The 288,358-nt window shown below is 45.1% G+C and overlaps 3 protein-coding genes across 5 annotated transcripts in view; 1 reads left to right on the plus strand and 2 right to left on the minus strand.

Annotated features, from left to right (window-relative positions):
• The first annotated feature begins 39,393 nt into the window (after positions 1-39,393).
• Positions 39,394-112,806, plus strand: C1QTNF2 (C1q and TNF related 2). The gene is made up of 3 exons (XM_040344805.1): positions 39,394-39,605; positions 98,982-99,239; positions 111,887-112,806. Exons 2-3 carry the CDS (start codon positions 98,990-98,992, stop codon positions 112,540-112,542), a joined length of 906 nt encoding a protein of 301 aa, XP_040200739.1. The 5' UTR covers positions 39,394-39,605; positions 98,982-98,989; the 3' UTR covers positions 112,543-112,806.
• A 3,369-nt stretch (positions 112,807-116,175) lies between these two features.
• SRA1 (steroid receptor RNA activator 1) lies at positions 116,176-181,253 on the minus strand. Its single transcript, XM_040344806.1, has 5 exons — positions 181,154-181,253; positions 151,196-151,318; positions 135,742-135,965; positions 122,758-122,866; positions 116,176-116,464 (listed from the first exon to the last, which is right to left on the minus strand). The coding sequence occupies exons 1-5, from the start codon at positions 181,176-181,178 to the stop codon at positions 116,268-116,270; spliced, it is 678 nt and encodes a 225-aa protein (XP_040200740.1). The 5' UTR covers positions 181,179-181,253; the 3' UTR covers positions 116,176-116,267.
• A 105,905-nt stretch (positions 181,254-287,158) lies between these two features.
• The window catches only part of APBB3 (amyloid beta precursor protein binding family B member 3), a 283,221-nt gene continuing 282,021 nt past the window's right edge, over positions 287,159-288,358 (minus strand). For all 3 annotated transcript variants that reach the window (XM_040344808.1, XM_040344807.1, XM_040344809.1), the window contains one exon: positions 287,159-288,358. This exon is cut by the window's right edge and continues 282 nt beyond it. The gene's annotated coding sequence lies outside the window, so the exon portion shown is untranslated.

Raw genomic sequence — 288,358 nt, forward strand, 5'->3', positions numbered from 1 at the left:
GGGGCAACCAATGTTAAGTATGGCTGTCGTTCCCGCGTAGAATTTAAAAAAAATTACGTCGTTTGCGTAAGACATCCGTGAATGGCACTGGACGCCATTTACGTAAACGTCTAAGCAAATGACGTCGGGGCGACGTCATTAAGCGCAATGCACGTCGGATAATTTACCCGACGGAGCATGCGCAGTACGCTCGGTGCGGGAGTGCGCCTAATTTAAATGGTGCCCTCCCCATTTGAATTGGGCGGGCTTGCGCCGAGCGCTTTTACGATACACCGCCGCAAGTTTACAGGTAAGTGTTCTGAGAATCAGGCACTAACGCTGTAAACCTGCGGCGGTGTAACGTAAAGCACATACGTTACGCTGCCCAGGAGCAACGTAATTATTTGAGAATCTGGGCCACAGTGTCTTTTCTACCAGATAGATAGATAGATAGATAGATAGATAGATAGATAGATAGAGCAGGAAGGCTAGTCAGTATAGTTAAATCTACAGTTTGTAGAGAATATATTCACATCCCTAGGAGTTGTCAATATATTTATAAACTGTATAGCTCAGCTAGATCTGCTATTAGTATCTGTCAGGCAGGAGATTGTTCTACATGCAGTGCTCTAACGTGTTGTATTGCCTGCATTAGGGATTAGCTTTAAAATATTAGTCTGTGTTATTCAACGTGTGCTAGTTAATTGCACATACACGCATTACCTGTTACTGCACGTGTGCAATTTATTTGCACAGAAACGCAGTCGCTGTTAATGCAACTGGGCTATTGAATTGCACAGAAACACAGTCATTCTTACTGTGTGTGTGCTGTTTAATAGCAACTAAACGCAGTTGGTGTCACTGTGTGTGTGCTGTTACATAGCACCTGAACGCAGTCGCTCTTACTGCGCGGGTGCTGTTTAATACCACCTAAACGCAGTTGGTGTCACTGCGTGTGTGCTGTTACATAGCACTTGAACGCAGTCGCTCTTACTGTGCGGGTGCTGTTTAATACCACCTAATACCACCTAAACGCAGTTGGTGTCACTGCGTGTATGCTGTTACATAGCACTTGAACGCAGTCGCTCTTACTGTGCGGGTGCTGTTTAATACCACCTAACCGCAGTTGGTGTCACTGCGTGTGTGCTGTTACATAGCACTTGAACGCAGTCGCTCTTACTGTGCGGGTGCTGTTTAATACCACCTGAACGCAGTTGGTGTGACTGCGACTATTTTGTTACATAGCACCTGAACGCAGTCGCTCTTACTGCGCGGGTGCTGTTTAATACCACCTAAACGCAGTTGGTGTCACTGCGTGTGTGCTGTTACATAGCACTTGAACGCAGTCGCTCTTACTGTGCGGGTGCTGTTTAATACCACCTAAACGCAGTTGGTGTCACTGCGTGTGTGCTGTTACATAGCACTTGAGCGCAGTCGCTCTTACTGTGCGGGTGCTGTTTAATACCACCTGAACGCAGTTGGTGTGACTGCGACTATTTTGTTACATAGCACCTGAACGCAGTCGCTCTTACTGTGCGGGTGCTGTTTAATACCACCTGAACGCAGTTGGTGTGACTGCGACTATTTTGTTACATAGCACCTGAACGCAGTCACTCTTACTGTGTGGGTGCTGTTTAATACCACCTAAATGCAGTTGGTGTCACTGCGTGTGTGCTGTTACATAGCACTTGAGCGCAGTCGCTCTTACTGTGTGGGTGCTGTTTAATACCACCTGAACGCAGTTGGTGTGACTGCGACTATTTTGTTACATAGCACCTGAACGCAGTCGCTCTTACTGTGTGTGTGCAGTTTACTAACTCCTGAACGCAGTCGGTGTGACTGCGCCTGTTTTGTTACATAGCACCTGAACGCAGTCGCTCTTACTGCGTGTGTGCAGTTTACTAACACCTGAACGCAGTTGGTGTGACTGCGTCTGTTTTGTTACATAGCACCTGAACGCATAAATATGGCTGGAAGGACAAAGAGAGGCAGAGAGTCACGAGGGCAAGCAGGCTCTGCATCTAGAGGTAACGCTGGTGGTGGATGTGGTGCATCCTCTTCAGCACGTGGCCGTGGCCGCTCGTCCTTCTTTTCGGGAGCTGGCCGTGTTGCAACATGCAGAGAAATTAGTTGAGTGGATGACCAAGCCGTCCTCATCCTCCTCATCCTCTCTCACACAGACTGATCATAGTTCGTCTGGCAAAGCAGCTGCCAAGGCGTCCTCTACCCTCTGCACAATGGCATCACACAATCCTTCCCTAGTCCCACCGTGTCCTCCTGAGGAGTCCCCCGAACTGTTTCAACACAGTGTTTGGTACATGCTACATGAAGATGCGCAGCGTTTTGAAGACTCCGATGACGGAACACAGATAGAGGAAGGCATTGATGTGAGCCCAGGGAGAGGGGGTGGCCGAGAGGGACAACAATCTGGGAGTGATGTTCCCCCAGCTGGAGCATACTGCCAGGTTTTCAACAGTGATGATGAGGAGGGAGGGGATGATGAGGTCATTGACTCTACCTGGGTGCCTGATAGGAGAGAGGAGGAGGAGGAGGACGAGGCACAGGCACATCTCCAAAGAGGCAGGATGCCCTCCAGGGGTCAGCTTAAGGGCAGCACACCAACTGCATTACGTGGCACTGCTGTGTCTCAACGGTACAGCAAAAGTTCTTTGGTGTGGGCCTTTTTTGAAACATGTCCATCAGATCGTACCTTTGCTGTTTGCAACATATGTCTCAAGCGTATCTCGCGTGGCCAAAACATCACCCGCTTGGGCACCACATGTTTGTCCAGACATATGTCGAGCTGCCATGCAGCTTGTTGGCAAGCATACCAGAAAGACCCACACCAAAGACCGATGCGGACCTCCCCTTGCCCTTCTGTGACCTCCAACCCCACTAGACCCCCAGTCCTCTGTGAAGCCTGCACCGAAGGTGTAGAAATAGGTGTGTCACAACGTAGTAGTGGTAGTACATGCGGGCAATCTAATGATAGTAACAGCCAAATTTCCCTGCCCCAGCTGCTGCAGCGACGAAAGAAGTACGCTCCCAGCCATCCACATGCCCAGCGGTTGAATGCTAGCTTAGCAAAATTGCTAGCACTTCAACTGCTACCTTTTCAGTTGGTAGATTCTGCCCCCTTCCGTGACTTTGTGGAATGTGCAGTACCTCAGTGGCAAGTACTCAAACGCCACTTTTTCTCCCGGAAGGCGATTCCGGCTCTCTACCGGCATGTGGAAGGCAATATCCATGCCTCGCTGGACAGGGCGGTCAGTGGTAAGGTGCATCTTACCGCTGACTCATGGTCCAGCAGGCATGGACAGGGACGTTACCTGTCTTTTACGGCCCATTGGGTGACTCTGCTGGCAGCTGGGAAGGACGCAGGGCAAGGTACAGTAGTTTTGGAGGTTGTTCCACCACCACGCCTCCAAAACACTACTACTGCTTGTGACACACCTCTCTCCTCCACCCCCTCCTCTTCTTCTTCCTCTGTGGCCTCTTCCTGTGGTGATGTTTGCTCAGAACCAGCCGTGCTCCGTAGGCGTACGAGGGGCTACGCAGGAATGCAGGCCAAGAGATGCCATGTGGTGCTAGAGCTGGTGTGCTTGGGAGACAGGAGCCACACTGGGGAAGAGGTTCTTTCAGCTCTGCAGGGGCAGGCTCAGAGGTGGTTGACGCCACGCCAGCGGAAGCCTGGAATGGTGGTCATCGATAATGGCACCAACCTCCTCTCTGCCCTGCGACAGGGAAAACACACCCATGTGCCCTGTTTTGCACATGTTCTCAATTTGGTGGTGCAGCGGTTCTTGGGCAGGTACCCGGGCTTACAGGATGCCCTGAAGCAGGCCAGAAAAGTCTGTGTGCATTTCCGGAGGTCATATAATGCCACTGCTCCGCTGACAGACCTCCAGAGGGAATACAACCTGCCTAATCTGTGACATGCCCACCAGATGGAACTCTACGTTGGCCATGCTGCAGCGGCTGCACACGCAGCAGAGGGCCATCAATGAGTACCTGTGCCAATATGGCAGCAGAACTGGCTCAGGGGAGCTTGGTTTTTTTTCACCACGCCAGTGGGCCTTGATCAGGGATGCATGCACTGTCCTGTCACCATTTGAGGAGGCCACGAGGATGGTGAGCAGTGACAGTGCATGCATCAGTGAGACTGTCCCGCTTATTCACATGTTGGAGCACACCCTACGTGGAATAATGGACAGGGCCCTTGAGGCAGAACAGAGGGAGGAAGAGGAGGATTTCCTTACCTCTCAAGGCCCCCTTTATCCAGACACTGTTCCTGCTTGCCCATCTAGAACACAGGAAGAGGAGGAGGAGGATTGTATCAGCAGCATGGAGGTGGCGCCTAGCACTCAGCATCAACAGCAGCAGTCTTCAAGGGATCATTTACAGTCCCAAGGAACACGTGGACTTTTACATGGCTGGGATGAGGTGGCTGCCGATCCTGTCGTCCTCAGTGACCCAGAGGACTGTGCCCCGAATGCCTCTGCAAACCTACGCTGCATGGCCTCCCTGATCCTGCAAAGCCTGCGTAAGGATCCTCGTGTACGTGCTATCAAGGAGAGGGATCATTACTGGCTGGCAACTCTCCTTGATCCACGTTACAAGAGTATGGTAACCTTATGTTGCCATCGCAGAGGGAGCAGAAGATGAAACTTCTGCGGGAGGCCTTGCAGAAGGGTCTGTGCAATGCGTTCCCAGAACCGGGGGGATTAACAAATCCTGGCCCTGGACAACGTCTTGCTGAGGCTTCGGTGAGTCAGAGAAGGAGCGGTGGAGAAGGTGGCCGTCTGACTGATGCATTTAAACAATTTTTTAGTCCGCAGCCCCAAGGTCTGACCGGTTCCAGCAACCATCGCCAGCGTCTGGTTTACATGGTCCGGGAATACCTAGCGGCAAGATCTGACTTGCACACCTTCCCCACAGAAAATCCTCTGGCTTACTGGGTCTTGAGGATGGATCACTGGCCTGAGCTTGCACAGTACGCAATTGAGCTACTGGCTTGCCCTGCATCCAGTGTTCTTTCAGAACGCACATTCAGTGCTGCTGGAGGCTTTGTGACCGATCACAGGGTGCGCCTCTCCACCGACTCTGTTGATCGACTGACCTTCATCAAAATGAATCAGGCTTGGATCAACACCAGCTACCAAGCACCTGATGCTGATGTTACTGAATAATATTTTTTTGTTGAAATGTCAGATCCCTTTGAGACTGCTGATGCTGAGTGACTGTCCTGTTATGCTGCTGATGGAATATCCTTCTCCTCCTCACTTTTCTTGCTGATAGCTAGTTAGAATTTTTTTTTCTGTGCTCCGCCACCAGTACCTAAGGCCTAATTTTTCTGCCCCTGTTTAACAGGGGCGCCTAATAAAAAATTTTGATGCAATACTTTGAACGTGGCTCCTTGTTGCACTCCAATTAAAGATATTGGGAGGGGTTGCAGTGTTGTGTTGTGCCTAAGGCCTAATTTTTCTGCCCCTGTGTAACAGGGGCGCCTGATAACAATTTTTGATGCAATACTTTGCACGTGGCTCCTTGTTGCGCTCCAATTAAAGATATTGGGAGGGGTTGCAGTGTTGTGTTGTGCCTAAGGCCTAATTTTTCTGCCCCTGTGTAACAGGGGCGCCTGATAACAATTTTTGATGCAATACTTTGCACGTGGCTCCTTGTTGCGCTCCAATTGCAGATATTGGAAGGGGTTGCAGTGTTGTGTTGTGCCTACGGACAAATTTATGTGCCCCTGTGTAACAGGGGCGTCTAATAACAATTTTTGATGCAATACTTTGCACGTGGCTCCTTGTTGCGCTCCAATTACAGATATTGGGAGGGGTTGCAGTGTTGTGTCTACGGACACATTTTTGTGCCCCTGTGTAACAGGGGTGCCTAATAAAAATTTTTGATGCAATACTTTGCACGTGGCTCTTTGTTGCGCTACAATTACAGTATGTTTGAGGGGTTCCCTTTTTTCTACAATTTTGCTTTCACAAAAAAATAATGGCCCCCCCACCACCCCTAAAATAATCGAGATATTGTTGCCACACAGCACGTGCGCAAGCAGTATTAAATTACTTTGTTCTTATAATAATTTCATGTTGTGCAGGGACATTTCTAAACACGTGCCACTACTATAGACACACAGCAGGTGTGATATTTGAAGACATTTTTAATTTTTTTTTCACTTTAAGCATCATTAAAATTGCTGCTCCGGAAAAACATTTCCATTGATACATGTTCCCTGGGGCAAGACCCGGGTTCTGAAAGACGTTTTCCAACATTAAATTGAATATTGGTCTTTAAAATTAGCATTTTTGAATTCGAACGTTCGAGTCCCATAGACTTCAATGGGGTTACATAGTTAGTCAGGTTGAAAAAAGACACAAGTCCATCCAGTTCAACCACAAAAAAAAATAAAAAACACAGTAAAATCCTATACACCCAACTCCATACCCACAGTTGATCCAGAGGAAGGCAAAAAACCCCAGCAGAGCATGATCCAATTTGCTACAGCAGGGGAAAAAATTCCTTCCTGATCCCCCGAGAGGCAATCGGATTTACCCTGGATCAACTTTACCTACAAATCTTAGTACTCAGTTATATTCTGTACATTTAGGAAAGAATCCAGGCCTTTCTTAAAGCAATCTACTGAGCTGGCCAGAACCACCTCTGGAGGGAGTCTGTTCCACATTTTCACAGCTCTTACTGTGAAAAAACCTTTCCGTATTTGGAGGTGAAATCTCTTTTCTAAATGTTCGCGCGAACCCGCGGTCTGTTCGAACGTTCTGGTGCGAACCGAACCCGGGTATGTTCGGCTCATCCCTAGTCTGGAGGAACTAGGGATCTGTTCTGGAGCATGGTGAGTGGAACTCAGCTCTTTACTCCCTCCAGTGGTGGCCAGAAAACAGACACCCACTCCAAAATAGGAAAGGTCCTTAAGTTTAAAACTTAGGACTCTTTCCTGGCTTACCTTTTGCCCGCCGCAGGTTTTCTGCCAGCAGAACTAATCTTCCCCCATCACGGTGAGGTGTGTGTGCCAACCTTCAGGGATATTGGTTCCTACCTAAAGGAGGCCTCTTCCCTGGGCCTTGTAAAAGACTCTGCCAGGACTTTTAGCGTATAGAGCAAAAGTGCTGGACCCTAGAGCCCAGTCCTCCGAAGAGAGACCTTACAGACGAAACCTCATCCATGAGGCTCAGATACCATCCAGTTTTGGCGTAAACATTTTAGGCGCCTTGGATAGACCCGAAAGTGTAGCTTTTTTACCCCCCAAGGGTTTCTTTGGCAGAGCTTCCTTTAGCACATCCTAGCAACACCTTAGACACTGGTGAAAAAACTGAGGTACTTCTCCTAGGGGAGGGGTTATATGTAGGAGAACTTGTCTTCATTGGTTGTGCCAGTGTCCAATCACCTCTGGTAACCATACAATCCACTATGTAATGAATAGAGGCTCTGTGTTCCGTGGTGTTCAATAAAGAAAACTATTCAGTTGTTGTTATACCTGAAGGGTTCCACATGTACTGGCACTTTAAGGCTGGCTCCACCCAGCAGTGATGACAAGGGTCAAGGGGCATAGTAGCCATCTTAGAGAGAGCACATGTAGGGAGCAGAGATATGTATTGTTCTGAGATGCATGTTGCAGTGTACAGCCTTTACTGAATAAACATCCATTGTTCCAGACCAGAGTCTTGTGTCTCTCACAACACAGAGGTTATAACAGTGGCGACAAGGATGGGATTTACAAAGTGTCTATCAGTCTGAGAGAGAGACAAAGACATTGTGGATTGTCACCTGGATAAAAGCAATCACAGATCCCAGCAGGAAAATGTCATTAATCGGGACATTAAGTGAGTTTGATGGAGAACAGACATCCTGGAGTTCCTGGGTTGAGAGACTGGAACAGTATTTCAGTGCAAATGACATCCCAGACAACAGGCAAGTAGCAGTATTTCTGACAGTGGTTGGGGCCAAAACATATGACACTCTTAGGGATCTGCTTTCCCCTGTAAAACCAGCAGCTAAGACATTGGCAGAGCTGCTGACACTGCTAGAGGATCACTTCCAGCCTAAACCATTAGAAATTGCAGAAAGATTTTGCTTCTATCAGAGGCAGCAGCAGACAGGTGAAGAGATTAAAGTTTATGTGCTCGCCCTTCGCAGACTAGCATCTACCTGCTCTTTTGGGGACTACCTACCTACTGCACTGAGAGATAAGTTTGTCATGGGACTGAATTGTGAGTCAACACAAAAGAGACTGTTAACAGAGAAAGACCTTACCCTTACAAAGGCAATTGAGATAGCTTCAGTGATGAAAATGGCTGTGAAAGATACAGAGGAATTGAACCCCCAGAGCAGAAGGGAAGAGGTGAAGCAGGAAATTTTCAGGACAGCAGTCAAACCAACTGCTGCAAACTGGAAATACAGACCCCCAACAAGCCGGGAGTCAGCTTGCTACCGTTGTGGGAATACAGACCATGATTACAAAGTCTGCCGGTTTAAGGATCAGACCTGTCATAATTGCGGTAGGACCGGCCATCTGAAACGAGTTTGCCGTAGCAAGAAGGTGCAAGATAAACAACCTCTGAACCCCAAGACAAAGACATATTTGGTGGGAAGATATACATCATCATCTGAGTCAGAGGATGAGGAAGTGCTCCACAGATTAGACATACATCATATGCATTCAGCACCCTCCGCAATGACTGTTGACGTTGAGGGAAAGAGACTCAGGATGGATGTAGACACAGGAGCAGCAGTTTCAGTTATCACCCAGAAACAATGGAGACAACTTCAGACCCGAAAAACTGTCCGCCCAACACCAATCAAACTGCAGACATACTCAAAGCAGATACTCCACCCACTGGGTTACGCAAAAGTAAAGGTTTTGTACAAGGGTCAGACAAAGAGACTGCCATTATATATCCTAGAAAATGGGGGACCCCCTCTCTTTGGGAGAGACTGGATTGCTCACTTTGGTATGCCGGACATCGCCATAAGTCCCTGTAACGCTGTTACAATTCCATTAGGAGATAATGAGGGATGGGTGGTGTCCCTGAAGCAGCGGTTCCCAAAGATTTTTGATGACCAGTTGGGAAAAATAAAGCATGACTGTGTGAGACTCAAGCTGAAACCCAACGCTCAGCCTAAGTTCTTCAAAGCTCGGACAGTACCTTTCGCACTCCGAGCAGGTGTGGAAGCAGAACTAAGTCGGCTGGAGGAACAAGGTGTCATCTCAAAGGTAGAGCACAGCGAGTGGGCATCACCAGTTGTACCAGTAAAGAAAGCGAATGGGGACTTGCGCATTTGTGGCGATTTCCGCATGGCACTGAACTCTCAACTGGAAATAGACCACTATCCCCTACCCAGAGTAGATGACATTTTTGCCTCTCTTGCAGGGGGTCAAAAGTTCACCAAGCTTGATCTCAAACAAGCATATTTACAGTTTGAGGTCCATCCTTCTTCCCGCAAGTTTCTGACCATCAACACCCACAAGGGACTGTATCAATATAATCGGATGGTGTTTGGGGTAGCCTCTGCCCCAGCCATTTGGCAACGAAAAATGGACGATATTTTGGCGGACATTCCTTTCACTCAGTGCCTGCTAGATGACATGCTCATTACATGATGGACCGACCAAGAACACAAGCAGAATGTGGAGCTTGTGTTGGCGAGACTCCAAGAACAGGGTCTGAAACTGAACTTAGCGAAATGCCAATTCATGCCTAAATTGGAGTTTTGTGGCCACCTTGTGGATGCAGAAGGTATACACACCACAGAAGCCAAGGTTGATGCTTTAGTAAAAGCTCCAGCCCCAACCAACGTCCAGCAGCTGCGATCATACCTTGGCTTTCTGAACTATTACCACAAATTCTTGCCAGATCTGGCACACACCTTGTTTCCGTTGAACAAGCTTTTGGAGAAACACTCCAGATGGGACTGGTCAGCTGCATGCCAACGTGCTTTTGAAGTTTCTAAGCGGAAGCTGTTGGCGTCACGCATGCTTGTGCACTATGACCTACAGAAGCCTCTCACGTTGGCTTGTGATGCCTCACCCTATGGTCTGGGGGCGGTACTATCCCACATCTTACCAGATGGGTCAGAAAAACCAGTGGAATTTGCCTCCAGGTCTTTGACAAAAGCAGAAAGCAATTACTCACACATTGACAAAGAGGCACTTGCGCTGATATGGGCAATTAAGAAGTTTCATCTTTACCTGTATGGTAGGGAATTCACCATACTGACGGACCATAAACCACTCCTTCAGATCTTTAGCCCTGACAAAGGCATCTCCCAGACTACTGCGGCCCGCCTCCAACGTTATGCCCTGTTCTTGGGGGCATACAGCTACAAAATTCAGTATCGTGGTCATGATGCCAATGCTAATGCGGACGCTATGTCCTGACTGACAGGGAGGTCCATGGACTCTTCTCCACTGGTCAAGAGTTGTCGTTACACCAGCATGTCCTTCTTGTCTTCTGGGGAGATAGCAGCCCATACAACCAAGGATACCTTTCTGAAAACAATACTCTCCTGGGTACGGTACGGTTGGCCTGCAACTGTCACACAGGAGTATGAACCTTATTTCCGTAGGCGTATGGAATTAACTGTGGCTGGCAACTGTGTTTTATGGGGAGACCGAGTGATCATTCCACAGACCCTCCGGAGACACATTCTGGACTTGCTACATACTGGTCATCCCGGGAGCACACGTATGAAACAAAAGGCCAGAGGCTATGTGTGGTGGCCAAACCTAGACTCAGATATCACAACATATGTGAATGCTTGTGCTGGATGTGCACAAACGGCAAGAGACCCTCCTCGAGGGTGCGTCCAGCCCTGGACTTGGCCCACGGTTCCTTGGTTTCGCCTACACTTGGACTTTGCAGGCCCGATCAGAGGACACACCTTCTTGATCATAGTGGACGCCCATTCAAAGTGGCCTGAGCTCATTCCTGTTACTCAGCCAACGACTAAGGCAATGGTTTCCATACTGTTACATCTCGCTGCTACGTTTGGATACCCCAGAGAAATCGTCACAGACAACGGTGCACAATTCACCAGTCAGGAGTTTCAGCGTTTCCTGACTGCCCACAACATCAAGCACAAGTTGACCGCACCTTACCACCCGGCTACAAATGGTCAAGCAGAGCGGTTTGTGCAGACTTTTAAACGCTATTTCAAAGCTACAGTGGCTGCAAGTAAACAACAGTCCCTGTCACCCCAGCAGCTGGACTCCTTCCTTTCTGCTTACAGAAACACACCACATGCAACCACTGGGAAAACTCCAGCAGAACTCCTGGGGTGGCAGCCATGGACTGTTTTGGATATGCTCCGCCCTCAAACAGTCCAGGAACATGTACTACAGTCCCAAGACAAGATGGTTAAACACAATGAGCTCCCCCGATTCACAGCCCAACAAAAGGTATGGGCCCGATCTTATGGAGCTTCCAACACCCGTTGGCTTCCTGCTGTCATTGCAGAGACCTTGGGACCCAAGATGTACAAGGTCCGCCTGGAAGATGGTTCCATTAGCAGACATCATGCGGACCAACTGCGTCCTCGTTCTCAACTGCCCGAATCCCTGATGCCGGCTGAACCACCAGTATCTCAAGGATCTGCTCCCAGCGAATCAGGATGCACAGAGACTGATGATTGTGGGGACTCTGAACTTTTGAACTCAGCTCCAACAGAGCCCTCCAGCTCTGGTCCGGAGGTCTGTTTACCCTCTGAGCTGGGGGATCCCTTCTTGGCCCTGCCGGTAACCATACCGGCCAGCCCTGTTTCCTCCCGTCCCGAATCGCTGGATGCCCGGCCTTAACGACATTGTCGCCCTCCTGACCGGTTTCAGTTGCAAGAGCGGTTACGAGACTTTCAACGGGGCCGACGGAAGTGATCTGATGACATATTAACCCCGCAACGGTTCCCGGAAGCTTGAAGTCCCATAATTCTCCTGTGTTTGGAGGACTGTTATTGGACAGCTATCAGTTAATGTTTTGTGCCTGTTATTGTTTTGTTGTGTTTTTTTTTTTTTCTAGGGATGGATGGAAGGTGTTATACCTGAAGGGTTCCACATGTACTGGCACTTTAAGGCTGGCTCCACCCAGCAGTGATGACAAGGGTCAAGGGGCATAGTAGCCATCTTAGAGAGAGCACATGTAGGGAGCAGAGATATGTATTGTCCTGAGATGCATGTTGCAGTGTACAGTCTGTACTGAATAAACATCCATTGTTCCAGACCAGAGTCTTGTGTCTCTCCCTCGGCTGCTGCAGACACAGCACAAAAAACAGGACAGGACACACCCCCCTAGCCAATTGATCCAGGGTTGCACCGATCGCCGTTAAGGGGTCAGGAAGGAATTTTTTCCCCCGATCGCTGCAGATTGGCACAGCACGCCTGGGGTTTTTCGCCTTCCTCTGGACCAATCGGGGAGAGAAGACTCAACGAGTGACGGCTCACTTGGACAGTCTTCCACCCATCACGTCCGGCGTCTCGCGGCTCTTCCCGCATCCGCGCCAGACCAGGCCTCATTCGCGGCCGCCGCAATTAGGAAAGACTGACGACAATGTGACTGGCGACAATGGCTAATCTGCGATACTCTGCGGACTCTATTCGGGGTCTGAGACAATTCGCAACAGCATTACCAGCCGTCACCAAAAAGGCCTTAAAAATAGAGCAACTTTTGAGATTCGATCGACGATCGACCATCAAAAATTTTAACTATTTAACCCAGCTCAAGCACATATCATGTGCTTTGATCAACACAAGATCAGCAGTAAAACACCGATTAGAAATCCACGATTTCTTACTACAAAACGATCTAGACTGCCTCTTTATTACAGAAAGCTGGCTCTCAGACGACTGCAACACCATTCTCTGAGAATTGGTGCCAGAAAACTATCGCATTATAACGGAAAACAGAATAGGGCAAAGAGGAGGAGGCCTGGCGGTGATCCATAAGTTTCACCTTGCAATCACTAAGCCGGTCCTTCAAAATCCTCTTCCATTCATGGAAACCCTTACTCTTCAACTTCAAACTTCCCCCCAGGAGACTGTTCACATTCTCCTCTGCTATAGGCCACCTGGGCCAAAATTGCAGTTTTTGCCATCTTTAACGGAGTTTATATCCACTTATACCCTTAACAGCAAACACCTTTTGCTGCTCGGGGACTTTAATCTGTGGGCCAACTCCGCACAGGATCCCATTGCGGACGCCTGCATCGATCACCTGGAGGGATTAGGGCTACAGCAACTTATATGCGGGCCAACACATGCTTCAGGTCACACACTCGACCTAATTTTCAGACAAAATCTGAAAATAAGCATTTTAGAAAATGAACCATTGCCATGGACAGACCACCATGCAATTAATTTCATAATCTCCAAAATTCCCCCAGTGATAAAAGCACCCAAGCCGGTGACAATACACTGGGCTAGATCTCAGAAGAAGCTCCATTCGGAACTCTTCAAATCTACCTTGGGAAACAGAATCAAAACAATCCATCCACATCAAACAGCCGCAGATACACTGGAGGCCATAAACGCAGCCCTGCTACAGTCAGCCGATTTAGTAGCACCGAAACGCAAAGCCTGCATCCGAAAAAGAAAGTCCGGCTGGTTCAACAACCAGCTGTCGCTTCTGAAGCAAGAGCGCAGAAGGGCGGAAGCCGCCTGGAAAAGAAGCCCTGCAGAGGATAACCTCATCATCTACAAGGCAATAACAACACGATATCATAAAGAAATCTTCAAAGCCAAGAAACATCATTTTTCTATGGCGATTAACATCGCCCTAAACCGCCCCCGCGAACTCTTCAAGATGGTCACCCAGACCATGAATCCAGGATGTCTTGAAGTCCCCAACTCAGACACCCAAGAGTTCTGTAATGAACTATCGGATTTCTTCATCAACAAAATTGAAAGAATCCGGGAAAGCATCTTGCAAAACAATACCCCCCTCAACCCCACCGTCAATCAACCACAAAACACCCACAGAAACGCTCTACAATCAACTAAGTTCACTCTGGAACCGATCTCCATCGATACCACAAAAAATATCATTGGTGCTTTGCGGAACAGCACATCGCCCAATGATATCATCCCCACCAAACTGCTGAAGGAATGTGCCAACATCCTGGCACCACCCATCACACAGCTTATAAACCAGTCATTTAAGGAAGGCACAGTGCCATCCCTGTTGAAAGAGGGCACAATCCAGCCCATCTTGAAAAAACCTAACCTGGATCCCAAGGACCCAACTCACCGCCGTCCCATAACAGGCCTAAATGTTCTCTCCAAGATAATGGAGAAAGTAGTGGTACAACAGCTGCAACAGCATCTAGATACCCACAATCTACTGGATCCATTACAATCAGGCTTCCGTCCCGGACACGGGACAGAAACGGCCTTACTCAAAATATGGGACGATGCCCTCAAGGCCGCAGACGAAGGAGAATCTTGTCTCCTGGTTCTGCTGGACCTAAGCGCAGCCTTTGACACGGTAGACCACAAACTGTTACTGATGCGACTAGCCAAGGTAGCAGGAGTCGCAGAAGGTGATTTACCATGGTTTTCTTCCTTTCTTGAAAACCGAACACAAACAGTTAAACTGGGTTCTTTCACGTCGGAAAAGCGCACGGTGTCATGTGGAGTCCCCCAAGGATCCCCCCTGTCACCGGTGCTTTTCAACATCTATCTTCGCCCTCTCTTTGATATTATCAGTAGCCAAGAACTACTCTTTCACTCTTATGCAGACGATACGCAACTGGATTTTCGCATCTGCAACAAAAAGGATCATCATCCCAGTTTAGAGAAATGTCTCTCTTTGATAGAAAACTGGATGACAAAGAGTTATCTTAAACTCAACAGTTCAAAAACAGAACTCCTTATGTTTCACGCCAGCCGAAAGAGTCAACTGGCAACAACCTGGACACCCCCGCCCATTCTGGGCCAAATCATCACCCCTAGCTCCAAAGTCAAAAGTCTCGGGGTCATCTTCGACACCTTCATGACAATGGACGCACAAATAGGGTCAGTAGTCAGCGGAGCGCACCATTTGTTGCGCCTACTACGCAGACTTATTCCATTTATTCCCAAAGAAGACGTAGCAGTCGTGGTGGGAACAATCGTGAATTCCAGACTGGACTATGCTAATGCCCTTTACCTCGGACTCCCAAAGTACCAAATCTCCCGTCTGCAAGTCGTTCAGAATACGGCCGCCAGACTGGTGACTGGGAAAAAAAAATGGGAATCAATCTCACCTTCGCTGAGAACCCTTCACTGGTTGCCAGTAAAAGACAGAATTGCATTCAAAGCACTCTGCCTGACACATAAGTGCATCCATGGGAAGGCTCCGCAATATCTTTGCGACAAGATAGAACCTCACAATTCGAATCGCGTTCTGCGATCCACCGACCAAAATCTGGTCAGGGTACCAAAAACCAAATACAAGTCCAAAGGAGAAAGAAGGTTTGCTTTTCAAGGTCCGAGACTATGGAACGCTTTGCCAACCAGCATTCGGTTGGAGGAAAACCACCTGACTTTCAGAAGACAGATCAAAACTCTGCTCTTCTGATGTCATGAGACACGAACAACTAGCGCCCAGAAGCGATTCAGTTCGCATGCGCCGCGCTTTATAAGTTTTTCATTCATTCATTCATTCACAACACAGAGGATATAACAGTTGTGGAAAGGGAGTGTCTTGCAATAAAGTGAGCCTTGGAGACACTCCGGTACTATTTGTTGGGCCAACCTTTTTAGCTAATGTTAGGCTACGCCATACCTGGATGGCACAGAATAAAAATGGGAACTCAAGAATCACCAGCTGATTTCTCTGTCCCCAGGATTTCAGTTTAACAGTCATTTATGATGATCATCACATGCCTGATGAAGGGCTCCTGTGTGGCTCCCAAACTTTGCACTAGACTATTTTGTGATGTGATCTTTCTTGAATAAAAATCATTTGGACGAAATTGATGATCCTTGATGTGCTGGTGAATATCTACCTATAGACCAATGCTCCTTTCACCTTGACGGACCTATCAGGTCTGCCTGTCAGTTTTTCAGGTGAACCTAATCGGACCATCTAATGATCTCTTTGAAAAGGCAGATGTCAGCGGACATGTGTCTGCTGACACCCACCAACATCGGATCTGATCCTGTCTGCTAAACAGACAGATGTGGATCATGACAGTCAGAAGTAAACGGATGGGTGGTCCGTCTGACAACAGTGGCCTGTCATCCACCTGCTCAGCGGGTACCAGTCAAGAGATCCCCTGCTGAATGCGTGGATCGGCTGGCGGACTTCGCCAGTGTGAAAGGGTCCTTAGAGGGGGTTATTTGAAAGAAAATACTATTTATCTTTACATTTTGCTAAAGAAAGCTGTATTTTGTTAGTTTATGAAGAAATTAAAGAGGAAGCAAACCCTTGGATATTTTTTTTTTCAAATAACCTGCAAGAGAAAGGCATAAAGAGCTAGTATGCACAGCAGACTAGCTCATTATGTGTCACTTACCTGAGATTGAAGCCCCCAAAGTCTGCCTCAGTTTCGTCCACCGCCGCCGCCATGTCCCCTCTTCGCTAGTTCCTGTTTTCGCCGCTCCGGCGATGTGATTGGCCGGAGCGGAGATGACATCACCCCCGCGCATGTGCGCGGGACCGCAGGTCCCTGCGCATGCACGAAAACATATTATTAACCCCATTAATGCCATTCACAAAAACGGCACCGCTCAGTGCGCCTGCCCCGTTGTCCACGGCGCGTATGCGCCGTAGACAGCGGAGCCTGTTTCTGTGAAAATATCTCCTTAACCATGTTAAGGAGATATTTCTTGCACCTACAGGTAAGCTTTAATCTAGGCTTACCTGTAGGTGCAAGTGTTAACAGTGGGTTTACAACCACTTTAAACAAGGTTATCATTCTGATGCCTGATTTCTCCCCTATACCCACAATATTTATGCCTGCTAATGAAATTGCATATTGGCCTTCATGATGTAAGCTTCATGCAGAGCTGCAACAAGGTAATTAAAGAAGTTGTACAAATGTAATATTGTTACACATGGTCAGGTAGTATATAGACTGTACCTATGCATTTAATATGATGTTGTATGTTATGAATTGACTCATTGTCATAGACGTGGTCGGCCACTAGGTGGCGCTAGCGGCACGGTGGCGCGCACGGATGCGTGCCATAGCGGCAATGGTGCACCAGCGCGCACGGAAGCGCGCGTTCGCGGCAGATCGGCGCGCATGGGCACGCGCAATCGCGGCAACGGCGTGCGCCCACGTGCTGATGCCATTTTGGCGCCAGTTCAGGCTATTTAATGGGGCTCATCCCATAGCCTCTTGCTGCTCGGTCTTCAGCATTCCTGTTACCCCATCTGATACCTGTTACTTGATTGACTCCTGTTCCCGTGTACCCGGCTTGTCTCTGATACTCCTGACCTCCGCCTGCCCTGACCTCTGGCTTGTCTGACGCTGCGCCTGTCTTATCCTCCAACCTGGTTGCTGCCCGCCTGTTACCGATCCGGCTTGAACCACGACTCCGCTATTGCTTCCTCCTTGTACCTGATCCGCCCGCCTGTGTCTGACCCTGCCTGTACCAGTACTTCAGTACACCTCCCTCCTGCTTACTGTTTCCAGTTACCTGCACCACGCTCCTGCTGCCTGTCACCTGGCTGATTCCGGTTACCTGCACCAAGCTCCAGCTGTCTACTGTCCTGCTGTCCCAGCATCACCGACATCTTCCTGGAGTCTACAGGAGACCACCACAGTTCCTGCACAGCATCCTTGCCAGGCGCTCGTGCGACTCTGAACTCTTGCGCTCCCTGTCTATACTACCAGGGGTTGCGGAGTCAGAGGAGCAAGGGAGGCCGCTTCCTGCACGTCAGGCTCTGCTCTGTACCAGGTACGTGACAGTACCGAGCAGCCATGTCTGAGCCTGTGCAGGGAGTGGACCCTATGACGGAACTTTGTCGCCATCTGGACGGCCTAACCCAAGCAGTCAGGGCCCTGCAGGAAGGCTATACCCGACTTGAGAACCGCGTCCAGGCCTTGTCCGCTCCATCCACTTCTTCTGCTTCTGGCACATCCACTTCACCCTCAGTTATCATGCTGCCACCGGAACCCAAAGTGCCCATGCCAGAGAGATTCTCAGGGGAGCGAAGCAAGTATAGAGCGTTCCGGAATGCTTGTGAGCTCTATTTCGCACTCCAGCCACAGACTTTTTCATTAGAGGCCACCAAGGTTGGTTTTGTGATTTCCCTTTTATCTGGTGAACCGCAGGCGTGGGCCCACCGCCTCATGGAGCAAAAGGACTTGTCCCTCGATCGTCTGGACACCTTCTTTCAGGCCACGTCCTTGCTGTATGAGGACCCCCACCTGGCCGCTACCGCAGAGGCCGCCTTGCATGCTCTCCAGCAAGGTCGTAGACCCGCAGAGGACTATGTATCCGAGTTTAGAAGGTGGAGTGCGGACACCAATTGGAATAATGCGGCTCTCTGTTACCAGTTCCGTTTAGGCCTCTCAGAGACTCTTAAAGACGAACTTGCTCGAGTGGGGGTCCCCGAAACCCTGGAGGCCCTCATTAACCTGACTATTCAGATTGACAGATACCTGAGAGAGCGCAGGACTGAACGTGCCACTGGTCTGTCTCGCCCAGCGTGGATGCTGCCTCGGGTACCTACCTTTCCTAACCCGACTCCTCCAGCTCCAATCACTACCTCTAGAGACATTCCAGAACCCATGCAGCTGGGTCTGATCCGCCCTTCTCTCACGTCTGAGGAACGACGGCCACTATGTGAGGACCTGACCAGCAAAATATCGTAAGTCCACTTCCTTGTCTTCTGTCCATACACCCGCTGTCTTCTACAATTCCTCTTATCTGGCTGTCCCTGTTCTATTGCAGCTTCCAGGAAGGGCTATCCGGACCAGCGCCATACTTGATTCCGGGGCTTGCAGCTGCTTTCTGGATTCTTCCTTTGCCATTCAACACCATATTCCGTTGCGCCCGAGGGCTATTGGACTGTCTGTGCACTTGGCCGATGGGTCTGTTCTAAAATCCGGACCAGTTACCCAAGAAACCTTGCCCATCGCCACCACTATCTCGGACATTCATCGAGAACTCCTGTGTTTGGACGTTATTGAGTCCCCCATATTCCCTATAATCCTGGGCATAGCCTGGCTCCAGGCTCACAACCCTCAAATAAATTGGACTACCGGTGAGATCCACTTCAGTTCTACCTACTGCCTGCAAGTCATCTCATGTCTTCCCACCTTTTTGCTTTGCATGGACTCTGACCTTGAAACTCGCCAATCCGTCCCCGAGGTGTACCATGAATTCCTGGATGTCTTTAGCAAAAAGGGGGCTGACACCCTTCCTCCGCACAGGCCCTATGACTGCCCGATCGAGCTCCTCCCCGGGGCTGAAATCCCCTTCGGCAGAATTTTCCCCTTGACAGAACTGGAGAACCTGAATACCTATGTCGACGATAATCTCAAGAAGGGATTTATTCGCCCCTCCACCTCGCCAGCAGGAGCGGGAATCTTCTTCGTCGAAAAGAAGGACCATACTCTCCGCCCCTGCGTGGATTACCGCATGCTTAACAAGGTGACGATCAAGAATCAGTATCCCCTTCCTCTGGTGCCGGAACTGTTCCAAAGACTAGGAGCAGCAGTCATTTTCACAAAATTTGATCTGCGGGGGGCCTACAATTTGGTGCGTATCCGGGACGGCGACGAGTGGAAGACTGCCTTCCGCACCCGCTTCGGCCACTTCGAGTATCTGGTGATGCCCTTCGGGCTCTGTAACGCCCCTGCAACATTTCAGCACTTTGTGAATGACATCTTTAAAGACTATCTTGACCTTTTTGTTGTGGTATATCTCGATGACATCCTCATTTTTTCTTCCTCTATTGACAGACATCGGGAACACGTCAAAAATGTGCTTAAGTGACTCCGAATTCACGGATTATACGCCAAGCCCGAAAAGTGTGAATTCGAGCGCAGAAGCATACAGTTTCTGGGACTTATTATTTCCGTAAATGGCATCGAGATGGACCCACAAAAAGTTACGACAATTCTTGACTGGCCTGCGCCTGTGGATAAGAAGGGCGTGCATCGATTTGTCGGGTTCGCAAACTTCTACAGGAAGTTCATCAGGGGGTTCTCCAGCATCATCGCCACCATAACCTCTTGGAAGGCGCAGCTCATTCGATCCTGATCTACACAGATCACAAGAACTTAGAATATCTGAAAATAGCCAAGAGACTAAGACCACGACAGGCCAGATGGGCGCTTTTTTTTACTAGGTTCACCTTCCATATAAAGTACAGGCCAGGGTCTAAGAACATCAAGCCCGATGCCCTTTCATGTATGTTCTGCGATTCTGAAACTCCTGCTCCTCCGGACACTATCCTATCCGCTGGGAATTTTCTGTTGTTACAAGATGATCTACTGTCTCAGATCAAGCAAGCCTCTGCAGGAATTTCCTTCCCCCCGGATACAAATTTGCAACCTAAGGACGGCCTGTTGTGGCATGAGAACAGGATCTTTGTGCCGGAAGACTTACGGGTCAGTGTCCTGAGTCTCTGTCACGATCATGAACTGGCTGGTCATTTCGGGGTACAGAAAACCTTGGAACTTCTGCAACGCACATTTTGGTGGCCCCAGCTTGTGAAGGACTGTAGAAGTTATGTGGAGTCGTGCAAAGAGGTCTTTGATAAAAAGCGGAGAGGAGAACTCAATCTGGAACCAGGAGACCTGGTGTGGTTGTCTACCGTCAACTTAAGACTTGCCTGCCCGTCCAAGAAATTGGGGCCTAAGTTTATGGGTCCGTTTCCAATCAAAAGAAGGATTAATAGTGTGGCCTATGAACTTGAATTGCCAGATTCATTCCGCATCCATCCGGTCTTTCATGTCACCCTCCTTAAGCCTGATGTCGCTAACCCCTTTCCGGGGCGAAGCACTGATCCACCCGAACCGATCTTGGTCAACGGCGAGGAAGAATTTGAGGTTGAGTCTATCTTAGATTGCAGAAGGAGGCGCAACCAGGTTCAGTTCTTGGTGAAATGGAAGGGCTACGGCCCTGAAGAAAATTCGTGGGAACCTGAATGCAACATCCACGCTAAGAGATTGATTCGGTCCTTCAAGGACTCTCATCCACTCAAGATGACTCGGTTGGGCATCCGGAGGCTGCCCATTGGAGGGGGGCAATGTCATAGACGTGGTCGGCCATTATGTGGCGCTAGCGGCGCGCACGGGTGCGCGCAATAGCGGCAATGGTGCACCAGCGCGCACGAGAGCGCGCGTTCGTGGCAGATCGGCGTGCACGGGCACGCGCAATAGCGGCAACGGCGCGCGGGCACGTGCTGATGCCATTTTGGCGCCAGTTCAGGCTATTTAATGGGGCTCATCTCATAGCCTCTTGCTGCTCGGTCTTCAGCGTTCCTGTTACCCCATCTGATACCTGTTACTTGATTGACTCCTGTTCCCGTGTACCCGGCTTGTCTCTGATACTCCTGACCTCTGCCTGCCCTGACCTCTGGCTTGTCTGACGCTGCTCCTGTCTTATCCTCCAACCTGGTTGCTTCCTCCTTGTACCTGATCCGCCCGCCTGTGTCCGACCCGGCCTGCCTGACCCTGCCTGTACCAGTACTACAGTACACCTCCCTCCTGCTTACTGTTTCCAGTTACCTGCACCACGCTCCTGCTGCCTGTCACCTGGCTGATTCCGGTTACCTGCACCAAGCTCCAGCTGTCTACTGTCCTGCTGTCCCAGCATCACCGACATCTTCCTGGAGTCTACAGGAGACCACCGCAGTTCCTGCACAGCATCCTTGCCGGGCGCTCGTGCGACTCTGAACTCTTGCGCTCCCTGTCTACACTACCAGGGGTTCCGGAGTCAGAGGAGCAAGGGAGGCCGCTTCCTGCACGTCAGGCTCTGCTCTGTTCCAGGAACGTGACACTCACTATACAAAATTTTAAGGTTTTAAAAAAAAAAATAGTCATGTGCTGCTCTTCATCAATGTCATCATTATTTACTCAACACAGCTATGATAAGTGGACTTCATCCAAGTCGAGTTCATGTGAGTTCTTCCATTACTAGGAATTATGTCATTTTGGGCATCAACCATCTTTTTATCAAATGTAAGGCCTCGTACACACGACACATGACCAGAATCCATCAAGAAACTTGGCGGCAGAGCTTTTTTGCAGAGGAAAGCGGTCATGTGTATGTTTTTCATCAAGAAAACTGTCAAGGAATTTGACGAGAAAAAAAGAGAACAAGTTCTCTTTTTCCTCGTTGGGAGTCTCAATTTCCTCGACATTTTCCTCGTCGGGCTGGTTTTCGACGAGAAACACGTTCGTGTGTATGCTTAGAAACCCGCGCATGCTCAGAATAAAGTATGAGACGGGAGCGCACCTTCGGTAAAAGTAGCGTTTGTAATGGAGATAGCACATTTGTCACGCTGTAACAGACTGAAAAGTGCAAATCGTCTCCTACCAAACTTTTACTTAACACGCAGTAACATGAGATTAGCAAAAGCAGCCCCAAGGGTTGTGCCAGTGGAATCGAACGTCCCCTGCTGTCGTACGTGGTGTACGTCACTGCGTTTAAGAACAACGAGATTTGGTCTTGACAGTGTGTACGCAAAGAAAGCTTGTCAAGTTTGTTGACAAGCCTAACAAGGAACTTGTCGAGGAAAACGATGTTTCATTTACAACGAGTTCCTTGGTCGTGTGTACGAGGTCTAACTCTGTTTACTTGTTATCACTAAATTGCTCCATGGCATGTATTGATTTATGTTCTTTCTAAAGAATGTATAAAATGTTCATTAAAATAAGTTCCAAACAGCATTAAAATGTACATAAACCATAACAGTGAACTTCTCTTATTTTCTTTGGCCCCGTACACACGAGAGGATTTATCCGCAGATACGGTCCAGCGGACCGTTTCCACGGATAAATCCTCTCAAAGATTTCCGCAGATTTCTATGCGATGGAGTGTACACACCATCGCATTGAAATCCCCGCGGAAATCCTCTGCCGATGACGTGTCGCGCCGTCGCCGCGATTATGACGCGGCGACGGGCGCGACGCTGTCATATAAGGAATTCCACGCATGCGTCAAATCATTACGACGCGTGCGGGGAATCCCTTTGGACGAATGGATCCGGTAAGTCTGTACAGACGAGCGGATCCATCCGTTGGAATGGATTCCAGCAGATGGATTTGTTGTGCAGCACAGCAAATATTCGATCTGCTGAAATCCATCCCAGAGGAGATTTCTCCGCGGAAAAAGATCCGCTGGCGTGTACACACCATAGGATCTATCCGCAGAAACCCATTTGCTGGGATTTATCTGCGGATGGATTCTATCGTGTGTATGGGGCCTTACTTTTGCTTTGTTAAACATACTGGGGCAGATTAATATACAATGGTGCAGATTTGCACCGGCGTGGTGCATCATTTTTAGACTACACCGGTCCAGCGCGGAGCGGCAGTTAGGTGATTCAAGAAACTTTTTTTGTATACGATGCCCCAGCGGGGCGGATTTTAGACGGCGTAAGGCCAACTGGTAGTCACCCTATGCTAATGAAGTGCCGACCATGGCGCAGGGGTCACGCCGGGGCGCATCTTAGACCGCACATGCTCAGTGACATCCAGGGGTAAATGCCCCAATCTGCACATGCTCAGAACTGCGCCCCGGCGTGATCCCTGAGCTACGCCGACCCACTACCAAAGCCCAGTCCATGAATCAGCCCAGACTTCCGCCCTGCAGGTGCAAATGTACTGAAGCTTTTTTTTTTCTAAGCTAGGTCATTTGCATTGTGGTGGGGCAGTTATGGCTGATGAGGAATCCTCAGGTGGGCGGATGACCAATTTCAGCCCAGAGGAGAGGGCTGTAATTATTGAGGGCCTCTCCCAACATGGGGAACGCCTCTATGTGTTGTCCAGCAAGTGTTGTTGCTCAGTTCGTTTGTAACGCTGCTTTAGCTGCTCTCCAGCTGACCTCTGCAAGTCTGGTGCAAAGTTACCCCTGCTTTTATGAGGGGTAACTTTGCACCGGAAATTTCAGCTCCGCTCACCGGGAGTAGCCTGCGCCGGTCAAGCTTAAGTTGATGAATCGGCCCAAAAACCTCATTTGCATATTTAAAACACAAAAACCATGGCCGCGCCAGATCCGATCAGCGTAAATCTGCGCCAACACCGCGCCGGCATGGAAAGGTTACACCGAGGCGATGAAGTCTATTTGGAGGCGTAATCTGGTTCTCTGGGTAAGGCGCAGCGATCCGCCGGCACAAATCTGCACTTACGCCGTGCATCTACCAAAAAAACGGTGTAAGTGCTTTATGAATCTGGCCCACTGTTTCATTGAGAGTTTTTTGTTGTGTCAAATACGTGCAAAAGAATACCTTTTGATCTTGTCAGAATGTCACACTCACCTGCTCCACACTCCAATGCCAATGCTTCCGTTCTGTGTGGGGTTCCGCAAGTACCAAAGCCAATCATGGTGGGTGGTTGGATTGTGTTGTTCATTCACACGCTAGCAGCTTGGCCCCCTTGTGTCTCCTGGCACCTCCAGTGAATCTTCTGAATGATCTCTAGTATTTACTGTGCTCCAAGTGACCCCTGCACTCCATCTAGAATTCTGTATTCCTATGTGACCAAGTGCACTCCACCCTCCTGTGACTCCGTGCACTCCAGCCTACATTCTGTGCTCCTGAGACACCATAAACTCCAGCCTGCATTCCGTGTTCCTATGACCCCTTGCACTCCAGTCTGCTGTGATCCTGTGTACTCCATCCTCCCATGCTTTTGTAACCCTGTAGACTTCAGCCTACAACCTGTGCCCCTGAGACCCTGTGCAGACTTCTTCCTTAACCTGCACCATGTGCTTCACATTACCCCATACATTAGGGTGACCAGACATCCCCGGTTTCAGAGGACAGTCCCTGGATTGAGGACACTGTCCCCGGACCAAGTCTGTCCCCGGTTTTGTCCCCGGATTGAATTTGAACAGGGGCTGGGGCAATTTCAAAGACAGTCAGTACAGAATAAAAAAAAATTACACAATTTTCCATTATCTGTGCCCCTTTCTGATGATCATGTGCTGGTCGGAGCAGAGGGAATATTTCTTCAGTTTCAGGTGCATGCCCATTCAGCTCCGTTCGCATGTTCTTCTGCCTTGGCTCAAGTCCCGGCCAGCCATATCTCCTTGTCTTCCATGAAGGAGTGATCTTCCTCCACACCCCACCCAGTAGTAGCCGGGGCCCAGAGAGTGAGACTTGACAGGCTGTGAGGCGCGCGGCAGCGGCGACGGGCAGAGAGTGGCTGATTGCCGCCATTACTAGTAAAAAAAAAAATATGTCCCCGGATTTCAGTTTAAAAATCTGGTCACCTTACCATACATTCCAGCCAACATCCAATGCTCCACATTACCCTTTGCACTCCAGCTAGCATCCTGTATTCCCAGTACTGTTAAAGACTCTAATCCCTGTGTTCTGGTGTACCCAGAATCCATATCTGCCTTGTACTGCTGTATCTCCTACTCCTGTGATCCCAGCAACCTATTGCTGCAAGAGAGTCTCACTAGTATATCCATGTCTGGTCTGTGGTCCCTTACCTGCTCTGTGGCAGTCCCCACTGGTGCTGTCCACTCCTTCTGAGCGCCCCCTTATTAAGTCTGCTGCTGAGGGGACACTTGTGTGGGTGTGTTCCCAATCTGGACTGTGTGCGTCTATAAATACAGCAAACAATATTGCACAGTGGTCCCTTACCAGCTCTGTGGCAGTCCCCACTGACTCTGTCCACTCCTTGTTCTTCTGAGTGCCCCCTTATCAAGCTTTCTGCTAAGGGGACACTTGTGTGGGTGTGCTCCAAATCTGGACTGTGTGTGTCCATAAACACACACAATACCAGTAAGCCCCACTACCTCATCACAGGAGTTGACTGACAGCAGTGGGATCCTATGACTCCTGCTGCTCTCAGTGTCTCCTGTGAAAGCAGAAAGAGGAGAGCAGTGCTGCAGTGAGGAGAGCAGTGCTGCAGCCAGGACAGCACTGGATCTGTGAGAGGAGTCAGGTAAATTATTTAGACAAACAAAAGAAAGGGCACAAAGGCCTAGTGAATTACTGTCTTCATTTATTAAATAAAAAAAATGTATTGCATACTCATAAAACCTAAGGTATAAAAGCTTTGTACAAAACCCAGGAGTCAGGGAGGTGAGCCGGAAGTTGCTGACCAGATCACCAGATGGAAACAGAGGGAAAAAAGCCTGAAAAAAAGATAACGTATGTAGTTACCACATCTATGGATTGGTAAGCTGCAATATATAAAAAAGTTTGTTTTGTGTTTAATACCGCTTTAAAGTGGAGTTCCATCTAAAAATGGAACTTCCAGTTTTTGGAATCCTGCCCCCCTCCGGTGTCACATTTTGCACCTTTCAAGGGGGAGGAGGGAGCAGATACCTGTCTAATACAGGTATTTGCTCCAACTTCTGGGCATAGATCACCTCGGTGATCGAGGTGACCTATGCCACTTCCGGCGCCTAATCTGTCCTCCTCCGCTGTCTTCTGGGAGACACACAGGTTCCAGAAGACAGCAGGGACCAGTGAGGACGTGCAGAGCGACTCGCGCATGCGCAGTAGGGAACCAGGATATGAAGCCGCAAGGCTTTCCTTCTTGATTCCCTTACCGAGGATGGTGGCGGCAACAGATGGGCTTCAGCTGCCGATATTGTGGGTGCCCTGGACAGATAAGTGTCCATATATTAAAAGTCAGCAGCTGTAGTATTTGTAGCTGCTAGCTTTTAATTTTTTTTTTTCGGCGGACCTCCGCTTTAATGCAGAGAATGCATTTATTTGGTTGTAAACCATCACATACACCCAAATGAAGTGATTATCATCAGGTGATACACAGAGGTGAAACAAATCATCCTATGCAAGTTGTACCTGTTTATCTGCTCCTTCTCTACTCTACATCCTTCTACAACACACATTTTACACAGCATCTCTCAGGTCAAAAAAAGTAATGAGTGGGGAACTGAAGTCTCACACTGCAGCGCTCATTGAAGGGGGGGATACACCCCCCTGCTCACAGTACTTGGAAACATGCACAGCTGTGTGCTGGATCCCTCCTCCCTTAATTATCTTTTGGAGTCAGAAAAAGTTGTTGTCATGCAGATTACAGAGGAACAAGGCAGTTTGTTTGGATAGAGACAAGTGCACAATATAGAGGAATGTGCTTTGTTCAAATGTTATGTGTAAGGTTACAACCACTTTAGCGTAAAAAGTAATTTTGACTTTAGAACCACCTTAATGCCACTTTACCGAAGAAATAAATAGAGGTCGACCGATATATGGGCTGATTTTTGGCATTTTTTAATTAATCGGCATCGGCCGATTGTGCAGCAAATTAGGCTGATTAATCAATGCACTAGCCGGTTCACACAGGGGCAATCCAACTTGCGGGGCAACTCAGCATGACCCCGCACAGCATGACTTCAGGGTGACTTGCAAATGACTTCTGTAAGAGCCGGTTCACACTAGGGCGACACGACTTCCAGCGCGACTTTCAGAGGCGACTCCGACACGACTTGAACATGAACCACAGGGCGATCTGGGGCGATTTACAACACGACTTGAAGTCGTCTCCAGGACAGGAGACTTTCCAGTGGCCAATAAAACAACAATCAGCTCTGGGCAGGGGCGGACTGACAGCTCATGGGGCCCCCGGGCAAAAGAAGATCATGGGGCCCCCTGTGTCCCCGCCCACGTTCAAGCTATATCCACACAAAGTCCCACCTACATATTGCACTGCCCACATTGCAAATAATTTCTCTACACAATGTTCAAAATAAATGTTTATTATAGGAATTTAATTCTTGCCACTGATCACCAATGTAAATAACATTCTTCCCACTGATCACCAATGTAAGGGACATTCTTCTCACTGATCACCAATGTAAATAACATTCTTCCCACTGATCACCAATGTAAGGGACATTCTTCCCACTGATCACCAATGTAAGGGACATTCATCCCACTGATCACCAATGTAAGGGACATTCTTCCCACTGATCACCAATGTAAGGGACATTCTTCCCACTGATCACCAATGTAAGGGACATTCTTCTCACTGATCACCAATGTAAATAACATTCTTCTCACTGATCACCAATGTAAGGGACATTCTTCTCACTGATCACCAATGTAAATAACATTCTTCCCACTGATCACCAATGTAAGGGACATTCTTCCCACTGATCACCAATGTAAGGGACATTCATCCCACTGATCACCAATGTAAGGGACATTCTTCCCACTGATCACCAATGTAAGGGACATTCTTCTCACTGATCACCAATGTAAGGGACATTCTTCTCACTGATCACCAATGTAAGGGACATTCTTCCCACTGATCACCAATGTAAGGGACATTCTTCCCACTGATCACCAATGTAAGGGACATTCTTCCCAATGATCACCAATGTAAGGGACATTCTTCTCACTGATCACCAATGTATAGGACATTCTTCCCACTGATCACCAATGTAAGGGACATTCATCCCACTGATCACCAATGTAAGGGACATTCTTCCCACTGATCACCAATGTAAGGGACATTCTTCCCACTGATCACCAATGTAAGGGACATTCTTCTCACTGATCACCAATGTAAGGGACATTCTTCTCACTGATCACCAATGTAAGGGACATTCTTCCCACTGATCACCAATGTAAGGAACATTCTTCTCACTGATCACCAATGTAAGGGACATTCTTCCCACTGATCACCAATGTAAGGAACATTCTTCTCACTGATCACCAATGTAAGGGACATTCTTCCCACTGATCACCAATGTAAGGAGAATTCTTCCCACTGATCACCAATGTAAGGGACATTCTTCCCACTGATCACCAATGTAAGGGACATTCTTCTCACTGATCACCAATGTAAGGAACATTCTTCCCACTGATCACCAATGTAAGGGGCATTCTTCCCACTGATCACCAATGTAAGGGACATTCTTCCCACTGATCACCAATGTAAGGAACATTCTTCTCACTGATCACCAATGTAAGGAACATTCTTCCCACTGATCACCAATGTAAGGAACATTCTTCTCACTGATCATCAATGTAAGGTGCATTCTTAGTGTACAGATGACAGTATCAGGCCGCTTTCACACTGGGGTGGCGGCAGCGGAAAAGCGCCGCTATTTTTAGCGGCGCTTTACCGTAATTTTTGTGGAGATATTCGGCTGCTAGTGGGGCGCTTTTAACCCCCACTAATGTCTGAAAAAGGGATAAAAAAACCTGCAAAGTGCCGCTGCATTTCAATGGGCATAGATGCTGCTTGCAGGACATTTTTTAACGTCCTGCTAGCGCATCGCCTCAGTGTGAAAGTATCTGGCTTTCACATTTACACTGCAGGGGAGACATTTTTCAGGTGCTTTTCAGGCGCTATTTTTAGCCCAAAAGCGCATGAAAAACATCCCAGTGTGAAAGGGGACTTAGGGAAAAGCACTCAGTGTATACATTTCAATGATTTTATGCAATTCATATATAGGGAATAACACTCACTTACACCCAGGTTTACACTGACAGCAGGAATTAAATCATGCAAGTTCAGCTAAACTCGCACAATTTCATACCCGCACGTCAGTGCGAGTTTGGCGGGCGATTTCAGAGACATCTGAGCGGGTTGCTGCACAGATGTCGATGGAAATTGCACCCCAAAGTCAGCAAAAGTTGCAAAGAAACTACTTTTGGGAATCGGTGCAGGGCCACAAATGGGGCATCGCACTGATTCAGGTAGTGCCTTTACCATGCGATTTGACATGTCAAATCGCATGGCAAATTGCTCCTATGTAAACCAGAGCTAAGTGCTATTCCATATATATATATATATATATATATATATATATATATATATATATATATATATATATATATATATATATAACACTGATATATATACACTGAGTGCTGTACCAGATATCAGTGTGCATTAGTGAATAGCACTTGATCTGGTAAATAGGCACAGCACAGGGCAAGAAGGAAGGAACCAGGAAGTAACACTCAGCATGGCTCTTAGAACAACACACAGACACAGTAACTGCACTGATTTCATTATCACACTGACCTCCTGCTGCTGCACAAGGAAGATCAGTGTGGATTGATGCCGTTTGAAATTCCAAGCTGACTCAGTCAGCCAGGGGCGGACTGACAGCTCATGGGGCCCCCGGGCAAAAGAAGATCATGGGGCCCCCTGTGTCCCCGCCCACGTTCAAGCTATATCCACACAAAGTCCCACCTACATATTGCACTGCCCACATTGCAAATAATTTCTCTACACAATGTTCAAAATAAATGTTTATTATAGGAATTTAATTCTTGCCACTGATCACCAATGTAAATAACATTCTTCCCACTGATCACCAATGTAAGGGACATTCTTCTCACTGATCACCAATGTAAATAACATTCTTCCCACTGATCACCAATGTAAGGGACATTCTTCTCACTGATCACCAATGTAAATAACATTCTTCCCACTGATCACCAATGTAAGGAGAATTCTTCCCACTGATCACCAATGTAAGGGACATTCATCCCACTGATCACCAATGTAAGGGACATTCTTCCCACTGATCACCAATGTAAGGGACATTCTTCTCACTGATCACCAATGTAAGGGACATTCTTCTCACTGATCACCAATGTAAGGGACATTCTTCTCACTGATCACCAATGTAAGGGACATTCTTCTCACTGATCACCAATGTAAGGGACATTCTTCTCACTGATCACCAATGTAAGGGACATTCTTCCCACTGATCACCAATGTAAGGGACATTCTTCTCACTGATCACCAATGTAAATAACATTCTTCCCACTGATCACCAATGTAAGGAGAATTCTTCCCACTGATCACCAATGTAAGGGACATTCATCCCACTGATCACCAATGTAAGGGACATTCTTCCCACTGATCACCAATGTAAGGGACATTCTTCTCACTGATCACCAATGTAAGGGACATTCTTCTCACTGATCACCAATGTAAGGGACATTCTTCTCACTGATCACCAATGTAAGGGACATTCTTCCCACTGATCACCAATGTAAGGGACATTCTTCCCACTGATCACCAATGTAAGGGACATTCTTCCCACTGATCACCAATGTAAGGGACATTCTTCCCACTGATCACCAATGTAAGGGACATTCTTCCCAATGATCACCAATGTAAGGGACATTCTTCTCACTGATCACCAATGTAAGGGACATTCTTCTCACTGATCACCAATGTAAGGGACATTCTTCCCACTGATCACCAATGTAAGGAACATTCTTCCCACTGATCACCAATGTAAGGGACATTCTTCTCACTGATCACCAATGTAAGGGACATTCTTCTCACTGATCACCAATGTAAGGGACATTCTTCCCACTGATCACCAATGTAAGGAACATTCTTCCCACTGATCACCAATGTAAGGAACATTCTTCCCACTGATCACCAATGTAAGGGACATTCTTCTCACTGATCACCAATGTAAGGGACATTCTTCTCACTGATCACCAATGTAAGGGACATTCTTCTCACTGATCACCAATGTAAGGGACATTCTTCCCACTGATCACCAATGTAAGGAACATTCTTCTCACTGATCACCAATGTAAGGAACATTCTTCCCACTGATCACCAATGTAAGGAACATTCTTCTTACCGATCATCAATGTAAGGTGCATTCTTAGTTTACAGATGACAGTATCAGGCCGCTTTCACACTGGGGTGGCGGCAGCGGTAAAGCGCCGCTATTTTTAGCGGCGCTTTACCGTAATTTTTGTGGAGATATTCGGCTGCTAGTGGGGCGCTTTTAACCCCCACTAATGTCTGAAAAAGGGATAAAACAACCTGCAAAGTGCCGCTGCATTTCAATGGGCATAGATGCTGCTTGCAGGACATTTTTTAACGTCCTGCTAGCGCATCGCCTCAGTGTGAAAGTATCTGGCTTTCACATTTACACTGCAGGGGAGACATTTTTCAGGTGCTTTTCAGGCGCTATTTTTAGCCCAAAAGCGCATGAAAAACATCCCAGTGTGAAAGGGGACTTAGGGAAAAGCACTCAGTGTATACATTTCAATGATTTTATGTAATTCATATATAGGGAATAACACTCACTTACACCCAGGTTTACACTGACAGCAGGAATTAAATCATGCAAGTTCAGCTAAACTCGCACGATTTCATACCCGCACGTCAGTGCGAGTTTGGCGGGCGATTTCAGAGACATCTGAGCGGGTTGCTGCACAGATGTCGATGGAAATTGCACCCCAAAGTCAGCAAAAGTTGCAAAGAAACTACTTTTGGGAATCGGTGCAGGGCCACAAATGGGGCATCGCACTGATTCAGGTAGTGCCTTTACCATGCGATTTGACATGTCAAATCGCATGGCAAATTGCTCCTATGTAAACCAGAGCTAAGTGCTATTCCATATATATATATATATATATATATATATATATATATATATATATATATATAACACTGATATCTATACACTGAGTGCTGTACCAGATATCAGTGTGCATTAGTGAATAGCACTTGATCTGGTAAATAGGCACAGCACAGGGCAAGAAGGAAGGAACCAGGAAGTAACACTCAGCATGGCTCTTAGAACAACACACAGACACAGTAACTGCACTGATTTCATTATCACACTGACCTCCTGCTGCTGCACAAGGAAGATCAGTGTGGATTGATGCCGTTTGAAATTCCAAGCTGACTCAGTCAGCTCTCCTCATGTGAATTGTGCAGTGCTTTCTGCCTCAAAGGCTCCAGCTCCTTCACAGACTGTAACCCACGGCAGACTTATGGCCCCGCCCCCTCAGCTGGATTCCCCAGGAGAGAGCAGGGGGGAGAGGTGGCTGGAGCGCCTGTTTCAGAATATCCCCGCACGGCTCAGGGCTCTGATGAGCCACCCATCCCAGCCAACAAACACCTCTGAGCTGCTCACACAGCCACAGCCAATGGTTCCATAGCACTGCTTCCTCGGGGGTACAGTTTTTTATTTTATTGTGCATAATAATCAGCGCTGCTGCGGGCACCTTCAGGGACAGACTGAGCCGGCCGGGCCCCCCTCCCCACGGGCCCTCGGGAACTGCCCGACTCACCGAATGGTCAGTCCGCCCCTGGCTCTGGGAGAGGGAGGGGGGCAGGAGAGATTTGCCTGAGAAATGTATGTTATCTTCCTGGAAAGTAGCTTCAGATAAGACAGTGATCCGACTTCTGAGGCGACTTCAATTGAAATCAATGGGTACAAATCGCCTACAAGTCGGATTGAAGTAGTACAGGAACCTTTTCTGAAGTCGGATCGCCTTGAGTCGTGTTTATTAACACCGCTCCTATTCACTTCCATTGTTTTTCTCTACAGCGCGACTTGGGACGACTTGAGGCGACATGAAGTCGGATCGCAAGTCGCCCCAGTGTGAACCGGCTCTAATAGAAGTCAATGCAAGTCGCCTGAAGTCTCCACGTCGGAGCGACTTGAGTATCTCCTATCTGGGCAGCCTGCCAAGTCTGAGCTGATAAATGAAGCAAAGCGATACAATGTTTCTACCTATCAAAAGAAATAACTCAGGTGTGTAGAAGATCTTAGGTTAACCATTTAAAGACTAAGGGGCAGATCCACGAAGAAGTTACGAGGGCGTATCTATTGATACGCCGCATAACTTCTATTTTGCTCCGGCGTATCTTTGTTTTGTATCTACAAAACAAGATACGCCTGAATCTGGGCTAGATCCGACTGGCGTACGTCTTAGTACGCCGTCGGATCTAAGGTGCATATTTACGCTGGCCGCTAGGTGGCGCTTCCGTCGAATTCCGCGTTGAGTATGCAAATTAGCTAGATACGCGAATCCACAAACGTACGTCCGGGCGGTGCATTATTTTACGCCGTTTCTGTAAGGCTTTTTTCGGCGTAAAGTTACCCCTGCTATATGAGGCATACTCAATGTTAAGTATGGACGTCGGTCCCACGTCGAATTTTGAAAATTTTACGTCGTTTGCGTAAGTCGTTCGCGAATAGGGCTTTGCGTAGAATGAAGTTCACGTCGTAAGCATTGGCTTGTTGCGGGTTAATTTCGAGCATGCGCACTGGGATACCCCCACGGACGGCGCATGCGCCGTTCAGAAAAAACGTCATCTATGTCGGGTCAAGTAAAATTAACATAAAACACGCCTACATCTTTAACATTTGAATTCCGCGCCCATACGCCGGCAGATTTACGATACGCCGCCGTAACTTTAGAGGCAAGTGCTTTGTGAATACAGCACTTGCCTCTCAAAGTTGCGGCGGAGTAGCGTTAATATGATACGCTACGCCTGACGAAAATTACTATCCGCTACGTGGATCTGGCCCTAAATCGTTTCTGACATGTATTGCTTACAAGTAAAAATCCATTATTTTATGCTAGAAAATCACTTAGAAACCACAAACATTATCTATTTTTTTTTTAACAGAGACCCTAGAGAATAAAATAGCGGTTGTTGCAATGTTTTTTGTCACACGATATTAGCAATTTTTTGGGAAAAAATTCTAATAAAAATACTTATGAATAAAAAATGTATAAACCGTAAACTTAGCCCATTTGTTTTTATCCAAAGGTTTTGATTACCTGTTTTTTGTGTATCTAATATTTAAGATACATAGTTTTTTAAAATGTTTCTGTGTCACTTCTTATTACTTAAATGTTAGATTTTATGAGCTGAAGGGGGGAAAAAAATAAAAATAACAATCGGCCTAACATATTGGTCCAACAAAATCGTAACAGTTGACCTCTAGAACTAAAGACATTCCTTGTGGGTAAAGTAAGGGAATGTTATAACCCCTGCCAGCTTTGTTAATTTGTATCTGTGTCCCATTGGGGAGATTTACCTTTGCTTCCTGTCCCATAGCCCCAGCAGAGAGTGAGAAGAAATCCCTCCAAAAGAAGGAAATCCCTGGTTGTCACAGGGGTCACCATAACTACTGTCCCCAGTGGAAGTTTTTCCCTGTATTATTATTGTGATGACAATCCAAATTTTGGGACTTTCTTTTTATTTTATTTTTGGTGATAACAGTCACCAGGAAAAATGGAGAGGGTGAATTTCCATAACGCGAACACAGGCAGCAATAATAATCCAACATGTTTTCTAATCTCCTTTCCACTGTGTCCATATTTCAAAAAGTTATACCTTTAGTTATATTTTAAAACTACCATTGGAGAGATTTCCTGTTTTATAAACATATAGGAGAATGGATCTCTCAAAAACGATGGAAATCCCTCTTAGTCAGTTTTCACCAGAGAAAGTGTACCCTTTGGAAAGTTCCCCTTTATTCCTTTTCTGCTGGCTACTCAGATTTTGGATTTTATCCTATGTTCAGCTCTGGTGACAAAGAGATAAAGTGAACTAGTGACATAACGGCAAACCACCCCTCACCACTCTGTTCAAGACTAAAGCAAAAGTTTTGGACTTGGATATACTTAAATAAAAGTCAAAGTGAGACTTCTTATTTAATCTGTTCTGTTCCCCTGGCCATAGATCGAATCTTGGCTGGTTCCCAGCTAAACTGACCAAGATTCGATCCATCTATGGCCAGCTTAATTCATCTTATGATTCACTATGGTCGCATTCACAGCAATCATTACAAAGAGTCTTTTCTTAGTGATCCTTATTGAGCAGTCAACTCATAATAGCCAGAACAAAAGCAGAAAAAGCTGAAGCAGACTGCATTAAGAGGGGAAGCAACTATCTAAGCACAAGCTGCCCAAGCTTGTGCACAGGCTGAAGCACAAGGAAAAAAAGTCAGGGCAAAAATAGAAACTGCCCAGGCAGGAGCACAAGCTGCCCAAACATGAATGAAGGCTGAAGCAGCTCAGGCAGAAGTACAGCTAGAAGTCCTTCAGAAGCAAGGAAAGAAAGGAAGCAACCTTAACCTTAAATGTTACAAAGAATATAACAGGATATGTAAAAAGGAAATCAAGGATGCAAAAATTCAAAATGAACGACAGATTGCAAAAGATAGTAGGACAAACCCCAAAAAATTCTTTAAATATATTAATAGTAAAAAGGTGAAGTCCGAGCATGTAGGCCCCTTACAAAATAATCTAGAGTGGGTGACTGGGGACAAAGAGAAGGCAAATTTATTAAATGCTTTCTTCAGCTCTGTGTATACAATGGAGCATGGGGGAGCTCATGTCCAAAATGGGGGTGGGAGTGACACAGCCCCAAATCCACAATGGCTCAAAAGTGATATGGTCCAGAAATATTTAGACAGAATAAAGGTGGATAAAGCACCTGGACCAGATGGCATCCACCCACGGATCCTAGGTGAGTTGAGCTCTGTCATTTCAAAGCCACTGTATCTAATATTTAGGGACTCATTAATGACAGGAATAGTACCACTGGATTGGCGCAGGGCCAATGTGGTGCCCATATTTAAAAAGGGAACAAAGTCTTTACCAAGTGACTATAGACCTGTTAGTCTAACTTCTATAGTTGGGAAGATACTGGAACGTTTAATAAAATACCACATGGATGAGTTCTTGCTGGAAAAAAACTATTTAAGCAGCAGACAGCATGGATTCATGAAAGACAGAAGTTGTCAGACAAACCTGATTTCCTTTTATGAAGAGGTAAGTAAAACCCTGGACAGAGGCGTGGCTGTGGACGTGATATATTTGGATTTTGCAAAAGCGTTCGATACAGTTCCGCACACACGGCTCATGTGTAAGGTAAGGTCTACAGGATTGGAAATATCAGTTTGTAAATGGATAGAAAACTGGCTGAAAGACAGAATTCAGAGAGTCGTGGTTAATGATTCTTACTCTGAATGGTCCAAGGTTATCAGTGGTGTACCCCAAGGTTCAGTGCTGGGACCCTTACTTTTCAATATATTTATAAATGATATTGGGACTGAGATCAAAAGTAACATTTCTGTCTTTGCAGATGACACCAAGCTATGCAGTGGAATAACGTCCTTGCAGGATGTCGCCAATTTACAAGCCGACCTCAATGCTCTGTCTAATTGGGCGACTGAGTGGCAGATGAGGTTTAATGTTGATAAATGTAAAGTTATGCACTTAGGGAATAAGAATATGCATGCATCATACATGCTAGGGGGAGTACAACTGGGGGGATCTGTAGTGGAGAAGGATCTGGGGGTCTTGGTAGATCATAAGCTCAATAATAACATGCAATGCCAAGCTGCGGTTTCCAAAGTGAGCAAAGTCCTTTCTTGTATTAAGAGAGGTATGGACTCCAGAGACAGAGATATAATTTTGCCCCTGTACAAATCATTAGTAAGACCTCATCTGGAATATGCAGTTCAGTTTTGGGCACCAGTTCTCAAAAAGGATATTGGAGAACTGGAGAAAGTGCAGAGAAGGGCAACCAAACTGATAAGAGGCATGGAGGAGCTCAGCTATGAGGAAAGATTAGAGGAACTGAATTTATTCACTCTTGAGAAGAGGAGAATTAGGGGGGATATGATCAACATGTACAAATATATAAGAGGTCCATACAGTGTACTTGGTGTTGAGTTATTCACTTTACGGTCAACACTGAGGAAAAGGGGGCACTCTTTACGTCTAGAGGAAAAGAGATTCCACCTCCAAATACGGAAAGGTTTTTTCACAGTAAGAGCTGTGAAAATGTGGAACAGACTCCCTCCAGAGGTGGTTCTGGCCAGCTCAGTAGATTGCTTTAGGAAAGGCCTGGATACTTTCCTAAATGTACATAAAATAACTGAGTACTAAGATTTGTAGGTAAAGTTGATTCAGGGTAAATCCGATTGCCTCTCGGGGGATCAGGAAGGAATTTTTACCCCTGCTGTAGCAAATTGGATCGTGCTCTGCTGGGGTTTTTTGCCTTCCTCTGGATCAACTGTGGGTATGAAGTTGGGTGTATGGGATTGTACTGTGTTTTTTATTTTGTTTGTTTATTTTTTGTGGTTGAACTGGATGGACTTGTGTCTTTTTTTTCAACCTGACTAACTATGTAACCAAGCTCACAGTTTTGGAACAAGATGTGGATAAACCAGAAGTTGTCCATCATTTGATTTTGACAAATTCTGTTGATTTTGCAAGGTGGACATTGAAAATGTTGCCTAAGCCAGAACAGTGAGAACACAATTGCACTGGATGCCTGAAACTCTGTACACCAACCCACAGTACATTCGGAAGCAGGAGAATCTACACAGCAATCAAACATGTAGGGCACCCTGGTATGCTGCATACTTCTCTACCTCCTTAGTTATCTGCAGGAGTTGCGCTGTGTGGATTTTTATATTTACATTTATGAACTTGTTCTTTAAAACAATATAAATAATTGAATGTCCAAAGCCTGGCCCTGGCTTTGCACTTTAAGGTAATTTTTCCTAATTTCTCGTCCCAGAGGCACAAAAGGTATTTAAAGGAGATCTACATGACATTGTAAAGAGATTTCAAGTGACAATTGTTATCCGAACAGGATAATTAGATCGAATTCTCTAGAGCGGAAATGGCCATAGATGGACTCAAATGTTTGAATTTCGATCCAGCTTTAAACTGGATTTCAGATTTGTTGGGGGCTACATCTCAACTTTGCTCATTGACCCTTTGCATTTGAAAACATCCCTGTTATTTATTTAATTTTGCATTTACAAGGTTTCCAATTTGCACATTAGAAGAATTCGAATGGTTGATATTATTCCAAGAAAATGCATTTTTATTGGTAACTACAGTATAAAAACATAACGTTTGAGTTCAATTAGGCAGACACATGCATTTTATGCACTGTTATCTGAATGAGTTCATCTTTTATAGTATATAGTATATATAAATTATGCCCCCATTAAAACTTGAGCGTTTTTCTGATAATTTCCTTATGCCTTACTATGCTCTACATGCAGAATCCTATTCTCATTTAATTGTCTCTGTTCCCATTAGTTTGCTCAGTTGCCCTATGTTTTACACCCAAAATAGACACAAGCCTTTTGAGCATATTCAGTTATTTCTAGCCTGTAATTGCGCATAATTTTTGTGCCTGAGGAACCCCTTTCCTCCCCTTGCCCAGCAGAGGAAACAAACACCTGAAGCTTAATACACATGCACAATGTTCTGGACAATTTATCACTGTACTTTTTTTTTTTATCTAAATATAATATTTTATTGCCCTAGAGTGGTATACTTCGCTTACTTCTGCATTTCTAGGAGTCAAAATCCCATACAACAATTCTAGAGGCTAGATTTTCTATATGATAAATTCCTATAATATAGATGGGGTCAATGTACTGTACAACCATCTGTTTAGAGGCTAGATTTCCTTTGTGACGTAGCATGTAAAGAGAGCTCAAAGCCAATTACAACATTAGAAAAATATGCTTTGGCAAAAGCAAATAAAAAAAAGTTCAGTCTGAGTGCTAGGAGTATCAGCAGATGGGACAAACACTCACATATTTTACAGAAAACAGCCTGGCGATGCAGAACGCCCCACTCAGATGAAGAATTTTACATACTCCTCGAGTGACACTTCTAAAACTCTACAGCTGTTCATTTGAGTTTTTTCTGCACTGATTAGAAAGCTGATAAAACGTGAGTAGAACGGGTACAGTATGTGTCAGCATGTATATTTTATATGACTTCAGGCCTAACACTTTCATACTTTCCACTTGCAGTCTGGAGAGCAGTTTGTACAGAGATGATTAGCATCATTTCTGTAATATAGTGTTCCAGTGAATAAGTATTTTCTGTTTAATGAGAAAATGAATTGCAGTACAAAAAGTCATTAGCAAAGGAATGTTAATTATTATTTTTTTGTTATAATGATACTAGTACAGACACAGCTATTAAATGTCCCCCTTGGGCACCTACATAAAACTTTCTAGAAAACATTTTTTTACTCTTTCTGTAAATGATATCTGTGTGAGATATTAATTCATTGCTGTCTGGCTTCTCAATCTCCCTGGCCAATTTTCATGCATTCTTTGCAACAGTTAATTTATGGTATGAATTTTTAAAATATTTTATGTACTCAGAAAGGACATTTGTGCTCACCACAATCAGATTGTACAATTTCCTTTAGATCTTCCAATGACTAATGCCGCATACACACGATCAGAATTTCCGACAAGAAAAATCTGGCACCAGTACCGGGTCAAGATCATCTGATGCCCAGGGCGAAGATGGCAAACTGCGCCCCCCTCATAAAGAAAGAGTCAATATAATTTCAAAACACGAAAATACAATTAAGTTTAATTCGATAGAAACAGAGTTCACTACACTACATTTAAATATATGTATTTTATTAGAGGTACTTAAAGTGCTTTGAAATAATAATGCAGCTTAGCTTCCCTGCTGACAGGACAGAGCTCTTCCCAACAATCAGTGGGTACTGGTGGTCATCCATTGGCTGGCACACACTGATCAGCATCTGTTGTGTATTATCACAGCACAGCCAGGTCACTGGTGGCACGTGCGTGTGCCCCCTACCTGGATACCTGGAAGTGCCGGATTCTGTACCTGACACATGATCCAGGGCAGCAGAGCCGCCGTACATGTGATATGGTCGGCAAGCCGATTAATAATGACCATCAGCATCAGTCCCAGTTTCTGCAATTATATCCCCAGCTTCTGTGCCAGTTTAGAAAATGACAACTCTCAGTATAAATGGTAATCTCCATAATAATAATCGCTAACATCAGTGCCAATTTACAAAATACCAATCCACAGCATTGGTGTCAGCAGCAGCAATAATAACCCCAAGCATCAATGTTTCTACATTTTGATCACCAGTATTGGTGCCAGTTTAAGAATCAGCAACCAATTACAACAATAATAACCGACAGCATTCGTGTCAGTTTCTGCAACAATAATCCCCAGCATTAGTGCTAATGTAATAACCCCCAGCATTGAGGGCAATGTCTGTGATCCCCATGTGAACTGGCTGGAGTGGTTAACTCTTTAGGGGGGGGGTTGGTTGATACAAACTAATATTGATATATAATTTTTTTCAAAAAAACAGAGATTTCTTTTTGTGGTATTTGCACACCACTGCATTTTTTTTTTTTTTTTTATTATATAAACGGAAAAAAAAAAAAAAAAATGTTTTACTTTCTGCTATAAAACATACCCAATAAAAAAACAAAACAAAAAAACGATTTCTTCATTAATTTAGACCAAAATTTATTCTGCGACATGTCTTTGTTAAAAAAAAAGAAGTGTATATTAGGTGGTTTGTATGAAAGCTATAGCGTCTACTAAACGATGGAATGTATACAGTTTATTTTAATAAACAAGCAATGGCTGCGATCAGTGACTTATAGTGAGACTGTGATAGTGACACTAAGGCCCTTTACACACGATCAGTCCAATCCGATGAAAACGGACTGAAGGACCACTCTCATCGGTTAACCGATGAAGCTGACTGATGGTCTGATGTGCCTACACACCATCAGTTAAAAAAACGATCGAGTCCAACCAGGTGACGTAAAACACGACGAAAATCGAACTTCAATGCTTCCAAGCATGCGTCGACTTGATTCTGAGCATGCGCGGGTTTTGAACCAATGCTTTTGCGTACTAACCATCGGTTTTGACTGATCGGTTCGGCGTCCATCAGTTCAATTTTAAAGCAAGTTCTACATTTTTGGACCGAAGAATGACGGACTGATGGGGCCTACACACGGTCGGTTTGGACTGATGAAACGGTCCTTCAGTCCGTTTTCAACGGATTGGACTGATCGTGTGTACAAGGCCTAACTGACACTTTGTTGGAGCTGACTAACAGCCACTGACATCACCAGTGACACTAATACAGAGATCAGTGCTAATACTATACACTGCCACTGTACTAAGGACACTGGCAGGAAAGGGGTTAACATCTAGGGGCGATCAAGGGGTTAATTGTGTACCTAACCATGTGCAATGTGTGCTGCTTTTTAACACTCTAGCACACTTCTGTACAGAGCCCTCTCTGGGCTGTGATTGGACACACCCTATCAACAGGTCCCAGATTCTCGCTGTGTCAAATCACAAGGGAGTTGATGGGTGAGGGCATGCACCTAAAACAGGCAGCAATGAATGGGTACGTCGCCGTGCCTGACTGTAGCTGCAGCCTCGTCGCAGTATACAGTATGTACTGCGGCGGGTCAGCAGGTGGTTAATTACCAATGGTATCAGTAATATGCAGTATGAAGGGGGTTAATGTATTGCCACTGGTCACTAACGCATTAGTGACCAGTGTCAGTTAATTAACCCCTTTGTGCTGCATTAGTGACAGTGGTGTCAGTGTTTATAAACCCCTTCATGCTGCAGCATAAAACGTGACCTTAAAAATTAAGAAAAAAGAGCCACTTTGCTGTGCTTTTGAATCGCCTTGGAAGTGCTTTCCATTCATTTCTAGGGATGAGCCGAACACCCCCCTGTTCGGTTCGCACCAGAACTTGCGAACACACCAAACGTTCATGTGAACTTTAGAACCCTATTAAAGTGTATGGGACTCGAACGTTTGAAATCTAAAGTGCTAATTTTAAAGGCTAATATGCCTTTACAATAATTATTGTCCTAAAAAGTGTTTGGGGACCTGGGTCCTGCCCCAGGGGACATGTATCAATGCAAAAAAAAGTTTTAAAAACTGATGTTTTTTCAGGAGCAGTGATTTTAATAATGCTAAAAGTGAAACAATAAAAGTGAGATATTCCTTTAAATTTCATATCTAGGGGGGGTGTAAAGTTAGCATGTGTAAAGTTCGCATGTTTCCCGTACTTAGAACTGTCTCTGCACAAAGTGTCATTTCTGAAAGAAAAAAAGACATTTAAAACCGGACTTGCGGCTATAATGAATTGTCGGCTCTGGCAATTCAGAGAGGATTCATTCATAAAAAATAAAAAAAAATAGCGTGGGGGTCCCCCCAAATTCAATTACCAGGCCCTTCAGGTCTGGTATGGATATTAAGGGGAACCCCGCCATCAATTTAAAAAAAAATGACGTGAGGTTCCCCCCAAATATCCATTCCAGACCCTTCAGGTCTGGTGTGGATTTTAAGGGGAACTCCATCCCAAATTTAAAAAAAAAAAGGCGTGGCGTTCCCCCAAAAATCCACACCAGACCCCTTATCCGAGCACGTTAACCTGGCTGGCCGCAGAAAAGAGGGGGGGACAGAGTGCGGCCCCCCCTCTCCTGAACCGTACCAGGCCACATGCCCTCAACATGGGGAGGATGTCCCCATGTTCATAGGGACAAGGGCCTCATCCCCACAACACTTGCCCGGTGGTTGTGGGGGTCTGCGGGCGGGGGGCTTATCAGAATCTGGAAGGGGACCCTCAGATACTGGCCCCCCCTATGTGAATTGGTAATGGGGTACATTGTACCCCTACCATTTCACGAAGGAATTGTAAATAGTTGGAAAAAACACACACGCACCGTAGAAAAAAGTCATTTTTTTTATAAAAAAAAAAGAAAAAAATCCAGCGGTGGTAATCCACTCGGTCCCGGCTTCCTGCTCCAACGTTGTCTGTATCCAGCGACGAGTGATCTCCTCTCCGGTCCAGCGATGAGAAGATCATCCGGCATCCAGAGCTCCAGAGCACAGCATCAGAGGCCGCCTCTCTCCGCCGGACACAGCCCAGCGGAATGACACGGCTGGAGCTTTGACATTTCTTATATAGGGGAGGCGGGGCCACCCGTCATGTGACCCCACACCCTCTGACGCACCCTCTGCTACGTCACTGGGGAAGCCCAGTCTTCCCCCTTGCGTCAGAGGGGGCGGGGTCACGTGACGGGTGGCCCCGCCTCCCCTATATAAGAAATGTCAAAGCTCCAGCCGCGTCATTTCGCTGGGCTGTGTCCGGCGGAGAGAGGCGGCCTCCGATGCTCTGCTTTGGAGCTCTGGATGCCGGATGATCTTCTCGAAGCTCATCCCTATTCATTTCAATAGACAGAAGCGTTTTTGAGGCGATTTTTAAAGTGCTTCAAACATGCCTGAAAGATGCTGCTTGCAGGACTTTTTGAACCGCCCCAGTGTGAAAGCTTTCATCGAAATGAATAAGAAGCAGTTTTCAGGCACTTTTCATGCACTATTTTTTAGCACAAAAGCACCTGAAAAGCACCTCAGTGTGAAAGGGGTCTCAATAATAAATAAAAAAAAGTATTCCCCGAGGACGAATTCACCTCCTTGTAATGCCTGATAATGCGCGATACTGCAATGCACATCAACATGTGAATTGTGGTGTACAGTAGTGCCATTCATTTTGAATGGCACCCCAGTGCAAAGTTGTGACCTATCTGTGGGTTGTGGTGCAATAGAAAAAAAAGTTGCCGGGCCATTAAGGCTCCATTCACATCTAGGCGTTGCTATTTTTACAGGCATTTTTCTGGCGTTTTCGTGCAGGCTTTTGAGTGGACAAGTGACCAATGAAAAGCAGTAAAACGCCTGTAATCTGCCAAAAAGCGACTGGTGTTTTGCTTAAGGTGACAGAATGCTCAGTGAACACCTAGGTGTTTTTGGGCGTTTTTCTGCTGTAAGCCTCAGCTCTAAAAACGCTCAACAAGACAAATCCCATTCATTTCAATGGTCCCTGTTCACATTTGAGCATTCTGTTGCCTGAAGCAAAATGCCCGTCACTCAAAAAAGTACAGGAGCTTCTTTTTTGGCAGATTCCAGGCATTTTCTGCTTTTTACATTGATGACTTTTTAACCTTAAAAATTTCTGTACAACAACTCTGCAAAAACGCCCCGAAAAAACGCCTGTAAAATAGCAATGTGAACAGAGCCTAAAGGTCAGTTGTGGTGTATTGACAGCCCACTCAAAATTAATGGGCTGCTTACTGTGACACACATGAACGTGTGTTGGTGCACTGCAAAGGCCTGAATCCAGCTGCAGGGTAAAGTTGAAATAAACGAATTTGTTGCGCTAAATCAAATACAAAACAAAATAAAAAAATGGAGCAGCTAACACAATATTGTTGGATACAATGGATAATAATAGAAAATCAGGTGTTGCACTCAAATAATACAAAAAAAGTTCTAATGAATCATTTCAATATATTGCAATTGAGGCATAGATCCAATCCAGAAAATCCAGGGAAAAAGAGAAGATCAAGTGTAAAAGGAATAGGAGAGCTGCCACCAGCACCCAAACACGCTGACCCTTAGTGTCATGGGTAATGCACATATGAGATATCCCAAATCAAGGAACATGGAAACTCTCAATTTACCAGATGATCCCTCTCCCAGAAAGATCTTCCCCCAGTCCTCTCTCCACGGACCAATCGAATTTGAATAGGATTGGACATCAGCAAGGGGTTAACCAGAGCAACTCTAATAGCAGACCAAATGATATCACGTGTAAAAAATGAGAGAGAAACTCATTGCGCAAACATCTCATCAAATTAAAAAGATTTATTGTCAAGATAAGTATGGATGCACTCACATATTAAAAGAAAATAGCAAGCATGTAACAAGAAAGTGACCAGCGCTTCCTACCCATCAGATGGCGCTCGTCCTTCCCTCCAACAGCAATCCTCCTGCCCGTTGGAACGCACTTCACTTCCGGTGTTTAGTTCATTTCCGCCTCCTATTTAAGCAACAACATCATGCGTCATGGCCACGCCCCTGATGACACAAGTTAGTGGAGAAACGTCGGGCTAGAGGAGGAAGGCTGTTGGAGGGACGGACGATGGGTGGGAAGCGCTGGTCACTTTCTTGTTACATGCTTGCTATTTTCTTTTAATATGTGAGTGCATCCATACTTATCTTGACAATAAATCTTTTTAATTTGATGAGATGTTTGCGCAATGAGTTTTGCTCTAATTTTTACAACATGATATAATTTGGTCTGCTATTAGAGTTTCTCTGGTTAACCCCTTTGCTGATATCCAATCCTATTGAAATTCGATTGGTCAGTGGAGAGAGGACTGGTGGAAGATCTTTCTGAGAGAGGGATCATCTGGTGAATTGAGAGTTTCCATGTTCCTTGATTTGGGATATCTTATATGAGCATTACCCATGTACTGACGGTAATGCCGCGTACACCCGATCGTTTTTCGGGTTGTAAAAAAATTAAGTTTTTAATGGTCTAGAAAAAACGTTTTTTTCAACACGATCGTTAAACCGGCCTTGCCTACACACGATCGTGAAAAATGCTCTAGCAAAGCGCGGTGACGTACAACACGTACAACGGCACTATAAAGGGGAAGTTCCATTCGGGTGCCTGCAACCTTGGGGCTGCTTTTGCTGATTTTGTGTTAGTAAAAGACGATTCGTGCTTTTCAGTCTGTTACAGCGTGATGAATGTGCTTACTCCATTCCGAACGCTAGTTTTACCAGAAATAGCGCTCCCGTCTAATAACTTGCTTCTGAGAATGCACGTTTTTTTCACGTCGTTAAAGCCCACACACGACCATTTTTTACGCCGTTAAAAATGACAACGTTAAAAATGACGTGAAAAATTAGAGCATGTTCTAAATTTTTAATGCCTATTTTTTACGTCCTGAAAAATGCTCTGGAGCCCACACACGATCGTTTTTAATGACATAAAAAAAAACGTAATCATTTACAACCCGAAAAATAGTTGTGTGTACGCGGCATCAGTGGCGTAGCGTGGGGGGGCCCTTCCCCCGGGCCAAAATTTGGAGGGGCGCAGTGACAGGCGGGAGATTAGTTAAGGAGACTGTGAGCAGCTATAAAAAAAACAGTTGCGGCGCGGCTTAGGCTCCAGCGCCACGGTCGGTAACACTGAAGTTCAGTGACTGAACACTTTGTCTTCGGCTGCGGCATCATCGTCTTCACTCACTCTGCACTGTTCAGTCACTCACTGAGTGAAGACGTTGATGCCAGCATTGCCAATGCCAGGGAATATGACCGTGCAGCGTGCAGAGAGTGGGAGCCCGGCTGGGGGGAATTTAGGGCAGCAGAGGGCGGCATCCTCCTTCTCCATTACATGTGACTGAGTCCTCCGAGTCCTCCAGGATCCCCGCTCGTGCAGCCCACGTTCTTTTATCCCGCCCCACAGCGCCGATTTACGCCGCCGCTTCTCCTGAGTGTTGAGACTCCTGCTGTGCATGTCACTATGCTGTAAGGGGTCCGGCACTCTGACTCTGCACCGCCACCGACCACCCCCCCAGGACTGTCGGGAGAAAACCCAGGCCAGGAGGAAGAGGATGCAGTATCTACACAGACAGAAGCCCCTGCCCCCTCCTCACCGTCAGCCTGCATGGATACTGTGAGTACTCGCTTTGTTACACTGGTGGTCAGTGTAGTGTAGTCTGTGTTGCAGTGGTCAGTGTAGTGTAGTGTGTGTTGCAGTGGTCAGTGTAGTGTAGTGTGTGTTGCAGTGGTCAGTGTAGTGTAGTGTGTGTTGCCTTGGTCAGTGTAGTGTGTGTTGCAGTGGTCAGTGTAGTGTGTGGTGAAGTGTGTATTGTAGTGGACAGTGGTCAGTGTAGTGATCAGTTTAGTGTAGTGTGGTCAGTGTAGTGTCTGTTGTTGCTGGATTTTCTGGATTGGATTTATGCCTCAATTGCAATATTTTGGAGTGATTCATTAGAACTTTTTTTGTATTATTTTAGTGCTACACCTCATTTTCTATTATTATTCAGTGGAAAGTTGCTCTGCTATAACAAGTGAAAATCGGAAATTCCGGCTATTATAAATTAATTTTTTGTAGTTTTTTTTAGAGGCAAATCATGTGGAATGTACACCATCGGGGCAGCCATCACAAATTTTGGGTCTTACACAGCTTTAGGCAGGGCCCCCTGCCCTCCTCTCTGTCCTGCCACAAGATTATAAGTGGGGGGTTGTGATAACGAAAGTGTCATGTCTTCTCTTCTCTCTCCTGCCACGAGATAAGCGGGACGGGGGGGTTGGTGCTGGCGAAAAAAACAAAGTCAAGTCTTCTCTCTCCTGCCGCGAGTTGCTAAAGTCAGACGAAAAAAAAATGTTTAAAAAAAAACAAAAACAAGGGGGAAGTGTCCCTGCCGCGAGTTGCCAAAGGGGGGGTCGTACAAAAAAAATGGGGGGGCGTCCGGGCCATTGGGGACCATTGGGCCCCTTACAGGTGTAATGCCGCAATTTGGATTAAAGGTTTAGCACTGGGAAACTCTTTTTGAAAGATAAAAAGTGCATTTTATAGAGGGACCTCAAAATCAGGGACTGTTGGGAGCTATGAGAATGTATGACCTTTAGTCATGGTTGGGTGCAAGATGTGCCTGAAAAATGGGGCTCCACTTTCAAAACAACAGCCTGACAGGGATTGGGCCTTTTTAGATCACTCCAATGCCAAAGGAGAGGGTTTAATTTATATGCAACTTTACCACATCTGTTATGTGTAACGTTAAGCTCTACAATGACTGTGTCAGGACCTGGGCTTGAACCTGGGGCCTCTTCTGTGTCCGGCATTATCTCTTCCCACTGAGCTATCTGGGATGCTGGACAGTTCCCTGCCTGATGTGCTGAATAAACCTATCTGATCCATTAGACTACTCTGCTTGGTGTCTTGATTGCCTTGAACCTTGAACCCCTTGCTCCTCCCATGAACTTCCTATAAAAGCCTTGTCTCAGCACTTCCTCTTTGCCAGGTTATTGTGCCTTCCCTGCCAGTGACTTGCTGGTGTCTTTCCTGCTGCCATTTGTACATGCAACCGCTCATGTTTGACCCTCGGTCAGTTCCTGGACTACTCTACTGCCTGATCCCAATCTGCAACTACTCGTGATTGATCCCTTGGCTTGTTTACTGACCATGCTGCTGTTTCATCCTTGTCTGTTTATCCGCTATTGGACCCCGGCTTGCTCACACCCCCGTGGGGAAAACTTGAGAACTGTGACCCGGTACTAGCTTGCAGCTAAATCCATCTCCACCATCAGGAGCTCTGGGGAAAACCAGCTAGTAATTAGACTCTGCACCTCAGGGGAGCCTGTGTGATCTACCAGAAGTGACTATCTGTATACCTGTCTTCAACTGCTATTGCAATTGGTCTACAAGCCCGACGCCTGATCATGATAGACTGATTCTAATCAAGAACAATTGTAGTAATAACTGCAATATAGAGATGCCTGGGGTACAGTTCCCATGTTACTCCAATAAAAACTGAAAATTAAACCTGAAATGCATATAGTAAGCCCAGTCTACCTGCTCAGTACTTATGCTTTTAATCCAGCTATTTCTGTATTTACCAGTCCACCCACATCTTGTCTAAAAATAATCTGATGATCTGATTGTGGTGCAGAGGAGGTTTTCCTAAACATCTCCACTTGCAAGCTCCTTAAAATTACTTGTGTAAGATCACCAAGTAACCATGTTCCCCATAAATATGACATAAAAACTGTTATTTTCTCAATATGTTACATGATACCATGGTATAAAATTATGCAGATCATTTAGTATTAAATACTAGTATTTTGCTGCTTGCACTAGGTCTGTACCAACGATGGTGAATGTGAAGGGTATTTCAAATCCCCATAAATATGGTACCATAATGCCTTATACTGTACCTCATCCTCATGTTGCTGTCTTGTAGCACCAATGTATAGAGGACTATTTTTTCATTTGATGTGGTACTGAAGATGAACTCTGATCCCCATCAGATTCTGCACTATCAATTTACCCACCTGATTTCCCTCTTGCACATTGACCACGAGGTAAGACTCACTCAGAACTGCCACCATTCATAGAATGCCTTGGTTTTTTTCTGAGTGAGTACAAGGCATTCTTTGCTTGGACGAGATGGAGAAGAGGGGCAGTGACATCACAATCTCCACATCGTCCAATCAGAGAACACCTTGCATTAAAAAGTAAAACAAAGAAAGCAATATTTAGTGGATTTTATATTGACAGATCTCAACCTGACCAAGTAATATTCACAAATATCCACTAGCTGACAATGCATCTCAATTAAGGTAGCTGGGAGCACACAAGCAATTTTTAGTCACACTATTAGCCTAGGTTCACACTGATGCAATGCTGGAACCTGCACAATTACAGCGCTGGTTCCTGCATCGCTCCTCTCCTGCAGGCAGTTCACACTGTCGTTTTTGCGAGCCGCTGCAGGTGTCATTACATTGTTAATAACACCCCCAAATCGGTTCACTGATCACAGTGCAAACTGTGAACTCACACAGGAATCGGATCGCATAGGTGAGAACAGACATGCGATCCGATTCTAGTGCAGGGAAAAATAAGTCCCTGCACTTTTTTCTGTGAAAATATAATCCAAGTTCAGCCATTCAACTGTATGGCTGAACCTCGCATCTCACAAACATCGCATCTGTGATCTCACTAGTGTGAACCTGGGCTCAAAAAAGTTATGGAATAATATGATTTCATTAATATACAAATATACGATTTTTACGTAGTTAGGTTGAGAAAAGACAATAGTTCATCTAGTTCGACCAATAAAAAAACATCAACTACCCTTTTTGTTATTACCACTATATTTTGTGCATTTAGGAATGTATCCAGCTCTTTTTTTTTAATAATCCACTAGCAGTCCAGAACCAGTTTTTGAGGGAGTCTATTCCACATTCTCACAGCTCTTCCTGTAAAGAAGCATTTGCGTATGTTAAGGTTAAATCCTCCAGATGTAAGGAGTGCCCCTTTGTTCTCTGTAATGGCCTGAAAGTGAATAATTCTACACTAAGTTCACTATATGGACCCCTTATGTATTTATACATTTTGATAATATCCCCCCTTAATCTCTTCTTCTCAAGAGAGAATAAATTAGGTTCAGCATATCTTTTTTCATAGCTGATCTCCTCCATGCATCTTATCAGTTTGTGAGTCTGAACAGTCCAGCCCTTTCCAACTGGCCGGCAGCTAACATATCCATCTCCCAGCTCGTGTAAGCTGGCAGTTGCTGAGTGCCGACGGTCATCTCTCAATTTTGTTCACTGGATGGGTGGCGCCCCATGAAGTTGGAGCCTAGTGCACGTTTACGTTCAGCCACTGAATGCTGGTGGGAGGGAACGGAGGAGAAGCACGTTTTCAGCAGTTGCAGGAAGAAAATGGAGAGGATTGGTTTCTGTATATGCATCCTCCACCAACCCTCCTGTCTAAGTGTAAAACAGAATGTTACAGGAAGGCCGCACGGGCCCCCTGGAGCATGGAAGGGGGTCACCATTGTGACCCCTGACGCTACACCAGTGGTTGGGGGGTGTGTGGTAAAAATACATCTCAATTTTGGGGTTTATTGTCCCCAAAATCACACATGTAAACAAGCCCTTACTGTCTTGAGCCCCATATAAGGCTGCTTTCACACTAATGCGCTGCGGTTTGCCAGCACTGGCGGTTCAGCACAGTGAACCTTTTTCTTACCTGTTGCGCTTTGCCATAGACTTCTATTATATCTTGCGGGTGTATTACACTTTCTGAATGCGCACCAAAACTCTTTAATTTAGGAGTTTAGGTGTGTTTTTAGAATGCGCACAAAACCTGCAGGATATAAGGGAAGTGCGCTTCCCTAGTTTGAGGTGGATTGCCACATCAGAGGGCTTCAATGACCACATGTGGCCTGCAGACCACAGGTTGAGCACCCCTGCTTTATTGCATTAGAAAAATCTCAGTGAAGGGCACGCTATCATTGGCACTGATTGACCCAATACTTTCAGTGCCTGACTGATAAAAATGCATCAGCAGGGACTTATGTAAGGGGTTAGGTTAAGGCTAGTGTTATGCCCCACACACACGATTGGAAATTCCGACAGCAAAAGTCTGATATCCGCTTTTGAAGGGAAATTCCGACCGTGTATATGCTCCATCGGACATTTGCTGTTGAAATTTCCGCCAACAAAAGATTGAGAGCTGGTTCTCAAATTTTCAGACGGAAAACATTCCTATCGAAAAATCTGATCGTCTGTAGCAATTTTGACGCGCAAAATTCCGACGCACACTCGGAAGCATTGAACTTCATTTTCTCGGCTCGTTGTAGTGTTGTACGTCACCGCGTTTTTGACGGACGAAAGTTCAGAGAACTTTTGTGTGACCGTGTGTATGCAAGCCAAGCTTGAGCGGATTTCCGTCAGAAAAACCAACCAATGTTTTTCCGACAGAAAATCCGATCGTGTGTATAAGGGTCAGAGAGGTAAGTGTTGGTTTTGATTTAAGTGTTACAATCACTTTTTTACTTTCTGATTGCTGCTTTGTTGAGCATACATGTGGTCATGGGAGGCATACTGTAACGTACCTTAGGTGTGAGCCTGACGTGCGGAGAGGGACCTCCCGTACAACCCCGGCTCGGAGACCACTGGAGTGGGGACAGTGGTGGTAAGAGCACGGTGAGGTAAGGGTGCCTGTCTGATCCTCACTGCTTGGAGTGGTGGAGCCGAGTGGAGACTGGAACGGCTGGTACAGGGAGCAGCGGATGCAGGTTGCAGAGCAAAGGATGCAGGTCAGCGGATGCAGCTTGCAGAGCAGAGGATGCAGGTCAGCGGATGCAGCTTGCAGAGCAGGGGATGCAGGTCAGCAGGTGCAGGTTTGCAGATCAAGGATGCAGGTCAGCTGGTGCAGGTTTGCAGAGTCAGACAAGCCGGTCATACACATCAAGGTAACATCATAAGTGACATGCAGAGAGTAGTCAAAGTCCAGGATGGGTCTTGGCAACAGGCAAATAACTGAGCAAGGTCAAACGAGCCAAGGTCAGGACTGGAGACAGAAGCGTAGTCAGAAAGCCGGGTCAAACACAGGAACAGGGTACAGGCACAGAATCAGGAACTCAGGGAACAGAAGCAGATCAAACCGCAAGGGGCAACATCTCTGGAGTGTTTAACACGCGCGCATGCGCACATCGGTGCACGCCTTCTGAAGTGCCCAGTACGTCCCTGACACATACTTAGGCCTTAACCCTGGGCTCTATTGCCACGTATTACCATTTATTGCATCTTATGACCCTGGTGTTCAATATACTGTTTGAAGTAATTTTTCTGGGATATCAAGGGAGACAAGACTATATTGGGGGTCGGGGTTTGTCAGCATCTACTGTATCATGGAAAGAAGAAGTGTATTGTGGGCCTATAAAACACCTCCCGGCGCCAAAAATGGACAGAAACTGCACAATAATCAATAACAGATATCTTTCAATAACATGACCATCTGTTTTTAATGATAATGAAAAAAGAGCCCCACAACACAGATTCCCCTCAATCAATGCACGTACATGTAAATAAAATCAATATCGCATCATAGTCACCATCTCCAAGGACCGGAGTAGCGTCGTACTGGCCTGGTGTAATCTCGTGGGAGACAAACTATCCTGGTTCCAGCCGAGGCTCTGGTGGAGCGCATAGGTCACTTCCTGAGCGTCGTGATAAGCCACGCCCTGGCCTGGCTTATCACGACGCTCAGGAAGTGACCTATGCATTGATTGATACGTGCATTGATTGAGGGGAATCTGTGTTGTGGGGCTCTTTTTTCATTATCATTAAAAACGGAATTACGCTATGGCATTTCTCTGTGTTTTTTTGGCTTCATTGGGAGACTCATAACAGATGCTTCTGATTACCCTGTATGAAGAGTAGTACCAGTCTGGAGTAACTTTTACATTTATTGCTTTTCGGTGAGTGCGTACCCCAGAGGGGGCTTATTTTGTCCCACGTGGTGTCTTCTAAGGAATTCGGGTGGAAGGTGTTTGCTATCTGTTTCCTCCTTATGTTGGACACTATTTTAATGGACTTTTCCCTATCTTACTGACACACTCTTCTATTCTGCACTGAGTGTAGAAGTGGTTCCTTTTTTTGGGATTTACGCTAGAACCTACCACTATCAGCGCTGTTTGTGATTTTTTCTATTTCTACAATTAATTGTTTTTATAGTATTTAAATCTCTTTTTATATCTACTGTATCATATTGTTGATAGCCTATATATGCTGATTTTGTCAAATGATTTGTCTCATTTTTTTGGGGATGTCTAAATAAAGATTTTAAAATTTTACAATCTCCGTGGATAGAGAAATGTCTGCCTTAGCAGCTGCAGACTACCTAAACAGTGCTTCCACCTGATTTGAAATATGTGCCAGTGTTTTCTCAAAATTGTAACTATACCATATTAATTGCCATTGAACCCCGTGATGAAATTCACATTAGTAGTATCCCCACCATCAGATGTAGTATGACAAATATTTGGTTGATAATAGAAATATATCGCGTAAGCACTTCTTACTTATTTATTGGGATAACCCTTCTGTTTAGAATTTTCAGTTCAAGTAGACTTTGGGGGTTATTTACGAAAAGGCAAATCCACTTTGCACTACAAGTGCAAACTACAAGTGCAAAGTGCACTTGAAATTTCACTTAAAGTGCATTCGGAGGTGCATTCACTGTAAATCTGAGGGGTAGATCTGAAATTAAGCGAAGCTCTGCTGATTTTATTATCCAATCATGTATAAGCTAAAAAGCTGTTTTTTATTTCCATTGCATGTCCCCCTCAGATCTACAGCGAGTGCACTTTGCACTTGTAGTTTGCCCTTGTAGTGCAAAGTGGATTTGCCTTTCAGAAATAACCCCCTTTGTGTCTTATAGTCATCGGTTCTAGCTAGGGTGACCACATTTCCAAACTACCATTCAGGGACACCCCCCCTTCCCAAAAATTTGTTTGTTTGATTGGACACAAGAGGCGGGATTTATGATTTCTCCAATCGCAAGTAGGGGGTAGGGACTGTGCTCCTCCAGGCATTCCCATGCAGGACAAGTACTGTCAGTGAGTAAAGCGATGATGTGGCAGCCTTTTTTGGGGGCATTTGTTTGGCTTGGGGGGGTGGCTGTGTCAGTTTCATTCCGGGACACTGTATTGTCCTGGAATGAAGGTGCCCGGGACAGACCTGCAAAATACGGGACTGTCCCGGGCAATCCGGGACACGTGGTCACCCTAGTTCTAGCACAATTTCTTCTTAAACAGATGAAACTGACCTACAGGAATATTGTTCCGCCAGGAAGGATGGTGCAACTCCCATAATGTAGGTAGGAGTTGCCACTGGTTGGTTTATTGTGATTTTTGGTAAGTATAGTCTCTCAGTCATAAAATAATACCAAATGCAGAAAAAATAACTTTTCACAGTCTATCACATGTATGAACTGAAGGCCTAAGTCATTGTGATTACAATGGGCTACAAATTAGGAAAATAACTCCTCATTACCATGACCCTTCAAGTCTTTACGCTGAGCTATTATGTGTTGCTTGTTTTTACTTATTCTCAAGTAGTATCTCACAGCAGCAGGACAGTTGGGATTTATTTGGGTTTAACTGGCTACATTGGTTCAACGCCCTAGTTCTTTTTAGTTATCATGTGAACTATGACTACTGGAAAACAATTTGAAATATGATAGATAGATATTCTCTACATGTGTGGTCATGTACAGAATAGTGCAGAAATTAGTTTACTTTCATGTGCTTTTTTTTTCTATTCTTTTACCTACTCTTTAATCTGTTATCACCATATCCTCTTTTCCTATCCCACTGTTTATGCAGCCCAAGAGATTTTTCATTACGAATTGTGAGGGGGTATGTATATATTTTGCTCCAGGCGTCTTCAGGGTTTAGATGTCCCCTGTATACATATTGCATGCACATGTATGTGAATCATTAGAATCTTAATGTACTGGAATGACTTTATAAGTTAATATGTTTAATTAATTCACAGATCTTGTGCCTGTGGATCTGGGTAAGGAAGCCTTTTTTAACCATTTCAGCCCCAGGAGATTTTACCCCCTTCCTGACCAGAGACCTTTTTTACAATTTGGCACAGCACTGTTTTAACTGACAATTGCATGGTCATGCAATGCTGTACCCAAACAAAATTTGCGTCCCCTTTTCCCCACAACTAGAATGTGAATATGACTAGGCGTAGGTTACGTTCACGCCGTAGGCAGTGATCCGACGTATCTTAGGCAGTTGTTTCAACGTGATTGTGAGCATGCGCACTGAGATGCGCCCACGGGACGGCGCATGCGCAGTTGGCGATACGTATCTGTCTGGCGCTCGGCTCATCATTTGCATGGGGTCACGCCTCATTAGCATGGCTCACGCCCACTTCCACTTACGCCGACTTGCGCCTCAGAAACCCAGCGCAGATTTGGAAGCACTGGCTTTGTGAATTCAGTGCTTGCCTCTCTGCGCTGCGTCGGCGTAGCGTAAAGGAGATATGCTACGGCGGCATAAATATGTGCCAGTGTCTGTGAATCCGGGCCATAGTGTCTAACAAACTATGGGAAATATTTATGGCATTTTTTCATGGGAATTTTTTTTATTAAATGTAATGATGGCGATTTTTAGCGGTACTGCGACATTGCGATGGACAGATTGGACACTTTTGACACATTTTTGGGACCATTGACATTTATACAGCGATCAGTGCTATAAAAATGCACCGATTACTGTGTAAATGTCATTGGTAGTGAAGGGATTAACACTAGGGGGAGATCAAGGGGTTAAATGTGTGTCCCCTCAGTGTGTTCTAACTGTATAGGGATAGGATTAGGAGAGGAGACATATCACTGTTCCTACTTACTAGGAACAAACGACATGTCTCCTCCCCTCTGACAGCACAGGTATTTGTGTGTTTACACACACAAATCCCCATGTTGGCACTTGTGCACGCAATTGCGCATTGCCAGCGGCAATTGTGCCCCCCGACCACACGCATTGGGTCCCCTGTCATGCTCTGGTAGCCGAAAAAGGTAAGGATGTACCTGTACAGGATTTCGCCCAGGAGAGCAATTGTGCTGCAGTATATCTGCGTGAGCCAGTGGGAAAACAGTTAAGGGGATACAATTTTTAAGGCAGACTCTAATAAAATTCAAATACCCTCTTAACAAAATAAATGTTATTTACTGTGTAGCACCCTCCTAGATAGGTGCTAGGATTAGGTAGATTTCATTTTGCTTACTGTGTTCAGTTGAGCTGTATTTTTGTTGTTAGGTAAATGTAACTGTAATCAGTGTGGCTTCAATTTCTAGGTTATACAAATTTAGTTCTAGCTGCATGCGATCAGTTAGGTCTGTTCTGGGTCTCGCAGGCTGGAGATTTGGAGGGGTGGCCCAATACTTTTGGCAATATAGTATGGATGACGATGAGTAAGGGGTGGAGGAACTTGACTGACCTGCACAAAGTCCTGACCTCAACCTGATAGAACACCTTTGGGATGAATTAGAGCAGAGACTACGAGCCAGACCTTCTCGTCCAACATCAGTGCCTGACCTCGCAAATGCACTTCTGGAAGAATAGTGAACCATTCCCATAGACACACTCCTAAACCTTACTGACAGCCTTCCCAGAAGGGTTGAAGCTGTTATAGCTGCAAAGGGTGGGCCGACTCAGTATTGAACCCTACGGGCTAAGACTGGGATGCCATTAGAGTTCATGTGGGTGCAAAGGCAGGCATCCCAATACTTTTGGCAATAATGGGGGTTATTTACTAAAGGCAAATCCACTTTGCACTACAAATGCAAAGTGCACTTGGAGGTACAGTCACTATAGATCCGAGGGGGACATGCAAGGAAAATAAAAAACAGCATTTTAGCTTGCACATGATTGGATAATAAAATCAGCAGAGCTTCCCCTCATTTCAGATCTACCCCTCAGATTTACAGCGACTGCACCTCCAGCACAATTTCAAGTGTACTTTGCACTTGTAGTGCAAAGTGGATTTGCCTTTCGTAAAGAACCCCCATAGTGTAGCAATAGCATACAATGGCAAGCTGCCGCTAGCAGAATACTCTTCTACAATAAAACAGGTATTTATTCATATCAATAATTCTCCCCCTTTATGATGCACTGGTTTAACTTCAGTTTTGGTCACTAATCCTGAGGAAGGATGTTCATGTACCAGAAAGAGTTTAGCAGAGGGCAGTACAATTATTAAGGAGGCATGAGAATCTCAGCTATTTGGAAAAATTACAGAAATTACATTTATTGACCACAGAGAGGAGGCGTTTAAGAGGGGATAGGATTTCAATGTACAAATACATCAAAGAAGACTGTTGATAATAAACTGTTTACTCAAAGGTTCTTGAAGAAGTGATGACCACAATTTGAGACTGGACAAGAAGGGCTTTAATCTTTAAATGTGAAAGGGGTTCTTTACTGTTAGAGCAGTGAAAATGTGTAACGCCCTTCCCAAGGTAGTGGTATTAGCTGTGGTTGTTAATGAATTAAAAAAGAGGGGGGGGAATTAAAATTGGGACTTTATATGAGGCAATGAGGGGTAACTTCATGTGTCTCCATCCCTGACATATTGGATTGAGGGGGAAATTGGTGGGACTTTGAATGAAGCACACTGCTGGATGACTATAAAATTGCATTGATGTTTATTGATTCCTGGTACATAATAAAGTAATACGGTATTGCCTGCGATAACAATAACATTGGATAACAGGCAAACGATTTACATAAGTACACATATGTTCCAACGCAGTTGGAAATGATAAACAAATATACATGACTATGGGTGGCAATAAATACTGTAAACGGTTGAATCTTAAACATGTTTCTGCAAGGGAGTGGCATGTAGCAGTCATTGAATAGCTCTACGCGTTTCATGGGTATTCCCAATCATCAGGAGCGATTAAAAACAAGTTGTCTATACAAAGATAAAAAATGATAATGGTAAGTGCAAAAATAATTCCATGGACGGAACAAGGGGGAATAGGTTGGAAGAGGGGGAATAAGAAACTATCCCAACCACTCTTACCTGAGGGTAATATAGTAAAACATAAAGTTGTGTTGATGGCCGGAGAGGCCACGAATGTAACATCCCCCCGAAATTGAGGCAAACATGATCCAGGGCTATGCTGGCCGACCAATGATACATTGTGCCCATATAGTGGTGGGTAAGAGGCCCACGGAGCAAGATACATAATATGGGTAATTACTGTATTGGGTTCCCAGAAGAATTTCTGTGGAAAAGACAGGGTAAATATAAATGATACAGCTTGCTGCATGGGCGGGGAAAAGAGAAATGAGCCAGATGGCATGAGATAGATGGAGCAGAAAAGATCTGTGATAGAGTGCACCGCTGTGAGAATAGAAAAGAAAAGAAAAAAGAAAAAGGACTGACGGTCACCAGAAGTGGTGATCCAGGTGAGTACCTCAGAATAGTCCGATAGAGAAATGCAGCCAGTGAGTGAGTACCGTAAAACCTTGAAGAAAAAGGAACTCAGACATAGTGCATGCTGCTCACTGTCTGAGTTGGTGATAAAGTGTGGTGCCGCGATAAACCATAAGAAGAGATACACCTGATGAGTAAGTACCTTAAACCCTTGAAAGAACGAGTTTAGACCTTGTGCTGACTGCACGCTGTCTGAGGGAAATTGTGGTAGAGTGATCAGCCGTGGGGGATATTGGCCAGGTCTGCAAACCGAGGGTGTCCGCCAACGTCATGCCGCGTGTTACGAAGGGGCTGCACATGGATCCGAACAGGATTACCTGTCCGAAGGCTGGCAAGTTATACCCCTTTGAGTGGGTCACGGGATGTAAACAACGTCAGAGCACGGCGTCAAGGTTGACGCCACACGTGTGACGTGAGGCACATGACGTCGATGCCCGGCGGGTGCCCGCCCACCTCCCACACCCACCAATGGAAAAAGATGGTGGAGGGGAGGGGGGCGAACCCCGGCGGCCATCGCAACTCCGGGATATGGATGAACAAGGAACATCTCCAGGCAGCGATCGTAACAGAGTAAAAAACCCACCTAGTGCCTACCAGGAAACATGATTGCAACTATAAATGTTGGTAATAACAGAGTGATTAAATGTTAATCTGAAGGAAACATGCTAGGTTTAAAATGTGCTTCCATCCCTTAATTTGTTAGAGAGGGGGGGAATTAAAATTGGGACTTTATATGAGGCAATGAGGGGTAACTTCATGTGTCTCCATCCCTGACATATTGGATTGAGGGGGAAATTGGTGGGACTTTGAATGAAGCACACTGCTGGATGACTATAAAATTGCATTGATGTTTATTGATTCCTGGTACATAATAAAGTAATACGGTATTGCCTGCGATAACAATAACATTGGATAACAGGCAAACGATTTACATAAGTACACATATGTTCCAACGCAGTTGGAAATGATAAACAAATATACATGACTATGGGTGGCAATAAATACTGTAAACGGTTGAATCTTAAACATGTTTCTGCAAGGGAGTGGCATGTAGCAGTCATTGAATAGCTCTACGCGTTTCATGGGTATTCCCAATCATCAGGAGCGATTAAAAACAAGTTGTCTATACAAAGATAAAAAATGATAATGGTAAGTGCAAAAATAATTCCATGGACTGAACAAGGGGGAATAGGTTGGAAGAGGGGGAATAAGAAACTATCCCAACCACTCTTACCTGAGGGTAATATAGTAAAACATAAAGTTGTGTTGATGGCCGGAGAGGCCACGAATGTAACATCCCCCCGAAATTGAGGCAAACATGATCCAGGGCTATGCTGGCCGACCAATGATACATTGTGCCCATATGGTGGTGGGTAATTAATTCCCCCCCTCTCTAACAAATTAAGGGATGGAAGCACATTTTAAACCTAGCATGTATCCTTCAGATTAACATTTAATCACTCTGTTATTACCAACATTTATAGTTGCAATCATGTTTCCTGGTAGGCACTAGGTGGGTTTTTTACTCTGTTACGATCGCTGCCTGGAGATGTTCCTTGTTCATCCATATCCCGGAGTTGCGATGGCCGCCGAGGTTCGCCCCCCTCCCCTCCACCATCTTTTTCCATTGGTGGGTGTGAGAGGTGGGCGGGCACCCGCCGGGCATCGACGTCATGTGCCTCACGTCACACGTGTGGCGTCAACCTTGACGCCGTGCTCTGACGTTGTTTACATCCCGTGACCCACTCAAAGGGGTATAACTTGCCAGCCTTTGGACAGGTAATCCTGTTCGGATCCATGTGCAGCCCCTTTGTAACACGCGGCATGACGTTGGCGGACACCCTCGGTTTGCAGACCTGGCCAATATCCCCCACGGCTGATCACTCTACCACAATTTCCCTCAGACAGCGTGCAGTCAGCACAAGGTCTAAACTCGTTCTTTCAAGGGTTTAAGGTACTTACTCATCAGGTGTATCTCTTCTTATGGTTTATCGCGGCACCACACTTTATCACCAACTCAGACAGTGAGCAGCATGCACTATGTCTGAGTTCCTTTTTCTTCAAGGTTTTCTGTTTGCAGAAACATGTTTAAGATTCAACCGTTTACAGTATTTATTGCCACCCATAGTCATGTATATTTGTTTATCATTTCCAACTGCGTTGGAACATATGTGTACTTATGTAAATCGTTTGCCTGTTATCCAATGTTATTGTTATCGCAGGCAATACTGTATTACTTTATTATGTACCAGGAATCAATAAACATCAATGCAATTTTATAGTCATCCAGCAGTGTGCTTCATTCAAAGTCCCACCAATTTCCCCCTCAATCCAATGAATTAAAAAAAACAATACATGTCTTTCTCAATGAACACAATATACAGTGGTTAGTTAGTGACTCTCGGGTTAAACTGGATGGACCTGTGTCTTTTTTCTACCTTATCTATATTAGAGGATCTCATCACTGTGTTTTCTTTCCTTTCACTATCCAGTCACAGACTGGGGCAGGTCCTAGGTGACCTGGGCTCAGCATAAGTGAGCTGAATAATGCTGGTCATCATACTGAGAGCATCTAGTGGGAGGAGTGAGGGGAATCTCTGGATTGAAGGTGAGTATTGGAGCAAAAGTTGGTTTTGTTTATTTTTATCTTGTTATTTTTGGCTGGCGTTTTAAGCAACGTCTGTATGGCTGAAATCATTAGTAGTAGGAAGTACAGTACAGACCAGAAGTTTGGACATACCTTCTCATTCAAAGAGTTTTCTTTATTTTCATGACTATGAAAATTGTAGATTCACACTGAAGGCATCAAAACTATGAATTAACACATGTGGAATTATACATAACAAAAAAGTGTGAAACAACTGAAAATATATTTCATATTCTAGGTTCTTCAAAGTAGCCACCCTTTGTTTTGATTACTGCTTGGCACACTCTTGGCATTCTCTTGATGAGCTTCAAGAGGTAGTCACCTGGCGCAGCACCCCATCACTCTCCTTCCTGGTCAAATAGCCCTTACACAGCCTGGAGGTGTGTTTGGGGTAATTGTCCTGTTGAAAAATAAATGATGGTCCAACTAAACGCAAACCGGATGGAATAGCATGCCGCTGCAAGATGCTGTGGTATCCATGCTGGTTCATTATGCCTTAAATTTTGATTAAATCCCCAACAGTGTCACCAGCAAAGCACCATCACACCTCCTCCTCCATGCTTCACGGTGGGAACCAGGCATGTAGAGTCCATCCGTTCACCTTTTCTGCGTCGCACAAAGACACGGGGGTTGGAACCAAAGATCTCAAGTTTGGACTCATCAGACCAAAGCACAGATTTCCACTGGTCTAATGTCCATTCCTTGTGTTCTTTAGCCCAAACAAGTCTCTTTGCTTGTTGCCTTTCTTTAGCAGTGGTTTCCTAGCAGATATTCTACCATGAAGGCCTGATTCACACAGTCTCCTCTTAACAGTTCTAGAGATGTGTCTGCTGCAAAAGGTGGCTACTTTGAAGAACCTAGAATATGAGATATATTTTCAGTTGTTTCACACTTTTTTGTTATGTATAATTCCACATGTGTTAATTTATAGTTTTGATGCCTACAGTGTGAATCTACAATTTTCATAGTCATGAAAATAAAGAAAACTCTTTGAATGAGAAGGTGTGTCCAAACTTTTGGTCTGTACTGTATGTAGTATGTACTTATGTTGAACAACAAACACAGTGGGTCGGGTACTGTAGCTAGAAAATGTCAGACACAGAACAGAGTGGGATGGTTTGGAGAATGTAACATTCATTACATTATATCATGTTAGAGGATGTGCTCTTTTGCTCTTTTTTCTGCGCTCCTCCCGTAATATAAATGTGGGATTATGAGATGCACCAAAATGATTCTTGTCCAAAAACTGGATAATGATGTATTTACCTCTTAAAAAAAAATATATGGAATAGAATACAGTCATAGTATCGTGCAGTACTTTAATTTCTCTAGAGATTCTTTTCTTTCATACTTGGCATCTCCAATGGAAAATGTCATAATAAATCCAGACTGTGAAAGCCCCAGGTCTTAATAATGTCATAAATAAAAGTCTTACATTGAAATAGTTGCTTCCTAAAATATTCTGTAAACTCCCAGTTGCTTCCTAAAATATTCTGTAAGCTCCCGTTCATACAGATGGAGACAGAGTAGAAGAAAAGGAAATACAAATGTAATTTGGCTGTTTATGTATAAGGACAGGAGCACAACTGCATGGAAGATGTATTAACAAAAATAAATCTTATATCTGGAAAGTTATATCTGAAGCTGCCATTGCTGTGGCAATCAGAAGGTCAGAGTTCCCCTGAAGTTTGATGCCTAAAACACACGTGCGGGATTTCCGACGGAAAAAGTTTCTGTCGTAAATCCCGAGGGGAAAGCCGAGAACCTGCTCGGTCAGTCTTTCCCCCTACACACGGGCGGTTTTCCCAACAAGAAAACTGCAATGGAGCTTTGGTCGGGAATCCGTGTGTATGCTCCATTGTAGTTTTTCCCATAGGAAGACTGCCAAAAACCGCCGGGCAAAAGTCCGCTGGTTTTTCTGGCGGTAAAAAAGAGAGCTGATTCTCTGATTTTGGCAGGCGGTTTTTGGGCAGTTATCCCGTCGGAAAAACTGCGAGGAGCATATACACGACCCGGATTCCCGGCCAAAAGCTTTCCTCACAGTTTTCCTGTAGGGAAAACCGGCCGTGTGTACGAGGCTTGAGAGTTGTTGGCCAGACAACTACTTGCTTACTGCCACTCTATCAGACCCGGACAAAGTATGTAAATCTAGACGGGTTACTGCATATAAATCTTTTGTGTGTAGTTCCGTACAGTTATATTATCTAAGGACCGTATATGCAGAGTCCTGCATTAGTCCAACGAAGACAGAATGAAGGGATCTGCTTTTCTTTCTGTAGATTTTTTTCAGCTACATAATAATTATTGATGTTTGAATCCATATATTGGTTTTAAGATCACTCACAAAAAAATAAGAGGCATTCATTAGAAAGAAAAAAGTCAGTGCAGTTTCTCACAGACCCGCGACACATACTGCAACATATTATTATTCCCTGTTTCTTTTTTCACAAGTTATATTTTTATTGAGTTTCAATCACTTCAATACCAGGCACTTGTACACCTTCCTGCCCAGGTCAATTTTATGACTATTGCGCGGTAATGCTACACTGTATCCAATTTTTTTTTTATCTATTTGTTCCCACAAATCAAGCTTTCTTTTGGTGGTATTTGATCACCTCTGCGATTTTAATTTGTTGCGCAACAAATAAAAAAAAAAAAGCTGAGAATTTTGAAAATAAAACGTTTTTTTTTGTTTCTGTAAATTTTTTTTGTAAATATGTTGTTTTCTTCTTCAATGATGGGCACTGATACGGCTGCACTGATAAGGTGGCACCAATATGCACTCATAAGCAGCACTGATGGTCACTGATAGGTGGGCACGGATGGGCACTGATAGGTGGCACTTAGCAGATACTGATGAGTGGCACTGATGACACTGGTGGGTGGCAAAACTGGGCATCACTGATTTTATTAGTTCTATAATGGTGCCGGTAAGTGCCCATTTGTGGGCACTGATTGGCATATGTTGGCACATGTGGATGGCCATGCACATGTTAGGAGCTTCCCTGGTGGTCCTGGCGGCTTCCATGGTGTCCCAGCATGGGCATCTGATGGGTGGCTGCGCTAATAAACAATCAGCGCTGACCCCCCCTGTCAGGAAAGCTGCAGATCGGCTCTCCTCTACTCGCGTCTGTCAGACACGAGTGAGGAAAATCCGATCAACAGCGGCGATTGGACACGGCTGATCACGTGGTAAAGAGCCTCTGTCGGTGTGTCAGACTGACACACCGCACCACTGATCAACACGATGTGTGTCCCCACGGGTGCGCGGCGGCTGTTATCCTGCTAGACGTCATATGACGTCTAGTCAGGATAACTGAACCACCACCCGGTCGTCATTTTGCTATATGTCGGGCGGTAAGTGGTTAAAACAATTACAGGACAGTAAGGTGCAACAGCACTCAGTAAAATTTTCAAATACAATGTAAAAGTTGTGCTTTATAAAAACAAACAAACCATTAATCACCATGTGTATGGAGGTTAAATATCTATCACAGTGATGAGCAGGCAGGTATAGAAGCTATATCTCTAGTATGATATAGAGGTCAGTAAATGTTGTAACACTGCATAACAGCAGAGGACACACCCTCCATGTTACAAATGTATCCAGGCAGGGAGGACCATCTGGTCTAAAAGATTGTATTAAGGCAAGTAAGTCTGGAGATACATTTGTAACAGATCAGACCTCTGTTTTGGGGTTTTCTAGCTATATAGACTGGACCAAACATTATCAACTTTGACCAGACACCCCCTACTGCTGTAAGTGGCCTTGTATATGTAGCAAACCCCGAGGGAGCTTGTTTGTTCAGTCCGTTACTCTGCCTTTCAACCTCAATGAACTGTCCCAGCCCCTCTGGCACGCACACCTAGCAATGTGATTAATGGAATAACTAAACAGGAATACACAACACAGTTCTGTTTGTAGTTTACTTGAAGAAAAGTAAAGTTCAGGTTAACATTAGTCAGCCAGGATCTGTGTAAGTACCCAGGACTTGGTTGAAACAGTTTAAAGAAAAAAGTTAGGAACACTATGCAAACAATGAAAGCAATAGGTAACAATATGTACAGATTAAATAGACTCCCCAATAACTTTTGATGTGTGTGTGTTTGGGATGCTGTGGCTAAATGGGAACCCCAGGCTGGCCTAAAATACCTCTAGTACACACCCAGTAAAATGATCTCAATACCCGTTGTGTGCCCCTTTAAAAGCAACAGAGGCAATGTCCTGGAGGCAAAACTTTGCATTTTATTATCTTCACCAGCAATGTAGGAGCTCTGTGGACAATATTTGGATGTGGTATTCTATGAAAAGCATTAAAGGTTCCTGGGCAAAGCCCCCTCACCAAATCCTGTACACAGTCAGCGGTCCTCCCCTGAGAGATCGGTCGATCTTAGATGCAAGTGTGTTGCAGTGGGATTCAGTCCTTGAACTGTTGCAGGGTGTCCTTCTTTTGCATGGGCAGTCTGTTCCTCTGGGCTGGAGCTGCATGAACAATCTGTTCTTCTGGGCTGGAGCTGCATGAACAATCTGTTCCTCTGGGCTGGAGTTTCAGGCTGTGTGCCCCTTGGTAGGCCGCGATTCCACACACACATAGAGTGCAGGAGATGCTCTCCTGATGGGGTGCAGGCACAAAGGCTTGGGCCTAGATTCTCTGTATTTTTATCTCCTTCCCCACAGTTCTTTGCTGCTGCCTGCTGATTGGGTCAGGCCCCTCCAATAGGGAGTTTACAAACAAGCAGTTCTGAGTGTCTGTGTGTGAAGAGAGAGTGAATAAGCCCACGCTGCTGCAGCAGACAGCTGTCCCCTAATAGATTAGATCAGTCTGGAGAAGTACCTGCTACACATAAAAGGAAGAAAAAAAATTACCAAGGATTTCCAAGTAGCTAGGTTTGAAAGAGAAGATCACCGCTCAAGGTAGGTCTATTGTAGGGTCGTTTCAAAAATATATAGGACTCCAAGGGTGCAGGCAATGCACTAAGGCAGGGGTAGTGAATTAAAATTCACGGGGGTCCGGTCAGAAAATGTTTCTTCTAGTGGAGGTCCGAGTGTCACAGACTAGTCCCCCCCATCAGATTGGTCCCCCCCTCATCACAAATTTGTCCCCCCTCCTCACAGACTGGTCCTCCCCCCATCACAGACTGGTCCTCCCCCCACCACAGACTGGTCCTCCCCCCACCACAGACTGGTCCTCCCCCCACCACAGACTGGTCCTCCCCCCACCACAGACTGGTCCTCCCCCCACCACAGACTGGTCCTCCCCCCATCACAGACTGGTCCTCCCCCCATCACAGACTGGTTCTCCCCCCACCACAGACTGGTCCTCCCCCCCACCACAGACTGGTCCTCCCCCCACCACAGACTGGTCCTCCCCCCATCCCAGACTGATCCTCCCCCCATCACAGACTGGTCCCCCCCCCCATCACAGACTGGTCCCCCCATCACAGACTGGTCCCCCCATCACAGACTGGTGCTCCCCCATGACTGGTCCCCCTCCATCACAGACTGGTCCCCCTCCATCGCAGACTGGTCCTCCCCCATCACAGACTGGTCCTCCCTCCAACAGAGACTGGGTCCCCCCCCTTACAGACTGGTCCCCCCCTTACAGACTGGGTCCCCCTCCATCAGACTGGGTCCCCCCTTACAGACTGGTCCCCCTCCATCAGACTGGTCCCCCCTCCCCTTACAGACTGGTCCCCCCTTACAGACTGGGTCCACCATCACAGACTGGTCCCCCCCATCAGACTGCCCCCCATTACAGACTGGTGCTCCCCATCACAGACTGGTCCCCTGCTATCACAGACTGGTCCTCCTGCCATCACAGACTGGTCCCCTGCCATCACAGACTGGTCCTCCTGCCATCACAGACTGGTCCCCTGCCATCACAGACTGGTCCTCCTGCCATCACAGACTGGTCCCCTGCCATCACAGACTGGTCCCCTGCCATCACAGACTGGTCCTCCCCCATCACAGACTGGTCCTCCCCATCACAGACTGGTCCTCCCCCATCACAGACTGGTCCTCCCCCCACCACAGACTGGTCCTCCCCCATCACAGACTGGTCCCCCTCCATCACAGACTGGTCCTCCCCCCATCACAGACTGGTCCCCTCCATCAGAATGGGTCCCCCTCCAACAGAGTCTGGGTCCCCCCTTACAGACTGGTCCCCCTCCATCAGGCTGGTTCCCCTCCAACAGACTGGGTCCCCCTCCATCAGACTGGGTCCCCCCTTACAGACTGGGTCCCCCTCAATCAGACTGGTCCCCCCCTCCCCTTACAGACTGGGTCCCCCTCCATAAGACTACCCCCCCTTACAGACTGGGTCCCCCCTTACAGACTGGGTCCCCCTCAATCAGACTGGTCCCCCTCAATCAGACTGGTCCCCCCCTCCCCTTACAGACTGGGTCCCCCTCCATAAGACTACCCCCCCTTACAGACTGGGTCCCCCCTTACAAACTGGGTCCCCCTCCAATAGGCTGGTCCCCCCCCCCTTACAGACCCCCCTAGATAGTAGACTCCTGTCCTCATAGCAGCACAGCGCAGCACAGCATTTCCCCCTCCCCACAGAACCGTACCTTAAATTTTACACAAGATGTGCAGCGCGGCCGCTCTGGACAATGGGTGGGACAAGTTCAAGGTGAGTGATTGATTGATTGCTAGGACCGCCCACTGCGTAGCAACCAATCACGCTCGTCTTAACTTAAAAAGTCCCGCCCTTTGTTCAGAGTGGCCGAGCTTTTCATCTTATGTAAATAAGACAGGTGGAGGGCGGGTGCAGCGTTCCGAGGGAGAGACAAACCCGCGCGCGGCACGCCTGCCATGCTGTAAACATAGCAGCAGGCGGGCGAGCTGGGGTGAGGACTGAAACATGCAGGCAAACTATTTGCCGAGGCTGCGGTCCGGGCAGTATGGCTACTGGGGCCGGAACCGGACCGCGGTCCGCCATTTAGTGATGCCTGCACTAAGGCAAATATTGGTAAAAAGATGAGGGATGGACAGCCGCACTCCAAACCAAACAGGTTGTCTTTATTCAAATCAACAGCAAGAACACAGCAGATCACAGCAATAGGAACAGGAGAATACCGACGTTTCGCACTGGCTTCAGTGCTTATTCATGGCTAACATGCATTGAAACTGTTCAGTATATATAGAGATCAGAGGCTAGTGTGTGACCTGATTGAATAATTGGCTGAGGGTTGTCCGCAATCATTGGGCACACCAGAAGTCAATATCAGATCACAAACTGCCTATACATATCCAAGGGAACATAAAAAGAAAAAAACAGATGTGATCCACATAAATATTATTTAGACTAAGCATATATGAGTAAAATAAACATAGTGAGAATAAATACTGTCAAACCTCTTAACAAGACAATATATACCAGTATAGATGTGGCAACAGGTTAAATAGATCGTGAATATAGAAGAATAAAACGATGAATTAAATATAAACACGAATACACGTGTGGTGAAATGCTATTTCTAGATTGCCACATTGGCCGTATATGCCAAAAAGTGTGTGAATATCTTGGGGGTTAAGCTGTATGAGTGTATAAACTCAAGTATCTATGGTTGCAATGGTGAGTCCATTAAGCAGACCTTCATTCCAATGATGATTCAAAAAATAATAAAGGAGGTGTACTATAGATCCTCTTATTAACTAGGAAACCTAGTGATATGTGAGTGTGTGTTGATGCAAAGTGATGCATTCTAAAGAAGTAAGTAAAAAATGCAGTGTATATCTATGGTATATTCAAGTGGAGAAAATCTTTTTTTATAAAACATTTTTCACTTTTTTGTTAATTTATTAATTGAGAATAAAACATGCTCAATAAAGCAGTGTAGAGCGGTGACGAACCGTCCTGTGAAAATGTGGAAAATCACAAATGGACAACATATGAAAAAGGACGATTATAGTGTATAACGGAAAATGGGTATGAAAATCCAAAAACTAAATAGTTCCAAAAATGAATATGCGACCTACAGATGCACTCGTAGTATACAGCCCTGTGGTATAACACCCCATGGAACATGGAAATATTAAACATTGAGATTGTCTGTGTCTGCATATTAATGGATCTGTGAGTCCCGTCATATGTAATTGAATAAAAATAAAAATGTGGGAAGGGGGGAGCGTGGGAAGGACGGGGGAGGGGAAGGAAAAAAAAAAAAAAAAAAATTAATAAAAAAAAAAAAAAAAAAAAAAAAAAAGGGGGGGGGGGGGAGGGGGGGGAGACAAATGTCATGGAAACACGAGCCCGGACTAAACACTAACAGAAACATAATGGGCCAAAGTGAGCATCAAGACTAGAGAACGTGGCTCATACACATATGCAAATATTTAGGCCGGAATCACACTAGTGCGTTGCGTTTTGGAGCTCTGTTGTCTTTGCGAATTTCTCTATAAGGTGTTCTGCAGATCAACTACATTTTATTTGCAGATTAGCTGCGAATTTGGAGACCTGGGAGGGGGGAGGGGGAGGGGGGAAGTGTATTGAACTGAATGAGACAAATACTGAAGAGAAATGAACACATCTGCGAATTCAGCTGCGTACCCATAGAAGATAATGGGACTGAATTCGCACCTGAACCGCACCGCAAGACATAAAAACCGCACGCGGTTTGGAGGCAATACGCAGTGCGGATGCATCGCACATATGTGAACCAGCCTCATTGAAAACAATGTATTTTGAAATGTCCTGCGAATTAGATGCGGTTTAAGCCGCACTCAATTCGCATAGGTGTGAACCTGGCCTTAAAAATGCATAATTGTAGTAAAATAACTCTAAAAGAAATGTCGCATGAAATGAATACAGGCATGTGCCTTTGACATATGGAGTGTGGCCGAGCTAGAGGAACCATGACATAGGCTCTGATAAGATATGTCTTAAGTAAAATTTCATTGAAAAATGTGCATGTTTATGTGTGCAGATATGTAAAAAAATAAAATTTAACTGCACATGCACATATACAAAAAGATCTATAAAAACAGAAAAATGCATGAAATTGTGTCCGCGTAGCGCGCATGGTCATTAAAGACTTTTGACATAATGGCAATGGATGTGCATTGGTTAATGAAAATAAATATTGTGTATATGAGACCAATATCTCTAATGTTATAAATAACACATCGATTGTTGCCGTTATCGTTGGCCACTAATCGGTCATATCAATTCTTGCAAATATATGCATAAAGATAAAGAAGCAATTATAATAGCCAGCCAAACGGAACCATATTAATTCGCGCTAAATGTGGACACTGTAAAGCAGGGCCCCTCAAAAAATGAAACTATGTAAAAAATAGCCAGTTTGTGTAATAACACAAGGCTACTATGTATTTAAGTCCGGGGCATATATGAAGACAGAGTAATAATGAACGCAGGGGCCCTGCTTAAGGCCCCTTTCAGACTGGGGCGGGAGCTGCGGTGGCGGTATAACGCCGCTAAAAATAGCGGCGCTATACCGCCGGAATTGCCGCGGGTATCAGCCGCTAGCGGTGCGGTATTAACCCCCGCTAGCGGCCGATAAAGAGTTAATACCGCCCGCAATGCGCCTCTATAGAGGCGCATTGCGGGCGGTATTGCCGCGGTTTCCCATTGTTTTCAATGGGAAGGAGCGGTGAAGGAGCGGTATACATGCCGCTCCTCTCACCGCTCCAAAGATGCTGCTGACAGGAGATTTTTTTGTCTCCCGCCAGCGCATCGCCTCAGTGTGAAAGCCCTCGGGCTTTCACATTGAGTCTGCAGTGAAGGAGTTTTTCAGGCGCGATAGCAGCGCTATTTTTAGCACTGTACCGCCTGAAAAACTCCTCAATGCGAAAGGGGCCTTACAGTGTCCACATTTAGCGCGAATTAATATGGTTCCGTTTGGCTGGCTATTATAATTGCTTCTTTATCTTTATGCATATATTTGCAAGAATTGATATGACCGATTAGTGGCCAACGATAACGGCAACAATCGATGTGTTATTTATAACATTAGAGATATTGGTCTCATATACACAATATTTCTTTTCATTAACCAATGCACATCCATTGCCATTATGTCAAAAGTCTTCAATGACCATGCGCGCTACGCGGACACAATTTCATGCATTTTTCTGTTTTTATAGATCTTTTTGTATATGTGCATGTGCAGTTAAATTTTATTTTTTTACATATCTGCACACATAAACATGCACATTTTTCAATGAAATTTTACTTAAGACATATCTTATCAGAGCCTATGTCATGGTTCCTCTAGCTCGGCCACACTCCATATGTCAAAGGCACATGCCTGTATTCATTTCATGCGACATTTCTTTTAGAGTTATTTTACTACAATTATGCATTTTTAAATATTTGCATATGTGTATGAGCCACGTTCTCTAGTCTTGATGCTCACTTTGGCCCATTATGTTTCTGTTAGTGTTTAGTCCGGGCTCGTGTTTCCATGACATTTGTCTCCCCCCCCCTTTTTTTTTTTTTTTTTTAAATTAATTTTTTTTTTTTTCCTTCCCCTCCCCCGTCCTTCCCACGCTCCCCCCCTTCCCACATTTTTATTTTTATTCAATTACATATGACGGGACTCACAGATCCATTAATATGCAGACACAGACAATCTCAATGTTTAATATTTCCATGTTCCATGGGGTATTATACCACAGGGCTGTATACTACGAGTGCATCTGTAGGTTGCATATTCATTTTTGGAACTATTTAGTTTTTGGATTTTCATACCCATTTTCCGTTATACACTATAATCGTCCTTTTTCATATGTTGTCCATTTGTGCTTTTCCACATTTTCACAGGACGGTTCGTCACCGCTCTACACTGCTTTATTGAGCATTTTTTATTCTCAATTAATAAATTAACAAAAAAGTGAAAAATGTTTTATAAAAAAAGATTTTCTCCACTTGAATATACCATAGATATACACTGCATTTTTTACTTACTTCTTTAGAATGCATCACTTTGCATCAACACACACTCACATATCACTAGGTTTCCTAGTTAATAAGAGGATTTATAGTACACCTCCTTTATTATTTTTTGAATCATCATTGGAATGAAGGTCTGCTTAATGGACTCACCATTGCAACCATAGATACTTGAGTTTATACACTCATACAGCTTAACCCCCAAGATATTCACACACTTTTTGGCATATACGGCCAATGTGGCAATCTAGAAATAGCATTTCACCACACGTGTATTTGTGTTTATATTTAATTCATCGTTTTATTCTTCTATATTCACGATCTATTTAATCTGTTGCCACATCTATACTGGTATATATTGTCTTGTTAAGAGGTTTGACAGTATTTATTCTCACTATGTTTATTTTACTCATATATGCTTAGTCTAAATAATATTTATGTGGATCACATCTGTTTTTTGGCACCTTGGATTTTTGTTCAACAACATTTCACATTTTGTTTTGTTTTTTTTTCTTTTTATGTTCCCTTGGATATGTATAGGCAGTTTGTGATCTGATATTGACTTCTGGTGTGCCCAATGATTGCGGACAACCCTCAGCCAATTATTCAATCAGGTCACACACTAGCCTCTGATCTCTATATATACTGAACAGTTTCAATGCATGTTAGCCATGAATAAGCACTGAAGCCAGTGCGAAACGTCGGTATTCTCCTGTTCCTATTGCTGTGATCTGCTGTGTTCTTGCTGTTGATTTGAATAAAGACAACCTGTTTGGTTTGGAGTGCGGCTGTCCATCCCTCATCTTTTTACCAATATTAGCTAGGTTTGAAGATATGTAGATGATTTCCATTTTAATAAAAATTGTTTTCCTTGCATAGCACAATAAAACAGCAAGCAGTGTTGTAGTGGTCCTTCTCGGGGTCAAAGGCTTCACGAGTCACAATAAGCAGTAAAGCATATTGTGGGGTACTTGAATATTTGTTGTCTCAATATATAAAATAAAGGGTCTGGGGGACCAACAGATCTCAATATCAGGGCATGTTCTAAAGATGAGAATGAAATCTGCATTTATATAAGAACATCTCCAACATGCACTGTTAGACTCCATTCACACCTGAGGGAAAAAATCTATTATTCTCTATGGAGATGGTTCACCTCTCCACTCCAAAACGGCTGAAGCCAGAAGCTCTAAAACGCCTGAAGCTCAAACAAGTTCTGGGACTTTGTTTTAGGCAGATTTTGTTTTTTTTCTGCTTTTTACATTGGTGACCTTTTGACTTGTACAAAATCGCGGCAAAACGCAGCAAAAACGCTGTAAAATCGTGCGACTTTCTGCCTGAAAACGCTATGCTCATGTGTGAATGGGGCCTTATGGTCAGCAGAATCTTTTACAAGCCTAGCCTGCGTAAAATAATACCTTAAAGGGGTTGTAAAGGTTAGTTTTTTATTTTCTAAATAGGTTCCTTTAAGCTAGTGCATTGATGGTTTACTTACCTTTTCCTTTGATTTCCCTTCTAAATGTTTTTTTTCTTTGTTTTCTTTGTCTGAATTTCTCACTTTCTGTTCCTCCTCAGTAAGGTGTTCAGTAAGCTGTTCTAAATGACTTTCCACCGCTCGGATGATGGTGGAAAGCTTACTGAGAAAAAACAGGAAGTGAGAAATTCAAACAAAGAAAAAAAACATTTAGAAGGCAAATCGAAGGAAAAGGTAAGTAAACCAACAATGCACTAGCTTAAAGGAACCTATTTAGAAAATAAAAGACAAACCTTTACAACCCCTTTAATATGATTTTAAATCATATCCCTGGTGGAGAATAAATAACTGAACGGGTACTCCCATAAATCGTCTCAATCATCATTGTCCAATATGGTCAGATGTTTTGTCCACACTTCCCTACATCTGTCCAAGCCCCAGGAGCAGTGCTGGGACAAGGCCATTTGGTGCCCAGGGCGAAGATGGCAAACTGCGCCCCCCCCCCCCCCCCCCGTTTTTTATCTGCCATTTTTATTAACAAAGTGCTGGTCACCTCAGTCAGCCTCCTCCACCAGCACACTGGTGGCAATTGATGGGGCAAACTGGCAGCACACTGGCGGCAATTGATGGGCACACTGGCAGCACACAGTCTGTAACCATCAATTGTTGCCAGTTTGCCCCATCAATTGCCGCCAGTGTGCTGCCAGTACAGTATGCCCATAAAACGCAGCCACTGTGCCATCAAACACAGCCACTCAGTGGCTGTGTTTGATGGCACAGCTGAGTGGCTGTGTTTGATGGCACAGTGGCTGCGTTTGATGGGCACAGTGGCTGCGTGTGATGGGCACAGTGGCTGTGTGTGATAGGCACAGTGGCTGCGCTGATTGCAATTGATGGGCACACTGGCGGCAATTGATGGGCACACTGGCAGCACACTGGTGGAAATTGATGGGGCAAACTGGCAGTAATTGATGGTTACAGTCTGTAACCATCAATTGTTGCCAGTTTGCCCCATCAATTGCCGCCAGTGTGCCGATCAAACGCAGCCACTGTGCCATCAAACACAGCCACTCAGCGGCTGTGTTTGATGGCACAGTGGCTGCGTTTGATCGGCACACTGGCTGCGTGTGATGGGCACAGTGGCTGCGTGTGATGGGCACAGTGGCTGCGTTGATTGCAATTGATGGGCACACTGGCAGCACACAGTCTGTAACCATCAATTGTTGCCAGTTTGCCCCATCCATTGCCGCCAGTGTGCTGCCAGTATGCCCATAAAACGCAGCCACTGTGCCATCAAACACAGCCACTCAGTGGCTGTGTTTGATGGCACAGCTGAGTGGCTGTGTTTGATGGCACAGTGGCTGCGTTTGATGGGCACAGTGGCTGCGTGTGATGGGCACAGTGGCTGCGTGTGATGGGCATGGCTGCGTTGATTGTAATTGATGGGCACACTGGCGGCAATTGATGGGCACACTGGCGGCAATTGATGGGCACACTGGCGGCAATTGATGGGGCAAACTGGCAACAATTGATGGTGTATTGGCACAGTGGCTGCGTGTGTTAGCACAGTGGCTGCGTGTGATGGGCACAGTGGCTGCGTGTGATGGGCACAGTGGCTGCGTGTGATTGGCACAGTGGCGACAATTGATGGCACAGTGGCTGAGTGTGTTGGCACAGTGGCTGCGTGTGTTAGCACAGTGGCTGCGTGTGTTAGCACAGTGGCTGCGTGTGATGGGCACAGTGGCTGCGTGTGATGGGCACAGTGGCTGCGTGTGATTGGCACAGTGGCGACAATTGATGGCACAGTGGCTGAGTGTGTTGGCACAGTGGCTGCGTGTGTTAGCACAGTGGCTGCGTGTGTTGGCACAGTGGCTGCATGTGATGGTACAGTGGCTGCGTTTGGTGGCATAGTGAGGCTGCAATTGATGATTTTTTTTTTGCTAGTCAGAGAAGGCATGGTTCAAAATAACACAAAGTGCTGATCACCTCAGTCAGTCAGCTTACCCCCCCTCAATGAAGTCATTTAATTACTTGCTTTAATAAGTGCTGTTCTGCTTACTTTTTAGTAGTCAATAAGTCTCCTTTGCAGTACTGTAGCGTAGCACACTGCTGCTAGGTTCCTAGGCACGCTCTGGCTCCTCGTGACTAGTCCTTGCCAGTTGGCAGCTCAGCAGACACAGCTCCCTGCGCAGTGCTGCTCCGAGTCCTCCCTCTCTCAGCCCGCCTCCGGCCGTGACGTCACGCGGCTTACGACGCTGGAATGGACCAACTGACTCCATAGGGGGAGTTAGTAAACAAAGATTAAAGGGAGCCAGGAGGTGAGGAGCGCACTCGGCAGCCGCTGCCCGCGCTTACTGCTAGTACTAGACACACAAGTGTACTGGTCTGGCGGGCGGCGGGCGCGGCTGCCTGTTTGTCAGAATTGCGCCCCCCTCCTATACGGAATGGTAGCGCCCAGGGCACTCGCCCCGCCCGCCCCTGCCTTGTACCGGCCCTGCCCAGGAGGATGATGGCTGCAGACCTTTATATAGCGTTGAGTGATCCTTGGGTAAAGAAAGCCTCCTCTCTCAACATGGTCTCCAGCCTAGTGGGTGATAAAGGAAAAGAGGCCAAGTAAAACTGGGAAAGGCAAGCATTGCGCAACTGGAAAGTGTATTTATTTTCAATTCTTCAAAAGAAGGACATTTTCCAGTAAAAAAAACAAATCCTTTAGGGTTCTATTACCTTTAGTCACCCAGATTGCAGGTTGGAAATCTGGATAATGAACAGTGGAGATTCGGATTATTCCATAGCGGGGTGTAAGGGGACCAACAGTTCGAGGAGGCCAAAGAGGCACCTGGGTTTTATGTCCACCTTGGTACAAAATGGACTGTAGCACTTCATAGGAGCCTAGCCTCCGTCACAATCCACGCTTTGTCCGTTTGTAGTGTTAGTCAATTATTTGTATGTATTAGTTGCCTGGCTAGGAAATACTAGTAATAAATTTGTAAGGCCAAACCTCCAGAGTCAAAGGTCTGCTTTAGGGTGGCCAAGATTAGCCTTGGTGCTCTACAACTCCACAGAAAGGAGGAAACCAAGGCATCAAGCTGTTTGAACAGGGACAGGGGGATCCAAACTGGGGCATGTCTAAAAATTTATAGAAAGGCTGGGAGCACATTCATTTTTATTAGATTCATTTTGCTATTCAAGGAAAGCGGTAGAGTTTTACAGGTTTCAAATCTAGATTTTGCGAATTGTAAGAGGGGAAGAAAAGTTAGGGGTACAAAATCATTAAAGTCAATAAAGCTTACTGAATATCTCCTAAATGTGCACTGTTTAGAAGATATTCTAGCAAGCAGCAGCCAGTAACGTCACAACGCATGCACTCTGAAGGAAGGGCATACTCGTGGCGTTGCCTTAGAGCCGAGTGCCGCAGCCCAGACTCAGCATGGCAGCTCATCCAGTCAGACAGCCAAAGTCCCCGGACCCAGAAAGCAAGACCGGGTGAAGATGGAGACCTCTGCAGCAGTGACATCACACCAATGGAGGGATTTATTCTAAGGTAAGTCTTTTTTATAATGTGCAAGTATGTAGTGCATACTAGCACATTATGCCTTTACCTTGCAGGGTTTTTTTTGTATTTGAATGCCTTTACTACCGCTTTAATAACATTCAACACCTGGACACAGGTTTTTTATTTTGGTCACCCACTGAAGAGCCAAAGAGCAGTCCCTGTTTGCAGGCAATATGGGGCCAAGGGGAAGAATTTAGGACTTGCTCCAGTTAATTCTAAAGCCAGAAAAGACTGAGGATTCACTTAAAGTCGACAGGTCGGCTTTTAAGGAGAGATTTGGGTATTGTAAGAGCAGGCTCATGTCGTCTGCATGAAACTTCCAGCTGTGGAGTACCAGACTCCTAATCTGAGGGCCACAGCATTGGGCTCCATCCTGACTAGTGCCCCTTCTTATGAAAAAATGGGATGACATCATGTTTCCTATTTTTATAGCTTCCTGGAGTTGTTTATACAGGAGGGCAAACCATTTCAGGAAGGAGGGGCCAAAGCCCATCCTTTCCAGCACCATGCCCATGTAAGTCGAGTCCATGGAGTCCAAGTTTACACATACTCAAGCCACTCATGTAAAGCGTTGCCTAATATTAATATCCATGGATTTCTGGGGTATAAATGTTGTTTAAACCGAGACAACCAGTCCCTAAATAAGTTTGGATAGGAGGGTCACCACAAGATTGGTACAAATCTTGAGATCCATATTCAAATAGGAGATTGGCCTGTACGAACCACGGCATCCTTATCAGGTTTCTGTTTAAAGACCACATGCGCATGGTACAGAGAATCAGGAAGGGCACTATCCTTGTGAAACTTTGCATAAAGATTACAAGTTGGAGCCAACTTATACCATTCAGTGGGTATACTATTAGGGCCGGGGGAATTGTTACTAGGGAAAGATAAGATGGCCGCCTGAACTTCTATTGATGATATTGGGGTGTCTAAAAATTCTCTTATCAGGAGTGGAGAAAGTAGATATGAGTAAATTCATTAGTCTGTAAGACCGTTCCGAGCTGTCATATGATGCAATAAGCAAACCCCTGCTCTGCCAACTGGATAGAGGATTCCATCTCTTGAGCAACCGTATTAGCAGTCACCCTTACACTTTTTAGGCTGGGTTCACACCAGTGCGAATTGGATGCAGATTTTCTCCGCATCCAATTCCCATAGCAGGAGATTGTGATCAACTCTCTATGGAGCCATTTCACACATCTCTGCAGCGGCTCCAGTGCAAATTGCCTAGGAGCCCTGTGTGTCTTTTGGTCCATTTCAGGTTTGAATTCAGCCCAAAATTTGATCGTGTGTAGCGGCATAAAGGGATGCAAACCCTGCAATTTGCCTCATTAGAGCCCTGCAGGTGTAGCAGCTGGTTGACAATTATGAAATCACTCCCATTAGACCCACTCAGCACATGTTTTTTCTCAACAAAAATGGAGTTACTTTTTAAGTAACGTTGTGCATTTTACAATGAACTGGAAACATTTAAATCCAATTTATCCATTTATTTTTGTAGTATTATAATCTAGTGCCATATGCACTCACATCCACAGACATATAAACATATGTGTGTAACTATTTTTGGATTCAATTAAATTTTAATTATCTATGGAATTAACACTGAATGTTCTTTTGTCTTTATTTGTTCTTAATTTTCTAAGAGATTTGGGTTTACAAAGGCTCCCTGCCAAGAAAGTTTTTGCCAGAAGTGTTCTTCATGTGTGCAGACTTACAAATATGAAAAACATTTCATTCTCTCAATAGGGGCTTCTTGACACCGCCTGCACATTGTATAAGGAGGACACATCTGTGTCTGTTTTTAATTTGGTATCTGGAACTGAGCAGAAATATGTTTTCAGTTATGGCCAATTCGTGCAGTTCTTGCAAAACAACTGATTTAAATGAAGGAATACATTATTTTCTCTCTGGAATATTTCCCAAACTTTTATGTCTAGTGTCAGGTGTTTTATGTAAGTTGCAAACTGGGAATGATTTATAAGAACTGGAGGAAAGGAAAGTGTCTGTTTTCCTCCTATCAGTAGCAGTGAAGACAAGCAGTGGGGACCAGCTATGACCCTTTCTCATGAGTATTTTTTTCTTTACCCCTAATTACACAGTCATGATGATATACAGGTGATACTCGAAAAATTTGAATATCATGCAAAAGTTCATTTATTTCACTAATGCAACTTAACCACTTAAGCCCGGGCCATTTTGCAGCTAAAGAACCAGGCCACTTTTTGAGATTCGTCACTGCATCGCTTTAACTGATAATTGCGTGGTCATGCGACTTGGCTCCCAAACAAAATTTACGTCCTTTTTTTCCCACAAATAGAGCTTTCTTTTGGTGGTATTTGATCACCTCTGTGGTTTTTATTTTTTGCGCTATAAACAAAAATAAAGTGACAATCTTGAAAAAAAAAAAAATTACTTTTTGCTATAATAAATATCCCCAAAAAATATATAAAAAAACATATTTTTTTCTCAGTTTAGGCCGATACGTATTCTTCTACATATTTTTGGTAAAAAATTAAATAAAAACGCAATAAGCGTTTATTGACTGGTTTGCGCAAAAGTTATAGCGTTTACAAAATAGGGGATAGTTTTATGGCATATTTTTTTTTTTACTAGTAATGGCAGCGATCAGTGACTTTTTCGTGACTGCGACATTATGGTGGACACATTGGACACTTTTGACACATTTTTGGGACCATTGTCATTTTCAGAGCGATTAGTGATATAGAAATGCACCGTTTACTGTGAAAATGACACTGGCAGTGAAGGGGTTAACCACTAGGTGGCGCTGTAGGGGTTAAGTGTTCCCTGCATAGTGTTTCTTACTGTAGGTGGGGTGGGCTCTGTGTCACATGACACTGATCTCCGCTCTGAGTACATGGAGCCGAGATTAGTGTCATTAGTCAGAGCGGGGAGATGCTTGTCGATACAAGCATCTCCCTGCTCTATACCTCCATGAGACGATCGCGGGGATCCCCGCAGTGATCAAGTCCGCGGGACCCGCAGACTGACTCACGGGGATTGCGGCAGGGTCACGAGAGCACCGGCGTGCACGCGACCACACGGACAGGCATTTAAAGGGGACGTACAGGTACGTTTATATGCCTGTCCGTGCCATTCTGCCTACATATATGTGCAGGAGGCGGTCCTTAAGTGGTTGAAAGGTGAAACTAATATACAGTTGTATTCAAAATTATTCAACCCCCACTGAAATTGATTGTTTTGCCCAGTGTGACATTGATTTTGATCATTCAGTCATCCTGCTTACAATTAAATCAAAGAGGTACGTGTAGGTCAGACAAATATAACATAACATTTTTAATGAAATAACCACAAATGTCTTTTGTGCTCACATCATTATCAGTTTTATCCAACCCCCAATTGACATTCAATCTTAGTACTTAGTACAACATCCTTTTACAGTTATAACAGCTTTTAAACGTGAAGCATAGCTTGACACAAGTGTCTTGCAGCGATCTACGGATATCTTCGCCCATTCGTCATGGGCAAAAGCCTCCAGTTCAGTCACATTCTTAGGCTTGCGCACTGCAACTGCTTTCTTTAAGTCCCACCAGAGGTTCTCAATCGGATTTAAGTCTGGTGACTGCGATGGCCACTCCAAAATGTTCCAGCCTTTAATCTGCAACCATGCTCTAGTGGACTTGGAGGTATGCTTGGGATCAATGTTCTGTTGAAAGGTCCAACGTCTCCCAAGCCTCAGGTTTGTGACGGACTGCATCACATTGTTATCCACTATCTCCTGTTACTGAAGAGAATTCATGGTACCTTGCACACGCTGAAGCTTCCCTGTACCTGCAGAAGCAAAACAGCCCCAAAGCATGATTGACCCCCCGCCATGCTTCACAGTAGGCAATGTGTTCTTTTCATCATAGGCCTTGTTCTTCCTCCTCCAAACATAGCGTTGATCCATGGGCCCAAACAGTTCTAATTTTGTTTCATCAGTCCACAGAACACAATCCCAAAACTTCTGTGGTTTGTCCACATGACTTTTGGCATACTGCAGTCGACTCTTCTTATTCTTTGGAGACAAGGGGGTGCGCCTGGGAGTTCTGGCATGGAGGCCTTGATTACGCAGTGTGCGCCGTATTGTCTGAGCAGAAACTTCAGTACCCACATCTGACAAATCTTTTCTCAGTTCCTCAGCAGTCACATGGGGACTTTTCTCCACTCTACGCTTCAGGTAGCGCACAGCAGTCGAAGTCAGCATCTTCTTTCTGCCACGACCAGGTAGCGTTTCAACAGTGCCCTTTGCCTTGAATTTGCGAATGATGCTTCCTATGGTGTCTTTTGGTATGTTTAACATCTTTGCAATCTTCTTATAGCCATTGCCCTTCCTGTGAAGAGTAATCACCTCTTCTCTTGTCTTCCTGGACCATTCTCTTGACTTCACCATGTTTATAACCACACCAGTAAATGTCTAGAAGGAGCCGAGTACCACAGTCATTTTAAAGCTGCCTAATTGGTGCTTATTAGGCTTTATTGCTGCTCCCTGACATCCACAGGTGTTTTCAATACCTGATTGAATACACTTCAATGAACCTCTGTTCTTCAGAGTGGTAGTCTTTAAGGGGTTGAATAATTGTGTAAATGAAGAATTCACAAAAGAAACATTTACTACTGTATTACAAAACCAATTGATGTCATTTTAGTTGCATATGGTTCTTTAAGAAGTCCTTGTAGGATTTCATTATGAATACAATTACAAATGTACACTAAATTCCCTAAAACCCTTTACAGCATTGGGGGGTTGAATAATTTTGAACACAACTGTATGAGATAGACTCATTACATACAAAGCAAGATAGTTCAAGCCGTAATATGTCATAATTGTGATGATTATGGCTTACATTATGCCTTGAATTCTACCCATGATGCATTTCGGTCCTCTGCATTTCAAAACATCTATTTCTTGTCTCCTTTGTTCCCTGGCTGAGTGTGTGTTGAAGTTTGGAGTGAGAGGAGCGTTCTGTGTATTGTCCTGAGATCTTTCAAGATGGATGCATGTATGGGTAGTTTGATGGCAATGCTCATCTTGCTATTCATGAAAATGAAGAGGAGAAGAGCTATCGAGTCCAGAAGACGTCCCTGTCGTTACTGGGTGCACCCTTTAACCTCACAGCGTCTTTCTATTGGCTACTTTGCCCTGACGTTCGGTGAACTTAGAACCCATGGTGATAAGTTGTATAACTACACAAGGATGTCGGTGGAGAGTTTTGACAAATTGTTGTTTCTCCTCAGTAAGGTGTTTAGTAAGCTGTTCTAAATAACTTTCCATGGCTCAGATGATAGTGGAAAGCGTACTGAGGAGAAACAGGAATTGAGAAATAAAAAGAAAAATTTGAAGGGAAATGGAAGGAAAAAGTAAGTGAACCAACAATGCACGTAGGAAACAATTCAGATAATAAAAGACGAACCAAGCCCTTTAACTTAAGGGGTTGTAAACATCACTTTGTGCAAAGGTATCAATAAAACATTGCATTAACAAAAAATGAAAAATTAAACAGAAATAAAAGTAAAAAAAACTACAAGTTCTCATACACTGGGTAAGAGGAACGCAAGGAAGGGGGGTTTGATTCACTGCCAACATCTATATGTGGTACGGATTGTGAACTGACTGGGTGGGGCTGCCCATGCATTCTCTGAAAACCAGGATAAGATGGGAAGGGTGTATATGTTGGTGGCGGCTCTGCATATGAGTTCATGACTGGTGTGGTGTCACGGCACTCATGACTGGGCATTGGCTGACTCAAAGAGCCACTAGGTGAATTAAAACCCAGAGCCCATGGTTGAAATTTTGGATATGGGCGTTGCTCTTTGCATGTGAAAACTATATAAGTTAAATAGGCATGTATATCACCCCTAACATCAGTGCGTTTCTCTGGAGGAATCTCACAAAGTAACATTCTCAAAAAACATGACATCGGGATCTGAGATGTTGAGGAACTCATCATCTTTTTTGGCATGATTTTGTGATTGGTTTCTCATTTCTGCAAAGATACGATTAAAATATTCCTCAAAAGGTGTCTCTCTTGGCGTGGTCGACGAGTGGCGGAAGTAGACCGTGCTCTCTTGTCAAGATTTGCCTGAAAATAGATAGAATACATAGATTACGCTTCTGATGTTGAGGTCACACTTGGTGAACAGCATACCTGATGCTTGCTCAAATATATGTGCCAGTGCTTGTGTCACAGCTTGCAGCACCCGTTTTGAATTGATCAAACACAGGCACTTGTAGTCCCAAAAACCTGTCACTGTACAAAGCCAGAAGTACGACCAAAAAAGATGGACTTTGTGACCAAATTACATACCTGAGCTTCTGGAGGTTCTTGAGTGAATGGCTGATACTCTTGAGATGAAACGGTTTCTGGAATGGTTTCCTGACTGGTCTCAGCATTATTTTCTGGTGACGAACTTGCACGCCTTGCGCTGGCTCTTGCAGGAACACTTGAGACAGTTCTAGGTAAAAACATTACAAGTTTTTAAAAAAAATTATCATGAATAGTGTCATGTGTACACAACAGAATAGCCCTCTATCTGGAGCTGGGGGGAAATAAAAAAATGGGTCTACACCTTTCACACTGGAGCGGTAAGGTGCAAACAGAAATCCTGGAAGCAGCATCTTTGGAGTGGTGAGGGAGCAGTGTGTATACCGCTCCTTCAACTTTCCAGCCCATTCAAATGAATCGGACAGTGCAGCTATACTGCCCACAAAACGTTAGTTAAATAAAATATATATGTTAAATATACTTACGCACGCATCTCGGTGGTGCTCCTCAAGAAAGACAAAGCCTCTGCATGGGGGTTGGGCCTACGGCAAGTTGAGGATGCTCCGCTTCGATCCGCAGACTTCTCTTCATTTACTTCTTTCTTGTACCGGTCGTGTAGGGATCTCCACCTGGTATAAACCTCCTTCTCTTCAATATATATTTCATTGTATAAATAGAAAAAATATATTGAAAAAAAAAACCCGCATATAGGCCGTACATTGAGAGAGATCTGCTCTCACCCCCCACCCAAGAAACTAGAGAATACACAAACCATTTGACCCCTTTCACTGACAGTGACATGAATACATAATCGGTCACAACAACAATTTGGTTTGTTTGCAGCATTGTCATTGACGCAGCGCTGTATTGCAAAAAAATGGCCTTGTCATTTAGGGGGTAAATCTTCATTAGTCTGGTTGTAAGGAAAGAGCTATGATGCATGTGTACCCTGATACATAAACATACATAAACATCAGAAATGTTACACTCACCTCGGTTATCTTGATCAGTTGCAGACATTTCGTCCCAGTTCGGTGTGACAAATTTGTATACTTCCTCCCACTTTGACCTCTTCAACACTCTGTCGGCATATCCAGGGCATTCTGGGTCCCATAACTCCAGTCGGGCATGCACCAGGGCTATAATGGCCTCGTGGGAGATGTCTCTGGCCACCATGCTGTCTTCTCCTCTTTCCTCTATCCCTAGTACTTTGTGTGTCATGTCCCAGGTATGCTAATGAATGATGATGTGCTTCTTGTTTTTTTTTTTTTCCCCAACGTTGCTATCCGCAGTTGACAATATGTGCATATAGCTGCGCTACATCGCACCTGGACGCATTCAATTCTATTTTTTCTATTCGCACCAAACCGCATGTAACAAAATCGCACGCAAACGCTGTGTGTGAATGGGGCCATAGGAAAACATTGTGTGCTTTTAGCTGCGGTAGAAATATAGAAAATCCGCAGCTAAAAGCACCATTCTATCCATCCATCCATCTGAAAGGGGCCTAAATGGTCTCTCAGTCTGGTTCAGTAGGAATCACAATCACGGGAAAGACTGCTGACCTGACAGTTGTGCAGAAAACCATCATTGACACCCTCCATAAGGAGGGAAAGCCTTAAAAGTTAATTGCAAAAGAAGTTGGATGTTCCCAAAGTGCTGTATCAAAGCACATCGATAGAAAGTTATGTGGAAGGGAAAAGTGTGGAAGAAAAAGTTGCACAAACAGTAGCAATGACCGCAGTCTGGAAAGAAGTGTCAGGAAAAGGCCATTCAAAAGTGTTGGGGACTCTCACAAGGAGTGGACTGAGGCTGGAGTCAGTGCATCAAGAGCCACCACACACAGACGGATCCTGGACATGGGCTTCAAATGTCATATTCCTCTTGTCAAGCCACTCCTAAACAACAAACAGCATCAGAAGCATCTTACCTGGGCTAAAGAAAAACAGACCTGGTCTGTTGCTCAGTGATCCAAAGTCCTCTTTTCTGATGAGAGCAAATTTTGCATCTTATTTGGAAACCAAGGACCCAGAGTATGGAGGAAGAATGGAGAGGCACACACTGCAAGATGCTTGAAGTCCAGTGTGAAGTTTCCACAGTCTGTGTTGATTTGGGGAGCCATGTCATCTGCTGGTGTTGGTCCACTGTGCTTCATTAAGTCCAGGGCCAACGCAGCCGTCTACCATGAGATTTTGGAGCACTTCATGCTTCCTTCCACAGACGAGTTCTATGGGGATGCTGACTTCATTTTCCATCAGGACTTGGCACCTATCCACACTGCCAAAAGCACCAAAACCTGGTTCAATGACCGTGGGATTACAGTGCTTGATAAATATATATATATATATATATATTATATATATATATATATATATATATATATATATATATATATATATATATATATACATATATAATGTTTGGGCTTTCTAAGTAATTGTCTAGCAAAAAACAAACAAACTGATTTTAACTTGTAAACACAAAGTCTAAAAAAGGGGCTTGGTCCTTAAGTAGTTAGAGACACTCCGGAGCACAGCAGTTTGTTTTGCCAGTGGTGGTGAAGAACGTTGATTTTACAGCACTTATACCGTGTACACGTGGTCGGAATTTCCGACAACAAATGTTCGATGTGAGCTTGTTGTCGGAAAATCAGACCGTACGTATGCTCCATCAGACATTTGCTGTCAGAATTTCCAACAAAAATTTGAGAGCTGGTTCTCAAATATTCCGGAAATTCCAACCACACAACTCAACATACAAAAATTCTACACATGCTCGGAATCAATTGACCCCCCCCCCCCCCCCAAAGCCTGAAGGACAGTAAACTAGCCCTTTATTTAAAAAGTTTGGCGACCCCAGCTTTAATGGTAATGTAATTACTTATTTAAACTTGTTTTGACAAAAAAGGTTACAGCACATTAGGAATTGTCCTCTTCACCAAAGAAAAAAAATAGATCAATTTGTAATCATTCAAGCAATAAATATTGTAATCAGCAAGCGGCATCATCAAGCAAATGTTGCAGTGTAAATTTCATTAAAGTGATACTAAACACACACTGTTTAATTTACATTTTCCTTTCTGTTTCTGTATGTGGAGGATAGCAAAAAACAAACAAACATTTAACCACTTGACAATTGGGCACATAAACCCCCTTAACCACTTAAGACCCGGACCATTATGCAGGTAAAGGACCTGGCAAGTTTTTGCGATTCGGCACTGCGTCGCTTTAACTGACAATCGCGTGGTCGTGCGATGTGGCTCCCAAACAAAATTGGCGTCCTTTTTTTCCCACAAATAGAGCTATCTTTTGATGGTATTTGATCACCTCTGCGGTTTTTATTTTTTGCGCTATAAACAAAAACAGAGCGACAATTTTGAAAAAAAATCAATATCGTTTACTTTTTGCTATAATAAATACCCCCAAAAAAGATATAAAAAAACATTTTTTTTTCTCAGTTTAGGCCGATACGTATTCTTCTACCTATTTTTGGTAAAAAAAATTGCAATAAGCGTTTATCGATTGGTTTGCGCAAAATTTATGGCGTTTACAAAACAGGGGATAGTTTAATGGCATTTTTATTAATATATATTTTTTTACTACTAATGGCTGCGATCAACGATTTTTTTTGTGACTGCGCCATTATGGCGGATACATCAGACAATTTTGACACATTTTTGGGACCATTGTCATTTTCACAGCAAAAAGTGCTATAAAAATGCATTGTTTACTGTGAAAATGACAATTGCAGTTTAGGAGTTAACCACTAAGGGGCGCTGTAGGGGTTATGTGTGACCTCATATGTGTTTCTCACTGTAGGGGGGCAGGGCTGGACGTCACTGATTGCCTTTCCCTATATCAGGGAACAGACGATCAGTGACACTGTGAAGAACGCCTCTACCCGTTCTTCAGCTCCTGGCGGCGATCGGGTCCACGGGTCCCGCGGGCATGGTCACAGAGCTTTAGACCGGGTCGCGGGCGCGCGCCCCACAGCTGGGCACTTAAAGGGGACGTACAGGTACGTGCCTGTGCCCAGCCATGCCATTCTGCCAATGTAAATGTGCAGGAGGCGGTCCTTAAAAGGAGTTATAAAGGAAAAAAATTTTGGCCTAAAATTAATGTCTGCAAGGTAGACAAACAGAATAGTGTAATGATTCTGTTAAAAAAACAGTAAATACCTATTAAACTCCTTCATCTATATCACCTTCGGCGTTCTAGTTTCTGTTCTCTCATTCACTTCCTGGTTTGCATCGCTCGTTCATGTAAGAACTACATTTCCCAGTATGAATTGCAGGATGCCCAGTAATTCACACCTCCTTGAAGTCTCTAAGACGTAGACAGCGTCCTGCCACACAGATGTAGTTACAGGAGGGGGTGAGCACGTTACTGACCACCGCAGTAAAGCCTCCCATCACGGTGGTCAGTAAAACCAGACAAGCAGGAAGTGAACAGAACAGAGAAGAAATAGAGCATTTTTTGAGCAAAAACTAACAATGAGGAAGTGAAAAGAGGAATGTCTGCAGGTAAAGGATGCTTATTATGAAAAAAAATGTTTTCCTTTACAAATCCCTTTAAGTGGTTAATAACCAGACCAATTTTCAGCTTTCGGTGCTCTCACATTTTGAATGACAATTACTCAGTCATGCAACTCTGTATCCATATCTCGTCCTTTTTTTCACACAAATAGAGCTTTCTTTTGGTGGTATTTGATCACCTCTGCGGTTTTAATTTTTTTCGCTATAAATGAAAAAAGAACATAAATTTTGTAAAAAAAAATATTTTTCTTAAATTTCTATTATAATTTCTATTATAAAATGTTGCGAAAAAGCAATTTTTCTTTATAATTTTGGCCAAAAATGTATACTGCTACATATCTTTGGTAAAAAAAAAAAAATTGTGGATATAATTTGTCTGGGTAAAAGTTATAGGGTCTACAAGCTATGCTGCCAATTACTGAAAATTGATCAATTTGATCACACCTGATGTACTGACAGCCTATTTCATTTCTTGAGACCCTAACAAGCCAGTAAAGTACAAATACCCCCCAAATTACCCCTTTTTGGAAAGTAGACATTCCAAGTTAGTTAGTAAGAGGCATAGTTCGTTTTTTGAAGTTGTAATTTTTTCCCACAATTCTTTTCAAAATTAAGATTTTTTTTATTTTTATTTTTTTTCACACCAAATTGTCATTATAACAGGTTATTTCTCTCACATGGCATGCACATTCCACAAATGACACCCAAAATATATTCTGCTGCTCATTCTGAGTATGGCGATACCACATGTGAGACTTTTACACAGCCAGGCCACATACAGAGAGGCCCAACACTGAAGTAGCAACTTTCTAGGAGCATAAATTACACAACTAATCTCTCAACCACCTATTACAATTTTGAAGGCCCTGGAGCACCAGGACAATGGAAACGCCCATAAAGTGACCCAATTTTGGAAAGCTAACACCCCAACGTATAATCTATGAGGCATAATGAGTCTTTTGAACGGTTCATTTTTTCCAGATGTTTTTGGAAAATGTGGGAAAAAAATGAAAACGCATTTTTTTTACACAAAGTTGTCCATTTATAGGATATTTCCAACACATAGCATGTACATAGCAAAAATTACACCCCAAAATATATTCTGCTGCTCCTCCCGAGTATGGCGATACCACATGTGTGAGACTTTTACACAGCCTGGCCACATACAGAGGCCCACCACTAAAGTAGCAACTTCAGGCGTTCTAGGAGCATAAATTACACAACTAATCTCTCAACCACCTATTACACTTTTAAAGGCCCTGGAGCACCATGACAATGGAAACGCGCACAAAGTGACCCCATTTTGGAAAGATAACACCCCAACGTATAATCTATGAGGCATAATGAGTCTTTTGAACGGTTCATTTTTTTCCAGATGTTTTTGGAAAATGTGGGAAAAAAATGAAAACGCATTTTTTTTTACACATAGTTGTCCATTTATAGGTAATTTCCAACACATAGCATGTACATAGCAAAAATTACACCCCAAAATATATTCTGCTGCTCCTTATGAGTATGACTATACCACATGTGTGAGACTTTTACACAACCTGGCCACATACAGAGGCCCAACACTGAAGAAGCAACTTCAGGCGTTCTAGGAGCATAAATTACACATCCAATTTCCTTACAATCTATCACATTTTTGAAGGCCCTTCATATTTCTAAACACAGCATGTACATACCAAGAATTACACCCTAAAATACATTCTGCTGAGTAATGGGTACAAAAAAAAGATTACCTGTGGTTTTAGTAGTGCAATTGTCCACAGGAGGAGAGACAGGCAGCAGGCAGGGACGTGGTCAGCGACAGTGAATGGAATTGTCCAGGCAGCAGGCAGGAATATTGTCCATAGTCAGTACAGGCAGGGATACTGTCCATATACAGTCCAGGGCCAGTGCAAGTAGAAACATTGCCAGCAGTGCCAAAATATTGGTCCTGGTAATAAGCAGGTACATGGTCCAAGTAGCAGGCCAGGAAAGAATGGGGACAGGGGTAGAGGCTTCTCCCACCCAAATCTCTTTGAAGCCTCCGAGTCTCCAGACCCTAATCCAGAAATGAGAAAACTAAAAAAATGTGTTTTCTTCATCCAGAAAAACAATTCTGGAGCCCATCACATATGTGAAACCCCTGTGTTCCCACTAGCATAGCAGGGTAAAAGATCAATCTAAGAGGCAGGCAAAAAACATGGTCAAACAGTCCAGGGTCAGTTCCAGAGCAGGCAGAGTTGGGAACAGTTAAGCGTTAGGCAGAAGCGTGGTCGTATAACAGGCTAGGGTCAGTTCCGGAGAAGGCAGAGGTATGTTTAGCGTTAGGCAAAAGCGTGGTCGTATAACAGGCCAGGGTCGGTTCCGGAGAAGGCAGAGGTACAGTGCAGTGGCATAAGGGGTGTGAAGGAAAATGACAGGAAATGAGAACTACGTTTACCATACTTCCCTAAGAATGTTGGGAAGTATGGTAACAGCAGAAACCTACACCTATACAGAGGCCTGGTTGGGAAGGACAATCGAGACAATAATACACAGTGTCTTTTCTGACTCCTCCTCTGGAGCACACACAGCATTATTTTTTTACGTCTGTAGCCTCTTTCACGGGAGGGGGTTTTCTCAGGAAAGTGGTGTTCGTGGAGTCTGCTCACGGGATCAGATCGAATATTTTCTGGTGGGCTTTCAGGGTACAAAAGGGCGGTGATAAAATCTTCTTGGTAGTGCAGATAGGATACAGGGTTTTCGTAAGATTTTTTGTAAATAACATAAGTGTTATACATGACCAAAGTGAAAAAATAAATGGACATTTTTTTATACCAGTGGCGGGATTTTCTTGTGGGAAGGTAGGGTTCAATCATCTGATCGTTGAAGTCCACTCCCCCCATAAACAAATTGTAATCATAGACACAAGATGGTTTTTGGTTTGGGCTTTTTCTTTTGGGGACTTCCACGTAGGTGTCGTTGTGGACCGTTGTAAGCATGTAGACGTTTCGTCTGTCACTTGACAGCCAATAGCTCCTGGTTCCTCAATGATGCCGTCTCCCCTCGTCGTAGCTTTTCATTTAACCAATTTTTTTAGGGAGAAAATGCTCAGCATAGAAAATGTCTGAAAACTGAGCATTTGCAGTGTTACCACCACAGCTGCAAAATCCTTAGTTGAATTGGGGGCATGAATAGAAGGTGGAGATAGAGAGCAGCAGGGTCAACCAGGTTTTTTCACAATACAGAAAATGAATCCCATTGTGATTGAGTGAGTACAAACAGCATGTAATTGCATTTATTGATAGTTTTTTACTTTCAATACATTTTTATTGAGAATTCAAATAGGGTTACAATATCTCTTTAAACACCATAAGCAACAAATGCCCCAAGGGGCCAATCATTTCAGTTCGAGAGTACAACAGAAAGTCACTATATAAAGCTTAATAAATAAATAAATAAATAAAAGGGGGTAGATCTCGAATAGGGCTGCTTGCGTATCATTTCATGAGCGATACAGTACTGATCAAGCAGGTGTTTGGTAATAGAACCCTTAAAAAGAAAAAAGGGGATCGGGTCTAAGGGAAATCCGGAGCCCACTCCCCCAGCACCCCACTTGGGATCCTGCTGTGCCAATGGGTAGGCCCCCAATCCCCCCGCAGACTCGCATCACTCTCACCAATGCGGTAAAGACAGAAAATTCCCTGCGGGTAACTTGAGGAATACCCCCCCTAAAAGGAGAAAAATATAACAGAAAATAAATACAGGACATCCATAGACATCGGAGAACCACAACCCTACGTAGAATGCTGACTCAAGTATTTAAGAAAACAATAAATAGAGATAGTAGAAGAAGTAAGGAAAGAAGGAAAAGTGAAAAAGAAGAAGAAGGGGAGAAGGATAAGGTTAGGATGATAAAAGTAATGCCTAACTTTAAATAAGAGCATGGTTATAACTATTCAGGATCAGGTGAAAGGTGAATGCCAACAAAATCAGCCCAGGGAGCCCATGTTTCAAGAAATACCTCGGAAGAATTCGCTAGTATGCTTGACAATTTTTCTTGAATCATGATCCAAGAGATTTTGTGTTTAACCACTGAGATGAGCAGCCTTGGCTGTTTCCAAGATTTGGCAATGGCTATCTTGGAGCCTAGTAAAATGAAGTGGACCAGCTTTTGTGAGGACCTTGGAAGCAGAGGGATGTTAGCATTCAATAAAGCAACATTGGGAGTCCTAGGAATCCTGTATCCTGTTATTTTGTAGATCATATTGAATATATTCCTCCAGAAGGAGCGGATCCTAGGGCATTCCCACCAAATATGGGCCATGGTACCCCTAAGCTGGCATCCCCTAAAGCAAAGAGGATCAGCTGTAGGAAACATGGAGGCCAGTCTGGATGGAGTCAGGTACCATCTTGTAATAACCTTGACGCTTGCCTCCATTAAGGAGACGCCCTGTATACCCCTAAAAGATCTGAAGGCAGCTTTGTGCCAATTCTCCAGGCTAATGCTACATTGGAAGTCGGACTCCCAAGCAATCATATAAGATGTTTTAACTGTTGGGTGAGTGAGGGCCGAGTAGATCAGCGAGATGCCTCCTCTCCCCGCTACGGCTTGTCCGCACCAGATTTCATATGAAGTGAAGTCAGGGGGTAGGGGCTTGGAGTTCCAGATACTATGTAGAAATTGCGAGATTTGTTTGAAGTGGACCCTCTCTGAGTCAGGAAGTTTAAGAGTGTGAATACAGTAGTTTAGGGAGATGGGCCCACTAGAGGTAAAATACTGTCCTATCCGATACAGCCCCTTGTCCATCCACCACTTAAAGTCTGTGGATTGTAGTCCTGGCGGGAAGTCAGGGTTATTAAAAATATGAGCTAAAGGTCGGGCAGAAGATGTTAAGCAGGTGTTATGTCTAAGGCGATCCCACAGGGCGAAAGACTGAGACAGCACTGGGGAGAGGATCAATGGGCGGGATTTAACAGGGGACCATAGTAGACGATCTAGGGGAATATTGGGGATAGCTTGCTTCTCAATATCCACCCAGTCTGGTAGATTGTGTTTGGCATAAATAGTGGAAAATTGTGCCAATCTTGCCGAGAGGTAATAATTGTGGAGATCTGGGAGTCCCAGTGCCCCCTTGTTCCTATGGCGAAAAAGCGTGTCTTGTGGTACTCGATATCCTGATGAACCCCAAACAAATTTAAGCACTTTACTTTGCATAGATTTCAGGTGGTTCCTCTATTGGAATTGGTAAGGAGCAAAATAAATACAGTAGTCTAGGAAACAGCGTCATTTTAACTGAGTTAATCCTACCCAACCAAGAGAGGAAAAATTTAGACCATGTACTGAGATCGGCCTCTAGTTTTTTATAAATAGGGGGGTAATTGAGTTCATAAAGAGTTTCTGTCTTGGCTGCTAAGGTGATACCTAGGTACTGGATAGAGGAGTCACTCCATTTAAATTCAAAAGATTGTTTAAGGTCTAAAACTAGTTGAGGGGGTAGGGATATGTTAAGTGCCTTAGATTTGGAGAAGTTGACCGACAGACCTGAAATTTTAGAAAAGTCCTCAAGAGTGCGGCATAAATTGGGAAGGGTGGTCATAGGGGTAGTTAAGAAAAAGAGGATGTCGTCCGCGAAAAGGGCACATTTGTGGGTTTGATCCCCACAATGAACTCCCGAAATATTAGGATTCAGTCGTATAGCTATTGCCAGGGTCTCAATGGCAATGGCAAAAATTAGAGGGGACAAAGGACAGCCCTGTCTAGTTCCTCTTCCAATTGTAATAGGTTTGGAGTAATGTCCTTTAATCCTGACGAGAGCCGTAGGATTAGCATACAGGGCCCCGACCAAACCCAGGAACTTAGACCCAAATCCCCACTTAGTCAGTATGGTAAATATATAGGGCCAGGACACTGAGTCAAAGGCCTTCTGGAGGTCCAGTGACAGTAAGAAACCCTTTTGGGGAGGTCCTCCCGGCCAATTGGTTTGCAAAATAGACACTAGGTCAACTGCTCGTCTAATTTGGTCCGGGCCCTGCCTGCCAGGAATAAAGCCTACTTGGTCTCTGTGAACATAATGCCCTATGAACCCTGCTAATCTATTGGCTAGGATTTTAGTTAGGACCTTGAGGTCATTATTTATAAGGGAAATGGGACGATAGTTGTTGACATCTTCTGGGTTTTTGTCCGGTTTGGGAATTACTGTGATGAAGGCCGTGTTTATCAGGGAGTCGAAAGGATCGCCTAAGGCTTTGGAATTATAAAACCTGGCTAAATGTGGTGATAAAATATCCACAAAAGATTTGTAGTATGGGACAGAGAGTCCATCCGGCCCTGGAGCTGACCCAGAACGGAGACCCTTAATTACATCCATCACCTCTTCCGCTGTGATTGGGGAATCCATTATCTCTTTGTGGGTTTTTGAAAGGGAAGGGATAGGGAGGCCCTCAAAAAATTGAGATGTCATTTCAGTAGAGGGAAGGGTGGGAGATTCGTAGAGGCGCGAGTAGAAGTTATAGAAAGCCTCCAGTATTTTGGATGGGTTGGTTGTAGGAGGTTGCCCCCCCTATTTTAATTTTGGGCATGGAAAGGAGCTTGGGTTTTGGAGTTAGTTTGGACTCTAGAAGGGGACCAATTCTGTCTGACTGGGTGTGGAATTTATGTTTACTCCATTGGATAGCTTTCTCTGCCCGGGTCGTAAGGGCAAGATTAAGAGCTAGTCTAGCATTATCAAGTTGGGTCGTGGAGGTTTCCCAGAAGGGTTTGTTTCATGCAGAGCCTTCAGGGAAATATATTCAGCTTCCAATTTATCTATTTCAGCTTTCCTTTCACGCTTTGCCTGCGTGGAGATCTGAATGAACTTTCCCCTGACAAAAGCCTTGTGAGCAGCCCAAAGCGTTTCATCAGAGACTTCCCCTGTATCATTAAGTTTAAAGTATTCCCTCAAGGCTTTGTCTATTTCCGCGACTCTGGCCGGATTAGAAAGTAGAGATTCATTCAGTCTCCAATACGTGCGGGATCCCTCCCGGAACCCCAACCGAAGAGAAATGATTACCAAAGAATGGTCAGACAGTGCCGAGTCCCTTATAGAGGCCGAGATGACAGCCGGGAGGATGGTAGAGGGAGTGAGAATATGGTCTATGAGAGCATACGTGAGGTGTGGATGAGAGAAATGAGTGTAATCTTTTAGAGGGGTTGAGTTCCCTCCATGTGTCAGCTAGGCCATAGTCATAAAGAAGTTTAGCAATTTTAAGACTCTCCCTAGTGGGACGAATCGTTTGAGACCCAGGTGGTTTAGTTTTGTCTAATCCCTGATTCAGGGCCATGTTAGAAGGCACCGTAGTTTTCGGAGGGGACTCTAAGTCCGGGGAAAGGGTGTCAATCATTGATTTGAAGAATTTGGCCTGTCCCCTGTTGGGAGTATAATATGACACCAACGAGAACAGTTGATCCCCTATCTTACCCTTAACCAGTAAAAACCGCCCATCAGGATCAGTAGTATCAGAGATTTTGGTGAAAGCACATTTCTTGGAGAACAGTATTGCCACCCCTTTGGTTTTGTTTATGCTGCTGGCCAAGTAGAATTGAGGGAAGTTCGAGTAGAGAAAAGTGGGGCTATATCGGATAGGAAAATGTGTCTCCTGTAACATAATAATATCTAGGTGAAGAGATTTGTAGTGGTCCATCACTTTTCTCCTTTTAATTGGAGAGTTCATACCCTGTATATTATGGGAGGCGATGCGGAGATTAGGGTCTATCGTGTTAGCCATGGAGGAGAGAGTTGGCACCCCGGTAAAGACAGCCCCCACTCACCCGATGCAGTCCCGGATCCCGGGACAGTCCGAAATCCAAGGCAGTCGGATCCATGGTGCTTTTACCCCTAGAGAGGGATCGATGCGTTAAGGGACCTAAGAACATAAAAGAGGTTAGGCATATTTGTGAGCAATACGGCATTGTAGGGCGTGGTGTGGGAGGACAGAAAAGGAAAGAAGCAAACAGGTCTCCCTGAAGAGGAAAAAGGAGTGCTAGGGGGGAGAGACCCCAGTCACTCAAAAAGTTTAAACCATTTTCAGTTCCCCCTAAGAAGGAGCGAACTGTCCATCCCTCGGAGATCATAAGTTGTCCGAAGGATGGATGGAGGCGCATTGAAACCAGGCCGGAACCGGGTGCCCAAAAGATATAATATTGAACTAAAATACGATGCTAATAGTACACGGCATTAACAGAGAAATCTATGGAGATATGTATGGCCCCCAGAGATCACCATCGACGCCCGCCACCCCACATAGTGGGGTAGAGGGAGCCCACCGCGATCCCCAAGGAACCCTGGTGACATAACAACGTCACTCCCCTAGAAGTATACAGTCAAGTACAAAAATAAAAGGAGTGAACTTCTAGTCATCAGAAAACAAAAACATTTTGCATAGCGAAAACCGAAGAAGCGACAGGTCCATGCAATTCAAGGTGAATTTCAAAAAATGAGAGAGAGATGAAGGAAAAAGAACATCAAAAAGATGGAATCCAGTCATAGAAATAAACAAGTCGGCTCTCTCAGACCATCTAGGGTCAAGTACCAAGGTACTTAGAAAAATTTAGAAGAAGCAGGTGAGTCTTATCCTCAGGTGGCTTCACCGTCTCTGGCTTTCTTGTTCTTGTTCTTCATCCACAGGGGAGAAGGTGGACTGGTGGGAACAGCACGTTTATTGGACCCATGGCCAGCATTAGAAGTGTCCATATCAGCTTAGTGTGAAATGAGCTTCAGGCGAAGAAACAAATTCTCCCCTTCCGTCAGTGAGGAGAAGGCATAAGGTTTACCATTAAATGTAAACTTGACCGCAAATGGAAAGGCCCACTTATATTTGATCGCTTTTTGGGTCAGAGCCAAAAGCAGAGGCTTTAGAGATCTCCGTTTCTGTATGGTGGAGGGTGATAGGTCTGCATAAAGTTGTACCTGATGTCCCTGGAACATTATGACCTGTGTAGATCTTGCTTGCCTCATGATTTCTTCTTTAACTGAGTAATGATGTGGCTTTACAATGATGTCCCTAGGAGAGCCGTCTTTCCTGGGGGGCCCCAGAGCCCTATGAGCCCTGTCCAGTTCCAAATGCTGAATGGAAATGTTAGGAAGGAGATTTATAAGCAGATCTTGCACTGCCTCAGGGACGTTGAGAACAGTCTCGGGGAGTCCCCGGATTCTAATATTCGCCCTCCTTGATCTGTTCTCGAGGTTGTCAATACGGGACATAGCCACATCCAATTGATCCTGAAGTGTCTGTATATGTCCATAATTCTGAGATGTTGCAGAAATTGTTTCCTCCATCTTATGCTCAATAGCCTCAATCCTGGAACCCAGGGAGTGAAAGTCTGCCTTTAAGTCACCTGTGATTTTTGCTGCTGTTTGTGACAATCCTTTGTCCAGCAAAGCTGAAAATTTGAGAAACAGCTCATCCATCATACTAGTGGAGCCCCCTGAAAGTGCGTCATGGCAGAGGACACTCTGTGGTAATGGCGCTCCAGCATCCTGTGGTGAGGGAGACAATTCTGCCATAAGGAGGGTAGTAAATGAGCCATCTGCTCCATAGGGCCGAAGGCTACCCTGTGAGGGATGAGCAAATGTGCCAGGGGTGACTTTTTGAGGGGCCAGTGATGGCTCTGGCCTGCATGCTCCTAGGTCACTCAGGCTGTGCTGTTGTACCTAAGGTAACTGCTTGGTGGCCATCTTGGAATCACCTCACGATTCACAAGCTGTCTGCTGCGGCTTCACTTCATTGATTTGCGGCGGACCAGAACGGATCAGCTCGTTCCCTGTGTCCGGAGGAGTTCGCCTGTGCTCACTAATTCGGTCCTGGTTGTACCAGGCTACGGGCGCCGCGGTGTCAGCCTGGAGCGGAGCTCACGGCACAGGCATCCGTCACCGCCGCCTGCGCATGCGCACTCTTATTGATAGTTTTTTATGATGTGGATTTAGTGGTAACTTAAGCTCAATGAAGCTAGAGCCAGGGGCATGTGTTTTGATAGCTGAATAGTGACTTGATCTTATATCCATTTCCCTTTAAAGGGTACCGTATTAGTAAGATTTTGTCTATGCTATTGGCAATATCCCCTCTAGACTTATGGTGGCATCTGCATCTATCCATAGAATTTGATGTTGGCACAAAACAAGCTTTCTCTTGCAGGTTGACAATAGTACCCATAACCAAGTCTCTTGCACCCTCCCAACAGGAACTGATGATAGCAGTACCCTTGCCTTGGAAAGGTTACAGTACCAGTATATTGCTCTTAAATGATAACATGGCAGCTCTCCCTCAGATAACTTTTTGTCAGACCTGTTAAGCAACCAATTTCTCCCATTGATACCCACTGACATGCCTCTAAATGTTCCCTCACAGGCAATGAAATTGTATCTATTGAGCCACGTTAATTACCCCTCTTGCAGTCTTCCCTTGGCTGCATTAATTTCCAGGTTTTAACCAGTATTCTCTTTTTCTCTCATTACATCATAGGTTGAGAAATGATTTCACTCATGGTTCTGATTTGGGTTTTTCCATGTGTAGCCAATAACCTGCTCACCAGTTCTGCAAAAGGGGATTTACGTTATTCCAAAGGCAACTCTGAGCTTCTCTGCAGCATGCCAGGACCCCCTGGACCACCTGGAGTTCCAGGTCATCCTGGATCCACAGGTACTATTGGAAGAATGGGCTTTCCAGGCAAAGATGGCAAAGATGGAAAGGATGGAGACAAAGGAGAAAAAGGAGATGATGGTATGCCAATAAAATGTCTACTTTATTTATTCTTGACCATTATATATGGAATAAATACTGCGCTGGTCTAAATGTACTAATAATAGTGATGTGATGTCAAATATTATAATTACAAGTTAGCTGCCGCAGCAAAAATATGTCAGATAAACATAATGTGAAAATTAAAAAGTAGTAAGCTGCGCTGCTCGTAGAAATAAAACAATGTGAACAAAATTGCATAACCAGCCAATTTGTGACATAAAGTCTAGTTCACAAATATGTATACAAAAAATAGTGTACTCAATGTGCATATAGTACAAAAAAGAATGAAAAAGTGCAAAATAAAGTGAATAGATAGTCCAAAAGGTCGTGACATTCACAGCTGCAACTCCTGTGGATATCCCAGATGAATTACAGATGCACCCAAAATGTGTTAAAGACAGTCCGGGGAGCAGTGTCAGACAGCGGAAGGCAAGGCACCTCCACCTTTAATAAAAGATCTGCTTAACGACTCCCATGGATCTCTAAAGATCAATTGCGCATGTGGCTCTATGCCAAGCTCTTTGTTACAGCTCCTCTGATGTACTTCTCCACATAAGAAAAACACTTGATGGTGACTTGCCAGGTCTCCCCGCACAGATTCAAACCCGGGAGTGAAACAAAATTGCCAACATAAAGCAGTATTGTACGGTAAAACAATTTAATAGCATTGAAACAAAGCTGCACTCACATGTCCATTGATAAAAAAGTAGCGTTTGTAGTTTGTGTAAAGCCGGCCGGCTCAAATATTCCGCCCGTTCTTCCGGATGGTCGTTGGTAAACAGTGGTGACGTCAGCGTGCTGACTCGCCACTAATTATGCAATTTCAGCATCCATTGGACCGCCCAGTCCTGACATCTGGGGATCGTGGACGCGAATCCGCCATCTTTAAAAGGGGATCCTTGCCCTAAATGTGTCTAACTATAAAAAAAATTGTTCTGGGCTAGTGCTACTTAATCCTAAAAAAATTCAATCAAAAAGAGACAACACCAGCGCTTAACATTAAGGCAAAAAGAAACGAAAACAGGAAAAGGCTAAAAATTATGTAGACTTGACAGACGGATCTGAATAAATCGATAGTCTGTCTGTACTACAAAACCCCTCCATAATATCGCACATTAGGACACGCATAATTATAAATGGCGCCTAACAAAAAGCACTCATTCTAATATCAATACTACACGTTAATTGAATGCATCACAATTGTCCATTTGATCCAGCATTGAATTCAACACTTCTTCATGTTTTTTTGTTGTTTCTTGAAGATCCACAACCGCCTGTCTGGTATCCTCCTGGTCCATCTCCCACTCTTCCACTCTGTTCCCCAGGGCTCCCACTTCTTCTCTGATCTCCTCCACCGCCTGTTTACAGGAAGACTCTACAGCATTTATAAGTTGCATTATGTCGTTTTTTGTTGGTAGGGCCTTTATATGTTCTCTTAAGTCCCAGTCCAATTTCAACTCTGTTTGCCCATTAGTTGTTTCTGTGGTGGTGTCCTTATTATTTCGGCCTTCTTCCTGAAGATTGGTGGGGCTCGGACTTTCCCCTGTCTGTTCTTCTTCTGGGGTAACTGCCCCCCGGTCGCTGAACCCAGTGACCTCTCCTGCACCCCTTGAGTCTACTCCAGGTGTTCTACTACTTTGCTTAAAGTTTAAAGGGGATTGTCCTCGGCCTGGTGTTGTATTACCTCTCCCTAGTCCGCCCCCTCCACGTCCCTGGACTAGGGGGTCCTGTCCTGCCACTTTTACTCCACTTTTTGGATCTGGGGAGCCCTGCTTCAATCCCTCCTGCCCCAATGTGTTCTTTATTTTGCTGCCTTGATCCATATTTGGTGTAGTTAGATAGGCTCTGAGCCCGATCACCTGGCTCTTCCCACTACCTGATAGTTGCTTAGCCGCCCGACGACGTGTGGACATTCCGCTGGTGTCCCCTATTTTCACCTGCATTCAAATGTGTATACACGTGTCAGTTTATATTTGTGTATATTTTAAAGGACCCGACTATTTCCAATTTTTATAGGTGCATCAGCCAGTCTCTTCATCCACAAAGGAGGGGAGGAGGGACCAAAAAAAAAAAAATGGACCCAATAATAGTTCATACAAATGTATAGGTGCGCCAACCTGCCAGTCTAAAAAAAAAAAAAAAAAAAGGCCAGGGCGGAAGGAAGGAACACTTCGGTATGTGCCTATATCACCTTCACATGCACATATACTGTCAGTCCCTTTAACAGAGTTAATTCTATTATTTCATGTTTTGGGTTTAGGCTTTCACTTGTGAATCCTATGGTCACAGACCCATCTTCGATATATGCACTTGATTATGCAGATCCCATGCATCCAAGATTTCTTTTTTTTCCCCTCTTTTTTTTTAGCGTAGGCAAAATATACGCATTAGGGGCCTACCAGAAATAGAGCAACGGAACGAACTTCAATCATTAGTCACCAGGCTATTCCGGTTAATTCTGGGGACATCTGCTCCCGAAATGATCGAAATAGATAGAGTACATCGGGCGCTTTTTCCAGCGCCTCAGGGTACAGAAAGACCAAGGGATGTAATTTGTAAAATGCACAGATACCCGGTAAAGGAAGCAATTATGAGAGCAGCACGAGAGGGAGCAGGATTGGAATTTGAGGGGGGTCAAATCGCTCTATTTCCAGATATATCACGTAGAACACTCATGCAGCGAAGAACTATTAAGCCTCTGTTGGAAGCGTTAAGAGCGGTTGATGTGAGATATCGTTGGGGGTACCCTTTCAAGGTCACAGCAACAAGAAATGGGAAGACAGCATCACTCCAAAACAAAGACGACCTACAACATTTTTTAGATGTATTGGAACTACCACAGGTGGACTTTCCAGATTGGAGATTAAAAAACCAGGGGTCAACCATGCAAAGACAAGGAAGGTGGCAGCAAGTGCCGGGTGGGGACAAATAGGGAAGGCAAAGGGAAATATTGGAAATGTATTCTGATGGGAGGGGGGGGGGATTGGTGTCTTGGTTCTAATATAGGTGCCAATCTGAGAGGGGGGGAGAGGGAGGGGGGGAGACGGGAGAGGGGGGACTAGTGGTGTGTTTTTTTAAGGGGTTGTTTTATTTTTTCCCCCTGTGTTTCCCCCGTTATCCTCTCCCCTCCCCCCACCTTCCCTTTTTTTTTCTTTTCTCTCCTTCCCGGGGAAATTGGTTGGATATCTCTGAGGTAAATATTTAAAACTTAAGTAAAATGTAAAGGTAAAATAAAATGTAGAAGGTCAATATAGTTAAAGGATAAAATGTATGGGATTAATAGAAGGGGAAGCTTGGGGAGTGGGAGGGGACCACTATATGTCGGTGGGAGAATTCTTCCCCCGTTAGGTAGGTCCCGAGGTAAGGGACTTGGTTCTCCGTTAGGGAGTGGAGGGGGTGGGGAGTCTGGACGGGGTTGTAAGGTCTCGAACGGACAGAACATCCTCTTAGGGGGTTACCCATACGTAGATATGGTTGCTTATATGTTATTCGTGGGGTTAAGTATATGGTCCTTTTGTCTTTTGCTTTTTTTTATTTTTTTTATTTTTTTCCCCGTTTTTTTGTGTGGGGTTTTTTTTTTTTGCTGTCTCTCTCGCCCGCCCGCCGCCGGTCCTGTTACAGGGCCTGTCCGCTCTTATTTCCCTCGGCCTACCGTCCCCTTCCCTCTATTTGGGGGGCTGGGGCTGGTGGGAGGAGGGAATAGAGTTTAGGGGGTAAGGACTAAAAAGATAAAGATGTCAGATAAAATGAAAATTATATCATATAATACAAGGGGTCTCTGTTCAGGTTGTAAGAGGGGGCGTCTCTGGCATGAACTGCGCCATCTTGGGGCGGAAATTGTTCTTCTACAGGAGACGCACTTCGTGGAAGGGTCGATCCCCCGTATGCCCCTTTTTGTATACAATCAGTGGTTCCATGCTCCTTCGCCTATTTCTGGGGCAAGAGGGGTTACAATGGGAATACATAAACAATGCCCTTTGGTACCTATAGAAGTACAAAAGGACCCGGAAGGGCGATATCTTTTTGTGAAAGGAAAAATCCAGGGCCAGTGTTATACTATAGCAACGATTTATGCCCCAAATAGTCAAACGGTTAAGTTTTTAATTAAAACCCTAGATAGGTTGGAGAAATTCAGAGAAGGTCTGTTGATCTTGGGGGGAGACTTTAATATTACTATGGACCCGAGTTTAGATACCTCATCTGGGAAAACTTTTTTGTCAAAAAAAGCGCTAAGATGTGTTAAAAAGCGTCTACGTTCCCTACATTTGGTCGACAGCTGGAGGGTATTACATGAGCGGGATAGAGATTACAGCTATTTCTCCAAAACACATAATATGTATTCAAGGATCGATATGTTAATGATCGACCAATATTATTTGAGTCTGGTGGACTTTGCGACTATTGAGTCGATCACCATATCGGATCATGCACCGATAAGTTTAGGGATGAGACCAGCTTTGGTTGGGAGTAGGGAAAGAACTTGGAGATTGAATGAAGCGATATTGGACGATAAGCAAAATGTAGAATCCTTAACTGGCAAGTTGACCTCATATTTTGAGATGAATACGTCAGAAGAGGTGTCGGACCAGGTGGTCTGGGAGGCCCATAAGGCGGTAATGAGAGGGGAGTTAATTTCAATGGGATCACGTATTAAAAGAGATAGACAGAAGGAACTGACAACTCTTTTAGAGGAGATACATAAAATAGAAATTAAACATAAGACCCATTTAAAGCCAGGAGATGCGCAAAATTTAGAGAAGCTTCGGGCAGATCTCAAACAGCTTCTGGATCGAAAAACTCAGAATAAAAATAGATATTTTGCCCATCGCTTTTATGAGCAGGGAAATAAGAGCGGGAGGTTAATGGCCAGACAACTGAAGAAACAACAGGAGGCGCGTCATGTACATACAATAAAGGTAGGGAGTAAACAGATAGTAGATTCTCAAGCGATAGCAGCTGAATTCCATCGGTTCTATACTTCTTTATACAATCTAGATCCAAGTGTGGGGGAGGCAGACGGGGGGGGGGCAGGAGGAAGGGATTCGGGAATATTTAAAGGCCTCGGGACTACAAGCAATACCAACAGCAGCCCTGGAGGAAATGGAAAAACCCATCTCCATAGAGGAGCTAGAGAGAGTGATACAGGAGGCAGCGCAGGGCAAAAGTCCAGGACCAGATGGATTTATTAATACGTATTATAAAAAGTTCTCCTCTATAATCCTGACCCCCCTCTGTAGGTATCTCAACTCGGTGTCGATCTTGAGTCCATTATCGCCAGATGCTTTAACTGCTTATGTGACTGTCCTCCCGAAAGCGGGGAAGGATCCGCAGTGCTGTGCTAGTTACAGGCCCATCTCCCTCTTGAACTCCGATGTTAAGTTCCTATCTAAAATTCTAGCTTTGAGGCTACAGGATCACATTGTTAAGCTGATCCATCCGGACCAGACAGGATTTATGAAAGGCCGAGAGGCCAGAGATAATACAATAAGAGCCCTCCATGTGTTACACTGGATACATAAAGGCCCAAATCAAACTCCGGCAGTTGTGATCTCAATGGACGCTGAAAAGGCCTTTGATAGGGTGGGGTGGGGATTTATGGTCGGAGTTCTGAGGGAGATGGGCCTGAGGGAAAGAATGATGGGATGGGTGATGGCATTGTATGCAGAACCCAGAGCAAGGGTTAAAGTCAACGGGAGACTATCAGATTACTTTGAAATAAAAAACGGGACTAGGCAGGGGTGCCCACTGTCCCCATTACTATTCGCTATGGTATTGGAACCTTTTTTGTGTATGATTAGAGGGAATAGGGGGATCAAAGGGATAGTTATAGGATCGATGGAACACAAGATATCTGCATATGCGGATGACTTGTTGCTATATCTTTCTTCACCTCAAGAGTCTCTGACGGAATTGATGAGAGAGATAGACAGGTTTGGCTGCATTTCCAACTTTAAAATAAATATAGAGAAATCGATGCTGATGCCGAATCGACTGCCTGCGGGGATGAAGAATAAGCTGCAAAGATCCTTCCCCTTTGTATGGCGTTCAGACTCTATATTTTACCTGGGAACACATATAGCCCCAGATGTTAAACGTTTATATGAGTTGAATTATATACCCCTGCTCTCGTCAATACTAAGAGATTTACAGAGATGGAGAAGTTATACACTGACCTGGTTTGGGAGAGTAAGTGCCCTTAAAATGAGTATAATTCCAAGGCTTATCTATGTCCTGTATGCCATCCCTATAGCTCTCCCACAAATATTTTTTAAACAAATAAAGAAAGCTTTTAGGACTTTTGTCTGGGGGGATAAACATCCCAGGCTGGCATATGATATTTTGAAAAGATCAAAGAAGGAAGGAGGAGTAGGACTCCCAGACATGGTACTTTACTATAGAGCCATGGCCCTGGTTCGTATTATGAACTGGAGACATGACTCAAAAGGTAAAATATGGGTTTCCCTGGAGAAAACACTGGCAGGAAGGGATCTGGCGGGAGCACCCTGGATCCCGACCGTATATAGGGGGTTATCGGAATATGTGTCACCATTAACTACAACAACGTTATCTATCTGGGATAGAATGAATAAGTCGGGAAAGTTTGCCCCTCCAATATCGCCTATTACTCCTTTGGAGGGATTTCCATGGTTCCCTCCTGGGGAAGAGAAGGGTAGTTTTGAGGGGTGGGGAGGAAATTGTTCAGAGGTGGCCCCATTTGGGGAACTGCTCCCCTTAAGGGAGTTGGTACAAAAGCAGGGGGAGGTATCAATGAGGGAATGGAAATACCGGCAGTTGACAGACCTGTTTAATAAATGGAAACACCAAATTAGATCAGTAAATACCATGACTACTTTTGAGGAGTGGTGTGTTAACCGCTTGGAACCAGGCCATATGTTATCTCGGATGCACAGAATGGTCCAGAGTGCCCAAGATAAGACAATCCCATATTACATGCGTGAATGGGAAAGGGAGTTGGGCCTTAAATTTACAGTGGAACAATCAAATAGGTTGATGGAAATAACACACCGGTCCTCAATAAGTTCATATATACAGGAGATGTCGTATAAGTTTCTGACTAGATGGTACCATACACCGACCCGTCTGGCTCAGATCTACCCATTAATGAATGCCAACTGCTGGAGGGGGTGCAATCAAAGAGGGTCATTTCTTCATATATGGTGGCAGTGTCCCAGGATCAGGAGATTTTGGGAGGAGATATCCCCGTGGATAAAGAAACTGACATTAAGACCTATTGAGCAATCCCCATTGCATTTCCTGTTTCATGGAATGCCAGCATCCATAAAGTTCTACAAAAGAAGTGTTACACCACACCTATTAAATGCAGCGAAGGCACTGATACCTAGATACTGGAAACAACCTAAAGTCCCCAATATAGTGGAATGGAAAATCGAGGTAGAGAGGATAATGGAGGCAGAGAGATGGGTATACATGGTCAAGGACCAACAGGACAAATTTAAGGATATATGGGCAGGGTGGATATATTACTCTCCTGAAGTAGGGAAGGATTAGTTTGGGGCGGAGAGGCTAGGAGGCGGGTGGGGGGGAGTGGTGAGACGGCGAATAATCTTTTTTCCTTTTTTTTTTTTTATTTATTTGTTTGGTTTTTTTTTTTTTTTTTCTGTCTCCCTACCCTGCGGGCACCGGAGGGGGAGGAGGGGGGAGGGGGGAGGCGCGGCCCCCCCCCCTCCTATTTTTTCACCCTTTTTTTTTTCCCCTCCTCTTTTTCACAGCACTAATTTGGATCACTAAAGAGGAGGAAATAAATAATCAACTAAATCACATAGGAGGATAAGTATAGAGGCTCCCCTTAAGGAATTTTATTTGGGAGTCATAAGAATGGGAACGGGGGTGTTAAAGGAAGGTTATAGTCACAAAAGAAAGACCACTAATAAGGGAAAGGAGAAGAACACACCCAATATTGTTTTTTTTTTATTTATTTATTCATTTATTTACTTATTTTTTTTTCCTCTCCTCTTTTTTGAGGTGGGTATGAAACTTCTCCCCTTCGCATGGTAGGGGGGGGGGAGATAAGGTGATGGGGAGTTAATGAGGCACGAAACAAAGGAAACAATTTTTTTTTTTTTTTCTCTCACTAAAGTCACGAAATTAAGGACTATTAAGCCCTGCACAAATACCTTTGCTTTTTTTTCTTTTATTATTAGGGTGGTATTGAGCTCCTCCTTTTTGTGCCATAGGGAGGTCATAAGGTGATGGGGTCTAAGGGGTCACGAGGGAGGGGGGGGGGTCTCGTCTCTCCTTTCTCCTCCTCTTTCTCTCTCTCCCTGGCGTCCCTCCCACCTCTTGTAGGTGGGGAGTGGGACGGGGGATTGGAGGAGAGGGAGGGGGAGGCCGAGGGTGCCCATGGGGGGGATAATGTAATGTATGAAAGTAATTTTTTTTTTTTTTTTTTTTTGTTTGTTGTTTTGTTATGGTGATTTGTTTATTGTATGTGATGTAATTTGGAAAATAAAGAAAATAAGTAATTATAAAAAAATTGAATGCATCACGATAGCGTGTGATAAACATGCAGCAATCCGTGTATATGTGTGTCCTAAAGAAAAACTAGTTTAAAAAAAGTAATAATAATATATTGCTATAAAATTAGGTTAAAAGGAGAGAGAAATGTCTGACACTCACTCCCCTCATTATAGTACGGATTGAAGTACTCCATCACTTGTGGCAGAAAGTGACCTATAAGGAACAGAAACCTGGTGCACAGTCCACTTGATTTTAAGGCCAAATTAAAGGCCCACACATCAAGTAGCGCACAAAAAAATACGAGGCCAGAAAAAGAAAAGAGAAAAAATTATTAAAAAAGACAAGAATTCTGAAAAAGTAGAGGAATAATAATCTCAAAAGGTAAAGACAACATTCATCTACATGCCCATTAGAGAGGAGGTTCCTTAGTAAGAGAGTTATCCAGGCTTGAAATGGCCTGGATACACTGTACGTACATATACTCCGTACGCGTTGAATGTAGACATTGATGTCAATGCGTTCATTGACAACAGTTAGGACACTTACAGTTATATATGTGTTTTTAAAATTATTTGACATATCTAATTGTTGTGAACCAGGCTTGAGATCCGGGACATCAGGACAATATTGATTTTTTCAAAATAAATTTTTAATATCGTTCACAATGTAGATGAATGTTGTCTTTACCTTTTGAGATTATTATTCCTCTACTCTTTCAGAATTCTTGTCTTTTTTAATAATTTTTTCTCTTTTCGGCCTCGTAATTTTTTGTGCGCTACTTAATGTGTGGGCCTTTAATTTGGCCTTAAAATCAACCTAATTTTATAGCAATATATTATTATTACTTTTTTTAAACTAGTTTTTCTTTAGGACACACATATACACGGATTGCTGCATGTTTATCACACGCTATCGTGATGCATTCAATTAACGTGTAGTATTGATATTAGAATGAGCGCTTTTTGTTAGGCGCCATTTATATTTATGCGTGTCCTAATGTGCGATATTATGGAGGGGTTTTGTAGTACAGACAGACTATCGATTTATTCAGATCCGTCTGTCAGGTCTAAATAATTTTTAGCCTTTTCCTGTTTTCGTTTCTTTTTGCCTTAATGTTAAGCGCTGGTGTTGTCTCTTTTAATTGAATTTTTTTAGGATTAAGTAGCACTAGCCCAGAACTATTTTTTTATAGTTAGACACATTTAGGGCAAGGATCCCCTTTTAAAGATGGCGGATTCGCGTCCACGATCCCCGGATGTCAGGACTGGGCGGTCCAATGGATGCTGAAATTGCATAATTAGTGGCGAGTCAGCACGCCGCTCGTGCCCCTGGAAGAAGTCATCTCTTTGACTAAACGGCGTAGGGAGGAGTGGCGTGCTGACGTCACCACTGTTTACCAACGACCATCCGGAAGGACGGGCGGAATATTTGAGCCGGCCGGCTTTACACAAACTACAAACGCTACTTATCAATGGACATGTGAGTGCATCTTTGTTTTAATGCTATTAAATTGTTTTACCGTACAATACTGCTCTATGATGGCTATTTTGTTTCACTCCCGGGTTTGAATCTGTGCGGGGAGACCTGGCAAGTCACCATCAAGTGTTTTTCTTATGTGGAGAAGTACATCAGAGGAGCTGTAACAAAGAGCTTGGCATAGAGCCACATGCGCAATTGATCTTTAGAGATCCACGGGAGTCGGTAAGCGGATTAGATTTTATTAGAGGTGGAGGTGCCTTGCGTTCCGCTGTCTGACACTGCTCCCCGGACTGTCTTGAACACATTTTGGGTGCATCTGTAATTCATCTGGGATATCCACAGGAGTTGCAGCTGTGAATGTCACGACCTTTTGGACTATCTATTCACTTTATTTTGCACTTTTTCATTCTTTTTTGTACTATATGCACATTGAGTACACTATTTTTTGTATACATATTTGTGAACTAGCCTTTATGTCACAAATTGGCTGGTTATACAATTTTGTTCACATTGCTTTATTTCTACAAGCAGCGCAGCTTACTCCTTTTTATTCTTGACTATACCTAATTATTATACAACAATTTAATCTCAAATGGAATAAGAAATACCTAGAGTAAGATATACATTCAACCAAATCACAAAAGTGACAACAGGCTAAACATTTTTTTTTTTTTTACATGTGTAGTGTTCACCTTTGCAGGGGCTGCTGGAAAAAGTTCTTACCTGTTCAGAGGCTGACAGGCCCAGGTACCAGTTCAAGAACACACTAATTAAACACAGGCTTTAGTCTAGGGGTGTCTTTTTGAAGATTTACTACAGTACTTGAACACAAGTGTCTAGAGGGACGAGGGTACAGGATACTCCAAAACACACACAGGCATTAGATGACAGATTCTCAAGCAAAATCCTTCTGTAGCAGCCTTTTTTCCTATTAGGGGAGTGGCGTTCGGCCGTGGATCCTGAGCACGATATGGTTTTCATGACGATGGACGTGTTTATTAGAGGACTGGGTGACTCACGTTGGCTCCACCCCGCAGATGAAGTTTCTGTTAATGTAATGTGTATGGGGGAGGAGCCACGTTCTGATGTCACCAGCTGCCGTCCTGGGTCTCTTACACCACACATCTGCTCTGAAAATGCGCTTTTACTTAAACCCTTTGTGAGAAGCCATTTTTATAACTGAATAAAGATTTTAAAACTAGTTATCAGTGAGCACTTGGATTTGTTTTTGTCTCACCATTCACACCCCTGGGAATATCGATTAGAGATCTTTGAACCCTGCCTAGATGCTGTTGACCATCTGTTAGTTCAGTGGTCCATAACCTGAGATGAGCGAAGAGAGTGTTCTGGAAGTGGAGGGTTTATCACTATTGCTTCTGGATCTGTGATGTCCCGTGGAATCTTTCAGTGCTTGCTGGGACTGTTCGTTGTCCTCCTTTTTCTGGATTATCATTGGACTTTTATAATAATATTTCTGAGATGTATTAAGATTTACATGCTCAGCACTTTAATAATAATGTCTTTATGGAAGAGCGGCAAAAAGAAAGCCATTGTTGAAAGAAAGCCATAAGATACCCCGTTTGCAGTTTGCAAGAAGCCATGTGGGGGACACCTCAAACACGTGGAAGTTGCTCTGGTCAGGGGAGACCAAAATTTAACTTTTTGCCTAAAAGCATGTGTGGTGGAACTACCACTGCACATCACCATTACACACCATCCACACTGTAAAACATGGTGGTGGCAGCATCATGTTGTAGGGATGCTTTTCTTGAGCAGGGACAGGGAAGCTGGTCAGAGTTAAGTGGAAGATGGATGGAGCCAAATACAGGGCAATCTTAGAAGAAAACCTGGAGTCTACAAAAAGACTTGAAACTGGGGTGGAGGTTCACCTTCCTGCAGGACCACGACCCTAAACATACAGCCAGAGCTACAATGGAATGGTTTATTCATGTATTATAATGGCCCAGCCAAGGTCCTGACCTAAATCCAATTGAAAATATGTGGTAAGACTTGAAAATTGCTGTTCAACATTCCAATCTGAAAAAGCTTGATCGATTTTGCAAAAGAATGGGCAAAAATTTCACTCTCTAGATGTGCAGAGCTGGTAGAGACATACCCAAAAAGACTTGCAGCTGTAACTGCAGCAAAAGATGGTTCTACAAAGTATTGAATCAGGGGGGCTGAATACATATGCACACCACACTTTTCAGATATTTATTTTGAAAATCATTTATCATTTTCCTTCCACTTCACAAGTATGTGCCACTTTGTGTTGGTCTATTCCAGGGATATGCAATTAGCGGACCTCCAGATGTTGCAAAACTACAATTCCCATCATGCCTCTGCCTCTGGATGTCATGCTTGTGGCTGTCAGAGTCTTGCTATGCCTCATGGGACTTGTAGTTCTGCAACAGCTGGAGGTCCGCCAATTGCATATCCCTGGTCTATTCTATCACATAAAATACATTTACATTTTTGGTTGTAACATGAAAAAAATTAATTTCAGTTTTAAGTTTGCTTTCTGCAACTACTCTTCTTTCAATGAGAAAAATAAACCAGTAATCTGAACAGGGGCACCAATAATAATGCTAAGCTCTAAGCAATTGTAATACTATACAATAAAAACAGTAATCATCTGTGTTTTGCAGGTACTCCTGGTAGATTTGGAAATCCAGGAAAACAGGGTGGTAAGGGTAAGCAGGGAGCCATTGGACGAGCTGGCCCACGAGGTCCAAAAGGTATTCGAGGTGATCCTGGGACAGCGGGGGAAACCGGAAATAAGGGACCAAAAGGAAAGAAAGGTGATACAGGGATGCCTGGACCATGTACTTGCGGCTCAAAAAAAGCAAAGTCAGCATTTTCTGTTGCCGTCACAAAAAGTTACCCCAGAGAACGGCTACCTATTAAGTTTGATAAAGTTCTTATGAATGAAGGAGGACACTACAATTCCACTAGTGGGAAATACATATGTAGCATACCCGGTACTTATTTCTTCACATACGACATCACCCTGGCAAACAAGCACTTGGCTATAGGACTAGTTCACAATGGCCAATACAAAATCAAGACTTTTGATGCCAACACTGGGAACCATGACATAGCATCAGGGTCTACCATTCTTCCTTTGAAAGCTGGAGATGAAGTATGGCTACAGATTTTTTACTCTGAACAGAATGGACTTTTTTATGATCCATACTGGACAGACAGTTTATTTACAGGTTTCCTAATTTATCCAGAACAAGAATATCTTGATGAAAAGAAGGATAATAAGAACATGATAAAGGAAACCGCAGGTGTGAGCTGAACTGCACAGAATAGGCAGTCTTGCCAATGCAAATGTATTTTTGATTTTCTGTAAAGAAACCAGGAGTTGTAAACTTTATGTTGGTAGAAACATGTAGCAGTCAAGCTGTTTTTAAGTGTCCAGTATGCTCAAGTTAAACAACAGTTAGTACTATGTGAAAGGCCATTTTTATCTATAAGTGACAAGAAAAGTGAAGTTTCATTTACAAGTTAGCAATAAGTAAATTTAAAATTCCTTTAAAATAAATTGTAAATGTGAATATCATATTGTTAACTTCTCTCTGTACACTTGTTCATATTTAACCACTTAAGACCCGGACCAATATGCAGGTAAAGGACCAGGCCCCTTTTTGCGATTCGGCACTGCGTCGCTTTAACTGATAATTGCGCGGTCGTGCGACGTGGCTCCCAAACTAAATTGGCGTCCTTTTTTCCCCACAAATAGAGATTTCTTTTGGTGGTATTTGATCACCTTATTTTTTTGCGCTATAAACAAAAATAGAGCAACAATTTTGAAAAAAAAAAATGCAATATTTTTTACTTTTTGCCATAATAAATATCCCCCAAAAATATATAAAAAAAACATTTTTCCTCAGTATAGGCCGATACGTATTCTTCTACATATGTTTTGTAAAAAAAAAAAAAAACGCAAAAAGGGTTTATCGATTGGTTTGCCCAAAATTTATAGCGTTTTATAAAATAAGGGATAGTTTTATTGCATTTTTGTTAATATTTATTTTTTTACTACTAATGGCGGCGATCAGCGATTTTTTTTGTGACTGCGACATTATGGTGGACACATCGGAAAATTTTGACTCATTTTTGGGACCATTGTCATTTTCACAGCAAAAAGTGCTAAAAAATGCATTGTTTATTGTGAAAATGACAATTGCAGTTTGGGAGTTAACCACTAGGGGGCGCTGACTGGGTTAAGTGTGACCTCATATGTGTTTCTAACTGTAGGGGGCGGGGCTGGACGTATGACATCATTGATTGCCTTTCCCTATATCAGGGAACAGACGATCAATGACAGCGCCACTGTGAAGAACGGGGAAGAAACCGTTTCTTTAGCTCCAGGGACCGATCGCGGGACTCCGGCGGTGAACAGGTCCGTGGGTCCCGCGGCCATGGTCACGGAGCTTCGGACAGGCTCGCGGGCGCGCGCCTGCGACCCACAGCTGGGCATTTATCACGTAGAGGTACGTATATCGGCGTTAGGCGGTCCTTAAAGGGTCACTAAAGGAATCATTTTTTTTTAGCTAAATAGCTTCCTTTACCTTACTGCAGTCCTGGTTTCATGTCCTCATTGTTCGTTTTTGCTCTGATGTTGCTGTAATTCTTTTCTGTTCTGGACACTTCCTGGTTGTCTGTTTCCTGATGACCACAGTACTGGGAGTTTCTAGTTTCATGTTCCAAACCATCACTGCTCTATGGCTCTGTATAGCACAGAGGCAGGATAACATGAAACTAGATGCAAAAACAAAACTAAAAAACTACAGGTACATTATATGATTGATTTTTATCTATTTTTAATCGTTTTTAAAAGGAATCAGTTAACTATTATACCCTGTCTCTATACCCTGTAAACAGTCATTTCATTACAAAAATAAATAAATAAATCCTTTACACCTCCTTTAAGTGGTTAAAGTGTATGTAAACCCTAGCAATGAACTTATTAAGCCGAAAGTGTACTCTCAGCCTCGGACATAATCTTTATCAGCTTGCATTGTTCCCAGCTCTCTATGGACTACAGACCACCCACTTGTCATGTTATGAAGAGGAAAGGGGGATTTGTTTTGTAGTCCTGTCCTAAGATGACAACGCTGCTCCTCAAGAGATACAGTATGCCGAGTTACTTCTGTCACCCTAGAACACAAAGAGGGAGATTTACTAAAACTGGCGACCAAGAATCTGGTGCAGCTACTAGGTTTTAGGGTACATTCACATTGGAGGCGAGTTGGAAATGATGAGAGTTCCACTTACCAGTCATTGAAGGAGGACTGCACTAAGGTAAAGGAAGCTATTTAGGAATATTTTTTTACCTTTACAACCCCTTTAAGTAAGGTCATGGATTAGAGCATTTAGTTTAGGTTTTTAAGGGGGGGGGGGGGGGTGAAGCTCATTTCTGTGGAAAGTTAAAATTCGACTTGAAGTAAGGCCTCCCCTACACTGCAAGATTTAAATGCTCCAATATGTCTAAGGCACAGAGAAGAGCACTTACTTACTCCTCTGCTCCCCTTGCAGCTAGTGCTCGCCTCTACTTTCCCATGTTCCAGCTGTGGACTGTTTCTCAGCATCCCTAGGTCCAATGCAGTGCTATGGGCTTTGTATTGTACTTGGTGACATCAGAGGACCTGTGTCAGCAGGAGCATAGGGAAGAAAAAACTGTGGAGACCAGTCTAGCAGTATATGAGGGAGCATGCAGGAGCCAAGCATCAAGTAAGTACAACTGCTTTTTTCCAGTCTCCTAGACCTAATCACTTACGGGGACAACATCACCGAAAGGTGAATATTTACTTCTCAATTATAAATAAGTACTACTTGCTTTCATTTATTTTTGTTAGACCCCTTCACACTGAGGCAATTTTCAGGCATTTTAGCACTAAAAATAGTGCCTGTAAAGCAACTTAATACTGCCTCTCATGCCTCCCCAGTGTAAAAGACAGAGTGCTTTCACACGCTTGCGCGACGGGAAACAAAAGTACTGCAAGCAGCATCTTTGGGGCGGTGTAGGAGCACTGTATACATCGCTCCTACACTGCCCCTGCCCATTGGAATGAATGGACAGCGTTTTGGAAGCACGGCAACACGGGTGCTTTTAACCCCCTTCTTCAGCTGCTAGCGGGGGTTATTAAAAGCATCCCGCTAGCGGCCGAAAAGTGCTGCTTAAACAGCGGTAAAGCGACGCTAAAACTAGCGGTGCTTTACCACTAACGAACCCGCCGCCCCAGTGTGAAAGGGGGTCCAAGTTTTTATATTCTTGTTGCTGTGTTTACCTTTGATGTGAGAAAGTGACTGAAGCGATTATGATGCCATTTGTAGACCATTTAAATGTCTGATGAAAAAATATTTGAACTGCAGCATACTATGAAAGCAATTCTGCTTGTGACCAGCTTAAATTAATTTGTATGAACTGGAAATATTTTTTAACTTTATGTACAGTACATAAATATTACTATACTATGGTTCAAATTATAACAAAATTTATTAAAAAATACCAGATGGTCATATTCATTCAATAAATTATACCAATTTCAGTGTAATCATTTAATTAAAGGCTTGGTGTTAATTAAAAAAAGAAAAAAAAAAAAAAAGATTAACAGTCAGTTAATAATCTTGCATAAAAATGCATAACTGCAAGCTCTATCAGTTTCCTCTTCATAGCCCCAACATAGACACTTTGCAATTTTTTTTATGTCAGCAGCCGTCTAGGCAATGTTAAAGAGCACTGTGAAGGAAGCCATTGTGGAAGATGAGCAAGACAGCCTCGGTTATTCACAAATCCTGTTTAAATGATAATCTGCATAGTTGTTAATATTGACTCAGTCCTCAAATGGCTGCCATCACAAAATGTGAACAATGCCACTAAACAAAAGTATCCCCTTAATCCAGAATAAAAACCCGACCAGAAAAGTGCCATAAAAACATAGTTATTATTTACTGAAAAAGTCATTTGATACTGTTGGCAGACTGCATAGAAATATGACCATGTACTAAAATGGCATCCTATGTGTCCTGTTGGACACTGTCAGTGCCCTCTGTTACAGTCTCATCTTTTGCAGGCATCTCCTCACACGGTAAATTTTTTGCTTCAGCAATTAAACGTTTCACTCCCACCATCCACTGGCTCACTTCATTTACATGATCTACCATCAGGGATCTGTGGATTTCATCGGCAGAATTCCAATTGTGACTTTTCAACTCTGAAAAAAAAAAAATAACAGTTACTATAGGTACCTTTATTCTTCAGTTACCCATTGCTACCCTCTGAAATGAATAGCAGATTAGAAGGAAATGCTTCACCACACTCCAGTTTGCCTAGGTATTTCAGGGACAGGACAGCTACTCTTTTTTTATGATGCCTTTTATAAATTTTTGCATATATTATGGCCCAGATTCTCAAAGGGCTTATGACGGCGCAGCGCTATGTACGCCGTCGTAAGTCCTAATCTGGGCCGTCGTATCTATGCGACTGATTCTTAGAATCAGTTACGCATAGATATGCATTCGATCCGACAGGCGTAAGGCTCTTACACCGTCGGATCTTGACTGCAATTTTTTTTTTGGCCGCTAGGTGGCGTTTCCGTTGTTTTCCCCGTCGAGTATGCAAATTAGCTAGATACGCGAATTCCCGAACGTACGCGTGGCCGACGCAGTAAATTGACGACGTTTACGTTAGGTTTTCCCGGCGTAAAGTTGCCCCTGCTATATGAGGGGGCAACCAATGTTAAGTATGGCCATCGTTCCCGCGTCAAAATTTATACATTTACGTTGTTTGCGTAAGTCGTCCGTGAATGGGGCTGGACGCCATTTACGTTCACGTCAAAACCAATGACGTCCTTGCGACGTCATTTGGAGCAATGCACCCTGGGATATTTTACGGACGGCGCATGCGCAGAATTACTCCACTCTACGAGAATCTGGGCCTATGTGTGTATAATATATTAGATAGAATATATATATATATATATATATATATATATATATATATATATATATATATATATATATATATATATATATATATATATATATATATATATATATATATATATATATATATATATATATATATATATATATATATATATAAAATCTTAGTAAGATATCGGGGTGATTAAGCTCTAGTGGTGCATACGATTTCAGGAACACGTGTCAGTCCAGACTGTATTTTAAAGGCTTAGCAGCCCACTTTTATTTAAAGGAAACAAAATTCAGAGAACATAACTGCAATTTGCCTCGCAGGGGTTCCACCATTAGTGTATAGTTCAAACTTCAGCCTGCTGGCTTACTCTCTTGCTTAGGCCTTTGAGCTTGTGCCACCAAATAGGCGTATAATTTGTTATATATAATACTGTTTCTCAACCATTTTCTATGTACCTTATGTTTTGTTTACATGCTGCAATCTAGTGACCCTTTGTGGTAATGCACAGTTCTGTATTTCTTTTGTTTGATCTATGGCACACTTCCTTTCTGTGTAATGCTCCACCCTTCTTTCTGAGTTTTGGTACTTCCTGTCTATGGAGACTGTTTACAGGCCACATGTAACAAGGGCACATGTATTCTGCATAGCAAGCTACAAACAGTATCATCTTTTGACCGCACAATACTACAACCTGTTCATCTGCTGTAACCTGTCATCTGATGTATTCTAATATTTGGATTAAAGCAACTTCTGTGAATGGAATCGGTATTGGTGAGTTCAAGCTATCTGATAAGAATTGTCCTCCGTGATTATATCTGCTTATACAGGCCAGGCATAGAGGTCTCACAAGGGATAAAATCTCTTCACAACAATCAGAGTCACAATAGAGCTGCTCCTCGGAGCGTATGCTCACGGTGCCAGCTGCAGCCTCTTTCTCCTAGGGAACATGGGTGTCCTCTTGACACTCAAACACAGACATTGTGTCTGTAGGGCAGAGTCCTCCTAACTCCTCGGCCAAACTTCCTGTCTGCCTGGTTGGAGCTCTCTCTCTAAGTAGGAGCTCTGCGGTCTAGTCCTGGGAAATATAAACCCAGCCCACAGGTGTGCAATCAGCATGCCTGTCTTTGTAAAAAACAGGCTGAAAATGCCAATATACATAGTAAAAATGGGGTCACCTTTTTCACAATATGTATATATATTACATATACACACATTGTATGTATGTATGTATGTATTACACACACATATATACATACAAATACACACAAATACACACACACACACACAACAAAAAAAAAACATTACAGTTAAAGGAGTTGATAAGGCAGAATTTTTTTTTTATCTGTGTGTAGCAGCCTCCCCAGCCCCCCCTAAGTACCTACCTGAGCCCCTTCTCTCTCCAGTGATGTCCACGATCCCCTCAGCCCTCCAGGACATGCCTCCTGATTGGCCGAGAGAGAGCAGTGGTGCCATTGGATTCTGTGGCTGTCAAAGTCGGTCAGCCAATCAGGGGAGAGAGGGTGCAGGGCCAGGTCAGGGCTCCATGTCAATGGATACACAGAACACTGACTGAGCTTGGGTGGCCCCTGTAGCAAGCTGCTGGCTGAGGGGCACTCAAGGGAGGGGCTAGGAGCAGCGACGAGGGACCAGAGAAGGAGGATCCCAGGCTGCTCTGTGCAAAACCAACTGCACAGAGGAGGCAAGTATAACATGTTTGTTATTTAAAAAATACATAAAACACAAGCCTTTACAATCACTTTAACCACTTAAGACCTGGACCAAAATGCAGCTAAAGGACCAGGCTAGGTTTTGCGATTCGGGACAGCGTCGCTTTAACAGACAATTGCGCGGTCGTGCGAAGTGGCTCCCAAACAAAATTGGCGTCCTTTTTTTCCCCACAAATAGAGCTTTCCGCTTTGGTGCGGTTTTTATTTTTTGCGCTATAAACAAAAATAGAGCTACAATTTTGAAAAAAATCCAATTTTTTTTCCTCAGTTTATTTGGAAAGGACAGTTGCAGTTTGGGAGTTAAACACTGGGCGCTGAAGGGGTTATGTGTCACCTAATGTGTGTTTACAACTGTAGGGGGGTGTGGCTGTAGGTGTGAAGTCATCGATTGTGGATCCCTATAAAAGAGATCACACGATCGATGACACCGCCACAGTGAAGAACGGGGAAGCCGTGTTTACACACGGCTCTCCCCGTTCTTCAGCTCCGGGGACCGATTGCGGGACTCCAGCGGAGATCGTGTCCGCTGGTCCCGGAGCTTCGGACCAGGTCGCGGGCGCGCGCCCACGACCTGGCTTAAAGATCAACGTACATATACGTTGATGTGCCCAGCCGTGCCATTCTGCCGACGTATATGTGCAGGAGGCGGTCCTTAAGTGGTTAAGTAACCCATTATTGTCTCTCGTTGTTCAGAAGGATCAGCAATACAATAATGTATGACATATACAGGCTTGCATTTACAGTGTTAATTGAAAAAACTATATGTTGCATAATTGGAGAATATACAGAGGACAAATAGATCCTGAAAAATATAAGGGAGTCAGTCACATCAGGGACCGTGGGGGGGTACATGCAAACCACGGTCCTCGAATACAATTTGTCGGTGACCTCTATTTTAATAAGTGGCTCTACATATGGGTAGGTTTTGGTTATTCAGGGTTTTCCAGGTTTCTGAGGCTGTGGGAGCAGTTGGGGGGAGGCAGCTGGTATGGTCGCCCTGGGTGCAACTTTTAGAGGGGTGCAGAAAGTCCTGGGTGGGTAAAACTTTGGAACTGCAGCAGTAAAACACAGTACTGTGGTGTGCACAGGGCTGCCTTATGTCCTGACTCCCGTGTACAAATTTTGACTGTGTGTGAGAGGACTGTGGTCCACAGTCGCTGGGTGTTAGTGGGACTTGTCAGGGCAGGGCAGTCCTCGTCCCCCCCCCCCCTGTACAAGATCACCAACAGGTGATCTTCATGCATGGCTCTGCGATAATGGGTAAGTGGTCTCTCTACTTCCCTCCTCCCTGTGCTGTCATCATCCCCTTTGTATTGGGCTTTGGGTGTGACTCCCAGGTCTTCTGCTCTTTCTCTCTCCATGAGTGAGTTGGGGAGGGTCGCAGCTTTGCTGGAGTCCCCCTAACGTTGCAGGCAGGCTTGCTCAAAACTTTGTGCAGCTTCATATAACAGTTTCTGCAGGAGTGACAACAAAGATATCTAGCTTTTTCTCTTCTTCAGTCCTGCAAGTCAACTTTAGTTGCTGCTTTCTCGTTTGTTTCAATGACCAGAGACCCCTTTCATGTTCCTAGGAGGAATGGGGGTGCAGCAGTACAAGGGAGTTCTGCTTCACAGATCAGCCTAGTATTCTGGGGATCCTCCCTCTGCCCCCTTAGCTGAGCTATACTTTTTTTTTTCTTCAATTAGGCTTGGTATTAGAATCACAGAGAAGGCTTTGCTACTTCTTGGGTGTGTTGTCAGTGTGTGGACTTGGACTCTATTTCTATTTTTTTTTTCTCTGTCTTCCATGGCTTTTAGTGGTCTGGGGGCTTCAGACAGACCTCTTCTCAGTCTTCCCAGATCTGCAGCACCTTTCCACTACTTCAGAAAATGTATTTTAAAAAGGTATGAGAGTTGGGTTTAAACAGTCTATGGTTTTTCACAGCTTCAATTATTTGTGACCCTTTTCTTTTAGCTTAACCTTTCCTAGGCCAGCCTGTTCTTTGAGTAGTGGCTTTACTTTAATATGTTCAGGTTTTGCTATAAATTTGGGACATCTTGGTTTGGTGAGGATGGCTGGTGGAGGTGCTGAGCTAAAAGCAACAGGAATAGGAGGAGACTAGCCTAGGAGACCTGAGCTCTGCTACCTGGTCTGAAGTTTTTTTTTCACTCCTTTTTTCATTTTAAAGTAGAACTATAGGGAAAACATATTTTTTCTCATTTTGGACTGAGTAAGGGAGGATAATAACCCCTGTCAGCCCATTGGCCAAACAGAAAATCCCTGAAGACTAATGCCGCGTACACACCATCACTTTATGTGATGAAAAAAAATGACGTTTTTAAAAACGTCACTTTAATTGACTGTGTGTGGGGGAAAACGTCGTTTTATGTCTTGTAAAAAACGACCAAAAAAAATTGAAGCATGCTTCAATTTTATGTGTCGTTTTTCAAAAGTGCACTTTTTACTTCACAGAAATTGACCGTGTGTAGCAAAAAACGTCGTTTTCTAAGACGTTTTTTCATCCACGCATGCCCAGAAGCTACTTATGAAGCAAGCTTCAATGGTAAAACGTGGTGGAACGTAACCTCACTTTGCAAGATCATTGTGAAAAAACGATGGTGTGTAGGCAACTTCGTCTTTGAAAATTGAAGTTTCAAAAACGTCATTTTTTACTTCACAGAAAGTGTCGTTTTTTTTCATCACATAAAGTGATGGTGTGTACGCGGCATAAGAGAATCCCTTGGGGTCCCCAGATCAAGAGAACTAGTGTCCCCATTGGAAGATATTCATAATATTATAATTTTTTTCCCCTTTCTTTCTCTCATTGAAAAAACAAACAAACAAACAAACAAACAAACAAAAAAAAAGCCTTATTATACAGTTGCATTTAATGGTCATGGATTGGCTACAGTGCTACACGTCATCCTTATTACAAAGCAATTGGCTAATATGTATGGCCCTTTGTCTGGCTTGCAGAGTATATATTAAAAGCGGGAGTTCACCCATAACATTTTTTTTACCCTTAGATGGATGCTCATTTTGTCTAGGGGAATCGGCTAGTTGTTTAAAAAATCGAAGCTGTACTTACCGTTGTAGAGAGCGATCTTCTCCGCCGCTTCCGGGTATGGGTCTTCGGAACTGGGCATTCCTTCTTGATTGACAGTCTTCCGACAGGCGCATCCATCGCGTCACGAGTAGCCAAAAGAAGCCGAACGTCGGTGCGGCTCTATACTGCGCCTGCGCACCGACGTTCGGCTACTTTTGGAAAATCGTTACGCGATGGATGCGACCGTCGGAAGCCTGTCGGAACACTGTCAATCAAAATAGGAACGCCCAGTCCCGCAGCCCATACCCGGAAGCAGCGGAGAAGATCGTTCTCTACAACGGCAAGTACAGCTTCGATTTTAAAACAACTAGCCGATTCCCCTAGACAAAATGAGCATCCATCTAAGGGTAAAAAATCTTATTTCCAGGTGAACCTCCACTTTAAGTTCTGTCCTTAGGGAATAACAAAGGTTTATCTAAAATCCTGTGATTTGTTTTTTACTGTCTCCCTAAAAGGGGATGTCATTTAGAGAGATGAGCTCAATAAACTTATGAAGATTCACTCTGTAGTCTGGTGACTTTCTTAATTATAATAATAATAAAACATATGTATAAAAAAATCCTAAAATGTACCATAAGGGGTTGAATACTGTACTAGTGAAAGGGACTAAAGTCCACGAGTTAGGGGGCGCAAATTACTTGCTTGATGACACCTGCAATTCATCAACAGAGGTTTGCCCTAAGCAAAGGATACAAATCTATCTAAACTGCATCTTTAATTTTAGTATTAAAAGATAGAAAATGTGAACAGGGTACCTACCTTTTACCAATATTCCCATTCTTCTCCGCACAGGACTTGATAGCTTCCCACTGTTCCACATTTCTTCCAGCATGGCAAGTCTCTTGCTTATATCAATAAACACTTGTCTCTGGAAAATACAACAATTCACATATGAATTTTAAAACAGCAGACTGAACCATTTTAACAAATGGTCAACACATTTGCACTGTTAACTGGATCTATGACAGTTTGAAAAGCATGTTAGACTTTTGAATATAAAAGCCCAATGCTGCATGCTTATTGACAACCCGAATACACTGAAAAATGAAGATGGTCTTGTCTCTGCTAGAAGAGAGGAGTGCATATCTCCAAGTTGCGCACTGCTAAAAAAGGGCTTATGAAGTGTTCCCGCGCATAGAGCTTGCCACCTGCTGGGTGGAAGTGGTAAATATTATTCACACATTTTAAGACTACCTGACTAAAAAAACAATATTAACATGTTTAAATATTATTTTTAGTATGTTAATATTTTTAGTGAACCCCCCCCCCCCCCCACCCACAAGAAAACCCCCAAAAACATGCTTTTTAAACATCTGTTTTGGCCAGCTATCAAAAACTGCAGTGTATTTGTTAAACAACTGTAGAGATGCAAACAGGTAAAGCCACCCAAAGTAGAGAATGTAGTGTTCAGTTTAAGGTACCCATATAAATGAAATGACAATTACTAGTTTCCTCCAGGTCGGACACAAATGTATGCGTAAGTGGAGTCACTAACGTCTGAGATCCTCCACTGTGGAACGAAAAAGGTTCTTTATGAAAATGGCATTCTATGAGGAGGGGGAGAAGACGGGCCGCCTGCTAGCTAAAATTTGCTCGATCCCAACAACAGTCACCGGCTATTGGCGCCATTCGCGCATCTAATGGTAAAATTATTAATTCTCCCAACGCCATTATATCCGAGCTGGCCGCTTTCTATGAGGACCTGTACGGATCGAGAGAGGCCTACTCGGATGAAGATTTGGCCACATATATGTCCCATATTAATCTACCCTCGCTGACTGCTGAGGCACGACGACAACTAGATGCTCTGAATACTTTGGAGGAGCTCCAGGGGGCGGCCTGTTCTTTTCCCACATGTAAGGCACCTGGTGAGGATAGTCTGCCTATGGAGGTGTTTACTCATTACGGGGAGCATTTATTGCCAGAATTACTGCAAGTTTTCAATGCCTCGCTTGAGGAAGGGGTCCTCCCTGACTCTATGAATAGAGCCAACGTGATCCTACTGTTAAAGCCAGGGAAGGACCCGACCCGGTGGACCCTGGTTCTTATAGGTCTCATTGCTTCAGAGCGACGTGAAGATCCTGGCTAAGGTCCTGGCACTTCGGGTCAATGGGATTGTGTCCTCAATTATTTACCAGGATCAGGCTGTCTTTATGCTGCAAAAGTCCACGGCTACTAACTTACGCAGGCTTTATTTAAACATGCAAATTCAGGCAGACAATGGGGGTCGTAGGGCTCTGCTGTCCCTAGATGCCAACAAGGCATTGACAGTGTCAGATGGAGGTACTTTATGGGCAGTGCTAGTCAGGTTTGGCTTTGGAGACCGTTTTGTGGCGTAGACTAGGCTACTCTATGCGTCCCCTCGGGCGACCATTAGGATGGTGGATAAAATTTCGCCTGCTTTTGCTCTGGGTAGGTGAACGTGGCAGGGATGCCTGTTGTCTCCCCTGCTCTTTGCGATTGCTATAGAACCTCTGGCGGCCTTGATAAGATCGAGTGCCCAGATAGGTGGTTTCCGGTATGGAAATCTTCACGAGAAAATTATGCTATACGCAGATGACATGCTGCTCTTTTTGGAGGACCCTAACCTGTCACCTCCGGGGGTTATGTCCGTCATAACACAGTTTGGTCACTTCTCAGGCCTGACCATTAACTGGTCCAAAACTGCCCTGTTGATGTTAGATGAGGATCAGGAGGTGGTCCTCCCGGCCTCTTGTCCCATCCCGGTGGTTAACAGTTTCAAATACCTTGGTGTACAAATATCACCCAAACTCTCAGAGTACTGCTCCCTTAATGTGTACCCCTGCTGTCCCGCTTTAGGGATAAAATCAACACTTGGAATAACCTTAAAATGTCACTGGCAGGCAGGGCTAACCTGATTAAAATGATTCTAATGCCCCAATTATTGTATTCCCCGGTGGTTATACACTTAAAAGTTTTCAGAGTGGTGAACACACTTTTTCGGAGATTGCTGTGGAATGGTAAGGCCCCCAGGATCAGGCTGGAGCAGCTTCAGCAGGCTAAGGATAGCGGAGGGTTGGCGGTCCCCAACCCTTGGCTGTACTACATTGCTGCCCAGTTGCAGCATTTGGTGGGCTCTATGGCTCGGGATCCGGTAGGCTCGGCGGCACGGCTGATGCTGTTTGCTTCAGGAGCTGAGACCATCCCCCTGGGCTTGGAAGCACAAATGTTTCTTAGGTCCAACAAACAGAACCCGACAATGGCGTTAATTAAAAAAATATGGAACAAGGGTAGGCAGCTCCAGGGGGTGCGGGGGTTTATAGACCATAGCCCAATATGGGACAACTGCTCATATATGGAGTTGGCTATATTACAACAGGGGCCCCGGTGGAGAGCCTATGGGGTGACATTGCTGTCTCATATATTCTACAATGGTAGGCCATTGTCGTTTCCTGAACTGCAGGTTCGTTTTGACCTGCCGGCCACTATGTGGTTCCCGTACCTTCAGCTCTGGCATGCTGTTGCGACGCAGGGAGATGCGGGGGAGTGGACATTGTCGCCCACTCCGGTGTTTCACGTGCTGCACTCTACCACTGAGACTAAAGGGATTATATCCCAATGCTACAAAATGTTACTGTCCGAACACTTGAGGGCGTACCCATGTAAGGCACTTTCTTCGTCCCCAACCACTTGCTCTCTGAATGTGGTGCAAAAAGTTTCCCAATTATATATACTATTAAGAGTGCACTACACTATAGTGAGATTACATAGGATGGGTAGACTGGCGGACCCGCTGTGCTGCCGGTGTCAGCAGCATGATGGGGACCTTGTACATCTCCTGTGGCGCTGCCCAAAGCTACACAGGTATTGGAATGGAGTGGTGAGGACAATTAACTCTGTGTTCCAGACCAAGATTCCCGTCGACCCTCTGTGTTGTCTACTGGGGGTGCTGGAAGAAGTGGTTCCTGAGGAACTGACTAGGGTGGCAATCTCTAGAGCGCTGTTCCAAGCTAGGAAACTACTTTTAATGGGATGGAAGTCCACATCTCCGCCCACCCACAATGGATTACTCATGTGGGGAACACTCTGATTATGGAAAAATATATATACCAGCATAGGAGGTGTCCAGGCAGGTTTGAGCGGATATGGTCAATGTGGCTGGATACGCCAGGTTTGAGCCCCAGGGAGCTTGTCATGACCAGACTTTTATGATGTCTATAGGGGGAAAAAGTAATTGGTGCCGTGATAGTATGTGAACCGAGTTGATCTGTATCATGGGGGCATGGAATAGTATCTGGTGGAGTATGGAGGATGTTGGTTGTGGGGGGCATGGAGGGCAAATGTCTATAAATGTATGCTGTACATTTAATTGGGTCTATTATCCGCCTGTGCATTGGAAAGTGTTGCTGTTTTTGTATATGTTCAATAAACACCTTTTTGATAAAAAAAAAAAAAAAGTGGACTCACTGACTCCAACATAGAACATAGTTGAGCAGAGTCTGAGCTAGGCAGAGTTTGGTTGGGCTCAAACAGCCATCTATACGGACCCTAAATGGTAACTCCACTTTCGTGGAAAAAAATAGCAATAAAAAAACAAAAATAAAAAAATGTATATAGCAAAAACAATTGCTACACAAGTAATATTGTACTTGAATGTTATTAAAAAATTACCTTTTCTTTTCAGTCTGTAATTTGTTCTGTACCCAGATGGTAGATGGGATGCCAACCCCCCCCACCCAGAAATGTAATTTCCTGGTTGTGTGATTGGCTTACTGATTTTCCCAGAACTCTGCACTAAGATACAAGTCAAATTCTGGCCATCCTCTGCATGCTCCCAAAGCGAAATCACGTCTAAAAGGGATTCAGACCCTGCCACTTTCCTTTTTAGAACCCTGCAAGTACAGCAGCTGATTGATAATTATAAAGTCACTCCCATCCACATTCACTCTATACATGGACACAGACAAACAGTTATTGCTTCAGAATAACAAAAGATAGGAATTTGCAACAAAGTTTGGTAAAATCCCTGCAATGTACATAGATCACCCAGAGGTAGAGCTGCACGATTCTGGGAAAAATGAGCATCACAATTTTTTTGCTTAGAATAAAGATCACGATTCTCTCATGATTCTCGTGGCGTAACATCATCTTACTGTTTAGTTTTTAAATTCATTAAAGGAGCTGTAAAGGAAAAACATTTTTTGCCTAAAATTAATGTCTGCAAGGTAGACAGACAGAATAGTGTAATGATTCTGTTAAAAAACGAGTAAATACCTATTAAATTCCTTCATCTATATCACCTCCGGCATTCTAGTTTCTGTTCTCTCGTTCACTTCCTGGTTTGCATCGTTCATTCATGTAAGAACTACATTTCCCAGTATGAATTGTGGCACGCCCAGTAATTCACACCTCCTTGAGGTCTCTAACATGTAGAGAGCGTCCTGCCGCACAGATGTAGTTCCCAGGAGTGGGTGAGCACGTTACTGACCACCGCAGTAAACCCTCCCGTCACGGTGGTCAGTAAAATCAGACAAGCAGGAAGTGAACAGAACAGAGAACAAATAGAGCAACTTCTGAGCAAAAACGAACAATGAGGAAGTGAAAAGAGGAATGTCTGCAGGTAAAGGATCCTTTTTATGAAAAAAAATGTTTTCCTTTACAACCCCTTTAAAGTGTATTTTTCCCCCCAAAAAATGCATTTGAAGGACTGCTGTGCAAATACAGTGCGACATAAAATTAAATATTGCAAAAAAATATTGCAACAACCACCATTTTATTCGATAGGGTCTCTGCTAAAAAAAATATATGTTTGGGGGCTCCAAGAAATTTTCTAGCAATAAATTATGATTTTAACTCAAAACCAACAGCTGTCGGCTTTAGCAGAGAACTCTGTATAGCAGGGATATGCAATTAGCGGACCTCCAGCTGTTGCAGAACTACAAGTCCCATGAGGCATTGCAAGATTCTGACAGCCACAAGCAGGACATCCAGAGGCAGAGGCATGATGGGACTTGTAGTTTTACAACAGCTGGAGGTCCGCTAATTGCATATGCCTGCTGTATAGAATCGGGAAAATGCTTTGTGAAGATCGTGAGGGGGAAAGAATTGCGATCTCAATTCTTGATGATTAATCGTGCAGCTCTACCCAGAGATTGTTTTTCTTCTCAACAAAAGTGGAATCACTTTTTAACATTAGGCATCTGCGTCTGCCCCTCTACTAAATCTCAGTAAATGACAGCACAGTTAGTACAGAAGAGTTGAAAACTTACAAAGCATCTTCATGCTCATGCTGAGGAGAGGTACAGTTAAAGGATAAGTTTGCCTTTTTTTTTTTTTGGAAAAATAATAAATGCACATCTTTTTGCAGGTAAAAAAAATGTGCATTTGTTATTTTAACTAGGAACCTGGAAAGCATTTCACCTGCATCAACAGATCGCAGGTGCCATGCAGGACTCGTACAAACGGACAGATACACTGATAGTCCGTAACTTGCACGAGCCAGCAGTTACACTGACAGGAAAGCTCAATGAACTACCTAGAGCAGGGGTGCCCAACCTTTTGAAGGCCGAGGGCCACTTAAGTGACTTGGTAAACAGTCGCGGGCCACAATGAGCAGAGTGGGCAGAGGACAGGTCTGAATCCAGTCTGCATATGCAAAGCAGACACAGGCACAGCCCAATCTACGCTATGGGCCCTCTGATCTAATAAAATAGAAGAAGATGAATCCACTTCTGTTTTTTAGCAGATGGGATTGGAGGTAGGCGGGTGTAAATGGACAAAAAACGGGGTTACTTACCGGTAACATCCCTTTTCCAGGAGTCTTTCAGGACAGGTACTGTAGAGAGACACAGGCTCCTCCCCTCACAGGAAACACCGCCTTCCAATTAGGAATTTAAGCCTCATCCTCCCTCAGCTCCTCAGTTTTTTCCAGAGTACCTCCGGCCAGCTGGGGAGACACAAGAACACGTCATCAAAGTATAATATTTCATCTTACCTGACGGCCTCGTCTGATGAGTTTTCATAATATCCCCTACAACAAAGAGGGTGGGTACCAGTGCTGTCCTGAAAGACTCCTGGAAAAGGGATGTTACCGGTAAGTAACCCCGTTTTTCCCTGTTCGTCTTTCAGGACAGGTACTGTAGAGAGGATAAGCGAGCACCTTACCCTAGGGTGGGACAACTGCTTGCAGTACTTTGCGTCCAAAAGCCTGGTCTTTGGTTGAAAGTAGGTCCAGTCTGTAATGTTTTACAAACGTTGAAAAACTAGACCATGTTGCAGCCTTGCAGATCTGCTCCGGGGAAGCACCAGCACACTCTGCTTGGGAAGTTGCTACTGCCCTGGTGGAATGAGCCTTGATACCCTGTGGAGGCTCTACTCCCCTAGAAGAATAAGCTAGAACAATGGCTGCCCTTAACCACCTGGCTATCGTGCGTCTAGAAGCCCTGGACCCTTTCCTGGACCCAGAAAATAAAACAAACAGTGAATCAGCTTTCCTGAACTGACTCGTGTAATCCAAGTATTGTAGGACACACCTCCTAACGTCTAGGTTGTGAAACTTGTGTTCCTGTTCCCTCACAGGATTTGAACAAAAAGAAGGCAATGTTATTTCTTGACTCCTGTGAAAATTAGAAGCTACCTTTGGTAGAAAAGCCGGATCTGTCTTAAAAATGATGCGATCCGGAAAAACTTGAAAAAAGGGGGCCCTAATAGATAGGGCCTCGAGTTCGCTCACTCTCCTAGCAGTAGTGATCGCTACTAAAAATACTGTTTTGAGAGTGATCACTTTTAAACTACAATTGTCTAAAGGCTCAAATGGTTCTACTGTAAAGGCCTGAAGAACCAATGAGAGATCCCAAACTGGGAAGTTGGAGGTTTTTACAGGTCTCCGTCTACTCAAAGCCTTAAAAAATCTAGAGACCCAGGGGTCACATGCTAGTTGTTTTTCAAAAAATACACTTAGTGCTGACACTTGACCCTTCAGTGTGCTAGTTGCCAGCCCTTTATCAGCCCCAGCTTGTAGAAATTCTAAAACAGCCACAGAGCTGTTGACACTGAAGGAGCTTTCTGCGCACCAGACGTTAAACCGTTTCCACACTTTTTGGTAAATGGCTTGTGTCTCCTTCTTTCTACAGCTTAAGAGTGTTTCAACCAGGCGTTCTGAAAACCCTTTGCCCCTCAGCAGCTCTTCCTCAGAAGCCCAGCTGCCAGATTCCACCTCTCTACCTGCGGGCAGCAGATTGGACCCTGTAAAAGGAGATCCTCCCGGATTGGTAGAATCCAAGGAGGTTCTATCGATAAACCTTTCAGGATAGAGAACCATGGTCTCCTGGGCCAATGAGGTGCGATGAGAATCAGTGTTGTGTTCTCCCCCTGCAGTTTCCTCAGGACTGCTGGTATTAGAACCGGAGGGGGGAAAGCATAACACCTGGAGAACTGCCAGGTTTGGGCCAGAGCGTCCACCGCCAGAGCTCCATCCCACCTGTTTAGGGAAAAAAAGAGCCGAGTCTTGGCATTTTCTCTTGAGGCGAATAAATCCACCTCCGGGAGACCCCATCTTTGAGTGATCGCTCTGAAGACTTCTTGATTCAGAACCCAATCGCCCTCCCTCAGTTTCTTCCTGCTGAGGAAGTCTGCGACCTGATTTAATTCTCCCTTCAGATGTATGGCTGAGAGGGACAAGACATTGTCAGATCCCATAAGGACTTGCTCCTGGTGCCCCCCTGCTTGTTGACATAAGCTACTGCGGAGGAGTTGTCTGTCCTGACTCGAACATGCTGTCCCTGCAGCTCCTTCTGAAAGGCTTTGAGGGCTAACTCTATCGCTTTTAGTTCTCTCAAATTCGAAGATTTTTGCGAGTCCTCTTTTGCCCAGCGACCCTGTGTCAGAAGGGAGTCCAGGTGTGCTCCCCAACCGGAGCCACTGGCATCTGTTGTCACTGTTCTGGAGATCGGGGAGATCCAATCCAGGCCCTGTAAAAGGTTCGCCCCCTTCCTCCACAAAGGGACCTCTTGATGTGAGCCGGTATGGATATCAGGGAATCCAAGGAGTCCGGTTTGTGATCCCAAATGTTCAGTATGAACAGTTGCAGGGGTCGGTAATGCAGGTCTGCATTACCGACCCCTGCAACTGTTCATACTGAACATGCCCACTGCACTGCAGGAAGAGAAGATGTTAATAACCCCAGAGCTGACATGACCTTCCTTATCGGAAGCTGGCCGCTTCTCTGAAGAAGTGATATTACATTGTCCACCTTCTGAACTTTTTCTGTTGGGAGAAAAGTCATCTGTCTGGTTGAGTCCAGTACATATCCCAGAAAAGTGACTCTTTGGGAGGGCGTCAGGCTGGATTTTTCCAGATTGAGTAGCCAACCTAAGTTTTCCAGAATCTCCTTTGCTACCTGGAGGTCCTGGGACAACCGTGTCGGGGAGTCTGCAAAAAATAGCAGATCGTCCAGGTATGCCACCACCAGGATGCCCTTGAGACGTAGAAAGGCTAGTACCTCCACCATCACTTTGGTGAATATGCGGGGGGAAGAGGAGAGCCCGAAGGGGAGTGCTTTGAACTGTAGGTGAAACGTCCCTTCTCTGGACCTCACGGCCAGTCTGAGAAATCTCTGATGGCATTCTGCTATTGGGATGTGTAGGTAGGCATCCTTTAGATCTATGGATGCCATGAAGCAGTTCGGAAGGAGGAGCGTCCTCACGGAATAGATAGAATCCATCCGAAACCGTTTGTACGTGACCGAGGCGTTTAGAGGTTTTAAATTCAGTATAAGCCTGAATTTCCCTGAAGGCTTGCGGACCACAAATATGTGGGAGTAGAAGCCCTTTCCTATCTCCTCCGATGGAACCCGAACTACCACCTCCTGATCCTCCAACTCCTGAAGAGAGGAGAGCAGAGCCACAGATTTTTCTTTGCACTGCGGCAAATTGGTGACTAAGAGTCTGGATGGGGTGGGACTTGAGAACTCTAGTCTGTACCCTCTCCTTATGATCCCCAGCACAAATTGGTTGCTGGTGATCATCTCCCACTGTGGGAGAAAGGCCCCCAACCTTCCTCCCACCTTGACTCCGTCATTGAGGTTTTTGGGGCTGTTCAGGAGCACGAAAAAGCGCCCCGGCACGGCCTTTCCCCTTTGGTCCCCAAAACTTTTTCTTTCCCTCAGGTTTTGGGACTTCCACCTTCTTTTGGGTCCAGAATTTTTTCTTGGCCTGTCCCCTAAATTTTTTCTTTAAGGGGAAAGCCTTCTTCTTGTCGGCTGTACGATCTAAGACAGCCTCCAAGCCTGGCCCAAATAATAAATCTCCTGTAAGGGGGATCCCGCACAATTTAACCTTTGAGGCGCTATCCCCCTGCCATGTCTTGAGCCAGAGAGCTCTTCTTGCAGAATTAGATAGAGCTGCAGACCTGGCGGACATGCGGATTGACTCTGCTGAGGCGTCTGCTAAATACCGCACGCCACTCAGTAAAGTTGGAAAAGAGGATAGTATAGTCTCTTTAGGCGTTCCGGCCTCAATATGTGCCCTGATCTGTAAGAGCCAATGCTCTAGATTACGGGCCACCACTGTTGCTGCCATAGCTGGCTTAAGGTTCCCCTGGGAAGCATCCCAGGACTTTTTTAATAGCGAGTCCATCCGCCTGTCCATGGGGTCTGAAAGGACCCCCATGTCCTCAAACGCCAAGTCCGTATGTCGGGATACCTGCGAAAAGGCAGCATCTAGTTTGGGGGATTTGTTCCACACTAAAGCCTCCTCTTCAGAAAAAGGAAACCTTCTCTTCAAAGAGTTTGAGAAGAAAGGTTTCCTTTCTGGGTCCTGCCACTCTTTTTTGATGGCATTGACCAGGACTTCATGGACTGGAAAAACCTTTTTCCTTTGTTCTCCCAAACCACTGTACATCTGGTCATGGAGTGACAGTGTCTTTTTCTCCTCAACTATCCCTAAAGTAGTGTGGATAGTTTCCAATAATTCTTCCACCTCTTCAAGGGAAAGCTTGTAGCGAGAGACCTTTGAGGGCCCTGCCTCTGTCCCCTCACCATCTGACTCCTCTTGGGAGCTAGAAGCGGCACTGTCTTGCTCCTCCTCAGCATCCTCTCTGATATCCGCAGGTTTCTCTCTACTCCCAGAGGGAAGAACCTCAGGATTGGGTGGAATTACCTGTTGCGCTACAGAAGGGCTGCTTTGGGGCAACTGAAAATTAGCAAAAATATCTTTAAACGATTGAAAGGTGCCAGAAAGCTCTTTCATAGAAGCTGCTAATTCAGATGCCTGCTCTGCCTCCCTTTCCTTAACCAGCCCCTCAATACATCTCCTGCAAAGTGCTTTGTTCCAACTCTCACTAAGGGAAGATCTGCAGGAAGGGCATTTCTTCTTGCTGTGGGCTGATTTTTCTGTGGATTTCTGAAAAACACAGAAGAAAGTGGAGGCTAGATTGAGAGAGAGCCCAGCGCTTGACACAGGTAACCACCAGGAGTGTTCTAGGACCAACCACCACCAGGGTTCCAGACACACTACACAAACAAACTCCCCGACCACCAGGAGAAGAAAACAAAAAAATCACCAGTGAAGCTGTGCAACATGATAAGGGAACACCACCCCAGGGTTCTCCTTACCTTAGAGTGGCTGGTGCTGTCGTCATCCGGAGGTGCACGGGAAGCCTCTGCTTCCGACATCTCGCTGAGGAATGTGGTCGCGACTGCCTGCAAAAACGCCGACCCTACGGCTGAGAAGAGAGAGGCCGCACCAGCCCAGCGTCAGGCCTTTTCACACTGCAGCGTCTGGGACCAGTGACGCGTATCCGGCGGAAGTGCCCGCCCCCCCCGGAACTGACGTCACTCGTCATCCGGTCCGGCCCAGCTTCTTGGCCGACTGATTTCTCACAGGGAGCGTGCACCCCGCCTGCAGCGCCACCCCTGTGCGATCGGAAAATAGACCTCCGCGGTTGAATCCACCCCAGGAATGTCCGCGGGACGCTACACGGCGATGTCCTGGGTAAGTGACTTCCCCAGCCAGCCAGGACGCCATGCTTTAAAAAATAGCCCTGAGCCCAGGGAGAACAGGTCCCCCCTCTCAGGAATATTGGCCTCAGCTTCCCCAGCTGTCTGGCCCTTGGCCCCAAGCGGTGTCTCCCCTCCGGAGGAAACACCATAAACTGAGGAGCTGAGGGAGGATGAGGCTTAAATTCCTAATTGGAAGGCGGTGTTTCCTGTGAGGGGAGGAGCCTGTGTCTCTCTACAGTACCTGTCCTGAAAGACGAACAGGGAAAGTCTGTTTACAGCTGCCGCTCCATAGAGGTGAATGGAGGGTCCGATTGGGTCGGACTGTTCGTGTGAAAGGGGCCTAAGGCTGCTTTTACACTAAATGTCTGCGGTCTACCCACACTGTAGGTGCAGCGCAGTGTTCCTGTGGTTTTCCCACTATGCCATAGACGTTTATTATATCCTGCAGGTTTGGTGCACTTTCTGAAAAGCCACTTGCTTCCTCTACTGCCGGTTTCATTCACAACACTGATGTTCTGAGATGGCAGGTGGGCAACCTACAATCTGGGCTTGCCAACCAGCCATCCCAGAGCAGGAGGTCGTGGGCCACATCAGAAGGCTCGGCGGGCCACATGTGGCCCCCGGGCCACTGGTTGGGCACCCCTGACCCCATACAACAGCACCCTGGTTGTTCATTGAGAACTGCAAGCCAACTGTCACAACGTCGGTGGGTACCTGTAGTTTCCCATTCACAGAACTACAATGAATGACACAATGGGCTGGGTGGAACCATGCACGGCTACATTTATCTTTAAATACTGACAGCAAGCGAGAGGGGGTGAGAAGACTAGATGCAGCGGATCCAGCAGCGGCTGCAGGAGTGGGAACATGTTACATGGGTCTCTCCCTCCTTAATGGTTGAGATGCAGCAGCGGGAGCCATTGCCTCCCACTGCTGTGAATCACCGCTAGTGAGGTGGGGCAGAGCTAAGCCATGGTCTGAGAGACACAAAGAGCCGGCTCAGGAGCAAGCACACACATGAGTGCCCCCAAAGCAAGCAGGTTGCTATAGGGGCACTCGATAGGGGTGAGGGGCCCAGAGCATCGGCAGGTGGACCTGAAAAGAACAGAGCTGCTATGTGCAAAAAGGTAGGTAAGTATGGCATGTTTGTAAAGGGAAAAAAACAAAAAACAAACACTTTAAAAAATGCTAAGAGTGTAATACTATTTTAAGTCAACAAGTCATTTCTTAAAAGGGAAACCTGTCCTAAGAGGAGACATTCAGGCTGCCATTGTTGTCTTTCTGAAAATGCTAGTTGGCTGTGTCTTTCTAAAAGAGTTTCTAAGCTACTAACCAGAAACAAGCATGGTAAAACAGGTCAGAACTCTTACTATTTCCAGGTCGGCACACCTCCCAAAATCTATAATAATATTTGGGTAAAAGTAAGCCATTTGTCAGTGTGGATCCCAAAAAACTGAAATGTGAGCTGCGTAGGTTATCTTCCCCACGTCTCTGATCCTCAGCTCAAAGTCCAAGTTAGAGCGACCTCAGGAAGACCTGAGTTTTATGTTTTTAGTGATTTCACAAAGTCTATAAGACTAAGATTCTAGATGTTTCCCATCTCATGCAGGCTGCTTGACCCAGATCAAAGCTTTTAAGGACTATAAAACAGAGGTGACAATAGGAGTAAAATTTACATACTACAATCATCTAGAAAATTAAGAATAGTACATTTGTAACTAATAATCAGCACAATTATTTAAAAAAAGAAAGTTCTGATGGTCTAGTTTAATTCAACAGGACACCTTAATTAAGTCCTTGCAGGCCTCCAAGATTTCATGGAGCGGGGTTAGAACATCCTTAACCTCTACAGGAGCCTCAAACTCTGTTTGACTGGAACACGACTTTGAGTTGTCTGCTCTGAGGGGTGAGGAGACTTGTCCTAGAGGAGGAGGGCCAATGTTGTTTTTTGGACCTGTTGGTGGCATCTTGGGACAGGTGGAAGAAGAATGTGGTTGCCCAGAAGATGCTAAAATGAAACAGAAACATGCTTTAACCACAAATTAATACAAGTCCTTCTATTTATAATGCAGTGACCAATTTTTTTACACACAAAGCTATATCTATGCATGCACAAAATATCTTACATTGGACACCATCCCCTCTCCAACACCAAAGCAATATGCCATCAAAGGTGATCTAGCAATAATAAAAAAAAGGGTCAAGACTTGCATCCTTTGGCGCCAAACTAAAAGCCACCACCCCATAAAAACGAATGCATCACTTCCTTCCTATTCACCCCCACTGTTCTAGACAATCTAACTTCACAGACATCTCATGCTTGGAAAGAAAGAGGCCCATTCCATTTTTGGCTACCTGGTGGATGCCAGAACCAGAGTATTAAGGTCCTTCCAAGATCTTCAAAACACTTATGATCTCCTTTAACAGGCTCTTTTTGGATACTTACAAATACAGCTCTATGCCCAATCCTTAACTGGATCACTTGTATTTCCTAAGTGAACAATGTTCGAGAAAACCTGCCTGGGAAGTCCACTCAGCAAAAGGGTTAATTTCAAAAATCTATAAGATACTGGTTTAATAATTTTTCCAATCTTCTTTCAAAACACCCATATATGAAGAAATGGGAACAAATACTTGGTGATCTGGCAACTACTATGGTCTCAAGCCGCTAAGATTATGATTTATACACTATTTTTCCATTGGTACTATACCCAAGACAAGTTATGCTTCTTGTACCCCTCTCCTAATGACAGATGTTGGAGATTCCAGAAGGCTCTTGGAGCCATTCAACACATATTCTGGAATTTCCCCTTCATCAAACCTTACTGGGAAGAAAAGAGGGAAAAAAAGACAGAGGGTGACAGTGTGAGAGAATATGGGAAGTCAGAAAAGGTAATGGGAGACCCCGCAGGTGGAAGCCATCCCCCAAATAAATGATCTAATGGATGAGAAAGTCACCAACTCATAAGATTTTAATCTCTGAAAAAACATCAAAATTACTTTATACAGGGCTGGTAATTTTCACCTGTCAGCAGAATGAACCAGTTTGAGACATTTAAAAATATTTTAGGAAGGTTTACTTAAACTTGATCCATTCTGCAACAGCAGGAAGGACATCTAATGGTATACATAATGAACAGGAAGTACAAGCCCTTGAGGACTTGATTTCTCCCATGGATAATGACTATTGATCTAAGCGAAATGGATGATTCTAATAACCTATGGAGAAAAGAGGCAAATCTAAATATTAGGGCTGCAACCAACGATTATTTTCATAATCGATTAGTTGGCTGATTGTTTCGATTAATCGGTTAACCGCTTCAGCAAGGGACCATTTTGGTGGTCAAAGACCTGGCCACTTTTTGCGATTTGGCACTGTGTCGCTTTGCTCGGCCGTGCGACGTGGCTCCCAAACAAAATTGACGCCTTTTTTTCCCCACAAATATTGCTTTCTTTTGATGGTATTTGATCACCTCTGCAGGCTTTATTTTTTTGAGTTAAACAAAAAAAGAGCGACAATTTTGAAAAAAAAATGCAATACTTTTTGCTATAATAAATATCCCCAAAAAATATATAAACAAACATTTTTTTTCCACAGTTTAGTACTTCTACATATTTTTGGTAAAAAAAAAAAAAAAAAATCGCAATAAGCGTTTATTGATTTGCACAAAAGTTATAGACAAATAACCTTAAAACAAGTGTGATGTATACATTTAGTTAATATGTAAAAGTTAATATGTAAAGTTAATATGTAAAAGTAAAAAAAAAAAGGCAATGTATTCTTAAATATCTCTATGCAGTGGTAAATAGAAATAACCAACTATATGGTTAGGGAGCAAAATCTCTAATCCACTCTGAGAATAACAGACGGAGGATTGTATGTACTATTAGAGGTTGAATCTGGTAAATATCAGAAAAAAAAAGTTAGACTGTTTTGCAGATTTTCAAAGAGAACTTTAATATATTATATGCTGGCCATACAAAAACAATGTCTTCCTTCAAAAAAAAATAAATAAATGTAATTTTAAGAAACGTTTGTTCAATTTTCTAATCGTTAGTGGGGTCAAATCGACAGGAACATTTACAAATGTAAAATTCCTTTGACCAAGAAGATTTCCGACAGTGTATATTGTTTTCGTTCACAAATGACATTCATTTTAAAAACAGAATGTTAAAAGCAAGTAAACATTTCAAGCAACCTTCTTTTATTCAGCGAATGTACAGATATTTAGTTTGAATATTCTCATCTAAAAATTGATCCGTGTGGCCAGCATAAGGCCTGGTACACATCTATGCAGTTTTTCTTTGATCTGTTTCTGCAGTGCTTTTTGCTGAGGATTTTTGTGCACGTGATTTTGCTGCGATTGGCGTTTTTGCATTTTTATGCCTTTTTTTGGCCAAATTTGTTGTTGGGCAGATTAAAAAACACAAATTGCTGCCAAAACGCATTACATGCTTTTCTGAAGCTTCTCCATTGAAGTATATTGAACCAAAAAAAGCAGCATTTTGCGTTGGAAAAGTTTTTGCCCCTTTCCAAATACGCAACAGCTGAAAAAAGCATAAATGTGAACATGCCCCATAGGAAACCATATTAAAATAACTGTAGTGCGTTTCTGCCAAAAGCACCAAAAAGGTGTGAACCAGGTCTAAGAAGTTTAGTAACATAATGGGGGTAAAAAAAAAAAAAAAAAGAGCCCTTTATAGTACAAAAAGAGCAAATAATCGCTACTGTAAGAGGTTCATTTTTTTTATTGTGGAACAGTGAAAGCAATATTTACCGTAGCGATTATTTGTAGTTTTTGTATAATAAAGGGCCAATATTAGTTTTTTTTTTTAACCCTATTATGTTACTGGCCAAATAATCGATTCTGAAAATAGCAAATCGATTTCATAATCGATTAGTTGTTTCGGCCCTACTAAATATTAGATCTACAAGAATGCCTCCATTGTGTTTCTTGGCTTGGTTTAGGATGACCTTGGCAAGATAGATTGGGGAATAGCAGAGCAGGATTACCTCACACCATAAGAATAGCCCTAAAAGAACTTAACTACTTCAGGCCTGGGCCAATTCTGACACTTCGCTCCTACATGTAAAAATCATCATTCTTCCTCGTGCTCGAATTAGGGTCAATAACACCATTACGGATTCATTCCAGGTAGCTAGGGGCACGCGACAGTGGTGCCCATTGTCGCCCCTCTTATTTGCCCTGGCAATAGAGCCACTGGCGGCACTGCTGAGGGCTGAAGGAAACGTCAGGGGGTGTATGATCAATGAGCTGGAGGAAAAAACATCCCTCTATGCTGATGACATGCTCCTGTATTTGGCAGAGGCGGAGGGATCGTTGACTTCGGCCTTGGACACGATATCGGTGTTTGGGCGATTCTCGGGATTCAAGGTAAATTGGAATAAATCCATTCTTTTCCCTTTTGACTCTGTGTACGTCCCGGGGCTCCCCCCGGGGATCCCATTGAAGGTGGTTTCTAAATTCCGATATTTGGGGGTTGAGGTCCAGCTGCCACTTAATACCTATGTGGATAATAACTTGGCGCCTATGAAGGTGAGACTGAGGGACAGTCTGCAGACATGGGCGAAGCTACCGTTAGGTCTCCTCGGGAGAATTAATATATTTAAAATTGTATACTTACCCAGGATTCTCTACCTGTTTTGGCACGCACCAGTATATATCACTAAGAAATGGTTTGCAGGTATCAATAAGATGCTCTTTGCATTTCTGTGGGGACCTAAGCCTGCTAGAGTATCTTTGGACACACTTTATTTACCGGTCAGGAGGGGGGGTTTGGCCCTACCTAATCTGCAGTGTTACTACTTGGTGGCCCAGCTGACACATGTACACTGGTGGGGTTTCCCAAACCTAAACATTGCATCGGTGGCAACCCAAGCGGCCCAGATCGGGTCATATGAAGGATTACTTAATGTCCTGTATAGGAACGGACCTTATCCAGATCAAGGGGCGGGCCTGGTGAAGCTGTCATACAAAATATTCCATATCTGTAATACTAGGAGGGGTGGGACAGATTTGGCGAACTCCCCTAATGCTCCTCTGTGGCACAACCCCCAGTTACGAGAGATTGTCAAGGTTACGGAGGGCTCATGTTGGGCAGCATATGGGGTTAAGTATGCCCATCATACCGTCCTTAACAGAAGAAACTTGGACGGAGGTCTTAGATACGTTGGTGCCTTCGATGATTTCGGCTAGGGATAAGCTGACTCAATTTAATTTCTTGCACAGAATATACTTTACTCCCCTGAGGCTATATAGAATGGGCAGGGGGGACTCCGCAGAATGTCGTCGCTGCCATGCAGCAGAGGGTACCCTTTTCCACATGATATGGCAGTGCCCCCGGGTGGCAGAATTTTGGAGAGAAATTTACATTTTTAGAAGATACCCTGGAGCTTCCAAATATCTACTCTCTAGCCAGATGCCTACTGGGGGATCTGGAGGAGGAGGACATATCTGCTTCACAGAAAACCCTACTTAGAATACTATTTTGTTACGCTAAGAAAGCGCTGGCTCTCAAATGGCGGAACCCGTCACCTCCGACCCTCCGGGGTTGGCTGACATTAGTGAATTAGGCCTTACCGCTGTACAAGCTAACCTATATAGCTAGAGGGTGCCCTAAAAAATTTGAGAAAGTGTGGGCGGGATGGTTGGAGAAGGTGTCAGGAGAGGTGGAGGGTGTGATAAAGATGTGTGGGTACGGAGCAGATGGAGTGTTGGGTGGAGGATCTATATGAGGTGGTGTTACTCAATGGAAGTTATATGTGAGGGATATGGAGGTTGTTTCACTGTTTTTTTTTTTTTTCTCTACTGTTAGATGACTCTGAATTTGTTTTCGTTCAAAATATTATGTACATGTGGTCAGTACATGGTTTTGAAATTTTTGTGTTACCAATGTGCCTTGGTTATACTGTATGAAAATGTGTACTGTAAGATGCCTTTGTGTAATACTGTTGGTATGTACAATAAAATTTACCCTTTAAAAAAAAAAAAAAAAAAAAAAAAATCATCATTCTTTTGCTAGAAAATTACATAGAACCCCCGAACGCTATATGTGTTTTTTAGCAAAGACCCTAGAGAATACAATGGCGGTCATTGCAACTTTTTATCTCGCTCTGTATTTTTCAAATGCGTTTTTTGGGGAAAAACAAAACAGTAAAGTTAGCCCAATTTTTTTGCATAATGTGAAAGATGAAGTTACGCCAAGTAAATAGATACCTAACATGTCATGCTTCAAAATTGCACACGCTTGTGGAATGGCGCCAAACTTCGGTACTTAAAAATCCCCATAGGTGACGCTTTAAATTTTTTTACTGCCTACATTTTTTGAGTTACAGAGGAGGTCTAGGGCTAGAATTATTGCTCTCACGCCAACGTTCACGGCGACACCTCACATGTGTGGTTTGAACACCGTTTTCATATGTGGGCGGGACTTATGTATGCGTTCGCTTCTGCTTGCAAACACATGAGGACAGGGGCACTTTAAAAAAATTTTTTTTTTTTTTTATTAATTTTACTTTTTATTTTGACAAAAAAAAAAAAATATCACTTTTACTCTTATTACAAGGAATGTAAACATCACCGTTTTGCCTTTTGTAAATAATCCCTGATGTGTGTTACATGGATTACCAGGAAAAAAAATAAAGAGAAAAAAATGCAGCCACAAAATCTATGGACTGGTATGCTGCAATATGTTACATTTTTGGTTTTAGTTACACAATTCTGACTGTACAATCTATAACTGGATATAAGCTAAATAACATTTTTAGCTAAACCCTCACTAACGTAGTTGTAGGTATATCTAAAGCACATTGTACATTTGGACTTTAACATGAGTGGCCAGCTTTGGGTCTTTGGAGCTTGTTTACTTATCCGTTCTAGCGCTAAGCTACATGCAGGCAGACTATATTAGTAAACGGCCTCACCCACACAACCGGGTTTCACAGGTACAGAGACAGGTGCATGGTCCCAAATACAAAGGCTCTGCTTTGGGATCCATGTACCCTGCGTACCTGCCAAACTCGGCTGGGCAGGTGAGTCTATATAGCTGATGCATGACCATTCACTAACACATGCTGCCTGCATGCAGCTCAGCACTAGGACAGAAAAGTAAACAAAGGGCACTTCATCCTGTATGGAGCTAAGCACCCATGTGTAAGACAATGCATGAAAAACTCACACGCAAAAGATTAGAGTAAAGCCATCCACAGAGGGAGTGATTTTCTTTCCTGCAACCAAATTGCTCAAGTCCCCTAGCAACACAATCAGTGTTGATGGTGGAATTCCTCCCGCAAATCCATTGTTTCTCCTGGTGGGGGAAGCTATCCCCACTGGGAGAACACAGTGATTACTGCTGGCAGCTGTAATTGCATGTAAAATCCAGCAGGCTAGTTGTAATCAAGTTGATTGATCGAGTTGACTGGTACATTCAGCTTGCCCACACATGGTTCGAATCTCAGCCGGTACCTGCTATGGCTGGTTTAACATAAATTGACAACATGCTGCTGTAAGAGCATTGATGTTAACAGGACAGAAAGATCTTCAGAACCCGACTGACATTAGGCCTGATGCACCAATATGAATGAGTTATTGGAACACCACTACTTATTTCATCTCATGATATCCTCCTAAAGAAATTCAACTCACAAATATAAATATCACCAATATGTGCAATTTTTATTTAATTTTTAAATGTGAACATTTTTTTTTCCTGTTCGCTCTTGTTTTCTCATAATTCATAATTTTTTCTTGTGTAGTGTTATTTTATTATCAACTCAAACATCATCTTTTCCTTCACTCTTCCATAGACAGCTAATGAAGCTCTTAAAAAGGGGTTGTAAAACCTTGTGTTTTTTCACCTTAATGCATCCTATGCTTTAAGGTGAAAAAACACCTTGCACTCTCTGGCCCCCGTTTTACTTACCTGAGCCCCGAAGTTCTGTGGACATGATCGTTCTCCCCATGCCTGATCAGCTCTTCATTGGATAGATTGATATCAGCGCAGCCATTGGCTCCAGCTGCTGTCAATCAAATCCAATGCAGTGGCCGTTGGGGGGCAGGGCCGAGTCATACAATCAGCGGCTATGGACGCCGATTGTATGGCACGGGAGTGCACCCGCAAGGTAACCCCTCAGGAGAGAGCTTTCCAGAGGGGGTTAGCTTTTGTGGGGAGGAGCCGTCATGGGGCCCTGGAAGAGGACGATTGGGGCCACTCTGTGCAAAACGAACTGCACAGTGGAGGTAAGTATGACATGTTTGTTATTTTTTTTTTTTTTAATTAACCCATAGTATCACTTTAATTATCACCATCCCAATCACCACCACCTTGGTGGTAACTTATCTGGTAATCTTTGTGAATTGCCTTTTACAGTTAATTTTTCATAAGGGCTCATTCATACCATATTCATTAAACTGCACTGATCAGCATAGATCAAAACATGCTCAACACATGGGAACATAAAAATCAATTTATGTAAAGAATACAGCGCAGGTCTGTAAATATAATTTATAATAACGTGATGTCAAAATATATTAATGAATGTGGCTGCTGCAGCGAAAAAAAATGTTAGATAAACATATAATATAGAATGTAAAAGGAATAAATGCTGCGCTGCTAGTATGGTGTGTGTATGTAGGTCAATACCAACATGACAAGGTAAACATTATACATACTGCAATAAACAAAGTGCTGGAATGTGCAACGAATACAAAAGTGAAATAGTGCACGAAAATAAATAATAGTCCATATAGCTGTAATCAGCTAAGATGTAATTGGACGTTGAATAATCTTCATAAAAGCACCCGAGTTGTGTTGGAGAGAAAATCCACAGCAAGTGTAAGACAGCTGGTTAAAGCACCTCCACCTCAAGTAAATAATCTGCTTACCGAACACCAAATATTAAATCGCATGTAGTACTGTATCTGATAGATAACCTCCGTTCCCCAGCTAGGTTCCTCCACACCAGATGGAAAAAATGGATAATCCTTAGCCAGAACGCACTCATGCGTTGTACCCAGGAGTGAAAACAAGAAGGGCAAACATAGAGTAGTACTGCTACCAAACGATTTATTTGTAAAACAAAGTTATGCACTCACATGTCCATAGTAGTACATTAGCGTGTGTTAAAATTTAAAGCCGGCCGGCTTGTGTAATCCGCTCGTTCCTTCCGGATAGTCGCGGGCAAACAGTGATGACGTCAGCACACCGTTCCTCCCTACGCCGTTTCGTCAGTAAAATGACATCTTCCAGGGGCACGAGCGGCGTGCTGACTCGCCACTACTTATGTGCATTCAGTGTCGATAGGACCGCCCAGACTTGACTTCTGGGGATCGTGGACACGGATCCGCCATTTTTGATGAGGGATCCTAGCCCAAATAGTGTATATCCTAACAACAGTTAAATGTTAGCGCTGACAATGATTCTCAATAATGAATTAAAAGAATATAGCAGCTGATCTACTCACTATGGCTAGACATTCTGTAAAAATTGTATACAGAACAGAAAGGAATTATAGATTACGGTCATTCAAACCAATCGGATTGATCCGACTTAGATCGTATGCCGCAAATCTTTCAACATTAAAACACACCTTAATTATAGGTGTGACTAAGTTAAAAAGACACATTCAACTTAAACTGAGTCTAGGTACAAGCACTTAAATGAGGTGCAAATCCCAAATCAGTTAGTGGTTGAGAATGTGACATCATGAATATTTAAAATATAAAATTAGATCAAAAGGATTTATGTCATTAAATACACTCATGATCCAATTAAATGACATTGTAAGACGCCCGATCATATATGGCAGAAAATGATCAGAACGGCAAAGACAAAAATCTATTTAAAATATGAATAAGCAATGTATCAAGTTGGGCCATGATGGCACACATAAAGTGCAATGCTAAAAACAGAAAAAAATTGTAAAAATAGAAAAAGTAAAAAAGAAAAGAAAAAAGAAAAAGCATTTGGAAAGAGGTCCCGATACCCCGGATGTCAAGTCAGGTTCACAGCATATACTTCAGAAGTAATGATAAGCATTCTTAATAAGAGATACCCTAACTGTTGTCAATAAAAGCGTTGACATCAACGTCTATATTTAATCCATATGGAGTATATGTACGAACACGGTGTATCCAGGCCATTTCTAGCCTGGATAATTCTCTTACTAGAGAACCACCTCTCCAATGGGCGTTGTACTTGTCTATGCCAAGGAACAAAGTTGCCTCAGGATTCCTGTTGTGACACAAATCGTAGTGATGTGATACTGAATGATTTGGAAACCCTGATCGTATATTGGCTACGTGTTCTCCCAATCTAACCTGCATGGACCTCTTGGTTCGGCCTATGTATTGCAACCCACAAGGGCACTGTAGCAAATAGACTATGCCAGTTGAGCTGCAGGTAATAAATGGTTCAATGGAATGCTCTCTCAAAGTGCTAGTTGACATAAATTTCAGAGTTTTTTTAGATGTAACTTTGTTTAATGTACAGATTTGACATCTGCGACATTGGTGGTATCCAGAAATGCCTCTCTGGAAAAAAGAAACCTTTTTGGTGGGGGGATCCACAACGTTGGGTGCTATTTTGTCCCTTAGTGAAGGGACACCTCTGAATATGATCTGAGGGTTGACCGGAAGAAAGGTACTGATTACCCTATCATTGCCCAGCAAATGCCAGTGCTTTGAGTTGTGTTCTTGATGGTGATTGTTGGGAAAAGTACCAGGTGTCTTATTTGGAAGTGTATATGGAGCCTTATTTCCTTTTTTGGCAATCTTTTTCTTTTTAGGAGTCTTGCCTTGATCTTTATTAACCCGAGGGGTTTGTGGGAGAACGACTCTTACACTGGGGGTCTCCTCACCCTGCATAATAGCTTCCATTCTGGAGTTTGATTCGGATCGTTCCTCAGCAGCCAGTTTCCACGTATATGGACGTTCATCGTTATATACGGAAAATTAATATCAAGCGTTATTTTGCAGGCCTCCCTAATCAAGATAGATTAATAGCTCAGCATTCCTCTATCCATTCAGGGTTAGCCAACGCATCCACATGGAACCCCCCAGGGACGTTGGCTCCATCCCTTAGGGTCTTTAGGGATGTTGTACTCAGAGACTTGGAATCTATTAAGGTCACCAATCAGAAAATGGACCAGGAACTAATTAAGGGTCTAGACTCCTTATGTAACAATAGCCAACTAGTTATTCGCCCAGCGGATAAGGGGGGAGGCATTGTTGTCATGGATCGTTCGAATTACATCGAAGGAACCATGAAATTGGTGGAAGATCGAAACACCTATTCACTTCTTAGGGGCAACCCAGTGAACCAATATCAAAAAGAATTGGAGGTGTTGGTCAAGAAAGGCTCTGATCTAGGTATATTGAGTGAGAAAGAACGGGAATTTCTTATCCCTAGGGCACCTAGAACCCCAATTCTGTACTGTTTGCCAAAGATACATAAAAGCCTCACTTGCCCCCCTGGGCGTCCAATAGTGGCATAGACTCGGTTACGTCCAGGGTGGGCAAATATATTGACCATTTCTTACAACCCCTGGTCCAACAAACGCCATCGTATCTGAAAGATACCAAGCAGGTTATCAACATGCTGGCTCAGATCCAGCCTAATGATGACATCTGGCTGGTGACAGCTGACGTAAGTTCATTATATACTATCATTCCGCATGAGTTGGGTATATCAGCTGTCAAATACTACTTAGATGTACTTTCTGACGTACCTCAAGCCCAGAGAGAATATTTGATTGAATTTTTGGAATATGCCGCTGGGCACAATTATTTCTGGTTCAATCATAATTTTTACCAGCAAATTAGAGGTGTCGCCATGGGCGCAAAATATGCGCCAAGCCTTGCTAATCTATTCATGGCCAAATGGGAGGAGGATGTCGTCTATAAGGACCGGAACCCACACATCTTGTTGTGGGCAAGGTACATTGACGACATCCTCCTCCTATGGAATGGCACTAAGTCCCAACTGGATGAGTTTATAGGTTCCCTAAACAATAATACCAGGGGGATCCATCTCGTTCATGAGATGGATAGGGAAACAATAAACTTCCTTGACCTTAACATCAAGAAGAAGGGAGGAAACTTTCAAACACAAACATATTTTAAGAAGACGGACAGGAACTCCTTCATTCCGGTGGGGAGTTGCCACCATAAAAGCTGGCTCAATTCTGTACCCAAGAGCCAATTTATCAGAATGAGGAGGAACTGTACGTCGCTTGAAGACTACCAATCACAATCTGAAGTCCTTAAAATCAGACTGGTTGAGAAGGGTTATGAACCTAGCAGCTTGGATACTGTGAGGAAAGAGGTTGCTGACATTGACCATTCAAAACTTTTAGACTCCGCTACTAGGCCACGTCGGGAAGGCCCAATTGTACCATTTGTTACTAGCTATTCCACCCAGCATTATCTTATCAATTGCTGGGCAATGATAGGGTAATCAGTACCTTTCTTCCGGTCAACCCTCAGATCATATTCAGAGGTGTCCCTTCACTAAGAGACAAAATAGCACCCAACGTTGTGGATCCCCCCACCAAAAAGGTTTCTTTTTTCCAGAGAGGCATTTCTGGATACCACCAATGTCGCAGATGTCAAATCTGTACATTAAACAAAGTTACATCTAAAAAAACACTGAAATTTATGTCAACTAGCACTTTGAGAGAGCATTCCATTGAACCATTCATTACCTGCAGCTCAACTGGCATAGTCTATTTGCTACAGTGCCCTTGTGGGTTGCAATACATAGGCCGAACCAAGAGGTCCATGCAGGTTAGATTGGGAGAACACGTAGCCAATATACGATCAGGGTTTCCAAATCATTCAGTATCACATCACTACGATTTGTGTCACAACAGGAATCCTGAGGGAACTTTGTTCCTTGGCATAGACAAGTACGACGCCCATTGGAGAGGTGGTTCTCTAGTAAGAGAATTATCCAGGCTAGAAATGGCCTGGATACACCGTGTTCGTACATATACTCCATATGGATTAAATATAGACGTTGATGTCAACGCTTTTATTGACAACAGTTAGGGTATCTCTTATTAGGAATGCTTATCATTACTTCTGAAGTATATGCTGTGAACCTGACTTGACATCCGGGGTATCAGGACCTCTTTCCAAATGCTTTTTCTTTTTTCTTTTCTTTTTTACTTTTTCTATTTTTACAAATTTTTTCTGTTTTTAGCATTGCACTTTATGTGTGCCATCATGGCCCAACTTGATACATTGCTTATTCATATTTTAAATAGATTTTTGTCTTTGCCGTTCTGATCATTTTCTGCCATATATGATCGGGCGTCTTACAATGTCATTTAATTGGATCATGAGTGTATTTAATGACATAAATCCTTTTGATCTAATTTTATATTTTAAATATTCATGATGTCACATTCTCAACCACTAACTGATTTGGGATTTGCACCTCATTTAAGTGCTTGTACCTAGACTCAGTTTAAGTTGAATGTGTCTTTTTAACTTAGTCACACCTATAATTAAGGTGTGTTTTAATGTTGAAAGATTTGCGGCATACGATCTAAGTCGGATCAATCCGATTGGTTTGAATGACCGTAATCTATAATTCCTTTCTGTTCTGTATACAATTTTTACAGAATGTCTAGCCATAGTGAGTAGATCAGCTGCTATATTCTTTTAATTCATTATTGAGAATCATTGTCAGCGCTAACATTTAACTGTTGTTAGGATATACACTATTTGGGCTAGGATCCCTCATCAAAAATGGCGGATCCGTGTCCACGATCCCCGGAAGTCAAGTCTGGGCGGTCCTATCGACACTGAATGCACATAAGTAGTGGCGAGTCAACACGCCGCTCGTGCCCCTGGAAGATGTCATTTTACTGACGAAACGGCATAGGGAGGAACGGCGTGCTGACGTCATCACTGTTTGCCCGCGACTATCCGGAAGGAACGAGCGGATTACACAAGCCGGCCGGCTTTAAATTTTAACACACGCTAATGTACTACTATGGACATGTGAGTGCATAACTTTGTTTTACAAATAAATCGTTTGGTAGCAGTACTACTCTATGTTTGCCCTTCTTGTTTTCACTCCTGGGTACAACGCATGAGTGCGTTCTGGCTAAGGATTATCCATTTTTTCCATCTGGTGTGGAGGAACCTAGCTGGGGAACGGAGGTTATCTATCAGATACAGTACTACATGCGATTTAATATTTGGTGTTCGGTAAGCAGATTATTTACTTGAGGTGGAGGTGCTTTAACCAGCTGTCTTACACTTGCTGTGGATTTTCTCTCCAACACAACTCGGGTGCTTTTATGAAGATTATTCAACGTCCAATTACATCTTAGCTGATTACAGCTATATGGACTATTATTTATTTTCGTGCACTATTTCACTTTTGTATTCGTTGCACATTCCAGCACTTTGTTTATTGCAGTATGTATAATGTTTACCTTGTCATGTTGGTATTGACCTACATACACACACCATACTAGCAGCGCAGCATTTATTCCTTTTACATAAAAATCAATTGTCTGCGTTTTTACATCAACACCACAGCACATCGACTTGGCATGACAATGGCATGTCATTTTGTGACACTTCAATAAAGTAAAAAAAATAAAAAATAAAAGTAAATCGTGTGATGCATTGCGACAATGCATAGCACCCCTCTTTCACAACCTACACCAGCATGCACATGTTTTGGTGTACAGGCTGATGTGAAGGAGCCTTTAATCTGGTCAGGAGCAAATAAAAATGACAGACAACTGAGAAGCCATAAAGTCCAATATAGAAACATCTGATAAACAGGTTCCCTCTGGCATAAATTAGGGAGGCTTACTACAGAAACAGCTAGCCTTGTCTATCTATGATCTTCATCATCGATAAGTGACCACAATGTTGTCAAACTACATAGAGTATTTTCCTAACCTGGTTGTAACCTACAGTAAAGCTGGCCAAAAAAAGGATAGAATCTCAGCTGGTTCAGCAGAGGTTTGTTGTACTGACCAGCTACCTGATATTTTGAAAATAATTATTGCCAGCGACTATAGCCGTGTTTTGCCAGCTGGGAAGGCTTGCTTTAAACCACTTCATTACTGGCCACTTAAACCCCCTTCCTGCCCAGACCAATTTTCAGCGCTGACGCATTTTGAACGACAATTGCACGGTCATACAACACTGTACCAAAATTATATTTTTATAATTTTTTTCCCACAAATAGAGCTCTCTTTTGATGGTATTTGATCATCTCTGCTATTTTTATTTTTTGCGCTTTAAACGAAAAAAAAAAAAAGACTGAAAATTTTGAAAAATAAAAAAAAACACAATATTTTTTACTTTTTGTTATAATAATATCCCAATTTTTTTTTTTTTTTTTTTTAAGTTTTTTCCTCGGTTTAGGCCAATACGTATTCTTCTACATATTTTGTTAAAAAAAAAAAAAAATCGCAATAAGCGTATATTCTTTGGTTTGCACAAAAGTTATAGTGCCTACAAAATAGGATAGATTTATGATTTTTTTTTTTTTCTAGTAATGGCCGCGATCTGCGATTTTTTTTTGTCAGGCCTGCGATATTGCGGCGTACATATCGGACACTTTTGACACAATTTTGGGACCATTCACATTTATACAGCTATAAAAATGAACCAATTACTGTATAAATGTGACTGGCAGGGAAGGGGTTAACACTAGGGGGTGAGGAAGGGGTTAAATGTATTCCCTGGGTGTGTTCTAACTGTGTGTGGAGGGGGACTGACTGGGGGAGGTGACCGATGCTGTGTCCCTATGTACAAGGGACACAGCATCGGTCTCCTCTCTCCCTGACAGGACGTGGAGCTCTGTGTTTACGTCCCTGCTGTCACCGCCAATCGCGGGTACCTGGCGGACATCGCGGCCGCCAGGCACTCGCATCGGCATCTCAGCGATGCGCCGGGCACAGTGTTTCCCCGCTGCGCGCCCCCAGCAGCACACGCGGGGAATGCACATAAAAGGACGTCCACCCGGCAGTTGAGAGCCACGCTGTGGACAGCTTTCGTCTATAGCGCGGCTCTCAAGTGGTTAATATGTAAATTTGTAGTCAACTCTACATAAGTAGTTAGTTACATCGTTAGTCTGGTGGAAAAATGACAAGTCCATCTAGTTCAACCAATTAAAGTAACACATTTACTGCTTACTGTGATTCACACAGAAGAGCCCACTATGAATCTTACTGTCTCCTACCTGTAGGAGGATCCTGTAAAGGTACTGGTAATCTTTTATTCAACAGTGTACGTTTTCCACCTCCAGATACCTGCAAGCCATAAGAGAATTGGGGAGGGTCATTCCAGCCCTTTTCTTTGTTCCCTGTTAGAAAAGAAAAAATGTGTTACAGGTTTGAAACTTAAAGTACTGCTCTTTATTTTAGTGTTTGTTTCGTGGATAATAAAATTAAAACAGAGAGTAGCCACCCTGCGTCTTTAGAAAGTACAGAGTTTTAGCTGCCTACTACCTCTATTCCATATTAGGCAAGATATAAAATGCCAAGACACATTTCATTACGGCTAAATTAAACACATTAATAATATTGCAGCTTGACAATTTTTAGACGTTGTGGCTGCATTCGTTTTATTTTTTAGGCTCTCTTTCCTTTTCACCTGGTAATCCAGCCAGCAAGTCTTTTATTTTTCAACAGAACAAGCTCTCCTGCAAATGTAACAGATAAGCCCCATACACACTATCAGTTTTCCTGCAGGTTTTTCTCTTCAGGTTTTGCCTGATTGCATACAAATTGAAATTCTTAAGGTTTGACTTCATATTGGATGGTTTTGGTAAACCTGAAGAGAAAAACCTGCAGGAAAACTGATAGTGTGTATGGGGCTTTAGAGTGTTAAGACAAAACATTTATCACTGACAGGGGTGCTTACAATGGTCAGCTTTTATTTATGCATGCAAAATCTGTATCCCAAAAGATACAAAACTTGCTGTAACTGCAGCGTGAGCTGGAGTTTGGTTTGCCTACAGTCTGAAGGACGGTAAACTCAACTGGCCCTTTGTTTGAAATGTTTGGAGACCCCTGCTGTAAAAGGAAGATGCTTATACTTACCTATTCTCGAGGTGTCCCTGTCTGCTGACGTGATCAGTTCCCAGCCGCTGGTTTCAGGGGAGAGGAGGGGGGACAGCTGACAACGGATGCCCCATAGTACCAGACCGGAGCGCCGATTTTAGATTATAGTATGGACTTCCACTTTAAAGAATCTACTACTGGTGGTTTGGTGCCAGATCCCACAGCATATCTTCAGGGATATGGCATCTATGCCTCAATGGATCAGGCTGTTTTGGTGGCAAAAGGGGCACCTACCCAATGTTAGGTGGGTGGTCATCAAAATATGGCTAAAAGTGAGTACACCCCTCACATTTTTGTATTTTTGTAAATATTTTATTATATCTTTTCATGGTGACAACAGAAATTACACTTTGCTACAATGTAAAGTAGTGAATGTACAGCTTAGCTTGTATAACAGTGTATATTTCCTGTCCACTCATAATAACTCAACACACAGCTATTAATGTCTAAACCGCTGGCAAAAGTGAGTACACCCCTATGTGAAATTGGGCCAAATTAGCCATTTTCCCTCCCAGTATCATGTGACTTGTTAGTGTTACAAGGTCTCAGGTGTGTTAAATTTGGTTTTATCGCTCTCACTCTTTCATACTGGTCACTGGAAGTTCAACATAGTTGCATAGTAGGCGATGTTGAAATAAGACACAAGTCCAACCTATGTGTTTGATTATATGTCAGTATTATATTGTATATCCCTGTATATTGTGGTCGTTCAGGTGATTATCTAATAGTTTTTTTAAATCATTGATGCCCCCTGCTGAAACCACCGCCTGTGGAAGGGAATTCCACATCCTCACCGCTTTCGCAGTAAAGAACCCTCTACGCAGTTTAAGATTAAACCTCTTTTATGTCTTAATAAACTCCCTTCCGCGAAAGAGTTTTATCCCTATTGTGGGGTTACCAGTATGGTATTTGTGAATTGAAATCATATTCCGTCTCAAGTGTCTCTTCTCCAGAGAGAATAAGTTCAGTGCTTGCAACCTTTCCTTATAACTAAAATCCTCCAGACCCTTTATTAGCTTTGTTGCCCTTCTTTGTACTCGCTCCATTCCCAGTACATCCTTCCTGAGGACTGGTGCCCAGAACTGGGCAACATACTCCAAATGAGACGGTGCAAAGTCTTGTAGGGTGGAAGTATTATCGCTTTATCCCTGGAGTCAATCTCCTTTTTAATGCATGCCAATATTCTGTTTGCTTTGTTAGCAGCAGCTTGCATGCCATTGCTTAGCCTATCAACTACTAGGACCCATAGGCCATTTTCCGTCCTAGATTCCCCCAGAGGTTCACCCCCAAGTGAGTAGCCTGCATTCATATTTTTCCCACCCAAATTAATTATTTTACATTTTTCTACATTAAACCTCATTTGCCATGTAGTTGCCCACCCCATTAATTGGTTCAGATCTTCTTGCAAGGTTTCCACATTCTGCGGAGAAGTTATTGCCCTGCTTAGTGTCGTCCGCAAAAGTAGATTGAACTGTTTACCCCATCCTCCAGGTCGTTTATGAACAAATTAAACATGATTGGTCCCAGCACAGAACCCTGGGGGACCCCACTTCCCACCTTTGACCATTCCGAGTGTTCCCCATTTATCACCACCCTCTGATATCCATGTACTCATGCCAACGATAAAATGGTGTACAGTAAATGTTTATGGGGAATGGTGTCAAATGCTTTTGCAAAATCCAGATACACCATGTCTACGGGCCTTCCTTTATCTAGATGGCAGCTCACCTCCTCATAGAAGTTTAATAGATTGGTTTGGCAAGAACGATTCTTCATGAATCCATGTGTATTACTGCTAATACCGCACTCATTACTAAAATCTTGTATATAGTCCCTTATCATCCCCTCCAAGAGCTTGCATACTATTGATGTTAGGCTAACTGGTCTGCAATTCCCAGGGATGTATTTTGGGCCCTTTTTTAAATATTGTTGCTACATTGGCTTTTCTTCAAATCAGCTGGTATCATTTCAGTCAGTAAAAATTAGGAACAATGGTCTGGCAATTACTTGACTGAGTTCCCCAAGTACCCTCGGGTGCAAGCTATCTGGTCCCAGTGATTTATTAATGTTAAGTTTCCCAAGTCTATTTCTAATTCTGTCCTCTGTTAGTCATGAGGACAAACATTTCAGTTTTGCTTACTGAAGCCCCCTGATTGGGAATAATACATTTAATACATTCGCCATCTCCCCATCCCTTGTAACCAGATATCCTTCCTCATTCTTTATGGGGCCAATATGGTCTGTCTGCCCTTTTTTACTTTTTATATACTTAAAGATATTATTGAGATTTGTTTTGCTCTCCTCCGCTATGTGGCTTCCGTGTTTTATTTTAGACACCATAACTCCCCCCCTTACATATCTTGTTGCATTCTTTGTAAAGTCTGAATGCTGATAACGATCCCTCCACCCTGTATGTTTTGAAGGCCTTCTTTGCTTTTAGGAGTTAAGCCATCCAGGACTTTTATTTGCCCCTTTAAATTTATTTCCCAATGGGATGCACTGGCTAATGCCCTTGTTCAATATACTCTAAAAGCAAACCCATCTCTTCTCTGTGTTCTTTGTTTCTAAGATTTTACCCACATTTATATCTTCTAGCAAGGTTCGTAGTTTAGGGAAGTTGGCTCTTTTGAAATTCATTGTCTTTGTGTTCCCCTTATGTTTCCTATTTATGTGATTTATACTGAAGCCAATTGACCTGTGATCGCTCTTTCCTAAATTGCCCTGTATTACCACATCCGTGATCAGATGTGTATTGTTGGTAATCAGTAGATCTAGTAACGCCTTGTTTCCAGTTGGTGCGTCTACCATATGACCCATGAATATGTCCTGCAAACACTTTATTCTCGTTGGTTTATGTTTTAAACCCCTGTATTGCATATGTTAGAATCTAATAAAAATTGTCTACAAAAAAAAAAAAAAAAAAATTGTCCTGCAAGACATTTAGGAACTGGCGAGCCTTAGACGAATGTGTGGTTCCCTTCGCCCAGTCTTTGTCTGGATAATTAAAATTGCCCCTTATAAAAAACATCTCCCATCCTTTCTGCTAATGCAAATAGTGATAGATGGCCCATCTCCCCCTCCTCCCTCAGATTAGGGGGCCTATAGCATATTCCCAGTATTATTTTCCCCTTAGCTTCATCCCTTTGGAGCTCTACCCATAAGGATTCCACCTCCTCCCTACTTCCCGTATAGATGTCATCTCTCACATTCACTTGTACATTATTCTTACATTACATCATTGTACATTCATACATTACCCCTCACCCTTTTCTACCCTCTCTAATCTTTGCAATAAAGGGAGTACCCTTGAATGGTTGCCAACCAATCACGAGAGCTGTTGAACCATGTCTCTGAAAATCCCACAAAATCCAAATCCTCCTCGTTAAACAGTATCTCTAGTTCACCCATCTTGTCCACCAGGCTCCTGGCATTACTGAACATGCCACGTAGTCTAGTCTAGTCTACTGTCCTCTTATTTGGTGTTCCGAGATTGCAAATAGGACTTGTTACTATGCTTACCTCGGGTTTATGTGCTTTAGTCAACCTACCACTAATGCCCCCAATGCTACCCTCTGGAATATGTTCATTGCTGACTATCTCTACCTCTGGACCCTCCCCCGTTGCCTAGTTTAAAAAACCCTTATAACTTTCCGGCCATCTTCACTCCCAGCACATCTGCACCCTCCCCATTTAGGGCAGTCCGTCCCTTCTATAAAACTGGTGACCCGCGAAGGGTTTAAACATCCCGGAAAAAAGGAGAATGCTCCTACACGATATGCGACGCCTGGGAGCGGACGTGATTATGATCCAAGAAACACACTTTAGGGAACGGAATCTGCCCCTGTTGAAAAACAGACAATACCCCACGGTTTATCACTCCACCTATGCGAAAGCAAAGTCACGAGGAGTATCTATACTTCTCTCAGCCAGGGTCCCATGGCATCATGGAGACGTTGAACTGGACGCAGAAGGGCGTTACATATTTTTGAAGGGCAAAATTGGCCAAACGCAAGTGACCCTAGCGAACCTGTATGCCCCAAATGACCATCAAGACTCATTTATATCTAGAAACCTGAACAAACTACTACGCTTCACGGAAGGCCAGTTGATCGTGGGAGGGGACCTTAACATACCCCTGATACCGACGGAGGACACGTCGACGGGTACCTCGTCTGGCTCCAGAGAAAGTCGGAAGCGCATACACACGGCGCTCCATTCGGCCCAACTTGTGGACGCTTGGCGTCTTTTTCACCCCGGTGAGAGGGACTATACCTTCTACTCCAGGCCCCATGGGTCCTACTCGCGAATAGACTACCTTTTTGTACCCCACAGACACCTTGACGCGATTACGGAAGTAGAGATAGGATCTATTACCTGGTCAGACCATGCCCCAATTAAGCTGGTATATGCCCTGGCAGCGACACAAACGACTCAGAGAAGGACTTGGCGACTCAATGAAAGCCTACTACAGGACTCAGACACCATGACTGAAGTGGTTAGGGAAATAGGACATTATTTCGACACCAACGGTACCCCTGACAGTGATGCAGGGGTGGTATGGGAGGCTCACAAGGCGGTCGTACGGGGTCTCCTCATTAAGCATGGGGCCAGACTGAAGAAACAGAGGACTGAACAGCTAGACGCACTACTAGCTAAACTGCAGCTACTGGAGACCCAACACAAACAAGCCCCGACACCCCAAGTAGGCTCGGACCTGAACACCACTCGCCGGCAGATCACTGACTTACTACACTATAAGGCCAAGGCAGCTATGCAAATTAGTAGGCGCAATGTCTACGAGTCAGGGAACAAATGCGGAAGGATGCTTGCCCAAGCGATCCGCGCGCAAAACATGGCATCGTACATTCCGCACATAGTCACACGGGAGGGGAAGAAAGTCTCAGTACCACAACAGATCTCACAAGAATTTAAACTCTTCTACTCCAATCTTTACAACCTCCCTCCCACACAAGCGGACATAGACCCGGACTTGACATCTACATACCTAGAGGCCTCCCATATGCCGACACTAACGACAGACATGAGAGAGTCACTAGAGGAGCCAATTACTTTGGCAGAAATCCAAGCAGCATTGAAATCCGCCAAACCAGGCAAAGCACCTGGCCCGGACGGCCTTACCACCGCGTACTATAAATCCTTACTCCAGACACTGGGGAACCGGTTAGTGAGCCTATTTAACTCGGTGGGGTCAGAGGGCGCGTTCCACATAGACACCCTGCAGGCGCAGATAGCGGTAATACATAAAGAAGGGAAAGATCCCAGCCAGTGCGGCAGCTACCGCCCCATCTCGCTACTAAATACCGACATAAAATTGTTTACAAAAATAATTGCTACCAGACTCCAGCGGTATCTCCCTGACCTCATTCATCTGGACCAAGTGGGCTTTGTCCCAACCAGAGAGGCCAGGGACAATACGACCAAGGTGCTGAACCTGATACATGTAGCCAACAAAACAGGGGAACCCTGTGTCTTTGTAGGAACGGACGCCGAAAAGGCGTTCGATCGGGTAAGCTGGCAGTTCATGTTCCGCACCTTGAAACATGTGGGGGTGGGGCGGAGGATGCTTAGCTGGATAACAGCGGCATATACGAACCCAACGGCCAGGGTGAGGGCGAATAGCACGCTCTCTGACACGTTCCCGATTACCAACGGCACCAGACAGGGGTGCCCACTGTCGCCTCTCCTGTTCGCGCTGACCCTGGAACCCTTCCTACAACATGTGAGACAGAACCCGAACATTACCGGGATAAAGGTAGGGGAGGGCCACTACAAAATCTCGGCCTACGCCGATGACATGCTGTTCTCCTTGACCAGCCCCTCGGTGTCCCTCCCGAACCTGATGCAGGAATTCGACTCATACGGTAAATTAGCCAATATGAAAATTAATTTGACGAAGTCCGAGGCGATGGGAGTAGGGGTCCCACAACAGCAGTTGATGCGACTTAAACGAGACTTTAAACTAAAATGGACGGACGTGGCTCTGACATACTTAGGGACGCGTATCTCACCAAAACTTTCGGACATATACAGGCTTAATTTCCCCCCCCCTACTTAAGAAGATACAGCAGCTACTAAACGGTTGGACTACGGGACTACATTCGTGGTTCGGAAGGAACAGTATTCTAAAGATGACCATTCTCCCGAAATTTTTATACTTACTGCAGGCACTCCCCATTCATATACCGACGTCATACTTTAAGCAGACGCAGACGGCATTTGGACGGTTTCTATGGGCTGGGAGACGTCCTCGAGTACATAGGACCGTGCTTTCCCTACCTAAGTTGAGTGGAGGGCTAGCTATGCCAAACTTAAAAACGTACTACCAAGCAGCACATTTAAACCGACTTATAGATTGGTGCCGCCACAACTTACTTAAACTCTGGCCACGACTGGAACAGGCGCAGAGTGAGATCCTACTAAAGCATGCCCCGTGGTGCCATAACATACAACAAAAGGACGTACAATGCCACCCGCTCATAGGGAACACCATTAAGGTATGTGCTAGACTGCTGACGCAGGGTCGCTTTGCATCGGAGGCCTCGCCCATGCGCCCGATTTTGGGAACCCCCGGCTTCACACCGGGAATTAGAGATGCCAGATTCATAGCCTTGCGTGAGTCGGGACACTTTCAGGCCTCACATTACAGTGAATCGGGCAGGTGGAAGACGTCAGCTCAGCTGATGGACCACTTGGGAATTTACCAGCTAGACTTCATGAGAACATGCCAACTGAGCCATTTCCTACGAACTATGACTCCCCCACCCGCGGACCAACCCCTTACATGTTTGGAAGAGATGTGCGTGGAGACGGGAGCGCTACCCCACGCGCTCTCGTTGCTACACACGATGCTTGTTGAGCCTCCGGAGGGTTACCAGATCCCGAGCCTTGGGAAATGGGAGCGAGATCTGGGAAACAAATTCACATCCAATAAGAGACAGCATATCCTCATGTTTACGCACAAGTCCTCGATTTGTACTAGGGTCCAGGAGACCAATTACAAACTACTGACGAGGTGGTACAGAACCCCGGCTGTACTAAATAAATTGTTCCCAGACACATCAGACTTATGCTGGAGGTGCCAGACGGAAAGGGGCACCTTGATCCACATATTCTGGTCATGCCCACGCATTAGACCATACTGGGGAGAGATCAGACGAATTGTTCAAAAATTCACGGACCGCAAGGTGCCGGATGACCCGGCATATTTCCTCCTCCATGCGACGGACACCCCGGCGCGGATCTATAAAAAGTCCATTGTTAGACACCTGGTGGACGCAGCTAGAGCCTGCGTCCCGCTGTGTTGGAAATCACCACACCCACCGACATTAGCCATGTGGCTGAAGAAGGTGGATGAGATTAGCTGGCTGGAGGATTTGGTACTGTCCAAACAAGATAGAAACGAGCTATACTCCCAAACGTGGCAAATGTGGACAATGTTCAAATACTCAGAGGAGGGCCAGGCCCTCAGAGGGGGATCTCCGAACCCCCAGGTAGATTGAACGAACCATGTTCACCCCCAGAGCTCTCCGGGCTGATTAGGAGAACCCGCACCGGGAAACTGCCAACCGACGGCGGATGTCCATGGCCGCGACCCCCCCCCCCCATCCCATTCTCTTTTCCACTCAATCCTCTTACTTCCTCTCTCTTCTTTACCTGCTGGACTGCTCACTGAGCAGATCCCGCAATCTTTCCTCTGTACTCTCGGCTCATTTCACTCCTAGAAAACGAGAAAAAGTGGGAGGCTGGGCCACGAATCCATGATATAAAGTCGCAGAAAGTGTCACATGAATACTGTTGAGATGCATACTCATCTTATGCTGTTACTGTTATGTGAACCTGTTAGCATCAGCAGATGTACTGTTTGTATTGTGGTCCGTGTGGACCGGCCTCATGTGGTATATAAATAAACAATTTAAAAAAAAAAAAACTGGTGACCGACTGAGAAGTCAGCCCAGTTCTACAGGAACCAAAACCCCTCCATACTACACCAGCTCCTCGACCACTTGTTTACTTCCCTAATCTCCCTTTCTGGTGTGGCTCGAGATACCGGTAGTATTCCTGAGAATACTACCTTAGAGGTCCTTTTCCTCAATTTAGCTCCTAAGTCCCTAACATTCTTCTTTGGGACACTCGATCTGCCTCTGACTTTGTCATTGGTGCCAACATGCACCATGACAGCCGGGTCTTTCTCAGCTCCTCCCAGTAATCTGTCCAACAGATCCGTGATGTGCCAAACCCGAGCGCCCGGTAAACAGCATACAGTTCGGTGCTTCAGGTCTTTGTCATAGATTGCCCTCTCTGTCTTTCTAAGAATTGAGTACCCTATCAACAGAATCTGTCTATCCTTTCCCTTCGCTTCCCCCCCAATCTCACTGGAGGAGTTCTTCCCCTGGCAGCTAGGAGAGTCCCTCAGCTCCAGCAGTGCTGGTCCCTGACCGGTTTCACCATTATCACTCAATGGAGTGTACTTATTGGGATGCTCCAGCCCAGGATCGGCCTCCCTGGCACTTCCCCCATCTACTCGTTTCTAGTGCATGCACCTCTGTCGCCACCCGCATCTGTGCTGGCCCTTGCCAGCACCTGCCAGGGATGTTCCCAGCTCTTCTTTAGTATGGAGGGTCTTCTCAGTGCTGACAGTTGCTTCCCTAGATTAAGAACCTGGGCTTCCAGGCAAACAATGTGCTTACATTTTGCACAGCAGTATTCGCCCTTGATCAGATGATCAAGGAACACATAAATGCCGCAAGATGTACATCGAGTTGCATCTCCACATCCGCCGGGCATCGTACCTACTGATTTAAAGGGGTTGTAAAGGAAAAAAATAATGTTTTCCCTAAATAGCTTCCTTTACCTTAGTGCAGTCCTCCTTCACTTACCTCATCCTTCGATTTTGCTTTTAAATGTCCTTATTTCTTCTAAGAAATGCTCACTTCCTGTTCTTCTGTCTGTAACTCAACACCGTAATGCAAGGCTTTCTTCCTGGTGTGAAGAAAGCCTCTTGAGGGGGGAGGGCGCGAGCAGGAGTGTTAGGACACTCTCTACTACTCTCTGGTGGGCGTCCTGACACTCCTGCTCACCCCCTCAAGAGGCTTTCTCCACACCAGGGAGAAAGCCTCGCATTACGGTGTTGAGTTACAGACAGAAGAACAGGAAGTGAGCATTTCTCAGAAGAAATAAGGACATTTAAAAGAAAAATCGCAGGATGAGGTAAGTGAAGGAGGACTACACTAAAGGTAAAGGAAGCTATTTATGGAAAAAAATAAGTTCCTTTACAACCCCTTTAATGAGGGTTGGGGGATTATACCCTGTCCAAATTACCCAACAAGTAGCTTACTGACACTAATACTGAACAATACAATACAATACACAGGTATTTGCCGCCCACGTGCACTCGCAGCACTCGTTTACTTACAATACACACACTCGCACTACACAGGTACTCACAATGTACTAACAACATGGCACCTCATGGCAAAGAACTCTGAGGTTCTGAAAAAAAATTGTTGCTCTACATGAAGATGGCCTAGGCTATAAGAAGATTGCCAAGACCCTGAAACTGAGCTGCAGCACAGTGGTCAAGACCCTGAAACTGAGCTGCAGCACAGTGGCCAAGACCATACAGGCGAAACTCCAAAAATTTGAATATCGTGCAAAAGTTCATTTAATTCACTAATGCAACTTAAAGCGGAGCTCCACCCTAAAATCATACTTTGCTTCAGTAGCTTCCTTTAAATAGTTTAAAAAAAAGTTCTGTGTGAAAAAATGTTTTTACTTGCCTGGAACACCCTGTTGCTAGGCATAATTCCTAATCTGCCTTCTTCCTGGACCGCGGTGGTTCTCCTATCCTACCTAAGCTGCACAGACTCCTGGGCAATGAGTGTCATTTCCCAGGAGACTGTGCGCTTGTCTTGTTTACCGCGCCATGTTCAAAAAGGGCACAAAGCCCTTACTTCTCATATACAAGATATATTGGAAAGGGGAGTCATTCAGAGTTTTATTGGAGCGTAGATTGTATTATTACTGTTGCAACGGGGTGGGACGTTCCTCAGTCGCTGCCCGTTGCCATGACAAAAGAATAAAACTGCACTGCGAGCGCGTTCTACTGCGCACGCGTGAGATGTAGGTTACCCAGCATCCACCGCAAGCAATCCAGGAAGGGAAACGAACTGGGCTTCAAATGTCCACACACATAATGGATTCGGCTAGATGAGGAGAAGAAGAAAATAAGGCAAGTGTGGACCAATATTACTTTAACGGCTGGGGAGCTATTGCCATCTTATGGGGACTATGTTATGTGACAATTACAATCTTGCTAAAAAAAAAATGTTTTTTTTGACCAGAGCTCCGCTTTAAAAGGTGAAACTAATATATGAGATCGTTCAAGCTGCGATTTGTCATAATTGTGCTGATTATGGCCAAGAGTTTATGAAAACCCCAAATCCTCAACCTCAGAAAATTTGAATATTGTGAAAAGGTGCAATATACTAGGCTCAAAGTGTCCCACGCTAATCAGCTATTTAAGCCATAACACCTGCAAAGGGTTCCTAAACCTTTAAATAGTGTCTCAGTCTCGTTCAGTAGGAATCACAATCATGGGAAAGACTGCTGACCTGACAGTTGTGCAGAAAACTATCGACACCCTCCAAAAGGAGGGAAAGCCTCAAAACGCAAAATAAGTTGGATGTTCCCAAAGTGCTGTATCAAAGCACATTAATAGAAAGTTATGTGGAAGAAAAAAGGTGCACAAGCAGCAGGAATGACCACAGTCTGGAGAGGATGGTCAGGAAAAGGCCATTTGAAAGTGTTAGGGACATTCACAAGGAGTGGTCTGAGGCTGGAGTCAGTACATCAAGAGCCACCACACACAGACGGATCCTGGACATGGGCTTCAAATGTCGTATTCCTCTTGTCAAGCCACTCCTAAACAACAAACAACAGAAGCGTCTTACCTGGGCTAAAGAAAAACAGACCTGGTCTGTTGCTCAGTGGTCCAAAGTCCTCTTTTCTGATGAGAGCACATTTTGCATCTCATTTGGAAACCAAGGACCCAGAGTATGGAGGAAGAATGGAGAGGCACACACTACAAGATGCTTGAAGTCCAGTGTGAAGTTTCCACAGTCTGTGTTGATTTGGGGAGCCATGTCATCTGCTGGTGTTGATCCACTGTGCTTCATTGAAGCGGGAGTTCACCCAATTATATATTTTTTTATCTTTTCCCCTTAGATGGATGCTCGTTTTGTCTAGGGGAATCGGTTAGTTGTTTTAAAATATGATCCGTACTTACCGTTTTCGAGATGCATCTTCTCCGTCGCTTCCGGGTATGGGTCTTCGGGAGCGGGCGTTCCTTCTTGATTGACAGTCTTCCGAGAGGCTTCCGACGGTCGCATCCATCGCGTCACTAGTAGCCGAAAGAAGCCGAACGTCGGTGCGGCTCTCTACTGCGCACCGACGTTCGGCTTCTTTCGGAAAATCGTGACGCAATGGATGCGACCGTCGGAAGCCTCTCGGAAGACTGTCAATCAAAATAGGAACGCCCAGTCCCGCAGCCCATACCCGGAAGCGGCGGAGAAGATGCATCTTGTAAACGGTAAGTACGGATCATATTTTAAAACAACTAGCCGATTCCCCTAGACAAAACGAGCATCCATCTAGGGGGAAATAGTGTCATGTGCGGGTGAACCTCCGCTTTAAGTCCCGAGTCAACACAGTCATCTACCAGAAGATTTTGGAGCACTTCATGCTTCCTTCCGCAGACGAGCTCTATGGGGATGCTGACTTCATTTTCCAGCAGGACTTGGCACCTGCCCACACTCCCAAAAGCACCAAAACCTGGTTTAATGACCATGGGATTACAGTGCTTGATTGGCCAGCAAACTCCCCTGACCTGAACCCCATAGATAATCTATGGGGCATTGTCAAGAGAGAGATGAAAGACACGAGAACGAACAATGCAGAAGAGCTGAAGGCCGCTATTGAAGCATCCTGGTTTTCCTAACACTTCAGCAGTGCCACAGGCTGATGGCTTCCATGCCATGCCGCATTGAGCCAGTAATTGCTGCAAAAGGGGCCCAAACCAAGTACTGAGTACATATGCATGCTTATACTTTTCAGAGGTCTGAAATTTCTGTAGAGATACCCCCGGAGGAGCCGCTGATTAGATTTGGGATTGGCGTGTTTAAGTTACCTCTATACTGTGTCTAAAGGTGATGGTGGTGCTGAGAGCAATGATAGAATGTCCAGGACCGTTGATTGCGTTTTCAAATGCTTTATTTTCCCAGTCAAACACGACCAACATGTAACTTGAGGTAGACAGGATAGGTTGGTGAAGGAAGAGCAACTTCACAGTATCAGGCCATGGATAGTAAAGGCAGTCCTGCCCTTTAGCAATGGTAGTTGTACTCTCACAGGCCTGGCAGCCAGAGCATCACTTAAAGCTTCTGGGAAAGGAAACAAGTCTCTGCCACAGACTTGGCTCTAAATTAGATCTGAATGTCCAGATGAGACCTCTGCCACAGGCCTAGTGCTTAGAAGTTAGTATGGTACAGCAAATCCTCCCAGTATGTCTTTGGGGTCACCGACTGACAGCTTGAATGTGACCTGTCAGTGTCCGGTGCCCAGATCCCCGGTGGTTCGTTCAAGCCCTGTTGGATCACCTGCCTCCGGGTTCTCCTCAGACCGATCCCCCACCAAACAGCACCCAGCTTGGGATCTTCTCAATAGAAGTGGAGGCCCAGTAAGTCACTGGGGCCCCTTTGCAGTATACGTTGCTCCGGGCTATGAGAGCCCAGAGTCAGGAACTCCGCGTAGCATGCGGCCCCGGCCAGGTAGGCCATAGTGGTGGGGCCCGTGATGTGCACACATCCTAAAGGTGGGTGCCGCACCTGGAACCAGGAACCCGCTAAGAACCCCGAACCACGGCCTCCGCCACAGAAATACCCCTCCCTAGCATGCCCTGCGAGGGAAAACTCTTCCAATTGGCTGCTGGGAAGAAGCGGCTCCGCCTGGACCCCTCCGATGCCACCTGCCGCCTAGAGATGAGACTGCATCTCTGGGGCACAGACTGACCCACAGGACAAATCCAGATTTGGCGACAGCCAAATTTGTCAAATCACAGAATGAGAGCAACATAACTCTCTCATTCTCCCACTAAATTTGAATATAGCACCTGTACAAAAGTACACAGGCGCTACATTTTTCTATGTATAATCTTTGTTTTATTGATTGCATGTAATATTCTAATTTTCTGAGATTGTGGATTTGGGGTTTTCATGAGCTGTAAACCATAATCATCACAATTATGACAAACCACGGCTTGAACTATCTTGCTTTGCATGTAATGAGTCTCATATATTAGTTTCACCTTTTAAGTTGCATTAGTGAAATAAATAAACTTTTGCACGATATTCAATTTTTTTCAAGTATCACCTGTACAGCGGTTTAACAGGACAGGTTCCACTCAGAACAGGCCTTGTCATGGTCAAAGAAGTAAAGTGCACGTTTTCAGCGTCATATCCAGAGGTTGCCTTTGGGAAATAGACATATGAGTGCTACCAGAATTGCTGCAGAGGTTGAAGGGGTGGGGGGGGGGGGTCAGGCTGTCAGTGCTCAAGACCATACACTGCATCAAATTGGTCTGCATGGCTGTCGTCAAAAAAAGGAGCCACTTCTAAAGAAGATGCACAAGAAAGCCCGCAAACAGTTTGCTAAAGACAAGAAGACTAAAGACATGGATTACTGGAACCATGTCCTGTGGTCCGATGAGACCAAGATAAACTTATTTGGTTCAGATGGTGTCAAGCGTATGTGGCGGCAATTAGATGAGGATTAAAAAGGCCTACAGTCAAGCATGGTGGTGGGAGTGTCATAGTCTGGGGCTGCATGAGTGCTGCTGGCACTGGGGAGGTACAGTTCATTGAGGGAACCATGAATGCCAACATGTACTGTGTACTGTGACATACTGAAGCTAAGCATGATCCTCTCCCTTCAGAGACTGGGCCGCAGGGCAGTATTCCAACAGGATAACGACCCCAAACACCCCTCCAAGACGACCACTGCCTTGCTAAAGAAGCTAAGGGTAAAGGTGATAGACTGGTCAAGCATGTCTCCAGACCTAAACCCTATTGAGCATCCTCAAATGAAAGGTAGAGGAGTGCAAGATCTCAAAACATCCACCAGCTCTGTGATGTCGTTATGAAGGAGTGGAAGAGGACTCCAGTGACAACCTGTGAAGCTCTGGTGAGCTCCATGCCCACGATGGTTAATGCAGTGCTGGAAAATAATGGTGGCCACACAACATATTAACACTTTTGGCCTCATTTGTACATTTTCACTTAGGGGTGTACTCACTTTTGTTGCCAGTGGTTTAGACATGAATGGCTGTGTGTTGAGTTTTTTTGAGAGGGACAGCAAATTTACACGATTATACAAGCTGTACACTCACTGCATTACATTGTAGCAAAGTGTAATTTCTTCAGTGTCGTCACATGAAGATATAATATATTTACAAAAATGTGAGGAGTGTACTCACTTTTGTGAGATACTGTATACACACAGACCAATTAGCCACATCTTGATGACCAACCACACACACACAGTATCTATATAAACACGCACACACACTATATATATATATATATACATACACACACACCTTACAAAAATCAGGCATCACAGTATTGTACATATACACATACTTCTTTTTGAGCCAGCATCTTCAATTCCTTGCAGAGACAAGGATGATTTAGTCCCCTAGCAGCCTACTCACTCACATCATGCTTTAAGGCAGGGGTGCCCAACCACTGGCCTGCGGCGTCCTTTGATGTGGTCTGCCAACTCCTATTTTGGGATGGCAGGTCAGTAAGCCCAGATCGTGGGTTTCCGATCCTCCATCCCCAAGCATCAGTGTGAAGAAAGGAGGCGGCGCTAGAGGAATCAGAGCCAATGCTTCCTATATAGCGCCGGCTCCTGTCACAGGCAGAGTGATATCAAATGTACATCTGGGACAGGAGCGATACAGGAAGCATTGGTTCTGCTCTCTACTGCAGTCGCATGTTTCCTCCAGCGTTCCTGTCACAATGATGCTCGTTATTGACGGGTCGGGAACCCGCGATCTGGAACAGCAGCCACCAGGGATACCCACCAACTAGAGCTGGCCGATTTTGGCTAAAATAAGAATCACAATTTTTTTGCTTAGAATAAAGAGCACGATTCTCTCACCATTCTCGCGGCGTAACATCATCTTTCACATTATACAAAAAAATTGCGCTAACTTTACTGTTTAGGTTTTTTTTTTTTTAATTGAAGTGTATTTTTTCCCAAAAAATTGCGTTTGAAAGACAGCAGCGCAAATACAGTGTGACATAAAATATTACAACAATCCCTATTTTATTCCCCTAGGGTCTCTGCTAAAATGTGTGTGTATGTATGTATGTATGTATGTATGTATGCGTGTATGTATATATACATATATACACACACACACATACATATACATACACACACACACACACACACACTTTTGAATCAGAACTCCTGGGATATTTTTTTTTTTTTTTTTTCAAAAAGTAATTATTGCATTTTAAAAGATCATATAAAAGATATGATCTTTGTCATTCAGTCATGACAAAAAGAGAAGGGAAGTTGCACAAGCAACCAACACGTTACTTGCAGAGTAGTCTAAGCATCTAATAAACGAATCAGAATGTGGCATAGTATACACATGAAACTCGAGAGAACATACAGCGACTATCATCGTCTAAGCGGTGAAGAATTGGTAGGATCTTGTAAAAGACTAAAGGCCTAGACCTGCAAGAGACAATAACGTAGCAGAATATAAAAAAAGAAATACCGGCAAAAAGGGATAAAACTAAAGTGGAGGGGGGAGGGAGCACCAAGATCCATTGGACGTTATAGGGGGGGGGGGGGGTGCAACCGTTCTTCCTGTAATCAGTCAGAGGCGGTGGATCGGGCATCCAGCGAGGCAGCCTCTCCCGAGAATGAGGGCAGAGGGGATTGAAAGTACGAGAAGGAATACTGGTCAAACGTAGCTAAGTCCTCAGGAGATAAATTGGAGCGGAAGTGGCAGTGAGAAGAGGTCCAATTCTTCAAGATAGCCCTTTGTGCGATAAGAAGGCAGAGCCAGACTTTATAAGCATGCGAGCGGTTCGGGTAAACAGGTATGGTTGAGCCATCCTGTTGAGACCATTGGAGTAGTAGGGGGTCCCAGTAGCCAAAGATGAGGAGCAGTGGGTCTTTGGGCAATTTCAGCAGGGTAATTCCAAAGATGTAGGCCAGCACCTGGTCCCAGAAGGTAGATATGTAGGAGCACGCCCAGAAGCGATGTGCCAATGAAGGTTTTGGTTGGTGGCATAAGGGACACTCAGCTCCGTTTTGATGCTTTGCGGAATGGAGGAAGGGTATGTGTGTGCCCGGTGGAGAATCTTCAGTTGGGTTTCTTTCCAGATTTCGTTCGGGGTCAGTCGCTGGACTTTGTTGAAACCCTGCAGCATCTTGTTTATCAGGTCGTCATCCGGAAAGTCTCTTCCCCAGTTGGCTGCGGAGGAGGATGCCAGAGGGGGGTAGTCTTTTGGATCAAAGGTTTGTATATGTCTGAGATCTTATAGGACCCCTCTAAAAGCAGCTGGTCGGTAAAGTTGGGAGAAAAGCGTTTACAGGCCTCATTGCAGGTGGCCCTCAGATAGTTGACGCATTGCCAGAAGTGGAAGGCATGAGATTGGGGTAGATTAAAAGTCGTGGCGACTTTTGCGAAAGGTAGAGGACGACCAGTGGATGCATCACATAAAGAGGCAAATTGTGCGAGACCCTTTTCCTGCCAGATTTTGAAGGGTCTGTGGTCCAGGCCCGGGGGGGGAACTTGAGTTGCCTTGTATCGGTAGGTGTCTGGACATGAATGGGGAAAGCCTGATGCCGCGTACACACCATCACTTTATGTGATGAAAAAAAAATGACGTTTTTAAAAACGTCACTTTAATTGACTGTGTGTGGGGGAAAACGTCGTTTTATGTCTTGTAAAAAACGACCAAAAAAAATTGAAGCATGCTTCAATTTTATGTGTCGTTTTTCAAAAGTGCACTTTTTACTTCACAGAAATTGACCGTGTGTAGCAAAAAACGTCGTTTTCTAAGACGTTTTTTCATCCACGCATGCCCAGAAGCTACTTATGAAGCAAGCTTCAATGGTAAAACGTGGTGGAACGTAACCTCACTTTGCAAGATCATTGTGAGAAAACGATGGTGTGTAGGCAACTTCGTCTTTGAAAATTGAAGTTTCAAAAACGTCATTTTTTACTTCACAGAAAGTGTCGTTTTTTTTCATCACATAAAGTGATGGTGTGTACGCGGCATGAGGCTCTTCCCGATTTCCCTCCAGGCGATGACTGTGTCTCTGAGCAGTAGGTTATGCTGGAGTAGGGGGGTGATCAACTTCGACTTGCAGTGGAGAAGGGCCACCAGAGAGAAAGGGTGTGCCATAGCAGACTCAAGGGGATAGTTAGAATACCTTGACGATTGCGATATCCAATCTAAGCCGGTTCTCAACAGACATGCTAAATTATAGGTTCTAACATTTGGGAGACTAACACCCTCCCTCGTGTCTGGGAATAGAAATAGGAAGAAAAAGTGGGGAACCCACTTGGAAATCGCCCCTTCCCATAATCATTGAATACCTCCCAATCAATTATCACTTTCCCCGGCGTTTTTCTGCGATTATGTCTAATCTGAGATACTCGGCAGAAATCATTTGGGGTCTAAAGCCATTCGCCTCAATATTACCAGCTGTCACCAAAAAAGCTCTAAGGAATGAGCAACTGTTAAGAATCAATCAACGATCGACAGTCAAAAATTACACGCATTTACCCCAACCTAAGCACATATCATGCGCTTTGGTCAATACAAGGTCGGCAGTAAAACACTGACAAGAAATCCATGATTTCATTCTACAAAACGCTTTAGACCAGGGGTTGACAAATTTGCTTGGAATCTAGGAGCCAGGTAAAAAAGTTAGGAGCCAGAAAACGTGCCCCGTCCCGACGAGCTTGGCGCGCAGAAGCGAACACATACGTGAGCAGCGCCCGCATATGTAAACGGTGTTCAAACCACACATGTGAGGTATCACCGCGATTGGTAGAGCGAGAGCAATAATTCTAGCCCTAGTCCTCCTCTGTAACTCAAAACATGCAACCTGTAGATTTTTTTTAAACGTCGCCTATGAAGATTTTAAAGGGTAAAAGTTTGTCGGCATTCCACGAGCGGACGCAATTTTGAAGCATGACATGTTCGGTATGTTCGTAACATTATCTTTCATAATATATATAAAAAAAATGGGGATAACTTTACTGTTGTCTTATTTTTTAATTAAAAGTGTAATTTTTTCTCAAAAAAAGTGCGCTTGTAAGACCGCTGCGCAAATACGGCGTGACAGAAAGTATTGCAACGATCCCCATTTTATTCTCTAGGGTGTTAGGATAAAAAATATATATAATGTTTGGGGGTTCTAATTAGAGGGAAGAAGATGGCAGTGAAAATAGAGAAAAATAACATTAGAATTGCTGCTTAACTTGTAATGCTTAACTTGTAATACCAACGGCCACCACCAGATGGCGCCAGCTCACATCTGGTGGTAATAACTTGTAATACCAACGGCTCACCACCAGATGGCACCAGCCCCCCTTCCAAGCCAAGTCGCCAGGACCCTATTTCTGGCGCCCGGGATTTGTCGAGCCCTGCTTTAGACTGCCTTTTTATCACAGAAAGCTGGCTCACAGCCGACTGTAACACCATTCTAGGAGAATTGGTGCCAGAGAATTATCGCATTCTAACAGAAAACAGAGTGGGGCAAAGAGGAGGAGGCCTGGCGGTGATCCACAAAACTCACCTCTCGATCACTAAACCAGGCCTTCAGTACTCACTTCCATTCATGGAAACCCTCCTCTGCAACTTCAAACAAATCCCCAGGACACTGTTCACATACTCCTGTGCTATAGACCACGGGTCCAAAAACGCACCTGCTCATGTCATTGACAGAGTTCATCTCCACCTATACCCTAAACACCAAACATCTCCTGCTGCTCGGGGATTTTAACCTCTGGGCCAACTCCTCACAGGACCCCGTCGCCGACGCCTGCATTGACCACTTGGAAGGATTAGGTCTGCAGCAACTAGTATGTGGGCCCACACATGCTTCAGGTCACACGCTCGATCTCATTTTCAGACAAGATCTGGAAATCAATATTCTGGAAAATGAGCCGCAACCATGGACTGATCACCATGCCACTAAATTCACAATCAACATAAACGCCCCCCCCCAAAAAAACGGTAAAACCGGTGACAACACACTGGACTAGATCTAAGAAGAAGCTCCACTCGGAACTCTTCAAAACTACATTAGGGAACAAAATAAAAACAATCCGACTACATCAAACAGCCACAGAAACTCTTGATGCTATAAACAAGTCTCTGCTACAGTCAGCCGACTTAGTAGCGCCAAAACGCACAACGTGCATCCGGAAAAACAACTCCAGCTGGTTTAACGACCAGCTGTCGTTGCTAAAGCAAGAGCGCAGAAGAGCTGAAGCAGCCTGGAAAAGAAGCTCTTCAGAGGAAAACCACACCATTTATAAGATAATAACCCAAAAATACCATAAAGAAATCTTTATTGCCCAAAAAAAATTTTTTCCCAATATTATCACAAAAGCCCTAAACTGCCCCAATGAACTCTTCAATCTAGTTACCAAGACCATGAACCCAGTCTGTCTAGAAGCCCCCAATTCTGATTCACAAGAATTTTGCAACGAATTATCGGATTATTTCATCAACAAAATTGAAAGAATCCGTGAAAGCATTCAGCAAAATACAACTTCCATCTACCCCCCCCCCCCCTAAATCACAGACCTAATACCCCCATAATTCCACCACAATCACCTAACTTCACTCTAAAACCCATTTCCATCGATGCCACTAAAAATATCATCAGGACTCTGCGAAATAGCACAGCGCCCAATGATATCATCCCCACCAAACTGCTGAAAGAATGTGCCGATATTTTGGCTCCAGCTATCATGCAGCTCATAAACCAGTCATTCAAAGAGGGCGTGGTGCCACCCTTGCTGAAACAAGGTATAATCAAACCAATTCTAAAAAAAAACACCCTCGACCCCAAAGACCCTAACCACCGTCGCCCCATAACAGGCCTGAATGTCTTCTCCAAGGTAATGGAGAAAGAAGTTGTACAACAGCTACAACATCACTTAGGCCCCGTACACACAGATGGACAATCCGCTGAAAACGGTCCGCCGGACCATTTTCAGCAGACATGTCCGCCCGGAGATTTCTGTCTGATGGTTGTACACACCATCAGACAGAAATCCGCGCGTAAACAATACGCAGGGCGTGGCCGCGCCGACGTGGGCGCCCTTGAAGTTCAAATCTTCCACGCATGCGTCAAATCAGTACGATGCATGCGAGGGATGGCGGTCGGTCGGACGTGTCCGGTGAGTCTGTACAGACGACCGAACACGTCTGACGGACAGGTTTCCAGCGGATAGATTTCTTAGCATGCTAAGAAATTTGGATCCGCTAGAAACTGTCCCATCCGCCGGACAATTGTCCGGTCGGGCCTACACACGACCGGGTCTGTCCGCTGAAACTGTCCGTCGGACAAATATCAGCGGACAGATCCGGTCGTCTGTACAGGGCCTTAGACACCCATAAATGACTTGACCCATTCCAGTCCGGTTTCCGTCCGGGTCACGGGACAGAAACAGCACTGCTCAAAATATGAGATGACGCTCTAGAGGCCGCAGACGAAGAAGAATCTTGTCTTCTAGTACTGCTGGACCTAAGCGCAGCTTTTGATACGGTAGACCACGATTTATTGCTGACACGGCTAGTCGAAGTAGCCGGAGTTGCGGAATGTGATTTATCGTGGTTCTCCTTCTTGGAAAACCGATCACAAATAGTGAAACTTGGCCCTTTCACTTCTGAAAAACGCACAGTGTCATGCGGAGTCCCCCAGGGATCCCCTCTGTCGCCTGTTCTCTTCAATATCTATCTCTGCCCTCTTTTTGAAATCATCAGCAACCAGAAGTTACTTTACCACTCCTATGCAGATGACACACAGCTATATTTTCGCATCTGCAACAGAAAGGATCATTATCTCGGACTAGAGAAATGCCTTTCTTTGATAGAAAAGTGGATGACAAAGTTTTGTGCTCTTTTGCTCTCCTGTTTCAGGCCAATCGAAAGATTCATCCCGCAACAACATGGACGCACCTGCCCATTCTGGGTCAATCCATCACCCCCAGCACCAAAGTCAAAAGTCTCGGAGTCATCTTCGACACCTACATGACAATAGATGCACAAATAGGGTCAGTAGTCAGCAGATCGCACCATCTGCTGCACCTTCTATGCAGACTCACTCCCTTTATCCCAAAAAAATACATAGCAGTCGTGGTGGGGACACTTATCAACTCCAGACTTGACTATGCAAATGCCCTCTATCTTTGACTCCCAAAATACCAAATCACTCGTCTGCAAGTCGTTCAAAATACGGCTGCTCGACTTGTGACTGGGAAAAAAACATGGGAATCAATCTCACCTTCGTTGAGATCCCTTCATTGGTGGCCCGTAAAAGACAGAATCACTTTTAAAGCACTCTGTCTAACGCATAAGTGTATTCAAGGAAATGCCCCCCAATATCTATGCGAAAAACTAAAAGCTCACAACACCAATCGCGTTCTGCGATCCACCAACCAAAATCTACTCCAGATACCCAAAGCCAAATACAAGTCCAAAGGAGAACGAAAATTTGCTGTCCAAGGACCCAGACTATGGAACGCTCTACCAACCACCATCCGACTGGAGGAAAACCACCTGGCCTTCAGGAGAAAGATCAAGATCCATCTCTTCTGAGGGCCCAGGGAATGGATACCAAGCACCCAGAGGCGTTTCAGTTTGCATGTGTTGCGCTATATAAGTTTCTCACTCACTCGCTATGCGGGGTCTCCTGCCTTGCCATATAAATTTGGAAATAGCCGATTCAATGAGCTTAATGTCTTTATGGCGAAGGAGCAGAGGAATAGTTTGCATCGGGTACAGTAACCTGGCAAAACTGACCATTTTCACGAGGTGACATCTTCCCAGGAGCGAGAGGGGCAGATCCAACCAGTTCACCAGTTCCTGAGAAATTTTAGAGATCAAAGAGGAGTAGTTTAAGTGGTACAGAGAGGAGGGCATTTTACCAATTTTGATGCCGAGGTACGTGATATGGGATTTAGCGACAGAGAAAATAGAATGGCGTGTCCGGGGGGGGGGGGGGGTCGGGCGTAGTACCTAGGGGGAGAATTTTTAACTTTTGCCATAATTGATCCGGAGACCCGAGCAGGAGCGGAATTCATCAAAAACTAGTTTAATGGTGGACATGTCAGAGGAGGGATCCGCCGAAAATATAAGGACGTCGTCTGCAAAGAGAGAGGAGCGCAGTTCATGAGCACCAATCTGTATACCGTGGAGGGGGGCTTTCTGAATAAGGTGTCTGGAAAGGGGTTCTAGGGCAATATTAAAAAGAAGCGGGGAAAGAGGGCAGCCCTGTCGTGTGCCCTTGTGAAGGCGGAATTCATTCGAGAGTAGGCCCGCAGCTACTAGTTTTGCCGAAGGGGTAGTGTACATGGCGTCAATAAGATGGCAGAAGGGGCCGTTCGAAGCTAACATTATCGACGGCTTTTTCCGCATCTAGGGTGACGGTGGCAAAATCGCCGGCAGGGTGTTGTTTAGCATGCTCCAATGCCAGCATCTCTTTGTGAATGTTCAGAGTAGCTGTCCTGCCTTTCACAAAGCCTGATTGCGCCAGGTGAATTAGAGAGGGGATGATGTCAGAAAGCCTATTGGTGATGATTTTGGATAGAATTTTGACATCCAGGTTAAGTAGGGATATGGGTCTATATGACCCAGGCTCAAGGGGGTCCTTTCCCTTCTTAGATAGTAGTTTGATAATGGCCTGGTTTCCCGATGGGAGGTAGGGGCCGCTGTAGATTTTATGGAGGGTGGGTTCCACTATATTTTGTAGGGTCTTGTAGAATTCACTGGTGAAACCGTCGGGTCCCGGGGCCTTAGAGGGGGTAAGTTTGCGAATGGTGTCCGAAATCTCGACAAGAGAGATGGGAGCATTAAGAGTTTCTAGTTGGGAGGGAGTGATTTTAGGAATTGCTAAGTGTTCTAGGAAAGCATTGGCCGCCTGCTTATCAATGGGGTCTGGAGAGTATAGGACCGAGTAGTATTGGAGCATCGCCTTATTTAACGTTAGTGGTGTGGTATTAACGGTGCCGTGAGAATCTCTCAGGGACGTAATATGAGTGGGTTGAAAGGATCCTTTACAGAGTCTAGTGAGTAGTTTTCCCGATTTGTTTCCAAATTTGTGGAGGGTGGCATCTAAATTTGCTTTTTTGACTGATTCGTGGGTGTCTGCCCAAGTATCAAAAGATCTCTTGGCTGCATGCCATTCATCTCTGTTGCCAGGGGAGTCAGAGGAATAAAGAGCCCTTTGTGCCTGGTGTAGTAGGCAACTGGCCAGTTTGTACTTAGACAAGGTGTTCCTTTTGAAGGAGGTAGCATAGGATATGATTCGCCCCCTGAGGAATGCCTTGCAGGGAGGTAAGAAGGGAAACGCCAGATCTTGGGGTCGGTGGTAGGTCGAGGTTGGCAAGTTGGACAGAGACTGGAGAAATGGCAATGTCAAGGACGTCGGCGGCGGTTACCATAGGGATTAAGTCGTCTGAACCAACAATATAGTCTATTCTAGTGAAATTGGCATGGGGGTTGGAATAAATGTAAATTCCCTGTCAGTGGGGTGAGTTAAGCGCCAGAGGTCCTGAAGGTGATGGGAGTCCATAGTGGATGCGAAGAGCGAGGGAGTGCAGAGGTGGGGGCATGGTCTGAGGTGTTTGGGTGAGGATCTGTCATTAATTTGATGTAAGGTGTCGTTGAAGTCACCGCCAACCAAATGGGGGAGGTGGGTGTTTTGAAGCAGCCACAAAGAGAGTTCACTGTAAAAGGATTTACCGGGACTGTTAGGGGCATAAACATTAGAAATAACCAGTTCCTTGGAGCCTATTTTAACATGTGCCGATAATAGCCTACCTTGGGTATCTGATTTTACCATGAGGAACGAGCATGGGAGATTTTTGTGAAACAGCAGAACTCCTGCCTTACGACCAATGGCTTCTGAGCCCAGGACTGTGCCCACCCAAAGTTTTTGCATGCGTGAGAAATCAGATGTTGACAAATGGGTCTCTTGTAATAGTGCAATGTCCGTTTTAAGTCTTTTTAGAGGACCTTCATTCTCTTGTTAGGGGATCGAAGTCCCTTCACATTCCAGGAAATTATTTTCATGTTGGGGGGTTTGAGAGATAGTTATAGAAAAATCACTGCGCTGTTTGGAGCGAAGGGATGTCACCGAGGAGAGGTGTAGTGTGCCGCCCTCGTCACGGAGGGCCGGTGGTACAGATAGTAGGGGTACGTGGGTGCATGGGGAAAGGGAGGAAACAAGCGAGTCACTATACGAGCCGCCCCCCATGTCACGACCCTGGCAACCTGAGAGCCCGAGAATAGGGTGCGAGGTGTCATGCGGCTGGCATAAATTCGTGAACGGGGAGAGGCATTGAGATTGCGTACAGTGAGACCAGGAGGCGCAATAAAAAAAAAAAAAAAAAAAAAAACACAACGTCATAACTGCCAACCTGGGGAACATGAAAAGGAGAGTAAGAGCAAACAATGCAAACAATGTTAACTAATCAGAGTCATAGTAGAGCAATAGGTTTAGGTAAAACAGATGTAGGCATGTAGAGAGACGGAGGGCTACATTAGTGCAAAAGTCTACCTTTACCTGACAACTCAGAGAGAATGAACATCCGTGCACGGGGGTCACCAAAAGTGCCAGCAGTACCTACCAGGGATACCCACCAGCAGTGTCAGCAGTACCCACCAACAATGCCACCAGTACCCACCAACAATGCCATCAGTACCCACCAGGGATACCCATCAACAATGTCATCAGTACCCACCAGGAAGTAGCCAGTAGTACTAACCACCAGCCGTACCATCCACCAGGGATACCCACCAGCAGTGCCCAGCTGAGTGAGCAGAGAATTCTGCATAGCGGTCGGGAGAGGGTTGAATCGAGATCACAATTTTTTATTTTTTAATCGTGCAGCTCTACCACCAACAGTGACAGCAGTACCTACCAACAGTGCCAGCAGTACCCACTAGGGTTGTCCCGATACCGATACCAGTATCGGTATCGGTACCGATACCGAGTATTTGCGGGAGTACTTGTACCCCCGATACCTAAATAGAATACTTGCCCCATTCACCCACCCCCCGCCACCTCAACGAATGCCGCCTCCGACCCCGTCGCATACCGCAATTCCGCCGCCGCCACATGGGTTAAACAGTGTGCAGGGAATATCACAGCTTTCATTTGAATAGCTGTAGTATTTCCCGCCGCGCCGCGTATAGACACTCCAATCCCGAGCAAGGGGGAGTGTCTATACGCGGCGCAGCGGGGAATACTACAGCTATTCAAATGAAAGCTGTGATGTTCCGTGCACGCTGTTTAACCCGTGCGGCGGCGGCGGCATCTAGGTATGGGGGAACATGGCTGCATATGTGGGGGGACATGGCTGCATATGTGGGGGGACATGGCTGCATATGTGGGGGGACATGGCTGCATATGTGGGGGGACATGGCTGCATATGTGGGGGGACATGGCTGCATATGTGGGGGGACATGGCTGCATTTGGGGACACGGCTGCATATGTGGGGGGACATGGCTGCATTTGGGGACACATTTAAAAAAAAGTATCGGTATTCGGTATCGGCGAGTACTTGAAAAAAAGTATCGGTACTTGTACTCGGTCCTAAAAAGGTGGTATCGGGACAACCCTAGTACCCACCAACAGTGCCAGTAGTACCCACCAACAGTGCCAGCAGTACCCACCAACAGTGCCAGCAGTACCCACCAACAGTGCCAGCAGTACCCACCAACAGTGCCAGCAGTACCCACTAGGGACACCCAACAGTGCCAGCAGTACCCACTAGGGATACCCAACAGTGCCAGCAGTACCCAGTAGGAATGCCCAACAGTGCCAGCAGTACCCAACAGAACCCACCATCAGTACCATCCACCAGGGATACGCACCAGACGTAGAATCCACCAGGGATAACCACCAGCCATACCATCCATCAGGAAAACACACCAGCCTTGCCAGCAGTACTCACCAAAAGTGCCAGCAGTACCTACCAGGGATACCCACCAGCAGTGTGAGCAGTACCCACCAACAATGCCACCAGTACACACCAACAATGCCATCAGTACCCACCAGGGATAGGTAAGAAAGCTGCCGCTCCAGGTGAGCTCACTAGGGTAATTGATGTCCACTCAGAAGCAGATGGGTGCTGGCAATGCACTGCAGGGATACCCATCAACAATGTCATCAGTACCCACCACCAATGGCAGCAGTACCCACCAGGAAGTAGCCAGTAGTACTAACCACCAGGCGTACCATCCACCAGGGATACCCACCAGCAGTGCCCATCGAAAGTGCCAGCAGTACCCACAAGCAGTGCCAGCAGTACCCACCAGGGCATGAAGACTGGTGGAGAAGCTAGAATAAAAAAAGTATGCGGATTGGAGGAGTAAAGTAACAGGGTGGGGAAGCGACTTGTAAGTGAAAGAGAAACAGCAGCAAGAAATGGCCAAGGCAAAAACTGATGTGTGGCAGAGCTGTGTAAATCTCGTGACTCAATGGACACAGAACATGGAACCTGTGCATCCGGGTCCGGGCACCCATCCATGCGTACCTGTCAATCCTGGTTGTGCGGATGAGCGTGTACAGCCAATGCGTACCTATTTTCTATGGTTTGCCTGCTTACAGCTGAGCAGTAGTAAAAAAAAAAAGGGGGGGGGGACAAATGGTGCTAAGCTCCTATGTGAAGGAGCCCTTGAGCAAACATGTATGATGGGGGTGGGGGGGTGTTGCACTGCCTAAATAGAAGTACAGTAAAACCTTGGTTTGCGAGCATAATTCGTTTCAGAAACATGCTTGCAATACATAGCACTTGTATATCAAAGCATTTTTTTTAACCCCTTAAGGACCCGGTCCTGTCTTCCGTGACCACGCCCGCGGTCACAGAGAGAAAGAACGGGGAGAGGCAAGTCTAAACAAACCTCTCCCCGTGCTTCCTAGTGTGGCTGTCAGTGATCGTCTGTTCCCTGTGTTGACGATCAGTGATGTCATACGCACAGCCACGCCCCCCACAGCAAGAACACTTCCTTAGGGCACACTAAACCCCCTACAGTGCCCCCTCCTGGTTAACACCTTCACTGCCAGTGTAATTTTCACAGTAATTAGTGCATACGTATAGCACTTTTCGCCGTGAAAATGACAATGGTCCCAAAAATGTGTCAAAAGTTTCCGCCATAATGTCGCAGTCACGAAAAAAAATCACTTATCGCCACTAGTAAAAATAAAAATTAATAATAAAAATGCCATAAAACTATCCCCTATTTTGTAAAAGCTATAACGTTTGCGCAAACCAATCAAACACTTATTGCAATTTTTCTTACCAAAAATATGTAGAAGAATACGTATCGGCCTAAACTAAGGAAAAAAAATGTTTTTTTATACATTTTTTTGGGGGATATTTATTATAGCAAAAAGTAAAAAATATTGAATTTTTTAAAAAATTGTCGCTCTATTTTTGTTTATAGCGCAAAAAATAAAAACCGCAGGTGATCAAATACCACAAAAAAAAGCTCTATTTGTGGGGGAAAAAAAGGACATAAATTTTGTTTGGGAGCCACGTCGCACGACCACGCAATTCTGTTAAAGCGACACAGTGCCGAATCGCAAAAAGGGGGCTGGTCCTTTACCTGCATAATGGTCCGGGCTTAAGTGGTTAAAGGATATAAAAGAGAAGAGAGGCACATCTAAGTGTAGCAATAAGTTGCTAAATGTTGTACCTTCATTAAATGTAACCATATTACTACACTTAGGCTGCATTCACACCTGAGCGTAGGGCGTTCGGTCGTTTTTTCGGGCGTTTTTTTTCGCGCGTATTCATGCTTATTTGCGCGTTTGCATACAGCGTCGTGCGACGTTTTTGTACTTCGGCGTTTCTTATTTTAGCCAATAGGAAAAATTATCATCTTTTCATCACTTGTTGCTATGTTGGTAGATTTTTTTTAATCTTCTGCATGGGCGACAAGTTCTATTGATTAAAGCGACGAAACGCCCATAGCAAACGCCCGTTGTCGCTCAATACGCGCGTTTCCCATTACTTTCTATGGGGAAAAAAAACGCTCAAACGCCTCTGTCGCGCGATTCGCGCGACAAAAAAAGGTCCGGGACTTGTTTGAGCTTCGCGCGACAGGCGTTTGGGCGTTCAGGTGTGAACAGTCACCATAGGGAATAATGTTAATTCTCCCCTCTGGCGTTTGTGAGCAGTGCGCTTCAGGCGTAAAAACGCCTAGGTGTGAATGGGGCCTTAGAGGCTCCTCTCTTTTTTATACTCAGTTGTGACATGACGCTACTCTTATATCAAGACATCACTTGTATATCAAGGCAAAATATATTAAAATATTTTGCTTGTCTTGCAAAACACTCTCAAATCAAGTTACTCTCAAACCAAGGTTTTACTGTACTACTTTAACTTTATGGAAGGGTCACAAAATGACACTTCATTCAAGTCTTTGTAATGCGCTGAGGAGCAATGAAAGCGCAAGGCACAGCAGCCCAACTCAGCACTGTGACCAGGATAAAATCGTTTTCTCTGCATGTTTGTGTTGATCTATACAGATGACAATGTGAATGAGCCCCCAACACATGCTGCTTAGGACAAGGAATATGTCCCCAGCACACTGGATCCTTCATGTAAAGTCCAAACCACCACATCTAGCTGATTTACTGAATGAGCCCCAAGTGAAGTGGTAGCCTTCATCATGAATCTATATACACACACATCACCCTCCCCATATCCTCTTACCCGGCTTCACATACAGCTCAGCCATGGCTCCAGTCCCCTCCCTCTCCAGGAACTCTCACTGCTGCTTCGTGGCTGCTTTTTTTTTTTTTTTTCCTTCAAAGCTTTATTTGTAAGACCAAAACACTGTGTCGCTCCTTCCTTTGGTGTGTAGCTAAAGAGCTCCCAGTGAAGTTGAATGACTATCCAGGCACAGAAACAGAGAACAGTCTCATATACAGGGACAAAGCAGAATTATATATTATAGTTTTTTTAGATAGACATTAGCCTCTGTCATCCCTACCAACTTTTAAATTTCAGAATGAGAGACATTTCAGGGAGATTTATGATAGTGGGAGGGGAGGGGCTTAACCACCTAACCCCAGGACCATATTGCTGCCCAAAGACCAGAGCACTTATTGCGATTTGGGACTGCGTCGCTTTAACTGACAATTGCGCGGTCGTGCAACGTGGCTCCCAAACAAAATTGGCGTCCTTTTTTTCCCACAAATAGAGCTTTCTTTTGGTGGTATTTGATCACCTCTGCGGTTTTTATTTTTTGCGCTATAAACAAAAATAGAGCGTCAATTTTGAAAAAAATTTATATTTTTAACTTTTTGCTATAATAAATATCCCCCAAAAATATATAAAAAAACTTTTTTTTTTTCCTCTGTTTAGGACGATACGTATTCTTCTACATATTTTTCGTAAAAAAAAATCGCAATAAGCGTTTATTGATTGGTTTGCGCAAAAGTTATAGCGTTTACAAAATAGGGGGTATTTTTATGGCATTTTTATTAATATATTTATTTTACTAGTAATGGCGGCGATCAGCGATTTTTTTTCGGTACTGCGACATTATGGCGGACACTTCGGACACTTTTGACACATTTTTGGGACCATTGGCATTTTTATAGCGATCAGTGCTATAAAAATGCCACTGGCAGTGAATGGGGTTAACACTAGGGGGCGGGGAAGGGGTTAAGTATGTCCCTGGGTGTGTTCTTACTGTTCTTACTTACTGGCCTCACTAGGAGAAACACTGATCTTCTGTTCATACATTGTATGAACAGAGGATCAGCATTTCCCCCCCCTGACAGGTCCGGGAGCTGTGTGTTTACACACACAGCTCCCGGTCCCCACTCTGTAACGAGCAATCGCGGGTGCCTGGCGGCGATCGCGCCCGCCGGGCACCCGCACAGGAGTCACGCACCCCTAGTGGCCGCAAAGAGAGCCGGCGTAGTATGACGGGCTCTCGCCCAGGAGAGCCGACCTGCCGCTGTAGAATGACGGCGGCTGGTCGGCAAGTAGTTAAGGGCACTTGGCCTCCGGAAGTTTTTTGCAATATGGCACCGCATTACTTTAACTGACAGTTGCAACGATGTATGCAAATAAAATGTATATCCTTTTTTTCCCCCACAAATAGAGCTTTCTTTTGGTGGTATTTGATCACCTCTACATTTTTTTTTTTTGTGTTATAAATAACAAAAAATAAAATGATAAATGGATTCTAATACATGTTTTTGGTAAAAAAAAAAAAAAAAACCCCAATAAGCATATATTGATTGGTTTGCGCCAAAAAAAATTGAATATTTGTATTTATTTATTTTTTGATTTGTTTACATAGGCAGATCGCCGTTCTGTGTCTCTGCCCGATGATCGGCAAGTGCCAGCGGACATTGAGAACCTGGCACCTGCTGTGTATACCGACAGTGAAAGCGAGCTGCCATGGCGCGTGTGCGCCCCTTACCCGGAAGCAATGCTGTATATTGGCCTAGGCCAACAAGGCCCAGGCCTAGGGAAGCACTTTACAGGGGGGCAGTTTTATGAGGGGGACTGGGCCGCAAGACAAATTCGGTCTGGCACCCCATAAAGCGGTCACACTGCTGCCGTTATGATAGGAATGGTGCAGACACAAGGGACACTGACATGGTCACCTATACCTGACAGGTAGGTAGTAGGGCTCTCCTGCAATCCTTTGCTTGTGTCATTTGTACATATTAACCACTTCCCACCCTGCGGCCGACTATATACGGCCGCAAGGTGGCTCTGATCTGCCAGGAGGCCGTCTATATACGGTCTCCGGCCACGCGCACCCGCCCCCCGTCACACAGGTGCTGATGCGCGTGCCAGGCAGCCGCGATGTCCGCCAGGCACCCGCGATCGGCAGTCACAGAGCCAGGGATGTGGAGCTCTGTGTGTAAACACAGAGCTCCACATCCTGTCAGGGAGAGGAGACCAATGGTGTGTCCCTTGTATATAGGGACAACCATCGGTCACCTCCACCAGTCAGTCCCCCTCCCCCACAGTAAGAATCGCTCCCAGGATGCATATTTAACCCCTTGATGCCCCCTAGTGTTAACCCCTTCCCTGCCAGTCACATTTATACAGTAACCAGTGCATTTTTATAGCACTGTTCGCTGTAAAAATGTGAATGGTCCCAAAAATGTGGCTGATGTGTCCGCCGTAATATCGCAGTCGTGACAAAAATCGCAGATCGCCGCCATTACTAGTAAAAAATAAAAAAATTATAAAAAAAATTTAATAATTCTATCCCCTATTTTGTAGGCGTTATAACGTTTGCGCAAACCAATCACTATACGCTTATTGTGATTTTTTTAACCAAAAATATGTAGAAGAATACGTATTGGACTAAACTGAAAAAAATATATATATTTTTTTAAACTGGGATATTTATTATAGCAAAAACTAAAAAATATTGTGTTTTTTTTTCAAAATTGTCTTTCTATTTTTGTTTATAGCGCAAAAAATAAAAACCGCAGAGGTGATCAAATACCACCAAAAGAAAGCTCTATTTGTTGGAAAAAAAGGACGTCAATTTTGTTTGGGAGCCACGTCGCACGACCGCGCAATTGTCATTCAAAGCGTGACAGTGCCGAAAGCTGAAATTTCGCCTGGGCAGGAAGGGGGTATATGTGCCCAGTAAGCAAGTGGTTAAGGAATCTTAATTTTTTTTCCGTTGATTGCTGATGAGAAAAATGAACAGATGGATTTATTTGTTCATGCCCCCAATCCTTACTTTGCTCACTGCCTGGACCACATACCTCCATCACTGTGCTATATGTTTACTTCTGCACCACTGGCATGGTTATATCCTCCAAAAATTTTGCAGAAATGTGTGCTTAACCACTTAAGACCCGGACCATTATGCAGGTTAAGGACCTTGCCCCTTTTTGCGATTCGGCACTGCGTCTCTTTAAGTGACAATTGCGCGATCGTGCGACGTGGCTCCCAAACAAAATTGGCATCCTTTTTTTCCCACAAATAGAGCTTTCTTTTGGTGGTATTTGATCACCTCTGCGTGTAAGCAGCTGTCAGTGATAGGGCAGTCTAGTGCTGCAAGAGCAAATAGTAAAGTAATCATATGTGTTCATACTGCAGTGAAATTGTTATGTTTTTGTATGTAATTATGTTTAACACTTTTGGAGGAGCCCTGTGTTCTGATACGCCGCACGAGATCTCGAGAGATTTGGGCGACCATCTTTGGGTGGTTTCTTTTTATAGTAAAGGTCAGGCAAGTTTTTAGGCAGAACACGTGTGGATGTAGATAGGGACAGAGACCCTGCTTGTGAGGGAGAGAGAGGAGAAGCCAGGGAGAGTGTTCTGGCCTGTGAGGGATAGTTTAGGGGTCCTACGGAGTCCTGCAGTGATAACCTTGGTCAGATGAAAGACTCCCAGCTGCTACGGGTAATGTGTTTCCAGCCTCTTCCAATAAGCATTGTGTGCTGGGGTATATAATGTACCATTAAGTGGGAAGTGCCTGTGATACTCAGAAAGCCACATCGCTTAGAACAATAGTATCTGTACTGCATATCTGTGCCCAGGGCCGTTTGAAGGAATTTGGGGGCCCCAAGCAAAATGGACACGGAGGCCCCCAAACCCCAGAACCCCCCCCCCCCCCGCACGCAAAGCCTACAGGTACCACAGCATAGCTGTACAGTTTACGTTCACCCACACGTTATATAAATAAAAAATGTTTACAGTGCAAATACTGCTGTTGCATATAATGTGCCGCAGCAAACGCGTGTAGCTGAATTGCGAGTGTTCTGCATGGAATGCAGGGGTCAGATATGTCCTGGGGAGAGGGCTAGTGCTAGAGAGGGGAGAGATAGATATGTGCTGGGGCAGAGGCGGTCGGTGCTCAAATTTGTTTGGGGGGGGCGCAAACTGATTCTAAAAAAAAGAAACATCAAATGCAGTCAGTGTGCCCCATCAAATGCAGCCACCGTGCCCCATCAAATGCAGCCACCGTGCCCCATCAAATGCAGCCACCGTGCCCCATCATATGCAGCCACCGTGCCCCATCGAATGCAGCCACTGTGCCCCATCGAATGCAGCCACCGTGCCCCATCATATGCAGCCACCGTGCCCCATCGAATGCAGCCACCGTGCCCCATCATATGCAGCCACCGTGCCCCATCATATGCAGCCACCGTGCCCCATCATATGCAGCCACCGTGCCCCATCATATGCAGCCACCGTGCCCCATCATATGCAGCCACCGTGCCCCATCAAATGCAGCCACCGTGCCCATCATATGCAGCCACCGTGCCCCATCATATGCAGCCACCGTGCCCCATCAAATGCAGCCACCGTGCCCCATCATATGCAGCCACCGTGCCCCATCATATGCAGCCACCGTGCCCCATCGAATGCAGCCACCGTGCCCCATCGAATGCAGCCACCGTGCCCCATCGAATGCAGCCACCGTGCCCCATCATATGCAGCCACCGTGCCCCATCATATGCAGCCACCGTGCCCCATCATATGCAGCCACCGTGCCCCATCATATGCAGCCACCGTGCCCCATCATATGCAGCCACTGTGCCCCACCATATGCAGCCACCGTGCCCCATAATATGCAGCCACCGTGCCCCACCATATGCAGCCACCGTGCCCCATAATATGCAGTCACCATGCCCCATCATATGCAGCCACCGTGCCCCATCATATGCAGCCACCGTGCCCCACCATATGCAGCCACCGTGCCCCATCATATGCAGCCACCGTGCCCCATCATATGCAGCCACCGTGCCCCATCATATGCAGCCACTGTGTCCATCATATACAACCTCTGTACCCACATGTGCTTGGGGGGTCAGATATGTGCTTGGGGGGTCAGATATGTGCTGGGGGGGAGCTTTGTGAGAGAAAAGATACAGTACAAGGGGGATGGGTAGGATATGTGCTGGAGGGGTGTTTTGGGAAGGAAGAGAGGGGTTGTCAAATTTAAAATCTAATTCACACTTCTAGCCTTGCCTCCCCCCCTCCCAGTTGTCCTCCTAACCCCTCGATCACTCAAATGACATCTACCGTGTCCTCCTTTCCAGACAGACACTCTCCCCCCTCCCTCCTCCATCTACAGTACAGAGCATAATAAAAACTTAGTGCAGACCTGATCAGAGCGTCCCATCTCCCCCTCCTCCTCCTCCTTCTTCTCCTCGTGTGTGTGTGTTTACAGAAAGGAGGAGGGGAGGAGCATTGATACACTCACTGCTCTGCTCAACTAACCAGAGGGGGAGACTCGTCTCTGCCGGAAAAAAATAAATAAATGTTAAAGTAACAGACATCGCTGCCACCGTAAATCGCTGGGATTAAATATCCGGCCTGCCACACACAGCCCAGTCCGCCCCTGCTTCTCTCCCCTCAAACGAAAGCCCCCATTCCAGCAGTGGAACAAACAGGCACCTGCTTGGGGGCCCCTGGCCAGCTCGGGGCCCTAAGCAATTGCCTGCTTTGCCTCTCTTGTTCCGACGGGCCTGTCTGTGCCTCCATGCCTGGAGAGGAACCATTTGCTGTTTGTTTGTAAAGACTGTTACTACTACTCACCCCGCTTACATGCGGTTTTAATTTTTTGCGCTATAAACAAAAATAGAGTGACAATTTTAAAAAAAAAACAATATTTTTTACTTTTTGCTATAATAAATATTCCCTAAAAATATATAAAAAAAAGTTTCTTTCCTCAGTTTAGGCCGATATGTATTCTTCTACCTATTTTTGGTAAAAAAAAATCGCAATAAGCGTTTATCGATTGGTTTGCGCAAAATTTATAGCGTTTACAAAATAGGGGATAGTTTTATTGCATTTTTATTAATAATTATTTTTTTACTACTAATGGCAGCGATCAGCGTTTTTTTTTCATGACTGCGACATTATGGTGGAAACATCGGACAATTTTGACACATTTTTGGGACCATTGTCATATTCACAGCAAAAAGTGCTATAAAAATGCATTGTTTACTGTGAAAATGACAATTGCAGTTTGGGAGTTAACCACTAGGGGGCGCTGAAGGGGTTAAGTGTGACCTCATATGTGTGTTCTAACTGTAGAGGGGCGGGGCTGGACGTGTGACGTCATTGATCGTCTTTCCCTATATCAGGGAACCGACGATCAATGACACTGGTGACGAAGAACAGGGAAGGTGTGTTTACACAAACCTTTCCCCGTTCTTCAGCTCTGGTCAGGGATGGACTGGCCATAGGGACTACAGGGAGTTTCCCGGTGGGCCGATGGCTCAGTGGGCCGTTTTTTTAAAACAGAGATGCTGCTTGGAGGACTTTTTGTAACGCCCTGGCAGCGCCCCAGTGTGAAAGCACTCAGGCTTTCACACTGGGACTGCAGCGGAAGTGTTTTTCAGTCGCTTTACAGACGCTATTTTTAGCCCAAAAGCGCCTAAAAAATGCCTCAGTGTAAAAAGGGGTCCTACACTTACCCCCTCTCTTTTACACTCACTCTCTTTTTCTTACACTCACCCCCCTCTCTCTCTCTCTCTCTCTCTCTCTTTCTCACCCGCTCATGATATACTATAATGGATGTAGGGGCCTTTTGTTGGGCGTGATTTTCCGGGGTGGGGGGGTGGTGGCAGTATTTTATTGAATTAAAATGGGCCGGTCTGGATGAAGTCCAGGGCCAAATTTTTGTCCCAGTCCAGCCCTGGCTCTGGTGACCGAGCTTTTTTATTTGTTATGTTTGCTCAGGTTATGAGCTTTTTTATTTGTTATTTTTGCTCAGGTTATGAGCTTTTTAATTTTGTAGTGAATGCACACGTTGAGGAGTGCAGGCTACAGTGTGACTGGTGTGTGAATGTGGGGGTGACATACCTGCCAGCAAGGCGTGTCACCTTGGGTCGTCGGGGAGAGGTTATCCCCACGACCGTGTGAATGTGGTATGAATGGACAGCGACACCATTGGGGCCTTGGCGTTGCGTTGCTGCTCCCAAGTCCTGCATGGTGGACTTGGGCTAATCCAATGTGAAGTGGATGTGGTGTGTGTGTGAGCTAGGGACCCAAGATGGCAAGCCCCCTTTTTTTTAATTTTTTAGAAAAAAAAAACAATTTGGATATTTTTACATTTCTTTTTTTAATCTTTTTAGTTTCTTTTTTTCTTTATATTTTTCTTTAGTTTGTCTTTCTCAATTCGCGGCAGCACCCCCCAGGCCCATGCCTGAAGCTGTGTAAGGGGCCCCATAATTCCTGATGGCGGCCCTGCCTGGCATGTTGGCATACAGATGTGTTGTCCTGCAAGTGTGGTTGCTCAGCTCGTCCATAACGGTGCTGCTGCAGCTGCTCTCCTGCTGACCTGTGTACGTCTGTTTCTGAGTTACACCTGCTTTATGAGGAATAACTTTAGGCCGGACGTACAACTTACGCGCACAGAAGCCTATTTTCAGGCGTATCTAGTTCTGTGGGCACGGCGCACATTTACACTTACGCGGCGTATCTCGAGATACGTCGGCGTAAGTGCTTTGTGAATCCAGGCCACAGTTTGCTCCTACATCATGGGACAGCAGGCAGGAACCCTTAATATATATACTTAACCTTAAATTTAAAATAAAACAAATTCACATTCAAACAAACAAATGTATAAATATTATTGGATTTCAGACAAATTTTATTCAAATAAATACATTTCAACAGCCTAGGCACTACGGCTCAGGCTGCACATAAATATATTCAGACTTCCAAAATTATCCAACAATAAGTAAACGAAACAGATTTGTCCCCCATTGTATAATAATTTAAATTTTTTAAATTTTTTTAAACAAAGGTGACCATCCCACATAATAAACAGCTGCGACAAAATTAAAGCGGATGTGCCATGGGAACAAAATATTAAAAGTCAGCAGCTACAAATACTGCAGCTGCTGACTTTTAATATTAGGACACTTACCTGTCCTGGAGTCCAGCGCCGATCGCAGCAGAGCACGAGCGATCGCTCGTCACTCTGCTGCTCCCCCCGCCATCCACGCTGAGGGAACCAGGAAGTGAAGCGCTGCGGCTTCACTGCCCGGTTCCCTACGGCGCATGCGCGAGTCGCGCTGCGCCCGCCGATTGGCTCACACGCTGTGTGCTGGGAGCCGAGTGTTCCCAGCACACAACGGGCGACAGACGGGATGTGACGGAATGCCCGTCTTTCGCCCGTATCGTGTGGCCGGAAGTGGGTGCAAATACCTGTCTTTAGACAGGTGTCTGCACCCCCCTCCCCCCTGAAAGGTGTCAAATGTGACACCGGAGGGGGGGAGGGTTCCGATCAGCGGGACTCCACTTTAGGGTGGAGGACCGCTTTAAAAGAAAAAAGGGGAGGGGGGGGGGGGGGTTGGGGAAACCCACAGATCCTGTCTTCTGAGGCGACTGAAAACTACTGGAACCTCCTTTTCCTGACGCATTCATGGCAGCACACACTGGGTTGTGACTCCGCCCCCACAACCTGACAGGATTGGTTAGCTATAAATCTGAAAAGGGGACACCCCGCACCATTCTCTTTTTTATGCTCACCTGACAAGACTGGACGTCAAGCTTGCCTCTTACCACAATCGCCCCAGCAGGTTCAAGCCTCTCCTGTTTGGAAGTCCCTCCTGTACAGTCTCTAATAGAGCTCTATGGTGGGATCCCCGCTCTGGTGGTCTCAGGGGTCTTTTTTCGGATTTATCCTGACATTATTCCTGGCATTCCTACAAGCTTTAAAGAAGCTTAACTTAGGCAGTGGCTCCTCTTTTGTATTTACTCCAGCGCTATTCCCGTTTGCTGCCTGTCCTTTCTCTCATTTCCTACCTCTTTTACTTTTTAGCCCATTAGGCTTGCTGGGCTTTGCTTTTCCCCATCAGCTGCCGCTCCGCCGCGTCCTCTGGCCACTCTGCGCATGCGCACAGCGGAATGATGACGCCGGCGGTACCCTTCGCCCTCATCCAAGATGGCGCCGGGATGTACATGACACTACTGCGCATGCGCGGCAATATTAGCGCTGCGACGACGGCGCCGGTTTTAAAAGAGCAAAACCTTTTTTTTCCCTCCCTAAGGCTGCTGCTCTGCCAGAAAATTACGAAATTTCTCCAGGTAACGTGGCTTCTTGCCCCAGCCCTTCTGCCCTTACTTGGTTCCCCTTTTTTTACCCTTATCTGCTTTCCTTTCAGCTACCACACCTGCTGCTGTCTCTGCACCTTTTTCATGGAGCCCACTGCCCTCGCAGACCACCACAACAAACAAGGTAAGGAGGCCGTCCAAGATAGGTAAGTAGTGAAGAGACAAAAGAGAGCCGGCCACTAATACTGCTGTTTTTGCAGTCCCATCAGGCCTAGAGATGCAAGCCCGCGGCATAGAGGGAGATTCAGCCATGCATCAAGCAAGAGGTCCCGCAGAAGCCGGTCAAGATCACCCTCCCGCTACTATCGGTCAAGGCATAGCCGCTCACGCCGCAGCCGATCCCGTCATAGCCGGTTTCACCGCAGACGGTCACCCTCATCTCACCGCGAACAGAGCTATCAAACCTGTCCTGCAGCTAATGCTTGCTGGGTGTGCGGTACTCCTGCATTGCCAGGGATGCTAGCCTGTCGCACTTGCTTTAACGAAGCGACAAGAGAAAAAGAGGCGGACGCCAGAGTGGCTACGGAACTCATAAGGGAGTCAGTGCGTGAGTCAATCTTGGAGACCTCGGCCCCTTTGCCTAATGATCCTATCCCGGGCACATCAAATGCACACGGCCTCTATGCCCAGCTAGCAGAGACCCACTCTAAATATGAGGAGCGTGAGCTCATATCGGGATTTGACTTCGGCTTAGTTGAGCCTTTCGCCCGCTCCGTTAAGGAAGCTATCAGTTGGGAAGAAGCCATAGTGGAACCTCAGAAAATTGGGAAATACTTTCCAGAACTAAGGAGGGATGCCAAGCTATTTCCCTTCATCGAAGAACTAGAGGATCTCATTAAGGATTAGAGTTGAGCGGACACCTGAATGTTCGGGTTCGAACCCGGACTTTAAAAAAAAAGTTTGGGTTCGGGAAACCGAACCAGAACTCCGAACCCCATTGTAGTCAATGGGACACGGACTTTTAGAAAAAAAAATGCGCGGAGGTCCCCGCAAGTTCAATAACCAGACCCTTTAGGTCTGGTATGGATATTAAGGGGAACCCCGCCGTCAATTTAAAAAAAAAAATGACGTGCGGTTCCACCTAAATATCCATAACCAGACCCTTCAGGTCTGGTATGGATATTAAGGGGAACCCCGTAGTCAAAAAAAAAAAAGACGTGCGGTTCCCCCTAAATATCCATAACCAGACCTGTTATCTGAGCATGTTGACCTGGCCGGCCGCAGAAAAGAGGGGGGACAGAGTGCGGCCCCCCCCTCTCCTGAACCGCACCAGGCCACATGCCCTCAACATGGGGAGGATGTCCCCCAGATGTCCCCCAGATCCTGACCCCCCCCCTGTGTGAAATGGTAATGGGGTACACTGTACCCCTACCATTTCACGAAGGAAGTGTAAATTCTTGTAAAAAAAAAATAATAAAAAAAAACACACACCGTAGAATAAAGTCCTTTATTAATAAAAAAAAAAAAAGAAAATAACTCCAGCGGTGATAATCCACTTGTTCCCGGCTTCCTGCTCCAACATTGTCCTGATCCAGCGACGGGTGATCTCCAGCGATGAGAAGATCCAGCGACGGATGCGGGTGATCTCCAGCGATGAGAAGATCCAGCGACGGGTGCGGGTGATCTCCAGCGATGAGAAGATCCATCCATCCAGAGAGCAGCATTGCCGACCTCCTCTCACCGCTGGACACAGCCCAGCGAATGACGCGCTGAAGCTGTGACATTACTTATATAGGGGAGGCAGGGCCACCCGTCACGTGACCCCTCACCCTCTGACGTACCCTCTGCTATGTCACTGGGGAAGCCCAGGAAGAGGGAAGACTGGGCTTACAGTGTACCCCATTACCATTTCACACAGGGGGGGTCAGGATCTGGGGATCCCCTTTGTTAAAGGGGTTTTCCAGATTCTGATAAGCCTCCCGCCCGCATACCCCCACAACCACCGGGCAAGGGTTGTGGGGATGAGACCCTTGTCCCCATCAACATTGGGACATCCTCCCCATGTTGAGGGCATGTGGCCTGGTGCGGTTCAGGAGTCCCCCCCCTCTTTTCTGCGGCCGGCCAGGTCAACGTGCTCGGATAACGGGTCTGGTTATGGATATTTAGGGGGAACCGCACATCATTTTTTTTTTAATTGACGGCGGGGTTCCCCTTAATATCCATACCAGACCTAAAGGGTCTGGTTATTGAATTTGCGGGGACCTCTGCGCATTTTTTTTCCCCGAACTCCGAACCCGGACCCAAACTTTTTCCAATTATTCGGGTCCGGGTTCGGGAAAAACCCAAAGTCCGTACCGAACCCGAACTTTACAGTTCGGGTTCGCTCAACTCTATTAAGGATGAATGGGGAAAACCGGACAAGCGACCTAGTCTGTCCAATAAGCTTGCCAAAATGTACCCCCTAAAGGAATCCAAGATCAACTCCCTTATTAATGCTCCTATTGTTGATTCGTCCCTAATGTGGCTTGCTAGGCACGTTACCCTGCCAATAGAGGACGTGGTCACCTTCCGAGATGTTCTCGATCGTAAGATCGACCTGGAGCTAAAGAAAGCATACTACGGCAGGGGGGCCTGCAGACCAGCTATCACCACAGTGGCAGTGGCTAAAGCCATCTCTGCGTGGGCAGCCAATGCTGAGAAAGCTCTCCTTGAGGGAACTGACCAAGGGGAAGTAATCTCTTCCTTGCAAGAAATCAGACTAGCTGGCGACTTCATGGCGGGGGCTTCAGTTGATATCATTCGCTCCTCTGCTAGATCCATGCTAGCCTCAGTGATGGCCCGCAGAGCCTTATGGCTAAAGCCCTGGGTTGCTGACACGGCTTCAAAGTAAAATTGGTGCAAGATACCGTATGATGGCACGAACTTGTTCGGTGCAAAACTGGACTCAGCGATCTCCAAGGTCACTGGAGGAAAATCGGGGCTTATTCCCTCCGATAGGAGACCCAAGCCTCAGAAAGGCCCTACCTTCAGGCGTAATCTGCCTGACAGGTACAGGGAAGCTAGGTCCTATCGCCCCAGCAAAGAATTCAGGAGAGATTGGAAGGCTACTCTCCCTTCATTTATGAGGTTTCTGAAGACCAAGGCCATCACCGCGGGGGACCAGCGGAAGTCCTTTTGAAGGGTCGCCTGCCCACCCAGCTCAGGTGGGCGACAGGCTCAGGAGTTTCGCTCGGATTTGGTCAGAGCACATAAAGGACCCATGGACACTCTCCGCTATCAAATACGGCCACAAATGGAGCTTTATGGGGGCGTTACCGGGGAATGTCTTCCGGCCGACCAAAGTACCATCTTCCCCAGACAAAAGGCAGCTATTTCTTCAATATGTGTCGGAATTGATTCAAAAGGGGGCAGTGATAGAAGTTCCTTCGCACCAAAAGGGGAGGGGATTTTATTCCCCTTTATTTTTGGTGCGAAAAAAAATCAGGGAATCTACGTCCTGTCCTGGACTTGAAGAGACTCAACAGAAGGATCAGAATAGAAGCCTTCAAAATGGAAAGCCTCCAATCCATTCTACTGGCAGTGAACCTGGGAGACTGGATGCTATTAGTCGATTTATCGGACGCCTATCTTCACAATCCGATCCATCCTGCATTCCAGAAGTTTCTCCGCTTCTCTGTCAACCAACGTCACTTTCAGTTCCGGTGCCTACCATTCGGCATCTCTTCAGCACCCAGGACGCTCACCAAGATTCTCCTACCTCTCATAGCACTCCTCAGGGAGAGGGGGTTGCGGGTGCACCACTACCTTCTTAGCAGAAGATCGGGAAACTTTGCTCCATCAGCGGGAGATTCTGATCCCAACCCTCCAGGACTTTGACTGGTTGATCAACTGGCTGAAGAGCAGTCTTCAGCCGACACAAGTTATGGTATTCCTGGGGGCGGAATTAAATACCAAGCTGAACAGGGTGCAGCTGCCTCTAGAGAAGGTAGAACCTTTGGTACGGAAGATACAGATTCTACTGTCGTCCAGACGTCTGTCGGCCAGAGCCTGCCTCAGCGTGCTGGGGTCCATGTCATCGACCATACCCATGGTGCAGTGGTCCCAGTGGCACATGAGAGTTCTGCAGAACGCCTTTCTCAGGCAGTGGAATGGAGCCTCAATGCTCCAGTCCATCCGTATCCCCAGCTGTGTGAAACATTCGGTTTGGTGGTGGACTCACCCTCCCAACCTCAGAAGGTTCAGACCCATAGATCCTCCAGATCCGGAGGTGGTAACATCAGATGCCAGCCAGAGGGGTTGGGGAGCGCATTACCGGGACCAGGCAGCTCAAGGACAGTGGCACTTCCCAGCTCAGGGCATAGTCTCGAATGTATCGGAGCTCCGAGCAGCCTTTCAAGCCCTCTTAGCTTTCGCACCTCTGCTACAGGGGAAGAGTGTCCTCATCCGGATAGACAACAAGGTTGCGGTAGCCTATATTCAGAGACAGGGCGGTACCCGAAGTCACACACTGTTGGAAGAGGTTCTCCCCATAATGGAGTGGGCCCAAGTACACCTACTGGACCTGAAAGTGGTTTATGTCCCGGCGGCGCAGAACATGTTGGCCGACTATCTGAGCAGAGAGTCACTCTCAAACAACGAGTGGTCTCTGAACCACCGAGCATTCTCCCTTCTTACGAAGGCGTGGGGAGTCCCAGAGATCGACTTAGTGGCAACACCAGCAAATACCAAATGCCCGAGGTTCTTCTCCAGAGCACCTTTTCTGTCGGCCGAGGGGACAGACTGCGTAGTTCACCCTTGGGACTTCGAACTGGGGGTACATCTTTCCCCCAACTCCTCTGATAGAGAGATTCCTAGCCAGACTCCGGAGGTCCTCAGTCACAGTAATCACGGTGGTACCATTCTGGCCGAGAAGGCCATGGTTCACAACCCTCTTACAGCTCAACACCCGGCCTCCAATCTACCTGCTTGTTTCAGCGGACCTCCTATACCAAGGTCAATTCCTCCACCCGGCTCCAGACAGGCCGGAGCCGGGTGGAGACCAGAGCACTTTTTGCGATTCGGGACTGCTACGCTTTAACTGACAATTGCGCGGTCGTGCGACGTGGCTCCCAAACAAAATTGGCGTCCTTTTTTTCCCACAAATAGAGCTTTCTTTTGGTGGTATTTGATCACCTCTGCGGTTTTTATTTTTTGCGCCATAAACAAAAATAGAGCGACAATTTTGAAAAAAAATAATATTTTTTACATTTTGCTGTAATAAATATCCCCCAAAAATATATAAAAAAAATGTTTTTTCCTTAGTTTAGGCCGATACGTATTCTTCTACATATTTTTCGTAAAAAAAATCGCAATAAGCGTTTTATTGATTGGTTTGCGCAAAAGTTATAGCGTTTACAAAATAGGGGGTATTTTTATGGCATTTTTATTAATATATTTTTTTTACTAGTAATGGCGGTGATCAGCGATTTTTTTTCGTTACTGCGACATTATGGCGGACACTTCGGACACTTTTGACAAATTTTTGGGACCATTGGCATTTTTATAGCGATCAGTGCTATAAAAATGCATTAGATTACTATAAAAATGCCACTGGCAGTGAAGGGGTTAACACTAGGGGGCGGGGAAGGGGTTAAGTATGTTCCCTGGGCGTGTTCTTACTGTGGGGGGGGGGTGGCCTCACTAGGGGAAACACTGATCTTCTGTTCATACATTGTATGAACAGAAAATCAGCATTTCCCCCGCTGACAGGACCGAGAGCTGTGTGTTTACACACACAGCTCCCGGTCCCCGCTCTGTAACGAGCGATCGCGTGTGCCCGGCGGCGATCGCGCCCGCCGGGCACACGCACGGGAGTCGGGGGCGAGCGGGGGGCGCGCGCGCGCGCCTCCGGCGGCGCGCACGCGCCCCCTAGTGGCGGCTATACGATGGGACGTATAGCTACGGGCTTTCGCCCAGGAGAGCCGACCTGCCGCCGTATAATGACGGTGGCTGGTCGGCTAGTGGTTAAAGGCTGGGATCCCATCTCTCCAGATCCATCCCAAATCCTGGAATTCCTGCAGTCGGGTGTTGATAAAGGGCTAAATTCAAGTACCCTCAAGGTACAAATATCCGCCCTGTCTGCCAAAACAGGCACTAGATTGGCTATGCACCCTTTGGTTATCCAATTCATGAAAGCCTGCATGAAGATCAGACCTCCCAGAAAGCCATCCTTTCCTGCATGGGATCTTTCGGTGGTTCTAGAGGCCCTTTCCATCCACCCTTTTTTCCATTTTGATTCAATTTCCCTGTGGGACCTGACTCTAAAGTTGACTTTCCTCATCGCTATTGCTTTAGCCAAAAGGGTGTCAGAGATCCAAGCTCTTATGTCTAAGGAGCCCTATTTAGTTTTCTTGCCCGACAGAGTGGTACTGAGGCCTTCAGATCGTTTCTTACCAAAGGTAGCCTCGTCCTTCCACTACAACCAGGACATCGTCCTTCCATACCTTACTAACGGGAATGGCGAACCTCATGCTCTGGACATTAAATCCACCATCTCCAACTATCTTTCAGCTACTACTCACCTTCGGAAATCGGATGCCCTCTTGGTTATTCCGCACAGAGCCAGACGTGGCCAAGCAGCCACTTCTCATACCATTGCCTCTTGGCTAGTCAGAACTATTGAGAAAGCATACTCCGTTCAACAACTGGCAATCCCAGAGGGCATCAGGGCACACTCGACCAGGGCAGTGGCAACATCGTGGGCAGCATATTGCGGTATTTCATCAGAAACCATCTGCAGAGCAGCAACCTGGTCTTCCAGGCATACATTTATCTCCCACTACAGAGTGGACGCTGCTCTCTTGTCTACAGCCGACTTTGGTAGATCCATCATCAGAGCCAATTCTTCTGCACTATAGGGAATAAATACTATTTGCTTGAACCCTCCTGACTGGCGAGTTATTTCCCAGTGTGTGCTGCCATGAATGCGTCAGGAAAACAGAAAATTGTATACTCACCTTTCCGTAATTTTCCTTTACTGACGCATCTTCATGGCAGCACACAGATGCCCATCCTGCTGTTCAATGATGATATATACAGAGAATGGTGCGGGTGTCCCCTCTTCAGATTTATAGCTAACCAATCCTGTCAGGTTGTGGGGGCGGAGTCACAACCCAGTGTGTGCTGTCATGAAGATGCGTCAGGAAAGGAAAATTACGGAAAGGTGAGTATACAATTTTCCGTTTTTATAGCCCTATTTGGTACTCGCTTCAGCTAGAAATAACTGGTACCAGGCCCCCAGTACCCTAAAAGCCAGGGAAAGACACGTGTAAACCTTTCCAAGGCCATGTGAGCACCAGGTGCTTCCTAAAAGCCCGGGAAAGTCACGTTTTCTTATGTCCAGCCCATGTGAGGACCAGGTGTTCCCCTGAGAGCCTTGGCAGGCTCCCAAAGGGGAACTTGAAACAGTTTTTTGTCCTGCCGCTTTCCGGGGAGAAAAGGGGGAATTGAAACCGTCTCCCCCTTTTCTATCATGGGACAGCAGGTGGGAACCCTTAATATCTATGCTTAACCTTAAATTTTGAATAAAACAAATTCACACCAGTGTTGGAATAAGTATGGCCGTGGCTGCTTTATTATTGGATTTCAGACAAATTTTAATTCAAATAAATACATTTAATAACTTTCAACAGCCTAGCCACTACAGCTCAGGCTGCACATAAATATATTCAGACTTCCAAAATTATCCAAAAGACAGGTGGATACCAACCCACCTGTCACCAACCTCCCCAAACCGCGGCCATCTCAACACAAGTAAAAAGAGAGAAGAGAGAGAAAAGAGAAACAGGGCCTGCGCGTATGTTAAGTAGGTATATGGAAGGTAAATATGAACAACAAACTGCTGCCCCCCTAAAACATATTTTCCAAGGAAAACATAAGTGAAACAAATGCAGGAGGTGGGGGTGGTGGCGCTGTCTGTGTACTCCCTGTGTGACCAGGGTGTGATCTGGCTAATATTAGCCTTTAAATAGTCCTAATCGCTAAGTAGCGGAGGTCATGAAGTGAAAATGAAGTGGATAAATGAAAAAATGAAAAAATATATATAGTAGTGATACTAGGTGTCCACTAGATGGCAATAATAAAAAAAATGCCTTAAATTAACTGTGATAAACAAAATGTTAGTGCAAGCACACTAAATAGTGTGGCCAGCTAACTAGTAGCAAGACATGAAGAATAATTAAATAAATAATTGAATATGTATATATTCACACGCCAGTGCGTGAGGTGAGTGATCCTTAAGTTACAGAAATAGTAATATCAATGTAAACATACAACAAGAATATTCATATCATCCACAGCAATCAGCAGTGGTTGCCAGTGGGCAAGTGTGATATACTTAGTGAGTGTGAAAAATAAATGTTGTTGAAAACGTCTATAAACAAATGGATCAGAGAGGTCCTTCCAGCTTGTTGCAATAAGTTAATGACAACAGATAATCAGTTCATTCGATGAATGTCATCTTAGTGACTTGATTGGTGAACAAACATGCTACTCCAGGTGCAGTCGCTGTGGTTCCGGTGCTCCCCCTTATGTGTCCCCACTCACCAGAATTATGCACCCCTGCAGGGGTAGAAGGCGTAAGTAGGATCTCCACCAGGTGTTCCACAGCTCAGATCTCCAAGCACTGGGTTTTCCGGACGATCCCTTTGAATTTCACAGCGGGGCAAGATATGCTGCTGTCCTTATATACCTCCGGAGATAAGAAGGACAAAAACTCCCATAGCGTAGTATGTTTTAGGTAGCACTAAGCTGAATTTATTGGCGGTGCCAGCAGATAAGTATAAAAAATACAGGTATACAAAAATAGTGTATAATTAAAAACAAGAACTGAAAAATAAAGTAAATTAAAAATGCTTAAAAAAGTCCAGGCTGATGAGCTGTAACAGCGGTTAAGTTTAGAAACAAAGACTGCTGAACCAGCAGTGTTCCCACTTAGCACTTAGCGTCCAGTACTCGTGACAGAGCTGCAGAGCGGCGTGCGCTCCAGATGCGTTCCAGCTCGTCTCCCGGAAGTGCGTGGGGGTGTGCGTGTATCCGCTTGACGATCGTTTCGTCCAATCACGTCTTCTGAAGCAGGTACACGCCTACCTCTACTTCCGATTTATATAGGAGACGTCAGCGTGTAACCACCCTCCCATTTAAAGGCGTTAGCCAATCAGGATTTGTGCAGGGCTCCCTCCGAATTGGTGGATTAATTAGAGAGAATAGTCCCTTGGGCTGTTTAAGGTTACCGCGGACTTGGTTGTATAATACATATGGGGTCATATAGCCCCCGTAATAGCACTCATGCAAGGTATGACTGCATCGCCTCATACAGTCATGTAAAAACAATACATATATGGTAAAGCATTCATCATAATATCTAGGTAAGCCAGGAAATATATATGGGCTGCTCATATGTATAAAAGTAAATATAGGAAAGTTTATAGCTAAGTGATAATCCCCTCCGGGCCAGCATAGACCATGGCGCAGGTGGATATAGTGATATGGCACATAGGTAGAGTAGATTAGATGGATAGTCGTCCATCATAGAGGGATGAATACTAACGTATACTCCAAAAACCCATATATATGATAATGTATAAGTTCCACTATCCTAGTGTTAGAAATACACTGTAGGAGGTAGGGTGGCTCCGACGTGGCGTAATATGGGTAATATAACTATCAGAGCGAGTAGGTGTGTAAATAGTAAATTACCACTCTAAAAGTAGTGATAGTGACTCAGGGAGTGGTGAAAGGAGATAGTGTTCTGGTCACTTAGAAGTGATGGCTATAGGATAGATAGATCCAGAACATGGGCTCATGGGTAATGTAAATCATATCTAGTAATTACATACTGTTACCCAGTGGATCTAATAATGAGAAATTAACCACTAATGTAAAATTATTAAATATAGATAGTAGGCTATTTGGACTGTGATACTATCACCCTCATTAATGGGGCCGGTAGCCTAAATTAAATATGCATGTAGTCATGCCAGATGTAAGCATATGCCCTAAAGAAGGAGAGCGTGGCATAAGGGACACTTTGTGAGAAGGAAACCGTGTCCCCCATATTTCAAGGACCTGTCTGCCCCTAGCAGTAGGTCTTGTGCATCCTAACACTCCCAAGTTTTGGTAACGTGAGGATTAGGGGCCTAGGTAAAAAAACTTTGTATAGCTGTATAGCTTCATAAATTGAAGTCATATGTGAGACTGAACGGTTACTATATTAGTAGTTGAAGCATAGCCTGACTGTGAAATATAAACTGGTATGTGTATATAACCACACATATAGCCCATAGTGGCCTGTAGGCTGTAAGTGAATTACTAAATAATATATTTGGTGTAAAAAAATGAGAAATGAGAGAAATAGAGTACTGTATGGTAGAGAGCGTATCATTCGATGTCCTAAGAAGATAGGAGCTCTAATACTAGGTAGGCCCCCAGTGTCATGGGTTGGCCAGGAAGCAGTTCAGATCAATATCTTTGTTAAGGCCATGGGGCACTAAAGTCCCTAGCCGGTAGATCCAGCTTGTCTCGTTCTGCGAGATAGCAACAGTCTTATTGCCCCCCCTCCAATTATCCTTGACAAGATCAATGCCGTAGAAGATGAGCCCAGATTGGTCTTTCTGATGGTACTCTTCAAAATGCCGTGACAGGTTGTGTTTGGGGTAGGCACTTTTTATTCTGCCAATATGTTCCTGAATCCTGACCTTCAGGGGTCGGGTAGTTCTGCCAACGTATTGCAAATGACACGGACATTCAATAACGTATGTGACGTGTGTAGTGTTGCAAGTTATTAACTCTTTAATTTTATATTCTTTGAAGTCAAAACGTGATTTGAAGCTGTTTTTTCTTCTTGGCTGTTTCTTACTGACCCGGCATGCCAGGCATTTCTGGCATTTGTAAAAGCCTTTCAGCTCTGGGCATAAGCTGACAGGTTTGGGTGGATCAATAACGTTGTGTACCAGATGTTGACGTAAAGAGGGAGCTCGTCTGTAAATGAATGTTGGTTTCTTTCCTAAAATGCTGGTCAAGATTTGATCTTCTTGTAAGATGGGCCAGTATTTTTTAATGATATGTTCAAGATCTCTGTACTGAGAATTGAACCCTGTGATGAAAGCCACATCTGTCGTTTTCTGCCTCTTCTTTGTCTTAGGTTCCAGCATGAGGTTCCTATTCATATTGCGAGCTTCCTCTTTTTGTCTGATCAGCTGTTCTTTGTTATATCCTTTTTCTTCAAACCTGTTTATTATCACGTCAGCTTGGGTTTCAAAATCTGAGATTGAATTGCAATTCCTACGAAGTCGCATCATCTGTCCTTTTGGAATGTTTGCTTTCCATCTTGGGTGATGGCAGCTGGTAGATGGTATATAACCATTGCGGTCAGTGGATTTGAAGAACGTTTTTGTGTGTAATTTGGAGCCATACTTGAAGATTTGTAAATCTAGGTATTCAATGCAATCTTGGTCACATTTTCCAGTGAATGTAAGTCCATACCTATTGTTGTTGAGGTCTGATAGGAATTTGTTAAACGTGTCTGGTGTTCCATCCCACAAGATGATGAGATCATCGATGTATCTTCTATACATTTTGATCTGGGGAATGTTTTGACCATACACATATTCCTCTTCCCAGCAGTCCATTAATAGGTTAGCGACGCTGGGGGCATAACGGGCCCCCATTGCAACCCCTTTGGTTTGCACATAATAGTTTTTCTGATACCAGAAATAGTTGCACTCCATTGCCATTTGGAGGCCTTCGATGATAAAGTTGATTTGTTCTTGCTTGAGTGCAGTCTTTTCGTGTAGGGCTTTTTCTACCCCCATCACTCTATCTACTTGTGAGATGCTGGTGTAAAGTGAATTTACATCAATGGTGGCCAGTAGTAGACTTTCTGCCCCATCGATATGCTGTAGTCCGTTGATTAGTTGACAGCTATCACGGAGGTATGATTTGCCCTTCTTAACAATGGGATTGAGAAAGGTGTCCAAGTACTCCCCTAGTCTAGAGAAAATGGAGTTAATTCCACTAATTATGGGTCTCCCAGGTGGTTTCTCTAGCCTTTTATGTATTTTTGGGGTATAGTACAATACCGGTGTTTTTGTCGATTTGGACACTAGGTATTCGGCTTCACTCTTATTTAATATCCCTATAGTTGTTCCTTTATTGACAAACTTCTCAAGTCTCTTAGTGAACTGTATTTTGGGGTTGCTTTTGAGTTTTTTGTATGTACCCTCAACGTTGAGTAGATTTTTCATCTCATTTTCGTAGTCGGCTTTGTTGAGGATGACCAGCCCTCCCCCTTTGTCCGCTGGTCTAATGATCACCTCATTTCTTTCTCCAATGGCTTTGATGTTCTCCCACACTTTTTTGTTTTTATTTTTAGATTTCTTCTGTAGTTTCCTAAGATCGCTTTCTACCATTTTCTTAAACGCCCCTATGCACTGGTTGCCTGGTGTAATAGGATTGAATGTTGAATTGTTCCTTAAATTGGTTTGGACATATTCTGATTGTGTGGCTCTCTCTTCATCAGTACTATTGTGGAAATGTTTTCGTAGGTTAAGTTTTCTCAGGAATTTTTGCAGGTCAATATAGGCTTCAAATTGGTCAATCGTTTTCTCTGGCGCATACTTTAGGCCTAAGTCCAGTATTTGCATTTCTTCCCTAGATAGCTGGACATCACTAAGGTTGAATATGCCTTTGCCTATTGGTGTCTTGGGCGTTTTCTTCTGCCCCCCTCGGCAGCCTCTCCTGGTCCTTCTCTTTGATTTGGTTCTACTTCTCTGTCCTGATAGTGGGGCCTGTTCCATGGGTTGGGGTAGGTTACATGATCTTGGTAGCTTTGATTTGCTTGATGGTCTCCTCTTCCTGATGGTCTTCCATGGGTATCCCCTCGGTTGCCATTCCTCCCCCTCCAATTGGGATTTCCATGTCCTGTTCGTGATCTCCAACGTCCCGGTGGTCTGGTGTTCGGGCCGCCCCTGTGAAAACCCCTATTTTCCCTTGTTCCTCTCCCTTGGGTGTAGTGGCCATCATGGGGGTAGTAGTCTCCCGAATAGTTTCTATTACGACTATGTGATCTCCACCTGGGTGGATTGGGGCTCCTGTAGTTCTCGGTTTCCTGGTATCGTACCCTTCGATTTTCTGGTCTTCCCTGTTGTCTTCTTGGTGTATGTGTCCTTGCCTGTATCGGTTCCCTTATGTTAGAGGATGGTTCTTGGCCATTGTTGTAACTAGATATGGCACCATCGCTGCCAGTTAGCAATGTTAATTCGCTGTCATCCATAAGGGTATCATCTAATCCTTCTATTGTTTCTTCCATTGAAGCCTGCCATTTATACACTTGCATGTTTTTATAGTCCAATACAAGATGGAAAGCAAACATTCCAAAAGGACAGATGATGCGTCTTCGTAGGAATTGCAATTCAATCTCAGATTTTGAAACCCAAGCTGACGTGATAATAAACAGGTTTGAAGAAAAAGGATATAACAAAGAACAGCTGATCAGACAAAAAGAGGAAGCTCGCAATATGAATAGGAACCTCATGCTGGAACCTAAGACAAAGAAGAGGCAGAAAACGACAGATGTGGCTTTCATCACAGGGTTCAATTCTCAGTACAGAGATCTTGAACATATCATTAAAAAATACTGGCCCATCTTACAAGAAGATCAAATCTTGACCAGCATTTTAGGAAAGAAACCAACATTCATTTACAGACGAGCTCCCTCTTTACGTCAACATCTGGTACACAACGTTATTAATCCACCCAAACCTGTCAGCTTATGCCCAGAGCTGAAAGGCTTTTACAAATGCCAGAAATGCCTGGCATGCCGGGTCAGTAAGAAACAGCCAAGAAGAAAAACCAGCTTCAAATAACGTTTTGACTTCAAAGAATATAAAATTAAAGAGTTAATAACTTGCAACACTACACACGTCACATACGTTATTGAATGTCCGTGTCATTTGCAATACGTTGGCAGAACTACCCGACCCCTGAAGGTCAGGATTCAGGAACATATTAGCAGAATAAAAAGTGCCTACCCCAAACACAACCTGTCACGGCATTTTGAAGAGTACCATCAGAAAGACCCATCTGGGCTCATCTTCTACGGCATTGATCTTGTCGAGGATAATTGGAGGGGGGCAATAAGACTGTTGCTATCTCGCAGAACGAGACAAGCTGGATCTACCGGCTAGGGACTTTAGTGCCCCATGGCCTTAAGAAAGATATTGATCTGAACTGCTTCCTGGCCAACCCATGACACTGGGGGCCTACCTAGTATTAGAGCTCCTATCTACTTAGGACATTGAATGATACGCTCTCTACCATACAGTACTCTATTTCTCTCATTTCTCATTTTTTATACCAAATATATTATTTAGTAATTCACTTACAGCCTACAGGCCACTATGGGCTATATGTGTGGTTATATACACATACCAGTTTATATTTCACAGTCAGGCTATGCTTCAACTACTAATATAGTAACCGTTCAGTCTCGCATATGACTTCAATTTATGAAGCTATACAGCTATACAAAGTTTTTTTACCTAGGCCCCTAGTCCTCACGTTACCAAAACTTGGGAGTGTTAGGATGCACAAGACCTACTGCTAGGGGCAGACAGGTCCTTGAAATATGGGGGACACGGTTTCCTTCTCACAAAGTGTCCCTTATGCCACGCTCTCCTTCTTTAGGGCATATGCTTACATCTGGCATGACTACATGCATATTTAATTTAGGCTACCGGCCCCATTAATGAGGGTGATAGTATCACAGTCCAAATAGCCTACTATCTATATTTAATAATTTTACATTAGTGGTTAATTTCTCATTATTAGATCCACTGGGTAACAGTATGTAATTACTAGATATGATTTACATTACCCATGAGCCCATGTTCTGGATCTATCTATCCTATAGCCATCACTTCTAAGTGACCAGAACACTATCTCCTTTCACCACTCCCTGAGTCACTATCACTACTAAAGAGTGGTAATTTACTATTTACACACCTACTCGCTCTGATAGTTATATTACCCATATTACGCCACGTCGGAGCCACCCTACCTCCTACAGTGTATTTCTAACACTAGGATAGTGGAACTTATACATTATCATATATATGGGTTTTTGGAGTATACGTTAGTATTCATCCCTCTATGATGGACGACTATCCATCTAATCTACTCTACCTATGTGCCATATCACTATATCCACCTGCGCCATGGTCTATGCTGGCCCGGAGGGGATTATCACTTAGCTATAAACTTTCCTATATTTACTTTTATACATATGAGCAGCCCATATATATTTCCTGGCTTACCTAGATATTATGATGAATGCTTTACCATATATGTATTGTTTTTACATGACTGTATGAGGCGATGCAGTCATACCTTGCATGAGTGCTATTACGGGGGCTATATGACCCCATATGTATTATACAACCAAGTCCGCGGTAACCTTAAACAGCCCAAGGGACTATTCTCTCTAATTAATCCACCAATTCGGAGGGAGCCCTGCACAAATCCTGATTGGCTAACGCCTTTAAATGGGAGGGTGGTTACACGCTGACGTCTCCTATATAAATCGGAAGTAGAGGTAGGCGTGTACCCGCTTCAGAAGACGTGATTGGACGAAACGATCGTCAAGCGGATACACGCACACCCCCACGCACTTCCGGGAGACGAGCTGGAACGCATCTGGAGCGCACGCCGCTCTGCAGCTCTGTCACGAGTACCGGACGCTAAGTGCTAAGTGGGAACACTGCTGGTTCAGCAGTCTTTGTTTCTAAACTTAACCGCTGTTACAGCTCATCAGCCTGGACTTTTTTAAGCATTTTTAATTTACTTTATTTTTCAGTTCTTGTTTTTAATTATACACTATTTTTGTATACCTGTATTTTTTATACTTATCTGCTGGCACCGCCAATAAATTCAGCTTAGTGCTACCTAAAACATACTACGCTATGGGAGTTTTTGTCCTTCTTATCTCCGGAGGTATATAAGGACAGCAGCATATCTTGCCCCGCTGTGAAATTCAAAGGGATCGTCCGGAAAACCCAGTGCCTGGAGATCTGAGCTGTGGAACACCTGGTGGAGATCCTACTTACGCCTTCTACCCCTGCAGGGGTGCATAATTCTGGTGAGTGGGGACACATAAGGGGGAGCACCGAAACCACAGCGACTGCACCTGGAGTAGCATGTTTGTTCACCAATCAAGTCACTAAGATGACATTCATCGAATGAACTGATTATCTGTTGTCATTAACTTATTGCAACAAGCTGGAAGGACCTCTCTGATCCATTTGTTTATAGACGTTTTCAACAACATTTATTTTTCACATTATTGTTCACACTCACTAAGTATATCACACTTGCCCACTGGCAACCACTGCTGATTGCTGTGGATGATATGAATATTCTTGTTGTATGTTTACATTGATATTACTATTTCTGTAACTTAAGGATCACTCACCTCACACACTGGCGTGTGAATATATACATATTCAATTATTTATTTAATTATTCTTCATGTCTTGCTACTAGTTAGCTGGCCACACTATTTAGTGTGCTTGCACTAACATTTTGTTTATCACAGTTAATTTAAGGCATTTTTTTATTATTGCCATCTAGTGGACACCTAGTATCACTACTATATATATTTTTTAATTTTTTCATTTATCCACTTCATTTTCACTTCATGACCTCCGCTACTTAGCGGTTAGGACTATTTAAAGGCTAATATTAGCCAGATCACACCCTGGTCACACAGGGAGTACACAGACAGCGCCACCACCCCCACCTCCTGCATTTATCTCAACACAAGTGCCCAAATTTGCATTAAGAATGTCTAATCCCACATCGGACAAATGTACTGTATCCTCTCTATATAAACCTTCAATAAAACCTTCTAGCTCAGTGTGCCTAAAACCGACAGCAAGTTGGCAACTGCCCTATTAATCCTACGCCTAACCTTCTCCAGGGGACGCAAAGAAGGCAGAGAAATCCATCTCAGCCTTTGCACTATTTCAGAAAAATGATGGGGCAGATCCACGTACATCGGCGCATATATAGACCGACGAAGCGCATCTCATTTACGTTACGCCGGATCAACTTAGAGAGGCAAGTGCCGTATCCACAGAGTATTTCCGCACAACGTTGCGCCGGCGCAACGTAATTGAAAGTGGGAAGGAAGTGGGCGTGTTCCATTGAAATGAGCCGTGACCCCATGCAAATGAAGGGCCAGCCGGACTGCGCATGCGCATGACGCTGACTATGGTCAGCTCCTCTCTGCGCATGCTCAGAACTCTGCCCGGCGTAATCAGTGAGATAGGAACTAGGCCCGGCGTAATTAGTGAGATACGCCCAGGGCATAAATAGGCCCAGACATACGCCTGTCCATTGCAAAAGGTGCTTTTGTTCCGTTGTTTGTTGGTGTTTGTTGGTTTGTGTCAGAGTGTTTTTTGGAGCGTGTGTTTTTCGAGAGATGTCAGTGAGGAAGAGGAAGCTGAACTACTCCCTGCGGGAGAAGGCCATCATTACCAGGGCCATGACCCAATATGATCGGTTTCTCCATGGGCCTGAGAGTCTGAATACCACCCCGACCAGGAGGAGGGAGATCCTGCAAATTATTGCAGATTATATCAATGCATTGGGGGGTGAGACCAGGACCCCCAATGAGATCTTGAAAAAGATTAATGATCTCCGCCGCGTGGTTAGAGGTAAGCTGGCAAAGATTTCCGCTCATGCCAGGGGCACTGGACGGGGGACCAGCAACTGCTATAAGGCTCACTGATGAGGATCGTGTGGTTGCCCAGTGCCTCCACAGGCATCAAGTGGAGGGAGTGCCTGGATTTGACTCCATTGAGGAGGTCTTGAGGACAGGTAAGTGTTTTTTTCTATCTGGTGTGTAGCATGTGTGGGGGGGGGAGGGAATATGTGACAAGTGTGTGGATCCTCCAACCTGTGAATGTTTTGTGTCATCCACAGATGTGCAGCTGGGTGCTGGGCCATCTGGCCAGTCCGCACCATCCCCCAGACATCAGTCTGATGCCGAACCCCAGGCAAGCCAGGAGTCCTCTGAGGAGGGGAGTGCCCACAGCTCTCCTCATGAGGAGGTTGAGGAGGAGGAGGTGCTGTCTGGGAATGATGTCACGCTCCATTTGGAGGAGTCTAGCCCTGGTGCTGGCACCAGTCAGGCCTCCATGAGGGCTAGCCCCTCCCACTCCTCCCCCAACAGGGCTTCCCCCCAAGGGTCTCCCCTTCTTCTAGGCCCCAAGCCTCATCAGGAGGCAGGAAGGCGACCCGGAAGACAAGGGGGGTGGCAGAGGTTCTGCCCGAAAATCTCAGGAGGGACCAGGCCCATCAGACCCGCCATCTGGGTCAGGTTACCCAGACTTTGGACCGCATGGAGGACAGTCTGGCCTCCATAAAGGAGTCTGTGCAGGACATGGGTTGCAACTCACTGGCTCTGATTACCTGCCTCAATGATATGCAGACCGCCACAGCAGGCGTGGGTCAGGAGGTGCGCGCCCTGACCGAGGCTGTCCAGGCCAACACGGCAACCCTCAATGTGGGCCTCACCCGCATTGCCCTGGCATTGGAGGGCAGGCCGCCAGGTGGGCAGAGACCAGGGGATGCTCCTCCTTCCCCTGATTCCCCCCCCATGAGTCTCCCCTGAGGAGCCGGGGCCATGGCTGCCCCAGGCGTGGCCCACGCCAGCGCCGTTAGTTTTTTTTTTTACTCAGGTGATGAGTGTTTTATGTTTATTTGTTATTTTACTGTGATTATGATTTGTTTTATTTTTTTGTAGCCCAGGCAGGCTACAGTGTGAATGATGTTTGAATGTGGGGGTGACATTCCTTCCGGAAAAGGGGTGTCACCCTCGGTTGTGGTGGAGAAGGGATCCCCAGGACCAGGAAGAAGTGATCCCCAGGTCCGTGTGAATGGTGTATGAATGTACAGTGACATAATTGGAGCCTTGGCATGGCATTGCTGCTCACAAGTCCTGCATGGTGGACTTGTGCTAATCCAATTTTATGAGGATGTGGGGTGTGTGTGCTAGGGACCACAGTGGTGTGCATACGTGCATTCTCCTTGTGCCATGATTAATGTGTGTGTTTAACGTGCAAAGATGCCTACTGCAAGGCATCTCCTGACTGCTCTTCCCTCAAGAGACGGGGGACCCTCGGTTAGGGGTGGATTGTCTGGTTCTGGGGTCAGGTCCTCACGTATGTCAATCTCCAGGCCCTTTCTCACAGCGAAGTTGTGCAGCATGCAACATGCAGCGATGATTTGGCACACAAAGTTTGGGGAATACAACAGGGTACCCCCAGACTTATCCAGGCATCGAAAACGGGACATCAGGAGGCCAAAGGTGCGTTCCACCACTCCACGGGTACGTGCGTGTGCTTCATTGTATCTTTGCTCTCCTGGGGTTTCTGGATTCCGGAATGGAGTCATGAGATGGGGTCCAAGTGCATATGCAGAGTCACCTGGAAGGGAAAAGAAGGAGGATGTTAGTCATGCATGTGCCCCTCGTGATGTCTGCATCATGGGGGGGGACAGTCATGCCTGACACCCATGTCACTCACCAACCAGCCAGCTGTCCCCATACACGTTCTGCTCGAAATCCATTGCAATGGGGCTCGTCCCTAACGGTATTGCTTTAGCTGACCTGCACACGTCTGGTGCAAAGTTAAAGCTGCTTTTATGAGGGGCAACTTTAGACAGCGCGTAGCCTGCGCCGGTCAAACGTACTTTCGTGGATCGCCGTATCTCACTCATTTGCATATTTGCATAGAAAAACAATGGTGCGTCCAGCGTATTTTTGCGCCCACGAAAATTACGTCGGTCGGAAAAACCTAGTTTTCAGGCGCATCTCGTTTTGGGGATACGGCGCATAGATACGCCAGCGCATATTTACACTAACGCCGCGCATCTCGAGATACGCCAGCGTAAGTGCTTTGTGGATCTGCCCCCATGACCGTACGAGGGAAAGCTAGTTTAATTCTAAAGAGGTCATCCCTAATCTTAAAAATAATATCTAACGTCCTAAGCTTTCCAATGTCATTCCCCCCCCAGATGTATAATTAACACATCTGGAGGAGGGAATACCTGAAGAAGCCTATGCATTTCAAACATTAAATTGGACCAAACCATACCCCTCCTACCAAACCATAACATTTTAAACTGAGAAGGGTCCAAACCCAGGTTGCTAGAATATATTCTATTCGTGGTTCTCTGATGTGCCCAGAAAACGAATGAATGGTCCAGAATCCATACCGTTCTGCATTTACCTAAAATAAATCAAACATACATGTTAGGGCGAATATATAAAAGGTAACTATTCGACTTCCACCTACCAACTTTTTTTATTACATCAGAGTTTAGACCCAAATGAGATGCTTCAGTAGCTGCGCCTATTCTAAAAGAATGTGATGTAAGATGGGATTCATGTAAATTCAGCTCCTTCAAGCATTTTTTAAAAATGCAATTAAATTGGTACTTGGTTAAAGGAAAACCAGAATAAAAAATGTATTAAATGAAGGGGGTCTAATATGAACATATTGAGACAATAATTTCACAGGGCAAACAGCAGAGCTACTAGAAGCAAATAGATTAACCCAGTTACCTACGCCCATTTGATCAGTTTTTGACCAACGAAGAAAAATTTTAACCATTTTTTCTGAAATAATGACATCAGAAGCCTGAATAAAACTAAACTCTGACACCCTAAGGGCTGCAAAAAATGTTAATGAAAACACTGCACGAAAAAGTATGGCTTCAAAATTGGAAAAACAAACCTGAGCAGTGACTGAACAAAGATCCTTCAAAATAGATGGAGTAAGAGGTGATCGCCGATCCTTATGAAAGTTATTTTTCTTATAACCCTTTAAAGCCAATTGGACAGAAAAGAATTGCATACAAGATGGTAGACCATGGAGTTTGTGAAAGAATGACACACCCGATAAGGTCTCTTGTACATAAGACCATGAATATTTTTTTTCAAATAAAAATTTTAGAAAGAGTAAAACCAAAGTCTCAGAAAATGAACCAGCAGGTTCTTGGATAGTATTCAAAAAAGAAAGCCACAACAACCAGGCTGATCGATATCCAACCCAGGTTGAATGCGCAACTGAGTTCTTGATATATTCAGAGAGGTTTTAAATCAGATCCCATAAATTTGGTGGGCATCGCATTCCTACTGGATCTGCATCCGAGCAGAGCTGAAAAAATCGATCCATCTGAAAGCCTGCCACATGGATCGCCTTCAACTAGGCAAGTGCATTTCGTTTCGTTCCAAAAAGAAATTCGGACAAATTTTTCATTATTCGGACATTCGGATGCATACGAATTCCCGAATTATAATATTAACGAATTTACCGAATCCGAACGAACGTTTTCAAATCGAAAACCCACGAATCGAAAACCTGTGGACGAAATTCGATCGAACATCGAAAACAACTTATTTTCGTATCTAATTTCGAAAACAAATTCTATTCTAATCAAATTCGAAAACAATTCGATTCGAAAACAAATTCGAATGAAAATTTGAATCAAAATCTAAAAAATATAAATTGATTTCTAAAAAAGTATACAATAAAATAGAATATAAAATAATAAAACAATAGAATGAAAATCAAAGAATAGTAAAGAACAGAATGGAATTTAATAGAATGTAATCAAATACAATAGAATAGGAGAGGGGAAACAATTAGTTTCCCATCAATATGGGAAGGAGACGGAATGACAAGTTAGTTAGTAAAGTTAGTAAATTAAAAAAAAAAAAAAAATATAGAGAATTAGGATTGGTTACCTACCGAGGCACAAACAAGTTGACAGTTGGTGATGAGAGGCTATAAATAAGAGTGACCGACAACAGTTTCTTCAGTGAGCGGCGGTGACAGAGTGAAGACACGTCCCCTCGTTCGGTGCGATGGAATTCTTGCTGCGTCAATTGATGGATCGGGCCACGGCGCCTGGCGGGGACGAATGGATCCAACGCTGCCTGTCGTTATCACCGCCGTTTTCGTCTGATCAGGAAGCGAGATCTGAGGTGTTGCCTTCTTCCATGTCCCTTTCTGCCCATGTCCCGCCCTCGGTGTCCGGTATAATTCCTTCCCCTATAGACTCCTGTATTGGACGGAATGCTCCGCCTCGTTCGGGGGCGGATGTAACTGCATCACATGACGCGGCGGAGGAAGCGCCGGTTTTGAATGTTGACAGCGCTGTCAGAAGAGGAAGGGGGCCGAGTAAAAGGATGCAGAAAACCCGGCACTGCTACTCTCCGTCACCGCCGGCTGCTAGAAAGAAGACTAAGAAGGCCTCTTCTCAGAAAGCTGCATCACGATCCACAGCTCCAGTCCAAGGGACTCTGAGTCCTAGTGCCCGTCAGATACCTGTTTCTGTGCCTGCAACCTGTCATATCCCTGTGGTGACAAGCGAGACTACTCCTATACATAGCGTGGGAGGTGAGTCACAGACTGCTTCTACTTAATCTGATCTGATTTCCAGTTTTTCTTTGATGACAGGACAATTACAAAGGTTGTTTAATTGTAATGCTTTGTCAGGGGTTGCTATGGCGCCTGCAGGGACGAGTCAAGTTTTCACTCAGTCTGCTACTGATAATGCGGTAATCCTAAATCCGCGCTTGGCTGAAAACGAGCAGCCTACTGTCCCTGAAGTTTGTTTGAGGGAAGCGATGGCTTGCGAGATGTCCCCTTTGGGATTTCATTTGTCATCTGCTGTAAAGTCCAAATATGGAAAGGGGAATTTGTAGACTTGTTGTCCCTCTTACCAGCAGCTGACGACAGGTCCCTGAAGAGGGAGCAGGACAAAACGTTAAATAAAGCTGTGCCTCGCTCTTTTAATAATTGGCTCCAGGCATTTTGTATATATGCTGGAGTCATGGGTGAGAAGCATCCGGTTATTTCTTCGAAAATGTTCCATCATGTAGAAATAATTTTGGAAGCCTATAAAAATTTCCCAGGTTTATCATGGTTTTACTACGATGAATCGTTCAGGCAGAAATTGGCGGTGCACGGTAATTTGCAGTGGGGTACCAAGGGTGTCGGGTTGTGGCTCAATTTGCTGCTGCCTCAGAAACCTGTGGTTCGGTCCCCTTCTGTTCAAGCAGGGCCTTTTCGCAAAGAGGGCCAATGTAAATGGCCTCAGACGTGCCGTTTCAGGCACGAATGTGCTAATTGTTCTGGCGTGCACCCTGCTTCAAGGTGTTTTAAGAAAATGCAGCCGAACGTGCAACCCCCCCCCCCCCCAGGGACATTTTTCGTAAAGGCGGTAACTCCAGTGAAGCTGGCAGAAATGTTGCCGTACCTCCAAATGTGGCCTCAGCGCCAGGATGCGGTCCTGGTAATTGAGGGGTTTCAGTCCGTTTTTTTGCTGCCATCGTTCTCTGGGGAGGGGTGTGCGATGGTCAAAAATTTGCCATCGGTTAGCAGGTTTAGAAGTGTTGTTAGGAGTAAGATTGAAAAAGAAATTGCGGCTGGTAGAGTGTTGGGCCCTTTTTCTTCTCCCCCGTTTGATAATTTTAGGGTCTCCCTGTTGGGTAGTATCCCTAAAAAAGACGGTAGAAGCTTCCGGCTGATACATCATCTGTCGTTTCCGGATGGCGGGTCATTAAATGACGATATTGACCCGGGTGTTTGTTCAGTGTCTTACAGTACGTTCGATGACGCTATCAGTTTGATCCGTTCGGTTGGTGGTTCTGCTTATTTGGCCAAGGCTGATATTAAGGCGGCGTTTCGGCTGTTACCCATCCATCCATCTGCTTTTAATTCTCTCGGATTTTGCTTTGATGGTAGATTTTTTTTCGATCGTTGTCTGCCGATGGGTTGTTCCGTGTCATGCTGTTATTTCGAAGTTTTTTCTTCCTTTTTGGAATGGTCGGTTTCCATTGTATCGTATTCGGTTACGTTGGCGCACTATCTGGATGACTTTCTTTTCATAGGTGCGTCTTCGGCGGAATGTTTGTTTTTATTTACATCATTCAGAGTACTTTGTAGAAAATTTGGTGTGCCTCTGGCTGAAAAAATTGATCGTATGCGGTTTTTGATTTCAATGGTTTTAGGTAGGCCTAAAGTTACGTTGCGTACGTTGCAAAAACTGTTAGGTCTATTGGCTTTCGCGAGTAGGGTGATTGCTATTGGGAGGGTTTTTTCCAAACGTTTGTATAGGGCTTTAGCAGGAGTGAAAGACCCTCGGCATTATATAAGGATTTCATCGGATTTGAGAGAAGATTTAAAGGTCTGGGATTGTTTCCTGGCGTCTTTTAATGGTTGCTGTTTTTGGCAAGCCCCGTTCTGTGAGGCGTCTGCGCTCTCCCTTTTTACAGATGCTTCGGGGTCTGTCGGTTACGGCGTCTTTTGGGATGGGCACTGGTCGGCTTCTGAATGGCCGGGGGATTGGGTGGAGAGAGGTTTGACGGCTAATATTGTGTTTTTGGAGATCTTTCCGATTCTGGTTGCGTTGGAATTGTGGGGGGATTATTTTAGGAACTCCAGGTTGCTTTTTCATTCTGACAATAAGGGTGTAGTGTTTGCAATAAATTGTTTGTCTTCTAAATCTCACCCTGTGATTGCTGTATTACGTCAAATTGTGTTTCGATGTCTTCTTTTGAATATTTGGGTTAAGGCTAAGTATGTTCCGGGTCATGTTAACCATATTGCTGATGCGTTGTCCCGGTCCCAACAGGAGCGTTTCAGGACTTTGGTGCCGGATGCGGATCTTCAAGGTGCTCAGTGCCCGCCTCATCTTTGGTCCATCGTTTGAAGAAGGTTCAAGAGGCTGTTAGTAACTCCTTAGCCCCTTCCACATGGGCGAATTACAATGCCGCGTGGAATAGTTGGGTTTGTTTTTTGTTCTCTACAGGGCATCTTCCGGAGGAATATGATGAGAGGTTGGTCCTGGCATTTCTGGATAAGTTGATGTGTTCAGGCTATTCGTATTCTCATGTGGTCAAAATTCTGGCCGGTATTTCCTTTTTTGTTAAGTGGCGTGGTCTACCTGCGTGTAGTAGTTTTTTTTCGGTGAAACAGGTGCTGAAGGGGTATCGAAAAAGTACGTTTGTAGCCGATACACGTGTTCCGGTTACAGTGGAGCTGTTGAGGGCCTTGATTTCGGTGACGAACGTGGTTTGTTCCTCTGTTTATGAGGCTGGGCTTTTTAAGGCGTCCTTCAGTGTTTGTTTTTTTGGTGCTTTTAGAATTTCGGAACTGTTGCCTAGATCAGCTGATACGGGTGCTGGTCTTCGCTTTTCGGATGTGGAGTTATGCAGTAATAGTATTCGTATGCTGGTGAGATGTAGTAAGACTGATCAGTTGGGGGAAGGTAGGATGGTAGTAATCTCAGCAGTTTGCGATGATACCATTTGTGCGTGTAAATTTTTGGCTGTTTATTGTTCAGTTCGTCCTGCTGTTGGGTCTAATTTGTTTATTCATGTAAATGGACTTCCGCTTACCCAGTGTAACGCTGTCAGCGTTGATACGGCGTGTACGAGCGCAGCTGTGCCTCTCCCGGGCAGCTGCGCTCTATTCAGTGAGATGTCCGCGTCACTTCCGGTGCGCGGACATCTGCGGTTCACGCTGGAACGCGGAAGTGCGTTCCAGCGTACGGCGCCCGGCTCCTCTCATGAGCCCGGGCTATTTAAACCCCCAGGTTCGGCGGCAGGGTGTTCAGATATTGTTGTGGGACGCCTGCCGCCACCTGTGATTCGGAACCGCCTGTTGGAGCCTCTCCCTGTAGCACCTGTCTGCCCAGCAGCCCTATCATCCACCCTGTCTCTGGGATTCAGCTCCACGGTACCCTCTCTCACCTTCTCAGCTCCAGCCAGCTTAGCTGACCAAGCAGCTCTACAGAAATCCCTGCAATCTGGACATCACAAACTAACTACCTGGAAACCTTCTCCAGCAGCTGCTACTTAACCGCAAGTACCATGTTACAATAGTAAAGACTACTGCATATATTCATGTCTGTTACTAAAAGGACTGTACACTTGAAACCTCAGTAACTTCCTGTCAGTAGCCTATATTCGTTTAAACCAAATTTCACTTGATGCACACACCTCCGGTAGTGTACTAAAACATAAGTTTATTATTTACATCCAAACACAGCCACTCTGCCTGAACTGAATGTTGTCCTGTCAATAGATATAATAAGAGACTGTCTAATGCTTTCTGCTTAATTAGCTTATGAGTTAATAAGCTACCTCGGTTATAAGTTCCGTGTTCTCACTGGAGGTTGTGATGACAAAACCCCAAACTCTTACTATTGATTGAGAGTGAACCGGTGGTTGAACCCTGAGTATCCTCCGCAGCTGAGATCCAAAACTAAACCTCTTAACCCAGAATATTTGCAGAGTCATAACATAATATCTGAACCCAAAAAGAAATAATGGATCCAGCAGGTCTCGCAAATCATGTGGTTGCACTTTCCCAAAGAGTGGATAATCTTACAGCTAATATGAATGAATTACGTATGGAGAATGATGCTTTACATAACCAAAATTTTGTACAAGCCAGAGATAGACCAGAACCAAAGGTCTGTACTCCCGAACCTTTCTCTGGTGAAAGAAAAAATTACAGACAATTTATTAGTTCATGTCGCTTGATGTTTGAACTGCGTCCACGTACCTATTACTCTGATAGGATTAAAATCCTCACGTTAATAACTTATCTCAGGGGTGAACCCAGAGTATGGGCCGATACCTATGTGGAAGAACATGGAGATCTCTTAGGAGCTTTTGACACTTTTCTTGATGAGATGTCTTTGTTATATGAAGACCTCAACAAACAGCTAACAGCTGAAAATTCAATCAGGAATCTTAAACAGGGGAAGAGGCCTGTGGAAGACTTCATTTCTGAATTTAAATGCTGGAGCAGAGAGACTCAATGGTCCGATATTGCTCTTAGAAATCAGTTCCGATTGGGTCTGTCGGAGGCCATGAAGGATGAGCTGGCTCGTGTGGAACTCCCTAATTCCCTGGAAGATCTTATGCACCTCTCAGTGACAATAGATCGGCGTTTGCGAGAGAGAAAAGCTGAACGTGCCACCATCTACCCATTCACTTCCTACAGGAGGTCTAAATCACCTCCCAAAGATTCCCCAATGGAGCTCGGAGTTATTAAAGGACATTTGACTTCAGCAGAGAAACAACGCCGCAGAGCCAACAATCTCTGTCTTTACTGCTCAGCTCCAGACCATATCGTTTCCACCTGTCCTCTTCTTAAGAGAAATACTGAAGGTAATTTTTCCCACATTGGTAAATTAAATTCAGTTGGTACCACATCTAATCATTATGTCTTTATTCCTCTTACCCTGCAGTGGGATCAAGAAGAGATTATTCTTGAAGCAATGGTCGACAGCGGAGCCTGCGGCAACTTCATAGATTCAACTGTTGTAAAATTTAATAAAATTCCTTGTGTGTTCAAGCATACTCCCGTGTCACTCACTTTTATTGATGGTTCTAGTTCTTCTTCCGGTCCAGTTTCAACTCAAACAACCCCTCTTGGGGTTACTTGTGCGAGTGGTCATACGGAGACCTTAATTTTTGATATTATTTCATCCCCTGTATTTCCTATAGTTCTAGGTCTTCCATGGTTACTTCTTCATCAACCTACTTTCCTATGGTCCACAAACTCTCTTTCCCTACAGTCTAACTACTGTAAAGAAGTCTGTTACCCTTCCTGCATGATCTCTTTTTCAGAAGGACACCCGACTAATCTGCCAGATTATTTAAATGAATTTGCTGATGTCTTCAGCAAGACCAATGCAGACATGCTTCCTCCACATAGGAGTTATGACTGTCCTATAGACCTGATTCCTGATAAGCCTATACCTACTGCCCGGATTTACCCCTTATCACAACCAGAGTTGGTACATTTGAAAGAATACCTGGATGAGAATCTCAAGAAAGGATTTATTAGGCCCTCCACTTCTTCAGCAAGTGCGGCATTGTTCTTTATTAAGAAAAAAGATGGATCACTTCGGCCAGTAATTGACTATCGCTCTCTCAATAATATCACTATCAAGAATAGGTATCCGTTACCACTTATTCCAGAACTCATTGAACGTCTCCAAACCTCCAAAATCTACACAAAACTAGATCTCAGGGGGGCTTACAACTTGATAAGAATTCGGTCGGGGGATGAATGGAAGACTGCCTTCAAGACGCGATACGGTCTTTTCGAGAGTGTGGTTATGCCCTTCGGGTTATGTAATGCCCCAGCAACCTTTCAGAGATTCATTAATGATATTTTCCACGATCTGCTAGACATTTGTGTTGTAGTTTACCTAGATGACATTTTAATTTATTCAGACACTCCGGAAGAACACAAGAGACACGTGCGTTGGGTTCTGGCTAGACTCAGAACACACTCCTTATATGCTAAACTAGAGAAGTGTGTTTTCAGTCAGACTAGTATCTCCTTTCTCGGCTACCAGATCACCCCTAACGGAATCCAAATGGATCGTTCCAAAGTGGATTGCATCTTGTCCTGGCCAATTCCCCAAACGAGGAAGGCTCTCCAGCGATTCCTTGGATTTTCGAATTACTATAGAAAATTCATCAAGAACTTTTCAACGATTGTAAAGCCACTAACTAGTTTAACTAGTTCAAAAACACCTTTCTCTTGGACCAAGGAAGCACAGAGATCCTTTGATACACTCAAAGTCAGTTATACCTCCGCTCCCATTCTTCAGTTGCCTAACCCATTATACCATTTCACACTGGAAGTCGATGCCTCACATTTTGCCTTGGGTGCGGTACTCTCTCAACAAGCAACATTATCAGAACCATTGCATCCAGTTGCCTTCTATTCCAGAACACTATCACCGGCGGAAAAGAACTATCCTATTGGGGAAAAGGAACTCTTGGCAATAAAAGATGCCTTGGCCAACTGGAGACATCTACTGGAGGGTTCTTCACACCCTATTACCATCCTCACGGACCATCGCAATTTACAACATCTAAAAGCATGTAAAACTCTATCTGCTCGTCAAGTTAGATGGAGCTTATTTTTTGACAGATTCGACTTTAACATTTCCTACCTCCCAGGAACACAAAATATTAAAGCCGACTCCTTGTCACGCATGCACGAAGATCAGTCAAGGGAGATTCCCCCTCTCTCCATTCTTTCATCTAACCGATTCATTGGTACAACTACGTCATTTAAAGAGTTACTTATCCAAACCCTTTCCCAAGAGGGTTCTCAATTGCCTGAGGGACTACTAAAACAATCTAATGGAATATTTACCTTCAATGATAGAATTTACATTCCACCGAAGTTGCAACTCATACTACTCAAACAACTCCATGATGCTCCTCTCGCAGGTCATCCGGGAATCAGTAAGACCATACATCTCGTTAAGAGAGACTATTGGTGGCCTCATTTGACAAAGACAGTTCAGGACTATGTCGGTTCCTGTCATACTTGTGCCACTAACAAACATTCACGGAAGCCTCCTTATGGACTGCTAACCTCTATCCCAGTACCTAATAGACCCTGGGATGTCATTTCCATGGACTTCATAGTTGATCTCCCTAGGTCTCACGGCGTTAATACCATCATGGTCTTAGTCGACGTTCTAACGAAGATGGCTCACTTCGTTCCTTTAAAGAAGTTACCAACTTCTCAAGAGACAGCAGAAGCTTTTATCTCCAATGTCCTTAAATTGCATGGTTTGCCTACCCAGATCATTTCAGATCGTGGTTCACAGTTTATCTCGAGATTCTGGAAAGCTCTTTGTCAAAATTTACAAATAGATCACCGCATGTCTACCGCTTACCACCCGCAAACAAATGGGCAAACAGAACGTGTCAATCAGACACTCGAACAGTATTTACGTTGTTATTGCACACATCTCCAAGATGACTGGTTTCATCTACTTCCTCACGCTGAATTTGCTTACAACAACGCCACCAGCTCTTCCTCTCAGTTCTCACCGTTCTACGCCAACTATGGATTTCATCCCAAGAGTATACCTTCTATTTTACACCCAAATAAGGTTCCCGCTCTCGATCGATATCTGTCAACCATAAAGGAAACTCTGAGCCTGCTCCGCTCTAACCTTGAGGCTGCGCAGCAAAGGCAAAAGAGATATTATGATTCGCATAGAACAGTACCTCCCTCATACAATGTTGGCGATTTAGTCTGGCTATCCACTCGGAATTTACGTCTAAAAATTCCTTCTAAGAAACTTGGCCGTCAATTCACTGGTCCTTTCCCAATCTCTCAAATCATAAACGCTAACGCTGTCAAACTACTACTACCCCCAAATTGGAAGATTCATCCATCATTCCACATCTCACTTATCAAACCATATAAACCTAATCCATTTCCTAACAGAGATCCTCAACCCCCTCCTCCAGTTGAAGTCTTAGGTGAGACCGAATATCAAGTAGAGAAGATTCTCGATTCTAGGAAAAGAGGTTCTTCCCTCCAATATTTGATACGTTGGAAAGGCTATTCTTCCATTGATGACTCCTGGGAATGTTCTTCAGACATCCACGCTACTCGACTCATTAAACAATTCCATCGCAGGTATCCTGATAGACCTTCTCTTATTAGGAGCACCAGAGGTGCTCCCTTGAGGAGGGGAGTATGTAACGCTGTCAGCGTTGATACGGCGTGTACGAGCGCAGCTGTGCCTCTCCCGGGCAGCTGCGCTCTATTCAGTGAGATGTCCGCGTCACTTCCGGTGCGCGGACATCTGCGGTTCACGCTGGAACGCGGAAGTGCGTTCCAGCGTACGGCGCCCGGCTCCTCTCATGAGCCCGGGCTATTTAAACCCCCAGGTTCGGCGGCAGGGTGTTCAGATATTGTTGTGGGACGCCTGCCGCCACCTGTGATTCGGAACCGCCTGTTGGAGCCTCTCCCTGTAGCACCTGTCTGCCCAGCAGCCCTATCATCCACCCTGTCTCTGGGATTCAGCTCCACGGTACCCTCTCTCACCTTCTCAGCTCCAGCCAGCTTAGCTGACCAAGCAGCTCTACAGAAATCCCTGCAATCTGGACATCACAAACTAACTACCTGGAAACCTTCTCCAGCAGCTGCTACTTAACCGCAAGTACCATGTTACAATAGTAAAGACTACTGCATATATTCATGTCTGTTACTAAAAGGACTGTACACTTGAAACCTCAGTAACTTCCTGTCAGTAGCCTATATTCGTTTAAACCAAATTTCACTTGATGCACACACCTCCGGTAGTGTACTAAAACATAAGTTTATTATTTACATCCAAACACAGCCACTCTGCCTGAACTGAATGTTGTCCTGTCAATAGATATAATAAGAGACTGTCTAATGCTTTCTGCTTAATTAGCTTATGAGTTAATAAGCTACCTCGGTTATAAGTTCCGTGTTCTCACTGGAGGTTGTGATGACAAAACCCCAAACTCTTACTATTGATTGAGAGTGAACCGGTGGTTGAACCCTGAGTATCCTCCGCAGCTGAGATCCAAAACTAAACCTCTTAACCCAGAATATTTGCAGAGTCATAACACCCAGTTTCAATTTTCAGCTGTGTTGCATAAATATATATATATATATAATTACATTTATATATATATAACCATCTTCTGAAATTCGAAATTCATATAGAGTGAACTCAAATTCGAATAGAAAAATATTAGAAGAGTAGAATAATTATATATATATATATATATATATATATATATATATATATATATATATATATATATATATATATATATATAATTATTCTACTCTTCTAATATTTTTCTATTCGAATTTGAGTTCATTCTATATGAATTTCGAATTTCAGAAAATGGAAGATAGATAGAAGATAGATAGAAGAAGCCAGGTCATATTCTATTGTATTTGTTTACATTCAATTAAATTCCATTCTGTTCTTTACTATTCTTTGATTTTCATTCTATTGTTTTATTATTTTAGATTCTATTTTATTGCATTCTTTTTTAGAAATCGATTTATATTTTTTAGATTTTGATTCAAATTTGCTTTCAATTTTCATTTGAATTTGTTTTCGAATCGAATTGTTTTCGAATCGAATTGTTTTCGAATCCGATTGAAATATTATCGAATCCGGTCGAAATATTTTCGAATTCGTCCGGAGTTTTCGAAATTTGGTCGAAAACGGACGAATTCCGAAAACGAATTTAACACATGTAACGAATCTAACTTAACAAAATTAATTAAATAACAAATTAAAACGAAACGGAAAAAAAAAAAAAATCCCTTTTGCACATGCCTACCTTCAACCAAATATTCATACTCAAACACTGGAAAACCATGTGATGTAGCAGGACAATGACTGGCGGAGATTTTGATATCAAGCAATTTATTGCAAACTCCCTTGTTATCAGTCCTGACTAGGGTGTGTTTATTTCTAAAAGAATTACCCCATATTTCCAAAGCTACAAAAATGGGAAATAAATAATAAAAATATTGGAAATAGGATGCGTTTCGGAACAAAAGGCACATTCATGGCGATACCTGCAAGAATTGGGCCATTTACATTGACCATCGTTGAAGTTGAAACATATGCCTTTCTTGTAGACAGTGGCTCAGATTCAGGTAGATTTGCCCATTACTTACACCTGAGCCGCTCAGCTGAATTTCTCTGCGCTGGAGCAATTTTGCCAAATTGCCACCTGATTCAGGAATCGTTTGTTCATTTAATTTGCTCCTGTTTAAGGCAAAGCTGAGGGCGCAAGGCCGTGCAAGTCAAAGTGGGTGTGCCCCTATGTAAATGAGGAATTTTCGGCTCAGCAGAGGTTTGCTAGCATAATTTCAGGGCAAATCATGCTCAGCTGCTTGCACTGAGCAAATAAATAGGAGCAGACTTGCGCAGGTTCTTTGCTGAATTTCATCCTGCTTTTTCCTACCCCCCCTGAGCAAGGAAATTCAGCCCTTTTGCAAGACATGGCACCTCCCAAAGGGACCAAAAAAAGGAAGGCCAACTTTGTGGCTGCAGAGATGGACATCCTGGCCCAGATTCAGGTAGATTTGCCCATTACTTACACCTGAGCCGCTCAGCTGAATTTCTCTGCGCTGGAGCAATTTTGCCAACTTGCCACCTGATTCAGGAATCGTTTGTTCATTTAATTTGCTCCTGTTTAAGGCAAAGCTGAGGGCGCAAGGCCGTGCAAGTCAAAGTGGGTGTGCCCCTATGTAAATGAGGAATTTTCGGCTCAGCAGAGGTTTGCTAGCATAATTTCAGGGCAAATCCTGCTCAGCTGCTTGCACTGAGCAAATAAATAGGAGCAGACTTGCGCAGGTTCTTTGCTGAATTTCATCCTGCTTTTTCCTACCCCCCCTGAGCAAGGAAATTCAGCCCTTTTGCAAGACATGGCACCTCCCAAAGGGACCAAAAAAAGGAAGGCCAACTATGTGGCTGCGGAGATGGACATCCTGATTGCTGCACTCCAGCAGCATAAGGAAGTCCTATATGGTGCCCAGCGGGCAAACACCACCATTGCCCAAAGGAGGGCTATATATGAAGCCATTGCCCTGGACATCAATGCCCTGGGTAATGAAGTGCGTACCTGGGATGACATCCAGAAGAAATTAAATGATATGAGGCGCAGGGTCCGTGAAAAACTGGCTCTTATCAGGAAGCATACCGGTGGCACGGGAGGTGGTCCGCGATGTATGATCCGGCTCAATCAGGAGGAGCAGCTTATTGCACAAACGTTCGTGCAGGAGCAGGTGGAGGGACTTGAAGGGTACGACTCCACTGTTGGGAACTTGGGGACTGGTAAGTTATTTTTCTTTCATATCTGCTGTGCATCATGGGAGGGGGTACAAGTAAACATACAGTAGGTGTTTGTGATATTGTGTTTTTAGCACGACAGCGTCGCGCTGATACTCGGCGACATGGTGCCGAGATCTCGCCGACATCTCACACTCACTGGAATAGTGACAGCACATCCCAGCAAGCGCGTCATAGAAGCGACGGGAGATCCGACTTGGATTCCCGCCAATTCTACACGTGTGTGGCGTTTGTTATGAATCCTGAGGGGGAAGTCCCCGCCGGATTTTAAATAAAAATCCAGCATGGGTCCCCCCCTCAGGAGCATACCGGGCCCTTAGGTCTGTTATGGGTTGTAAGGAGAGCCCCCCTACGCCGAAAAAAACGGCGTAGGGGGTCCCCCTACAATCCATACCAGACCTGTATCCAAAGCACGCTACCCGGCCAGCCAGGAAGGGAGTGGGGACGAGCGAGCGCCCCCCCCCCCCCCTCCTGAGCCGTACCAGGCTGCATGCCCTCAACATGGGGGGGGTTGGGTGCTCTGGGGCAGGGGGGCGCACTGCGGCCCCCCCACCTCAGAGCACCCTGTCCCCATGTTGATGAGGACAGGGCCCCTTCCCGACAACCCTGGCCGTTGGTTGTCGGGGTATGCGGGCGGGAGGCTTATCGGAATCTGGGAGCCCCCTTTAATAAGGGGGCCCCCAGATACCGGCCCCCCACCCTAAGTAAATGAGTATGGGGTACATCGTACCCCTACCCATTCACCTGCAAGAAAAGTGGTAAAAACACAAATAAACCACACAGGGTATTAAAATATTTTATTAGTCTGCTCCGGAGGCCGCCCCCTGTCTTCTTTATTAGCTCTTTTACCAGGGGGAGCTTCTTCTTTGACGTCTTCGGGTGGGTGGGGGCCGCCGTCTGGTTCTCTTCCACCGCCGGGGGGGGGTGGCTTTTAAAAAAGCCCCCACCCCCCCGGCGGGTTTCCTCCGGCGTCTTCGGCGGGGCTCTTCTTCTTCCGCTATCCCGACGGGTCTTCTCCGCTATCCGGGGGGTCTCCTTCTATGTTCGCCGCTCTCCGCTGTTGACTCGTCGCACCCCGGTTCTTCGTCTCGCAGTCCGGTCCCTTCTTCCGTGCTGTACGTCTTCTTCCGTGCTGTGAGTTCTTCTTCCGTGCTGTGACGTCATGTTCTTCACCTCTCTTCTTCTCCCGATGTTGACACACCGGTCCTTCTCGCTGAAATGACGGATGCGCGCCTTGCATCGGACCTATATAGGCCTCACAGTCCCATCATGCTCTGTACCTACCCATGTGATACCCATGTGATACCCATGTGATACCCATGTGATACCTACCACGTGGTCGGCTCAGTCAATAGAATATCAAGAACCATAGCTGCCCCTGGCATGTTGGTGCACAGATGTGAGGTCCCGAAAATGTGGGTGCTCTGCTTGTTCAGATCGTCTGTCTAGGTGCTGCTGAAGTTGCGCGCTCCTTCAGATGACATTTGGCCATCTTTTGCTAACTTGCCCCTGCTTTTAACAGGAGCAAGTTTGCCCAGGGAAAAAAGCTTGCACGCTTCCAGCGCAAGATGCGCATCACACGCGCATGTTTCTGAATCATCGGCAGTACCTAATTTGCATATTCGCTGAGGGAATTCCATGAAGGCGCAACTTACACCCCGCGCAAAAATTGCGCAGGAACAGCTAGGCTGCGTGCGCGGGAAAATGGCCGCATTTCAGGCTTAACTGGTTTACAGAACCAGCCGCAAATTTGCATAGGAGCAAATCAGTACTTGCGCGGCGCAAATCACACTTGTTCCCGCGCAAGTGCTTCTTGAATCTGGGCCAGTATTTGTTGCTGGTTGAGGGTTTTGGCTTTGTTTTGCATAGTTTGCATAGTTTGTTTTTTGCGGAAAAAAAAGATTTAGCCAAAGGCCCACGTCCTTAACTCCCCATTTCAAAAAAGGGTGCACAGCTAATTTTTGACGAAAAAGCCCCATCATATTGAAACCATGCAGTACCACCAAAACTTTTAAAAGCTTCTAAAAAAAATGTCCAATGCTGCGTACACACGATCATTTTTCGGCATGAAAAAAACAACGTTTTAAAAAAATGTCATTTAAAATGATCGTGTGTGGGCTTCACATCATTTTTCGGGTTCTGAAAAATTACCAATTTTTTTTTTCGACGTTTTAAAGAATGGCGTTTTTCGGGTTGTAAAAAATTATCGTGTGTGGGCTAAAATTATGTGAAAAACCCACGCATGCTCAGAAGCAAGTTATGAGACGGGAGCGCTCGTTCTGGTAAAACTACCATTCGGAATGGAGATAGCACATTCGTTAGGTTTGAAATTATTGCATTGTGTAATGCAGCGCATTATTTTCTTTCTTTTTAATGCTACACTAATCCAAATCTTTTGCTGCTGATATTGTTAAATAGTTATGACAAGCTTGTTACTTTATTATTTATTGTTATCTAATGAATATTGTTTTTTTTAAACCAGATCTCCATCTAAAAAGTTTTCTGCATATTTAAAATCTTTTAATGTAGCTCTTCTTTTTTGGTTATTAATTGGATAATATGTTAGACTGCTTTCCATTTATTAATTTTTTTTGGAGAGGTTAGTGTCCCTTGTAAGAATTTTTTTTTTTTTTTTAATTGTCCCTAACTCACTAACGATCTCTCTATTTTTAATAAAAACACATGGTCAAGTTTTGTCAGCAAACAAAAAATCCATTTATTCTGGTGTAATAAAAGTAATAGAAAATAAAGACTGATGGCAAACAAAAAGCTCCATTAACCACTTCCCGACCTCCGCATGTAAATGTACGTCCACAATATGGCACGTACAGGCACATGGGCGTCATTGTACGTCCTTGCCTATTAGCGGGTGGGGGGTCCGATCGGGACCCCCCCCCGCTACATGCGGAGGTTGGGTCCGCTCGGGGAGCGATCTGGGACCACGGCGCGGCTATTTGTTTATAGCCGCTCCGTCGCGATCGCTCCCCGGAGCTGAAGAACGGGGAGAGCCGTATGTAAACACGGCTTCCCCGTGCTTCACTATGGCGGTGCATCGATCGTGTCATCCCCTTTATAGGGGAGACGCAATCGATGACATCAGTCCTACAGCCACACCCCCCTACAGTTGTAAACACACACTAGGTGCACCCTAACTCCTACAGCGCCACCTGTGGTTAACTCCCAAACTGCAACTGTCATTTTCACAATAAAGAATGCATTTTAAATGCATTTTATGCTGTGAAAATGACAATGGTCCCAAAAATGTGTCAAAATTGTCCGAAGTGTCCGCCATAATGTCACAGTCACGAAAAAAATTGCTGATCGCCGCCATTAGTAGTAAAAAAAAAAAAATAATAAAAATGCAATAAAACTATCCCCTATTTTGTAAACGCTATAAATTTTGCGCAAACCAACCGATAAACGCTTATTGCGATTTTTTTTACTAAAAATAGGTAGAAGAATACGTATCGGCCTAAACTGAGGAAAAAAAATGTTTTTGTATATGTTTTTGGGGGATATTTATTATAACAAAAAGTAAAAAATATTGCATTTTTTTCAAAATTGTCGCTCTATTTTTGTTTATAGCGCAAAAACTAAAAACCGCAGATGTGATCAAATACCACCAAAAGAAAGCTCTGTTTGTGGGGGAAAAAAGGACGCCAATTTTGTTTGGGAGCCACGTCGCACGACCGCGCAATTGTCTGTTAAAGCGACGCAGTCCCGAACTGTAAAAACACCTTGGGTCTTTAGGCTGCATATTGGTCCGGTCCTTAAGTGGTTAATAAAAAAAAGAAGCCAGGAAGGCAGCACTGGAGAGCCTGCTTGCATTTGTAAAGACGCAGATCCCCACAGCAAACAAACAAGGATGTGATCCAAAAAATTGCGACCATTAGGGGCATCACATCTCTCATCTCTTTGACTTGCTTGTCTTCTTCCCTGCAGTCTTCCCTGCAGACCGAGTCCTCGGAGGCTGGGATCCTGGAGGCGAGGTTGTGCCAGGAGCAGGACTCAGAGCAGGCTCAGGAAGAGGAGCAGGAGCAGGACTAGGAGCAGGAGGAGCAGCAAGAACAGGAGGAGTGATCCACACAATGTCGGTGTCGTCATCGAGCTGCCCCAACATTGCCATGTTTACTGCCTTAAAGATGAGGGTTTCACAGCTCACACGCTGGCCCCTCTCCAGATTATGGAGCTTGCTTGCGATGAGCGCTGCAAAACCCTCTTCTTCGCTGGGGTGCTCTCGGAGGGCCACAGTTGCTTGGCAGATTAGGGTCTGGGTCTCCTCCTCCATTTGAATAAGCCTCCTGGCCCTTTTCGCAGGAGTGCAGAGAGGAGGAATACGCGAGATGGTATCACGCCGTGCCTCCTGTCTCCCAATGGGGCCTGCCTCCGCCTGCCTCCCAGTGGGCTCTGCCGCCTCCTGTCTTGCAGTGGGGCCTGCCTCCTCCTGGCTCCCTGTGGGCTCTGCCCCCTCCTGGCTTTGCTCTGTCTGTGTATAAAAAAAAAGGTACATAGTTTATTTTTTGTCTTCATATATCACACACATTTTTCAACTCATGACAGATGCAAATTGAATGCTAATATATATTACAGACAGGGCCGCCATCATGACTTATGGGGCCCCTTACACAGCTTCAGGCATGCCCCCCTGGAGCAGGGGGGGTGCTGCCGCCTGAAATTAAGAACCCCCCAAAAAATTGGAATATATATATATATATATATATATATATATATATATAAATACAAAAAATACAAAAAAGGGGGGTTGCCATCCGGGGTGCTGGGGACCTCCAGGCCCCTTACAGGTGTACTGCCTGTACCCCCCTAATGGCGTCCCTGAAATTTACAGACAATCATTCTGATCCCAGCATTTTTCATTCTTGTTCCCATCATGTTTGACCACTACTGTCTATTGATATGTCCAACACTTTTTGTTCAATCTTTTTAAATTTGGAGCACTAGTAACATCAATTTGACATCATTATACCTTTTATTCCCATTTTTTTTTATCAAAATGCAATACCTAGCTCCATGGGTCACAATCAGGCTCCTCCAGGAACTCTGGCCCTTCCTCTGAGGATGGCTGCTCTTGCCTGCAGGGAATGCTGAAGGGTTGACTGCAGGGAAGTCTGGAGCTCCCTCTGGGGGGAAGGGTCGAAATGGATGTCCTGGACTCCAGGTGGTCGTCCAGGAACTGGAGCTGATTATAGTACCACAGGTTGGGCCTATAGATACTGTCAGCAGAAGCTCCAGACCTCATAGAGCTGAGGAAATGTGTACGTTGAGTCCTGTAGGTGCCCCTAATGGTTGCAATTTTTTTTTCTCACAATCTTGACTGTTGCTGTGGGGATCCTTGTCTTTACAAAAACAAGCAGGGTTTCCAGTGCTTATTACTGGCCTCTTTGTTTTTGTTAATGTTGTTTTTAGTTTGCCACAATATAGGGAGATCCCTCCACCTTTGGACAAATTCAGTAAAGAAATATTTATCTTTGAAGGCTTCCATTATTTCTGCAAGTCAAAATCAATAAAAAAAACTAATGTCAGTCAAGCCTCTACTAATAAGCTTTCTCACCATATATATAGGCCACAAACTCATCCACTGATCACTATAAAGTCCAAAATCAAGTTACGTACTGTCGTTGTACACGGTCGTTTTTTCCGCCTTCTTCCACAGACTGTGAACGCCGTTTTCACTCATGCGGTATCCCTTTATACACTGCGCATGCGTGAAGCTCTGCACGTTTCCCTGCCCCTGACGTTCGTTCTAGTACTTTCCCCGCCCCTTCTCGGTCGTCTAATGCAATACAACATGGAGGACACTCAGCAAGTGGCAACCTCAAGCCAGAAACGAAGCCAGGCGGTAGCACACACCAGTTCCAGGACCAGCAGATACAAGGCCACAAATATGGCATTTGAGGAGAAGTTGGAAATGGTGGCAATATTGAGGAGGGAGGATTATGATGGAAAACATGGCCCTTACAAATATCCAAATAAGGTGAAGGCCCAAATCATGGACAAAGTGGTGAAAAGTCTCTACCAAAAATTTGGGGTGCTCAGATCTAAAGAACAGCTCCGCAAAAGATGGTCTGACCTAAAATTGAGGGAGCCGGAGGAATTGCAGAAGATTAAAAGACTCATTAGAAAAAGTAAGTAATTTTACTGTGTACTCAGATTAGTATTTTATTATCATTGTGCTGCATGTGCTTTTTCTTTCATGTTGTACATGTTCAAGATGTCTCAAGTTTCACGTTTGTGGGAACAATAATTGGGCGTATGAGTCGTCGTTCATTCGCTCACTAATAATAAAATACGATCTTTTTGTCTGATACAGTGTTTTGGAAATGTCATCATGCCTATTTAGGCATGGACAAATGGAGTTAACACTGTATAAGACAAAGAGATCGTATTTTATTATTAGTGAGCGAATGAACGCCGACTCAAACGACCAATTATTGTGCCCACAAACATAAAACTTGACATCTTGACCTATTTATGTGAGACCACTTTTTTTTTAGTGTAGATGTGTTCTTAACTAGATTATACTAATCAAACTGAAGTCAATATAGACATACCCCACTTTTAAGTACACAATGGGACCAGAGCATGTATGTAAAACGAAAATGTACTTAAAGTGAAACAATACCTTTTTTCACTTCTAGGGTGTAGTGGGGGATCAGGGGCTGTAGTGGGGGTGTCAGGAGCTGTAGTTGAGTTCTCAGGGGCTGTAGTGGGGGTGTCAGCGGCACACTGGAACAGGATGGGCTATGCTCTGAGCTTCAGCTCCTTCTACTGCGGCTGCAAAATGTATGTACAGTACTTGTAAGGCACTTTACATACACTCGCGAGTAAGGACATGCCTGCAAGTGTATGTAAAGGGAGTGTACTTAAAGCGGGGTATGCCTGTATACAGTAAGGAGAGTATTGCTCAGCAGTTGGTTACACATGTGGACTCAGTAGCACAAGTGTTTGCCACAAGAACAACCTATTTAGGGTGTCACACACAGGTGAACCAGTGGATACTTTTTTGGTTTCCATGTTGGAAACTTGACCAAAGCAGCGAAACCCCACACCTCCTACCCAAGTCCCACCCCTGCGGGATGTGGAGGAAGTGGAAACTGGCACCACAACAGGTCAGTGTCATACACCATAGCTTCAGGTAATAGATGTAGGCCTGCATATTTATAATACATGGTGTGTTTCCAAATTTCAGGAGCTTTTCGGGCTGGGGACGGCTTGGACACATACAGTGCCCAGCTGTTAATTGGACAGGTGATGGCCTGCTGGGCTGACATAGAGGACATTCAACATGTTTGGGGCAGATGAGGGAAAAAACAAAAAAGGTGGAGCTACGACTAAAAAATGTGATGGATGTTCTGGGGAGGGTTTAAAAAAAAAAATTTATACGTTTAATTTTGTTGGAAATGTTATGTGTTTTTTATGTGCTTTTTTTTTGTGGAATCTCAAGTTTTCTGGCTAAAACGCATGAACAAAAACAAATGCTAAAAAGTTGGTCATTGTTCATGCGTTTTAACCAGAATTTTTTTTGTTTTTGGATTCTCAAAAAAAAAAATTTTTTTAAACAAGATATTTTTGGAATTAAAAAAAATATATATATTGAATTTTTTTTAAAACCAAAAAAAATATTTAAAAAAATAAAAAAAAATCTAGAAAAATATTCCTATCCAAAAATATATATATTTAAAAAAAAAACAATAATTTTTTTTGGATACTCAACAATGTGTGGCTTTTTATTATATCAATGCTGCCTAAAAGAACACATCTATATTTGTGGTGTTTACATTGACAATGATGGGTATTTAGTAAAGGAAAATAAACATGGCACTATGATAACCTAGGAGAAAGATAAAATAAACCCAAATTAGAAAATAATCAAACTAAGAAAAATAACAGCCTTTTTCTTTCAAAAACACATTTTTATTTCAGCCAAAATCTGGCATTGGAATGGCCCCCCTACTGGGCGCTTTGGGGGGTCAAGCTTGTAGGGCCAGCCTCACGGGTAGGGATGAGCCGAACACCCCCCCCCGTTCGGTTCGCACCAGAACCTTTGAACGGACCGAACGTTCGCGCAAACATTTAGAACCCCATTGACGTCTATGGGACTCGAACATTCAAATTCAAAAGTGCTCATTTTAAAGCCTAATATGCAAGTTATTGTCGTAAAACGTCTTTGAGAACCCGGGTCTTGCCCCAGGGAACATGTATCAATGGAAAAAAAGTTTTAAAAAAGGTCGTTTTTTCAGGAGCAGTGATTTTAATGATGCTTAAATAAAAAAAAAAAAAAAAATGAAAAATTTGTTTAAATATTGTACCTGCTGGTGTCTATAGTATGCCTGTGAAAACGTCTTTAAGAACCCGGGTCTTGCCCAAGGGAACATGTATCAATGGAAAAAAAGTTTTAAAAACGACCGCAAACTACAGAGCACATGGCCAGTACACACCAAGTAGCTTTAGGTGCAAACTACAGAGCACACGGCCAGTACACACCAAGTAGCTATAGGTGCAAACTACAGAGGACACAGGCAATAAACCACGTAAGAATACTGCAGCTAGCACAATCACCTGCCTGCCAGTAAATTAGGAAGAACTGATCTAGCTAAACTATACAGTGTATAAATATATGTACAACACCTGGGATGTATATATGTCCTCTACACACTGTAACATTAACTGACTAGCCTGCCTGTCTGCTCTATCTACCTGCAAAAAATGACACTCTATCTGTCCTCTCTTAACCACCGCAACACACTACACAAGGCCGACCTGCAGGCAGCCTTTTATAGTGTGGGGCGTGTACTAAACCCCCTGAGCCATAATTGGCCAAAGCTACCCTGGCTTTGGCCAATTATGGCTCTCCGTTTTTTGCAAGCTGTGATTGGCCAAGCATGCGGGTAATAGTGCATGCTTGGCCAATCATCAGCCAGCGATGCCGCAGTGAATTATGGTCTGTGAAACGTAACTCAAATTTGGCGCGAACGACCTGTTTTGTCCGTATTTCAACGAACGATCGAACATACGATGTTCGAGTCGAACATGAGTTCGACTCGAATACGAAGCTCATCCCTACTCACGGGCCGCCACTGGAACAGGATCAAAGGCCTCATCATTCACAAGTGTAAGGTAGTTTGATGAATGTCTCTTCAAGTAGTTGTGCAAGATGCAGCAGCAAACTATCACATGATTCCATTTATATTCTGCCAGGTTGATGGCAGTTTGAAATAACCGGAATCGGCTGGCCATGATGCCAAAGGCATTCTCGATCACCCTCCTGGCTCTGGCCAGACGATAATTAAAAACCCTCCTCTCAGGGGTGAGGGTGCGTTGGGGAAAGGGCCTCATGAGGTGGGAACCCAAGGCAAACGCCTCATCAGCAATGAAGACAAACGGCAGCCCATCTTCATTGTCCTCCGCAGGTGGCAATCGAAGGTCATCCGACTGAAGCCGTTGGGCGAACTCCGTCTGGCCATCCGACATCAGCCCATTTTTCCCCACGTCGACAAATAAAAATTCATGAGTGGCCGACACCATCAGCACTACACTGTGGAACCCTTTAGAATTGAAGTAATAGGATACCGAACGGGGTGGTGGCACGATGTGGACTTACTTGCCATCAATGGCTCCTCCACAGTTTGGAAAGTTCCAATGCTGCGCAAAGTCCGATGCTACAGTTTGCCATTCCTGTGGCGTGGTGGGGAACTGTAGAGAAAAAAAAACATTGCAATCAGATTAGCCAAAAACATTCTTGCCAAAAACAACAGGATAGCATTAATTTGAAGGAGTATTTTAAGAGCCACACAAAATAATGGATCACTAATCAGATTCATCACCACCTCTGATGGCCCAAAAAATGAATGTTTATGGGGAGGGGTCAAGATGAGTTGGGAACCTCACAAAAAAAAAAATAGCAATCTGAATTCAACAACAATTTTCAAATGCACACATTTAGGGGGGGGGGGGGTTTGGGCAAGGACTACAATGGAGCCGACAAAATACTTGGGGATATAGGGAGACACCAAATGGAGCCAACAAAATACTTGGGGAAGTGACTAGGCTAGGTGTGTTTGGGCCCAGTATAGAATGTTGGAGAGGTTGGCTATTGGAAATATGCATGTAGGCCAAAAAAGAAGCATAAAAAGTAGGGCTGTGGAAATGAACTATTAATTCATCGATTAATCTTTAATTTTTTTGATCGATCAAAATTTTTTTGATTGGTACTCACCTCTCTGCCGGCTTCCGGGCCTTCAGGGAGTTCCGTCGGAGATCCGGTGAAGTCACAGACACCGGCGGGGCTTGCCATGTCCATCTGAAGGGCTTCTTTGCTGTGCCTTCATATCTGCATGCCGGCGGGACCTTACTATCTGCTACACACAAGGGCTGTTACACTTCCCTCTATCAACCTGAAATTCTACAGCCATCCACTGGGAGTTGTGATCGTTCCCTTCACGGGACATCTACACGCCGACGGACTGATGTTAACCTCTCCTCATCTGGATTCAGCAGTGGCATCGTTGTACCCATTTTTATACCAGTATCATACTTAGCTACATGTTTTTATGACTGCTTTTGCTACCGTTTGGTATTACGATCTTTAAAGCACGAAGACTGAAAAGCGCGAATCGTCTCTCACCAAACCTTTACTAACACGCGGTAACACAAAATCAGCAAAAGCAGCCCCAAGGGTGGCGTCATCCGCATGGAACTGCCCCTTTATAGTGCCGTTGTACGTGCTGTACGTCACCGCGCTTTGCTAGAGCATTTTTTTTTTAAAACGACCATGTGTGGGCAAAGTCGTTTTAATGATGAAGTTGAAAAAAACGATGTTTTTCGACATGCTGAAAAACAACGTTTTTTTTAATGCCGAAAAACGATCGCGTGTATGCGGCATTAGTGTTGAAAAAGACCTATGCTTTTTTCTGGAAATTTTTCACATAGAACAGCAGAAAAAATGCAGAAGGCCTGTAACCAGTTACCAGTTAATCTGGTCACAGGCCGTCTTCTATCCTCATCCTCTTTTTTTTTTCTTTACTCACAAAATCCTTGACAGATGTCTAAAAACTCATATCTCCATATCTTTTCTTTCACTGCCAAAGACAAATGATAACCTAGAGGAGATACTTCGCAAGAGATGGGTTCTCTTAAACAGGTCTCAGGTAAGTTCTGTGTTTTTGCAGCTTGATATGCAGAAGATACCTTACAATCAATATTATGTGAAACCTGTTCATCATTTGCTAACTGACCACTAGATGGCGACCAGATACCAACGACTGAATCCTGAACCTGAGGTGTACTTCTGACTGAATGCAAGTCCTTTACCAATGTAGATAACAATTCAGCAATAGTAGTTAAAGGGGAGTTCCAGTCCCCCAAACATATTTTGTTTTTAAACTGCTCTGTAATTGTCCAAGCCTGTGCATGCACATTTCTAACATGTCATATTTTTTCTGCTTTTGCTTTCTTTAAAAAACATTTATTACTTACAGATCTCAGAAGCAGGCAGGTTCCATTTTAGCTGTGGGCATCTGAAGCCCTCCTGTGTTCATTTCCTGGAGCTGACTACCCAGCATGCACCTACAAATCTCGCACATGCTCAGTAGGCCATCCTTCTTCCCATAGCAATGTAGGCGTCGGAAGAAGTTCCCGCCCCATTGCTATAGCAACCTGTCAATCAGAGAACAGGAGAGAAAAGTAATAGAAGTCGGATCAGGCAGAGAACAGCCCCAAAAGCACACCCAAGAAATGTTATTGACAGGCAAATGTACATGTCAGGGGAAATCTGGGCAGAGGAAACCTGGGAATTGACAACACAAGCCAGCCCAGAGCCCCTCACCCCTGTGTATGTTCACACTATTCCTGACACCTAGGGTGCCCACGTGTCCCGGATTGCCTGGGACTGTCCCGCAATTGACATGTCTGTCCCTGGTCCCAGGCACCTTCATTCCGGGACAATACAGTGTCCCGGAATGAAATAGAGAATACAGTCACCCCCTACAAACTAGTAACTACATTTCCGGAACTAGTTGCTAGCGCTGGCGCTGCCTGGCGTCTTGCAACCAGTGACAATTTACTCTCAGACAGTGAGGCCTGCACCTAGTGCAGTGCTGCTATCCCCACCCACCTCTGTACCTCCTCCTTCTCCGGCACCCAGCGGCAAGCAGCAGGGACTGGTGTGATCTTCACTATCCAGATAGCGACTCCACTCCTTTCCTGTAATGCACAGGGCTCATGCAGAGGAAGTGACCGCAGCACTGCATCTGGCGGCAGGCTATGGGTGGCAAGAATCACTGCATGTGATGGCAAGTGGCACATTCAGCTGACAAATAACCCAACGCCAAATTCCCCGTTAAACCCAAGACTACATTTTCCCCAGCCCCCTCCCTCATCTTTTTTTGGGGAAGGTGAGGGGGGGCAGGGTGTCCCTGAATGGCAGTTTGGAAATGTGGTCACCCTACTGACACCTGAAGAGCCTGAAGTAATATGGAGTCCATCCTCCACACCAGGAACACTACACACTGTTCCAGTCAGAAACAATAAAGCAAGACACTATAAACATGTACATAAATTAGATATCATCAGTGAAACTTGCTGACCTCTTTGCTGCCATTCTAGCCTCCAGACTTCCTGTGTCACAGGAAGCAAAGCAAAGTGTAATGTGAGCCGGCCAGGGTGTCCTCTCATCAGGCACTCACTACGGAGCCCAGGAATCCACATGTCAGAGACACTGGCAGCCCTGTCACTGCTCTCTGCTCAAGGGTACCGCGTTCTCTCCTCCTCATTAGGCTAAGGTGACCAGATTTTTAAAATGAAATCTGGGACATTTTTTTTCTTTACTAGTAATGGCGGCAATCAGCGACTCTCTGCCCGTCGCCGCCGCTGCCCGCCTCACAGCCTGTCAAGTATCACTCTGGGCCCCCGGCTACCACTGGATGGGGAGCGGAGGAAGATCACTCCACCAGGGAAGGCAAGGAGATAAGCAGGCAGGTGGCTGACCGGGACTTGAGCCAAGGCAGAAGAACATGGGAGCGGAGCTGAATGGGCATGCATCCGAAACTGAAGAAATAGTCCCTCCGCTCCGACAAGCACATGATCATCAGAAAGGGGTACAGATAATGGAAACAAATACACCCCCCCCCCCAAGCTAGTAGGGGCGGCGGAGTGGGACTGTGTAATTCAGATATTTTTTTTTTTATTCTGCACTGACTGGGCCAGATTCAGATAGGAGATACGACAGCGTATATCTCCTGATACGCCGTCGTATCTCCAAGGCCGGCCGGTCGTATCTATGCGACTGATTCATAGAATCAGTTACGCATAGATATCCCTAAGATCCGACAGGTGTAAGTGACTTACACCGTCGGATCTTAGGCTGCAATTCCAGGCCGGCGCTTTTTTTTACGTCGTTTGCGTTCGGCTTTTTCCGGCGGAAAGTTACCCCTATAGCAGGGGTAAGTGTGGCGTATCCTATGTTAAGTATGGCCGTCGTTCCCGCGCGGAGTTTTGAATTTTTTTACGTCATTTGCGTAAGTTGTTCGCGAATACGGCCGGACGTAATTTACGTAAACGTCTAAACCAATGACGTCCTTGCGACGTCATTTGAAGCAATGCACGCTGGGAAAATTTCCGGACGGCGCATGCGCTGTTCGATCGGCGCAGGGACGCGCCTGATTTGAATAGTACACTCCCCGTAGCCACGGAATTTGAATTCCGCCGGGGGATTTACGATACGCCGCCACAAGTTTTGAGGTAAGTGCTTTCTGAATTAAGCACTCGCCTCAAAAACTTGCGGCGGCGGATCGTAAATCAGATAGGTTAGCGGATCTAAAGATCCGCTAACCTATCTGAATCCGGCCCACTGTCTTTGAAATTGCCCCAGCCCCTGTTCAAATCCAATCTGGGGACAAAACTGGGGACAGACTCGGCCCGGGGACAGTGTCCTCAATCTGGGGACTGTCCCCTGAAACCGGGGATGTCTGGTCACCCTACATTAGGCAGCAATGCTGGTGGCACATCAGGTAATTGAGGAACCACAATTCGGGCTAAAGGAGGAGAAGGAGGGGTAAAAATCCCCCGCAGCTGCAGCTCTGCCTGTGTCACTCCCTTCACAGTGCCTGTCAGTTTCGGCTCCGCTACTCTGTGTCCTGCTGATGGAATGTGCGAGGAGGGGGGGAGGGGCTCGGCATCAGCACACGCTACACATTTAAAGGCATTTTAATTGGGGGGGGCACAGTATGTTGTTGACACTATTGTGCATAGTGAGAGCGGTGAGACGTTACCATGGCACTGTGGGGGCGGGCAGTGAGAGATGTCATCTGTTCTCTCTGCCGCCCGTGCTCTCTCCGGTGCTCTGTTAGATCTCTGTTATGCTGCTTGGCTACAGAGACTCAAGCTTACCCCCAGTGACGCAACTGACCCCCTGGCTCCAGTCCCACTGCAAACCTCCCCTGTGGCACTGTCTGGATAGTCCTAACCAGGGTACATACTCTGGGTAGGCGGAGAACTCTACTACACTTCCTCCCGGCTGATGTACTAACTCCTCCCATTCGTGTCATCTCCTATCTACAAAAAAAAACGCGAGATTTCGACAATAAGCGATTTGCAAGGACTACTGAGATACATGATGCCTATCCCAGGAACCCTTGCGACGTAATCGCCTAGGCTAATAGGGAGGAGGAAGTAATGAAGGAATACAAAATAAAGGTACCCCCTCAGGAGCCGCTGATTGTTTTGGGATCGGCGTATTAAGTTACCTCTATGTGTTGTCTAGGGGTGAAGGTAGTGAGTAGAACAATAAGCGAATGTCCAATCCGTAGATGAGGTTTTCTGAATGCTTTATTTTTTGGCCCAACACGACCAACAGCTGGAGGTAGATAGAAAAGGTTGATGAAGTAAAGGAACTTTGCGGTATCAGGTCTTGGATAATAGGAATGCAATCCTGCTTTCTGCAGTAACACAGTTCGTCGCCACTCCAGCCAGAGTGGGTGAAGTGCCCCCGGACAGACCCCTGCCACAGGCCTGGCAGCCGGAGCGTCACTTTAAGGTTGCTGGGAAGAACAGGCCTCTGCCACAGGCCTGGCTCTGATCGGATTGAGATGCCAGTTGAGGCCTCTGCCACAGGCTCAATTCTGACAATGTGAACAGCAGAGCGAATCTTCCCAATATGTCACGTTAGGGTCACCGTCTGACATTTTCAGCGTACCTGTCAGTAACCGGTCACCAGATCCCCGATGGTTCGTTCAAGCCCTTTTGGATAACCTGCCTCCGGGTTCTCCTCAAGCCGATCCCCCTCCGAACGGCATACAGCCTGGGATCTCCTCAGTAGAAGGGGGACCCAGTCAGTCACTGGGGCCCCTTTGTGGCATCAGTTGCTCCAAGCCAGGAGGGCCCAGAGTCTGGAACTTTGCGTTGCGCGCGACCCCAGGCCAGGTAGGCCATAGTGGTGGGGCCCGCGATGTGCGCACACCCTAAAGGTGGGTGCCGCACCTAGGGTGACCACGTGTCCCGGATTGCCCGGGACAGTCCCTTATTGTGGAGCTCTGTCCCGTGTCCCGGGTACATTCATTGCGGGACAATACATTCTCCCAGAAAGGAATGACCCTGGCCGGCCGATGCAGCCATTCAGAATTATGTGTGGCCATGTCTGTCTCCTCTCTTCCTGGCTCTCCCCTCTCCCGCCCCACCAACGATTTCATCCTATCAGCAGAGCAAGGGGGCAGGAGAGCTGCACAGTCAGCAGGATTGGAGGAGTCTTTTCACAACAGCTCCTCCCGCCCCCATGCTCTGCTCTGCTGATAGGAAGATAATGCTGTAGATGCTAATTGATCGGAGGAGCGGGGCAGGCAGTGAGTATTATGCCGCGTACACACCATCGCTTTCTGCGATGAAAAAATGCGACGCTTTATGTGCTTGAAAAAAACGTCATTTTTCAAACTTCAATTTGAACAACGACGTAGCATACACACCATCACTTTTTCACAACGCTCTAGCAAAGCGCAGTTCCGTCAATCACGCACGACGTCACTATAAAGGGTCGTTTCCATGCGGAAGACGGCCTCTTTTGCTGATATCGTGTTGCTGCGTGTTAGTAAAAGTTTGGTGAGATACGATTCGTGATTTTCAGTGACTGTGCTTTAAATTTCGTTTTCTGTCGTACAGTTTGTCTATTTGTCGTCGGATCTGTGATACAGTGCTTGTACTAAGGACGTATTTGTTTTGGCATTACGTTTTGTGTGCACGGTGCTGTTTAGCAGGTCGTTCTTCAAAAGCCATTCTGTACTTCAGGGCGTAATTTTTAGTCTGATCTGATTTGACGACCGTTTTCTAGCCATGTTGCGGGTACGAACTCGTCGCCGAGATCGTGCTGTGCTTGTTGTTAGGATGTGTGCTGCATCCCAGCGACGGTCCATGAACAGGGTGAGGAGGAGGTTGTGGACCAAGAACTGGTTGCTATGCAGGGACCAGTTCTCTCATATGCCTCTGCTGCGGGAGATCCGAGAAAATAACCCTGATGATTTCAGGAATTTTCTTAGGATGTCTGACCCCGTATTTCAGCAGCTTTTGGCTTCGGTGTCGCCATATATCACCAGGCAGGACACCGTTATGCGGGAAGCCATCACTGCTGAGCAGAGGCTAGTTGAAACGTTGCGCTACCTTGCAACAGGGAGAAGTCTGCAGGACTTGAAGTTCTCGACGGCATCTCCCCCCAGGCTCTGGGCCTCATAATCCCGGATACCTGTTCGGCCATCATTCAGGTTCTTCAGGAGGACTATGTTAAGGTAAGTGGTGTTCTTTCAATGGTCAACTATGGCCCTAAAAAAAAAAAATTACCTGTTTCTAATATGCTCAGAATGTTCACTTTGTCTCCATGTATGCTGTTCTACACAATTTGTAAAGCCCTACATGTTTATTGTATTTTGCCAACCTGTCCATCATTCTATGTTGTGGCCAAACCCACCTAGCATAGTCCCTATATCCCCGTTTATTTGTGGCCTCCATTGTAGTGCTGCATTTTGTGTGTCCCTATATCCCCGTTTATTTGTGGCCTCCATTGTAGTGCTGCATTTTGTGTGTCCCTATATCCCCGTTTATTTGTGGCCTCCATTGTAGTGCTGCATTTTGTGTGTCCCTATATCCCCGTTTATTTGTGGCCTCCATTGTAGTGCTGCATTTTGTGTGTCCCTATATCCCCGTTTATTTGTGGCCTCCATTGTAGTGCTGCATTTTGTGTGTCCCTATATCCCCGTTTATTTGTGGCCTCCATTGTCCAAACCCCCCCCCCCCCCCAAGATTTTTTCACTACATACTAATAATTATTTTTATTATTATTTTATCTTTTTTGTGGGGTTGTTTCTCAGGTGACAAACTCATCTTGGGCCCCCACTCCCCCTAAATATATTTTTTGAACATCAGAGGGGGTGATTAATATGCTTAGTGTTCACATGTTATTTTTTAATACTAACCTTTTTTGTTTAAGTTTTGGTGGGATCCCTTGAAATTGTAGCTATATTCTGTTCACAATGTTTGTTTGAATGGATTTTTTATTTTCTTTCTATCCAGTTCCCCACCACGCCACAGGAATGGCAGACTGTGGCAGCGGACTTCTCCCAGTGTTGGAACTTTCCGAACTGCGGAGGAGCCATTGATGGCAAGCACATCCGCATTGTGCCCCCACCCCATAGTGGATCCCATTTATACAACTACAAGGGGTTCCACAGCGTTGTTTTGATGGCGGTGGTCTCTGCCAATTATGAGTTCATGTACGTGGATGTTGGGAAAAATGGCCGGATGTCGGACGGCGGTGTCTTTGCGGAGACGGAGTTCGCCCAACGGCTTCAGTCGGAGGACCTAGGATTGCCACCTGCGGAGGAGAACGAAGAGGGTCTGCCCTTCGTGTTTGTTGCAGATGAGGCTTTTGGTTTGGGTCCCCACCTCATGAGTCCATTTCCCGTACGCACCCTCACCCATGAGAGGAGGGTTTTTAATTATCGGCTGGCCAGAGCAAGACGTGTGGTAGAGAATGCCTTTGGAATCATGGCCAGCCGATTCCGATTGTTTTTAACAGCAATAAACCTTGCGGAATACAAATGGAATCACATCATCCTATGTTGTTGCATTCTCCACAATTTTTTAAAGAGACATTCACAAAATTATCTCACGGTATTGCCTGATGAGGCAGATGTTGTGGCTCCGGAGCCGGGACGTCAGGCTAGCCATAGAGGCTTGGCCCCCCAAACCGCACGTGCAGTGCGTCAATCCTATGTGGACTATTTTATGGGGAGGGGGGCCATTGCAATGCCCGATCTTCAATAAATAATAAAATTTTCTTTTTGCTTGATTAAACAGTGTTTATTTTTTTGATTTTCTTAATTTTTTATTTTTTGGGGGTAATGTTTCTTTTTCCTAGGTTCTCATCCAGCCATGTGTTTGGGATGTCATAAATTCCCATGAGTGTTAAATCTTAATAACTCAACAAATATGCCTGAGTAATTTAATGAGTCAGCATTGATACCAATAACTACACACACATTTTTTGGAGTACAAAATATTTTTTTGTCTTTTTTTTTATTAGTACAAAATATAATCATTTTTTTCATTTTTTTGTCTTTTTTTTTATTAGTACAAAATAGAATCATTTTTTTCATTTTTTTTGTCTTTTTTTTTATTAGTACAAAATAGAATCATTTTTTTCATTTTTTTGTCTTTTTTTTTATTAGTACAAAATAGAATCATTTTTTTATTTTTTTTTGTCTTTTTTTTTATTTGTACAAAATAGAATCATTTTTTTCATGTTTTTGCCTTTTTTTTTATTAGTATAAAATAGAATAATTTTTTTCATTTTTTTGTCTTTTTTTTTATTAGTACAAAATAGAATCATTTTTTTCATTTTTTTTATTTGTACAAAATAGAATCATTTTTTTCATTTTTTTGTCTTTTTTTTAATTAGTACTAAATAGAATCATTTTTTTAATTTTTTTGGCTTTTTTTTTATTTGTACAAAATATAATTTTTTTTTTTGGTTTTTAAAAATCTTTGTAAATAAAATGAACACAAACAATTAAACCCTCCCCAAAACATTAATTACATTTTTAAGCTGCCGTTCCAGCATCTTCGCTTTGTGGCGAATTTCCCGGCAGGCCAGACGTATGTCCTCGACTTGGGCCCTGCAGGTGAGAACCTCGCCGATGAGGAGCTGGGCACTATACGTGTCCAGTCCCTGACCAGCCCGATTTCCTCCTGAAATGTGGAACCAAAACATGTGTTAAAAGATTGTATGCCTATATCTATATTCCCTGAAAATGTGGTATATGTTACTTTACCGGATGTTGTGGCAGGTTCCTCTTCATTTACATCCCTCGGGGGTGTGGCTTGGTTGGCTTGTGCCTCCTGCCTTGCTGCTTCATTGTGCCCTACAAGATTGAAGAAAGGGAAAACAGGAGGTTAAAACATTACGAGCGGCCTGAAATGACCCAAAAATATTCTAAAATTAAAAAAAAGAGGGCAATATTGTTGATTTTAAAAAGCGTTGCAAGAAAATAGACCAGTATTTAATCCATTCACAAAGTAATGTCAAATCTGGCGACAATTGTTTTTTTTTTTCTATATGTAAGCTAACCAAGTATCCCCTGGATCTGCTCACCCCTGTGTGTGACCCAACATAGGTTGTGATTGTGACAAACAATTGTGCTACTGAGTACACATGTTCAATAAAAAAAGGAGTAGCAAACGCTCCTTTTTGGGAATCTCAAGGTATTTACGTTTCTTCAAAAATAAGCTGAAACACATTTACATCAATAACAGAATTGAAGACACCTTTTAAGCCCCAAAAATGTCACAACTTTCATATTTGTGTCGAATAATTGGTTATAGGAGTCGTCGTTCATTCGCCCACAATTCCTACATTTACGTTTTTAATTATGATACAGTGTTTCAACTCCCCTTTGCACATGCAAACTAGGCATGATGCCATTTCTCAGTAATATGGTATTGGATTATTGAAAGTCAGCGAATGAACGACGACTACGACGACTGCATCATGCGTCCACATTCATAATATTAATTATGGTCAACCTGCAAAAATAAAAAACATGGCACAAAGAACACACCAAAATAATTAATACACATGGAAAAAACTTACTTCTTCTTCGAATCACCCTATTTATTTTGGCAAGTTGGTGGGGTTCCCTCTTTTTTAAATCGGACCACCTTTTGCGCAGGTGCTCTCTGCTCCTGCTTTTTCCAAACTTCCGCTGGAGCCTACGGATGACCTTCTCCATAATTTTTGCTTTCACTTTATTTGGATGCATGTAGGGGCCATGCTTGGCATCATAGTCCTCCCTCCTCAATATGGTGACCATCTCCACCATTTCATTAAATGTCATGTTGGAGGCTCTGCATGTGAATCTGCGGCGTGGTTGGGCCTGGCCTGCCTCCTGGCTTGAGCTGGAATACACCTCCATGTTGTCCATCTTTTCTCCCTCACCAAACGACAGAGAAGGGGCGTGGAAAGGACGATACCGAACTTTAGGGGCGGGGTGTCGTGCGGAGCGTCACGCGTGCGTAGTGTAAAAGGGATGGGACGTGTTTGTAAACGGCGTGCATAGTCTGTGGAAGAAGGCGTAAATCACGATCTTTCATAACGACGATACATACGTTTTTTTTTTTGCGACTTTATTATAGTGAAGAGGGAATGAGTTTGTGGGCTAGTTAGGGGAAGTAAGCTAGTGGCTTTAATGACATTATGTTTTGGCTTCTGTTTCATGTGCAGAAAGAATGGATCCCTTCAAGGATGCTGATTTCCTCACAGAATTCATTCAAAAATGGAAGGAACATCCTGTTCTGTGGCAAACCAAAAATACAATAAATAAAAACAAAGATGCCAGGGAAAAAGCTAAAGAGAGCATGCTTGCTTTTCTGAAAACAAGGGTCCCCAACGTCACAAAAGCCACAGTGAAAAGCAAAATTAATTCCATCAGGGGCACCTACAGGGCCCAACAGGTCCAAGTCCTGGCCTCAATGAGGTCTGGGGCTGCAGCTGACTCCATATACAAACCAACCCTGTGGTACTACAGTCAGCTGCAGTTCCTGGACGACCACATTGAGACCAGGGCATCCATGTCTACCCTTCCCCCAAGAGGTAGCTCCCAGCAGCCAATCCTCCAGTGTTCCCTGCAGACAAGAGCAGGCAAGCTCGGAGGAAGAGCAAGAGTTCCTGGAGGACCCCAATTGTGAGCCATGGAGCATGGTATGTGTTTTTTGTATGAATTTAGTTAGTATATGACAAGTATAGTAATAATGTTAAATGTATGTTACTATTGTTCTAAATTCTAAGTGAATCTCCTAAGTTTAGGGATAAGATCAATAGTCAGTAGTGGCAAAACAGGATGGGGACAAAATTGCCCAATTAATAATGTTTATGAAGGAGTGGGTGGCATTTTCAGATAGGCCAGTAGGGGGGAGTAACGCAATACACCTGCAAGGGGTCCCAGATGGAAAACACCCTTTTTGAGTACTATCTAGTTGACACGAAATTTAATAATTAATTTTTGGGGGAAAAGGCCACTTATTTCCTAAATTAGGCCTGCAACAACCCACATAATTCCAGGGGGACCATGTCTGAAGGTGTGTAAGGGGCCACATAATTAGGGATGGCGACCCTGTGTGTAATATATATTGACATTCAATTTGCATCACTCATGATTTTAAAAATGTGTGTGATTAATGACAAACACAAATAAAATATGTTCCTTTTTTTGATACACAGGCAGACCAAAGCCAGGAAGAGACAGGGCCCACAGGGAGCCAGGAAGAGACAGGGCCCACAGGGAGCCAGGAGGAGCCAGGGCCAACTGCAAGGCAGGAGGTGGCAGAGCCCACTGGGAGCCAGGAGGTGGCAGGCCCCAGTGGGACCCAGGAGGCACGCCGGCGGGATACCATCTCCCGGATCCCTCCATTCCGCAATCCCAATAAACGGCTCAGGAGTATGCGACAAATGGAGGAGGAGACCCAGGGCCTGCTTCGCCAAGCTACTGCAGCCATCCGAGAGCCACCCAGTGAAGTTGAGGGGTTCGCAGCGCTCATTGCAGCCAGGCTCTACAATCTGGAGCAGAGCCAGCGTGTGCGCTGCGAACAACTCATCTTCAAAGCCATAAGCATGGCATCCCTGGGGCAGCTCGATGACGACACCAACATTGTGCGGATTGCTCCTCCTGTCCTTGCTGCTCCTCCTGCTCCTGCTCCTGCACCTCCTCTTCATGAGGCTGCTCTGGCTCCTGGCACCTCATCTCCTCCAGGAACCCAGCCCCCAAGGACTCGGGCTACAGGGAAGGCTGCAGGGAAGACTGCAGGGAAGGCTGCTGGGAAGAAAAAGCCCAAGAAATAATACAGTGCCCCTGATGGAATTTTAATGTGGACTCACAGGCTGTATTTGTGGCTTCGGGGGCCCTTGTTTTCAGAAATATTCAAGCATGCTCTAAAGTGCTGCCTTCCTTGGCATCTTTGTTTTTATTATGTTGTGTTTTTGGGTTGCCACCATTTTTTATTTGAATTTTTCTGCAGAATAAAAGAAATGTTAATTTTTCAGCCAAATTTGACCATGTTTCTTTATTGTAGATTTGAGAGATCATTATTGAGTGGGCAGACCCATTCCAAAATAAATATTGCAAACATTAACAAGGTAAAAAAACATGCTTGTGGGTGAGTTAAAGAAAAAATTAGGTTGTTGCAGCCACTTCACACACTCCCAAATCAACACAAAATAGAGATTACAAATAAAATTGGTGACAAAATAAAAATCAAAAAATAAAAAGGTGGACCAATATATATATTTAAAATTTTTAAGATGGAAGATACAACTAAATAACAGAACACAAACATAAACATTATCAAACAAGAAAGAAACTAATTAAAAGCTTGTCATAACTATGTAACAAGATCAGCCGCAACAAACGTCCATTTCTGGGTATCAGTTAAAAGCAGGGGTTAAAGAAGCGCTTTCTTTTCTTGTCTATAAGCTGAAAAAGACCTTAACGAATGTGCTGATTCCATTCTGAACAGTCGTTTTACATGAATGAGCGCTGCCGTCTCCTAACTTGCTTCTGAGCATGCGCGGGCTTAAAACGACGTTTTTACGTACACACGGTCAATGTTTAGAACACAGAAAACGACGTCGGCCAAAAACGACACATAAATTTGAAGCATGCTTCAATTTTTTTGTGTCGTTTTTTAGAAGACATAAAACGACGTTTTTGCCCACACACAGTCAATTAAATTGACGTTTTTCAAAACGTCGTTTTTTTTCATCGCAGAAAGCGATGGTGTGTACACGGCATTACAATGGATGGAGGTGTAGGTTGGGGATTGCAATGCTGGCTCCCTGCTAGACGTGCAGTGTAACTAAGGCTGTGACTGTGATCTGTGTCCTGGGACTGCTCGTCTCTCTCGTGACAGAAATGGGGGCAAAGCGCTGCCTGTGTCTGTGTCTCCAAGTCCCCCCCCCCTGCTTCTCAGTCCTCAGGTCCCTCCTAGGTGCTCGTTCACCTCCAGATGCTCTCCCCCTCCCCCTAGCTCTGATCCAGGTCCTTCTGACCGTTCCAGGCTGTGCAATGCCCAGGATCCCCTTTAACACTGCCCTCTGCTCCTCCATTGAACCCTGTGTGGGAGCTCTCTCCTTCCCTGCACCCAGCCACCACCCCTCTACTCTACAGAACCCTGCCCCCAACCCATAGTACCATGCACCCCTCCACAGAACCCTGCACCCCAACCCATAGTACCCTGCACACCTCCACAGAACCCTGCACCCCAACCCATAGTACCCTGCACCCCTCCACAGAACCCTGCCCCCAACCCATAGTACCCTGCACCCTGCCCCCAACCCATAGTACCCAACACCTCTCCTCAGAACCCTGCCTCCAACCCATAGTACCCTCCACAGAACCCTGCCGCGGCCCATATTACCCTGCACCCCTCCACAGAACCCTGCCCCAAACCATTGTACCCTGCACCCCTCTACAGAACCCTGCTCCCAACCCATAGTACCCTACACCCCTCCACAGAACCCTGCCCCCAACCCATAGTACCCTACACCCCTCCACAGAACCCTGCCTCCAACCCATAATACCCTCCCCAGAACCCTGCCCCAACCCATAGTACCCTCCACCCCTCCACAGAACCCTGCCTCCAACCCATAATACCCTCCCCAGAACCCTGCACCCCAACCCATAGTACCCTGCACCCCTCCACAGAACCCTGCACCCCAACCCATAGTACCCTGCACCCCTCCACAGAACCCTGCTCCCAACCCATAGTACCCTGCACCCCTCCACAGAACCCTGCACCCCTCCACAGAACCCTGCCCCAAACCCGTAGTACCCTGCACCCCTCCACAGAACCCTGCCCCCAACCCATAGTACCCTGCACCCCTCCACAGTACCCTACCCCCAACCCATAGTACCCTGCACCCCAACCCATAGTACCCTGCACCCCTCCACAGAACCCTGCCCCCAACCCATAGTACCCTGCACCCCAACCCATAGTACCCTGCACCCCTCCACAGAACCCTGCCTCCAACCCATAGTACCCTCCACAGAACCCTGCCCCCAACCCATAGTACCCTACACCCCTCCTCAGAACCCTGCCTCCAACCCATAGTACCCTCCACAGAACCCTGCCGCGGCCCATATTACCCTGCACCCCTCCACAGAACCCTGCCCCAAACCATAGTACCCTGCACCCCTCTACAGAACCCTGCTCCCAACCCATAATACCCTCCCCAGAACCCTGCCCCAACCCATAGTACCCTGCACCCCTCCACAGAACCCTGCACCCCAACCCATAGTACCCTCCACCCCTCCACAGAACCCTGCCTCCAACCCATAGTACCCTCCACAGAACCCTGGCCCAGCCCATAGTACCCTGCACCGCTCCACAGAACCTTGCCCCCAACCCATAGTATCCTGCACCCCTTTACAGAACCCTGCACCCCTCAATATACATCCTCACTATTGGCTGGCAAGTGACAGTGCATCTAGTGGCAGGCTTTGGGTGGCAAGTGGCACACAGCATCTGGTGGAAGGCTACGGGCGGCAAGCGACAAACTGTATCTGGTGGCAAGTGACAAGCTTAGGATTCCCACTGATTCGGCATTATGGTGAGTTGAACTATTTTACTTTATAGATTACAATGTAGTAATAGAAATAATTGGATTTGATCATCCTGACACCATATCAAGCATGGTGTAGGGATGATTTAAGTGCCGATATCAGCCATTCACCCGACAAATCACCCGCCACTGAATTCCCTGTCAACCCAGAGACTACATTCCTCCCCCCTTCCACAAGATCATTCCCCCATGCAAAAAAGGTTGGGGACCGCTGTTCTAAAGCGACATCACTTCCTCCTAGCACTCTATGAAATCATATTGTTTTAGGAAGGGGGGGGGGGGGGGTGTCCCTGAATGGCAGTTTGAAAATGTGGTCACCCTAGCCGCACCTGGAACCAGGAACCTGCGAAGAACCAAGAACAACGGCTTCCACCACAGAAATACCCCCTCCCAGCATGCACAGCGAGGCTCAACTCCTCTCATTGGCTTCTGAGAAGAAGCGGCTCCGCCTAGATCCCCTCTGGCGCCATCTGCCGTCCAGAGATGAGACCATATCTCTGGACACACAGACTGACCCACAGGACAATCCAGAATTTGGCGACAGCCAAATTTAACAAAATTAAGAATGAGAGTAACTTATCTCTCTCATTCTCCCACTAACTTTAGCGTAGTGCCCTTACTGAAAGTAAAGGGGGCGCTACACAAGCAAAAAAATAAATAAAAATTGTCCATTCTGAACACTATGAGCTAAGGGCATGCAGCACAGACAAAGATAAAAAAAATGGGTGGAACTCCGCTTTAAAGCAGGCGTACTAGATATCTCACCAGCGTCCTGTGAACTTGCATCCTGAGCCTGGGAAGAGACAGCCTCCTCTGTCCCCATCAAAAGAGCTGATCTTGCATTTAAAAAGCCCGCTGACCTCATACTGACCTCAGGCCGCGTTGTAGGTTGCCATGGCAAATCAGCCTCGTATTAAGAGAGGCGTGTGTTTTGCGTAGAAGTACCGCCCACAGCTCCGCCTCCGCTCTCATGCCCGCCTCTCACCGCAGTTCCAGACGATCTTCTCCTTGCTCCCAATCGTGACGATGTTCCTGCCGAGTTCACCGCTGCTCTCACCGGCGTGACGCTGCCTCCTTGAGGTGGGCGAATGGATCTTCCGGCAGATGTAGCTCTCGGAGGTGACGGGGAGAATCTCTGACACGGGCCCCGCCTTCTCTTCATCGATGCACTCCCCTTAGCGGAGGTGATACGGGACTTCCTCTGGCGGCAGGACTCCTTCCCCCTCCGGGCAAGCCATGGACACCTCGACGAGAAGCTGCTCCGCTGACGATCTGCCTTTCACCGCAGGGAAACTGGATTTAACCGCAGACGTTGCAGCTCCCACCGGAGCTTCTTGACATGGAGTGCGAGGTAGGTCCAGGCATTGCCGAATCCATTCTTTATCGCCGTCCTCGCCTGCTTGCTCAATCAGCCGACGCACATCCGCTTAACCACTTAAGGACCGCCGCATGTACATATACGTAGGCAGAATGGCACGTACAGGCACATCCACGTACTTGTACGTGCCTGCCTTCCCGCGGGTCTGATCGGACCCCCTCCCAGTACATGCGGCAGTCCGTTAGCCTGTGGGAGCGATCCGGGATGCAGGGGCGGCCATTGGTTTCTGGCCACCCCTTCGTGATCGCTCCCAGCGAATCACCTGCTTCCCCTGCCTGTGAACTGTAAACACAGGCAGGAGGAAGTGATGTCATCTCTCCTCGTGGCGGTCTTTTCGTCCAGCGAGAGGAGAGAAAACATCTAAAAGTGAGTTGCACCAAACAGCACACTAACACCAGTACACGTAGGCACACCTAACCCCCTGTAAGGGGTTAGCTCGGTAGCGGGGTGTGTGACCCCCTGGATGGGTTCTCTACACACTGAATTTATACAGGCAGACGAAGACGGTTGAAAACAAAGATTTTGGTTTATTCTTCGATCTTGGTGGAAACAAGTGCAAGCATCCAAACAGCATAAACAAAAACAAACATAAAATAAACCCTGGCCACTTGGGGCGTCTAACTTCACCACACAGGAACCTATCTAGGGAGTCTGGCACAGCCTAGTGCTGGGCAGACACTGCTGGTCATTTAGCAGAAAAATAATAGTCTTTTGATTTTTATCACACAGAAAAATCAATCTCCACCTCACCTCCTCAGAAGACTTTCAGCTACTGCTCTCCTTATTCACACAGCCTCAGGATGCAGCAAATCAGTGGTAATCCTCTGGATTACTTATAGAGGCCTTAATTGCCTCATTCTGAACAGCTGAAGTTTTCCAACGCCCTTAGACCTTTTCTGGCTACTTTTGCAGCCGACGCCTAATAGCAATTGGTGTATTGTCTAAACAAGGCAGAAATGTATGTCCCGTCTGTGACAACACCCACAGATTTACCTGACTTCCTGTCACATACCCTCCCCCTCTTGTTTCAACCCTAGGGTTGGGACACAGGTTGCCAGGCAGGCATGCACTCGGGACAACCCATCTGCATTCCCCATTTTAGCACCGGGGCGATGCGTTACCACAAAACTAAATTCCTGGAGGGCCAGGAACCACCTATTTATTCTCCTATTGGTCTCGTTGTTCTGTGCCATCCACTTCAATGGGGCATGATCCGTCACCAGTTCAAACTGTCTACCCACAAGGTAGTACCGGAGAGAATCCAAAGCCCATTTCACCACCAAACATTCTTTCTCAATGGTGGCATAATTCTCCTCATGGGCCTTCAACTTTCGGCTGAGGTACATAACAGGGTGTTCCCCCCCCCCCTTGATAATCTGAGACAGTACAGCTCCTAAGCCCACATTTGACGCATCTGTCTGAACCACAAAGTCCCATTAAAAATCAGGCGAATTTAAAACTGGCTGACTACATAAGGCCTGTTTTAAAGCCTGAAAGGCTATTTCTGCTTCGGGAGTCCATTTGGTCATTACAGACTCCTTCCCTTTGGTCAAATTGGTCAGGGGAGCAGCCTGTGAGGCAAAATGGGGGATAAAGCGGCGATAATAGCCCACGATCCCCAAAAATGCACGAACCTGTTTCTTGTTGGTGGGACGGGGCCAATCCTGAATAGCCTCAACTTTGTTTATTTGGAACTTGATTAGACCTCTTCCAATGGTATACCCCAGATACTTTGCCTCTTCTAGCCCAAGGGTACATATTTTTGGATTGGCTGTAAACCCGGCTTTCCAGATGGAATCCAACACAGCCTGAACTTTTGGCAAGTGTGATTCCCAATCCTCACTGTGGATGACAACGTCATTGAGGTATGCAGCAGCATAGGCTCGATGAGGCCGAAGGGTCTTATCCATGGTGCGTTGGAATGTGGCGGGAGCATTTTGTAACCCAAAAGGCATCCTCCGATATTGGAAAGATCCGTCTGGAGTTACAAATGCTGTTTTTTTCCCTGGCCGACTCCGAGAGAGGAATTTGCCAATAACCCTTGGTCAGGTCTAACGTTGTCATGTACCGGGCAGTGCCTAGGCCATCAATCAATTCATCTATGCGGGGCATAGGATAGGTGTCAAATTTAGTGATTTGATTCAGGCGGCGAAAGTCATTACAAAACCGCCAACTTCCATCTGGTTTGGGCACTAAGACAATGGGACTGGACCAATCACTATTTGACTCTTCTATCACCCCCAGCTCAAGCATATTTTTTTTTTACTTCCTGGTGAATTGCCTCTCGCCGGGCTTCTGGAATTCTATAAGGCTTCAACTTGACCTTATCCCCTGGTGTGGTGATAATGTCATGTTCAACTCCAGAGACCCAACCTGGCAGGTCTGAAAAATTCTCCTTATTACGGAGCACAAATTCTTTAACCTCCTGTTTCTGAGTTTTGGATAGAGTCTCCGCTATCCCAACTTCAGGGACAGCCAGGTTAAACGGAGCAGAAAATCGGGTAGTCTTAGCGACCAAGGACTCTCTATCCTTCCATGGTTTCAGCAAGCTCACGTGATAGAGCTGCTCAGGTTTTCGTCTTCCCGGTTGGCTAATTTTATAATTCACCACCCCCATTTTCTCCAACACTTCATAGGGACCCTGCCATTTGGCTAGGAATTTACTTTCGACCGTGGGGACCAGCACCAACACCCTATCACCAGGTGCAAAGGAACGGACCTGGGCCCCACGAATGTAAACCCTTTGTTGAGCCAATTGGGCTTGGGCTAAATGTTCCTTCACAATCGGCATCACTTGGGCAATTCTATCTTGCATTTGGGCCACATGTTGAATCACACTTCGATGAGGGGAACTCTCACTCTCCCATGTTTCCCTGGCAATGTCCAGTAGGCCCGGGGGTGCCTCCCATACAGTAGCTCAAACGGAGAGAACCCTGTGGACGATTGGGGAACCTCTCTTATTGCAAACATCAGATAAGGGAGCAGATAATCCCAATTCTTTCCGTCTTTATCCACCACCTTCCTCAACATTTGTTTTAAGGATTTATTAAACCTTTCCACTAACCCGTCTGTTTGAGGGTTATATACTGATGTACGTAATTGGGTCACTTTCAGGAGTTTACAAAGTTCTTTGGTCACCCTAGACATAAACGGGGTGCCCTGGTCAGTTAGGAACTCCTTAGGAAGACCCACACGGCTGAAACCCTGAAACAACTCTTTGGCAATGGTTTTAGCAGAGGTGTTTCGGAGAGGAAGCGCTTCTGGGTACCGGGTGGAATAGTCCATTATTACCAAGATGTGCTGGTGCCCTCTAGTGGACTTTAGTAAGGGGCCAACCAAGTCCATGGCGATCCTCTCAAAAGGGACCTCGATAATGGGCAGGGGTACCAACGGACTGCGGAAATGTGGCATGGGTGCAGTAATCTGACACACTGGACAGCAAGAGCAGTACAATTCACTTCTTTAGTGATCCCAGGCCAATAAAACCTCTGGGTGATCCTCTCCTGGGTTTTTTCCGCTCCCAAATGTCCCCCAAGAATGTGCCCATGGGCCAGTTCCAAAACCATCTTGCGGTACGGTTTAGGCACTACCAGTTGCTTAATGGTGTCCTCTATCCTCTGTGACACTTTATATGACAGGTCCCTTTCAATAATGAAGTAAGGGAGGGCAACCCTCTCGTCAGGGTTAACTAACTCCCCATCTATCTTCACTACATTCTCCCGGGCTCTTAGCAATGTGGGGTCCCTCAATTGCTCAGTGACAACATTTTCTCTGTGTACCTCGAGGTCATCAAACCCTATCGGCCGCTGTTCCTCTTTTGAGGTAGCAGGCTCCTCCCTAGGGACTGGTGTTTCCCCTGCTAATACTGAGAATGGAAACTCACAAGAATCCTTACAGTTATAGGTTTCTGGAGTAGATGGTTCAGACTTAGAAGAACCACCTACTGGGGAATCTGGGCAGTCCCAGAGTTCCCAGAATTTTGGGAAATCCCTTCCCACAATGGCGTCATGTGGCATTTTGGGAACTAAACCCACCTGGTGACACAAATTACCAAGGGAGGTTTCAAAGGAAACCGTAGTCGCCGGATATTCTCGAGTGTCCCCATGTACACAAACTACAGCCATTTTCCTCTGATGTAAGGTTTTTCCCACCACTAGATAACTTTTCACTAAGGTGACCAGGCTACCTGAATCCAACAATACCACAACATTTTTACCATCTAAGCACATTCTATATAAAGGTTTCTCATTTCCCTTTACTGTAGTGCATGTGGTTGCAAAAAGGGACTGTCTTCTCTCTGTCAGAAAGTCACACTGCATGGGTTCATCACCCGCTGGGCAAACCGCTGCTAAATGTCCCTCTTCCCAGCAACGGTAACAAATCAACCTTCTGGTCCTCTCCTGTGGGATGGGTATTCCAGGCCGCTCTCGCCAAACATTAGCAGTAGTCCCGATAATTCCTCTAGCTGCTCCTTGGTACCTCTCTCCACCCCCATCCCTTGATGGAGTCTTACCTATAGGTGGGGAGGGTCTGGTCTTGGGGTGAAAAGTCTGTGCGTCTCTGGTGGAAGAGGACAAATTCTCTGTTGTTATGTACCTTTCGACCAGGTCTACAAGTTTGTCTGCAGTTTCGGGACCACCTTGGTTCACCCATTTCTGCAGGGTGTTAGGAAGAGAAAGAAATTTGTCCATGACTACTCGCTCCAAAATTTTTGGTCCAGACAGAGTTTCTGGCTGCAGCCATTTCCTAGCCAAATGGATGAGGTCATACATCTGCGACCGTGGTGGCTTCCTCTGCTGATAACTCCAATTGTGGACCCGCTGAGCACGGACATCCAGGGTTACACTGAAACGTGCCAATATTTCCTCTTTTAATCGATCATAGTTTTTTGCGTCTGCCAGCTCCAAATCAAAATATGCCTTTTGGGCTTCTCCAGATAATAGGGGGGCCACTAGTCCAGCCCACTGTTCTTTAGGCCAACTCTCTCTTTCCGCTGCTCTCTCAAACGTGGTCAGAAACATCTCAGGGTCCTCATCTGCAGTCATCTTTGGCAATAAGTGTCATACCCGAAAAGTCGGTATGTTACTGGCCTAACTCCCAGTCTGCTGTCTCTGAAGCGGTTTCACGATGGCCTCCATTTGCTGCTGGTGTCTCTGTTCCAAGCCTGCAATGCTCTCTCGGTGAGCTGCCATGCTTTCTTGGTAAACCTTTTGTTGAGCTGCCATGCTCTCTTGGTGAGCCTGTTGTTGAGCTGCATGAGCCTGTTGTTGAGCTGCAAGGCTCCGCGGCAAACCTGCATTAGTCTGCTGTTGATTTGCATTTGCTATAGCCAGCTGTTTCAGTATCTCCTCCATTTTGGGTTTACTTTAACTGCCCGCGGCTCTCCACCATGTGTAAGGGATTATCTCGGTAGCGGGGTGTGTGACTCCCTGGATGGGTTCACTACACACTGAATTTATACAGACAGGCAGTCGAAGACGGTTGAAAACAAAGATTTCGGTTTATTCTTCCATCTTGCTGGAAACAAGTGCAAGCATCCAAACAGCATAAACAAAATCAAACATAAAATAAACCCTGGCCACTTGGGGCGTCTACCTTCACCACACAGGAACCTATCTAGGGAGTCTGGCACAGCCTAGTGATGGGCAGACACTGCTGGTCATACAGCAGAAAAATAATAGTCTTTTGATTTTTATCACACAGAAAAATCAATCTCCACCTCACCTCCTCAGAAGACTTTCAGCTACTGCTCTCCTTATTCACAAAGCCTCAGGATGCAGCAAATCAGTGGTAATCCTCTGGATTACTTATAGAGGCCTTAATTGCCTCATTCTGAACAGCTGAAGTTTTCCAACGCCCTTAGACCTTTTCTGGCTACTTTTGCAGAAGGCGCCTAATAGCAATTGGTGTATTGTCTAAACAAGGCAGAAATGTATGTCCAGTCTGTGACAACACCCACAGATTTACCTGACTTCCTGTCACACCCCCCAGTCACCCCCAGCCCCCAGTCACAGTGTCACTGATTGCAGTGATCATTTATTTACTGATCACTGCATTTAGTGTCAATTGTGACACTAATAAGGGTCAGGGCAGTTAGTCTTAGGCCCCTTTAGGTCCAGGGCAGCCCCCTACCCCCCATAATAAAGGTTTAACCCCTTGATCGCCCCCCAGTTAACCCTTTCACCCCCTATCGCCAGTGTCACTAAGCGATCGTTTTTCTGATCACTGTATTAGTGTCGCTGGTGCCGCTAGGTAGCCAGTTATTTTTTAGGTTCGCCGCCAGGTTTTTATAGCGTCAGGTACCCCCATAAATTTTCTAATAAAGGTTTTAACCCCCTGATTGCCCCTAGAGTTAACCCTTTCACCAGTGATCACAGAATAAGTGTCACTGGTGACGCTGGTTAGCCAGTTATTTAAATATTTAGGTTCCCCCGTCAGGTTTTTATATAGCGTCAGGTACCCCCATATATTACCTATGTAGCGCTACCCACGCAGGAACTGCTGGATAGAATAGGGATGGCGTGTTACCTTCTGTGATGCGTCTAGAGGTATGGTGATGATGATGAGCAATGACGGAATGTCTAAACAGCAAGGTGTCTTTTTCTGTGCTTTTATTCTTGCCCAACACGGCAAACAGTGAACTTGAGGTAGATAGAATAAAGGTTGGTGAAAAGGAGAATTGCAGATTCAGGCCCAAGAACGACGGAAACAATCCTGCTTCCAATGATACTTTAAACTTCGTCGCCACTCCAGCCGGAGTGGGTATAGTGTCCCTGGACAGGCCTCTCACACCGACCTTGCAGCCAGGGTATCACTCGGAACTTTGAGAAGGAAAACAAGTCTCTGCCTCAGACTTGGGTAAAAAATGGAAATTGGAGTTGAACCTCTGCCACAGGCCCCTTACTCTAGAGTGTCAACATTGAAGTGAATCCTTCTCAATAATGTAATGGCCTGAATCTCCGTCAGGTAGTTTTCTTGCTTTTGGGTCACCGACTGACAAGTTGCAACATCCAACTTCTCAGTGTCCGGCGACCCCGATCCCCGATGGATTGTCCAGGCCCTGTTGGATCGCCTGCCTCCGGGCTCACCTCAGACTAACTCCCCACCGAACAGCACAACTCGCTTGGGATCTTCCTCACAGAAATTGGGGACCCAGTCGATCACTGGGGCCCCTTCACAGCTTCAGTTGCTCCGGGCCAACATGGCCCAGAACTGGGAACACCGCGTAGCACGTGCGCCCCGGCCTGGTAGGCCATATCACCGGGGCCTGTGATGTGCGCACACCCTGAAGGTGGGTGCCGCACCCCGAACCAGAACAGAACAGCGCCCAAAATGGCGTCTGCCCAAGAAGTACCCTCCCCCCAGCATGCCCTGCGAGGGAAAAAACCCTCTGATTTGCGCTCTGGCCTGGACTCCACTGCCGCCACCTGCCGCCCTGGGGTGGAAAATCACCCCAGGAACACAGTACTAACCGACAGCACAGCAAGAACAAAGGCCCAATTTGTGCAAATCACTTGGATGAGAGCTAACTAACTCTCTCATCCCCTCTAAATTTGAAATAGCACCTGGACTGAAAGTACACAGGCACTACACCTAATAAAGGTTTTACCCCCTGATTGCCCCCTAGTTAACCCTTTCACCAGTGATCACCGTATAAGTGTTACGGTTGACGCTGGTTAGTTAGTTTGCTGTTTATAGCATCAGGGCACCCGCCGTATATAACCCAATAAAGGTTTAACCCCCTGATCGCCCGGCGGGTGATATCAATAAAATTTTAGGGTCAGTCAGGGTCTGTGTCGCCCCAGGCAGCGTCAGGTTAGTGCCAGTAATGCTTACAACCACGCGCAAAGCATACACCCCCCTTAGTGGTATAGTATCTGAACAGATCAATATCTGATCTGATCAGATCTATACTAGCGTACCCTAGGGTGACCAGACATCCCTGGTTTCCGGGGACAGCTCCCGGATTGAGGACACTGTCCCTGGACCAAGTCTGTCCCCAGTTTTGTCCCCGGATTGTATTTGAACAGGGGCTGGGGTGATTTCAAAAACAGTCAGTGCATAAAAATGTTTTAAAAAATCTGAATTACACACACCCGCTCCGCTGCTCCTACTAGCTTAGGGGGGTGTATTTTTTTCCATGATCTGTGCCCTTTTCTGATGATCATGTAATGGTCGGAGCAGAGGGAATATTTCTTCAGTTTCGGGTGTATGCCCATTCAGCTCCGTTCGCATGTTCTTCTGCCTTGGCTGAAGTCCCGGCAAGCCGCCTGCCAGCTTATCTCCTTGCCTTGCCTGGAGGAGTGATCTTCCTCACACCCCACCCAGTAGTAGCCGGGGCCCAGAGAGTAAGATTTAACAGGCTGTGAGGCAGGCAGCGACTGGCAGAGAGTCGCTGATTTCCGCCATTACTAGTAAAAAATAAAAAATATGTCCCCGGATTTAATTTTAAAATCTGGTCACCTTAGCGTACCCGGCAGTTTGGGGTTCCCAAAAATGCATTGTTAGCGGGATCAGCCCAGATACCCGCTAGCACCTGCGCTTTGCCCCTCCGCCCAGCCCACCCAAGTGCAGTATTGATCGATCACTGTCACTTACAAAACACAACACACATAACTGCAGCGTTCGCAGAGACAGGCTTGATCCCTGCGATCGCTAACAGTTTTTTTTGGAAGCGTTTTCTACATTTGCTGACAGGTCAGGTGCTTTTTTTACCTGTGAATCCTTACTAGTGTACCACTTAATTTAGAGCCCAAAATGGCAAAGCGAATGTACACTAGTAAAGAGGCCTACGAGTTTCTGAGCCTGACAGATAGTGAAGAGGAGGTCACGCATCTGTCAGATTCTGGCTCAGAATACAACCCCGTAGAAGACAGCGGCTCCATGTCAGATAGCTCTGACAAAGTTGTGGTCCCTGCTAAGGCCAGGCGTACCCGACCCCATTCTGATGTTGTTGAGGAGCAAGAACCTGCAGGACCCTTGTATGGAGCAGAGAGCCAGTACTAGCGCCGCTATTCCTTCTGGTGAACTGGCAAGCACCAGCAGCCTAGAACACCCTGGTCGTTCATCCAGCACTGCAGTATCACGTGGTGACGTGGCGAGTCCCATAAGTGCAGTTCAAGCTGGCGAGGTGGCAAGCACAAGTAGTGTCCCGCTGCCACCAAGAAGAAGACAAAGACAGGCCCATCGTGCCCATAGTGCCCTTCCTGCAGAATTCGCCTATCCTGATCAGGTCCCCACCACTTCTGCAGAACCCGTACTTCCCCCAACCCGGTATTCAGGTGGAAACAGCTGATTTTACGTTACTTGATTTTTATTCGCTGTTTTTCATGGAAGATCTCTATAGATCTATTGTGGGCCACAGTAATTTATATGCTGGTAATTACATTGCCGCCAATCCCCAGTCCGTCCTTGCCAGAGAATGGAAACCACTTACGGTTTCCCAATTTAAAACCTTTCTGGGCCTTTGCCTCAACATGGGCATACACCAATTTCCTAAGCTGCGGACTTATTGGTCCACAAGTCCACATGACCATATGCCCAAGTTCTCTGCTTCCATGGTCAGGAAACGATACGAGGCGATCCTGCGGTTCTTGCATTTCAATGACAATGAACTTTGTCGTCCACGTGGAGACCCTGAATACGACCGGCTCTACAAAATTTGGCCCCTCGTAAACCACTTCAACTAATGTTTTGCAGCCTTGTATACTCCCCATCAAGTTGTCTGCGTTGATGAGTCCCTAATTAAATTTGTCCGCTTGTCTTTCTAGCAGTACCTTCCCAGCAAGCGTGCCAGATAGGGGTCAAGCTCTATAATTTCTGACAGGGCAACAGGCTATACTTGGAGCTTTATGGTTTATGCGGGCAAAGATAGTCAGGTAAAGCCGGAGGACTGCCCAGATTACATAGGGAGTGCTGGCAAGATTGTGTGGGACTTGGTGTCACCCTTATTCGGAAAGGGGTACCACTTGTATGTGGACAATTATTACACGAGCGTGCCACTTTTTAGTCACTTTGATCATCAGATTGGAGCATGTTGCACCATGCGACCTAATCGCCGGGGCTTTCCCCAGCAGCTTGTAGATTCCCGTCTTAGGCTGGGGGAGAGAGCCTGCTCAAGGTGTAATAATTTGCTCGCTGTGAAGTGGCAAGACAATAAGAATGTTTTCGTTCTTACCACCCTTCACGCAGATACGACAGTACAAATTCGTACGGTGGCTGGTGTTGTGGAGAAACCCCTCTGTGTCCACCAGTATAACAAACATATGGGAGCTGTGGACCTCAACGACCAGTTGTTAGCACGGTATCTTATTGCCCGCTGGTACAAAAAAGTGTCTCTGTACTTATTTCAATTGGCTTTACTGAATGCTCATGTCATATACAGACCTTCAGGACGGACTGGATACTTCTTTCAATTCCAGGATGAGATCATCTTAGAGCTCCTGTATCCAGGCGGTTCTGCACCTCACCATTCTCAACCAAATGCAGTAAGCCGACTACATGCAAGGCATTTTCCGTATGTCCTCCAGAGTACCCCTACCCAACGAGCCCCCCAAAGAAGATGTCGTGTCTGTACCAAGCGCGGATATAGGCGTGACACCCATTTTTATTGTCCCCGCTGTCCTGACAATGCTGGTCTTTTCATCAGTGGCGGCTGGTGCTCAAAATTTTTGGGGGGGCGCAAACGAAAAAAAAAAAAAATTGCAGCCTCACTGTGCCCATCAAATGCAGCCACTGTGCCATGCCACAAAATGCAGCCACTGTGCCATCAATTGTCACCACTGTGCCATGCCATCAAACACAGCAACTGTGCCATCAATTGTCACCACTGTGCCATGCCATCAAATGCAGTCACTGTGCCATCAATTGTCACCACTGTGCCATGCAATCAAACAGCAATTGTGCCATCAATTGTCACCACTGTGCCATGCCATCAAACGCAGCCACTGTGCCATCAATTGTCACCACTGTGCCATGCAACACAGCAACTGTGCCATCAATTGTCACCACTGTGCCATGCCACCAAATGCAGCCACTGTGCCATCAATTGTCACCACTGTGCCATGCCATCAAACACAGCAACTGTGCCATCAATTGTCACCACTGTGCCATGCCATCAAATGCAGTCACTGTGCCATCAATTGTCACCACTGTGCCATGCAACACAGCAACTGTGCCATCAATTGTCACCACTGTGCCATGCCATCAAATGCAGTCACTGTGCCATCAATTGTTACCACTGTGCCATGCCATCAAACAGCAACTGTGTCATCAATTGTCACCACTGTGCCATACAACACAGCAACTGTGCCATCAATTGTCACCACTGTGCCATGCCATCAAATGCAGTCACTGTGCCATCAATTGTCACCACTGTGCCATGCAATCAAACAGCAACTGTGCCATCAATTGTCACCACTGTGCCATGCCATCAAACGCAGCCACTGTGCCATCAATTGTCACCACTGTGCCATGCAACACAGCAACTGTGCCATCAATTGTCACCACTGTGCCATGCCACCAAATGCAGCCACTGTGCCATCAATTGTCACCACTGTGCCATGCCATCAAACACAGCAACTGTGCCATCAATTGTCACCACTGTGCCATGCCATCAAACGCAGTCACTGTGCCATGCCATCAAACGCAGCCACTGTTCCATCAATTGTCACCACTGTGCCATGCCATCAAACGCAGCCACTGTGCCCCTCAATTGTTGCCACTGTGCCAATTGTCACCACTGTGCCCTTTAATTGTCACCACTGTGCCCCATGATGCCACTGTGCCCATTGTCACCACTGTGCCCCATGATGTCACTGTGCCCATTGTCACCACTGTGCCCCATGATGCCACTGTGGCCATTGTCACTCACCACTGTGCCCCATGATGCCACTGTGCGAATTGTCACCTCTGTGCCCTTTGTCACCACTGTGCCCCATGATGCCACTGTGCCAATTGTCACCTCTGTGCCCTTTGTCACCACTGTGCCCCATGATGTCACTGTGCCCCTTTCCCTGTAAAAAGCACTTACCTGAGGATTCCATGTCCTCCCTCGATGTCTTCTGCCGCTGTGGTGAAGCTTCAGCCAATCAGGTTCCTGATAACCAGAATCCAGGAACCTGATTGGCTGAAACGGCCGTTTGTCTTATGCAAGGAGCGCAGATTGCCTGCGCTCCGAGTATAGACATCCGAGAGCCGGAGAAAAGCCTATCAGAGCCGCTGGCTTTGATAGGCAGTTCCCCTCAGCCAACCAGCTGCCGCTATTCGGGTAACCGGCGTCCCACGTCCGGTTATATGAATAGACCAGGCAGCTGGCAACCAACCAATAACATACATTCGTGCATTTATGCACGAATGTGTGTTATTTGCAAGAGGGGGTGGCGCTGCAGCGCCCTCTATAGACGGCCGCCAGAACTGCAGTTAAAATGTCAAAATGACATTTTAGCCAAATAAAAGTTCTTAAAGGGCCCGTTTTTTGTTTTTTTTTGTGTGTGACTGTGGGAGGGGGGGCGGCGCCCATGCGTCCCTATGGACGGGCCGCCACTGCTTTGCATTGTGAATGTTTTGAACGCTTCCACACACGAGTGAAGTTTTAGCGTAGGGTAAAGCATTTCACAGGCTAGGCACACTTACACAGGGTCTACCAAGATGCCATCACATTTTGAGAGACCCAAACCTGGAACCGAAAAGTTGAACAGTTACAAAAAAAAAAGTAGAAAATAAAAACACAAAAAATATATAAAATAAAAAAAACAAAAATAGTTGTCGTTTTATTGTTCTCTCCCTCTCTATTCTCCCTCTATTGTTCTGCTCTTTTTTTACTGTATTCTATTCTGCAATGTTTTTTGTTTTATCATGCTTGCTTTTCAGGTATGTAATTTACTTTACTGTTTTCAGCTGTTGCGCAGATTTATTTATCTTGACAGCAACAGCGTTTGCTCCCACGATATATAAAGCCGTGACTCCAGTGCTGTAGGAGGTGATTTATATGCCAAAGCATGGGGGCATTAGGGGTGAAGGAGCGATTTTGCTCCTAATGCCGCATACATACGGTCGGCATTCCTACGGAGGCTTGCCCGTGGAAAAGTCAGACCGTGTGTACGCGCAGAACTTTTTATGCCGCCTACATACATTCGAAGTTCCGACGGAGGCTTGCCCGTGGAAAAGTCCGACCGTGTGTACGCAACATAACTCTTTTGCAGGAGGATGCCCCCCCCGCTTTGGCATATATATGTAGCGCCCCCTTACTTTCAGCATTGGCACTACGCTAAAGTTAGTGGGGAATGGGAGAGTTATTTTGCTCCCATTCACAATTTGTTTAAATTGTGACTTCTGACATTTCAGAAATGTCCACTGGGTCAGTCTGTATTCCAGGGATGTGTTACCATCCCTGGCCAGCAGTTGGCGCCAGAGGGGTTCTGGCAGAGCAAGTTCTCCCCAGCAGCCAATTAGAGGAGCTTTGCCCTCGTGGGGCATGCTGGGGAGGGGTATATCTGTGACAGGGGTCATGTGTTCTAAAGCGGGGTCCCTGTTCCAGGTGCGGCATCCACCTTCAGGGTACGCGCATCCATGGACCCCGCCGGCGCGGCCCACCTGGCCAAAGTTGCAGACTACTTGGAACCTCATCCGGAGGTACAAGGGGACCCCAGTGACTTACTGGGTTCCCGGTTCTATTGAAAGGATCCCAGGCTGGGTGCCGTTCGATTGGGGAGTCGGTTTGAGGAGGACCCGGAGGCAGGTTGTCCAACAGAGCCTAAACAAACCAATTGGGGATCTGGTGACCAGAGTACTGACAGGTATGCTTGCTGTCATCTGGTAACCAATGCAGAAATATACTGGGAGGATTCGCTCCATTTATCCATCTAGCTCAGTTATTGTAATCGGCCTGTGGCAGGGGCCCTAGAGCCAGGTCTGTGAGAGAGGCCTGTTCCTCCCAGAAATCCTAAGTGACATCTCGGCTGCCAGGCTCTTGAGAGGGGTCTGTCCGGGGGCACTTTACCCACTCTATTTGGAGTGGCGACGAGTTACAACTTGGTACTATACAGAGCAGTACTGACTGCTCCATTCAATATCCAGGCCTGATACTGCAAGGTTCTCTCTCTCTCTCTCTTCATCAACCTTGTCCTTCCCAATTTATGTTGATGTTGGCCGTGTTGGCCTGGAAAATAAAGCATTGGAAAAAAAAACTTTATTCACTGTCTGGACATTCGCTCACTGTTTTGACTCACTGCCATCACCCCTAGACATACTGCAGGGTAACTTAATACGCGGATCCCAAAAAAATCAGCGGCTCCTGCGGGGGTAGCGCTACATATAAATGGTGCATGTATGCCCATCATTAGAAGTGGGTGGATGAAGGGAGGTATTCTAATGGTGGGCATACCCACCGATCAATCTTTTTTTCGTTTAGCCAACAGGCTGCATGAAAAAAAAGATTACAATACATGTCCAACAAGAACCATCAACGTACTGGTATGTTGCTGGACTTTGAATGGCTATACCAGAATGATGCCTGTGGGTTTAGGTATCATCTTGGTATCATTCTTTTCAGCCAGCGGTCGGCTTTCATGTAAGAGCAATCCTAGCGGCTAATTAGCCTCTAGACTGTTTTTACAAGCAGTGGGAGGGAATGTCCCCCCCCCCAGATATAAACAGCGCCACTGAGAAATTGGGAAAGCATTTTATCACACCGATCTTGGTGTGGTCAGATGCTTTGAAGGCAAAGGCAAGATCTAGGGTCTAATAGGCCCCATTTAAAAAAAAAAAAAAGAGTACCTGTCACTAACTATTGCTATCAAAGGGGATATTTACATTCCCTGAGTAGTGAAGATGGCCAAAGTTCCCAAAATCAAAAGAAGACCAGGCAAAGATGTTGGTTCTGGTGAAGGAACTCGCAGATGTCACATCTCTGGAGGGGAGGGGAGTATAACTGCTTTAAAGCGGGGGTTCACCCTAAAAAAAAATTCTCCGTACATACCGTTTTATTGTGGTTTTCTCCCCGGCTTCCGGGTTCTGATTTCCGCGGGACTGGGCATTCCTATCCCTGGGTTAGATGATTGATGTGTTGTGAAAAAGTTCCCATGTCGCACAAGGCGCGTCACCAGTTCTCCTTAAATAGCCGAGCTGCGAGTCGGCGCTATACGGCGCCTGCGCAGTCTGCTCTACACGGCGGGCGCAGGCGCCGTATAGCGTGGACTCGCAGCTCGGCTATTTATGGAAAACTGGTGACGCGCCTTGTGCGACATGGGAACTTTTTCACAACACGTCAATCATCTAACCCAGCATTAGGAACGCCCAGTCCCGCGGGAATCAGAACCCGGAAGCCGGGAAGAAAATCACACTATATCGGTATGTACGGCGAAAAAAAAAAAAAGACCTGTATACTGTAAATGTCGTTCGTATGCTGGATGTAATGTTAGAATTTTTTTTTAGGGTGAACCCCCGCTTTAATATCAGGAAGAGGAGTGAGGTTATTCATAAGGCAAAACTTCATGTACAGTTTGGACATAAGATCAAAGAGGCTCCACAAGGATCATTTTGAGAACTAATGTAGTGCTGCCCCCACCACTTGAAAGATCTGTACCCCAATAGTTGCCCTGACCTTTCAAGTCCTCCGACACCTCTGAAACTTTGGGTTTCAACATCCTTGTAACAGAAAGCACTTAGAAACACACTTAGACAAGTAAGGCAGTTTAATCTTGTTTTATTGATGTAGTGGTACCCTCTTGAGGGCTGCTGTGTGTTGTAGTCCATCTGTCACCCTGCCCTGCCAGGCACAGCCAGTACAGTTCTCGATCACCCTCAGGCAAAAAAACAGTCCTTGAACTTTGTTTTTATTTTTAATATAGAGGGGGAAAAACTTGTATGGGGATGGAATATTCACGAGATGCCTAAACTGAACAATATAAATGGGACTGACTATATACAACTCCAATCTTTAACTCCAGCACATTACTTGCTTGCAGACTATCCCTCCCCAACACCTCTAGCACATCACTTGCTTGCACTTCTCGGACCAGCTAGCACTGATTTGTAGAAATACAAATGTGTGAAACAGCGCCACCCTAATAGTCAAGTGCAAAATTGCAGCTGCTATACACTTTAACTACTTAAGCCCCGGACCATTTGGCTGGCCAAAGACCAGGCCACTTTTTGCGATTTGGCACTGCATCGCTTTAACAGTAAATTGCGCGGTCGTGCGATGCAGCTCCCAAACAAAATTGACGTCCTTTTTTTCCCCACAAATAGAGCTTTCTATTGGTGGTATTTGATCACCTCTGCGGTTTTTATTTGTTGCGTTATAAACAAAAATAGAGCGACAATTTTGAAAAAAAAAACAATATTTTTACTTTTTCTATAATAAATATGCCCAAAAAATATATTTAAAAAAATGTTTTTTCCTCAGTTTAGGCCAGGGGTCTCAAACTCAAATTACCTGAGGGCCACAAGACAAGTTTTCATATGCCATGGGGGGCCGCATGCAAACTTTCAAACTTCAAAAACAACAGTACTGGTGTCAGCGAACACATTATTAACCCCCAGCACTGGTGTCAGCGAGCGCATTATTACCACCAGCACTGGTGTAAGTCAGGGTTTGACAAATTTGCTTGGAATCTAGGAGCCAGCTAAAAAAGTTAGGAGCCAGAAAACGCACCCCGTCCCGACGAGCTTGCGCGCAGAAGCGAACACATACGTGAGCAGCGCCCGCATATGTAAACGGTGTTCAAACCACACATGTGAGGTATCGCCGTGATTGGTAGAGTGAGAGCAATAATTCTAGCTCCTCTGTAACTTATAACATGCAACCTGTAGATTTTTTTAAACGTCGCCTATGAAGATTTTAAAGGGTAAAAAAGTTTGTCGGCATTCCACAAGCGGACACAATTTTGAAGCGTGACATGTTGGGTATGAATTTACTCGGCGTAACATTATCTTTCATAATATTAAAAAAAATGGGGATAACTTTACTGTTGTCTTATTTTTTAATTAAAAAAAGTGTAATTTTGTCCCAAAAAAGTGCGCTTGTAAGACCGCTGCGCAAATACAGCGTAACAGAAAGTATTGCAACGATCGCTATTTTATTCTCTAGGGTGTTAGGATAAAAAATATATATAATGTTTGGGGGTTCTAATTAGAGGGAAGAATATGGCAGTGAAAACAGTGTAAAATGACATTAGAATTGCTGTTTAACTTGTAATGCTTAACTTGTAATACCAACGGCCACCACCAGATGGCGCCAGCTCACATCTGGTGGTAATAACTTGTAATACCAACGGCTCACCACCAGATGGCACCAGCTAAAAAAAAAAAAAAATTTTTTTTTTTCTGCTCCCCTCACTTCCACCCTGCCTGAGGGCCATTTATAACTGGTCCGCGGGCCGCAAATGGCCCGCGGGCCGGTACTTTGAGACCACTGGTTTAGGCCGATATGTATTCTTCTACATATTTTTGGTAAAAAAAAAAAAGTATTGATTGGTTTGCACAAAAGTTATAGCATCTACAAAATAGGGGATAGTTTTATGGCATTTTTATTAATATATATATATATTTTTTACTAGTAATGGCGGCGATCAGCGATTTTTATCATGAATGCGACATTATGGCAGACACATCGGACACTTGACACCATTTTGGGACCATTGTCATTTTTACAGCGATCAGTGCTATAAAAATGCACTGATTACTGTGAAAATCACACTGGCAGTGAAGGGGTTAACCTGAAGGGGTTAAGTGTGTCCTAGGGAGTGATTCTAACTGTTAGGGGGCGTGGCTAAGAGTGACACATCACTGATCGCTGTTCCCGATGACAGGGAACAAACGACCAGTGACATTTCACTAGGAAGAACGGGGAGATGTTGTGTTTACACTGACATCTCCCCGTTCTTCAGCTCCGTGACACAATCATGGGACAACGACGGACATCGTGCGCGACCACACAGCAGCAAATTAAAGGGGCCGTACCTGTACGCCCATTCACACAGCCGTGTCATTCTGTCGACGTAAATGAAAGTGCGGCGGTGCTTAAGCGGTTAAGTGAAATCACTAGACTTTAATTGTGTATGTGTACCAAAAGACACAAACATACACACAGTGCAGCGTTACTACAGTGATAATTCAATTCTATATACTTAGTACTAGTTATAAATGCAATAAAATTCTAATTCATAAAAAAATCATAATAAATGTCCCATAAATCAATATAAATATTGATAGTAGTGCTCTAGCGTTATTATGATATTACCGTGCTTCTCAATAATTCTTATTGCTTGTGCACACCACCGCCAGCTATTTTATCTGCTCACCCCAAGGAGTCAGGAAGACTCAAATGAACTCTTTATTTTCACTCCCCAAAAGTATTTTCTTTCTATCAGACTCAGCGGTTCAATTTATCCATTTTCACAATCTCCACTCCACACAATGTGTCCATCACAGATAGGGGGTTGATCTCCGGGATTACTTAGCTGTTCCTCCACTTCAAGGGACTCATGTAATCAAAAACACAGCCAACATAGTGCTCTCTGCTATAAAACTTTTATTTAAAACCCAGCTAAAAGAGGACACTTACTAGATATAAAAACAAAAATTTGCTTGTTGCACGTATTGGGAGAGTCCACTTGGTCACCACCGTGGCTACGCAACGTCACAGGCTCGGATCCTCTCCTCTCCTCTGCACATGTATCAACCTCTGAATGGTCTTCCTCTGCAGATGGGGGGAGAATGCCTCATCCAAGACTTTAAATATCCTGTCATTGCTATGGTAACCTCCCAAGCTTCTCCCCAGCAGATCCGAGTAACTAGAAGTCCGCCCATTTCCTGCGGGCCCCGACACACACTTTCACCACAGTCGAATGGCTGGCAAAGGATCATATCAAAATATCGCCACATCTGCATGCGATTAACTAGTAAAAAATCTCCCTCACTACTGTGGAGAACGCTTGGTTAACACTCTACATACAATACATTTTATCTTTCATTTTACACCATTAACTCATTTTACTTATTAACCACCTCAATACAGGGCACTTTCACCCCCTTCCTGCCCAAGCCATTTTTCAGCTTTCAACGCTGTCACACTTTGAATGACAATTGCACGGTCATGCAACACTGTACCCAAATGAAACTTTTATATTTTTTCCCCACAAATAAAGTTTTATTTTTCTGCACTATAAACAAAAAAAGAGGGACAATTTTGAAAAAAAATGCAATATTTTTTACTTTTTGCTATAATAAATATCCCCCAAAAATATATAAAAAAACACATTTTTTCCTCAGTTTTGGCCGATACGTATTCTTCTACATATTTTTGGTAAAACAAAAAAACAAAAACAAAACAAAAAATCGCAATAAGCGTGTATTGATTGGTTTGCACAAAAGTTATAGCGGGTACAAAATAGGGGATAGATTAATAGCATTTTATTTTTTTACTAGTAATGGCGGTGATCAGTGATTTTTATCTAGCCCCACAATATTGTGGTGGACATATTGGACACTTTTGACACTATTTTGGGACCATTCACATTTATACAGCGAACAGTGCTATAAACATGCGCTGATTACTGTGTAAATGTGACTGGCAGGGAAGGGGCTAACATTAGGGGGCGATCAAGGGGTTAAATGTGTACCCTAGGAGTGATTCTAACTGTAGGGGGAGGGGACTGACTGGGAGAGGTGACCGATCGGTGTCCCTATGTACAAGGAACACACCATCGTTCTCCTCTCCCTGACAAGACGTGGATCTGTGTGTTTACACACACAGATCCACGGTCCTGCTCAGTTACTGGGCAATCGCGGGTGCCCACCACCCCCTAGTGCAGGGGTGCACAACCTTTTGTAATAAGCAAAGCGGGTGGATGGCAGCCCACTCTACTCCATAGAGCCCACTCTATTTTTTTTTTTTTGCGGATCGGATTGGAGGTAGGCGTTTGTAACTGGACTGTTGTTTACCGGCACTGCGGGTGCAGCACAGTTCACCTGTGGCTTTTCTTCAGGTTAGCTGCACTTTGCCATAGACTTCTATTATATCCTGTAGGTGTGGTGCACTTTCAGAAAGCTCACCAAACTCGTAGGTAATAGAAGTCTATAGCTCAGTGCTGGTAACCCACAGATGCACTGCTCTGCACCTGCGGATCAGTTTGAAAGCAGCCCAGTAACCACTGCAGAACACATACAGTATATACACTGTGATTTTATTAATAAACTTACCTTTTATAACAGTATTCTATTCCATCCCAGTGCAGGAGTTTGCGGGCCACATCAGAGGGGCCCCCGGGCCACTGGTTGGGCACCCCTGCCCTAGTGGCTCGGGAAGGCGAAGACGTCATATGACGTCCTCTCAGAACGAGAGGCTTATCATCCCACCGTCATATGACAGTGGGCGTTAAGCTAGTGGTTAAATTCATTAAAATGTAGTAATCATTTAAAATAATCCGACCAAAAAAGAATTCTACCACTGAACCACTTAATATCTCTTATATAAAATAATTGTATTTATTGATTATTCTCTATTTACAATATACTATAATGTTTCCACTTTGACCCTAATATTTACTATTTATTATTATGCTAAATTAATTAATTTGTAGGCCAAACACAGGCTCAGCCAGGCCTAGGGTGAATGCCCTTTGCAGGCAGGGACATGGGCACCTTTGGTGTATCAAAAATGTAGGAAGTCCCAGTGCTAGCTGTCCACGTGACTACTGAGCCCAATACCACATCTTCAGGCCCTGCCAGCCCTCCTAGCTGCAGCTGCCTCTCTTCCATTGCCCATAACACCACAGTCCATCCCATTGGCTCTGCACCCATTTCAGACTACAATCTCCCAGTCCTCTCAGGCATGCCTCCCCAGTCCTCTCCCAACTGTGTGTCACTCAGCAGCCCTCTTGGCTGCGACCTCTTTGGCTGGCAGTGCTCACCTGCTGTCCTCTCTTGCTCCTGTGACACCTGTCCAGGACACCTCCATGTGTCGTGAGAAGGCTCCCGAGCCCCCCCTACCCCCCAGACTGGGGGAGTTCCCTCAAAGGCTGTGACAGCCTAACACTCTATCTCCAGCTTCTACTCAGACAACCCCTCCCCAGCTAGGCTGACCCTGGCTATTTAAGGAGGCCTGCCCCCTGGCAATCCAAGTTGGGGATTGGTCTGGGCTCCTCAGAATACCCCAGGCAGCTCCACCTTTCCTCCTTCCTTTCCAGAAGACACCAAAACATTCTGAAAAGAAGTGGGAGGAGTTGGTGATGCTGCCCATGAGTCACTCAGCTCTGCCCTGGGTCACTCCCAACCCAGATCAAAACACACCCAAGCTTGGCTGCCAGCCAAGCCTGGCAATTTACCTACAGTATCAAAAAAATGCTATCTCTCTTTAGCACACTAACTAGAGGGTGCTACACTAAATGATTTTTAGCAATGGAAAAAACTCAGTAACTTGCAACTGAGACCGGCTAAAGATTAGCTGGGACAAATAAGCCTGATAGCAGAAACAGCCAAAAGATTAATAATTGGAGGAAATGTAAATCAAGCACATATATTAAACCAACACACTCTGGTTGGTTTGAGCCATATGGGTTCAGGCAGGAGAACCAAGGAATGACCAGATTTGTGTCAGACAACTCCCCTCCAGTGGAAGCTGGTGCTTTATACCGCCCCCCCGGTTAGCCCCCGCACTTACCCCATCCAAGCCGCGGGCAGCTTTGGCTCCTTCCTGTGTCTCGGGCTTCATGGCAGCTTCCTCCTCGGCGGCTTCACTCCTCTTTCCCTCGGTGCGGTGCCCAATATGATCGCTTCTCCCCTCTGCCAATCGGGTCTCACCCGCTTCCTGATTTGGCCGAGAGGAGAATCAGGAAGACAGTAGCGAATACCAATTCACTATTGTCACACAACTCATTGGGCTCAGGGTACAGTGCTCTACGCCCCAAACCCACCCTTTTTAAGCCAATTAGAGCCTCTGGCTCTAATCACGTGCTTCTAAAAAAAAGAAAAAACCCAATGGAATCCATGGGTGTCTTATACATTTTTACCAAGGTGGTATAGAACCCCAGTAAGATTGGCACAGATGTATAGAAATGCGGACAATAGGTGTTGGAGGGGATGTGGACAGGAGGGTACTCTACTCCACCTGTGGTGGTCATGCCCAAAGATCAGAGGATTTTGGCAAGAGATTGCCCCTTGGGTTGGAAGGCTATCTCCCGAAGAAATAGAATTGACACCCCTAAACTTTTTATTTCACTGTTCAGCAAGGTCCATGGGATTATATAAGGAGAGTATTACGCCTCTAACCCCCACCTGTATAGGTTTAAGAGAGGGGGGCACTGAGGGGGGGGGGGGTTATTATGGGGGGAAGGGGAGAAGGGGAAAAAAAGGGAAAGAAAGGGGAAAAGGAATTAAATAAAAACATTTTTTTTTTAAAAAAAAATTTGGGGGGGTGTTGAGTGTGTAATGAGGATGGGAGGAAGGGGAGGATACAAAAAGGGGGGTGGTAAGTTATTAGTGGTTTTATGGCTTTTTAGAGGCCTCAGATTTTGAACACTTGGTAAAAGTGTTTTAAGGGGAAGGTGATGGGGTTATAAGGAATAATGAGTGATGAGCTTTAGAGGGGTTAATGGTTAATGGATGGGCCGCCACTGCTCCCTTCTATCCAACACCACAGTCCCAAAGAACCGTTTAACTACTAGCCGACCAGCCACCGTCATTATACGGCGGCAGGTCGGCTCTCCTAGGCGAGAGCCCGTAGCTATACGTTCTCTCTTTTAGCCGCCACTCGGGCGCAATCGCCGCCGGGCACATGCGATCGCTCGGTACAGAGCAGGGAACGGGAGCTGTGTGTGTAAACACACAGCTCCCGGTCCTGTCAGCGGGGGAAATGCTGATCTTCCGTTCATACAATGTATGAACCGAGGATCGGTGTTTCCCCTAGTGAGGCCACCCCCCCCACAGTAAGAACACACAGAGGGAACATACTTAACCCCTTCCCCGCCCCCTAGTGTTAACCCCTTCCCTGCCAGTGGCATTTTTATAGTAATCCAATGCATTTTTATAGCACTGATCGCTATAAAAATGCCAATGGCCCCAAAAATGTGTCAAAAGTGTCCGAAGTGTCCGCCATAATGTCGCAGTACCGAAAAAAAATCGCTGATCGCCGCCATTACTAGTAAAAAATATATATTAAGAAAAATTACATAAAAATACCCCCTATTTTGTAAACGCTATAACTTTTGCACAAACCAATCAATAAACGCTTATTGCGATTTTTTTTACGAAAAATAGGTAGAAGAATACGTATCGGCCTAAACTGAGGAAAAAAAAGTTTTTTTATATATTGTTGGGGGATATTTATTACAGCAAAAAGTAAAAAATTTTTTTTTTTCAAAATTGTCGCTCTATTTTTGTTTATAGCGCAAAAAATAAAAACCGCAGAGGTGATCAAATACCACCAAAAGAAAGCTCTATTTGTGGGAAAAAAAGGACGCCAATTTTGTTTGGGAGCCACGTCGCACGACCGCGCAATTGTCAGTTAAAGCGACGCAGTCCAGAATCACAAAAAGTACTCTGGTCTTTGGGCAGCAATATGGTCCGGGGGGTAAGTGGTTAAACACTGTATTTAGTTCAGATCAAATAATTTAACCATTAAGTATTTAGAACTGCTCATTTAGTAAATAGAGTCCTGGGTGAAAGTATGGGCCCTTATGGCACCAATGGATTTAATCCCTCATAGTCTCTCATAAGAAAGGAAGGCCTTGCGTCTATAGATAGCTCTTTGGTGGTGCACTTGAAGTGTTCTGACATGCAGGGTGGAGTAAAGTATGTTTAAGGTGTCCTGGCAAGCATTGTGATGCAAAGTATGCTTGTGGAGTTCTGGCAAGCAGGAGGAACCCTGTCGCTGCTCAGCAAAGAGTAAGGCCCCATACACACCATAGAATCTATCCGCAGATAAATCCCATCAAATGGGTTTCTGCGGATAGATCCTATGGTGTGTACACACCAGCGGATCTTTATCCGCAGATAAATCTCCCCTGGGATGGATTTCCAGCAGATAAATATTTGTCGACATGCACAGAATATCTATCTGCTGGAATCCATTCCAACGGATGGATCCGCTCGTCTGTACAGACTTACCGGATCCATCCGTCCAAAGGGATTCCCCGCACGCGTCGTAATGATTTGACGCATGCGTGGAATTCCTTATATGACAGCGTCGCGCCCGTCGCCGCGTCATAATAGCGGCGACGGCGCGACACGTCATCTGCAGAGGATTTCAGCGCGGATTTCAATGCGATGGTGTGTACACGCCATCGCATAGAAATCTTCTGAAATCCTCGAGAGGATTTATCCGCGGATACGGTCCGCTGGACCGTATCTGCGGATAAATCCTCTCGTGTGTATGGGGCCTAAGTGTAGCACAAAGGCCTACAGGTTTAAATCAGGAAAACAAGACAATGATGCCTGCCCGCAGTGCCCTTTGTTATAGGCGACCTCCAGTATTGGAGTGACGCAAGGGTTCGGCAGCAGGCCTCTGCAGAGTCTGGCTCGAGAAATGTCGCTCGACCCCGTGTCACACGGCGCCATAGCCTGGCTGGATCTGGTGTGGATGTGATGAGAGCGGCCTCCTAGCTGCCACTGAACAACCAGAAGTGGCTTATAGTGGATGCTCCCACACCTGCTCACGATGGCTCTTCTTCTCCCTGTTACACAGGCCTCAACTTGGCTACAGCACTGTCTGACACCGAGTCATTGCTTGCAGATCCAGGCCATGGTCCCAAGAGAGCGATTCTGTCTCAACGGCTAAGTATAGAACTTGGATCTTTGGACTTCATGTTCCAAGATGCTTTGCTCCATTCTCAGTTCTAATTCACTATGACTGCAGAATGTGATGACAGAGTCCAGGCTCGGCACTAAGCGAAAACAACACAATGTAGCAATATTTCAGAGTGTCTCCTGAATATGCAGGCAATATTAGCCAGCTCTTGGCTACATCCCCCACCCCCCACAGCTCATGCTTGAATTTTTTAACCTCAATGTAAGTGTAACTTATATATTTATATATATGTAAGTGTAACTTATATATTTTTTAAATAAAAATTATATATATGTAAGTGTAACTTATATATTTTTTAAATAAAAATTGGCTGATTTACACTATGAGGTTTCTCCGGTTACATAGATGATCCTTGAATACATGGAGTTCATCCCTAAGCATATCAAGACATGCTGTTTGAAACCTCCACACCTGTGAATATTCCTGCACAAGCTCCTTTGATCTCTGTAATAGGGATCCATCAGATCTGGTAAGAAGCCATCCTCTTTTCTTGTGGACAAAAAACAGTGTTCATTTTCTCTGAACACTTATGCCGCGTACACACGATCGGTTCGTCTGATGAAAATGGTCTGATGGACCGTTTTCATCAGACGAACGGATCGTGTGTGGGCCCCATCATTTTTTTTCCCCATCGGTGAAAAAACATAGAACCTGTTTTAAAATTATCTGATGGTTAAAAAAAACAGATAGAAAAAAAACGATCGTCTGTGGGGAAATCCATCGGTTAAAAATCAACGCATGCTCAGAATCAAGTCGACGCATGCTCGGAAGCATTGAACTTAATTTTTCTCAGCACGTCGTTGTGTAAACGTCACAGCGTTCTGACACGATAGTTTTTTAACCGATGGTGTGTAGGCAAGACTAATGAAAGTCAGCTTCATCGGATATCTAATGAAAAAATCCATCAGACCGTTTTCATCGGATGAACCAATCGTGTGTACAGGGAATTAGTCATGGAGTGGAGAACATTGAGTTTTACAATTAATTCCTTTTTGGCACATTGGAAAAATTTGAAACTATGCATTTTTCATTGCACGTTTTCTATTTGCAACATAAGTGGTGAATTTGTCATTAGAGTGTATTCATATATTTTTAATTTGGGCACTCAGGAGTGATTGCATCAATTCACTTATATTGTTTGTTAATTTAGTTGTTCATCGATCAATTGGGAGCCAAGCTTCTCTTCCAAGCATTAATCTGTAAGGATAATATCCAGTGGCATCGCTCATGCTGCTTTTCTAAGCATGTACGACAGCAGTGATGTGACTTCCCCAATGTTGTTTTTTTTTCTCAGCGGGTAAAGTCCCCAGCATGTTCAGTAGAGTTCTACTGAATCTCTCCGGCTAAGGGTCTCCATGTGGGTCATAGAGGGTGGATTCTGGATTTCTTTATGCCCAGTATTTGGCACAGTTGCTGTAATTAATCGTCTCTCAAAGTGTGTTCTAGCAGGCAGACCTACCCACCAAAGATCAGTAAGCGACCATGGTGGGAAATGGTCCTTGTGGAGAAATTCTTCATCCACTAGGATTTTAGAAAAACAGCAGTTATTTTGGCCATAGAACACAGCTTTCTCATCGAAAAGTGGTAGATAGATATATACTGCTCTATCATATTAGAATATATTGACCATATAAAATAATGATGTATCCATAAACAAAATAATCTGCAAAAAATTCCCTAGAAGAAGACCAATAATTTAAAAGCTCAAAACGTGTAGGGTATCATGTTAAACTCTATACAAGCACAAAGAGTTTATACAACATGAGTTATGTGTATTTTTCCAATTTTTGATGAGCTATATCGCTTATGTTATGGCCAGAACTGCTTTTTATGACTTCTATGTATTTCTAGAAAAAAAAAAATTGATACCATTAAACAAATAATATTAATTTTTACGCAAATTTATTGCTTTCCTTTTCAAATTAAAATCTCGCTGCCAAAAAAAACCCTTGAGAGATCTTATATTTAAAACAGATGGGTAGTCATGACCATATGTGGGTAGCAAGCAGGCAACAGTTTAGGAAATTAGGCACCTTGTCATCATGTTCACCAATGAAAGCAGCAGAACCCCTGATAATCATAGGATTTTTTTTTAGGAGTTGCAGACATTCTACCAATGACAGGTATTTTACAATTTTAAAGTGCAACTCCAGATAAAATATTTGCGCTTTTCGCTCACAGTGGAATAGCACAGCCAGTGGAATGAAGAAATTTAAATATGTGCTGTTTTTGGGTGGTTACAAATGAAGGAAGCCTGTCGCTTTGCCTTTGATTTAGGAAGAATAGGTTTGCATTAAACTTTGAGATGCATATGTCCAGCTCAACATCAATGCTTGGCTTCTCTTGGCTTCTCCCACCTTTTATACCCCAAGACCCTTCTGACATACCTCCCAACTTTTTGAGATGGTAAGGGACACCTGTTAGCAAAAGTATGTAAGCATAGGAGACACTCCCTGCCACACCCCATTAAAGGAAAATTATACCCAAAAATAGGATTTTTGTACTCACCGTAAAATCCATTTCTCTGAGTTCATGGACGGACTAACTGGGGGGACTACAAGGGTCGAGGATCCAGCCTGTCACCCAGTCGGCAGTTGATAGTAGATCTCAGGATCAAAAAAGGTAGAAAAAAAATTCCCAGGCCACATGGGCCCACAGGGAGCCATGTCATTCTCCTATGCTAGGCAGAAAAAAACTGAGCTGCAAGATGCCAGGAGAGGGGTTGTACCCAGGGGGGCCGCCTGTACTGTGCGATGTGTTTTAACACTTAACATGCTGTTTTTCTGCATAGTCAATCTCCTAACAGGAGCAAAATACCCACATGTCAAAATGCTGCTGTGTCCGTCCATGAACGGAAGAGAAAAATTAGTAGTTAAACCCACAAGTGCTTTTTTTTTTACCACTACTATTCCTTTATATTGGCTTTTAAAATGTACAAATGCAACAATTTAGAATTTGGATGAAAGGTTTAGCACTGGGAAACACTCTTTGACTGATGAATAGTACATTTTCTATACAACTATATAGATCAGACCAAAATGAGGGACAAATGAAAGAAGGATAGAGGGACCTTGTTACAAATCGGGGACAGTCCCCCCAAATCAGTGACAGTTGGGAGCTATTCCTTCTGATCATAGTACATAATTGGTTCACTTTACCTATGATGTATAAAATTGCATAGTTTGATCATACACAGTAGTACTTTGTAGAACCTTAGAGCTCTGTTCACTGGTGGGCCTTAGTTCTTGAAATCCAAGACTGACTTACATACGTTCATTAGAAGCTTGAAAAACCTGAAATATGTTTGGTAATTTGGGCTGAAACTGTACTTTTAATTTCAATAAAGCCCCTTCACATCCTCTGCAGCATTTCAGATCAATAATAAAAAAAAAAAAAGATGTTCCATTTCAGCAGCAGTCCCTTAGTGTTCCAGTATTGTGCCTGTTTTAGTCTAATGCATTCATTCATATGGACTGTCTGTACATTAACACATGGAAGATTAATGGGCAGTTTATAGAGGTCTATGCATCAGATTAGTGCAGGAGTAATAATGCACCCAGCCAATGTGAAGGAAAGGGATGTAGACAGAGCATAAAGATTATGGGTGTGTGGCTCCTAAAATGGAACATCTGATCTAAAGTCATCTTTTTTGGCAGGGAAAGTCATGGGGTGCCTTTACTGAAATCTAATTTACAATTTCAAGTTCACTTTAAAGTTGCAACAATTTGGGGGGGGTTAGAGCGTACAAGAATATTTTTCTGCAGTAATTAATTAAAGTGTCTGTCCAGCACCATTGAGCTTAGCTTTAATTCAGCCCGGGCAAGCTGCCAGATAAAATGTAGCAAAGATACTGCCAGCATAGGCTGAATATATTGCCATCTAATAACAATGTACAGTGACTAGTTACAGAAAAATGGGAATAAATGTTAGTTTTTTTTAACAACCATTTGAAAAGATTTACTTAAAAAAAAAAAAAGTGCCTTTGGGAACAATAATAACCCCCGGACCATATTGCTGCCCAAAGACCAGAGCACTTTTTGCGATTCGGGACTGCGTCGCTTTAACTGACAATTGCGCGGTCGTGCGACGTGGCTCCCAAACAAAATTGGCGTCCTTTTTTTTCCCACAAATAGAGCCTTCTTTTGGTGGTATTTGATCACCTCTGCAGTTTTTATTTGTTTGCGCTAAACAAAAATAGAGCGTCAATTTAAAAAAAAAAAAATATTTTTTACTTTTTGCTGTAATAAATACCCCCCAAAAATATATCAAAAAAGTTTTTTTCCTCAGTTTAGGCCGATACGTATTCTTCTTCATATTTTTTGTAAAAAAAAAATCGCAATAAGCGTTTATTGATTGGTTTGCGCAAAAGATATAGCGTTTACAAAATAGGGGGTATTTTTATGGCATTTTTATTAATATATTTGTTTTACTAGTAATGGCGGCGATCAGCGTTTTTTTTTCGGTACTGCGACATTATGGCGGACACTTCGGACACTTTTGACCAATTTTTGGGACCATTGGCATTTTATAGCGATCAGTGCTATAAAAATGCATTGGATTACTATAAAAATGCCACTGGCAGTGAAGGGGTTAACACTAGGGGGTGGGGAAGGGGTTAAGTATGTTCCCTGGGTGTGTTCTTACTGTGGGGGGGGGGGGTGGCCTCACTAGGGGAAATCGTTGATCTTCTGTTCATACGTTGTGTGAACAGAGGATCAGCATTTCCCCCCTGACAGGACCGGGAGCTGTGTGTTTACACACACAGCTCCCGGTCCCCGCTCTGTAACAAGCAATCGCAGGTGCCCGGCGGCGATCGCGCCCGCTGGGCACGCGAACGGGACTCGGGGGCGAGCGGGGGGAGAGGGCAGTATCCTGCGAGAGAGCCGACGTAGAGCTACGGGCTCTCGTGCAGGGGAGCCAACCTGCCGCCGTAAAACGACGGCGGCAGGTCGGCAAGTAGTTAAAGGGTCACTAAAAGGCAAACTTTTTTTTTTTTTTAAATAACAAATATGTTATACTTACCTCCACTGTGCCGCTCGTTTTGCACAGAGTGTCCCCTAACCCTGTCTTCTGGGGTCCCTCGGCGACTGTCTCGGCTCGTACTGGCAAAAGCTTTCCACCTTCATGCGAGCGAGCTCGCATGGTGGAAAGCTTTTGCGAGCGCGCTCCCGTGATACAGCGGCGGGCATAGCTGCCGACTGTATCACTCGGCCCCGCCCCCCTGGCGCGCCGCGTCATCCGCTGTGATTGACAGCAGAGCCAGCCAATGGCTGCGCTGCTATCAATCCATCCAGCCTAGCCAATCAACAGCCAGGCTGGGAGCCGAAGAGGATAACGTGGACGCGCGCGGGACTTTCGAGGGGTCTGGTAAGTAAAATGGGGGTTCGGGGGGGGGGGGGGGGCCTATCATCGGATGTTTTTTCACCTTAATGCATAGGATGCATTAAGGTGAAAAAATATTTACCTTTACAACCCCTTTAACAGTTTACCAAAAGTCTTAAAAAAGGTGTATGTGCGTGTCTGTGCCCTCCTTCACCCTCCTGCCCATAGGCAGTACAGAGCAGGTTGTGAGATCCCCCACTCCAGCCATTCTCTAGTGCATTCTAATTTGGTTCACAGAAATCACGCACCGTTTAATTTACATTGTCTCTTCTATTTCTGTATGCGGATAATGGTGCTGTAAATATTTTAATTTAAAAATATCAAAGTACCTTTTTCCTAATCGATATACAGCTGTCACATGACCTGGCTCTTTCACAGCCTGTCTGCAGGGAAATATTAGCAGGAGGAGCCAAATGTCCTCTGCTACTGGTCACATGTTAAAAAAAAAAAAAAGCCTTTGGAATACAGAATAAAAATAATCAATATTAATTGTTAATTAACAGTTTAATTGTCATACAAATATACAAATATAATATATATTTGAAATCAAATCTTTATTCGTTTTTGGCCATAACCTGTTGTGGGCAGATTTCTGCCCCTCCAGCCTGTGCCCTATATTAATAGGAAGGCGAAGCTGGTTAGTGGGCATGGAGGAGGAGGAAGGGAGTTGACTGTCATTTACCTGTACCTATATGTCCACATGTGTAACTCTATAGTCACATGGGCTGCTCAGATATGATCGGGAGGAAATGCTCAGAATAGAAACTCACTGATAACTGAGCATGTGCAGAGTTTCTACCAAAGCTGCAAAATCCCTAGATGAATTGGGGACATGGGCAAAAGTTGGAGATAGAGAGCAGCAGGATCAACCAGGTTTTTTGCAGAATACAGAAAACAAATCTCATAATGACTGAATGAGTATGGACAGCATGCAATACAAAATGTATTGATATTATCATGTGGGTTTAGTAACACTTTAACCACTTGCCGTCGCCGCACCGTCATTATACGTCCACAAGGTGGCTCTCCTAGGCGAGACCACGTAAATGGACGTCCTGCCTTTTAGCCGCCACTAGGGGCGCGCGCGCGCCCCCCGCTCGCCCCCGACTCCCGTGCGTGTGCCCGGCGGGCGCGATCGCCGCCGGGCACACGCGATCGCTCGGTACAGAGCGGGGAACGGGAGCTGTGTGTGTAAACACACAGCTCTCGTTCCTGTCAGCAGGGGAAATGCTGATTTTCTGTTCATACACTGTATGAACAGAAGATCAGTGTTTCCCCTAGTGAGGCCACACCCCCCCCCCCACAGTAAGAACACACCCAGGCATACTTAACCCCTTCCCCGCCCCCTAGTGTTAACCCCTTCACTGCCAATGGCATTTTTATAGTAATCTAATGCATTTTTATAGCACTGATCGCTATAAAAATGCCAATGGTGCCAAAAATGTGTCAAAAATGTCCGAAGTGTCCGCCATAATGTCGCAATACCGAAAAAAAAATCGCTGATCACCGCCATTACTAGTAAAAAAAAATATTAATAAAAATGCCATAAAAATACCCCCTATTTTGTAAACACTATAACTTTTGCGCAAACCAATCAATAAACGCTTATTGCGCTTTTTTTTTTACGAAAAATATGTAGAAGAATACGTATCGGCCTAAACTGAGGAAAAATTTTTTTTTTTTTATATATTTTTGGGGGATATTTATTACAGCAAAAAGTAAAAAATATTCATTTTTTTCAAAATTGTCGTTCTATTTTTGTTTATAGCGCAAAAAATAAAAAACGCAGAGGTGATCAAATACCACCAAAAGAAAGCTCTATTTGTGGGAAAAAAAGGACGCCAATTTTGTTTGGGAGCCACGTCGCACGACCGCGCAATTGTCTGTTAAAGCGACGCAGTCCCGAATCGCAAAAAGTACTCTGGTCTTTGGGCAGCAATATGGTCCGGGGGGTAAGTGGTTAATAACCCTGTACAGTTCACCTCTGTAAATGCATGGAAGACGTGAGATGGGAGGTCAGAACCTGGCTATTTTTCAATGCAAATATGTCATCAGGAATAATGTTGAAGTAACAAGAAAGAAAGGTTCTAAATTATCATTATGCTGCTGCTCAATTAGTGTCTAATCAACAGACAAGAGGTGTGTTCTTCACCCAGTTGTGCTTCTTTTGCAGGTTAAGGACCTGGCTTGTGCCGTCAAACAGTGCTTCCTGGATCACAAGACTGACTAAACAATTAGGCAGGCAAAAGAGTTCCCATAAAAGTATTTAAGATGTGTATGTAGCTTTGTCCCCGCAGTTTAGTTTTAGCAAATATGTTACACTATACAGGTCGAAGAAACAGCTGCAAGACTTCAAAAGCGGAACTCCAGGTATAGATTTTTTTGTTTAGCTTGGACCAATGCAAGTATTTATATTTCATACCTGGTTGATCCCTGTGGAAACAGGAAATTATTGTAACAATCACCGGAGCTACAGTGATCCTCTCTGTCTTCTGGGTCCTGTGTCAAGAGGCTGCCATGCAGCATAGTAACCACAGGGGTTGCCTGCCTGGAACTGGTGCAACTCCTTGCATTTTTTTCAGTGAATGAAAAGTGTTCTCTGATTGGATGAGGTGGAGATTGTGACATCACTATTCCACCCCTCTACCACTAATCTGAGAACACTTTGCATTCATTGAGAAACATGCAAAACATTCTCTGAATGGCACCAATGCCAAGTGAGTGAAGGGCCGGACTGGAAATAAAAACCAGCCCTGGAAAAAATTACAGCCCCACAGCATTATTACATCAGTGACCCCCCCCCCCTCCCTCACTTCCCCCTTACATCACTGACCTCCTTGCAGGTACACCGTGCAGGGTTCAGTCAGTCGGCTCCAGCTCGGTGGCTCTGGTTTTATCCTATATAGCAGTGGTCTCCAAACTGCGGCCCGAGGGCCGGATGCGGCCCTTTGCTTGCCATTATCTGGCCCTTGGGGCACTATCCCTCCCACTGATACGAGACACTATTCTGCCATCTGACACCAACAATGGAGCACCATTTCTCCCACTGACACAACTAATAGAGCACTATTACTCTCTATGATACCAGCAATCACTATTCCTCCCCCTAATACCAGATGTTCACTAAAAATTATGCTAGGAAAATTTCTACTCCCGCTGGTCAAAGTCCGGCCCTCCAAGAGTTTGAAGGACAATAAACCGGCCCTTTGTTTAGAATGTTTGGAGACCCCTGCTATATAGTCTCCTCTCCACAGTCCACACACATTTGACTTCTCCCATGACCCTCATCCCGGCGGTGCTCCCACTCTTGACTCCTCTCCAGACTCCCTCAGAGACTGCAGACATGATACAGGAGATGGTCAGAGGCTGCAGACATGATACAAGAGCTCAATGCAGCCTCATCATTGCCCATCAAATGCAGCCTCATCAGTGCCCATCAAATGCAGCCTCACTGTGCCCATCAAATGCAGCCTCACTGTGCCCACCATTGCAGCCTCACTGTGCCCACCATTGCAGCCTCACTGTGCCCACCATTGCAGCCTTCACTGTGCTCATCAAATGCAGCCTCACTGTGCCCATCAATGCAGCCTCACTGTGCTCATCAAATGCAGCCTCACTGTGCCCACCATTGCAGCCTCACTGTGCCCACCATTGCAGCCTCACTGTGCTCACCATTGCAACCTTCACTGTGCTCATCAAATGCAGCCTCACTGTGTTCATCAAATGCAGCCTCACTGTGCCCACCATTGCAGCCTCTGTGCCCACCATTGCAGCCTCACTGTGCTCACCATTGCAGCCTTCACTGTGCTCATCAAATGCAGCCTCACTGTGTTCATCAAATGCAGCCTTACTGTGCCCATGAATGCAGCTTTGCGGCGCCCATCATTGCAGCCTCGCTGTGCCCATCAAATGCAGCTTTACTGTGCCCACGAATGCAGCCTCACTGTGCCCACAAATGCAGCCTCACTGTGCTAATCATTGCAACCCCTCCTATGCCCGATGTCCTGGTCTGCAATCCCTGTTTGTGGGAAGGTGTGTTGATGCTCGGCACTTTACCTTCCATGCCAGCAGGATATCCATGATCGTCATCAGCAGGCAGGGTCTGTTCTCGTTTTGGATGGGGACAGTGCTCCTTGCAGAGGATCTGTTTGCAGTGAGATGGAGTGGTCCCTGGCCACCTGCACCTTCAGCCGCCCTCATTTCCTGCCCCCAGTCAGCCTGTCCTCTGGTCCTGGGGAAGTGAGAGCACTGGGTGGGAGCTGGAGAGAAGGGAGAACGGAGAGCACTAGCGTGGGTTGGAGAGCACATGGGTGGGGGCAAAGAGCAAGGGAGAGTGGAGATCACAGGGGTGGGGAGCGGAGAGCGCTGGTGGAGGGGCTTGAGAGCACTGGGGGGAGCCAAAAAGAACAGGGGTGGAGAGCACGGGAGGCTGAGAGGGGGGGCTGGAGAGCACTAAGGCGGCTAAGAGTGTGGGGTAAAGAGCACTGGGGGGGATCTTGAGAGCACTGGGGGGCAGAAAGAACAGGGGTGGAGAGCACGGGAGGCTGAGAGGGGGGGCTGGAGAGCACGAAGGCGGCTAAGAGTGTGGGGTAAAGAGCACTGGGGGGGATCTTGAGAGCACTGGGGGGCAGAAAGAACAGGGGTGGAGAGCACGGGGGCTGGAGAGCACTGGGGGGTACAAAGAGCAGGGGGGAGTGGAGAGCACTGGGGAGTGAAGAGCAATTGGGGGAACTTGAGAGCATCAGTGGGGGCCAGAAAAAACAGGGGTGGAAAGTACTGGGGGCTGGAGCGCACTGGCGGGGTTGGAGAGCACATGGGTGGGGGCAAGAAGCAGGGGGAGCAGAGTCCACTGGCGGAGTTGGAGAGCACATGGGTGGGGACAAAATGCAGGGGGGGGCGGAGAGAGCACTGGCGGGGTTGGAGAGCACGTGGGTGGGGGAAAAATGCAGGGGGGAGTGGAGAGTACAGGGGTGGGGAGAGGAGAGTGCTGTGGGAAGCCAAAAAGAACAAGGGTGGAGCGCGATGGGTGGAGCTTAAGAGCACTGGGGGGCATAAAGAACAGGGAGAGAACAGGGGTCAAGAGCACAGGAGGGGTGGAGAAACAGGGGTGGAGACCCCAGGGGGAGGGAGAACGGGCATGGTGGCTGAAAGATGGGGAGACCTGGAGAGCAGGGGAGGGCAGAAAGAACTGTGTGGGGGGGGTTGAAGAGTGTGGTGGTGGAGGAGAAAACTGGGGGGGAGCTTCAAGGAGAACTGGATAGGAGGAGAAGCAGGGTGGCTGCATATAGAGGAAATGAGCTTTCTATATTCCTCCATGCAGCCGCTGAATGCTTGATTCTCCTCCTCTCCCTCCTGCAAGCATTCAGCGGCTGTATGGAGGAATATAGAAAGCTCATTTCCTCTATATGCAGCCACCCTGCCGAATCCGATCCTCCTATTCAGGCACATAGGGTGGGCATCTCCTGTGTATCATCACTGAGCTGGCTGGCCTGGCTGGGTCTGTGTTTGGCGGTTGCTCTGTAACACGGTCCCGACCCCCTAGACCGGCTTGTGTGATAGTAGATAGAATCAGTGTTCAGCCTATCACATTAGCCGGTCTAGGGGGGCAGGACCGTGCTACAGCGTCACCGCCAAACACAGACCCAGCCAGCTAGCTCCGTGATGATACACAGGAGCAGGAGAGAGGGGACAGGGAGCACTGAGCCCCGTGAATGAAATCGGCCACAGGTCAGGCAGCATGCCAGGGAAATCTCCCGATATCCCGGTAGGCCAGTCCGGCCCTGAGTGAACCCCTGCAGTTAGTGCATGGGTCCTGGAAAACAGCGAGGATCACTGTAGTAGCGGCAACTACTACAATGATTTTTCTGCTTCCACAGGGATTGACCAAGTATTGATTTTGTATAATTACATTGGTCTAAGCTAAAGCAATGTGCATAAAAAATAAAAAAAAACACAACATACCTGGAATTCAGCCATGAGGAGAGCTCAAAGGAGTTTGCTATAAATATTTTTAATAAAAAAAACATGGTACCAAACTTGGGTTGGCTTTTGCTAATGTTTTAACAGACTGTATTGCACCTGAGATGGAGTTGTGTTTTTTCCCTTTATAAACGACACATTTTAACAGTAATTTCAGATGACTGACATTAAAAATAAAAAATAATTTTCATAATATTTTTTGCCAATGCATCAAATTTATTAAGAACAAATCCACTGATAAACTAGTGGTGCTATTAAATATTTACAATTAAAGCATATTTTACAGTGCGGTTCATTCCTTAAACACAAAGCGAGGATTAACATTTACATCACCTAACTCATACTATATACTTTCCATCTATAGACTTTACATCTACTTCTTACATGAGGAATAACACGCTTATGTCTTCTTAGTCAATGTGTCCCAACATGCCCTGTCAGCTCAGCCTGTGGTTGGTACAGCATCAAAGTTAGTAATTTCTTCCATACACAACAAATCTATCAAATAATACAATAGTCTATGCTGCTTGGAATGCATGTAAGGATTTCCACGTGGTAAGAAGGCTTGCAAGGCATACATTTTGTTATTCTTTCCTTTTAAAAGTAGATGAACTTTGAAAAAAAAATATTATTAGGTGTATGCAATGGTTGTTTAGAATACATTTAGGCTTATGAATAGAGTGCAAGAGAATAAGTACAGTAACGCATAACAACCAATTTAGAATTTAGGTTACGGAAGTCAGACAAGTTCCAAATGGGGTTGCAATTTGTACCATACATTGATCATGATTCTTCACTCCTTGCAATATTTTATGAGCCTGGATGAATTTTTGTGTATATAGGTACACTTGCTAATATGTGAAAAGCAAAGTTTCTTCAGCATTCTCCCCCTTGCGGTTTTCACTGTTGGGCCTGTCAGCATATTAGAAGATAGTCCATTGTAGTGCCTGGGGCTGATGCACATTTCAGAAAGCAATGGAATGAAGATTACAGTGGCAATCTCGGAGGTAGGTAGAACTTTATATACAGAGTGCCCTAATCACCCTCTACCAAAATAACAAATTATTACATTTTCCCTGGGGGCGCACTTTACAATGGACCATGGGGTATTACAGCTCGTAGTAAATAGTCAGATATGAGCTTTCATTACTACTAATAAAAGATGTAATCTGATTGGTCAATATGGGCACTAATTCATCACTGATGTGCATATACAGTACCATGCTATTAATTAATCTTCAGTGTCATACTGGATCATTTCATCAAATACCTCTACCTGGTTATTGTAACTTACTGATATAGCACAGCAAAATTTCAGCACCAGGAATTAACCCAGAATTATTTTATAGTAAACTGTTAGTTCTGAAATTACAGAAAGAACAAACTTTCTAAAAT

This window comes from Rana temporaria, chromosome 3 (assembly GCF_905171775.1).
Source record: "Rana temporaria chromosome 3, aRanTem1.1, whole genome shotgun sequence".
NCBI lineage: Eukaryota > Metazoa > Chordata > Amphibia > Anura > Ranidae > Rana > Rana temporaria.

What these genes read in the sequence shown, in the direction of transcription:
- SRA1 (XM_040344806.1), bottom strand. Translation starts at nt 181,178, where the DNA reads ATGGCTGAGCTGTATGTGAAGCCGG. An exon ending in TTTACAGGATCCTCCTACAG is followed by an intron (nt 135,966 to 151,195) that starts GTAGGAGACAGT and finishes GTTTCATTTTAG; the next exon opens with CATCTTCTGGGCAACCACAT. An exon ending in AATGGGAATATTGGTAAAAG is followed by an intron (nt 116,465 to 122,757) that starts GTAGGTACCCTG and finishes TTTTTTTTTCAG; the next exon opens with AGTTGAAAAGTCACAATTGG.
- C1QTNF2 (XM_040344805.1), top strand. Translation starts at nt 98,990, where the DNA reads ATGATTTCACTCATGGTTCTGATTTGGGTTTTTCCATGTGTAGCCAAT. An exon ending in AGGAGAAAAAGGAGATGATG is followed by an intron (nt 99,240 to 111,886) that starts GTATGCCAATAA and finishes TGTGTTTTGCAG; the next exon opens with GTACTCCTGGTAGATTTGGA.